Raw genomic sequence first — 224,767 nt, forward strand, 5'->3', positions numbered from 1 at the left:
ATCGAGTCGCAACATTAGAAGTGGTTAGCGAAGAAATATATGGAGCTTTTCATTTATAAAATCTTAGAGAAATGAGCTTTTCATCTCAAGGACCTGGATGGAGTTGTCCATCATAACCCTATCAATGGCAGATACTTGAAGAAATACTTTCCCAATGTCTGGGACTCGGAGGAGTCGTAGACAGTTTCTTCGCATAAGACATGGGGGGCACGCTAAAGTTCTGATCTCCTACAACATGCCCAAGTTTCGCCAGATCCATGGGGGGCAATAAAGTTGGCAAAGGATGCGTCAGTTCATGACAAAGACAATCCAGATTGTGGCATTCAAGTTTTATGGCCTATTTAGAGGCCTATATGGAATCAGTGAAGCCAATACCAGTGGCTTTTGGAGCAACAACATTATAAGAGCAGTGCTGATTCAAGACCTCTTCAGTCAAGACGAAGACCTTTGACTTCGAGGTCTGGGGGGCAATGTTTGGACCCAAAATGAGCATTTTGGTTTGACAAAGCGTGTCTTGGAGAAATTGAGCCAATATCAGTGGCTCACATATATATTTTCGATAAGTTCAAAAATATATTATTAAGAGGCTAAATAAGGCCTACCAAACATGGAAATGAAAAATCAACTTTAGCACATTTTCCTACTTCGGCTAGGAGAAAGCGAGCTAGACAAGAAATGAGGGATGGCGGACTAACCATCCGAACTCCAAATGAGTTGAAACTTTCCAGATTAATTCTAGACATCCCATTGATCATTTCTTATGAAGAGTGCCAAAGCTCGTTCGGAGTGGAAAACCTTCAAACAAACAGTCCAATTTTCTGCAGAAGCAAAACTTGGAAACTGGACCTGTAAGAGGTCCAGCAGCATTTCCGGCCCAATCACATGGAAATAAATTCTGAAATTTTACTACAATAATCTACATTCATGGTGGATCATTTCATATGAAGAAATCGAAGGTTGAATCTGAGTTCTTAGTGGAGATAAAAATTGAGGGATAAGGGAGCAGAAAATGACTTAAACAAATTCCATTAAGTGTTTAAGTATTCAAACCTAACATTCCATTAATGTTTAAGTGCTAAAACCTAACCCATTATGGTTGTTTAAGGCCAAATAGTGTTGCTTGGTAGCCTATAAATAGAGGCTACAACATAGAACTAGACACCAATTCATACAACACAATTCAAAACATCTCTAAGATGATCTAAGTTCTCTCTAGAGTAACCTCTCTAAGAGCAACTCCTCTCCTTCTCTTTCTCTTATCGGTGATCACATTCCTAGTCCTAGTCTTCTCAGAAGCCGACTTTCAGTGCCACCAAACCCTCTGTCAACGTACTTCGGTCCTAGTCTCCTCGGGAGCCGACGGTAGTGCCACGACCAAAAACACCACAAAAGACCAATTCATACATCAAAACATCTCTAAGATGATCTAAGTTCTCTCTAGAGCAAACCTCTCTAAGAGCAACTCCTCTCCTTCTCTTTTTCTTATCGGTGATTACACTCCTAGTCCTAGTCTTCTCGGAAGCCGACTTTCAGTGCCACCAAACCCTCTGTCAACGTACTTCGGTCCTAGTCTCCTCGGGAGCCGACGGTAGTGCCGCTACCACAACGGTTACAGAACCAGCCAAGCAAGGGTAACGCCCTAGCAACCCAGCCAAGCTAAAGTCACGCTTTAGCAAGTTCTCAATACTTCCCGGTGATGTCGCTCTGCTCAATCTACAATATTGAGTATCGATTGTGTTAACAAGAAGAAACTTCAGCAAAGTCCTCACCACGAGGCATAAAGAATCCCACGACGAGGTTGGTGCTCTCCTCGTCTACAATCGCTTGATAGAAGTCAGGTCAAGGGACACCCCCGACGACCGCACCCGAACGGTGCTGGCACGCCCACGCAAGAAAAGAGACTGTTGACCAGCTCAAGAAAAACTGGAGCCAAACAGTTTTTATTATTTTGGGTTCGACCAATTCAAGACAGAATGTGTCTCTTAATTACAATCCCTTGTTACAGAGAAACACCCTTTGATTCCATTTATGAAGAAACCAATTGATGGGATGGGATGTGTGTTTGTTTGTTTGTTTTTGCGGCTGCACCCGGATATTTGAATGGGTTGCCTACGTACCCTTGGAGGGGGATCAAGCCACTCGTAGTTCAAGAGTTCCAATGAGTGAATGACTCATTGGAGGGCTTTGATTTTGGAATGAGAGTAGTGTTTGGGACGAATTTGGTTTAAGTGGACCAGGGATTCGATTTTTGTGTTTAGGACGCGGTTGCATCTAGATAGATTTGGTTCTAGATTGCCTACATACCCTTTGCGGTTTCAAACCACATGTAGTTCCGGCATTTGAGATTTAAATGAGTAGATGACCCATTTATTTTGGATTTGTGTTTGGGAGATTTGAAAGGTTTAGAGCCTTTGAATTTTGTGTGATTTGGGAATGATTTGATTTTCTGGTGCTGGGAGAATTTGACTGGAGTCAATGATTCATTTGGGACTGGCTGAATTTGACTGGTGGAGTCAGGGATTCTGTTTGGAGTTGCGGTTGCATCTTGTAGGTCGCTAGACTGCCTACATACCCTGTGAAGGGATCAAACCATTGTAGTTCATTAGAATTTGTATTTCGGTTTTGTACCGACTTTTTATCTGACGGATGTGTGTATATTTTTTTGAACCCGTCAAATGTATTTCTTTGGGACACCCAATTTGGTAGAGTGTCTGTTGATTTGACCCAGACCTGATGTACTGAGATTTGCAGTGGGCCTTGTGATTTGGAATGGGCTTTGTGTCGCCTTCTTCACTTATCGGCGAATCATATTACGGAACCATAGTGATCTACTTCAAGTGAGTGATTTGCTTCAAGTGATTTGGGCACCCATCTTGAATTCTTGACTAGCTTTGAAATGGGCTTGCTTCCCGATTTTTTCATAGGAGGCCCGGCTAGTTTGACTTAGACAGAATTTGTCTTGAGGCTCTGAGCATATCACCGCTTCACCGTTTTATAGACAAAGTGAGAGAAAGCCAAAGCTTAATTGTTTATGGTTTTGATTCTTCCAAGCACCTGGACGTGGCCATGTTCCTTGTAACTTTGCCATTTAATTCCCATTTCAAAAGAAAGCTGCTTTTGAATCATGCCTTGAAGCACACTATATTTTAATAATCATGCTTTAATTGCATTTTGTCTTCATGTGCTATTGATCAGTTTCCACCGCCAAAAATTTCTTCACAGAGGACATTATTATCATCACTTTGGCCTTGTCTCTTTATGCATCAAAGCTCAAAGTTCTATTGCTTTTTTTAAACACCACCACTTGTCTTCTTCTTTTATTTGTTGCTTCAAAAGCTTGTCTACCATGATTAATATCATCAAGGTAGATTATCAGCCTTGCATTATATTTTAAACATTGCTTTTGTTTTCTTTTGACCAAGAAGAGTCCACGTAGTGGACATTGGTGTTGGACTTGCATGTCGTATGAATTTGAGGAGTGCCTTGTTCCTTGTTCCTTTCTAGCTTTAAATAGAACAAAACTGCAGCATAGCACCCTCTAGCTTCATATTGTCATCTTCTCCTTCTTTTCCTTCCAGACCAAGTTCTTTTTGCCATGCTTCATAATCCGCTGTCTGATGGAGCCTCTTGTGAACGCTGCAGGTACAAGTGCAGGCAGGGACTTCGACAGCAAGTGCAGGCAGGAACTTTGACAGCAAAAGCCATTTCCTTGCTGGGATTTGGTGGAGGAAGTGAGTCCAGATTTCTTGTGGAGAAGTGAACAAGCTTCTGTATCCTCAGCTTAGTCCCAAGTTTCTGATTCCCTTTCCTCCTTGCTTGCAGGCTGCTAGTCTGTTCTTTGTGTGGCTTGTTTTGCAAGTGGTGCAAGGCCATCTGTTTTGTTGCGGTGGACAGGAAGGCAGGAGGTGGATGGCTTCTGGGCGGTGACCTTGCTGACTTTCAGAACTCGTGGATACACATGTATCATATACGAGATTGCGACCGTTCGGGGATCTCCATAGCTCCATGGTGACACAGGTACAAGAGACGCTGCATTTTTTTTGCCAGGAGAGCACCATCATTTGTTGAAGAAGCACCACCATCAGTCCTTCATTAGGAGAGCACCATCATTTGTTGACATAGTGGTCCTTCACCAGGAGAGCACCTCATGGGGATGGTGTTGTGGTTTTGATGCGTGCCAGAGAGACTATTGTGGGCAGCAGCTTGACTTCTCCGTGATTGCCGATGTGGTAATCGCCTTGGTCACCAGCAGGAGATTATGAGGATGTAAGCAACATAGATACTCCAGAGAGATTTTTGGCCCTGCTTCATGGATCTTAACACTTGACAATGTCTGCACCATGAAAGGAAAAGTTCAGTAATTTCAGGTGATAATCATTATATACCTGTGACTTATGGAGCTTCTTCTACTGAAACGCGGTCCTCCGTCTGTGGCTTCTCTTGGAAAGCTTTAAGGATGGAATGGTGTAGGACTCTGGTCTTGTGTGAACTCTCTTTTTTTTGTTCTCCTTTCTCTTGTGTGCCTCCGTGCTGCTGGCTTCTGCTCTTTAATGTTGCAGAGCTTTCACTTCTTTTTTGTTCTGCTCTCTAGCCTCCTCCCCCCCCCCCCCCCCCCCTTCCCATCGGTGTGGTAGCTCTTTTTATAGGAAAGTAATGGATGAGGTGGAGCTGAGGATGACTCCAGTTTGAATTTGAAATGATTTGATATTCAAAATCGGTTTGACCGAGTTTGTAGGTGTTCGGCCAGCCCCACAAAGCTGCTGGGATTTGAATTGATGATAACTATCTTGGCTTTGATCTCATCATAATTTGAAAAGTCCAACTAACTATTTGGACGTTAATTTGCATGCATGAGCCAAACAACTTTGAAATTTGAAAAAACTGCATTATCTCTTCCAACTCTAACTGTGGTTGATCTCATCAGCTTCCTCTTTTTTTGGTTTGAATGTACCTGGCCTCTTCTTTTGTCAACACTTGCTTTTCGTTTGCTTTTGTTACTCTGTCTTGCAACTAATCTTGAAGTCATCATTTCATGCATAATTGATGCAACCTACTGCATTTGAATTCCCCAAGATAACATAATATTATCATAAGAAATAATGCAGCAAAGCCACCTCTCCAAAACTTGAACGTCACTCTCTTTTTTTTCTTCAAGGACGTCTCTTTTTTTTTTTTTTGGTTTCAACAGTGACATTAGTCTTTAAAGTGATAATATGAGTCTTCATAGATGAAGAAATGTTATTTAATAAAATGGATCATTCATTAATGATAATTTGAACTTTGACGGTCAAACATGAAATTTATAAATTCATTGGAAAATCACCCCAACTTTTTTTTTTTTAAATCAAATACAACAACTAGTCTATTGTAAGTCGAATTCACAACTTACTACTTACAAATAAGAGACTTATGTCACTAGATCAAATGGTGCAGGGCAAATCACCCCAACTTTTAACACAAGAGATCAACCATACCCATATTTAGTTAAACCTAAAAATAAAAAGTGAGAAGTCAAATTTTGAAAATCAGGTTCACATCACCCATCAAAGATTCTCGTTCTCGTTGGGCTTGAATCGCTTGATGGCTTCTTTCAAAATCTCCAACCCAACCCAAAATCCTCCAATCCATTTTCCCTCAAAACCTTCTCGTTTCTTAAACCCTCCCGGCCAACACCCACCACCCCAACAATGGCGACCCCTCGCTCACTCTACCGTACCCTCCTCCGCCCCTTCTCCACAACCACTAAACCCTCTCGCCATTTCTCCGATCCCAAGAAGGAGGAGGCGAAGCTAGCGGAGCTGCGCAGGTACTACAATCTACTGGTGCTGCGCAGAGACTACGTGAAGCATGTGAAGGAGGTCCGCGTCAAGTCCATCATGGAGGTGGAGCTCATGAGGCTCGAGATGCTCCGCGTCGACGAGGCCCGTAAGGAAGCCCAGAATGAGCAGACCAGGAGGCTCAAGGCCGAGGCCGTCAGGGTTCGCGCTCAAAAGCGGGAGGCTGCCAAGCACGAGACGGAACAAGCACTAGTATGTCATTTGTTTCCTCTCTGTTTTCTCTACTTTTGATATTTGTGGCTCTGGCTTTGCTTCAGATTTAAGCTTTCTATTTGGTTTTGATTCTCTGTTTTTGGTTAGTTTCCTAAGGACAATCTGGGATTCTTGAACCCTTTTTGTTTCTAAGCTTCTTGTTCGCTTTATTGATTTTAGAGGTAATGTTGATGATTCACATTCACAACATCTGAATGTTGAGGACAATAAGGAAGTAGAACCCACAACAACCTGATATGTTGTGTTATTGTTCTATCCAATCCAACTGTTTCTATAGAATGCTTATTCAATTGCTCAATAATGTATAATGGTATACTCCGACCTTAAGCTGAAATCAATATCCACTATGTGAAATTACTTGAAGGACCAATCTTTTATTGGTTTTTCCTGGCGAGGTTATTATACGCTGAGACACTGAGTAGCCTGCTTCTATTTCAGAACTTGTCATTGTCTCTGGAATGCTTTACCATGTAGATATAGGTAAACACATTACTGATGTGAATTCGAAATTTAGATTGTTTCTCAATTTAGTGCTCACACTTTCAGTGCAAGTAGCTTGGGTTTTATATGGTGAGTGTAACTTCTCAAGTTACTGACAATAGTTACCCTAGACCTTTACGTATCTTATTAGCATTCAGAAAGAATGCTGTAGGTCAGCTTTCATTTCAGGTTGTTCTTTATTATGTTCTGTCTTTCCTATCTTGCTCATAGTTGCGTTATATGTTTCTGTAACCAATTGTTGTAATATTTTGGAAAATTGAGAATTTTGTACTACTAAACCACTGCTCTTTAGATCAACTTCAATGTCCTTGTTAGCTATGATACTTATGATTTTGTGACATAGAAAATATTGTCTACAGTCTGCATAAGAATGAGGATTAAATCTCTAGTGAACTTTTACATATCAACTGCTATATTATCTATACAAATCTAAGGATGGCGAGATTCCTTTATAGTAAACATGTGGTTCTAGCTTTTTTAACTGACTCTGTCCTGTTGTTGTCTGGTTTTCACATATATCTAAGAAATGAAATTGTATCAATTGTCGATGCGACTTCCTTTGACCTAGTATTTTCTGTGACATTTGGAATTTGTTATTTTGTTCATATCTAATGAATGCAGAGTTTTTGTTGAATTTCTTAGAATATAATCTAAAATGAGCGAGTCAATTGCTTATTCTGAAATTTATGCGAGTGTGCTTCGGGTTTCTTGTCTCGAGGAAGGTGCAACTGGAACCCTGGTTAATTTGGGAACCTCCATATTCCCTCATGATTATTCTATCTCAAGATGTTTGCCGTGCACCTAGTTGTATAGTAGTTGTGGTGTATAGTAGTCAGTGCAGCTTGTATGCCCATTGTTTGCGCTCAGATGTATATGTCTTGGTGTCCTCTGTTGGTCTTTGTTTTATTTTGTTTTCCATATTTCTTCCATTGTCTTTTGTCACTTTCATGTCTAATGTTTTTTTATTTTGTATAAATGCACAGTTAAAACAGAAAGCAGAAAAGCTTGAGAATTTGAAGAAGAAAGAAATGCTTAGGGAAAAATAAGTAACTATTGGTGCGATTTAATGCAGAAAGTGTTAGAGTAAGAGAACGATATGAAACCGAGAAGGATTATTGGAACTGAATTGCATTATCATTGACTGAAAGAAGCTCTGTATAAATAGAGCGTACAAAACAAACTAAGCAAAAAATCTGGAACAACTACCCATGACTAACAACTCCTAAGTTCATGGGATTTCCCTAAAGACTTGGTAAACAAAACAAACTCCTAGTAGACTAGGACGTTTACTTATTCAAAGCTAATTCAAAACATAAAACACTTAACAATTGCCCCCTTAAACTGATAGTCATCAAGACATCAGTTTAATTAAGAAACTCCAGCAAGTCAATCCACGTGCATCAGTAATATCATCAGCAACTTCTTTCAAAGAACACATACCAAGTAGTTCTCGCAGCCTCATAAATGTAGCAACCTTGAGAGGCTTTGTTAGGATATCAGCAATCTGATCTTCACTTTTACAATGAACCAACTCAATGATGCCATCCTTTGTCAAATCACGAAGGAAATGGTACCTTACATCAATGTGTTTGCTCCTGCCATGTAACACCGGATTCTTTGACAACTTGATGGTAGAACTATTGTCACAATAAACTGCAGTAGCTTCCACCTGAGGAAATTTTAATTCTCCAAGCATTCTCCTTAACCATACTGCTTGACAGGCACATGATGCTCCGGCAATGAACTCAGCTTCAGTTGTTGACAAAGAGACAACTTGCTGCTTCTTTGATGACCAAGAAACAGCCCCACTACCCATCATAAACACATAACCGGAAGTACTCCTTCTATCATTTACATCCCCAGCATAATCACTATCAGTAAACCCAACAAGTTCTGACATTTCTCCCTTCTTATAAAAGATACCAAAATCAATTGTACCTTTCAAGTAGCGTAACACCTTTTTTGCAGCGAGGATGTGTTGCTCAGTTGGATGCTCCATAAACCTGCTAATAAGGCTTACTGCAAACATTATATCAGGCCTTGTGGCTGTGAGGTACATCAGGCTACCAACAATCTGTTTGAAGAACGTGCTGTCAACCTTCTTGCTTTTAGGATCGTTAGCCAACTTCGATCCTAGTTTAGGATTTTTAATCAACTTCAATCCTGGTTCTGCTGGGATTGCAACAGAATTGCAGTTCTTCATCTCAAACTTCTCCAACACCTCCAGTGCGTACTTCTTTTGTGTAATGAAGATTCCAGTTGCTGATTGTACTACCTTGATACCAAGGAAGTAATGCATCATTCCCAGGTCCGTCATATCAAACTCCTCCATCATAGACTTCTTAAAATCATGAAACATCAGCTCATCATTTCCTGTGTAGATTAGATCATCTACATACAAGCAAACAATCAAATACTTCCCTGCAGCTCCACATTTGATGTACAAAGTATGCTCATAAGGACACTTTTTGAACCCAGCTCCAGCAAAGTAGGCATCTATACGGCTATACCAAGCTCTAGGTGCTTGTTTAAGCCCGTAAAGAGCCTTTTTCAGCTTGTAGACTTTCTTCTCACTACCTTTTTGCACATAACCAGTGGGTTGATCAACATACACCTGCTCTTGCAACTCTCCATGCAAAAACGCAGATTTAACATCCAACTGAAAGATAGGCCATGCATTTTGTGCTGCAACTGAGATCACCAACCTGATTGTGTCAAGCCTCACAACTGGAGCAAAAACTTCCCTATAATCAACACCATACTCTTGCTTGTATCCCTTTGCTACCAACCGAGCTTTGTGCTTCTCCACTTCCCCCTTTTCATTCAACTTGGTCTTGAAGACCCATTTCACTCCTATAGTCTTCTGCCCCTTTGGAAGATCAGTAAGCTCCCAAGTGTCATTCTTCTCTATTGCTCTTATCTCTGCATCCATAGCATTCTGCCATTTCTTTTCTTTGACCGCATCCTCAAAAGTTAAAGGATCACAGTCTGCAAATAAAATCAAATGAGCAACTTGATCATCATCAGAAAGTTCATCTCCACTTACATAGTCAATCATCCATGCAGGTCTCTTCCTGTTTGTTCTTTGAGATTCTGAGCTTGGAGCTGCTGCTTGAGCTTCATGTATTGGCTGCTCATTTGTCATGTCTTCGATAGGAGAGATTTGCAGCTGCACTCCTACTGTAGGAGGGATTTGTTGCTGCACTCCTAATTGTTCTTCATCAAAGCTCACAGGTATTTGCTTCTGTTGGGTGCTCTTGTCTGCCCAATTCCATGTGCTCTCCTCATCAAAAACAACATCTCGGCTGATCACAATCTTCTTCGTGATGGGATTATACAATTTGTAGGCTTTGGACTGCTCACTCACTCCAAGAAATATGCATTTTTCACCCTTGTCATCAAGCTTCTTTCTTTTTTGATCTGGAATGTGAGCATAAGCAATGCAACCAAATATTTTGAAGTGATCAACAGCAGGTTTACCTCCATTCCACGCCTCTTGTGGAGTCATATTTTGAACAGCAAATGTAGGGCTTCTGTTCAATATATGAATGCTCCAATTTACTGCCTCCGGCCAAAAAGACTTCCCAATTCCTCCTCTTGCAAGCATGCTTCGTACCATATTTACAATAGTACGATTCTTCCTTTCACAAACACCATTTTGCTGTGGTGTATAGGCTGTAGTAAGCTGCTTCCGAATTCCATGCAAAGCACAAAAACTCACAAACTCCTGTGAGTTGTACTCACCACCACGATCAGTCCTCAGGATCTTAATAGGTCTGCCAACCTCCTTCTCAACTAGAACTTTAAAGCTTCTAAATGTAGCAAGAGCTTCTGATTTTTCTAACAAAAAATAAACCCATGTTTTCCGGCTATAATCATCAACAAAAGAAATAAAGTACTTCTTTTTACCATTAGATTCCGGAGAGATGGGTCCACATATGTCAGAATGAACTAGCTCAAGTGGTGCACGAGCTCTCCAGGCTTTTCCTTTTGGGAATGACTCACGATGCTGCTTGCCAACACAACAATCTTCACATACTTTGTTGGAGGGAGGACAGATTTGAGGAAGACCAGTAACCATCTTCTTCTGATATAGTGTCTGCAATCCATTAAAATTCAAATGACCATAGCGAAAATGCCATAGCCATGTTGAATCTTTTATCTCTGTCAAATGGCATGAATGAGCACTCTTGATTCGCAGCGGAAACAATCTGTTTGGGGTCATCTTTACATGAGCAATTAGACCTCTTTGAGGATCATAAACTTCACAAGCACCTTCCCTGATTGTAGACACATATCCCTTCTCTTGAAGCTGACCAATACTCAACAGGTTACTCTTCAAATCAGGAACATAGAACACATTGGAGATTGTTTCAATATGATCAGCTTTAGTTCTAATTCGAATATCACCCTTGCCCATAACATTCACAGTAGAATTATCACCAAACCTTACAACAGTGCGAAATGCTTCATCCAAAACAGAGAAAGATGACTTACTACCGCACATGTGATTGCTACACCCGGAGTCTAAGTACCATGTGTTTACTTCAGGCTCCTCCTTCACATGCAATGCCATCAGAAGTGTCTCTTCTTCCTCTTCCTTTTTCTCTGCAAAATTGGATTGCTCCCCATTCTTTTGCTTGTCTTTGTGAAGCTTCACATGACACTCCGAACGAAAGTGACCGAGCCCATGACATCTGAAGCATTCAACTTTGGACTTATCAAAATGCCCCCTGCCTCTACCTTGGGAATTTGAGGACTGATGATCGTAGGAGTGAAGATCATGTTTGGTCCTATCGTAGGATTGAAGATCATGTCGGGTCCTACTGCCACTGCCATCTCGAAAGCCTCTGCCTCTACCTCTCCAAGTCCCACGACCTCTTCCTCTTGTTGGAAAACCACCATTTGTTGCTACTTTCAAGGCTGCTTGCTCCTCTCCATTATTTCGATTGAGTTTTTGCTCATGTACGAGCAACGAACTCTGCAGCTCATCCACTGATAACTGATCAATGTCTTTGGATTCTTCAATGGAGCAGACTATGTAGTTGAACTTGTCAGTCAAGGAGCGAAGTATCTTCTCCACCACAGTAACATCTTGCATCTGTTCGCCATGGGTTCGCATCCTATTTGCCACCAACATAACTCTTGAGAAATAATCTGAAACAGACTCACCAATCTTCATCTCAAGGGTCTCAAATTCTCGGCGTAGTGCTTGGAGCTGAGAGCGTTTCACTCTTGCATTGCCTTCATACTTCTTTTTCAACGAGTCCCATATCTGCTTCGCTGTGTCCTTTTGGAGAATGGTCTCCAAAATTGCGCGGTCAATTGCCTGAAAGAGGTAATTCTTTACCTTGAGATCTTTCAGCTTCAACTCATCCAATGTCCTTCTCTGTGCAGCCGTCATCCCCTCTCCAGTGGCAGGCTCAGTAAAGCCTGTCTCAATGAGGCTCCAATACTCCTTCGACCTCAGGAAGTTCTCCATTAGCATGCTCCAATGGTCATAGTGACCATCAAAGCGTGGTATTGAAGGTTGCACGTAGTTGTTCTCTGTTGCCATAACCCTTGCTGCTGCAAGACGCACAAAGCTGCTGCTTTTCACCTCAGGCCCAGTGGGGGCTCTGATACCAGATTGTTAGAGTAAGAGAACGATATGAAACCGAGAAGGATTATTGGAACTGAATTGCATTATCATTGACTGAAAGAAGCTCTGTATAAATAGAGCGTACAAAACAAACTAAGCAAAAAATCTGGAACAACTACCCATGACTAACAACTCCTAAGTTCATGGGATTTCCCTAAAGACTTGGTAAACAAAACAAACTCCTAGTAGACTAGGACGTTTACTTATTCAAAGCTAATTCAAAACATAAAACACTTAACAGAAAGACACAAAATTCAACATGTATCTGATTCTTCACTTAACAACAGGTATCTAAATTCCAACAGAATGTAAGCACTTACCAAAATGATTAAAAGGGAAAACGAAAATGTGGAAAATAGATGTGACATTACCTTGCCTTGAGTGAGCATGAGGCGGTGCAGAGACGGCACCTGCTGCATTTGAAACCCTAGAGAGCTCCAGCAATCAACCTCGAGTATCCGAATCGTAGACTGCGAGACCTTCCACGCCGAGACGCTTTCCCCGGCGGCAATAAGGTCGGAGCGAGCCTTCTCCACGGCGCGGTCGATTCTCTCCAGCTGCTCTTTCGAGTTCTGGGACGAGGCCTGAGCCTGAGGATGAAATGCTGAATTGGAGAAGTTCTTGGGGGCGAAGCTAGGGTTTTGGATTGGGAAATTATTGGGAGGGAAAGGTGGATAGTTGTGGGGTGTGAAGGAGGCGAGGTTTGAAAGGTACATGTATAGATTGAGGGGGTTTTGAAGGGATAAATTGGGATTTAGGGGAAGTGGCGGCAGCGGTGGCTGACTCCATGGGCCGCCGGAGGAGAGAAAAGGAGGTGCGTTCATAGCGGGAAAGATGAAACAGAGTGACTACTGAGAGTTGCGCCAACTCCCTGAACTCTGTTACAGGTTGCCTAGTCGGGTCGGGTGGCTCAGTTTTTATTTTTTAGTACAATTTATTTCAATAAATTACCAAACAAATTGACTGACGTCATACCTTTTTTTTTCTTTTAACAAATCAACAACTCATATAAAGCAACTAGTACAATGTGAGTCAACTAGTACAAGGTGAGTCGAATTCACGACCTCCTACTTATAGAGGAGAGACTTATACTGCTAGATCAAACGGTACTAGACGAAATCATACCTCCTATTAAGTACCAGTAAACACTTGTTTGGGTATATAGTTCTTTATCAAAAATCAACTACTCTATTGCAGTATCCTTAGTCGAGTGGCTCGGTTTTATTTTGGTTTGACAGGTGACTAGGTTTATATTTTTTTTTAGTAATGTTTATTAAATAAATTATCAAACAAATCGACTGCAATCATAGCTCCTATTAAGGGATCACAACCACGATAACCAACATGCAGTAATCTAAAACTTTAGGAGGTGGAGTAATAATTTAGTTTGAAGGCGAAGTGGAGCCTATTCTGCTGCAGTACACATGACCTCTTTCAAATGAGAATATTTAGTTTTAGATTACTGTCGATAAAACTTTCATAAAAACTGCAGCAGCAAAACACGTATAGAGATTATGCTTATGAGGTGGAACAGGCAAACCATCATGTTTCAAAACCTACAACAAAGAAGATGATCGAGGGTGATTTATCCAATCCCCTAAATCCATCTTCTTTTTAGCTTGCTTAGCAAGCAAATCCGCAACAGCGTTTGCTGATCTCTTAACTAACCTTCATATCGATGTGCAATTATTCAAATCAAATTTAGCTCTTCTACTGTTTTTAACAAGAGGGTAGATGCTCCAATCACAGCTAGAAATACCCTTGGACACAGCAATATATATTGTACAACTGCTCTTGAGTCCATTTCCATAATAACAATGCATGGCAATGATGGCATGGGGGCATCAATGTCGATCCTTTGCTAGAGAGTAGAGACAAACCATCGATCATTTCCATAAACATCACTTTTTACTCTAGCAAATACCCCTATAGGATTTGGATCAATCCATCTGCTTAATTTCTTTCACTAACTTGGATCTCATGTTAATATTTGTTAGGAATCTACTATCATATGAAACGATTTAGGTATAATTAATGCTAACTGTTTTCTTTCCTAAATTGTCAACTATTGTAATTTATCTTCCGCTATAACTTAAGATCGAACTACATATATTAATTGGTAATTGCTGTAACTTAGGATCGATCTGTATTGGTAATTATTGTAACTTAGGATCTAGATTACTTCCCATCATAGAAGGTAGACTAGTTCCCCGGCCAGTTGTAATTATCATCAAATCGATATATCGAATATCAATTTACAATATTTAATTTGCCGGGTGGCCGGCCGAAATTTCACACTTTGCATTCTTTACGTTGCTTGTTTATTTAATTTCTGCACATCAATTAATAACATAGGAAAACAGTTGCTCAAACTAAAATATTGATCGATGCACAACTGACTTGGTCAAGTTCTTCTTTCCCTAGTCACCATCGAGCATGGTTATATAATTCTGCCTTTTTGTTTCTTATTGTAGTCTTCTTTTGCAATAAATTACTTGGTATAAGAAATGGTTTCTTCCACAAAAACTAAAAACAAACGGTTGACTTATATAATCTTGATGTTTAATTTGTTTGTATCACTATGTTTGCTCCATTTGTTGAATCTCCTGGTGGGTTGGTCACTCGGCTCCATTTGTCCTCTGTTTAGGTTTACATATATTGTTATGTATTCCACTTATAATAGCTCTGGAACCCTTTTGTTTACAGAGCTCTAGTCAGTCAACAATTACATAAAAATGGCCTGCAAAGCAAAACAATAATCATTATCTGGAGACCTTTTCCAATTCCATCATTATAAAAACCATACCATGATCAATAGTTCAATACCAGCTCTTTACTTTCCCTCATCAGCTGTCTGAGAGATTAACCAAAATGAAAAATATGCTCAGCTTTCTGCTATTGGTATTTGCTATCTCCGTTACATGCTCCCCTGCAATTGGCAGTAAATGTATCGGAGACCAGCAGGTATCATTGCTCAATATCAAGAAAAGTCTTGTATTCAATGCTTCACGTTCATCGAAGCTTGTTTCGTGGGATTCAAGTACAGATTGTTGTTCTTGGCTCGGCATTACATGCAGCAATGATGGACGTGTTTTCGGTGTTGACATCAGCGGAGAATCTATCTCAGGTGGAATTGACAATTCCAGCAGTCTCTTTCATCTTCAACACCTTCAAAGCCTCAACTATTGGCTGACAACGCACTTGGTAATGGCCGCTCTCCAGTAATTCCATCGGCCATTGGACAGCTTAAGAATTTGAGGTATCTAAATTTATCTCACAATTTTTATCTGGGCCAAATTCCCATTCAGATTTCATACTTGACCAGGTTGGCAATTCTCGATATTTCTTACAATACTGAGTTAAAACTTAAGAGCCCAAATTTAAACATGCTGGTCCGAAACCTCACAGAGCTCACAGAGTTGCATCTTAATGAAGTCCAAATATCAGCACAAGGGCGTGATTGGGATCAGGCCATATCATCTTCTCTTCCAAATTTGAGGGTGCTAGAATTGTCCAATTGTGGTCTTTCAGGTCCTATCCACGAGTCCCTTGCTAAGCTTCAATCTCTATCAGTGGTTCAATTGAAATGGAATAATATCGCTGCACCAATTCCAGGCTTCTTTGCCAACTTTTCAAATTTGACTTTGTTGGATCTCAACCAATGCAATTTGCAGGGAATATTTCCCAAAGAGATCTTTCAATTACCTACACTGCAAAGCATCGACCTTTCAGGGAATCCAGAACTCCATGGTTCCTTGCCAGAATTTCCAAAAAATGGATCTCTCCAGTCCTTGTTTCTTTCTGGATCAAACTTTTCAGGGTCGTTACCAAACTCGATTGGCAACCTTGCAATGTTGTCCAAACTAGAAATTGCATGGTGCAATATCACTGGACCATTACCCAAGTCGATGGCAAACCTTACAGAATTGGTTAATCTGGACATGATTGGAAACAACTTTCAGGATTCAATTCCATCTTTTGATAGGGCCAAGAATCTGGAGAGCATAGACCTTTCTTTAAATGGTCTAACTGGTAATATCAATTGCACCACTTGGGGAAACTTTTCAAACTTATTCTCTCTCAGGTTCAGTGACAATATGCTCGAAGGTAATATCCCATCCTCTTTATTTTCTCTTACCTCGCTGAATATTTTGATTCTTTCTGACAATTAATTCTCAGGTCAATTCCCTGAACTTTCTAATGACTCTTTCTATTCCATGCGAATTCTTTATTTGGGAAGCAACAATCTGGAAGGTCCAATACCCATGTCCATCTTTAATTTTCGAGGGCTTCAGGGTCTTGATCTTTCTTCAAACAATTTTAGCGACTCATTTCCTCTTGATGGTTTTCAACATCAAAAAAACCTCGAAAATCTTGTTCTTTCGTACAACAACATTTTTCTTAGCTAGGATGCTAGAAATTTCTCATATCCATCCTTCCCTCAATTCTTGGTTTTGAGTTTAGCTTCAGGAAATTTGAGAACATTCCCTAGTTTCTTGAGAAATCAATCCCAACTGGACACCTTGGACCTTTCAGATAACCAGATACATGGCGAGGTACCTAATTGGATATGGAAGCTCAAACATCTTTATTCACTAAATCTTTCATGCAACTTCCTAGATACTTTAAAAGCTTCTTCAATATCCAATATCACTTCTCTGGGATTGCTCGACCTTCACTCCAACAAATTTCAAGGACAAATCCCAACTGTCTCATCACCAGCAGCTTTTTATTTGGATTACTCGAGGAATGGTTTCAACTCCAACATACCAACTACCATTGGAGATAAGCTTGTTGAAACTGCATTTATTTCTCTTTCGAGCAACAACCTCCATGGGTTCATTCCACGATCAATATGCACATTACTTCTTCTTGAGGTTCTTGATCTGTCTAATAATTCTCTAAGTGGTACGGTTCCTCAGTGTTTGGCTACAATGACCACTCTTGCAGTACTTAATTTGAGGAGGAACAATGAAAATATCAAATGGAACACAATCTATCTAGTTTGAGTCTTAACAATTAATCAAACGTGCAATAAGAACAATAAGCACGTACACAGAAATTGCTGACGCAGTGTAAACCTCACCACTGAGGAAACTTCACTGCGTGGCTTTTGACGTAGCCAACACGAATAATCAATCCAATATGAAACAATCAAGTTTACAGTATACAAGTAGTGTTGTTCATAACACACACTTTCACTTAGCAACAAATGCTAACTTGTTTTACTACTGTTCTAACTTCTAACTAGATCCACATAGAATTCTAGTCAACCAATCTACCACTTCCTAGTACTCAATCGTCTTACTGATCTTGAGAATGAACGTGATTAATTATGCAAAGGAATTCATGAAACAAACAATGAGAGTTTTCGAAAACAATTTGAGCAAGAACCTAAGTGGTTCAAGAAAAATAATTTTTGCACCGAAAAACCTCTCTAGGGTAACTAGTTTCAAAACCTTTTTATAGGGAAGCAAGACTCCCCCTCAAACAAAACATTTATCTTAATCACAGAATAAGATAAATATGGAAAGGTTATTTAAACTTTTTGAACAAGTAATCGGATATGCATACACAAAGAGATTTTGAGATCAATTAAAATCAATGCATATCTATTTAGAATCATGCAACATATGATATGTATTAAAGACACCTCAATCTCAAGATCAGTGAAATAACTTCCTTGAATCTCTCTTCATGATTTGATTCTTCGATCCTCTCTTACTTGCCTTATGTCACCGAACAATTAGGAGAGACATTCTCCTAATACTTTACATATCTGTTGTCCTTGAAGCCTTTGGAAAAGTCATGTGTTGAAGAGAGTAGTCCAAATACTTACAAACAATCTTACAAAGGTTGGCATGTTCTCCAAGAATTGCAATCTAGAAACTCTTGACATCAGTGAAAATCATATACAAGGTCAGTTTTTAAAATCTCTTGTCAACTGCACAAAGTTGGAGGTTTTAAACCTTGGAAACAATCGGATAACATATCCTTTTCCTTGCTTTTTGAAGAACACATCCACTTTGCGTGTCCTTATCTTGCGTTCGAATAAGTTTTATGGACACATTGGATGTCCAGAGACTAGTGGAACTTGGCCAGTGCTTCAAATCATTGACCTAGCCAACAACAATTTTAGTGGTGAAATACCTGCTAATGCTTTGATGACGTGGCAGGCAATGATGGCTAAACAAGATGATCCCCCATCAAAGCTCAATCACCTTCAATTTCAGGATGTTGGAGATTATAGAATTTATTACCAGGATACGATTACAGTTATCAACAAAGGCATAGAGATAGAGCTGGTAAAGATTCTAACTGTCTTCACCTCGATTGACTTCTCATGCAACAAGTTCGACGGATCAATACCAAAGGAAATTGGAGAACTCAAATCTCTGTATGCCCTCAACTTGTCAAATAATGCTTTCATAGGAGCAATTCCAGCATCCTTAAGTAGCTTGAGTCAACTAGAGTCGCTAGACCTCTCAAAGAACAACTTGAGCGGGCAAATTCCACCACAGCTTACACAGCTCACTTTCCTTTCATTTTTGAATCTTTCATATAATCAACGTTTGGGAAGGATTCCAAGCAGTAACCAATTTTCAACATTTCCAGAAGATTCATTTGAAGGTAATAAAGATTTATTCGGGCCTCCTTTAAACAAAGATGACACATCAAGGTTTTCACCGCCAACATCATATAAATTTCATCCAAATCAGAGAGATCAGGTTGATTGGGATCTTATCAGTGTTGAAATTGGATTTATATTTGGGTTTGGAATTGTCATTGGGTCACTGTTTGGCTCCAATTTTGCTGCAGCTGGTCAACAGTCTCTTTTCTTGCGCGGGCGTGCCAGCACCGTTCGGGTGCGGTCGTCGGGGGTGTCCCTTGACCTGACTTCTGTTGAGCGATTGTAGACGAGGAGAGCACCAACCTCGTCGTGGGGATTCTTTCTGCCTCGTGGTGAGGACTTTGCTGAATTTTCTTCTTGTTAACACAATCGATACTCGATGTTGTAGATCGAGCAGAGCGAGAACCACCGGGAAGTGAGGAGAACTTGCTAAAGCGTAACTTTAGCTTGGCTGGGTTGCTAGGGCGTTACCCTTGCTTGGCTGGTTCTGTAACCGTTGTGGTCGCGGCACTACCGTCGGCTCCCGAGGAGACTAGGACCGAAGCACGTTGACAGAGGGTTTGGTGGCACTGAAAGTCGGCTTCTGAGAAGACTAGGACTAGTAGTGTGATCACCGCTAAGAGAAAGAGAATGAGAGGGAGAGGAGTTGCTCTTAGAGAGGTTTGCTCTAGAGAGAACTTAGATCATCTTAGAGATGTTGTTGTTGAATGTGAATGTGTGTTTTAGAATGAGAAGAGAAGGTGTTTATATAGGGAAGAAAAAGAAGAGTGAAATGATGAGTGGAAGAAAAATAATGAAAGTGGAATATGAAAGTGATTTGTAAAATATGGAAAAGATAGAGAAATGATGAAATGAAAGCAAGGCATGAAGGTGCAACAACATGGAAGTGATGATGATCTATTAAAGAGATTGTCTTGAAAAATATATCCAAGGAAAAGAAGAAAAGCATCTAGCTTTCTTCATGTGGGTAGGAAACATGAACATGTGAATATTGAGCTGGTTTTAGGTCAGTTTCTGCCCCTTTATTCCTTCAATTATTTCTCCAACAAGCATTCCTAATTTCACTATGACCTCTTCATAAAAAATGTTCCATTATGAGTGTAGATCACCCTGGCAAAATTTCAGAATTTTTGGTATAGTGGTTGGGCCGAAAACGCTGCTGGACCTCTTACAGGTCCAGTTTTCCAGTTTTGCTTCTGCAAAAGATTGGACTGATTGTTTGAAGGCCTTCCACTCAAAAAAATCTCTTGCACTCTTCATAAGAAATGATCCTTGGGCTGTCTAGAATGGATCTGGAAAGTTTCAGCACATTTCGATTTCATTTGGTTAGTCTGCCACCCGTCCTTCCTTGTCTAGCTCGGTTTTTTTCCTAGCCGAAGTAGGAAAATATGCTAAAGTTGACTTGTCATACTTCCATAGTAGGCTTTATTTAGCCTCTAAATATATATTTCGAGCTTGTCGACAATATATAGCTTGAGCCACTGACATTGGCTCAATTTCTCCAAGACACGCCTCAATTTCTCCAAGACAACGCCTTGTCAGGCCAAAATGTTTATTTTGGATCCAAACATTGCCCCCCAGACCTCGAAGTCAAAGGTCTTCGTCTTGACTGAAGAGGTCTTGAATCAACACTCCTCTTATAATGTCGTTGCTCCAAAGCCACTTGTATTGGCTTGACTAGAATTACTTGAACAGTAGCCTCTCTCCCTCTTAATTATACATAGTGAGCATACATATATTAATCGCCAGTCTTCCTTCGCGAACCATCCTTTGCGAGGCCATGTAATTAAAACCACTTCGCTGCCAACAATTCGCAACCCAGCTTTCGCCACAATTACTGACAAAAATATTGATTTGACCTCCTCCACTGCTAATACCATACTAGGCATATTAAATGCCTCTTGTATATGTGCCCAGACCAATACCAATGGCCTCTTAAGTATATTAGCAAGTTCCAGCCACTATTAGGCAAGAACACAATTTTTTGTATCCTCCGCGACGCACAAATTTGAAACTCTTTTTGTATTTTTTTTTTTTTTTTTTTTTTTTAATAAGACATTGTGAATCAAGGTTTAGACATGCGGCCCAAGTATAGTCGTCTAGACACAAATTTTCTTTCAAATCCTTTGGGCAACCTTACTGAAATGGCCAGGTGGGGGAGGGCGAACAAGAGAGGCAGAATCCATTTTGGCATGAGCTACTCCCACATAGTGGTTTAGGCCCATTTGCACGCACTTCTGGATTCAAGAACCTGTCATGAACGTTGTCCCCTTTCTAGACACCATTTCACATAGGCTATACTTACTAAGATGAGAAAGGTCATAAGTATGAAGACAGTTCAACAAGTGTTAATAAAAGCCGCCCTTAACCTTAAGGGACCTGAACTAGGCACCAATAAGGAGTTTAGGCCAATATTAACAAAAGAGACTTCACCTATTCCGTTATGATTCACAAATGACGAAAATAAAAATGAAAAGTGAAAATTGACAGGAAATTTAAAAACAAAGAAAGAAGTTAGCAGCACTATATTTGGCTAACCTCCAGAAGGCCACGGGGGAGGCCATCTATGCTTCACTCCAAGCTCCGATGTATCAAAATTTGTAGGGTAAAAATCCCTCCTGTGAGAGCTTGTAGGAAAAGAACAAAGATACTTCTCCTTGAAGAATTTGGAGGAATTTGGCTCGAGAGAGGGGTAATCTTGCCCCCCAAGTATCTTTGTTGGTTGACGAGGCATGATCTTCAATTGCAATTTGGGAGATGACGGTGTCCCAAGATCGGCTTTGTCGCCAACTGTCGCCAACTTCTCTTGATGAAAGGGATGATCATGGGTCATATCTTGCCCCCCATGCATCTGATCAGTAGCCACATATTTGGCTTGATCAGTGGAGACATCAGATATTTGTTCAGAGACAATTTTCTTGTCTGAAGAACAATCTTGTTGATGACGTTCTCCATAAGTAGCCTCTATGTAAGGCTGTGATTCAACAATGGGCAAGCTACTTTCTTCTTCTGCGACGGGCTGGTCGAGTGGAAGGTTTTTGCTTTTAAATTGATCGCCTCTTATAGGCAATTCAATTTTGGTAACACCATCTTCGCGCGCCGCTTCTTGACTTTTCAAGGAGCTCTCTTGCTTTGTGTTGATGGCGTCAACCTCCCCATGTTGCGAATCCACAAGAGTTGCAGTCAGATTGGCGTCATTCTTGTGCATGGTCGCGGACTCCGATGAGGTCTGTTTGTGCTGGGTCGCGACGACATTCATCGACTGCTGGTGGTTTTCTTGGGCTGGTTGGGTCACGTCGGCCAGCTGCTCCCAAGTCTGCCACGAATCTTGTTGGGCTGATTGGAAAAGTTCATCCATCCTCTTCTGCTGCGCCGCCAGGACATTTTTCAAATTCGCATAATACGAAGCAGTGTTCTGTTGAAAGATAGCAAGTCGCTCCTCTATGCTCGCATTCTCCGGAATGGGAATGGGCACATAGCCTTCTATCGTCGCCATGACTTCAGGAATTTCTTTTGGTAAAGATTTTCCTCTGGCATCCCAATGATGGTGAACACAAAAAGACTCTGATATAGTCCCACTGGGCGTGCCAAAATGTTTGTTTTGAAGCCCGGTGGTTGAATGTCTTCAAGAAAAAAAAAATTCTAACCTTGTCCCACCGGGTGTGCCAAAATGTTTGGCTCCAATTTTGCTGCAGCTGGTCAACAGTCTCTTTTCTTGCGCGGGCGTGCCAGCACCGTTCGGGTGCGGTCGTTGGGGGTGTCCCTTGACCTGACTTCTATCAAGCAATTGTGGACGAGGAGAGCACCAACCTCGTCGTGGGATTCTTTGTGCCTCGTGGCGAGGACTTTTGCTGAGCTTCTTGTTAACACAATCGATACTCAATATTGTAGATCGAGCAGAGCGACATCACCGGGAAATGTTGAGATCTTGCTAAAGCGTGACTTTAGCTTGGCTGGGTTGCTAGGGCGTTACCCTTGCTTGGCTGGTTCTGTAACCGTTGTGGTCGCGGCACTACCGTCGGCTCCCGAGGAGACTAGGACCGAAGCACGTTGACAGAGGGTTTGGTGGCACTGAAAGTCGGCTTCTGAGAAGACTAGGACTAAGAGTGTGATCACCGCTAAGAGAAAGAGAAAGAGAGGGAGAGGAGTTGCTCTTAGAGAGGTTTGCTCTAGAGAGAACTTAGATCATCTTAGAGATGTTGTTGTTGTGTTGTGAATGTGTGTTTTAGAATGAGAAGAGAAGGTGTTTATATAGGGAAGAAAAAGAAGAGTGAAATGATGAGTGGAAGAAAAATAATGAAAGTGGAATATGAAAGTGATTTATAAAATATGGAAAAGATAGAGAAATGATGAAATGAAAGCAAGGCATGAAGGTGCAACAACATGGAAGTGATGATGATCTATTAAAGAGATTGTCTTGAAAAATATATCCAAGGAAAAGAAGAAAAGCATCTAGCTTTCTTCATGTGGGTAGGAAACATGAACATGTGAATATTGAGCTGGTTTTAGGTCAGTTTCTGCCCCTTTATTCCTTCAATTATTTCTCCAACAAGACTTCATTATATTCCTTCGACTTCTTCATATGAAATGTTCCACTATGAGTGTAGATCATCCTGACAAATTTTCAGATTTTTATTCCATGTGGTTGGGCCGAAAATGCTGCTGGACCTCTTACAGGTCCAGTTTTCCAGTTTTGCTTCTGTAGAAAATTGGGCTGATTGTTTGAAGGCCTTCCACTCAAAAAAAACTCTTGCACTCTTCATAAGAAATGATCCTTGGGCTGTCTAGAATGGATCTGGAAAGTTTCAGCACATTTCGATTTCATTTGGTTAGTCTGCCACCCCTCCTTCCTTGTCTAGCTCGGTTTTTTTCCTAGCCGAAGTAGGAAAATATGCTAAAGTTGACTTGTCATACTTCCATAGTAGGCTTTATTTAGCCTCTAAATATATATTTCGAGCTTGTCGACAATATATAGCTTGAGCCACTGACATTGGCTCAATTTCTCCAAGACACGCCTCAATTTCTCCAAGACAACGCCTTGTCAGGCCAAAATGTTTATTTTGGATCCAAACAGTCACCTTTGTTTTGCAAGAGATGGAGGAAATGGTACTGTAGAGCTATTTGTAATATCCTTATAAAGATATTCCCTCAACTAGAAGAAAGAATCTCTACATAAATCAAAAGTTGAGGCAATGATTTGTACTAGTTTATCATCTAATAAATTCAAATAAGGACAATGAATTAGTCCTCGACTCGCTTCTTAAATGGGTTATTTTGTTATTTTGTGTTTTTTTTTAAATCATTTTTTTTAATGTGGTTTTCTTGTGTGATGGAATGAAGTAAATATGTTACGATAGTTCCTCAACTTTCTCATTTAAATAAATTTTTAGTAACTGTTGAGGAAAAATATGCACACAGTGAGCGTAAATGTCACCCAACATAATTTCACTCGTATTCCTTTAGTGAATAGAGTTTTTATTAATTTGGGTTCGACCCATTCAAGACAGAATGTGTCTCTTAATTACAATCTCTTGTTACAGAGAAACACCCTTTGATTTCATTTATGAAGAAACCAATTGATGGGATGGGATGTGTGTTTGTTTGTTTGTTTTTGCGGCTGCACCCGGATATTTGAATGGGTTGCCTACGTACCCTTGGAGGGGGATCAAGCCACTCGTAGTTCAAGAGTTCCAATGAGTGAATGACTCATTGGAGGGCTTTGATTTTGGAATGAGAGTAGTGTTTGGGACGAATTTGGTTTAAGTGGACCAGGGATTCGATTTTTGTGTTTAGGACGCGGTTGCATCTAGATAGATTTGGTTCTAGATTGCCTACATACCCTTTGCGGGATCAAACCACATGTAGTTCCGGCATTTGAGATTTAAATGAGTAGATGACCCATTTATTTTGGATTTGTGTTTGGGAGATTTGAAAGGTTTAGAGCCTTTGAATTTTGTGTGATTTGGGAATGATTTGATTTTCTGGTGCTGGGAGAATTTGACTGGAGTCAGTGATTCATTTGGGACTGGCTGAATTTGACTGGTGGAGTCAGGGATTCTGTTTGGAGTTGCGGTTGCATCTAGTAGGTCGCTAGACTGCCTACATACCCTGTCAAGGGATCAAACCATTGTAGTTCATTAGAATTTGTATTTCGGTTTTGTACCGACTTTTTATCTGACGGATGTGTGTATATTTTTTTGAACCCGTCAAATGTATTTCTTTGGGACACCCAATTTGGTAGAGTGTCTGTTGATTTGACCCAGACCCGATGTACTGAGATTTGCAGTGGGCCTTGTGATTTGGAATGGGCTTTGCGTCGCCTTCTTCACTTATCGGCGAATCATATTACGGAACCATAGTGATCTACTTCAAGTGAGTGATTTGCTTCAAGTGATTTGGGCACCCATCTTGAATTCTTGACTAGCTTTGAAATGGGCTTGCTTCCCGATTTTTTCATAGGAGGCCCGGCTAGTTTGACTTAGAGAGAATTTGTCTTGAGGCTCTGAGCATATCACCGCTTCACCGTTTTATAGATAAAGTGAGAGAAAGCCAAAGCTTAATTGTTTATGGTTTTGATTCTTCCAAGCACCTGGACGTGGCCATGTTCCTTGTAACTTTGCCATTTAATTCCCATTTCAAAAGAAAGCTGCTTTTGAATCATGTCTTGAAGCACACTATATTTTAATAATCATGCTTTAATTGCATTTTGTCTTCATGTGCTATTGATCAGTTTCCACCGCCAAAAATTTCTTCACAGAGGACATTATTATCATCACTTTGGCCTTGTCTCTTTATGCATCAAAGCTCAAAGTTCTATTGCTTTTTTTAAACACCACCACTTGTCTTCTTCTTTTATTTGTTGCTTCAAAAGCTTGTCTACCATGATTAATATCATCAAGGTAGATTATCAGCCTTGCATTATATTTTAAACATTGCTTTTGTTTTCTTTTGACCAAGAAGAGTCCACGTAGTGGACATTGGTGTTGGACTTGCATGTCGTATGAATTTGAGGAGTGCCTTGTTCCTTGTTCCTTTCTAGCTTTAAATAGAACAAAACTGCAGCATAGCACCCTCTAGCTTCATATTGTCATCTTCTCCTTCTTTTCCTTCCAGACCAAGTTCTTTTTGCCATGCTTCATAATCCGCTGTCTGATGGAGCCTCTTGTGAACGCTGCAGGTACAAGTGCAGGCAGGGACTTCGACAGCAAGTGCAGGCAGGAACTTTGACAGCAAAAGCCATTTCCTTGCTGGGATTTGGTGGAGGAAGTGAGTCCAGATTTCTTGTGGAGAAGTGAACAAGCTTCTGTATCCTCAGCTTAGTCCCAAGTTTCTGATTCCCTTTCCTCCTTGCTTGCAGGCTGCTAGTCTGTTCTTTGTGTGGCTTGTTTTGCAAGTGGTGCAAGGCCATCTGTTTTGTTGCGGTGGACAGGAAGGCAGGAGGTGGATGGCTTCTGGGCGGTGACCTTGCTGACTTTCAGAACTCGTGGATACACATGTATCATATACGAGATTGCGACCGTTCGGGGATCTCCATAGCTCCATGGTGACACAGGTACAAGAGACGCTGCATTTTTTTTGCCAGGAGAGCACCATCATTTGTTGAAGAAGCACCACCATCAGTCCTTCATTAGGAGAGCACCATCATTTGTTGACATAGTGGTCCTTCACCAGGAGAGCACCTCATGGGGATGGTGTTGTGGTTTTGATGCGTGCCAGAGAGACTATTGTGGGCAGCAGCTTGACTTCTCCGTGATTGCCGATGTGGTAATCGCCTTGGTCACCAGCAGGAGATTATGAGGATGTAAGCAACATAGATACTCCAGAGAGATTTTTGGCCCTGCTTCATGGATCTTAACACTTGACAATGTCTGCACCATGAAAGGAAAAGTTCAGTAATTTCAGGTGATAATCATTATATACCTGTGACTTATGGAGCTTCTTCTACTGAAACGCGGTCCTCCGTCTGTGGCTTCTCTTGGAAAGCTTTAAGGATGGAATGGTGTAGGACTCTGGTCTTGTGTGAACTCTCTTTTTTTTGTTCTCCTTTCTCTTGTGTGCCTCCGTGCTGCTGGCTTCTGCTCTTTAATGTTGCAGAGCTTTCACTTCTTTTTTGTTCTGCTCTCTAGCCTCTTTCCCCCCCCCCCCCCCCCCCCCTTCCCATCGGTGTGGTAGCTCTTTTTATAGGAAGATGAGGTGGAGCTGAGGATGACTCCAGTTTGAATTTGAAATGATTTGATATTCAAAATCGGTTTGACCGAGTTTGTAGGTGTTCGGCCAGCCCCACAAAGCTGCTGGGATTTGAATTGATGATAACTATCTTGGCTTTGATCTCATCATAATTTGAAAAGTCCAACTAACTATTTGGACGTTAATTTGCATGCATGAGCCAAACAACTTTGAAATTTGAAAAAACTGCATTATCTCTTCCAACTCTAACTGTGGTTGATCTCATCAGCTTCCTCTTTTTTTGGTTTGAATGTACCTGGCCTCTTCTTTTGTCAACACTTGCTTTTCGTTTGCTTTTGTTACTCTGTCTTGCAACTAATCTTGAAGTCATCATTTCATGCATAATTGATGCAACCTACTGCATTTGAATTCCCCAAGATAACATAATATTATCATAAGAAATAATGCAGCAAAGCCACCTCTCCAAAACTTGAACGTCACTCTCTTTTTTTTCTTCAAGGACGTCTCTTTTTTTTTTTTTTGGTTTCAACAGTGACATTAGTCTTTAAAGTGATAATATGAGTCTTCATAGATGAAGAAATGTTATTTAATAAAATGGATCATTCATTAATGATAATTTGAACTTTGACGGTCCAAACATGAAATTTATAAATTCATTGGAAAATCACCCCAACTTTTTTTTTTTTAAATCAAATACAACAACTAGTCTATTGTAAGTCGAATTCACAACTTACTACTTACAAATAAGAGACTTATGTCACTAGATCAAATGGTGCAGGGCAAATCACCCCAACTTTTAACACAAGAGATCAACCATACCCATATTTAGTTAAACCTAAAAATAAAAAGTGAGAAGTCAAATTTTGAAAATCAGGTTCACATCACCCATCAAAGATTCTCGTTCTCGTTGGGCTTGAATCGCTTGATGGCTTCTTTCAAAATCTCCAACCCAACCCAAAATCCTCCAATCCATTTTCCCTCAAAACCTTCTCGTTTCTTAAACCCTCCCGGCCAACACCCACCACCCCAACAATGGCGACCCCTCGCTCACTCTACCGTACCCTCCTCCGCCCCTTCTCCACAACCACTAAACCCTCTCGCCATTTCTCCGATCCCAAGAAGGAGGAGGCGAAGCTAGCGGAGCTGCGCAGGTACTACAATCTACTGGTGCTGCGCAGAGACTACGTGAAGCATGTGAAGGAGGTCCGCGTCAAGTCCATCATGGAGGTGGAGCTCATGAGGCTCGAGATGCTCCGCGTCGACGAGGCCCGTAAGGAAGCCCAGAATGAGCAGACCAGGAGGCTCAAGGCCGAGGCCGTCAGGGTTCGCGCTCAAAAGCGGGAGGCTGCCAAGCACGAGACGGAACAAGCACTAGTATGTCATTTGTTTCCTCTCTGTTTTCTCTACTTTTGATATTTGTGGCTCTGGCTTTGCTTCAGATTTAAGCTTTCTATTTGGTTTTGATTCTCTGTTTTTGGTTAGTTTCCTAAGGACAATCTGGGATTCTTGAACCCTTTTTGTTTCTAAGCTTCTTGTTCGCTTTATTGATTTTAGAGGTAATGTTGATGATTCACATTCACAACATCTGAATGTTGAGGACAATAAGGAAGTAGAACCCACAACAACCTGATATGTTGTGTTATTGTTCTATCCAATCCAACTGTTTCTATAGAATGCTTATTCAATTGCTCAATAATGTATAATGGTATACTCCGACCTTAAGCTGAAATCAATATCCACTATGTGAAATTACTTGAAGGACCAATCTTTTATTGGTTTTTCCTGGCGAGGTTATTATACGCTGAGACACTGAGTAGCCTGCTTCTATTTCAGAACTTGTCATTGTCTCTGGAATGCTTTACCATGTAGATATAGGTAAACACATTACTGATGTGAATTCGAAATTTAGATTGTTTCTCAATTTAGTGCTCACACTTTCAGTGCAAGTAGCTTGGGTTTTATATGGTGAGTGTAACTTCTCAAGTTACTGACAATAGTTACCCTAGACCTTTACGTATCTTATTAGCATTCAGAAAGAATGCTGTAGGTCAGCTTTCATTTCAGGTTGTTCTTTATTATGTTCTGTCTTTCCTATCTTGCTCATAGTTGCGTTATATGTTTCTGTAACCAATTGTTGTAATATTTTGGAAAATTGAGAATTTTGTACTACTAAACCACTGCTCTTTAGATCAACTTCAATGTCCTTGTTAGCTATGATACTTATGATTTTGTGACATAGAAAATATTGTCTACAGTCTGCATAAGAATGAGGATTAAATCTCTAGTGAACTTTTACATATCAACTGCTATATTATCTATACAAATCTAAGGATGGCGAGATTCCTTTATAGTAAACATGTGGTTCTAGCTTTTTTAACTGACTCTGTCCTGTTGTTGTCTGGTTTTCACATATATCTAAGAAATGAAATTGTATCAATTGTCGATGCGACTTCCTTTGACCTAGTATTTTCTGTGACATTTGGAATTTGTTATTTTGTTCATATCTAATGAATGCAGAGTTTTTGTTGAATTTCTTAGAATATAATCTAAAATGAGCGAGTCAATTGCTTATTCTGAAATTTATGCGAGTGTGCTTCGGGTTTCTTGTCTCGAGGAAGGTGCAACTGGAACCCTGGTTAATTTGGGAACCTCCATATTCCCTCATGATTATTCTATCTCAAGATGTTTGCCGTGCACCTAGTTGTATAGTAGTTGTGGTGTATAGTAGTCAGTGCAGCTTGTATGCCCATTGTTTGCGCTCAGATGTATATGTCTTGGTGTCCTCTGTTGGTCTTTGTTTTATTTTGTTTTCCATATTTCTTCCATTGTCTTTTGTCACTTTCATGTCTAATGTTTTTTTATTTTGTATAAATGCACAGTTAAAACAGAAAGCAGAAAAGCTTGAGAATTTGAAGAAGAAAGAAATGCTTAGGGAAGAAAAGAAAAGAGAGAAGAATGGACTGCTGCGGCAGAGTTCCTCTGGGATCAAGGAACCATAACTGGAAAAGAAGATCTAGAAGGCATTGTTGATACCACACCCGTTTGAGTCTATTTTATTTCCGATATGTCCAAATTATGCTATAGTGTCACCATATGAACAAAATAATCAGGACGTGTTTTCTACCTTGTCCAAATATTATTTATTCCTTCCATCCTCCCAATAACATCCGAACCACAATCGTTTTCGTTGTTCAATTTATAGATGTGTTGAATGATGGTTCAAAGGAGGATTCTCATCATGATCCCCACAGCAATGTCATTGAGAAAATTTAGTCTGCTTGCAAGCAAATATGGAAGGACTCTAACACTAAATTGAGTAATTTTAGTGGTGAAAGACTCTTAACACTGAGTTGAGAAATTTTAGTAGCGTAGCTTTGTGTCATGGGAGTTTGCTTATAGAGAGCTACAGATATTCGTCCTTGTAATCTTACTAACATTTTATTGAAGAGAAATGTTTCTCTACTAGATCAACTCCTAGTTGGCATCCAAATTTTTTTTTAAGAAAAGGAGTTACTAGAAATTGAGCATTTGAAACTTCTATTAACATTTTATTGGAGAAAAATGTCAATTCATAATTGACGTCGGAAAAGAGAAAAAGAAAAAGAAAAAGAAAAAAAAAAAGTGTTGTAAAAGGGGTTATTAGAAAATGCTCTGCCCATTGGGCCTTGACGCTTTTGCATCCAACTCCAACCCGACCCACATTTCCCCTTTCTCGTCTCTTAAACCCTCTCAGAGTCTCAGACCAGTCCCAACTGAAAAAACGACACACAAAACAATGGCGTCCTCCCGGTCTTCACTGTACCGCACCCTCCGCTCCTTCTCCACCACCACCAGACCCTCCCACCACAACAGCCACCACCACACTCACCGCTACACCGAGCCGAGCTCCTTCATCGGAAACTGGGACGCGCCGAGCAACCCCAAGGAGGCGCAGGCCAAGCTCGCGCATCTCCGGCGAGACTACGCGAAGCAGGTCAAGGAGATCCGCAAGGAGTACATCAAGGAGGTCGAGCTGATGAGGCTCGAGAAGCTCCGAAAGGACGAGGCCCGTAAAGAAGCCCTCAGGCTCCAGAACGAGGAGCGCAAGAGGCTCAAGGCCGAGGCCGCTAAGGTCCGGGCCCAACAGCGCCAGGTCGCCGAGGAGGAGTTTCGCCAAACCCTAGTATGTGAAATTGCGCCATTTTATTTCTATCTTTTCTATTTCTGTGGTTTTGCTTAGTAATGGAAATGGAGGTTTTGACATAATATGCAAACAATGATTAGGGCAGTTGTCCCCAAATGCACTATTCTAATGTGCTCATATCCATGTGCTTTTGTTTTTCGAGAAAGATGAGTGGGGAGATGGAAGGGATATGGTGGATTAGTTTGGTAATAAGAGATTGAGTCTATGTGTTTGTGTAGTGCATATTTAGTTTGTGTCCTTTGCTAATAACAAATTTTTGAAGATGGGGATCCTTGTTGTGATGTTGCAATCACAATACTATGTTATTATTATTTTTTTCTTATACTGAATTTTTCTTCGAATACTTGTCGTCATAAGCATTGTTGTAATCTTCGAATTTTGTAGTCTTTAGGAGGAATATGAAAGGTTATTGGTAGATAACGCCAGCATTAGGTATGACGGCTTTCCAATTGGTTCTTCTTTGTGGAAATTGTGTTGGCATCGGTGTGGAACCAAAAATGTGAATTTTTTTGTTTCAAGGGCTTTTTCATTTTTTTTTTCTGGTTCTTTTGCTAGAAACGGGAGGGCACAGAAGAATCTGTGTAGGCAAAGCTTTAATTTTTGTTTGTCACTGAAAAAATTTGGTAGAGGAAATCTTTTGTTGAATATGGACATGGTGTTGATGTAGAACTTAGTTTTGGTTTTGGCTTCGCTTCAAAGTTAAGCCTTCTATTTGGGTTTGATTCTTTGTTTTGTGGTTGTGGAATGTGAAGGAAAGGATAAGTCTGAATTCTCAAATATTTTTTTTCTGTTCTTTTTGGTGGTTGCTGATACGAAATTGGGAAGATCAAGGAGAAGAATTAAGAAGATAAAATTTTTGTCTTATTTTGATTTTGTAGAAAATAGGGTGATGCAGATTTAGAACAGGTGAACCTCAAGGATTATATTTTTTCACATAATAATCCAGAAATTAGGACTTGCCCCAGCCTATATCTGTTTGCTATTGACGTGGATATGTGAGCAAATAAAAGGTTAAGAGAATTTGATACTAAATAAACCCACTTTTGTTATTGTTTTATCCAGTTCTTTTAATGGTATTCCATGTAAATGATCGATGAAGTGAATGCAATAGTGCAACCTGAGCACAAAATCAATTAGGTAAAACCAACTTTAGGGGCCAAACTTTATTGTTTTAGTCTGGTAAAACCTTGAGATCATTTATAAGTCATTAAAAAATAGCTAAGCCGAGTCCTGCATATTGTTAACGCTATAAGCCTGCTTTGGTTTTGGTCTTTCGTTCTTTGCCCCTCCCCTCTCTCTCTCTCTCTCTTAATATTGCTCAGAAATGTAATATAGTGTATACAATCTGTATTGTCTTTGGATTTTCTTTTAAGAACATAGGAGGTGGAACCGGGGAGGAACACTTGAAAAGGAATTTCAAATTGTTTTTTAGAACGACACTATAACTTGCTCTGAATTCACTTAACTTAAAGAGGTTATCAGTTGGTAAATGACTTAATTTGGAGGACAGGGTTATGCTTTGTACAACTTATCATCGTTGCAATTAGTATAGACAATTGATGCTTACAGAATTAGACCATTTGAGCTTAGGAACGTCTTTTGAAATTTGAGTGCAACCCAGATATGCCAACCTATGTTCCTTAACCGAAAGGTTTGTTAGGACCTTCAGAATAATGTCCCTGCTGTGGAAATATGTTCATAGTGATATTAGTTCTGTACAAATAATTTTTTTTAATCCTATCCAAAATATATATTTACATGCATGAATATGAAGACCAAAAAACAATATGATATGGAATGTTAAAGTACCACCCAAGTTACAAGTTCTTTGTTGAATTATTGCTTATGCTTGGTCAATACCCATTGATTTGTAGGAGAAGACCTAATGTTTGTTTTTTGCAATGGTGTATTATGATTTGTGTAAAGGAATGTTAAAAAATTTTAAAAGTTCAGGTTTATTTTCGTGCAACTCATTTTTAAAGCACCTCTTGGATAATCTTTCATTTTTTTCACTCCTTCGATCTATGTAATCTTAAGCTGAATGCTAATGTCATGGTTCAAAGAGGTGATCTTCCTTTTTTTTCCCTCCACACTGGTATGTTATGTGCAAGAGACACGGTACAGTGCCTCATTCTTATAGTCTTGTATGTTCAGGGAGGTGAGTTTATCTTGGGATTATCCTCCCTCTTGTAATGTATTACTTGTGAGAGGTATAACTTTTTTGCTGGAAGGAAGCAAAGTGTATTGGGATTATGTGCTCTGTTAGGTTTTGTGGATGAAGGGAATAGAAAGGTCTTTGATGATGCATGTGTGAGGAGGTGGAGCACTTATCATTCCTCTTTTGGCTTCTTTATGGGAATCTACTTTTCTGGAATTTAGGGAATATTTTTTATCTACAATTGTGTTGACTGGTTAGATTTTAGTTTTGTGTGTAGGGATTTGGTAACGTTCTATTTGTGTTTGCTGTTTTTAGCTGAAGCAAAGTAGCTATTCCAAGGTTTTTGTGTACAGTGGAGTCCTTGTTCAATATTTGCAATTTGTCCTTTTTTATTTTTTATTTTTCCTATTGAAAAAAAAAAAAAAAAGAAGGTCTTCATTGCTTTGTTGCCTTAAGTTAGGGAAGACGAATTCAGTTGGTAGTCCCCATATTTTGCATTTCACTATCAAGTGAGAAGCACAAATGCTATTGGTGCCTGTTGGACAAAAGAAGGCATAATTTTATGAAATTGTAGTCTGCTGGCTTGTTTCGGGGTATAGGTGGAAACAAAAAAAAGGACTTTTGAGTCTAAAATCTGACATTATCACACAATTACCTCAATGGCTCCTAGGGAGGAGCCATTGAGGTAATTGTGTGATAATGTCAGATTTTAGACTTGAATGGTCCTCAATTTCATCTGAATTTCTGGAGGTACTGTCTTTCTCTATTTCAGCGGATCGGAAGGCTGTTATTTAAAGTTGCAGTTCTGGGTGACTGTTTTTGCTGTTTCTTGTTAGAGAACAACTTGTCCACGCTGATTGTATCTTCTATTGTGTTTCAAATAGATTTCCCTCTTTCAAATAAATCAAGAGTTTTTACTTCGTTTTTTTTTTTGTATTATTTGCATTGTTTTTCCACTTGTATGTCTAATGCGTTTTGATATTTGATCAATGCACAGTTAAAAGAAAGAGCAGAAAAGCTTGAGAATTGGAAGATGAAGGAAATGCTTAGGGAAGAGAAGAAAAAACAGAAGAATGAACTGCTACGACGTCAAAGTTCCCTATGGATTGATGAACCAGAACTGGAAAAGAAGATGCTTGAAGCCATTGTTGATACCAGACCCCTTTGAGCATCCCATTTCCAATTTGGCTGGTTCTTACCAAGTCCAAATGTTTTCAATTTTTTTTTCATCATCCACTAATATCCAACCATATACATTTTCCTTATATAATTGTATACTGCCTAATGTCTGTTCAAGTTTTGGAATAATTCAATAATGGTTCGAAAGGATTATGGTCATGCCGTCATGATTACCATGTCTATGGATTTTTTTTTTTTTTTTGGACATAAGAAAAGTCTCTTAAGGCAATCCGACCCAAAAGTGTCGAAAGTAAACTAGGGGAAGAAAATTATCCCAAACTTGTTCATCTCTTATCGAGTGCCCAAAACTAATCAAGCATTCGACAAAGTTCGCTTCTCTTGGGACTTGCCGGAAGATGACTGAGGAGAACTAGGTGAAAATTTGCATATCATGAATAATAGTCTTGAATAACCAACACCACTGGAGCCATTAATATAACTGATGATCAGTTGAAAGTAACCTTCAACTAAAATACTCTAGATTACTTTCATTTTGGCTTTGAGCATCGCGAAGACCAATTGCTTGTAGAGCTGCTGCCGTGTTTAATTGCTGCACCTAGTTTTCTTTTTTCCCTGTTCTGAGAGTAGCTTCCTGTGGCTCTGATCGTTGTTGAGAGATATCTTTCTTTACTGTAAGTTTGGGCTATGTTATTCCATCTTCTTGGCTTGCTCTTTGTCAAGTCCAGGTTCCAACCCAAAAAAAAAAACAAAGGCTGCTGCTTCTGCTTCTGGCACACCAGCAAATTGGCTTGTCCGTTGTAACTGTTATTGCGCAAAACCTATCAGGGTTCTGCAGTACGGTGGCGCCGACACCCTCAACGCCTAGCACTGCTCTCTTGTTTGATTTGTGGATAGTGTGATCTCAGTTGTGGCCTGTTGTGAGCCTTGGTCATATGGAAAGGATACTTAGGTTGTCCGTGCAGTCATCTGTCATAACTATTAAAATATCAGTTTTTACATATCTATCGACACTTTAAAAAAAAAAGTTCAGAAATATTGGGAACATTTTAAAAAATATATCTTTTTCAAGAGAGTCAATTTATTGAATTTACATGTAAATAGTTATGAATGTCAACTTCATCTACATCCAAAAAGATACTCTAAGTGGTTGAAAAGTCGCTCGCTGGTCTACGAAAGTATAATAATCAGACCAAGACATTTGACTCGTATAGTACGAATTGTAGTGATAAGCATAACAGTTATAGATCTCTTTGGAGCTGCCGACTGTTTCCTCCATAAGGGGATACTAAGAATGAATCCAACTGGATGACTGATCATGTACTTCTCCATACTGCTTTTATCCATGAGCGTCATAGTCATATTGCTTTTTGCTTTCATGAGATTAATTTGAGGTCTCACTGCACTCTGTGCCTAAACTGATAGAGTTAAAACCTTAGGCAACTGAATAAACATCAGCGGTACTTTGATCATCAGTTGCACCTCTAATTCTCCTCTCATAAACAATCATCTCTTGAGCACCATGACTAGCTGTTTTAGCTCTGTGGTCTTCATCTTGGGTGGCATGATCAAAATTACCTTCACAGGTAAATTAGTTCATTCCTCCACCCATAGAAGATTGTCTATATTCATATCTTTCACCTCCACCCACCTATTCCGCTTCCACCATCTTCATCATCATCAGAACTATTTGGAGTTGTTGTCCACCCACACATCATCATTATCTGAATGATCTCATGGGTGTTTAACCTAATCCCATATAATTGAGAAAGATGAAGCGAGTGAGTTATTTTTTGAAACATGGCTCCATCAAGTTTGTTTTCTTTTGCTGAAATTGCTCAATCATGAATTCTCCTCACCCAGATTCGTCTCGGGGGATTCCTCATCTGGATTTCACTCCTTACTCGGATTTCCCTCGAATGAAATACTCTTCAACCATATTTGGTTTGAGGAGATTTCTCCTCACCCAAATTCGCCTTGGGAGATCTCTCCTCACACAGATTTTCATTTAGGGAATTACTTCTCACCTACATTCACTTTGAGAGGATTTTTTCTCAACTAGATTCGCTTTAAGAGGATTTCACTTCACCCTGATTTCTGATAATACTCTGGTAGCTTCGAAGTTAGCTCATTATATGCATAAGTTGAGGCAGGGACAAGAGGGCTTTCTGGCCCTTAAACTGGACATTAACAAAGCCTATGATCAGCTTGAGTGGGTTTTTTTTTACAGAAAATCATGTTGAAGATGGGTTTTGCTAAGCAATGGGTGCAACTGATAATGTCTTGCTTATCTACAGTGCGTTATTCTTTTCTTATTAATGGCACTCCTCGGGGTTTTGTCACTCCACAACGTAGGTTGAGGCAAGGTGACCCATTGTCACCCTATCTTTTCCTGTTATGTGCCGAAGGTTTATCGGCGCTAATTATGCACTCGGTCTCGTCTGGCCATTGGTAGGGGTTGCGCATTTGTGAGGGGGCGCCAACTATTAGTCATCTTCTTTTTGCTGATGATAGCATGCTCTACTCTAGTGCTACGTCTCAGGATTGTACTTTGATTCGGAATTTATTAAATGTCTATGAACGCGCTTCTGGACAACAAGTGAACCTGCAAAAGAGTAATGTGTTGTTCAGTGGGAGTGTTCGTCCACACAGGAGGGTCTTTATGGCACAGATTCTGGGAGTGCAAGTGGTGGATAAGCATGAAAAATACCTGGGTATTCCAACTCTTGTTGGCAGATCCAAGTTTGATATGTTTGCTTATATAAAAGATAATTTGTCCAAAAAATTGACTGGCTGGAGGTCTAAGTTGCTTAGTGCAGCAGGAAGGGAGATTTTGATTAAGGTGGTGGTGCAGCCATTGCCGTTGTACACAATGAATTGTTACATGCTTCCCCAAAACCTTATTCAGGAACTTCATCAGTTATGTGCCCAATTCTGGTGGGGGAGTACGGATGAGAAGAAGGGGATGCATTGGCGGGCATGGGATGATTTGTGTAAACCTAAAAGTGAGGGAGGCATGGGTTTTCGCCATCTATTTGCTTTCAACCTGGCTATGCTTGCCAAGCAAGGATGGAGATTAATCCAAAGCCCTGATTCTTTGATTGGCCAGTTGTTCAAAGCCCTTTATTTTCCACATAGCAATTGTTGGGAAGCTACATTGGGTACACAACCTTCATATGCTTGGAGAAGCATTTTGCATGGGAGAGATATACTTCGAGCGGGTATCCAACGTCATATTGGGAATGGATTGTCTACTAACATATGGACAAACCCATGGTTGTGTGGGGAGGAACTGGGTGTTCATTTTTCTGACCGTGTTACATATGTAGCTGACCTTTTCTTGTCCCCAGGTGTGTGGAATTCTACTTTTCTTTCAGAATTGTTTCCTGCTCATATTGTTCAAAAGATCCTTGATATTCCGCTTAGCCCCCGAAATCATGCGAATAGATGGATTTGGAGTGGAGACAAAAAAAGGCCGGTTCACTGTCAAATCCGCCTACCATGTGGCTCGGAACAGAGTTCTTGCTAATCATTCTTCTGCACTAAATCCAAGTGCTGCTATATGGCACCAATTGTGGAAAGCATATGTGCCCAATAGTGTGAAATTTGTGCATGGAAAGCAGCGACTAATATTCTTCCTACTCGGAGTCGGCTAAGTGAACGTGGTATTGATCTTGATACCCAATGCCCATTCTGTGACGAAGAAGTTGAGACACCTATCCATGCGGTTCGTGATTGTCCTCATGCCGCTAGTTTGATTCAAGGTGCCAATTTACCCCTGGTTTCGGCCCCTATAAAAGTTGCTGACTAGTTAGTTGTTGTCCATACTTTGAATTCTCAAAGCTTTGCCCCTCCTTGATGATCTTGTGGGCTACCTGGAGAAATAGGAATGCCAAAGTTTGGGATGGAGATTTCAAGCAAGCCTCTGAGGTTGTACCCATGACGTTGGGATGGTGGGAGGATTAGCAGCTGATGTTGTTACTCAGTCCGTTTCGGGGACTCGAGCGACGTCAAAATGGACTAAGCCTCCAGTTGGTTATGTGAAGCTGAATGTTGATGCAACCTTTGATCAGACCTCTAGGGGTACGGGGTTGGGAGGAGTGTTTCGTGATCATACTGGGCGGTTTTTGCATGGGTTTCGGCATTCGGTCATGTCAGCAAACTCGGCCAAACATGCTGAGCTGGTGGCTCTGCTTCTTGGGGTGCAGCTAGCCATTGAGCATCATCTAACCCCCCTGATAGTGGAAACCGATTGCCTGGAGTTGGTGACAGCTCTGTCGTCTTCTTCTTTAGACCATTCAGATTTGGGTTTTTTGTTAGTAGACCTACGAGATTTGCTGCATGAAGCTTTGGATGCTCGAGTTTTTAAGGTAGGAAGACTAGCCAATGGAGTAGCTCATATCTTGGCGCAGGATGCTAAGACTGTCGAATCTCAGTTGGAATTTTTTTCAAATATGCCTTCGTCTGTGGAGGCAACTTTAATCTATGATTGTAATGATGTTTCATCAATGAATTAGTCTTTCATTCCCCTAAAAAAAAAATGCCTTCAGAGGTTTCACTTCGAGGTATTTTTTCCAAATAGATTAATTTGCCTCTTTATTAGGCCATATCCTAAATAGAAACCATTGTTAAAATTTTACCCATCCACATAACCTCCATATTTTATAATGTATGTTTCTCTATGAATAACTGAGTTTTTTCTCTATTTTTTATTTTTTTCAATAGATTTACATATATTTCTTTATTTTATCAAGATATATATCCTAAATATTTTATATATCATGGATATTTAAAGATATTGGATAAATTTTGAAAAAAAGGTGGACGATAAAATATTCCCCCTTATGATATATATTGATCCCTCTAAAAAAAGAGATATTGAAAGATATATCAAAAATATCTGCAATATTTCAATCCTTAATCTCTGTCACCAATCTTCAAGCTCGCTCGAGGTTCTTCATGCCAAGAATGTTACATATTTCACCTCTTACATTTGTCTCATGATTTTGCTTTCAATAGATTTAAAGTAACAAATAAAAAAAATTTGTAAAGCATACCCAAAACCAATTCCTGGTTACTGTATCAATCAGGGTTACGCATCCTTTTTAGCTCTGAAAAATTCCCCGGAAGAATTTTCACCAAAGAGCTGACAATCGATGCAGTCTAAAATAAATCAATTTCTTCAAGCTTGATTAAAAATAAAAAATAAATATAGACCTCAAATTTCTCTAAGAACGTAAAAAATAACCAAAACTTCCAAAACTTTCCTAGATTTATAATTTCCCCCATGGATCAGATATTAAGAACAGTACTTTCTGACTCAAAATTCATAGCTTGTTTTCAAATTAGCATTTTACACCAAAAAGAGTTCTCTGTCTGAATAATAGAGTTCTCTTGATCTACACAAAAAATCATAAAAAAGAAGTCTTCTTTTCCTTGCAACAGAACTAGTGCCACTTCTACCTAATTGACCCACCACGAATAGATTTAACAGTGCAAACACCAGCTGATGTAGTGAGGGGAATATCTTTGTAGCATGCGACTAGCTCAGTGTTACTGTGCAAATCAACCTGTAGGGTTTCCCAAACCTTCTTCTTGGGGTTCAACACATCATCAGGCTCACCTTCGAACCCCGGAAATGTAACTCTCTCCCCAACTTGAGCAGATTTTGGTGGATCAACCAACTCAACCTGAAGGATGCCCCAGTCAGGAATAAAACAGTGTATAAATTCATTCATGCATGGATGTCGAAGATTGTCTGAAAACACCGCAAACAGATAAACTATGTACTGACTGCTTAAGGAAGGATTTGGGAACAGAGAAATGTTTGCAATAGTCGCTGTAAAGAATCGATTCTGGCAGGCACATGATTTTCAGTGCTAGTATTCTACAGAAGCCATAAGCCCATGGCCATACTATTGTGGCATAGTTATATTACTGTGCGTAATAGGTTTTCTATAGTACATCGTATTAGATGGACAGACAGAAAGTCATTTGTCTTTTTCAAAAAAGTGGAGGCCCAAGAACAAAAGAAAGAGAAACTATCACATATGGCTTTGCACTAGAACTCAAAGACCCAGCACTTCACAATCTTCATCCAAGACAGCACTTGGGGAGGACAGCAATAAAAAAATATAAAAAAATAAAAAATATAAAAAAACCCATTCTTATGATAAAAAAAACTATGGTCAAAGTAATTTAGCATGTCAAAGTTTGGAATATTATGCTTTTATAACTCTTGTTATTAGAAGTACTAGCTTTCTAGACCCAACAATTTCTACATTAAGTTGTAGCAAAAACAGTGAGAATTTTCATCACTATCAGAGCCAAAATTTAGCAGGTTTGATTGGTTATGTGAAGCCAAGGAAACAAATAATGCAGACACTAATTATAAGGTTTATGGGGCTGCTTACCGCGGTGTGGTCACTATTTGAAGCAGCAAGAACCATTGCTTGTGATTTAATACCCCGCATGGTCGCTGGCTTCAGGTTGCAAAGGACGCATACCTTCCGATTCTGTCCCAGACCAACGAACACATAAATTGGGTACATAATCCGAGAAAACTCATGGAAATTAAATAAAATTTTAAATTTCAACATCTGTAAGATACAAACACAAACCTGCATTTCTTCAAGAGGTATAAACTTGACTAGTCCACTGACAACTGTTCTAGGCTGTCCTTCGCCAACATCAATCTCTTCCACATAAAGTGCATCAGCATCAGGATGCTTCTGAGCTTTTGTAATGAGGCCGACACGAATATCTAGTCTAGATATGGAAATCTCTGCTTCAGTTGCAGATTTTGTGGCTTGTTGTTTCTTCTTTCCACTCTTGTCTGTTACACTAATCGCTTATTAGAAAGTGATCTTCAGTTTCACTGTTATATCATCATACCAAGTAAGGAAATTCAACCTGAAACTTTTGATTTCTTGAGCTGCTCAGCCAACTTCACTGCTTCAGCTTCTTCCCTTTCCTTTCTATCGGCCTGACTTCCAGCAAACCTCTTCCTTAGAGAATCTACTTCATCATCATTCTGTGTGCAAGTGAAAACTTTCAATTGAAAATCCACCGGAGACATCTGAATCTATTTCATCATCATTCTTTCCTAAATCTATTCCCCAATCAATAAGTAAAAGACAAAGCACAACAGAGACAATACCAATTCCTTAAACAACGGCTCTGGTTTCCCAATCTTGTGACCTCTAGGTACAATCTCCCATGGCCGTCTTGCCCTATCAATATCACCTTTATCATCACAAAGTGATATGTGCGTCTCAGGAGACAAATTAAGCTGCTTAAATACCTTGAATGCAATTTTAAAAAGAAAAATACAAAAGATATTAGCATGGATGATTATAGTGTTACCACGTGATCACAAAAGATACTTCAGAATAACACAAAAATTGCAAACAAAAATATTACCTCAACAGAAAAAGATGGCATGAAGGGTTCTAATAAGCAAGCAAGAAGATGCACTAGCCCCACTGCAGTTCTCATAACAATGGAGCAGCGAGTTTGATCCTCCTGGTAAAGCTTCCAGAACTGACTTTCCTGCATTCAATTCAAGTGTAGAGACAGTGCGACTTAGCAGCTGACAATTGGAAATAGATGAGCAGGCAGAGAAACAAGTGAAATAGAGATTAAAACATGCTTACTTGCAGATATGCATTCCCTTCACTTGAAATGCTCATTGCTAGTTTGAGTCCTTGCTTTAGTTTTACCTACAATGCAATAGAAATGTGAACACAGGCAGGAAGGAGAAGCATCCAGTCATGCACAACAACACTATCATTCAAAATTCAATCACCTTCTCCATGGCCTCTACATATTGCTCCACACATTTACCCACTTTTTCAGCTATTTTCTCTGTCAAAGGATCAGAGATGGCATCTTGAGCATCTGGAATAATGGAGTCATATCCTTGACCTGTAGTTGGAACTTGTTAGTTTGAATGCAGCAGGTATACAATGCTCAACTGGAACCTACCAAACATATATAAAAAAGGTAAAGATACAATGAATAGAGAGCCCAAGTCATTAATTATTGTGCATGTATCTCTCTTGTTTATACTCCATAAAGGGACTTGTACACAATCTTGGTAAATGAATGCTGCGTTGTCAAGATATTTAGTTATTTGCACCTCAAGAATAGAATATCCCCACTGGGATGTAAGAAATATTCTCATCGTCATCATGAGGTCAAAGCTCTTGACTGGTGGGGGCAGCAAAAGCCTCTGCCCATTTATTCCTTGCTTAGATATAAGGAAGAGCTTTGGTTTTTAAAGTTGTCAAAGAGAATCGGGCCTATTTTTTCTTCTGGTTTTAAGACCTGTTGTTCTAGCAGTTGACTGGCTTACAGTCATTTGCTTATGATCCAGGGAAGGGGAGGGTGAGACGTTAAACTCTGGCAATAAGCTTATGAACAAGGGATCTATCATTGGAGCTATTAGTGCCCGCTAAAGCATAAAAGTTCAAAGAACAAGAAAACATAATAGAAAGCTGCGTAATCAAGATAATAACCTTCAATCTTGTTCAAAGGACATCAGCTGAATGGTCAATACTAACCTAAAGGTTTGGCAACAAAACTCAAAACTCGGTTAATGAAGTTGCCCAAATTATTCAGCAATTCACTGTTGAGCTTCGCTTGCAAATCCGCCCATGTAAATAATGTATCCGACACCTGTTTTACCAAATATATAAAAATAAATAAACAAACAAATAAATGAATACACACACACACACATATAAAGGAGTGACAAAGATACAGAGAAAGAAGTCTACTCATAAAAAACATTAAAATATTACCTCGGGCCTATTGGTTAGCAAGTAATATCGCCATACTTCAACAGGAATGTTTGTATCTTTGGCATCGTTTCCAAATACTCCAACCCCTTTACTCTTCGAAAACTTTCCTGTAAAAACGATCCACATTTATAACGCCTACTACAAACTGTACTAAGGAAACTTTGAGCTTCCATAAACAAGGTCCTCTGGGAATAGCAATACAATATAGTCAACATACCTGCTTCATAGTTCAAGTATTCAGTAACACTAATTGTCTTCATTAAGGTCCAATTTTCACCAGTTCCAAGAAGCGTGGAAGGAAACATCACCTAAAAGACAAATGCTAACACAGTTGAAATTAAAAGAGAAGAACTTGTATACAGTCGAATTATTTAACATAAATGAGAGAGCCAGGAGAAAAAGGGGGGGCATGCTGCCCCTCAAATCCTTGGAAGTGGAGTGTAATGGAGGAAGCATACAGGCATACAGCTAATGGTCCGAGAAGCATATGAATTTGGAGAGATCTAATATCAAAATTTGTCCTTGCGTCGTTTCCAACGGAGAGTAGAATAGGACTCGATTATTATTAGAGATTTGAAGAGGAAGAGAGACATTTTTTAATATCATTTCCTCCATAAAAATTTTGAGTGTCAGACTATATAATATGGAGTTATTACTAGTGATTTCCACTAGTGTATAAACGACTCATGAATGATGGTAATCCCGGAAAGAATTGCCAAATGCAATACTTCCCACAGATCCAATTAAGCTAAGTATATTTATATTTAAATTATAGGAAGCTTACCGTGTGGAATGGCACATTATCTTTACCCATAAACTGATACAACTCCACATCCTCTGGATTCTTCCACCATTTCTCCCAATCTGGAGTGTAGCATTTAGTAATTGAAACATATCCAATAGGCGCATCAAACCACACATAGAAAACCTACCAATAACAATGTTTGAACTAGGATGAGAAATTTGGAAATTCATAAAAAAGAATCAGTGGAAGTTGGCAAAACTTAAATTAACATGTATTAACCTTGTCCCTGAAGTTATCATGTGGAACTGGAACCCCCCACTTCAGATCCCTGGTGATACACCGTTGTTTAAGCCCCTCTCTAAGCCACGCATTTGTTGAATGAATGGCATTCTGGCTCCAAGACCCCTCCACTGACATTTTATTAATATACTCTTCCAACCTATCCTTCAGCAAAGGCAGTTCCAGAAACAAATGGTTTGTATCACGAATCCGTGGAGTCGACTTACAGACCTGCTTACAATTGCCAAAAATGAGAAGCATAATGGTGTAACATTCTGTAAATTCAATGCTACAGCTACCATGTGGAAAGAAGTTGCTCTCACAAATCCTTAATTATTTTAGAACAAGGACAAAAGGACATTTATATACAATCAGGCAGTTAACAAAGTCTTTCCTTCAAGCGAGCTTACATAAATACATATATGATGCATGGTATGTAGCTATTAGATAGTAATATACACATACGGCATGTAATATAAGTTTGGAAAAGTAACAAATACACAAAAACTCTGTACCTTGCACTTCGGATCCTTTAATTCTGTGGGGTTTAAAAGCTTCCCACAGTTCTCACACTGATCTCCTCTTGCAGAAGTATAATCACAACCTTGCGTTGGGCACGTTCCCTCCACGAGCCTGTCGGCCAAAAACCGTGTGCAAGTATCACAAAATAGCTGAACAACAGTAACTCAAGTTAACACATATTATAACATCTCAAATCACAATGCTCAGCATGCACAAAACCAACAACAAAATCGATACAATAACAATCCAGTGAATGTTACCTGCTGCATTGTGTTCTCAGAAAGCCAATTATTCTCCAGCAGCCTATTGAAAATCGCTTGGCACACCTCCGTCTGCTCCGGCGTCGAAGTTCGCCCGAATTTGTCAAAACTAATATTGAACCACTCATACACCTGCCGATGAATCGCATAGTACCTACAAAATCCACCAACCATTTCCATCAAGCTCCAGATAAATTAACCGCAGTAAATTATCAAAAATTCACACATAAAAATTCACTGCGAGAAATAAAACTCACTTATCGCAGATCTCCTTGGGGCTACACTTCTCCTCCATGGCTTTGGTCTCCGTGGCGGTGCCGTACTCATCGGTGCCGCAGATATAGACGGTGTTGTATCCCCGGAGACGGCAGTAGCGAGCGAAGACGTCGGCGCTGAGAACGCAGCCGATGATGTTGCCGAGATGAGGGACGTTGTTGACGTAGGGCAGCGCGCTGGTGATGAGGACGTTGCGTTGGCCGGGGATGGGGAGCTTAGGGCCCTCCTTGGAAGTAACGGCGAGGTCTCCCATGGCGTGCTCTCTGAGCTTGACAGAGGAAAAGTGCGTAGAATTCAGAAGGGGTTGCAGAGACGGCGAGAGGTTTTGGGGTAGGAGTTTGGGTGGTTTTTGAGGAGAAAGAAGAGAATGTCTTTAATACCCTTGCTTGTGTGTAAGAATAAGAATCCAAAGGTGTGAAGTACGAGCACTAAGCCACTAGCTCCTGCACCAGAGATCCGTGTGTAAGAATAGAATCCAAAGGCTTATTCCTTGGAGAGTAAATTCTAGGCTTCTAGCACAAAGATCCGTTTTTATATTATGATCATTTTGTTGTAGAGAAACTGAAATTGAGAGGAATTTGCTGTGTATCTCATTGATAATAGAGACCTCTTTATATAGAGGATTACAATACATAGAATCTCAATCGTACAAGGAAAGTAATCGTACATTGAATAGGAATCTAGATCCTTCTAATTTAACCCTATTACCACTAGGTCAAGTAACCTAGAGTTTGGGCCAAACATAAATAGAGATATCCTTAAACACTCCCCCTTGTGTTGTCCAAACGCGGTGCTTCTCTCGTTGCCTCGTTAAAAACCTTGCCGAGTAACAAAAACCCAGTGGGACAAAAATAACCTCGGTCGAAGGGGAAAAAGAGCACAACACACCCTTCACGTTTCGAGGTGAACATGTAGACATCTCCTCCTGATGTCTGCGCCTCCCCCTGATGACTACGATCATGGGAGTTCAGATAATTTCCGCAAGCCAATTCTTGCCACATGTTTCTCAAACGTGGATTTGGGCAATGACTTAGTAAACAAGTCTGCCTCATTGTCCTCAGATCGAACCTGGTTCACTTTGATCTTGAGGAGCTTCTGTTGTTGCTGATTGTAGAAGAATTTGGGCGATATATGCTTGATGTTGTCGCCTTTGATGTAGTCTTGCTTCATTTGTTCAATGCAAGCAGCATTATCCTCATAAATGCTCGTTGGCTCATCTGTGGTAGACTTCAAACCACAATTGCTTCGAATATGCGTAACTATGGATCGAAGCCATATACATTCACGAACTGCTTCGTGAAGAGCAATAATCTCTGCATGATTCGAAGAGGTAGCGACTAAGGTCTGCTTTGTAGACCTCCAAGATATCGCGGTCTTTCCCATGGTGAAAACATAACCAGTTTGGGAGCGACCTTTGTGTGGGTCAGAGAGGTACCCAGCATCAGCAAAACCTTCCAAAACACTTATATCATTTTGGGATGGGGAGAGGGAACGCAGTCCACCATGTGTGGCGTCCATGGCACTTGATGGGTCCGAATCCATCTTCTCTCTGTAGGGATAGAACAAGCCCATATCGATCGTACCACTTAGGTATCGAAAGATATCTTTAACACCAGTCCAATGGCGTCGTGTAGGCGCAGAGCTATATCTAGCTAGCAAGTTCACAGCGAATGAGATATCCGGTCTTGTGCATTGTGCTAAGTACAATAATGCGCCTATTGCACTTAGGTAGGGCACTTCTGCCTCTAGCACATCTTCATCGTCATCTTTTGGACGAAATTGATCCTTCTTTGGATCAAGACTACGGACGACCATTGGGGTGCTTGAAGGCTTAATCTTATCAGTGTTGAAACGCCTAAGCATCTTTTGGGTATAAGCTGATTGATGAATCAGGATACCATCTCTACGGTGCTCAAGTTCTAAACCGAGGCAAAACCGTGTTTTCCCAAGATCTTTCATCTCAAACTCAGATTTCAAGTGTTCAGCGGTTTCTCTTAACTCTTTAAGGGTGCCAATTATGTTCATGTCATCGACATAAACCGCTACTATTGCAAATCCGGAACTTGTCCTCTTTATGAACACACATGGGCATAGTTCATTGTTGACATATCCTTTTCCAATCAAGTAGTCACTTAGACGGTTATACCACATCCGTCCGGATTGTTTCAATCCATATAGTGAGCGTTTCAATCTAATTGCAAACGCGCTCCGTGGTTTAGAGCCACTTGATTTGGGTAACTGAATTCCGTCTGGAATCTTCATGTATATCTCTGTATCTAGATCCCCATATAGATACGCAGTAACCACATCCATAAGCTGCATGTTCAGTTTTTCAGAAACTACCAAACTGACAAGGTAGCGGAACGTTATGACGTCCATTACGGGAGAATAGGTCTCCTCGTAGTCGATTCCAGGGCGTTGTGAGAAACCTTGCGCCACAAGGCGAGCTTTGTACCTTACAATCTCGTTTTTCTCATTATGCTTTCTAACGAATACCCATTTGTGACCAACTGGTTTGGTGTTGGGCGGTATTGGCACAACTGGTCCGAATACCTTTCTTTTCGCTAGAGAATCAAGTTCTGCCTGGATCGCATCTTTCCACTTTGGCCAATCAGCTCTACGTTGGCATTCATCAACGGAGCGTGGTTCGATGTCATCGGTCTCAATAATCTCACGCGCCACTGAATACGCGAATACATCATCAATGATGATGGAGTTTCTTTCCCACGTCCCATGTACACTAGTGTAATTAACAGAGATCTCTACGTTCTCAGGGATAGGTTCTGACATTGAGGCGTCCCCCAATGATGTTTCTTGGACATAACCATAATCCGGAACATTCTCATGGGACGGATTTTGAGTATCGATGGTCAAAGGATTTGTTTGTGCCTCGTTCGCTCTCTTTCTAGGGCGAGTATCCTTCGAACCAATCGGTCTACCGCGCTTTCTTGCGGGACCTGCGGCCATAGATGCCACATCATTGCCATGTTGGGCAATGGCGCCTTCTCCTGGTGTCACAGGGGAGGCGTGATGTCCAGTATTTGGGACATCGATCCTTGCAGGCACGTTTGCAGCAGGTATGTGTGATCTCGTCACTTTGGCAACATCAGAAAACGCATCAGGCAGAGTGTCTGCTACGTTCTGGAGCTCGATTATTCTTCGCACTTCAAGTTCGGACTGTGCGGTACGGGGATCGAGATGAGACATAGTGGGGACAGACCACGACAATTCCTGTCGTTCCTGTTGAACATATGTGTTCTTATCTCCCCCTAACGATGGGAAGACTGTCTCATCAAAGTGACAATCCGCAAATCTAGCGGTAAAGAGATCGCCTGTCAAGGGTTCAAGGTAGCGGACGATCGTTGGAGATTCATATCCAACATAAATGCCCATTCGTCGTTGTGGACCCATCTTAGTACGCTGTGGCGGCGTAATAGGCACATAAATGGCACACCTAAAAATGCGTAAGTGCGAGATATCAGGCTCGTACCCAGTCACTAGCTGTAACGCAGAGTAAGATTGGGTGGCAGTGGGTCGTAGACGAATTAGCGTCGCTGCATGCAATATTGCATATCCCCAAGCAGAAACAGGGAGATTGGTGCGCATAACCAATGTCCGTGCTATCATCTGTAGTCGTTTGATAGCGGCTTCTGCGAGACCATTTTGGGTATGAACATGGGGAACTGGATGCTCTACATCAATCCCCAGTGACATGCAATAGTCATCGAATGTTTTCGATGTAAACTCCCCAGCATTATCAAGTCGAATTGACTTAATAGGATGGTTAGGGTAGTGAGCCCGTAGACGGATAATCTGGGCGAGGAGTTTAGCATAAGCAGCATTTCGAGTGGACAGTAGCGCGACATGTGACCAGCGTGTCGACGCATCAACCAATACCATAAAGTATTTAAAAGGTTCGCATGGTGGTTGAATTGGTCCACAGATATCCCCTTGGATTCTCTGTAAGAACGGAATGAGGATTTTGGGATCCTTTGCGTAGGACGGTCTCAGTCCTAATTTCCCGAAGGAACAGGCTTTGCAGAAAGAGCGAGGGGCCTTAGAAGCAACCAATGAGGATTTTGGTTGGGCCTGAGCGTCTGTAGCGCTATTAGAAGCAAAGTGGGTGACTACATCTCCCATTATGGCGTTAGAGCCATGGAAATTGGTGTGTGTGGCATCATGGCCACTAGGAGGAACAACCATGGCGTCATGCTCATGGTTGGCGCCATTAATGGCGTCACCACATGGGACTTGGGCGGTCCTATGGCGCCCCAAGACGGCTGCAGCTCCAGATGCTGCAATTGTTGCGGTCTTGCTAAGTCCTGGAATCAATTTTCGATTCTTACTTCTTCTCACTCTGAAGAATGGATGTCCGTGTGAAGTCTTTAGTATACGGAGCATCATATCACGACCAGGATGTCCTAGTCGGTCATGCCAAAGCCAATATGTGTCCGAATCCAAGAGATCTTCTCTTATGACATTATTGGATTCAATAGGTCGAATTGTAGTGACATAAAGTCCACTAGATTGACACATAAGCTTCTCTAAGATGCGCTTTCTTCCGCAATCATTAGAGGTAATGCAAAGGAATTCTATTCCGTTCTCACTATGCGTTTCCGCATGGAATCCGTTGGCTCTAATATCTTTAAAGCTCAATAAGGTCTGATTTGCCTTAGGAGCATAGAGAGCTTCAGTGACTTTAATCAAGGTGCCATTAGGCAAAAGGAATTGGGCCATTCCATGTCCTTGAACTAAACTTGATGGCCCAGCCATCGTAGTCACAGATGAATATGTAGGCAACATCTCCAAGAATAATTGCCTATGTCGTAGAATGGTGTGCGTAGTCGCACTATCCGCAAGACATTGAAGTTTATCCATTCCTAAAAGAAAAGCTCGTAATTAAAAAGGAGTCATAAAGAAAAGAACTCAACTTTTATTAATAAGCCAAACGGAATTACATCATCGTTTCTTTAACCAAAGGAAATCTAATCCAATAAACTAGTTAATGCAAAACAATGGTAGTCGTCTAACTCCTTTCGGTAATTCCAATGTAAATGTGACCAGGTGAGTAGAGAGATGTCGGTGGAGCGAGGCTCTCTTAAGTACCACTTATCTCAAAACCTTCCTAGACATCACACTCACATTGAGTACGCCTACTTTGAAGAAAGACTAATAGCATTGGCATCTACTACAAAAATAATATGGCAATTGCCTACATCTCTTGGAAATAAAAAGACTTAATCAAAATCGCCAGTTTCTGGGTCTTGATCCTTGTCGTCTTCCACCCTTAGATCGAGATCTCCATCTTGATCTTCTTGTTCCATGTAATTTGCCTCCCTTGCTTCACGATACATCTTGTATGCGTTTGCAACGTTCTGGGATGCAGTACACTTCTTTGCCCAATGTCCACTTGATCCACATCTGAGACAAGCATCATTATGGTCAGGTTCCCTTGATCGAGGCGCTCTAGGAGCGTTTTGTAGACGGTTATTGCCTTTGGTGGCGTTACCACCATAACCGGAGGCTTGGCCTCTCTCTCTCTTCACACGTTTACCTCCACGGTTCCGTGCACGCCTATCTTGGCGATTTCCTTCCTCTTTAGGGCGAGAATATGGACCAGAACGTCCAGAATTATCCCTACTCTTAGGGTTTCGCTCCTTGCGTCCTCCCTTGGAGGCGCGACTATAATTAGACTCCGGAATTGACTTGGTTCCTACGGGTCTGGAGTTATAGTTCTTCACAAGTATGTTGTCGTGCTTTTCAGCTACGTTCAAGGCACCAATTAGCTCATGAAATCTTGTGATGCGTCTAGCATTGACATCAATCCGATAGTTTTTGGCTATCATCAATGCAGAGACGGGGAAGGTGGAGAGAGTCTTCTCGATCAACATCGTATCAGTGATGTTCTGTCCACAGAATTCCATCATAGACTTGATACGAAGTGCTTCTGAATTGTAGTCAAGTACAGACTTGAAATCACAGAAGCGGAGGCTATGCCATCTCACTTCTAAGTCTGGAAGCAGGGAATCACGGACGTTGCCAAAACGCTGCTCGAGTTCTACCCATAGTCTTCTTGGGTCTTCCTCATTGAGGTACTCATTCTGGAGCGCGTCATTCATGTGCCTTGTCATGAGAATGATGGCTTTGGCTTCATTCGCCTCTCTCGTAGCTCTATTTGCTTCAAAAGCAGCAGCTTGTTGAGGAGTACGCACGTCCTGACTTGGCTCTTGGATCGTACTCAAGATCCCATCAGCCTTAAGATGCTGGCGCACATCACGGACCCACTTGTGGTATCCTGCGCCTGTTGTCTCTAGTGTAGTGAAACTCAACTTGTTCAGGTTATTCATCCTGAAAAACAACAAGAAAATAGGGTTAGTTTCGGAGCGAAAAAGGCTACCACGAAAAACTATAAAATTTCTGAGCGTAGTCGCTTCTAAGAAATTAGGGATTTTCTGAGCGTAGTCGCTTCCAAGAAAATCCGATTCCAAGAGGGGTTTTGGATTAGATCGAAACGACGATGTATGTGGTCGATCGTTTTCTTCTCAACAAACTCTAAGTTTGGAGGACTCTACAAGCTCTAAGCTCGGAGTGAGCACGAACCCCCACAGTTCGGCTTTTGGTCTCCCCTATGAAGAAGAAAGGGGGGTAGAAGAAGGGATGTTGGAAGTCCTCGAGAAAAGAAGAAGAAATTGAAAAACTTCAAAAACGGGAACTTTTAGAAAAGTTTACCTTGAAAAATAGCCGGAAATCTTGACCGGAAAAGTCGTTGAAGATGGCCGGAAAAAGGTCGCCGGGGGTCGCCGGAAAAGTGGCCGGAAACTGGTGGCCGGAGGTGGTGGCCGGAGCTAGGCAGGGTTGCTGCAGGGGCTGTGCATGAGGTGTGCGGAGGCTGTGCAGGGGCTGTGCAGGGCTGGCAGGCAGATGCTCGGCAGGTGCAAGGCAGCTGTCGGCAGATGCAGGCACAGGGGTGCGCAGGTCTCGGCAGGTGCTCGGCAGGTGTCGGCGGGGGCTATGCGGAGCTTTCGGCAGATGTCGACAGGGGCAGGCACAGGGGTGCGCAGGGTTCGACAAGTGTCTCGGCAGGTCTCGGCAGGAGGCTTGCAGGGGCTGTCGGCAGGTCTCGGCAGATGCAGGCACAAGGCTCGGCAGATCTCGGCAGCTGCTCGGCAGGGCTCGCAGGGGCAGGCACAAGGCAGGCACAGGGCAGGCACAAGGCAGGGGCCGGTCCGATTTTTCCGACGGCCGGTTCAGGGGTTTTCCGGCCGGTTCCGGTGATTCCGCCGCCGGTTCTGGGCTCCTTGGGAATAGGGCTACGATATGTGGGGCGGTGGTTGCAGGATTTTGAAGGTTACGAAATTAGGGTTTTCAGGGTTAGGGCTTCGTGCTGATAACGTGTTGTAGAGAAACTGAAATTGAGAGGAATTTGTTGTGTATTCTCATTGATAATAGGGGCCTCTTTATATAGAGGATTACAATACATAGAATCTCAATCGTACAAGGAAAGTAATCGTACATTGAATAGGAATCTAGATCCTTCTAATTTAACCCTATTACCACTAGGTCAAGTAACCTAGAGTTTGGGCCAAACACAAATAGAGATATCCTTAAACACATTTTTATTTTTTAGATTATGAGGATTTTATGATCAAATTTTATTCGTAATCTCCGAGACCAGAGACCCTTTACCCGATTTGAGTCCGCCGTCTTTCGACAAAAATTGGTAGCTTGAGCTTTGAAAGTTGGGGTTCGAGAAGAGCAGAGTATGCATCTGTAAAAAGTTTTATTAAGAAAACTTCAAAGAAGAGAAAGAAAAAAGAAAAAAACGAGAGCAGAAATTCTAAAAGTACAAGATGAGAAGTGAAAAACGAATTCCACAATATGTAGCTGATTCCACAACACAAGCATATGGAAAAGTTAGAATGAAAGATGCAAGTTATCCAAGTGAGAATTCTATAAGAATAAAGGAATAAAGTTTTTTTCTTTTCTTTTTAAACATTGAATAGAGTTTTTTTCTTTAAAGAAAAAAGTTGGAGTCTACTAATTAGCAATGGAGGATATAGTGATAATTCGAGTATTCAATCTTAATCTTGTTTAGTGAGTGCTAACTAAGCCTTCCACCATTGTCTTAATAAACTAACAATTTGTTAATCCACCTCAAATTAGTTGTTAACCAAAATTTTGATTTTTGACCTGATGAACCAGCTGCCCTCTTAGGATGCATGCAAATTTAACTATGTTGTTTTTTTCTTTCTCGATCTTTTCTAATTCTCCCAATTGCAATTATATTACTTAACTGACTTCCTTATATTGGTTCTACAAGAGATAGTGCAGACCTGCTGCTGCAGAAGTGAACTCCTTTTTCTCTTGGGAAAACTACTTCACATACTCCAAGAAAATTTGATGAGCCTAGTATTTTCACCTTGTTTTTGAAGAAACTACCAAATTTAATGAAGAAATATGATGGTTAAGCAAATTTAGAGTGTAGTATGTTATTTTCTTTTCCTGGGTTTCGGTTTGGGTTAGGGTGATCGAGGTGATGAGGGATTCGATCAAAATTAGGATCTTTATCAACATTTTAATGGAGAGAAATGTATTGCCCAATGAATAAAATGCTAATTGGCATTGTGCACTAGTGTTCCATATATGTTTACGTTTACGTGTCTTCCATTCATAAAGTGTAAGGGTTAAATTCATTTTACCTCCTTGAATTTTACACCTAAGATCGTTTGTGCACCTGATGTAAGACTGAAATGGACTCTATCATTAGTTTACATCGAGTCATCAACAACTTACCAATTTACGCAGAATAAGTAATTGGAGAATCTTGAGACTTTAATCCTAGATACTTTATTTACGGTGTATCCAAGTAAATAAAGTAGGAATTTAATATGACTTGGTTATTAAGTTAACCTAATAATATATGCAATTACAATAGGGATTTGGACTTAACTTGTTTCCTTTATGGGAGGTTACAGAATATCCAATTCTCTATAAAAAGCTTAGGTCCATGCACTCTCTCATATGCTCTCGGTAATATAGTTTCTTGCCCCATGGAAAGGATACCAAAAAAATTGAGACTTAGGATTGGATTGAGTGGCCATTCAGTTTAAAAGATTTATTTATTTATTTATTTTTTTCTTTCAAAAGATGATCAAAGGATTTCACTCCTACCCCCATGGTGACTCGAACCCATGACCTCGATCTTAGGTAGTGGGTGCTCTAACCACTGAGCTAACACCACTTCGTCTTAAAGGTTCACGATCCATTCTTTATCTGTTTGTTGTTCTTACTTTTATACAATTGTATCTGTATTCATTGTGAAGCGATCTAATAGTTTTTCAGTTTAAAATTGCACCTGAACTTCTAATTTGATCACATATATCCGTACTCTCCAATACGCTCCACCATAGTCATTAGTAAACTAATTTGACAATTTTTTTCTAAATTGATGACGATGAGAGTCCACTTAAGGTCAGTTTTTAGCATTGGCATGTAAATGATGTGTTTCTTGCATGATTGAAGACCAAAATGTAGTTTGAATGGGCAACGTTATATTAAGAAATTGATGGGCTAGTTAAGGATTGACTATGATAGATCAAATTGGAAAGTATAAGGACACAAGTGATCAAATTAGAAGTTTGGAGGCACTACCGATTTTAGATGTAAAGTTCAGGGAGGTAAAATGATTTTAGCTCAAAGTTAAAGAACACAATCATTTAGTACCACCCATTAATGTTATATAGGAGCTTCTTTTCTGAGTTCAACTGTTGTCTTCCCCCTGCATGGTTCTCTATTTGTTTCATTGAAGTCTATAGTGATTCATGAATTTTACCCTTGAATAATTGAGTAGAGAATACAGTAACTCAAAAAGATAAATGGTGCAATATGTGTGCGCTTCACTTGTATATATGTCACAGCCTTTGTTTATATCCTAAATAAAGATTTGAGTTTTTTCTTTTCCCTGGCAATGTGGTGCTTAATTTTACTCAAAGTTATGAAATATTGTTTCCGTAAGAGAAGATTTACAATGAAACAAGAAAACAACATTAACCAGTCAAAAAGTTAAAAGGAAATCACCATGCATGTGATTGCTGGACAGCCTTCATCATACGGAAACAGAAAAATTTATTCCTTATTTCCCTACTTCTGGAGATATCTAGCTAGTACTTTGATGTCTCTTCAATAACTATCATTGTAATAGAAGTAGCCCAAACTCAAGTCTATGCCTTCAGAAGCGATCTTTCCATTTTCTCCTTGATCAATAATTAAGGGGATATTAAGACTGCGCATGCATCAAGTCCATAAACTTAATGAAGAAGTGAAAAACTGATTTACTCTGCAGATTTCTCTACCTCTATTTCATTACTATGTTCACAGCTCTGTTCCATTCACTAGTTTTCTGTACCTAAAGCTTATTTTAGCTTCTTGGATGAGAAAAAAAATAAAACATTGCATGGACACAAAACTGAGAGATCGAGTGCTTGTGAGCTTTGGCTGTAATTGGGGCGGGCATGCTGTTTACTTTCATGGAATACGGTGCTTAAAGTGAGTTGGAATCAAGTAGATGCCATAGAAAAAGAAAAAGCAAAGTACATTCTCTTTCTTTCCAATATTAGATTATAAGATAGGTAGCTGATTGCTACAAAGCCATTCAGAAGCAGGAAGAAATCATTGAAGCTTCCTATGGAGTCATGATTGCTCGGGTTGATCTTGGAGTTGAAATCCCACTCGAACAGATTCCAATAGTCCAAGAGGAAATAACTCAAGTGTAGGCAGCTAAACAATGTTTTGTAGCTTCTCAACTACTTGAATCAATGATTGAATACCCAACCCCAACACACTTTGAGGTACCACTCTAAATTGTACTAATGATACTGATAACAGAGGAAGATCAAGAAATTAAATTTCCTCTATAATGACTTCAAACGCAGTGCCATGATGAATATCTCCTCTGCCTTCACTGATCAGAAAAGAAGATTTTTTCCTCGCCTTGGTTTTGGATTGGACAATCAGTGTGATGAACCAGTTTCAAAGAAACCGTGTGCTTCCCCATCCATGGACTACACACAATTAAGAAGAGCTACTAGATTGCAAAATACTATCAGAGGTTTTAAAGAGCTTAGAAAAGATGGTGCCTAACTTGAAAATTTTCACCTATGAACGATTGGATCGGTTAAAAAGAACTGCCATCTTCACTGAATGTGAAGTGAGAATGTGACAAGAGTCAGTAATCTACAAGTGAAGGAGAATATTTAACATATGTGAATGTTCCTTTCTGATTTTGGTTTGGTTTCTTTTCTATTTTGTTTTGAATTGGTTTGCCTATTTGAATTCTTTTCGTTTGATTTGTTAGTTGTTAGTTCAGTTAGAGAAAAAGTAATTTAAAATTGTTATACGACTTGAATGCATTTATAGTTTATACTACCTGCAGCAAAGCGCGAGATCTTTAACTAGTGGATTCTAGATTTTGTTTTTTGTTGTTGTTCATCTTTTTTTTCACAAAAGAATGTCCGATCTACTTTTTTTACTGTTTCAACTTGAGTAGAAAAAATCGCAAAGAAAATAGACTGTTGTATTGCAAAGAAAATAGACTGTTGTTCATTTATTCTTCTTCGGGATTACTTTTCTTTGTTATGAGCATAATGCTAAAAGGTGGGTGTGTGTTAGGTAGTTTTTTTTTTTTTTTTTGAGAAATAGATAACTTCATTAATTTATCATGCATCACATGTTGTTTCATACCAACCGTACTAGATGACACAAACCGCCAAACAAATGACAAGTGACCTTCATTGTAGAATACGCACACTTATTATTAATGTGCCTAGCCAAATGAAACAAAATCCAAACTATCTAAGTTCTTGCTATAGCAACCCTAATCGCCTAGAGACCTCAATTGGTGTACGACTAGAGAAGTTAACTTACATAGCACCAGACTCTAACTCAAATGCTAGTCACAAAAGCAGGAAACTAGAGTTTCCTTTTGCCCTTTTCCTTAGGGCAAGCCTCTTGAAAATTGAGCAGAAATTCAACCACAATATCTCCTGGATCCTAGATCCTCCTCATAGGAGAAGTTAAACCCAACATATGGGCTGAGTTAGGCCCAGCAACAGCCCAGAGTCTCATTGCAGCCGTCGGCTGTCGCCGAATGCAGTCGTCATCCGTACCCAGTACAGCCACCATACCAACTACCTCCAAACAGCCAAACCAGCGATTCCGAGCAGCCAAGAAAGCGACTCCGAACAGCCAAGCCAACGCTACCAGCAAATCAACCCAGGATCCAAGCAACTCCGGCGCCACATGCATCCAGACCACCATTGTTGACGACACCAGCGGCTTCGGCATCAAACGCCTCAGAGCTATCCACCGAAGCAGGACTCTGCCACCGCTCTGCAGCGCCGCCACCAGCAGCCTTGTCCCACCATCAAAGACCTGCCAAACCCTAAAGGAATGATGCCCCGATCCATACCAGATCCCAGATCTCCTCCTCAGACTATGATCACAAAGTCGTTTACGTCTCGGCCAGAGAATGAAAAGGATCGCTGCTACACAAACCACAACCCACCATTCCTTGCACCGAGAATGGAACCGATCAGCCGCAAGGCAAAAACGTTGAGAGGAACCTTGAATTGGAGGTGTCGAAAACCTCCCTAGAAGCAGCCTACGGGAGGCAGCGCTAGGGTTTTGAGAGGGCACGCTCTCGCTCTCGACTCTCATCTTTTTCTATAATGAAACTCAAGAGTTTTGTGTTAGGTAGTTTGTTCTTTGTTAGGATGAGATTTATAGTGTTATTCTAAATAACGATATTTATTATTAACTTTTAAGGATGTATTATTATTATACTGCTAGCTGAACTTGCATAGTAAATAATAGTCTCAATTAAAAAAAATGTTGGTAGAAATTTAAAAAGCTGGTGGGAGAAATGAAAATCATACAAAAAGTTGGAAACAATACTGTTAATATGGTAAACAAAAAAAAAACTAAAACATAAAAGTCACATGGTGGAGTTTAACCTCAGTTGCTCTAGACTTGGTTATAAAAAAAATGAGAAGTGACGAGTCACATGAAAGTGAGTATGGAAAGTTGACCAAAAACCACCTGTGGTTAAGATTGATGCTACCTTTCAACTCCGTTATATATGAATCACAATGATAGGCCAAATCCACACAATCACACGGAGGGCACACGGTATTCTCTGTCTCTTTGTTTTCTTAACTCGAATTTCATGGCAGTTTCCGAACAGTTATATAAATAATGCAAACGTTTGGATTGAAATGACTTCCTACCAAACCAAGCCAATTTCATATTTGGTGAGCTGAAGATTGGAGAAAGATACTATGCATTCAAATGTTACTCCACTTTTTCTTTTTGCTTCTGGAAGTGAAAATAAATGGATAGCACTACAATCCAAACATTGGTTTGGAATAATTATGTAAAAATGGCTATACCCCATTCGTTTATAAGACTAGTATAAGACTTTCTGAAAGTTTTTTTTCTTTTTCTTTTCTATTTGTTTTTTGGTTTGCCGACAATACAGAAGAAATATCTCAAAACGTTTATTAAGTGGGACATTCTGAAACCACCATCAATTGGGTATGTGTGCTGTAAGCCATTGCCCCATGTGTGGGAGAAGATAATCGAAAGATAATGTAATATATCCTCTGTTATTATCAAAATCTCAAAAGTTATATTCTCTCTATACAAAAGAGAACCATAATTTCTATGAGAGGAAAACTTTGCAAGCCTACTTTATTCCATCTCTCTCTTTACTAATTGATTGAAGCACTACACTGCTGTTTGTTCCGAGTTTGTGAGGAGGAAGATGGCAGCTGAATTTCTGCTCACTTTCGCTGCTGAGGGAATTCTGACCAAGGTGTCTTCACTTGCCTCTCAAGAACTCACTCTTGCATGGGGGTTCAAGGCCGAACTGAAGAAGCTCGGGAATTCCTTATCCATCATTCAAGATTTCTTACACGGGGCTGCCGATCAGAAACCACAAGATCATCAGGGCAAGGCAGTAGAGGAGTGGGTCAAGAAACTGAAAGACATAGCTCACGAGGCAGATGATGTTTTGGATGATTTCAACTATGAAGTTCTCCGGCGCAAAGTGGAACTGCAAAACCACATGAAGAGAAAGGTACTCAACTTCCTTTCTGCCTCTAATCCCCTTTTGTTTCGTCTCAAAATGGCGCATAAGATTAAGAAGATCAATGACTCTTTGGTGGAGCTTAAGAATGAGGCAGCTTTCATCAACTTGGTTGCAAAAAGAAGAGATTCAAGCCCTGGAGGGGAACAGCTGGATCGAGATCAAACGGACCCATTTTTTGAGAAGGATGAAAAGGTTGTTGGTAGGGAGGATGTTGTGTCAAAAATAGTTGAGAGCTTGACCAACTCCAACAATCCGCAGGATCTTTCGGTTATGGCCATTGTTGGAATGGCTGGACTGGGAAAGACGACTTTGGCTAAATCAGTGTACAATGAACCTGCCATAGATACACACTTCCATAAGAAAATATGGGTGTGCGTATCTAATACTTTTGATGTCGATGTGATTTTAAGCCAGATGTTAGAATCTCTAACGAGGCATATTGCAGGAATGAAAAATCGAAGTCCATTGATTGATTCTCTTAAAGATGAGTTGACAGGGAAGAAATATGTTCTTATACTAGATGATGTATGGAGCGAGCATAGATCAAAATGGGAGAGTTTGATGAGTTGTTTGTCAAAATTGAATTCTACTCCGGGAAGCAGCATTATCATCACCACCCGCAGTGCCAATGTGGCATCAATTGCTGAAACACTTCCCAGACCTAAACTAAGAAATCTATCAAATGACGAATGTTGGTCCATTTTGAAGCAAAGAGCATTGAATTTGAAGGTGAATGATGTCATTGATGCAGATCGAGAAAGAATTGGGAGGGCGATTGCTGAAAAGTGTGGAGGCATACCCTTAGTGGCAAAGGTACTCAGTTTTATTTATTTTATATTAACAAATATTCCCCTTATTTCTTTTCATTGAGAACAAAAGATATATTTGTTTTGTAATTTAAATTGAATGCATCCCAATACAAAATATAATATAAGGGAGCTCTGAGAGGTTACTACAACCCAAGGTTGGCCATCCACCAACAACATCCACATACCATATTGAAGCCTCATCCATCGCTTCTCTAAGAGCTAGTACGATATCTTTCAAAATACCCATCCACCAACAGTTGAAATTAACTTTCTTATTGATTCTCTTCATAGAGTTTTTGATATAAGAACTTTATTTTTAGCGAAATTATGTTAGTAGATAAAAAAACGATTAAATTCTGTTTTATGCTGGAGTCGTGAGAAAAGTGAGAGCATCCTAATTGTGTAGTCTAGATTGAAAGCAGTTCCAACATATTATCAAGAGGCCTTAGCTTCACTATTTGGTCTTTTACGAAACCACATATAAGGCAAGGGATATATTGTGGACACAAAAAAAAAATATATATATATATAATAGTATTATATTTTAATCTCATAAGTACGTTTAAGAGTAGACTTTGAATTCCAATCTTACATGAGGAGTAATCTAAATTCTAAACTCTAATCTCATATTAATGCAGGTTTTGGGAAGCATAATGCGCTCTAAAACTAGTAGAGATGAATGGTTGGCAATTCAAAATAGTGAAATATGGGACCTACCTGAAGAAGATGATAGAATCATGTCGGTATTGAAGTTGAGTTTTAATAACTTGAAGACATCACCTTTGAAGCAATGTTTTGCATATTGCTCAATGTTGAAGAAAGATTTTGAAATTGAAAGAGATAATTTGATCCAACTTTGGATGGCTCAGGGATTGCTCCAGCCTTCAACTGAGAAAAATCATCATGAAATGGAGGATACAGGCAAAAAATATTTTTATACTCTATTGAAAAACTCCTTATTTCAAGAGGTAACTGAAGGTGGCACTATTACCAAGTACACGATGCACGATCTTGTGCATGATCTTGCAGAAGAAGTATCCAAAAGTGAAAGCTTGACACAAGATTTGAATGATACATGCGAGGTTCGACATGTTGCACGTATTCGGCCTTCAACACTAGAAAACATGTCAGAAGTAACTGTTAGGAGATTGCAATCTCTATTTTCGAATGATCAAGTCTCAGATATCATTTTCTCCAAGTTCAGAGCATTGCGCATCTTAAATTTACACAGGGCAAATATTCAAGAGTTGCCAATTTCATTTGGCAAGTTGAAGCACTTGAGATATCTAGACGTCTCATATTCAAGAATCAAAGCACTTCCCAAGTCAATTGGCAAGCTCTATAACCTTCAAACATTGAGAATGCAGGAAACTGATTATCTCAATGAGGTTCCAAGGGAAATGCAAAACTTGATCAACTTGAGGCATCTTTATTTTGACAAGACAATGGAATTTCCAGCCGGATTATTGCGGGGATTAACTAATCTCCGAACATTGTCTTACTTTAATGTGGGTAAGGAGATGGGTGTTGGAATTGAAGAATTGGTTGACTTGAACCACTTGAAAGGTGAATTAATCATTCGTAATCTGGAAAATATAAGGGATGAAGAAGAAGCGAAGAAGGCAAAATTAGAGGACAAGAAAAATGTACTGGAGCTAAGTTATGTATGGGCAAGAAGCAGAAGCAATCCAGAAGGTTTGGAGAGTAGGCCGAGCAGCAACATTAATGACGAGAATGTGCTAGAAGGACTCAAACCACATACCAAGTTGGAGAGCTTGAGCATTGAAAACTTCATGGGTGATAAATTTCCTTCATGGATGATGAGAAACCCTTTGCCTCTCAACAATTTGAAGAAGGTCCTCCTTTTTGGCTGTAGCAAATGCGAAGAACTCCCGATACTAGGCCATCTACCGGATCTTGGACATGTCGAGATTTATGAAATGCATAACCTAAAACGCTTGGGAAGTGAATTTTATGGTTATAATCCTCGTGTGGCTACCCGAGAGAAGGAGACAACGGTCTTATTTCCAGCACTGAAAACATTAAGCATTGTAGGGTGCGATGAGCTAACTGAATGGATGGAAGCACCCACAAGTATGACATCGTCAACAACAAGAAAAGTAGTGGTGTTCCCTTGCCTAGAGAAGTTGACTCTCGGGGGTTGTCCCTTATTGAGAAATGCTCCAAGTCATTTCCCATCTCTCAAGGAGTTGTCGATATGGGGCATGGACAGCGAGAAGCCGATGGCAAGTATATGCAATGAAGTGAGCACTCTGACTTCTCTCGATATAGGAAACATCAAGGGGCTTACTTCGCTGTCCTCGGAGATGCTGAAGAAGAACAAGAATCTCACATCTTTGAAGATCAGGAGTTGTGATGAGATGATTCGTATTGCTCCAAATGTATTTGGCTGCTGCGCAAATCTTAGGGAGCTGACCATTCAGTATTGTAAGAAACTGGAGCATCTAGCCGAGGGTCTAGACACGCTCCCTCTTCTCGAGAAGTTGACCATAAGACAATGTCCTACTCTAGAGTTCATTCCGATTGACCGCGACATGGCATCCCTCCGCGAATTGGAGATTAAGGATTGTGATGGATTATCTAGTATTGGCCTACTCGATCACTGCACCTCTCTACAGAAATTGGAGATATACAGATGTAGAAATCTAACATCCATTCCAATCTCACAGGGCCTTGCCTCTCTCCGCAGATTGGATATTTGGAAGTGTGATGGACTATCTAGTATCGGCATACTCGATCACTGCACCTCTCTACAGGAATTGGAGATATGGGGATGTGAAAATCTAACATCGATTCCAATCTCACAAGGCCTTGCATCTCTCCGCAAATTGGATATTCGGGAGTGTGGTGGGTTAACGGGCCTACCGTGCAGGATTGAAAACTGTCCCTCGCTTCAGACGTTTTGTGTACTGGAATGCCCCAAGCTAGTATCCATTTCATTTTCTACGGATTTGAATCCACGACTCCAGGAGTTGTCTTTGGATTGCAATGGTCTACCAAATCTTCCAGATTTCCGCAGTTTCACTTCCCTCCGTGTATTGAATATTTACAACTGTGGTGGAATACCGAGCGGGATTGAAAACTGCACCTCTCTTCAGGAATTAATGATATCCGGTTGCTCAAGTCTAGAGACCATTTCGTTTACACGCGTCGTCCCATCTCTCCGCAAATTGAGTGTAAGCGAATGCCCCAAGCTTGCATCCATTTCATTTTCTACGGATTTGAATCCATGTCTGAAGGAGTTGCGTATAGATGATTGCAATGGTCTTCAATCCCTTCCAGATCTCCGCAGTTTCACATCCCTACTTGTATTGGAGATTGGAAAATGTGCGGGGATAGAAAGTCTGGTATGTGGGTTTCATATCCCGGTGTCTCTGGAGGAGTTGCGGATTTCTCAATGCCATAACCTAGAGAGTATTCCAAGTTTAGATGAATGCACATCCCTCCGTCAGTTAGGGGTTCGTGATTGTGAGAAATTGAAGTCTCTGTCAACAGGGCTGCGCTGCCTCGCTCGTCTGGAGGAATTGGATTTAGGTCCTTTTTGGGAGGAGCTCGACTCCTTCCCTGATTTTCAAGCTCCATCACAACAACTTGGCAGATTAGCGTTGGGCGGGTGGCCTAAACTCAAGTCTCTTCCTCAACAAGTTCAACACTTCACTTCGCTGACATGGTTGACTATAAGATCTTTCAATGGAGTGGAGGCTTTACCAGAGTGGTTGGGCAACCTTGCATCTCTCAAGCACCTGACTATTTCGGATTGTGAGAATATCAAGTATCTACCTTCACTCAAAGCAATGCAACGCCTCACCAAATTATATAGTCTACAGATTTATAGGTGTCCACTTCTAAAGGAAAGATGCACCGAAGACAGCGGCGAAGAATGGCCCAAGATTTGTCACATTCCAAATGTCTATCTCCGTAAGCATCTTGCTGGTTCTTTTTGTTTGTTTGAACAGTTTTCAAGATTTCTCAGTTTATTTACAAACTACTTTTTATGTGCGCATGGCTCCATTACTATTTCGCTCACTATACAGAAATTCAAACTAGCCACTAAATGATTGTCTTGTTTGTTCTGGAACAAGCTTTCTGAAGCATGTCTACAAATTAATAGAAATGGTTTGGTTACCTTTTTTTTTCTTATACCCAGCATTGATTGATCATGAGCATTGTTTTCTATGATAAAAAAAAAAAATTCAGCTGATGATTGAAGCCAAGCAATGCCTCAGCAATGGCTTTCATGTTTCAAGAGAAAGATGTAGCATTGGGAGTGCGCCTATGTGGGAGCCTCTTGTTGTGCAAGTTAAATCACTTCTCCTCTCTTAAAGCAGAGTAAGCTTTCAAACCATGTCATGTCATAAAGTATCCTACAGTATCTAGAGTTTATCTTTCTGAATTGATTAGTGGTTGGTTTTGAAGATAAATTAATCATCCTCTTATGATTTGATAGGTTTCCAATTGTTCACTTTTGGTTTTTGTTTTAGTGGTGAAATATATGTAACCCCAAGGTTAACACAGTAGTAATTCCAATTACATAAAGAACATGGAGGACAATTAAGCTCTTGCTTATAAATTGTCTAGATGTAGCTAGTGTGCGATTGTTTGTTGTGGAAAAGCTGTTTGAAGCATTTATAAATTGAATCAAACTTGTTTATCCTGCTCTCTTCCTTTTCGACAACCAACCATCTTCAAGAAATGCAGGTCTGGATTGAAGCTATGCAACGTCTCACTCGACTAGCTTGCACTATTGGATATCTGGTTCCAAGTTTCAGGGGATACATGTGCCTTCAGAAGTGTTTGATGTTCAGTTGCGCATGATTATTTCCATTCAAGTTCTAAGTGCAAGTACAACCAAGGAGTCAAATCATTGTAAGTTTTTCAAACGACTGCTTTCTCTTCCCTTCCAGTGTTCCTTTTTGATTAGATTTAACCAGTTTTCAAATGCATTGAACTTTTCTGTAGTCTCTGCTCTATAGGTTAGTTACTTACTGCAATTTTTCTTGATGGATGGCTTTATTGTTTTGGCATAATTTGTAATTTTTCACCAGGCTTTATCCTCTGCTCAAATGGAAGAACAAGTTGCACAACTGATGTACACTAGGTGCAAACTGAGTTCAGGTATCTGTTGGCTGTATGAACAAACTTCTGTCACACTTCTCATTTGTGCGCTCTCTTGGTGCTTCTCATTGGAAAGCTCGAATTATAACAAATGGCTGAAGATTTCTCTCTAACCAGTAAGTTTATTTCTTTATTTCTTCGATGCTTGCTTCTCAGAAAACCAGAAACACCCACATTTTCAGAGTTCCATTAATTCTCTGCCCTGCTCTGTTTTCTCTCTCTCTCTCTCTCTTAAGCCCATTTGGGTTTTCTTCATTCTTGTAATTTATAATGAGCAAATGAGTTACAGAGCGATCCTTGCATTTTTCTTTTTTCAATGTGTTTACTGTAATTTTTTTTGTTTGATATTTGCTTTTTGATTTTATGAAGGAATAGTTTTTATTTCTGGGTGTTCTTAATTTTTAGCTGAGTGGTGATTATTGCTTGTGAAATATGATGGTAGTTTCATTTTATCTGGGTGTATATTGTGCTGCGATTTTTTATTTTTTATTATTGGTTGACTTTTATAAAGTGTGATATGTTAATTAATCTTTTACACCATTGAGATGGGTGAGTCATTTTGTTTTCTTTTTCGTTTTTCTCATTGCAATATGTAATGGGTGCATTGGAGTAATTTGATTATTAGCATTTCTGCAAAATGGATAAGCTTACAGCCGTTACACAAGCACATACGAAAAGACAAGGCAGAAAGAAGTTGTATAGGTATTTCTTTGATTCTGTTTGGTACCCTTAAGTTTAAGAACTACAGCAGGGTACAAACTACAAAGTTGGTTAGATTATTTTACTTGTATAGTTGTATTATGTGCTCTTAAGAACCTGTGCCTTTGTTTCCAGTGACAAATTTGTCCAATTTTGTTTCCAATGCCACTTGTCTACTTCTTTCTTTTTATTTAGATGATTATGGTAGTAATCTCATGATTATGATTCACGAAAGACCTATTGAAATTCGAAGTCATGGAAGTTAGTGAGCTGACTGTCCTTGTGTAATTTTGAATTATATGTTTTCCACTACTGAATGCTGTTGCCACTACCACAATGCCCAGAAGTGTTCATTTGGAAGTTGGAACAGGTAGTAAACTCCTCAGGGTTTTCTAATTGAGAGTTATTGAGGGTTCTTGGGGGGGGGAGGGGGAATATGATTTTGTCAATGTGCAAGTACTAACATGGTAAACTTCATATATAGATGAACATGAATGTGACTTAGAGACAGAAATAAAAGAAAATAAATGTTTTCTTTGGGTTGCTCAAGTTAGTATGAGAAAGCTCATGTAAAACTTAACTATGATTTACGATACATATGTTTTATACAGTCATACTACTTCCTTGTCTCACATGAAACAAATTGTTAGACTGAATTTAGCTGAAGTTGGGTGATGTCACTTCCTAATACTCCCCACATTTTAATTTTCAAATAGCATGGTTGGTAGCATGTATCGGAGAGGCATGGCCAATAATATTAATTAAGCAAATAAAGTACAGGTTATGCACAGTTTGAAGTTTCAACAGATGTAACATTTTTGTAGTATCTGAAAACAAAACAAAAAATTGAAATTAAATGGCTCTTGTGCATATTGTGGAAAGTCCATGTCAAATTGGCAGAATATCAATGTGCATACTGTCCTTTGCAGAAAAAACCCTGTGATATCCATTATCTCTTCTGGATTTTCTTTTTTAATGTGTATCTCTTCAACTTTTCAGGACAAACCTGGTGATATATGTGCTGGATTTACTAATCAAGACATTGCTTCTGAAGAAGTCATTATAACATGCTCTAAATGCCGAATAGCTCATGAACATATGTCATTTGTAAGCTTCTTTCTAACTGTTTTTCTTTGTTTGAATGGTTTTCAAATTTCTCAGTTTATTTACAAACTAATTTTTATGAGCGCATGGCTCCATTACTATTTCGCTCACTATACAGAAATTCAAACTAGCCGCTAAATGATTGTCTTGTTCGTTCTGGAAAAATCTTTCTGAAGCATGTCTACAAAAATAATAGAAATGTTTTTTTTTTTGTTATACTCAGCATTGATTTATCATTGTTTTCTAGGATAAAAAAATATTCAGTTACTCGATTGAAGCCATGCAATGCCTCAGCAATTGCTTTCATGTTTCAAGAGAAAGATTTACCATTGGGAGTGCGCCTGTGTGGGAGTCTCATGTTGTGCAAGTTAAATCACTTCTCCTCTCTTAAAGCAGAGTAAGCTTTCAAACCCCCATGAGTTATTAATTTAGCACGTACTTTCACAGTTTCATGTCATGTCATAAGTATCCAACAGTATCAAGAGTTTATCTTTCTGAATTGATTAGTGGTTGTTTCTGAAGATAAATTAATCATCCTCTTATGATTCAACAGAGTTCCAATTGTTAACTTTTGGTTTTTGTTTTAGTGGTGATATATATGTAACCCCAATGTTAACAACTTCAGGAAAAGTAGGTTGCAGTAGTAATTCTTACATAAAGAAGAGGGATGACAATTAAGCTACCTCTTGCTTATAAAGATGTAGCTAGCGTGCAATTGTGTGTTGTGGAAAAGCTGGTTGAAGCATTGATAAAATGAATCAATCTTGTTTATCCTTCTCTCTTCCTTTCCCTCAACCAACCATCTTCTTGAAATGCAGGTCTGGATTGAAGCTATGCAACGTCTCACTCAACTAGCTAGCACAAGTGGATAACTATAGTTCCAAGTTTTAGGGGTTACATGTGCCTTGAGACGTGTTTGAAGTTGAAGTTGCAGTTGCACATGATTATTCCCATCCAAGTTCTAAGTACAAGTACAGCCAATTATTGAAATCATTGTAAGTTCTTCAAACCACTGCTTCCTCTTCCCTTTTAGTGTTCCTCTTTGACTAGATTCAACCAGTTTTCAAATGCAGTGTACTCTTCTGTAGTCTCTGCTCTATAGGTTATTTACTTTGGCATTTTTTCCTGATAGCTGGCTTTATTATTATTATTATTATTTTGGATAAATGGGAGCCAAGAGGCCCAAAAAGAAAAAGAAAAAAAAAACTAGACTTAAGAATTCCTGATGTGGCTGACTTTATTGTTTTGGCATAATTTGCAATTTTTCACCAGGCTCTATCCTAGGCCAAATGGAAGAACAAGTTGCGCAACTGAAGTGCACTATGTGAAAACTGAGTTCAGTTATCTGCTGGCTGTATGAACCGACTTCTGTCGCACCGCATTTATGTGCTTGCTTGGTGTTTCTTATGGGAAAGCTCTAATTATAACGAATGGAGGCCATAAGCTTGACAGTTATGTATTGTGCGCTTGTTTAGGAGGAACTCAAGTATGATTTTGTAATGCAAGCGTCTTGGTGCTTCCATGTTCATGAGATTCAGTATGGTGGTATGATCTTGTTGTGCATTATGGTAGAGCTCTAGAGGATCTTATGTTTTCAGAGCGTTGCTCTTAGTTGAAAGGAAAAAAAAGAAAGAAAAAAAATGAATGGAGAGATAACTGAAAGATTGAGTGCTTGTGAGCTTTGGGTGTAATTGGGGTTCTCTGTTGAGAAGGGTTGAGAGAGAATGTGAGATTACCTATGAGCGATTCAAAGAACTTTTTTTGTTTTTAGTTTTTACGAACTCTGTTAAATCTTCTTTTGACTGTAGTGAATTATCGTCATGGGCTGTGGACGTAACCCAATTTGGGGTGAACCGCATTAAAACCTTTCATCTTATTGACGGTGTTGTCTTTGGTTCTATTTTACATTTTCTTGGCAAGGAATGAACATCTAATGGATGGGAAAAGCTAATCAACATCCTTGTACGTTTCACCATTTGCCTTTTCATTTAGCAGTTTGCTGTTTACTTTAAATAAGGGCTAGCCTGACATCAATCAAAACTCGGATAATTATGGCTGGCGGACAGTAACAGCACATTATGTGTACATTCATATATAGAGACTATTGCTCTTCTATCATCTCACCTACCATGTTGCTACTTTAAGCAATATATCATGAAAGGAATGCAGTGGCGCCGCCCCAGTTGGTCAGCTGAGCTCTTAGTAATTGGCCTTGTTTAGATGTGTTTCATTGTCCGCCTTTATTCTTGATGGAGGCCTCGTTTCTTCTCAAAAAGGTACATAAATCCACATTCAAGTCACATCACATAATCACATTCCAGCAGCAGATTTGGTGACTTGCTTCAGAGCAGTGGCAATCTCATCAGCTGTTGGAGCTTGCCCATTTACAATGGCGACCAGTGGGCTCTGAGGAGGAACAATGTCGTCTCTCAGATAGCTTCCTGATGTTCTTAGCAGCTCTTCAGAACCCTTTCCCACCACCCCTTTCATGATTATGGTCTTGTGAGTCCCTGCTATCATTTCTTCATAATCAGTGTCTCCACTTTCTCCAAGGAACACATACATGTTTGCGACATTCAATCTCCAGCGTACGAAAAGGTACCTATTAACAATCAGGCAGAAAATATGGTACACTATTAAATGGCAGAGCAGTATGTAAAGAAAAATGGAACACCATCCCCAAGCTGCACATAGCAACAATACCTGAGAGCCTGTGCTCGAGAAGCAAGGAGAGGAACAATTTGCATTCGCGTTGAGCTCCTGCAGTACATTGGATGGCAGCGTAGTCCCCGCATCCTGAGTTTCTGTCTTAAATCATCAACTTTCCTTGCCTGCAAAAGCAAACCATTCAGAAACTTGGTCCAAAAGTAAAACCAAGCCCTTTCTAAATTTCCCACTCAGACTAACAAGTTTTATTTACCTTACTAGGATCCTTGATCAAGTATGAAATGCAATGGGCACTGCTTGATTTTATATCTTCTTCAATGTGGCTCGAAGATGTGGAATTCCGTTCACCATCAGGGCCATTTAAGAGCTTCCAAATGGTTTTCTTTAATCCTTCACAACCCCATCGGTAGTCAATGTGTGACGAATAATCTGGATCTGGGAAAAGTCTTCCATCTTCTTCTGTATAAGTACCAGGGTAGTAAACCTCACTTCCACTGCTACAAACCAACGCATCAAACTCATTTGCCTGTACCCTCCCTGATGCCAGAAACTCTACTGTTTCTGATGCTGGCATAGCTGTTAGCAGAGCAAACCCTGTAAATCTTGCACTTTGAGAATCTAGTCTTACAGCCTTAAATATTTCTTGCACAATTTGAATCATTTTCTTTTCAGGAGCTCCAGATTTGTCATAGCAATCGAGTGCTATGACAATCAATTTTCTTCTACGTCTTAACAAGGGATATTTGCTTGCTACATTATCCGGCAGCTTATTTCCTTCTTCATGGTCTTTTGGACCAGAATCTGGTTTCTTGATCTTGCTTAGGACACGCTTCACTTGATCTTGCACCTCATGGTCACCAGAAGCTGCAGTCACATCAAGAGATTCATTCAGTGAGGATTTGTCCCCATCAACTGAGAGCCTAAGAGACATATCTTGCACGTCCTTAAGAGAATCATTGAGGGACTCTTCAGCAGCCATTTCATCCTCTGGGGTGTCAGTCTGCCACTGTGGATGTCTCATGCGGCAGGCTGCTACTCTAGTCAAGTAGGTTCGGCAGTGTTCAGGCCATGAGAAAAGGTGTATGTTTTTCCAACCATTCTTTCTGCACTCAACCCATAAATTCTTTTCCGATAACAACTTCAGCAGTGCATTAGCAATTGATTGCTGATCATGAGGGTCCACAAGCAAACCATTACTAAGCGCCTGAAATTCACAACATGACATAAGACAAGTAATCTGTTGATCATAAATGAAACTATTATTTACTTTCTCCTAGCTTTCATGAATTAAATAGTAGAGTGCAGAAAGTAGAAAAGTAGGAACTATACAACAAATTTTGAAACTTCTCATTATGTTGCCATCTTCCTACTAGGTTAATGAGCTGTAGGACAGATTCACTTTATAACAACTAACAAATAGGAGGTATATGTTGCATGAATTTGAAAGTTGGGTACTCTATACCCGATGTATGTCAACCGGTCCACCATTTTTTGTAGCCACCATCGGAAGCCCATGTGCTGCTGCCTAAATCATACAAAAAATATATATTGAATGTGAGAATTGTCACTTTATGGAGAAGACAAAGGTCACAGCAAAAGATGGTATGCAGTAAAAACTAACCTCAATCAAGGTTAGCCCAAAGGGCTCCACTAATGCTGGATTTATGAAAACTCCCTGCCAAGGTTTAAACCCTTTAGAACAGAATCTTTGTTAAACTCTGTATATATCTAAAAACATCAACTAAACCTTTGTTTTTGCTGCAAGCCGGTAAATATCTGGAACATCTGATTGCTTGTGATGCTTTGGATAGGCCACTTGCCCATAAAGATCATACTTATCAATCATTTTCAACACTGTAGTAAGCACACTTGCATTTCCGGTAGACATTTCGTCTATATAGTCCCTATTCCCCATTATCAGTGTCTGTGTATGAGAATATTAGTAAGCTATTCAAATGTATAACAACACTGCTCAATAGTATAATCAACTTATTGCACACATCTACTTACAAGGTTAGCAAGTTCTCTTAGAGGACGGCATTCTCCAAAGGCTTTCAAAAGAGTGGTTATGTTCTTCTTTGGATCTGGCCGTGACAGAGCCAAGATCATTGGCTTGTGAGGATTTGTAAGGAATCTCATCACCTGCCAAAGGATGTGAATTAACAGCATGGTCACAGTTTAATTCACTAATATTTGATAACACAAAAACACTCACTTCTGACCAGATTGTTGGTATTGCTTTTGGGGAAGAAGACCCATCACTGGTACCACCAATAAGCTGGCTAAGTTCCCCATCAGCATCATCTTCTTGGACCATAACATTACTGAAGTCCATGCCAGGAGGTATAACCTGCACAGAAAATGTGCTTAATTGGAAAAAGAAACAATCCCATATTGTAAATCTTATGGTATCTAGTTGCATCTTGAAGCTCGGCCCATATTTATAGAACAGGAGTGCAACTCTAAAAGGGATTGGAAGTGAACTAATTGTGGTGTCATGAGCAAGATTGATATAGAATCCATATCATATTTAATTGCTTCCTTTCTATTTCTCCAACACTTGAAAAAAATCCTTCATAAGGCAGTGCTAGGTGAAGAAAATAATTATATGTGTGTGTGTGTATCATGAGAGAAAGCAGCTACTAGCTTACCACCATCCTTGGCATGTAACGACCATGGCAATTTACTCCTCTTCTAGCCCGGGCACGCAAAACTTTCTCAAGCTTGACATCAAACCCATCATAAAGTCCCCATTGCTCTTCGATTTCCTGTTTTGTACTTGTAATAACAAGTTCTGCAGCATCAAGGGAAAGCTCTTCCGCCTCTATCCTTCTCATAATCTTATATGTTGAATTAATGTCTTCCTTTGATTGTCGTCCCTGCTTAATAAGCTGTTCAAGCTTGTTTCTTCCAAGTGAGTGTCCTGTTAGAACCATTGGGACATTCAAAGCACCAGAAAGAAGAGCAGCACTATCCCCTGCATCTGCATAGTGGCCATGAATTACATATGGCCAGACAGGCTGGCCTCTCCCAATTTGTTCACCCAAAACTTTGGACATATTAAGAATGTGAGCTAGAGCCCCATCCACAAATTCTTGAATATGGGGCCAGAGTACTTCTTTACTGAGGTATTGGTCGCGAGGACCAAAAGGAATTCTGATTATATATGCTCCGCTGCTTTCTCCTAGATCACCATCACCATCTTCAGGACCTGCAGTTATCATCTCTGTTGGTTCACCATAGCTCCAATCAACCTCAGGAGATGACACTTGGCGAGTAAAGAGATCTACCCTATAAACCCCAGGCATCCTTGCAAGTGCTCTGGCAAGCTCTACCACATATTTGACCTGATATTGTTTCATAAAGCTATGAAGCATAAATTCAAATGCCAAGAATAGGAAAACAAATTAGCTTCATTTTCAAATAGAACAATTAATGCCATGGCCACGGTTACCTGTCCACCTGTATCTGAGTCTCGACCAAGCTCCATGTTTTCTCCCCGGACTAAACCATGCAAACTGTCCATGAAGTAAGTTTGAATTACTGATTAGGAGGACAAATTTAAATGTCTTTGACAAAACTGTTATAGTTGCATAAAATAAGCACTAAGGAGAAACTTTCAAGGACGAAAATAGAGAAATCTATACTTTGAAATTCCAAATGAAAACAGTGGGAGATAAACTATAAACTGCAATCTGTAGGACAAAAGCAATCTGTAACAGGACAGTTATAGTTCAGAAACATCATTGCATGCTGAGTATCCAGCTCTCATAGCATTATGTACCTCATTTCACTTTATTTTTTTTTTTTATCCCTGATGGACATCCCCACAACCCACCACAAAACTGCAAAAGGGAAAAGCCTATTGATCCTAGCTTATACTGTAAAATTTTCTTCAAAATTTCAAAATTATCTTATTTATCTGTTCATCCATGTTCGAGGCTTAGAGAGAGCACTGAAGAAACAAAGACCAAGCTAGACATCATTCTAGCAAATGTAGAAGTCATGATTACTAAAACTCACCTGGATGCAGAAAAGTCGGAAACTATTTCAGTGAAAGCAGAAAGTTAAAAGAGAAAATTCTATATTAACCGAAAACTAGTGGTGAAGCCATGTCAATAAAAAAATAACTACACCATGATACATGGCATAGAAGAACTATACCTGATCAGAACGACATATAGTTTCTTTTCCTTTTTATCATCTGACCATACTTCCAAATTAGAAACCATTCGCTGGAACTTTCTTCTTGGAGTCTCACATAGCAGCATCTCTGCCAAAGCATCACCCTTCTCTCCTTCGGACAAGTCTTCTGACATGTCTTCGGTTGCATCCCTCCGTCCTTGTTCCCGCTCCCATCTGCGGTTTGCCGACCGTTGAAGTTCCTCCCACTCCAACTGCATGAACCATCAATTTTATGCATAATACTAGTCCAGCTATCCCCTCCACCGCTAAAAGTAATGGCAGCTGGGGCAGAGGATAAAAACTAGAGGGGAATGAACCATATGCCCCAGCTGAATCTTTGAGCAGATAACCAGCAAAATATGAATTGGCCTTTTCTTTTGAAATATTTATTTTAGGGGAACTTCAGCCAGAAACTAGTTCAAAAACATAGTTGGTTCAAAATAAAAGAGTATAAGAATGTGTACTTCAAATAGTCTATGAACAGGTCAGGCAAATCCTCCAAGATTATGCAAACTATAATTTTTTTTTTTTTGGGACGATTATGCAAAAGTATTCAAAGACAAACATCACAGATTCTTATGCACAAGTAATGAATTTTAGCCTCAATATCCAAGATTCATCAGTCAATCCCTTTCAATATACAGCTCCAAAAGGATTTTTTTTTTTTTTTTTTTTTCTCAAATGTTAGCAAATCAGTGGAGATTAACAGTAGCAAAATCATCACTTCCATAACAAATATAACATTCCAAATACCAACAGCTCCGTTTTTCAAGTAAATTTTTTAGAACAAATTTCAAATCAAACCCAGATGTTCTTTATTTCTGATCAAAACCAACAAAGTCACCATGAAGAAAAAGAAATCAGAGGAGGGAAAAACAAGAACCTGTTTCTTCTTACGGGTAAGATGCCAAATGCGCCAGCACATGTTCTCGAGCCTGGAGCTACGCTCTCGTGTGTTGCGTGTAGCAACCACTTTGATCCACGTCCGGTACAAATCCGACTCATCCACACCAGTAACCACCTCCTCCACAAAATACTTAGTCGGATTAAAATGTCCTCCCTCTCTCAGATTCACCGGCATCGGCTTCTGCTCCTCGATCGCCGTCGCCCCGGTGTCAAGTATCGCCTCCAAGTAGCCATTGATCCACTCATTTCCCGCCATCGTCAGTCACTTCCTTGCGCTCCAAGAAATCTCCCACTCCAGGTTTGAATCAAAATTAGGGCAAAAAGAAAGTGAAGGAGTTTTGGTGGTGGTGGGTGGTGGGGAGTGAGAGCTAAGATGGGAGCGGAGAGAGAGGAGCACTACGTGGCGGAGAAGGGTGGGGTCGGAGAGGGTGACATGTGGAGAGAAGGATAGGGGAAGATCACGAGAGAGGCGGGGGTATGGTGATACGTGGCCCGTGATGGGTGGGTGCGTCACACTCGTTTCGAGGTCGGACTGATTCCCAATGCGGGGTTTTTGTTGGTTTTTCTGTTTTGCTCCTACCGAGAGATTTGCTGTTACTAACTGCCTCGCCGGATTTCCTTCATGCATGGGAATGTTTTTTTTTTTTTTATGAGTGCTCAAAACAAAAGAAATTTGGATGTTTAGATCGGAGGCAAAAAAAAGTCTTTAATCTTTTTATACCAAATTTTTTTTATTATTAAATATTAAATAATTACAACCATATATGAGTTCATTAGAAATAATAGACAGTAAAGAAGAACCATCTAACTCAAATTTGAAATGCAGGAAATAAACACGCAGTTTTTATATGCTACCTAAATATTTTTTTGCGGGACCAATGTACATGTAAATGAGGTGAAGAAGCGAAAATATATCAGCACGGACCGGACACTTGAAATTTGTCTTTGTGAGTCAAAATATGTAACACTCAAGTAATTTTTGAGATTGGCTTAAACATCTATTTTTATGGCATTTTAAGTAGGATGATTGGGAAAAAGAATATATCCAACTTAAAATTATTTAAAATTAACCATTTTCATGACTCCTTTTTCCACTATGGATATTGCAGTGTTAAAGTGGAGAATAATGACTTAGAGGTGGTGTTGGCCTGGATAATTTGAATGAAGTAAAAAGTCTTGGCGTGATTGGTAATTTTTCTTTTCTTTTATCTTTTTCTAGGATGATTCCAAAACTTATAGTAGTATGAACAAGATTCAGTTATTTCGTTTTGAGTTTTAGGAGCATACATGTTTGGATGAGAATAGAACCAAGACGACTTTCTACCACCCCGACTATGTAAACCATATTGATGAAGGAATTGCCTTCTTTGGATTTGATAGAATATCATTGCTCAAAGAAAAGAAAGATTCGAACTCTGAAAAGAGTCTATACATCCACTCCTGCAATTTTAAACATGAGGCATATGTGGCAACAGAGCAACTTCCCAGTTCCCACCTAGTACGTACCTTTCCAATGTCCAGAATTGGCTGCAGTTGCGCCAATTATTTTGTCACTCCACCAACACATACTGCCTCCCACGTATAGCATCCAAACAAATTTATATGTCAGGAATCTCATACGTACGCATGCATATGATCCAGACACGTACATGCAGTCATGCACTAGCAGTCTAGCTCTAATAACTTGTGACATTGAAGGCTTGCATCGATCAAGTCGTGTCATCACTTCCACTAGTCAGTTATATGCAGAGGTAGAGAATTCACCTTTCCCCGACTAATCTATCGAAATATAGAAGAGGAAAATGATTTTGGGCCATAACTTGATGTTGCAATCCATGTCAAATACATGTTCTCTCTCTTTGCCACCTCACTCTTTTTTTAATGGACTATCTTAATTTCACCGACAATAACTTTATAAAAAAAAAAAAAAAAAATTCACTTACTCGATTTCTAGGAATTTTTTTTCACTTACCCCATTAAGTTTTTTTAATTTCCTCTTATCCAAAACACTCTAATAAAGTCTTCCCAAATATACCGTTAAGTTTTTTTTTTGACTATTTTACCCTCACTCCTTTATTACTTAGAGAGAGAGAGAGAAAATGGAACAGAGATAAACCATAAGATATTTTGCCGGAGCTCGGTCACCGGCCGCCGGATTCCCGTCACTGGTCGCCTAATTCCAATCACCGGAATTCGGTCATCGGCAGCGGCCCATCGGACTTCTCTGAAAACCTCGCCGGAGGTCCCCAAATAGGTCGTCGGAGATCTCCTAGGTCACCAAAAAGGTTTATTGCCCCTAAATAGACATCTATTAATGTCCCCCAATAGAGGGGCAATAAACCTCTATTGCATCTATTGGGGGCAATAAACCTCTGAAAACCTCGCCGGAAGTCCCCAAATAGGTCGTTGGAGATCTCATATGGGGCCAGAGAGGTTTATTGCTCCCTGAATAAACCTGTATTACCCCCCCCCCCCCCAATAGAGGTTTCGGTCGCCGGAATGGGAACTAATCTTTGTAAAATTAGACAAATAAAACTTTAATTAAGGAAAAAAAGAAGAGATTACATCAATTCAAAACATTTATTGTCCCCCAATAGACGTCTATTGCTCCCCAAGAAAACTTTTTTTTCTTTCTTTCTTTCTTTTTGGGCCTTCTGCCCCATTTTACCAAAACAAAAAAACTGCACTCGTTTTACCAAAAAATAAAATAAAATGATTTGGGCACCCAGAAAAATGATTTGGGCACTCACTTCCTCTTCTCCTTCCGGTTGCAGACCCAAGACCGGAGCCGTCTTCAACAGCGTCTTCAAGTTGACTTACCAGAGCTGCACAAAGTCCCCGCCGGCTGCACGATCCATGGCGCTGCCTGACGACAATCGCCGTCTTCTGGTCTGCAAACGATCGCCGGCTGCATCTTCACTGTTGCACGAACTCGGTCAATTTGCCACCGATTGCTGGCGCCGACGATATGTAGGCCATGGCAGATCGAGGTCTGGTCCTGGACATGCCGGCATTGTTGGAGAGAGAGTTCACATCAAAGGAGAGAAAGAGAGAGGGAGGAGAGAGAGATCGTACACCGGTTGGATGAGAGAGAGAGAGAGAGAGAGAGAGAGAGAGAGAGAGAGAGAGAGAGAGAGAGAGAGAGAGAGAGAGAGTGGCAGTGGCTGTAGTTTAGTAATTAAGTTGAGGGTAGAATAGTCATTTTGCTTCAAATTGGGTTAGTGAAAATAAAAATCTGTTGCTGGGGTGAGTGAGATAATTTTTCCTTATTTTGGTGTTTTGGGTTAAGGACCCAAAAAAAAAAAAATTCACACAGCAGTCCATCAATGCTCTCAAGGATCTAATTGCAGCAGGGCACTTCGGCGTTGCATTTTCAAGCGTGAGAGGATGAGACTTCATTCTCAGGCAAAGCGGTGGTGATTTGGCCAGATACGAGTTCGAAGGTTTGGATTTTTTGAGGTGGTGATCGAGGTCGGCGTGTCTGCTGTGTGGTGGCTGAAGGAGTTGTGTCCTAAAACAATCATTTTGATGAAATTATTATTAAGGGCAAGTTTATTGTTCATTGCTTATATTTAATATTTGATTGAACAATGTCCAAGGAATATGAGTTAAAGAGAAAGTAATCTAAATAGTTAGATGTGTGAGACCTTTACTCTTTCACACTCTTATCCTAAAGGGTTCCTAGTCATAGGATTATCACTTGGACATTGATAATCCGGAAAGACTAGCACATACTATGTATGCTCAATATAGAGGATGATATGTCTCTTGTCATTTGTGTAGAGACACTAATACAAGTATGTGGGTGCTCTTACTTAAAGAGTATACTGAACGCGATCATTAGAGTTCTTGTATGGAGTTTTACTTACATGTCAAACTTGAACTCTAAATTGCAATAATACAAATTAGTCCTTTGACCTGAGACACCATAGTTGTCTTATGAGTGAATGGATTATCTCTTGATGATGCAATAATATTGTGTCCCTTAATGAATATAATAGATGCATTCATTGGTATAATCAATTCGGTCATGAAGACATGTGAGTGTACAATAAGGAATCTCTATCCTTAAGTAAATAAGGTGTATGTTCAAAGATGTGATTCAATGAGTCTTTGGCCAAAGCATTGAATGAGATTAAAAATGAGTTTCTAATCACATTCTAAGAATCACATAAGAATGAAAAATCACATTAGGGGATTGACATATCAATTGATGATGATACCTTTCCAGATTTAGGCCAAAATATATCGTTTTAGTGAGCCCTTACAAATTTAGGAGCCCTTACAGATTTAGGCCAAAATATATCGTTTTAATTATATGATTCGGGATTTAATATTTTTAGGCTAGTTTTACATTTGTTTTAGAATTTTTTTATTTTAGGTTTTTAGTTTCCTTTTAAATTTGGATTCTTTAGGATTTCTTGTTAGATTATGATTTTAGGTCTTGGATGCCTATATAAGCATCATCATGTTTTGTATTAGGATCAGTTTATCAAATCAAATTTAATAAAATGAGAGATTTTTCTCAAATTCTCTGGTGGACTCCAGATTTATCTTTTTAGGGTTTATTGCTTGTAAACCCAGGTTACTTCTGACTGCGTCAGGTGGTATCAGAGCAGGTCTTTCCTGTCTCTCTTATTTACCTCGATTATCCATGGGTGACGAACGTACTACCCCAATTACAAGAGCGGATTTGGATGCCATTACCGCTCAGATGACTGCTGCCGTGAACGCTCAAATGGCAGAATTTTGTAGGTTGTTGGAAGGAACAAACAACAACAGAGGCGGGGAAGGACAATGTGCTAGAGCTCCACGTGGTGGTGGAGGTGATATTAATTATGATTTCGAGGATCTCATAACCAAGGTTGGTATTCCTTACTTTTCTGGTCACATGAGCGTGGAGGATTTTCTGGAGTGGCAGGTTGAAGTGGATAGATTCTTTGAGATCATGGAGGTTCCAGAACACAAGCAGGCTAAGATGGTTTCTCGGAAGCTGAAAAAAGATGCTGCTTATTGGTGGGATCAGTTGTAGAGCTCTCGTCACAGGCAAGGAAAAGAGTGTGTTCGGACATGGCGCAAGATGAAAGGCTTTCTTAATGAAAAATTTTTGCCTAGAGATTTTTCGATCAAGAATTACTCTCTTAAGGTTTTTGAGAAGAAGTTAAAGTCCAAAGAGTTTTCTTTGCCTGTTGAGATTAATAGTTTATCTGAAGAAAAGTCAGAAGAATTTCTAATGGAAGATGCTCCACAAGAAATCATCCGTCATGACCAAGAAGAGGTTAAAGATGAAATTGTTCATGTAAACATGGTTATTAATAATGAAGAAGTCTTGGAGCCTGAAATAAATCACTTAGAACCATATATTATTCAAGAATGCAACCTTGAGAGCCGAGACGAATCTACTAAGGTTGCGTATGAGAGCCAAACTGCATATGACAGACTCATCTTTGGCGTTGGGTTCATGATTGTGCCATCAAAATTTGTAGAGGATCATGCCAATAATCTACAGGTTCAATTATCTAATTTTTTCTCAGGTCTTTTATCTACCTATTCTTGTTCTTTATTTAAGAGGAACTCGAGGGCAAGTTCTTTCATAGTGGAGGAGAATGATGTAGAACGAGAATGAGTCTGGTTTAGCCGGAAAACTAGAAAAATAAAGAAGCGGCGTGGAATCAAGAAGAGTGATTGGAAAATAGGTAATTCACGCATAATGAAGTCTAGATCCAAGAAAATTTGGTTCTGGACTTTTCTGGTTTCTCGTGTGAAAAGTCAGGTTCTGGATTGTGAATCAGATTGAAGTAAAATTTGGCCAGAATGTCCGTTTGAGACGCATGATACATTTCCAGATTTAGGCCAAAATATATCGTTTTAGTGAGCCCTTACAGATTTAGGCCAAAATATATCGTTTTAATTATCTGATTCGGGATTTAATATTTTTAGGCTAGTTTTACATTTGTTTTAGAATTTTTTTTATTTTAGGTTTTTAGTTTCCCTTTAAATTTGGATTCTTTAGGATTTCTTGTTACATTATGATTTTAGGTCTTGGATGCCTATATAAGCATCATCATGTTTTTTATTAGGATCAGTTTATCAAATTTGAATAAAATGAGAGATTTTTCTCAAATTCTCTGGTGAACTCCAGATTTATCTTTTTAGGGTTTATTGCTTGTAAATCCAGGTTATTTCCGACTGCGTCATCATATCACCTGCAAAACCAATATTCTGTGAATTTAAAATAACCAAATTAGTAGAAAGTAGAAATGTAAGGGAGATAGGACTGGGTTTTGTTCCAGTTCTTAGTTTCTTTTGTTGTTTTGTTTGGGTCTTTTAGGCCCCGCTTGTAACCAAAAAAAAAAAAAAAAAAAAAAAAAAGAAATGTAAGGGAGATAGGGGTACGTGGGATAATTGGGACCTTGATTCACTTCCGTTAATTTCATCATCTTGAAGGATAAATTAGTAGACTGCGAATATGAACAATCTTTTGGGGATTTGCTCTGGTACTAAACTACATTATCAAATCCAACTGAAACAATTCTACTTGAGAGACTTGAGAGTTTTCGAATAAAGTCCAATTGACTGTGACTTTTGAACACTTTTTTTGACACACTACGCGAAACAGATGTCATAATTGAGGGCAGATGTAATGCTATTAATGAAGTAGTTACGATATGGGAGGATGTTTTCCTTCTTTGCATATTTTGTTTCTTTCGCTTCCAACATTTGCTTATGGTTATTTTATTTAATTATTTGGTACGGTAGATAAACCATCAAAATATACTATTTTTGATTTTTGTTTTATGAATGTAGTATTTCAATTCATTCGTGTGTTAGTTTGTGAACTTTTTCATATAAAATGTTTTTAAATTATTTTATAAATATTATATGTTATTTTGATTATTGTGTCAACAATGTGACGTGTCTTAATATTCTAAGTTTAATCGTGTCGTGTCATTGTGTCTGTACTTTTTAGACGATGAGAGAAATTCCACTTTCATGGTGACAAGAAATGCATCAATGACAGTGATAACGATGATCGAGTCGGAGGCGAAATTGATTTTTCAGTTTTGTTCAAAGCCGTTGTTGGCTATTAATTGCTAGTCTTCCACTGTTAGCTTTTGCATTGATTTTGAATAATGTAACAACTTAAGAATTCATTTTTAAGTAGATTGTCGCACTGCTTATTAAAAATATATAATAGAGGCTCCAAGTCCAGAAAGTTAAGGAAAAATTATTTGAAGAGAGAAAAATTAAAGATAGGGTCCTTGACCCATAAGAGTAATATTGAAATGTTTTGACAAATTTTTTTTGGATCAAATCATCATCCATACTTCATTCCAGCAGAAGGAAAGTTACAAGCAGGGATGCAATGTAGTACAACAGCCAAAAGACCTACTTCTAACTCAAGTTCGATCAACTGATCTGAACATACCTTCCAAATTCTAAAAACAAAAAATGGAGCTAAAAACTCTCCAGAACACCAATAAGGCTAGCAAATGACCACAATCCAGCAAACCGGGCCACAGCATGGTTCGAGCCAACGCCGCCATACCAACTGAGTCATGGCTCAGACCCAAGAAGGAAGAATGCGCACCAGTCATCTCCGCCTCGTCGGCTAGTGAATACACGTGATAGGATCTGTTTTAAGGATCAACATCACAATAGACGTTGGTGTATGGAAACATTGAAGCACAACAAGACCCAAAAAGGGTCACCACGAACAACAACAGAGAACTAAACTAAACTAAAAACTGAAAAAATGAAATGCACACACCAGGTCCAGACCGAAGTTAGATCAGAGCCAAGCTAAATTCTAGAAACCGAACCCAAAAAAGAGTCCAGATCCAAAATCAGCCAAACCTAACCTAAACAACGGCCTAAACCCGCTTCAAACCCCTGCCGCAATCCGGATCTGCCATCACCTTCCTCCAACCTTTGCCGCTAGCCTTCAGATCCCCGAACAAGAGCCGACACCGTCGACGATGGACCGCAGCAGACCCCTGGCCTCTCCTCCTGACGCAAACACCAATGGGACAAGTCGTCGACATAGATCGAGATCCAAAACAACAGGACATCAGATCTAATCGATGGCTTCCCAGACTACCCGATCCGAACAAACAGCTACCGGATCAGGAATAACAACCCCCAAAACAGCCCCCATTCCCCCTGCCGTCACCGGATCTGAAACCACGACCCCATCGCTTGATCAGCAGATCCTGTCCGTCTAGCACCACCATCTTCCTGCACTAACCACCACCCAAGGAGAGCAGCACCGGTTGAAGCCCAAAAACGGCGGTCGCACCCAAGGACCCTCCTCTCTCGGATAGGAGCGCTGCGGCGAGAGCACCGACAACGTCCCACCGGGAGAGAGCACAGTTTCACTTCGTTCTTCTTTTTTCTCTAGGCGCGTTGAAAAGCGCGTGGGTGGAAAAAGACTCTTTTTTATTTTCCCCTTCTTTCTGGTGAAAATGGGAATATGTTTTGACAAATTGAGAACACAAAACCTCTTTAATATAGGGCAGAGGTTTTAAGGACCAAAGTGCAACAAGTCTCAAAACTCAGTGGCATTAGTGCGATTATTGAAAAAAACAAACCAAAAACCCTCCTGAAAAGCCCCCAAAGAAACCCAGCAGTGACAAACATCACAGAAGCCAAAAATGGCCAAGGAGGAGCAGCTATCGGAGCTTCTGGAAACCCTAGGCGACTTCACAAGCAAAGAGAACTGGGACAAGTTCTTCACCATCCGAGGCACCGAAGACGCCTTCGAGTGGTACGCCGAGTGGTCCGAGCTCCGAGACCCTTTGCTCTCCCACCTCCCGCCAAAACCCCAAATCCTCGTCCCCGGCTGCGGCAGCTCCCGCCTCTCCGAGCACCTCTACGACGCCGGCTTCACCTCCATCACCAACATCGACTTCTCCAAGGTCGCCATTTCCGATTGCCTCCGCCGCAATGTGCGCCTCAGGCCCCTTATGCGGTGGCGCGTCATGGACATGACCGCCATGCAGGTATCTTTTTTCAGCTTCTTCAACTGAATGTGAATGCTTAGGGTTTAGGGTTTAGGAAATCAATTGAATTGAATGCTTTGGCTTGTTGTTGCGAATTTACAGCTTGAGGATGAGGCATTTGATGCTGTGGTTGACAAAGGTGGATTGGATGCTTTGATGGAGCCGGAGCTTGGCCCTAAGTTAGGGGATCAATATTTAGCAGAGGTGCGATGGAATTTAGCTTTATGCTGTCAATAGCTTACTTCCTTTTTTTTTTTTTGTAGAGAAGTGTTTGTTTGAGTGGAACTGTATTTGCATTTTTCAGGTTAGAAGAGTTTTGAAGTCTGGAGGGAAATTTATTTGCCTTACATTGGCGGAGTCTCATGTTCTGGGTACTATCTTGATCTTCCACTTTAGTTTAATTGAACGAAATTAATAACTGCTAATTGTCTCAGTTACTGATTCCAGCTCTGCTTTTCCCGAAGTTCCGGTTTGGGTGGAAAATTAGTGTCCATGCAATACCTCACAAACCGTCTGGTAAGCCAAGTCTTCAAGCATTTATGGTGGTTGCTGTAAAAGAGATGTCCACTGAGTTGCAGGAGATCACATCCTCATTCAATAAGTCTTCCCTTGCTTGTAGAGGAAGTCAGGTAAAATATCTTGTGTATATGTATTTCCTGAAGATAAACATATTCTATTAGTAATAATACATCCTAATTGCCTGTATCTTAACACAGTAGACAGTCCCAATTGAATAACTAGTTGCTAAGGAAGAGTGTGTACTTTTTAGGCTATCAAACAGATTGCATCCTTTGTTAATTTCTTTCTTTTTTATGATGTAACACTAGGTTAGTTAGAACTTGGGGGCCTAGTCTCTCAAAAGATTGACATGAAGTGCTGGTTGTGGGTTTAGGGTCGTGGACTTCTTGAAGCTGTTGAAAATGAGAATCAAATTCGTAGAGAATACTCCTCTGCTTCAGATATACAGCACTCTCTTGAAGACTTAAAACTTGGAGCTAGAGGAGATTTAACTAAGCTTCGCCCCGGTCGTCGTTTTCAGCTTACTTTGTGTGGGGGCTCCCACTTCAGTTGCAGAGCTGTAGTTCTTGATGCTAAGGAAAACTCTGGCCCCTTTGTATATCACTGTGGGGTTTTTATTGTGCCTAAGGTATGTCTACTGAACTTCTCTGGTTGATGCATTCTATAGTTCCTTAGTTGCCCATACACACACCAGAAAGGAAATGGAAATTTTTCTGAACTAGAGGGAGCATTTCTACATATCAAAGAAAAGGAAAAGAAGTTTTATGAAAATGAAAACTCACTGAGTTTTATAGAATTCATTTCTTACATGTAGTGGACATAGTTATTTACTTATTTATCTGTTTTTTTTTTTTTTTTTTGTCTATTATATGAGAATCAGTTATTTATCTGGTATGATTCATTTGGTTTTGTATTGATATGCATGGGGGGCTCAAACATATTCAGAACACTTTCTGATCTGCCTGATACATGTGTCACTTATTAGTTTCTCCATATTCTCCACTTGTGCATAAGGGTTTGTCATATATTTAAAAATCAGTTCTGCAATCTTTGATTGCAGACTCGGGCTCATGAATGGCTGTTCTCTTCTGAAGAAGGACAATGGATGGTAGTAGAAAGCTCAAAGGCAGCTCGTCTAGTAATGGTACCTCTTCGTCACATTTCCTTTATGATACTTATTTTCCAGGGTTCTTTCTCTCTCTTTTTCATTTTGCTCCTCTAATGTGTGTTATCTGCTGAATTAAGGTTTTATTAGATGCCAGCCATGTTAGTGTGAGCATGGATGATATTCAGGTAATGTTTCTTTTTCTTATTGTATATATTAAGCATGATTAATTTTGGCGGTTTAGCTATTAATTTTGTGTTTTTAATTAATTATTTTTTGTTATCTTTTGTCTCTGTCTCTTTCAGAAGGAATTATCTCCTTTGGTTAAACAATTGGCGCCTGGAAAAGATGACAATGGAGCTCAAATTCCGTGTGTTACTTGCAGCCCTTTTCTTTTCTTTTAATTTTCCAGAATGTCAGCTTGATTTTATACAACATAGTTATCATCGTAAGATCTTATATTTCTCTCAATAAAATTCCTCACAACTTAGGGTTGAAGCCCTCAGCTTAAGGCTGTTGATTGATGTTAATACTGTACTAAAGCATGTTTTTAAAGATTTCATGACAGAAAAATTAATAGCTGGAGATGAATTTTTACATTACTAGTCCATATATTTGCTAAAGACTCACAAGTCACAACTGCAAAAACATTTAAACTGCATGGTGGAAAATTTTCAAATGGTATGAAGCCCATTAGATACAGCTTTTTCCCTGCCAATTATTTTTGAATTTTTTTGGTGGTCTGTGGCTTGCTTATACAAGATCATTACTTCCCTCTTCTTCTAAACAAAAACAGAAAATTATTATTACCCCTATTCCATAAGGATTGTTACTTCTTCTCAAGCATAGGCTTTGGGTTTTGATTATGCAGAACTCAATGTCATCCAACACTGTTGACATTGGGGATTTTCTAGTACTACTTATTAAGTTGTTATTTCTGATTGATTTTATATGTTAAGCGCAATATAAAAGTTTAAGAAGATATATTTTTGTTCATGACACATTTGATTACTCTATGGTTCAAATCATTTCTCTTGTATGTTTATATTGGCCGGTTACTTCTGCAGATTCATGATGGCAAGTGATGGGATCAAACAACGAGATATTGTGCACCAGGTTCTTTTTCTTTTTAAATGCTGTCATTTTCGTAGTTCAAACTTCAAAGTACGAAAATTTCATAACTTTCATTTTCTTTCTTGGTCTATAAAAAAAAAAAAAAATGAAAAGATGCTCAGCATTTTCATTATCCTTGCCTGCTTGCATCCATTTGCAGGTCACATCCTCAATAACTGGACCAATAATAGTTGAGGATGTGATTTATGAAACTGATAATGGTGATATCAGTCGCATTCTACCATCCAGAGATTTGACATTTCGTCGCCTTGTCTTCCAAAGAAGTGAGGGTCTGGTTCAGTCTGAAGCTCTTCTGTCAGAGGAAGGATCGAAATATAAAATTATTGGTCAGAGTGAGAAGAAAAAAACAAATTCATCTTCCAAATCTAAAAAAAGAGGAATCCAGAGACGAAGTGATGGTAATTTATGTCTTTACTGTTGTAAATTTAATTTAAGTTCCTTTCATTTTGCTTATATCATGAAGTTTGTGCATGCTATTTGCTACACTATTAGCTTCTTAGTTGGGAAGAAAACATCCTGCACTTCTGTAGAAAATGGGTAACTGGTATTTGTTCCTGTTATAGCTTTGCAGTTCTCAAACATTTGAACCCATGTGCAGTGCTTAAAATTATGACCTCATAAACTTGATATTCTCAGCAGTACAATATTCAGTTATGTTCAAAATTGCACACAAAATGCAAATTCATAAAAGTCAACATTTCACTGCTCAACACTTTCCTATACACTTCTTACATCTAATTTTATTTTTCCAACTCATTGTAGTTTTATAACTATATACTGTATTGCACCATTATAATAAAGGAACATCCTTGTTGCTGCTTGTGTTGTGCTTATGCTTGCCTAATTATTGTCATTCAGAATTATTCAGTTATTTTAACTTTTTCAGAGACGAGCCACCAGCTGAAGGTGTATCATGGGTATTTGGCTAGTTCTTATCATACAGGGATTATTTCTGGATTAATGTTGATTTCATCATATTTGGAAAGCATGGTGTCAACACAAAAATCAGTAAGCACTGTATTTCTTACTACCTTTATGCCCTAGGCGTTGCTTGCTGTTAAAATCAAGGGTTAATTTTTTTTGAGGTCATTCAATGGGATCTTTATCCCATTTAGACCATGATTTTTTTTTTTCCCGCAAATTATGGTGTATGCAATCTATTTTCTTACAGTAAATACTGCACAGAAATTACTGTGGTGGGTAGGGAAATGAAAAGTTTGCCTGGTCTAAGATGAGAATGTGTGTGTGTGTGTGTGTGGTTTTTGGTGATTTTCTAATGGGTCAATATCTGGTAGCTTTAAGCACTAAATTTTTGACACAAATAAAATGAGAGTTAAATTCTTTAGGTGCTATTATAGTTAACCCCTTGGTTCTCTTCAACTGTAGGAATTTAATCTTTATGAGGAATCTTAATGATATGGAATTTAAAGAATTTTGCTAATTTGTTCTAGAATTTGTAATGTTTGTTAAGTTTAACCTCTTCAAACAAAGGATGTCAGTGTATTAATGGCCCTTGGCTCTTTTTGTTCATTTTCTTTTTTCTTTCTATGCCAGATGTTTCATTTTGTTCCTTGTAGAATATTTTGAAAGTATACCTACTAAGGTTCAAATTCTTGTCTCAGTCAGTGGCTCATGGACTACAGTAACTACAATACTTCTGAATTGTATTATGCTACCAAAAGGATGTCGTATACTTTTTCTCCCGAGTGCTGCATGTTTTGTAAAGCTGAGTATTAGTCGGCTGAACATATCCGTCACATTTCCCATTTACTTTGCAAGGTTTGAGTAGGCTGTAGTTGATTGTGGTGTGGATAAGAGACTTTTATTTCTTGTCGAGTGATCTCAATTTGTGGTTGAGGTCAACAAGAGGATTGCTACTCTTTGGTATTGTGTAGTTTTTGCTTCTCTCTAGAATTCTGGTTGAAAATTGAAAAAAAAAAAAAAGCGTTTGAATTTTTTCCACGATAGGCAAAAGGAGATGTGAATTTGTGACAGTTTTAGATTCCTGCAAAATAGGGACACTCTTCTGTTCTGGTGTTATTGATCTCAATCAGGTGGGAGTTTTTGCATGGTTATTTGTAGTAAGCTTGTCCTAGGTGGTTTTGTTGTTCATCTCCTTTCATTTGTCACATGTTTTTTCAATAGAGTTTTGATCTCCTTTGCATGTTCTAATGGTTACAAGTTTTTATGTATGCTTGGCATAAAGCTTTAGTTAAATGAATGAATTTTAATACCGTGTCTGAAAACTTAACCTGATGTTAAGCACAATGTCCAGTTCTGTTTGTCTATCAATAGCTGCATATCATTTGTGTTTAATACTTTGTTGCATTTGAATGTTTGAATGATTATTCCAACTGTCTCCTTCTTTCTTTATTATATGGTGGTTTCTTTGTTTAACACTATGAATGCTTTCTCAGGTCAAAACAGTTGTTATTGGTCTTGGAGCAGGTTTACTTCCTATGTTCCTTCATAAATGTATGCCCTTTATGCACATTGAGGTAATTTTAGACTTGATCCAAATCTCCCAGAAAAAAGAGAAGAAAGAGTTTCCAATCATCTCCCATAATTTTTTTTTAAATTCTTTTTACAAGGCTTCAATCATGAATTTACTTTAGCACAAATGCAGTAACTAAAAGTTATATTTACAGGCGGTGGAGTTGGATCCCATAGTCATCAAACTTGCAAAAGAATACTTTGGTTTCATCGAAGATGATCACTTGCAGGTAATTTTTTTGTACATCGTGCTTCCTTCTTTTCATACTATCTAATAAGCATTTCGAGTAGACTAGTGTGCTATCTATACTGTTAGCGTAGTCTAGAGAACTGTTAACTATAGGTCTTAGTTGAATTGAGTATGGTTCTTTGGCCACCAAGAATAATTCTGGAGAAGCTAAACGGATGTAACTGTGTGCTAGACCTTGCCTGGGCAATATAAGGAAGAATGTTCCTGTGCAATGGTGTTTTGAAATGATAGCTGAATGGAGTATACCTATTCATTTTCTTTCAGTATAAAAACTTTCCTTGTTTGGGTGGAAATAGATTGCTCATTCAGGTTTTGATAATAAATTAGTGTCACGATGTTGACTTGTATGCCTCAAATTAATCTCTTTTTACTGCATTTTCAATAGAATATGACAATAAAACACCTAAAGGAGAGTGCAAACAACTGATGGAGAAGCATATCGAAGCAATTGAATAAAAGAGAACTCTCGAATTTTATGCGTGTCTTTTCGAATGTTGAGAAAAACTTGGATGTAAGTTTAGGCAGCGTTACTTGACATTCAACAACATAACAAACTTGCTTAACTAAGGTTGCCCTTTTAGATTGTTCTTTTGCTGATATGGTATTGAATTCAACATACACCACTTTTTATATTTCATTCGGTGTATCAGGTGCACATTGCTGATGGGATTCAGTATCTCAGAAAAGCTGTACATTTTGCTGCGGAGGATGAAAAGTCTGCTGGTCGAGGAAATGAGGATGGTCACTGCAATTCTGACCCCCCATCTTCTAATGGAAGCCATTTGGCATTTCATGTAGAAGGCCAGGGAATTTCGAAGGTAGACATAGTCATTATTGATGTGGATTCTGCCGACTCAAGGTGAATGATGACTACACTTAATTTCAAGTAAGAAGCAATACTGGTTTTAAAGATGGACTTATTTTAAATTACTTTAACATTTTGCGTACAGTTCTGGAATGACCTGCCCTGCAGCTGATTTTGTGGACGAGTCGTTTCTTCGGACTGTGAAGGATGCCCTTACTGAGAAGGGTCTATTTATTATAAATTTGGTTTCACGGTCCCAAGACATTAAAGACACTGTTATTTCAAGGATGAAAATGGTAAGAAAAGGAAACTAATGTGTTATTTTTCATTATACCTACTATATATCTCTTACATCCGGAAAATTTGTGTACATCTCTGTGCTTTGGGACTCCTTTAATTCACTTGAACAAAAACTTGCACAAGTTCGATTTTTTGTAGGTTTGTAGGTTTTCTCTGGGTCATTAGTATTGTGTTGTTACAGTTTGTGCACCTTTAATTGACTGGAGTTTATTTATGTTAATAGATTTTTCTTCTTAAATGACTGGAATTCTCAAACCATATTGGATGTCCATGCAACATTGGCAGCAACGTAAATCCACATTTGAGAACATCTACAATTGTTGTTACAATCGGAACTTTGTTTTCATAGTAACCAGTGTGCATTGTTCTCATGAAATATCACATGCCAGTAGCTGACTTGCAATTTGATCTTTATCTTCAGGTGTTTAGCCATCTCTTCTGCCTTCAGCTTGAAGAAGATGTCAATGAAGTTATTTTTGCCCTTCCTTCAGCTTCCTGTATCAAGGAGGATGGCTTCGCCAAACCCACTCTTCAACTTGAGAAATTGTTAAAATTGGAGCACCCGGAGATAAGCCAAAGCATTATAGATGCTACAAAGAAGATAAGACATCTGAAGTGACTCCATTTCTCGAAGACCTCCAGTATTCTTAGGAGCGATGCCATTTACGAATATATCTGAGGCTCAGAGCAGGTTTTCTCAGATAGGTAGTTGTGACTGAAAGGCGGAGAGAACATGTGCACTGGATCTCTCTCTTGTTCAGGTGTTTCAGTGGTTGCTTGGGTCACTCAACCTATCATGATCTTCATGAGAATGTTATCTGTAGCTTGTATCAGAGGTGCATTGGATCTTCTGACCAAAAAAAAGAGTTGCATTGGATCTACATAGAAAATTTGGATATAGAGACATACGAGGTGCATGAAATCTGCCCATATTTTACAAACCTCTCGAATTGTAACATGTAGAATTACTTATGAGTGATAATGTATAAGCTAAACTATCCTGTCTAAATTTTTTGTGCTATGAAAGACTGGGTGAAGTATTTTCAAATTTCTACATTCTCACTACAAACATTTTTTAATTTTATTTTTATTTTTATTTTTATAGGTGTTGGAAAATTCTCTAACATCCTTGATTTCATTTTTAATGAATCCTGCTCTTACACTGAACTGCACCGCACTGCACAGTCAAATACACCTGCACAAGTCGAAATTCAAAAGCTGATGCAACCATTGGCCGACAAAAAGTTCAGGCTCACGAATCTCATATTTTGTCATTTGGTTCAAGTATCAATTCCCATAGTTAAATATTCATACTGTAGACTAATTCTTCAAGGGACAAGGAATCCTCAAGTTGGCATGTAGTCTTTAATCTCTATAACAGCTAGGTTAGAGATTCAGATTCATCTTCCTCACTACATAACATATATAATAGCTCACTCTAGGCATGTCCTAAAGGGTGACAAGAATTTTGAAAAGAAAAAGGAGTGTTAACAAAGAGTGTGTTCGAGTAAAGTACGAGGACTTGAAAGTAACCAAAAGATAACTTGAGGAGGAAGAAATTAGTTTAAGTTGATTAACAAGGATAGAGCTGGAGCAGTATACTCCACTTTACCTGTATATCCTTGAGCTTCACGTGTTCCATTCTTTCTCCACGAGTTTTTTCCTGCACAAAAGAAAAGTGGTGCCAAATAAGAATCAAGCAGATCTAGATTTTGTTATTTAATATTCTTTTCTCTAACAGTGAAGGCATTGCAAATATTTGATTAATAGTGAAACACTGTGCAATAACACTAGAAAAATGGTTGGCATACTTGCTCAACACTCCATTCAGATTCACCTTCCTCACTACATAACATATATAATTGCTCACTCAGTTCACTAGATTAGAGAGCAGCTACTATGGCTTCAGATGAGGAAATAGATAGCTTGTTCGAATACGCAATGAAAGGACAATGGGAAAAGGTCATGGAGGCCTACCAAAAAAGTATTACTGCTCAAGAAGCCAAGATAACCAGATCCAAGGAGACTGCTCTGCACATTGCTATAGCAGATGGCCGAACCGAAATCGCACTAGACTTGGTGAACATTATTCTCAGTAACGGAGATGACAATGCAACAACCGCAGTACTCAGCATAGCAAATGATAGAGGCAACACGCCTCTACATCTAGCTGCTTGGCTCGGGAATGTACAAGTGTGCCACAGCATTGCAGCCAAGGCAGGGAGCCTGGTCTCTGTTCGAAATGGGGAGGGTGAGACACCTCTCTTCTTGGCAGCTCTTAACGGTAACACAAAGGCTTTTCTTTGCCTTAATTTCCATTGCCGAGAAAAACCCCATTCCTCGATCAGAGACAACAATGGTGATACCATTCTTCATGCTGCAATCTCCGGTGAATACTTCAGTAAGTGCAACTCCTTCATCTGTTTCTGTTTCCTGCTTTGGTTATTTGGTCTCAGAAAATAGGTGGAACCGAAACCTGCACCCGAAATGGGTTCTCGGTTCGGTTCGGGTTAAATGCTTTGAACCCGAATGGGTTCTCCATTCACATTGGTCATTTGGTCTCAATTTTTTGAGAACAACTGTATTCAACTTCGATCTCCACAAATCGGAGAAGGCCTGGGATGGGTGAGAAGTCCGGTTGGGTCAGAAATAGGTGGAACCGAAACAAAACCCGAACCGGTCTTCGGTTCGGTTCGGGTTTCACGTCGTGAAAAATGTGAAACCGATGTAAGCAGAACCGAAATGAGTCGGGTCGGTTTTTTCGGGCTTTTGATTTTCACCTCTTAATCTTTGATCCAAAGCTCAATATCCTAACTACTCAGTTCTGAAATCACTGTCTCATTCCCATGAATGAATTCCCATCTCGTTTATGTTACTGCAGATTAACAACAAACGAAATTAAACATACTTGAATTTTCATCAGAACCGAGAAATATAGAAACCGACCCGAAACCGAACCGCCATTTGAGAACAAAACCCGAAACTGAATTCAATCGGTCCTGTTCGGTTTGTGTTCTGTTCTGACGGAGGGTTTTTTTTTTTTTTTTTTTGGTGTGTCATTGAAACAAAATGAAACCACAAGATAAAAGTGGTTCAATGTTGAAACTAGAGGGAGCAGGGCTGATTAATTGTTTGATTTGGTTTTGATAGGTTTGGCATTTCAGATAATTCGGTTGTACCCAGAACTTGTGAACTCTATCAATCAAAATGGTTCGTCTCCGCTGCATATTCTAGCTAGTAAGCCCAATGCATTCAAAAGCAGCTGTCGACTTGGACTCTGTGATCTTCTTATATACAAATGTAAGAAGTCTCTATCTACTCTCATCAATTTTATACTCACCTGGATTATGGATATGCATATGCATGTGTTGTTAGAATAATCTTAAATTCCTATTCTGGTTAGGAATAGTATTTCATGTTCTTCAAGTTGTTCGTGCTTTGTTTTTGAAAAGGATTTTACATTTTAACGGTCAGGTTTGATGGTTGAAGAACTCGAAGTGGAAGAATATAACCATGAAGCGTGTCATTCTAAGGCAGGAGACGGAGACAGTTCTTCATACCCAGAAAACTACGAAACATGCATGAACTTCTTCCAAGTTCTCAGAAGTTTGTTTCAAGTGTTAAGTGGGTTAATGTTAAAAATTTCAAATTTTTATTTATAGTTCAGTTTTCACCAACAATATGTGCCCATCAAATTTAATTTAGTTTCTCCACTCTAGGTAAAAAGAGGGGAGATAGCAACTGTATGCAAGTGTGGCACGAATACTGGCATAAGACGCACAGCTCCCTCTTTCAAGCTAATGGAGGAAATGGAAAGGGTACTAATGGTCCTGCTGATGACGAAGAGAATCCGCAAAAAGGTATAACCTCTTCTGGAAACCTTTCGATGTTGATGTGAAGTTATATAGTCATATGATTAGCCTAATTATCGCAGAGGCTACTCCAGGAGCATCAACTTCTGCAGTGAGGTCACAACCAAGAGATGCTACAAAAGAAATATCAAATGCAAAGAGTTCAAGATCAACCAATGGTAATTTCCTTACTGAGAAATTGTCTATTGTAAATTACAGTTTGAAATTTACGACTGATGGAACTGTCACTCGTTGAGAAGAATCATTCCCACATGTCTTACAGAAAGAAAGTATATAAGACAATGGTGAGATAATCTTTGGATTTATATCATTTGGTAAAAAACTGGAACTTCAATAATTTCTTCCGCAGTAATCTTTTGGAGGTATTAAATATGCATGTTTTAAGAACTCAATACCAGTTATTTATTATTATGTTCTAGAAATATGAAGTTATGAACACAGGGGGACATCTACTATTCAACTTTTTTTAGTTATATCTGTTTATGAGTGTTAGCATCTTAACTATGCTGAGATATCATGACTTTTAGCGTCCGTTTTTCTTTTTCTTATCAGAGGCAAACCATCCAGAGGGAAAGGGGAGAGAAAATCACCTGTTTCCTCCCAATTATGTCTCATTTGTTCTGTTCTTCAAGTTTATGATGAAGGCCTTGCTAATCATTCTGGGAATTGGTCAGTATCAAACTTAATTATGTATTGAATCCAATCGCACACTGTTAAATTATGTTCCATTCCCCAATCAACGTACATCCTAGTTAGATGTGGAAACTTCTTTACAATCATCACTTTCCCATCCAAGCATCATTTTCTAACCAAAAGAAAATCAATGTAACATTGTCTCAGTATCCCTAACTGTGTGTTTAATTAATGTCATTTAGGAATTTGGGGGATAAGAAAAATCCAAGAAAAGAAAGAGAGACATATATGGGCAAATCAGGTCATGAATGAATTGGTTGACCGTACTTCTTTATACAAATATCGAAATACTGGGAAAAATCCCCAAGAAACTCAACCCAGCAAAGATAAAGAAGAATGTGAAGTGCCTGATCCTACAATGCTACAGCAAGCTTCACCCTTATCATCTGATCATGCGGCACTTAACAGTAGAGATACAAGTATTGAGACGACTATCTTGTCCTCAAACCAGAACAATTATACGATAGGGAGTGATCAGAATGAACAAGGTGAGTTGACTTCTTCGCCCCTTTCTTGTTGACGCTGCATTCTTCATTGACATCACAAGACTTAGAGATTTCCACACTCATCATGCTACTAATTGCACAGAGAGAAAGAACAATAATGCCTTGGGAGGTAAGAAGAATGGAGTTCTTGTAGCAGGGAAAAATCAGTCACCTGTTTTAATTGCAGCAAAGATGGGAGTAACTGAAATGGTGGAGAAAATCCTAGACAAATTTCCAGTGGCCATCCAGGATGTTGACTCTGATAACAAGAATGTTATACTCTTAGCAGTTGAGAACAGGCAACCCCATGTTTACAATCTTCTTCAGAAGAGAAAGATACTAAAAGAAAGCCTGTTGCGTCAGTTGGACAACGAAGGTAACAGTGCATTACATCTTGCTGCTACATGTGGACGGTACCGACCTTGGCTTATTCCAGGCGCGGCATTGCAAATGCAATGGGAAATCAAGTGGTATAAGGTATGTCATATTGTTGATTTAATGGTGTAATCAGCTAATTGTAACATAATCTGTTAATATGTTTTAAAAACTTGGAACATAAAAATCTTCTACTAGTAACTTTGATGTGTTCCTCAGTTTGTCAAAAACTCCATGCCGCATCGTTACTTTGTTCGCTACAACAAAAGAGGCCAGACACCAAAGGAGATATTCATAGATACACACAAACATCTTATAAAAGAAGGAAGCAAATGGCTAACCAAAACCTCGGAATCATGCTCTGTGGTTGCTGCCCTCATTGCAACGGTTGCATTTGCTACTTCAGCAACTGTACCAGGAGGACTAAATCAGCATACAGGCGAGCCAATTCTCAAAGACAAGACAGCATTCAGTGCCTTCACCATTTCATCACTAGTTGCTCTCTGCTTCTCAATAACTTCCCTGGTCTTCTTTCTTTCAATCCTCACTTCTCGATACGAAGAAAGTGATTTTTCCATGGACTTGCCCCGAAAACTCTTAATGGGTTTGACATCACTGTTTGCATCCATAGCTTCCATGTTAGTCTCGTTCTGCACAGGGCATATCTTTCTCCTAAATCATCAACTGAGATATGTGGCATATCCATTGTATGCAGCAACTTGCTTGCCAGTTACGTTTTTCGCTCTTGCACAGCTGCCACTCTACTTTGATCTCATGAGGGCCATCATCAAAAAGGTACCTCAACGGAGCTACGAGGTCTATCCACACTAGGTATTCATGAATTATGGTAACAAGAACTACAAGGTTTAATGGATTATGCAATTGAAATGATGAGTGAATGCAAAATGTTTGCCAAACAGTTTATGAAATTTTAGTCAGTTTATTGATACATCAGTAGCTTTGTAGGGCGTAGGCTTTCACTAGTTTATGTATGCTACAGAGTTATTGATTTGAATGTCATTGGTGTTCAGCCTATTCTGCCAAGGGATCCCTGCCAAGACAATTAAGGCATATATCTCTATTTTTTTGTTTTTGTTTTTTTTTTGAAGAGTATTACCTGAACCATGGATAGCATCTATCTTACTTCATGTGACAGCAGTGTAGCTACACTAAGAGATGACAGCAACCTCTTAGGCCTCTTCCTAGTTTGGCCCTGTCACATACCGTGATGAAAACGTACCACCAAAACCCGACCCTTAAGGGAGCAAGCCCCATATCCGACAACCATGCAAACATCCCCGGAGCCAATGGCCTGAATCGAAGATATGCTTCAAATTTAGAGCCTGGTTCGGACCTTAAATAGGGGTGGGCAAAAAAGACCAGAAACCCAAAATTTGGCCTGAACCGTTCGGTTTGGTTTGATTTGGTGCAGATTTTCATTAAAACTTTGCCATTTTAGTCTGGTCCGGTTTAAATCGGATTTTTTCCAGTTCGGTCTCAATCCTCTTTTTTTTTTTTGGGTTATTTTTTTTTTTTTTTTTGAAAGATGAGAAATTTTATTAATTCATACGAATAACATCGTACACTAGGGCATCCAGGATGAAATCCGGAGCATGTGTGAACCAATCCTGATGAAGGTTCGAATCAAAACTAATGCTAGCAAGTCTATGAGCTACACGATTTCCATCTCTTCTAACATGGTGCAAAGAAATAGTAGGACATTGAACTAGAAGCCCCTTGATATCAGCAACTAGAGGACTCAAAGGAGATAGGTCACCAACTGAGGAGGAAATCGCATGGACCGCAAGCAAACAATCACTTTCCAGTTCAGCTTGTAAGTAAGCATGCTGCTGCATGAATCGAAGACCTTGTTGTATAGCTAGTAATTCAACATGTAGGGGAGAACTGACAAAGTCCTGTCTATAACAAAAGGCTGCAACAAAGGTGCCCATAGAATTACGTAAGACCCCCCAACTCCTCCATGCTGAACATTAGATAAAAATGAGCCATCCACATTCATTTTCAGTAACTCACCACGAGGGGGAATCCATTTCTTAGTCACTGCATGTTTTGGACTACTAGAATGGTCTCTAGATTGCGTAGCCCTTAGGTATTCCTCATACCAAGCCATGGCAGAAGCAATTAGCATGGAGTTGTATTTCTCCTTATCATTCCACAGTTTGTCATTACGGTTCTTCCAAATGCTCCAGAGAATAATCAACAGTTTATCAAATACATGAGAAGGAAGAGATAGTACCCGTTCCAGCAGCCATTCTTTCAAATTAAAGGCCGGAGTGACATAGATTGGAATTGAGAAAGGAGGTGACTGTAGGATAGATTTGGCAATAGCACAGTCACATAAAACATGACCAATAGACTCATAAGGAGCTGAACAAAGAACACAATGCAGATCACCAGTGTAACCTTTAGTACTTAAAGCTGCTCGAGTTGGAAGTATGTTGTGGCAAGCCCTCCAACCAAAGATAGCTACTTTACTGGGCACTTTAGCATTCCAAAGAGCCTTCCATAGCGGCGCATAGGGATCTCCAGAAGAGGTAGAAGCAGAATAGGTCCCCATAGACAACTCCCGAGCCACTCTGTAAGCTGACTTAACTGAAAAGAAACCTTTTGGTTCTAATTTCCATGCAAAATGATCAGTGTTAAAGCGTCTGCTTAGAGGAAGACACATAACTTTAGCAGCTACATCTGTAGGGAAACATAGATGAACAGCAGCCACATTCCAAGAGCATGAATTCTGATCGATCAAATCAGCAACTAACTCAAAGATAGTATCCTCAGGTTTATTCAATAAATGGGGAGGAGTATTTGGAATCCAATTATCCTCCCAAATACTAACCTTGGTGCTAGTTCCAATTTTCCAATACAAACCAGCTTGTAAAACTGAACGAGCTTCCAAAATACTTCTCCAAGAAAATGAGGGTCTGTCACCCATATCAGCAGTGAGAAAGGTACCATGGGGGTAGTAAACAGCTTTGAGGACTTGAGCAACTAATGAGTCTGGGTTGGATATCAACCTCCAACCCTGCTTGGCTAGCATGGAAAGATTATGGGCATGTAAATGCTTAAAGCTCATACCTCCCTCTTCTTTAGGTAGACACATTCTCTCCCAAGACCGCCAATGGATTTTTTTCTTCTGATCAGTACTCCCCCAGGAGAAATCAGCGCACAATTGTTGTAAATCATCACATAAGGATTTCGGCAACATATAGCAACTCATAGCATAGGTTGGAATTGTCTGAGCAACAGCTTTGATCAAAACTTCTTTTTTTTTTTTTGGGTTATTATCACAAATAGTACATGAACTATACCTCAATCTTATCGATGATACCTGAACTTCAATTTTGATCACAACCAGTACCCGAACTTTTCGATTTCATTTTAAATGGTACCTAGAGCCACCTCCGGTCACTATTCCGACTAAAAACGGCATGGGAGGCAATCATAGTGATGATTTTTGATGATTTCAAGGGTTGCAATCATATATAGTGATGATTTTTTGGTAATAGACTTGCCTTGAACTTGTTTCTTTTTTTATTTATTTTTAGATTTGGCTTTTTTGGCCGGAATAGTTACCGAAGGTGGCCTTAGGTTTTAAAATGAAATCGAAAAGTTCGGGTACTGGTTGTGATCAAAATTGAAATTCAGGTACCATCGATAAAATAGAAGATAAGTTTAGGTACCATTTGTGATAATAACCTTTTTTTTTTTTGTTATATAACCCGAAAAGACCGATGTCCAATTGTTATTAACTTTTTTTCTTTAGGTGGATTTTAATTATTGGGCATTGACAAGTTTACAAAGTTATTGTAGATTTGCCCACATCTAATTTCATACTCCATCTCTATTATCTTCCCTAGGGCTGGCAAATCAAAGACAAAATGGTCAATTCACCAATAAAAGAAAAACAAAAGAAATTTAACAAAAAAAAAATAATCAAAAATCAAAAACAAAATATGTGCAGTAATTTTCTCCACATTATGTGGAATAACTTCCCACGTAATTATATGGGTGTGTTTGGAGTCTAGTATATGTTAGTAAATGCAGAAAATCTCATATACCAGAATCATTTCATTCATTTCCATTCCCATTCTAGATAAGTAAACGTGTCATTAGTGTAATTGCTGAATTATTAACGTGATCAGGGAGAATGGTCTGTTGGCATAGGAAAAGAGGGTGTAAAATAAAATAAAATTCAGGTGTTAAAATAAAAGCAATGGAACCGCCACTTCTCCGATGGTCATTAGGGCAACTCCAACCCTAGTGATGGAGCACACAGTGAAAAGAAAAGGAAATTGAAATGCAGAAGAAAATTGACTAGAACATCTCTCATTCATATCATGCCAGAAATGGCTGAGATAACAAAATATATAGCTAGGTGGCTGCACCAGCAACAATCCAAACATAACAGCTGTCCAGCATAAGTCTAGGACCACAACTGAAGCTACAAAATGAAAATGGGCTTGCAGTAATTTGCAGTAATAAGGTAAGTTATTGTTGAGGACACCCTCAACACCTAGTGTCAAAAAGTCATTTCGGCTTTTCCAGTTCAAATGCAGCATCTCCAATCCACTAGAAACTGTAGTCAAATTAACCCCTGAGGCATTTGCTTTGTTAAAATGGCTAAGCTTTGTAGAATGGCTTTAGCTTTTGACTGAAGGTTGGAGATTTCTTAGTCGAACGCTGCATATGAATTGCTTTCCAGAGAGTGAGGGTGATCTCTGCCACTTTAGCTGAGAGCTTGAGAGAGTCCCACGATGCCTTTGAAGGCGAGGATGTTCTCTACAATTGTCTCTGTAAGAGCCCCAGCGCTTCTCTACAAATGTAAGCCTCCTTTCCATTCTCTTTTTGGGTCTGTCAGAACCCAGTATCGCTCTTCTTTTGCTGTCTATCATTCTCACATTGACGCCACTAATTTTGAGGAATTGGTAGACATTCGTTATAAATCTGGTTGTCTTAGGTTAGATGAAGCATTGGGTTACTTCAATTCCATGATTCAAATGAAACCCATCCCCTCCATCAGGGCTTTTAATGGTTTGTTTGGGGCACTCTCCAAGATGAAGCATTACTCCACTGTTGTTTCTATGTGTAAGCAGCTGATGAGTACTGCTCACTTCCAACCTGATGTTTGTACAATAAGTATTATCATTAATTGCTTGTGTCGTCTGAATCGGGTGGACTTGGGTTTCTCTGCTTTAGGAATTGCTCTTAAACATGGTTTTCAACTTGGTGCTTATTCTCTAAATCCTTTGCTTCATGGGCTTTGCAAGAATAGCTGTCTTGCCGAAGCAGTGGAGCTGGTCCAGAAAATGGAAGATAAGGGATACACATGTGATGTGGTCACTTATGGTATCGTAATTAATGGGTTATGCAAAGCTGGGAAGACTACTAATGCAATCAAGATACTTGAGCAGATGTATGGTAATGGTAGGTTTAAGCCGAATTCGGATTGCTACAATCCAATCATTGACAGCCTTTGTAAAGAAAGAAATATCAAGCAGGCCTTGACCCTATTTGAAGATATGATCAGCAGAAGTGTAGTACCAGATGCCTACACTTATAATTCATTAATTCGTGGATTATGCAATATGGGTGATTGGGATAAAGTTCTCGCTCTGTTTGAAACAATGAAGGATCAAGGAATTGCCCCCGATGTTGTCACCTTCACCACCCTAATATACGGACTTTGCCAATCAGGGAAGTGGGAAAAGGCCCAAAGATTCCTGTCTTGCATGGTTGAGAGTGGAATTTCACCAGATGTGTATACCTACAATGCCCTAATCAGCAGTCATTGCAAGTCTGGTCAATGGGAAAAGGCTGTACAGTTATTTAAAAGTATGATTGAATGTGGAATCTTGCCCAATATTGTTACATTCAATGCTGTGTTGGATGCTTTATGCAAGGGAGGAAAAACAACAGAGGCACTTAATCTTGTGGAACAAATGATCCATAGAGGTGTAAAACCTAATCTTGTCACCTACAATTCATTACTTCATGGATTGTGCCTTTCTGGCCAATGGAGAGGGGCAACAAGCTTGCTTAATAGAATGAAGGATGAAGAAGTCCCACCAGATGTTGTAACCTTTAACTCTGTAATAGATGCTCTTTGCAAGAAGAGAAGGACCAAGGACGCCCTCACTGTTTTACAGGAAATGACTCAAAGAGATCTAAATCCTGACCGTATCACTTACAGCTGTCTAATTTATGGCATGTGCAATACATCACAATGGGGTGAAGCGACAAGGTTGTTTGATGAAATGGTAGGTCTGGGCATCTTGCCCAATATAGTAACTTTGACAGAACTGTTTGATGCTCTCTCCAAAGAAGGGATGACAGAAGAGGCTCGCAAAGCATTTAAAGAAAGATTTCAATATGGTATGGAGGTTAGCAAGATCTCATTCAACATGCTACTTCATGATTATTGTTTGCGTGGAAAAATTGACAAGGCAGAGAAGGTCTTTAGTTTTATGGTGTTGAAGGGTCATATTCCTGATATGGCTTCCTATACAACCTTGGTCAATAGCTATATAAAAGCTAACAGAATATATGAAGCTTTGAGGCTTGTTAAGGAAATGATCCAAAAGGGATTGATGCCTGATCTGCAAACGCTGAAAACTTTGAGAAGTTCCAGTCCTAAAAGACATGCTGCATATGCAGAGTGAATCTCAATGAGATAATTAAAAAGGTCAGGAAATAAGTTTATTGTTCATTGTATTAGTCGAGAGTTGCTAAAGTTTTTCCTTCTGTATTTGTAAGGAATGATTTTGTAATGATCACGCAAATAAAAGAATTGACTAGAAGTTTTTGCTCATTTTGCTAAACACAAGATTTAGGTTATGGCTTGGAATTTGATCTCACAGTAATGTAATTGTCCAGCCATGGATAGTCACCTTCCCTTTTGAGATGGTAATTAAAACTCTGCGTATTTGTTGTTCTCAGCGTTTATATGTTAATTTGTTATGTATATGGAAAGCAACTACACTTGCCTTTTACGTTCGTTCTCAAAGTTTTTTTTGTGTGGAGATGTTGGGACCTGTACATGTGTTGATGTGGAAGGATTTTTTATTTTGTTTTAGAAGTATAGCGCATCAGATAGTGATATTATCTTTAATTCACCGAGTGTAATGTACCTCCTGTGTTTTTCTTTAGCTAGGCACTCAAATCAAGTACATGCTCGAGCATCATAGACTAACTTCTTATCAAATTTGAGGAGAGAATCAATAGATTCCTTTAAGGAGCGATTCATCCTTTTTGCATCGGTTGTGTGTTTGTGTTTCTTTGTTAATTTGTTAATTTGGTGGGCAACTCTAACAGAAGAGCACATCTATGGATCTACCCCACAAATAAGTTGAAATTTTGGATTGGATTTGTGATATGTATTTGCCAGGTTAGTGAACTGGGTTCCCTATATAGGATTTGTGGACCGCGTCTTTGTATTTGTATGATTGGTGTATTTGTATTTGTATTTCCAGAAGAGGTTAATTGGTGTACTTAAAATAGAAACACAAAAACCCAAAATTACTTCAATATAGTAATGACTTCTTTTCTTTGGTTTTTTGAAGAACATAATGCTTTCTTTGCTTGATATTGGTTAGTTCTTTCTTGGTATTGATTTTGTATTATTTGTTCGGACTGTATTGGTTTCATGGTTTTTGCTGTTCATTGGTTTTGAAAAGGCTTTTTCTCATAATTCTTTGTCGTCTTAAGATTTCAGGCTTTTGGTTTTTCGACATTTAGAATGTATAATGGTTAACGATCGATTCATTTAAAGATGTGTGGGTTCTGATATGTATTTCGTTGCAGAAATAGTGGAACAAAGGGGAAGGGTCATTATGCTACAGATCTCTTGGTTCCATCTTAATGCATGTCAATTGAAATTTAATGCAATAAGAGCTTTCAAAGCTTAAAATGTATGGAATTGTCACCTATCAATTGCCATCCATTGTCATATCTCACCTCCATTGCTTCTACACATTGGACGACTCCTACGCCGGTCTCAATCAAGATTAATACTACGCAGCATGCATGGGATTCTACTTCTTTGTGATGTGGTATTGCCGTCCTTGCTTGGCACTCGACTGGTAGCCGCTGTGCTAGTGCATCTTTTGAGTCTCCACGACTCTGTTATGGTGGCAACTTCTCTCTCTCTCTCTTCTTTTGTGCTGGAATCTGATTGTCTTGCCCTTGTTTCAGCTTTTCTAAAACCCTTTACATACGGTTGACTGGAAGACAACTTCCTTGGTTTCTAGATTTCGTGTATCTGCTCGCAATTTAAATCGTGTTAGCTGGCAGTGGACTAGCAGAAAAGTAAATGCAGCGGCTGATTTTGTAGCTGCTTTGGCTTCCCGTAGGGTGTGTCCTGGGGATTGGTATACCAATCCTTCCCCTTCCCACATGTGAATTTTAATATCTGATGTTGCTGCTCCCACTCTCTGATGTGGCTATGTTGTGAAGTTGGGGTAGTGCTAGTTTGTTGCTTACTTTTGTTTTTTTTTTCGATGGTTTATTGTTTTTTTTTATTTTTTTATTTGCCTGCTTTAGCTTTTTTCCTGTTTCTGCTTCATGTTTCGTGTACAGAAATACTTTTGCTAAAGGAGGAAAAAAAAGAAGATCAATTATAAGAATGGGACTAAGGATTATATCTGCAGAATCTTTGATATATCTCCTCAGGTATATCCTTTTTTAGAGAGACCAATATATAATAGTGAAAAAAATATCTTATTCTTCTCTGTTTCTGCGAAATATCTCTGATATTGTTAAATATTTCCGAAATATTAGATATTTACGATATATCTCGATAAAAATGAATAAAAAATAAAATTTAAGAAGAGAGAAAAAAAGTTACTCGAGCATTCATAGAGAAACATACATTATGGAATATGGAGCTTATGTAGAGCGTAAAATTTAAGAACGATTTTTTAGTCAGGAAATTGCTTAATAGAGAGGCAACACAACCTATTTAGGAAAAATGCCTCGAGGTGAAATCTCTCAAGGCGGATTTGAGTGAGGCAAACTTTCCTCAAAGTGAATCTGGATGAGGTGAAAAGCCTCTTAAGGCGGATTTGGGGTGAGGCGAAATTCTCTCAAAGTGAATCTGGATGAGGTGAAACATCTCAAGTCGAATTTGGGTGAGCCGAAATCCTCTCAAGGGGAATCTATGTGAGGAGAAATCCCCTCAAGGCAAGATATTTTTTTAAGGCGAATCACTGTGAGGAGAAATTCCCTCAAGACGAATATGGGTGAGGAGTAATTCCCTCAAGGGGAATCTGGATAAGAGAAATCTGGGTAAAGACTAAAGAGAAATCTCCTCAAGGCGAATCTGAGTGAGAATTAATTCCTTTAAGAGAAATCCGGGTAAGAAGAAATCCCCTCAATTACATGAGGTTTCAGACAATCAAAGTACTCCATCTAATGTTGCTTCAGTCGCCTTAAGTTTTGATTCTATCAGTTTAGCTGCAGAGTGAATTGTGACCTTAAATGAATCTCATGAAGGCAAAAATCAATTTGGCTATAACGCTTATAGATATAATGAATGTGGAGAAATACATGACCAGTTATCTAGTAAAATTTATCCTTGCTATTCTTTTATAAAAGAAACAGTCGGCAACTCTAAAGAGATCTATGACAATTATGTTCATCGATCACTACAATTTGTCTTGGTCCGATTATTGTACTTTGGTAAACCAACGAGCGTATTTTCAACCACCTAAAGTCTCTTTTTAGATGTAGATGAAGTTGACATTTATTATATACTAGCCTTCCTGCACGCGCCATGCGCGTGCGGAAGGGCCGCGCTCGCGCGTGCGAATTTTGTTTTTAAAAAATACATTTAACATAAGCACACTGTCGCTCTCTTACTATGCGTGTGCCAAATTTAGCTCAAGAGTGCAATTTAATTTCCGTGTTGCACATTAATTACCTAACTCTTTCTTATGCAAATATTATACTATAGTGTATATGCATTTAGCAATTCATTAGTAAAAAACATAAAACCGTATACAAAAATATGCATTGATATATACAAATATGTATAATTTTAATAGCCAAAACGTAATGGGAGGCCAGGGCGTCGCACATTTAAGTGTACTTATTATTGGAATTGGTTAACTACCACAAAATAAAAACATACTTATTTAAAAAGAAACTTCTATACATGGCTATATACATATTTGTTCAATAAAGTCCACATGCTCCAATCAACTCCATCTCAGCCATCCATTTGTCAACCGTCGTTGCTCAAACTACAAATTTAGAGTAGGAAAAATAACAAAACATAAGATAGTGTCTATGATTCAATTGAAGGTATCTATTAAGTTAAGTACGTACCATGAAATTAGATAATTTCCTTATTGCAACACCCATGCTCCAATTATTGGAAGAGTTCTGTAGTGAAAAAAAAAAAATTAAGTTCTTAATTCTATGATTTGTCCAAGTATAGCATATGAATCAACTTATTGTATAATCACCTTTATATTATGCTTGAACTCCTCAAAACGCTTGATGTAGAACTGTTAGAATGAACACATAATTATTGTGAGGAGGCCTCATAATGGTCCAATATCATGCAACTTGCTCTTAAGCATCAGAATTGAAATTTAAATACCTTAGCTAAAAAGTTGTTCTGTTCACGATGTTTTCGCCTCCTGCTCATCCATATTCAATTTTTTTTTTTTTTGAAAAAAACACAAATAATTTGTTAGGACTATTGAATGCAATAAAATGATCAAACTATAGATCATAATGAATACCTAATGCGCAAAACTTTTCTCCAAGTTCGTTTAATTTGATAAATATCTTGTGTCATCAAATCTCTACGTGCGTTTTTGTATCGCCAACGGTAAGAATTTCAAATGGTGACAATTAAGTAAATTATTATACCTAAAAGGAAAAAAAATACAACTTTTAAGATTACATACTGTGCATGCTTCTTTTTCTTCCACTCTTTCAAAATTAGCTCACTAAGATAAGCGGTGTTCATTTTTACTGATTGTCCCATCCGCCAACCAGATGAAAACACAGAAACACGTCTCCTAAAGCCCTCGTCTCTTTGGAATTTTTTCTTTTGTTGAGGGCACCTATTTCGTACCTTTCCTACAAATAAAAAGAATTACACAAAATCAAAGATTGTAATAAACTTAAAAAAAAATGCAATCAAAATATATGTAAGTTTTTCTTCTTATTTATGCGATGATAAAGTACCTGCAGCTTGTTTTGTTATGTTGCTTGAGCTAGTTTCCACCATTGGACGCTTTCCTTGAGCTATTGCACGTCGTCGTGCCAAATATGTTTGTCGTTGTGAAGAACTCATTGGTTGTCGCTGTTGTCGATCTCGGGCACGTGGCTGCTCCATTTTGTCCATTAGTCGTTGGGGGTGTATTTCTATAAAAAATAAAAAATAAAAAAAAACATCTTGTGAGCGTTTTTCTTCAATGAGGTCCATATAAGTTCAACCAAACCAAAACAAACTTGAATCCAGAGATACATGATTACAACATGTATATAGAATTTTAACAGAGCGGAGCAGTATCAACACCAACCCATTTATTTACTGTATGCTATGTAAGAATTTTAACAAAGGTTTTCTTTTACCTGACAACGCGAAGAGCTTTAGTTTCATCAAATATCAATCATCATAATCATCATGATTACTATAGAAGCAATGCAAAGTGTAATGGTATGTGTCTGTAAATATATTTATAAAACAACAAAAGGAAAGAAAGAAAGAAAGAAAGAAAGCAAGGAAATCCCACACGTTGCAGTACCCAATGAAAAAATATCAAACAAATATAAAACAAAATAAAATGCAACACAAAAGTGAGAGTCTGAAATGCACAAATTTCATTGAGGCCATAATGATATTCGAAAACAGTAAGCAGCCTGGAACAAAAGAAATTAAAAAGAAGCAGCATACTACAATAACATTTCATAATGAAAGAGACCAACCCCTTCTAAGCATCAAATTATGCAATGATGGTGGTACATCATACACATGAAATGAACAATCACTAAGAGGTAACCAAATATAAAAAACATGCATGCATAGATATTGGGATTAGAAAATGCAACTGTTAAACACTATATCCCAATCTCTTCTTGGTCAGATTGAAATAACAAATATGACCCCTGTGTTCTTAAGCAAGGCACTAAAAGTGAGAATACGTACATCACACTGGCACGTAAGAAAGAGTAAATTAGCAAAGAGAATTGAGGCACACTGATTGACAGATTGAAGAGTACCCCTAATCGCAAGGTCGTTCTTGAGCTCCACGGTCACTTCTCGGCCCACTATCCCTTTTAAGTAGAAGAAGAACAACTGCACACACCCAAACAAAGCCAATTGAGATGAAGTACGGAGTACTGAGGAAAAATTAAAGAAATTAAAAAAATAAAATGCGATGACAATGGATAATCATGTAATATGCAAAAACCATCGAAAGAAAGGAGGAGAGCCAAACATACCTGAGCAAACCGAAAGAAAAAGTGATCTGGAACCAATGATCAGGAATATGCAACACAAAAGGGAGAGTCTGAAATGCACAAATTTCATTGAGGGTTCATAATGATATCCGAAAACAGTAAGATCGAACAGATTGTATATATTAACAGAAGTGAAACAGAGATATTACCAATGGCTGATTACTCCTCAAATCAAATTTTCATTCAAACTGAACATGATTCCACTCACTCTTGGCTGTTTGAAACAAAAGAAGGAAACATTAAAAAAATAATAATAATAAAGAGCATCAAATACGTCTGAATAAAAACAAATGAACAGAATATTTAAGAAAAGAATATTTGAAACCTAGAAATGACAATGGGTACAAATATGGAAAACTAAATATGTAAGCAAGGTTGCTAGCTAGGTGCAGTGCTATACATGCTATTTGAATCACAATCTTATAAAATACATGAACCGCCTAATAGATGGAGAATAAAAAAAAAAATAGCAAAAAATAAGAATAAGAATAAGAAAACCAGAAGTTGTATTGCCAGTACAATATGATCATTGCTGAACTGTTATCTACTTGTCTGTTTTCATTGAAATCAGATTCCGCATTTGGATGAACATTAAGAGTCATTCCCTTAAAATATGTTGGCTGAAAATGGCTTGGATAACCTTGTTTACAACTACCACGCTTCATACGTGGGACATTTCGCTTATGTACTCCACATGGACCATGTATCATGTGCCTCAATACTGCATTGTACAACTCCGGCTCTTTATCTTGACTTGGTATTTCAGCTCGAACAATTTTGTCATAATCATCCGGGTTATTCAACTTATCATCGTCATTTAACATGAGAAGCATATGAACATGTGGGAAACCACGTTTTTGAAATTCGATGACATAAACATGTGCAACAACAGTACCCAAAACCCCTTTTTTGATAACATCTTCCTTCAGCTCTTCTAATTTGGCGCGAAAAATCCGAGTACATAAATCTGGGCGATCTTGTGCCACTTGACCCGGTAATAACTCTGCCTTTATTTCTTCCCAATTCGGGTTGCATGTCATTGTGAGAAAAATATCTGGCTTCCCGTATTTTTGAACCAAAGCCATTGCATCTTGGTATCTTTGGTGCATATCACGTGGACTACCAATAAATGAGGAGGGCAAAATAGTTCTGCGACCAATATTACCTGTTTTGGTATTGTAAAGTGGGGTTAAATACTTGTTTTTTAAGTATAATAAAATTAACATTTATGTTTACAGTTATATAATAATAATAATAATAATAATAATAATAAAGTTCATACCCGCATTGTTTTCACCGACATTAAGTGAGTCTTGGAGTCCATTATAAAGTTCACGTCGCAGGGTATCTTGATTACCACAAATCCATCGTAGCTTTTGTGTTTCAATTTTCACATAATTATCGACGACATATTGTTGTAACAGGCGGCCTCCTCGGAGTAAAATTGATTCCTCATGTGGACGAATCTGAAATGATAAATTTACCAATTAGCACGATGTTAAAAAATAATGTATTATATATATTTATTCACAATAGTTTATTAACCTGCAAAATATACGCGTAATAGTCACGACACGTCAATTTTTTACCATTATTATTCCGACTATTCACATCCCATCCATATGTGCCATAAGGTAAAAGCAATGGATACTGTAAAGGATCATAGTAGCCCGCACAATCTTGGACATTTAAAAGTTGACCCTGCCTTGTCTGTACCACAATATCACGACCTCTAAGATTTTCTACATCATCTGCACCCACTATTACTGCAGCAACTTGAGACTCTGAAGGCAAACTATACTGACGTTGGTTTGCAGGTTGCTCTCTAATGATGAGTCTGCAAGTTTCCAAATCTTGGCATTGTGCTAGGTGATGAAGTGTCCGCACAAATGGATTGTGTCGATTCAAGATTTCTTGTATAGTTTCAACCACATCTCTATGCAATGTTTCATTCTCTAACATACGATTTTGTACTTCATGGTCTGTGTCATATATATACAATTGTAGAAATCTTGGTCTATTATCCCCATTTGGTAAAAGAGTTCCTATCTTATGATATATGGATCATTGAGCACGAAAAGTGAATGTGCCACCACCGGTCGCTAGATTTTGATCGACATGAACACCCATTAACGTGAATGAAAATACATGGTTATAGGCACGGATATTCTGCCTAAAATGGGCTCCTTGTGGAGTTTCAGCAGAAAATAACTCTGCCATTTCTGGAGGAGATTGAACTGGAGGAATTACAGTTTTCCCATTCAGACAACACATATCTTTGCTCTCGTGATAGAACAGGCGCGCATGACAATGTGGACATATTGTTGGTGCCGGTAAATGATATTTTGTGACTCCAATATTCTCATGAAAATTCCGAGCAGAATTATGAGGTCTGCGACCTCTAGTTCTGAGACGTACTGGCACAACACCGCTGTTATAGGGCATGTTATTTTGAGGAATGACATATTCTGAGATTTCTGTTAAAAATAATAAAAAATCAATGTTAGTAATTGTGCTAGTTACTAAAACAATATATATACGAACATATTGATGTTCTGAATTTGTTACCTTCACTAAGTACAACATGATCCTCATTGTTCGTAGCATTTTGGTTAACTCCATTAACAGGCACCTGCGACCTATTTGACCATGCTAGTTGCCTTATATGGCTCAAGAGCATTCTGCGATTTTCAGAGGTTCCTGTTATGAAAAAAAAAAAAAAAAATCAGGTACTGTGCTTATTATTGAAACAATAGTGAAGAATACATTGATGTTTGCCATTTGTACCTTCATTGACTGCTATATGATCACCATTGTTCATATCGTCTTGATTCGCTCCATTATCAGGCACTTGTGACCTATTCGACCGTGCTATTTGTCTTATATGGCTTAAGCGGATTCTAGTTGGAACTTGGATATTATGCTCATGATTTGATGTTAGCCCGCGATGATAATGATAATTAGCTCGTCGTCGTGCTAAATACTCATCACGTTGTTCTGAACTCATTGAAGCCCGCCAAGTGCTTTGATTTGTTCGCCATCGTGCTCTTTGACTCTCTCTTTCAGAATGTGTTGTACTTTGGTGATAAGCCCAATCTTGTTGTTCAACACCTATGATTTTCATGTATTAAATTATTTAAACATTGAAGAAACAGGCTCCATAAAAATTCTATGAGAAATATTTAGTACTTAAAGTAATGGATGCGGAATTCTCAAATTTCCCTTCCGTTTCAATATGGCATTGATGCAGCCCCCTTTAACTCAATTGGAGTCCATTTTTTGCTCATCTAATTTTCTTTTAAGTCGTTACGGAAGAATTCTTTGGGGAAGTTTGGTGACAAATTCTCAATGTTCTGAAATTCTTCCTTAAAAAATAAAACTATATTACTATCAAAACTCTTAATTCTACATATGCAAAAGAATATTTTTGTTGATCAAATTAGAAAGAAAAATTGCTGAACTGTTATCTACTTGTCATATCATAATTGCTACGAACCATACAAGACAGATTGTTCACTCATAATTGCTGAACTGTTATCTACTTGTCAGGTAAACTAGCGAGTGTGGTAATCAAGATGATAATATTGTTCACGCACATCGTCGCAATGATCATATTACCTGCGAGCGATCCGTTTTTTCTTTTTTCTTTTTATTTTCTCTGCGGCACAATTCTGTAGTTCCGTATTTATATCTTCTTTCATCTTTCTGGTCTTTTACAGTAATAACCCTCTTCATATCTTTTATTTTTCTGAACTTTATATCTGTAGTGGGCAATTTAGGAATTTTAAAAAATTGGTGAAGCCTTTGACACCAAAAAAACGCCTCCAATTATAGTAGTAGAGATAACTAATAAATTGAAATTTTTTTTTTTTAAAAAAAAAAGATTTTTCCAAAATATCTTCAATATATCCTCAATATTTTTGATATCTTCCTTTTTTTAAAGTTTGAATTCTGATAAATTTGTATAAATTGATATTTTAATCCTTACCGGATAATGTCAACATTAATTCAAGTAACATTGTTACAACTTGAAACCATATTATTTTAGTCTCAGGTTCAAATTGACAGAAAGCTTGCTTGAGTGATTAAAACTCATATGGAGACATTCTCTATACCAGAGACATCTCGCATGCAAGGGGCATGTGCATCAATTCAAGTACCGTAGACGAAGCTAGACTACACAGCCTTTTTTTTTTTTATCAAAATATTACACAGCTTTTGTTAACTTTTTAAAACAGATTTATATATTTTTTTTATGACAACAGATTTATATTTTTGATTTAAAGATTTTCAAAAAAAATTAAAAGAAACTTCATTCTTTGAATTAAAAAATAATAAATAAATAAAAGTAACTTCACTCGAATAACCACCAGTAATTCCAATCCCATCCCAATTTCTCAGTCGTGAATTGCTTGCTGCCTTTGAAGGCGAGGCTGTTCTCTACAACTCTCGCTGAAAGAGCCCAAGCACTTGTCTGAAAATGTAAGCTTTCCTCTCCATTCTCTTTTTGGGTCTGTCAGAACCCACTTTTGCTCTTCTTTTGCCACTGATTTCGAGGATTTGGTAGAAATTCCTTGTAAATCTGTTTGTCTTAGGTTAGATGAAGGCACTGGGTTACTTCAGTTCCATGGTTCAAATGAAACCCATTTGCGCCTTCAATTGTTTGTTTGGGGCACCATCCAAGATGAAGCAATATTCCACTGTTTTTTCCATGTGCAAGCAGATGATGAGTAATGCTTTGGAAGACACGGTAGAAAAACGTTGTGAATCTGGTGGTGTTGGATTAGATGAAGCCGTAGATTACTTCAATTCCATGGTTAAAATGAAACCCATTCCCTCCGCTAAGGCTTTTAATGGTTTGTTAGGGGGCAGTGTACAAGTTGAAGCAGTATTCCACTGTGGTTTCTATGTATAAACAGTTGATGGGTATTGCTCACTTCCAACCTGATGATAGTACGATGAATGTTGTCATTAATTGCTTGTGTCGTCTGAATCGAGCGGATTTGGCTCTCTCTGCTTTAGTAATTGCTCTTAAACATGGTTTTCAGCCTGAGGCTTATTCTCTAAATCTTTTGGTTCGTGGGCTTTGCAAGAACAGCTCTCTGGCTGCAGCAGTGGACCTGTTCTGGAAAATGGAACACCACGAATGGGATAAATTCACTTATGGTATTATAATTAATGAGTTATGCAAAGCTGGGAAGGGTACTGATGGGATGGAGATACTTGAGCACATGTATGGAAATGGAAGGTTTAAGCCCGGCCTAGATTGTTACAATCCAATCATTGACAGCCTTTGTAAAGAAAGACGGCTAGATGAGGCTTTGACCCTGTTACATGATATGATCAACAGAAGTGTTGTACCAAATGCCATCACTTACAAATCATTGTTTCATGGGTTATGCAATGTGGGTTATTGGGATAAAGTACTCGCTCTGTTCGAAACAATGAAGGATCAAGGAACCGCCCCTAATGTTGCCACCTTCAACACCCTAATACATGCACTTTGCCAGTCAGGTAAGAGGGAAAAGGCCCAAAGATTCTTGTCTTTCATGGCTGAGAGTGGAATTCCACCAAATGTATATACATATAATATCCTAATCAACAGTCACTGCAGGGAAAAAAGAATACAAGAAGCAGTTTCTGTGTTAGAAAAGATGACTAGCAAAGGCATAAAGCCTACTGTTGTCACTTTTACCTCCTTAATTTCTGCTTCATGCAAGTCTGGTCAATGGGAAAAAGCTGTACAGTTATTTAAAAGTATGATTGAATTTGGAACCTTGCCTGATGTTTTTACATTCAATGCTGTGTTGGATGCTTTATGCAAGAGAGGGAAGACATCAGAGGCACTTAATCTTTTCGAAGAAATGATCCGTAGAGGTGTAAAGCCTAATCTTTTCACCTACAACTCCTTAATTCATGGATTATGCCTTTCTAGCAAGTGGAGAGAGGCAACAAGCTTGCTTGATAGAATGATGGATGAAGGAGTCTCACCAGATGTTGTAACCTTAACCTCTGTAATAGATGCTCTTTGCAAGGAGAGAAGGACCAAGGACGCCCTCACTGTTTTACAGCTAATGACTCAAAGAGGTCTAAGTCCTAACGTTATCACTTACAGCTGTCTAATTTATGGATTGTGCCTTACTTGCCAATGGAGAGAGGCAACACGCTTGCTTAATAGAATGATGGATGAAGGAATCCCGCCGGATGTTGTAACCTTCAACTCTTTAATAGATGCTCTTTGCAAGGATAGACGGACCAAGGATGCACTCACTGTTTTACAGCTAATGACTCAAAGAGGTCCAAGTCCTGACGTGATCACTTACAACTGTCTAGTTCGTGGATTGTGCCGTTCTGGCCAATGGAGAGAAGCAACAGGCTTGCTTAATAGAATGATGGATGAAGGAGTCCCACCAAATGTTGTAACCTTCAACTCTTTAATAGATGCTCTTTGCAAGGAGAGAAGGACCAAGGACGCCCTCACTGTTTTACAGCTAATGGCTGAAAGAGGTCTAAGTCCTGACGTTATCACTTACAACTGTCTTATTTATGGCATGTGCAAGACATCACAATGGGGTGAAGCCACAAGGTTGTATGATGAAATGGTTGGTCTGGGCATCTTACCTAATATGATAACTTTGACAGCACTTTTCGATACTCTCTGCAAAGAAGGGATGACAGAAGACGCTCGCAAAGCAGTTGAGGCAACATTTCAATATGGTATGGAGGTTAGCAAGATCACATTCAACATGCTGCTTCATGATTATTGTTTGCGTGGAAAAAGTGACAAGGCAAAGAAGGTCATTAGTTTTATGGTGTTGAAGGGTCATGTTCCTGATATTGCTTCCTGTACAACCTTGGACAATAACTTTGTAAAAGTTAACAGTATAGATGAAGCTTTGAGGGTTGTTAAGGAAATGATCCAAAAGGGTTGATGCATGATCAGCAAACGCTGAAAACTTTGAGACATTTCAGTCCTAAAAGACATGCTGCAAATGCAGAATGGTTCCTGATGTGACAACTAGACAAGATGGAGTATCTGACTTTTTACTGTAGTAATCTACTGTTGTAACGACTGAAGAAAGGTTGAGAGTGCAAATAAATAAAACTTGAGTTCGTAGTTCTGGTGAGCTCTGGGATTGAGTTTGTTTCTGGTCTGCTCTCAGGGAGTTGGTCACTTTATAATCTAGAAATTACTCCCTTTCTAGTTTGGAAAGCTGCAGTTATATGATTAGTGTAGTTATTATAGTTCTGAGTTTCTGGTGTTTCTACTTGTTTTGAAATTTTAGGCTCTGAGGACTTCTTGTTCGCTATTACTCTGATCTGTTTTTCATTGAAATTCCTGTTTCTTCTGAAAAAATTAGTTGTTGGTCAATGTTCTGGATTTAAGAGAACAATGATCAACCAATTATTAATTTTAAGTACAGCAGCTGTTACTGATGCATTGCTCCATATATGCGTTACTATGTTTTCAGTGATATACATTATGATATGCTTGATACTGAAGAGATGAGCGCATATACCTCGATTGATGAGCCAAATTTTTCCATAGGGCACCACAGGAGCATCAACTTCTGAATGAGGTCACGATCAATAGATGCTATATAAGGAATATAGGGAGATTTGCTAGCTCTGAAGTTCTTAAATTAGTTATATTGAATTATGAATAAGGGCTATTTGCTGTATAACTTTCTTTTGTTATGAATGTTAACATCCTTTTTTTATGTCTCTTTGCAGGTGCAAACCAACCCGAGGGAAAGGGAGATGTAAAATTATTCGTTCCCCTCCTCTATTTCTCATTCGTTATAACTTTCAAGCTTATGATGAAGGCTTGTTAAACAGTCTGCAATGTGGTCAGTGTCAAACTTTGTATTGTACCCATTTTCAGTTTGTTCAATTATGTTTCATTCCCAACTAAAAATGATCCATCTTGCCTCATCTAGTTAGATGTGGAAACTTTTATCAAGCTACATCACTTTTCAAACCCACGCTGCCTTTTCTAACATAAAGAAATTTAATAGAAAGTTAGAAACTCATGGCCGCAGTGAGTCTCCCTAACCATGTGTTCAATACTTCAATTGAATTGCATCTAGGAATTTGGAGGATTAAGAAAATCTAAGAAAAGAAAGAGACGTATATGGGCAAATCAGGTCATGAATGTATTGGTTCACCATACTCCAAACAAATGTCAATACCAGGCAAAATCCCAAAGAAACTCAACCAAGCAAAGATAAAAGAAGAATGGTTCCAGAAGCTCTTGTTGGGTTTAACATGTACACATCTATAGCTTCGATGTTAGTCTCGTTCTGCACAGGGCATGACTTTGGCCAATTTTCCTAGATTGTTGCTTTTGTTATACTTTAGTATGTACGTCATTATACAATATCCCACTTTCAGTTTTGGTAATTCAAATAAATTCTTTAGTGTATTCAGATTTTCCTTCATATTATGCAGTATTTAATAGCTGTGATGTTCTTAAACCTTATGTTGCCCATATAGACGACATATTTAAGAACTTCACTTCTTACAAAGGTTAACGTTCCTGTAGCTGGAGCGATCATTTTGGATGAAACCTATGAAAGGGTGAGGTTTTTTTGTCAGTGATTCTTGACCTCCAATTTTTTGCAAGAACTTTTTTCTCAAAACTATATTTCAATTGTTGCAAATCATTTGATAATACTAAATTTGATGAGTAGTTGATAATTTGATATGCTAAGATCTTGTTATGTGTTGTGGTGAACAGTGAGCGATATGAGTTTACATGGAAAGTATGATTTTCATTTCATCCTGTGCTTATATGTTCATTTTGTTTGTCCAATTGAAAGTGCATGCTTGTGATGGTATGGAAAGGATCAAGCTGGAGTTTTCTCGTGGCAAAATGAACAAAGATGAAGAAGACCATGCATGTGCCATCAGAGAAGTAAGATTGTTTCCTATGCAGTTCTCTTTCCTTATCTGTTTTTTTTTTTTTTTCTTCTTGAGATTTTAAGTGAGATTTCACAGCCAGGGACTAATGAAATTGAATACATCGTAAATGATATTTTTAGCACTTTAAATCTGCATAATGTGCACAAATTTATGTGAGATGATAGGTAATTTGTCTCTATGTTTCTGTATAGGGCATAGGGTAAGTATTTGGTTCTTAAGGGGGTTGGATAGTGTTACAACTTACTGTTTTCCTTGTTGTGTAGTGTGCTACTATGAGGTGGTTTACCTGATTCATGAGAAGCATGCGAAACAGGTGGGGTGTGTAAAGGAGAAAATTGAAGGTTAGGCTTGCTCTTCTACTCTGTTAGTATTGTTTACATCATTATTGTGTAGTATGAAATTATTGTTAGTATTGTTTACATCGTTAGTGCTCTGTTAGGAGAAAATGATACCGGTAGGACTGTATAGTTTGCTCTTCTACTTTGGTTTGTTCTTGCTTGTGTTGTGTTTTGTTTTGACTGGTTTATTTACACAACAGAGGTTCATGATAGTGGATTCTCAACCATTGTTTTGTTTTTGATTTTGTTGAGAGAACTTTGGTTCAGCTAATTAATTGATAGTCTTTGTTTGTGATGCTTAGGAGTGTAGGAATGAAAGGAGCAATCTAAATTAGCATGCGAAGGAGCAATCTAAAAGCTGCAGTGAAGGAGAAATGTAGGACAAACCGGATATGAAGTATTGGCAAAGGCTCACCTTCTTTATGTTTCTAGTGAATTAGTTCTAGATATTTATGAACTGTTATAGATTTAGAACTTTTGTCTCATTTCGACATTTTATGAATAGAAATACTTGGGATGTTGTTATGCACTTTAAGCATCAATATTAATGAAAATTGTTTTGCTTACAATATGTTTTTTTTTTTTTTTGGGTCTGGATTGCTTACAATATGTATGCTCATTTTGATGTTTTTCATGAAGAACTAATGTATGAAAAGGAAAGCAAATCATTTTTGACTTTGAAATTAAAGAAAAAGAAACAAAAACAAAGCAATGCAGTCGCGGCAAGACTGGTCGTGTTCAGCTCGGTGGTGTCGGAGGGGTTGTGGTCGGCGGGGTTGCGGTCATGTTAGTGGATTCGAGCTGAGAGGCTTCTATCGGATTGCTCTGATCTGGGCTTCTGGGTCGTAGTCCGGAGTGTAGCGGCTTGAATTCCGGCCGGCGTAGAGTCGATCCGTTGTAGGTTGTTGGTCGATCAATTCTGGTTTCTGGATTGTGCTTGGCGTGTAGACCCCGTGAAATTCCGAACATCACTTTTTGACGGAATAATTTTTCGTGACCTTTGTTTGACCAAAGAATTTTGGAAATAGTTTGGGCTTGGGCCTTGGGCCCAAGAATAGTGTAAGGTTAGAGTCCAAAATTTACTTTGGACACCCAACATACGGGTATGCTAGTGAACCTAGCCCAATAAGTTAGTTAACCTTTGACCCGAACATCTCCCTTGATCCAATATGGTCCTTGTAGCTCATAATGACATCTTTGCATAATTTTGAAATATACTTGTGCGTGCGTTTACGATTTTCTTATTTTACCTTTCTTAATAATTGGCGAAATTTCTGCTCGCCTTACCCGAAGCTTACTCGTCAAGCATCTCACCGACTTTCAAAAGCACAATTTATTTACTCCTTATGTTTTTCAAACTCGAGCAAAACTCCGACAAAAACTTGCTTGCCATTTCTCTATCTAAAAATAAGTTTTGTAAGACCCGATCCTTATTTGGCATTGTCAACACTTTAATTTGAGTTTTCTTGTATTTACTTATTTTACTTTTATTTTCCCCATCATTTTGGGTTTTTACCACCTTATTCTTTTACCCCAAATTTATCTGCCCAAAGCTGAGCCTTCTCCTTCACACGCAAAACTCAGCTTTTCCTCTTTCCTTGTTCACGTCAGAGTTGGACAGAGAGAAAGGGAGCCTCGTTCAGCTCTTCCCCTCCACGTTTCCATCATGCAAAGGGCAACTCCTCCAAGAACATCATCTCAGACCTTCAAAAGAGAGAACCCAGGCCATAAATCGTCATTCACCCTTCTCTTCTCACCTTTCCTCTCGTCCCTGGACACATCAGTCCGTTTACGAGCCTCGAAACACCTAGTTCGAGATCTCCGATCAGAAAACGTTCTTCATCAAAGTTGTTCGCCTATGTCTCCTCTATCTAGCCTCCAAATTTCAGCTCCATCGGAATTTATTTGAGACCTGTACAGCCCTCGAAGCGGAAGCTGTTCCGGAGCAAGCCTGTTCCGGATTTCTGCTTAAACTTCCTCTCTTGCTCTACCCGAATCCCCAACACCTTGCTTGAGACTGATACCAACAGTTGGTAAGATTCTTAAACCATCAAGTTCCCCTTTGTTTCCTCGATTTTAGACTCAATACGTTCAAAACACCTCATTTACATATTGAGCAGTCTCTGTTTCACTTTGCATGTTCGAGACTGAGCAAACTTCTTGGCCTGTGGCTGGACTCGATCCAATCAGCTCCTTCAGCTCTCTTTCCTGTTGAAATCCTCAAGAGAAGCTCATCTTTATTTGTTAGTTTTTGGTGAGTATCATCCTTTCCTTAACACTATGTATTTTTGGTTGTTGTTACAAACTCTTGCAGATTACAACTTGTCACTATTGTGGTGGGAACCTTGTTGTTTTAGCTTAGAACCTTTCATTCTTTCTGATGTGTTGGGGGTATGCTAAACCATGGTTATTTTGAACATTGAAATCATGCTTGATCAAAGAGTTTATTTGTGTTACGGTTGTCCAAACACCATGTCTTCAAAACATCATGTTAGTGAGCTACAAGACCTTCCCCTTATAGTATTGAAGGGTGACTGAGACTTTAAGCTTTTAGAAGCTTTAGATACTTTCTATAGGTGTCTTAGAGTCTACTTAACCAGCCATTTTGGGTACCAAAAGAGCTTTACACAAAAGAACCAGTTTCTGCAGATTTTCAGTTTTCAGTAAAATCTGACCCAGTTGCATTCATTTCAAAACTGGAGCTAAACCGTTGAGAATTTGGGGTCAGTTTCTTCTAGAGAAATATATTAGACAAATATATGAACGTTCCAGAATTTGAATCACCCCAAAAGCATTTTTCTAGAATTAGTTATGCAATTTTGAAATAGGGGGACAGAAGCTTGTATTTCTGGAAAGAATCTGCACATTGTTTTACTTCATCCTTTGAAACCTTTACTCTTTGTTTGGTTTCACTTGAAATTCAATAGCCATTTCAATCGTACTGAGTTGGTTGACAAGCCATCCTTCTTTCAAAATTTCTCAAGAATTTACCTCAAGTATTTTGAACAATTCCGTGACCCTTGACAGCTCCTTTAAAACTCTGTTTTCGGTTTTCAGCAACCTGTCTTTTAAAAAGTGTTCTTACCCCCTCTTCCTAACAGCAAACTCCTTATTGGAACCCAAATGGTCAGGTTATTAGTTAGCAATTAAGTTAAAGGAAATGTTTTCTTCGGAGAGTATTGAGAGTGAATAGCTAGCCTAGTTTATCGTTATTAATGCCGCTTATTAATCTAGGCTTGACATCGTGGTGGAATCTTGTGAAGTTGGTGGTTGCTACAAGGTTGCATTGAGGCCAAGTGCTGCAAGAGAAAGCTCGAGTTCCAGGTAGGGGATGCCTTTAACTCTATCTATGCTTTTCTTGCATATACTATGTTTTATATGAGGCCTCTTGCATGGTTTTTGGAAATTATCTGTTTTACAATTGAAATGGTTTGCGTGGATTGGATTGATGTGTTGGCAATTGATGGGGATGTAAGGAGAGGTCAGTTCCTCCTTGAGCCACCGGTGGTGGGCAGTGTGCACCATGCCCTTGTTATCTCCCCTTTGTCTCTAGCCTTGTGATTAATGAATTCCGGAAAGTGATTGGCTAGATGGACGGTTGTGATGGAAGTGTGAAAGATGATCAATTGCCGTGGGATTGTAGTTACGTGGTGACGATCACGTGGAAGCGCAAACCGGTTTTATCTACTTCTTTTATTCAAACAATAACTCATGTTTTTAAACTTAGATATGGGGGCGGGCATGGGCAATGACTGGATGTAGGAGCCTAACCCCTACTTTAGTTTGTTTTGCAGGCTGTTGTTGTTGAAGCTTGGGCACGGAGGATAATCCTTGGAGGACACAATTTGTTTTACTCTATTTAAAGTTTATTTCCTTTCGGCTTGCTTGATTTCACTAAAATTTTGTAACATTATGTATGGTTGATGATGTGTGTGCTTGCTTACCACCAAAGTGGAACCCTAGGGTTAGAACCTCCATTTGAATTTAGGTCCTAGTGGGCTAGACCTAGAAGACTCACATAAATTACCATTTAATGAACTTAATGCAAACTTGGGGCTAAGAATTAAAAATTGACATAGGTTCTAAAACTCAACTCAACACCACCTTCCTTTCCTCTTATTCGCCTAGTTCGTAATCTTGTGATTACGAGCCAAGCCCACTATACAAGCCCCAAAAATTTCGGGCTTATAGATTTCTTGTTTTCCCACCTAAAGGCCTTGTCTCTTTGAGGAATTCTAGGCCCAAAACACTTACTCCAAGTGTTGCGGGTGTAGGGTTCCTTGGGGAGGCGGCGCTGTGGTAATCCGGTCTCCGGGTCGCCACATGGCGGATCGACCGCTGGTCGCTGGTGGTCGAGGAAGCGGCGTGGTTCAAGTCAGGGAGGCAAGGCAGCGAGTCCAGCGAATTGCTGCTCTCAATCCGAGGCTGTGGTCCAAAGGGTTGTCACTGGAGGACATGACGGCGGCGAAGGCAAAGGAGCAGTGTGGTGAGGCTCCTCCTCTGTTTTCTTGGGCTTGGGCTTGGGCCTGGGTCTTTGGGGCTGGGCTCAATCTTGGGCTGGTGGGGTAGGGGAGCTTTCTTGCTAGGCAAGATTTGATTTGGGTTCGGGCCTACGAGCTTGGGCTCAGGTCAAGGCAATCTAGGCCCTAATGTATTAGGGCATTGAGCAGTTGGATTAACTTCTATAAGTCTTCTATGACGTTTCTAGTGTCTTACTTGTACCACAATTGCATGATTGGCAAGTAAGGACTAGTTGAATGATTTCTTTTCCATAGGAGGCGGAGTTTTTCCATTCTTGTATAGGCTCGCTTAAATGTGAGTATCCCAGTGATCTTTAAAGGTTTGCTTTAGCTTAGGTAGGTTACTCCAAATTTTCTTGCCGGATTTCTTATGTAAGTTTTGGTAAACTTCAATAATTTTGCTGTTGATCTAATGAATTCAACTTCTATTTAAAAAAAAAAAAAAATCTTACGAAATAATAACCTTCAAAAAAAAAAAAAAATGAAATAATAACTGATGTCACAAAAGAATAAGTACATCGGTTATATAAGAATTGTCTATATCATATACAAGGAAGTAAAGCGATTCCTTATGCTAAGACAATGTCATAATTAAATAATAAATCAATTCCATATTAAGAAACCGATGTTAAGACTCAAATTATACATTGTTTTCATATAGAAGCTACACTTAGCGTCATTCTTAACATCGGCTAATAACAGATGTCTAAATTTTTTATCTTTCTTTACACCCATAAAAACGATGTTCGGCAGCTTTATTCTAATAGTGCAAGAAAATAAAACATAACACCTAGCCCAACCCGAAAGCAAGTCAATATCCAAGAATCCAACAAACCATTCAAACCCCCATGAAGCCGAAGCAATGCTCTAAAGCTGGAGCCCAGTTTAAATAAATTTTTTCTCAAAATCATTATAATTTTTTTATATATAAAAGTATCTCTTTTTATTTTATTTTATACAAAAATTTGAATAATATGTGAGCATAAATTAATAAATCAATAACGTCCAAGGAAATATAAAATCAGTTTTTGTCATAGTATTATTTGGTCTAGTGACATAATCTCTCGTTCGTAAATGGTAGATTGTGAATTTGATTTATAAAAAACTAATTATAGTATTTAAGTTGTTTATCTGATTAAAAAAAAAAATCACCTTTTGGAACCTTATTATTCTCCGTAACTTCACCACCCCACTTCCACACCGCCGGGTGAATATGAATTGCTGGCTCAGAGGGTGAGGATGTTCTCTACAACTTTAGCTGAGGGAGTCCCAGGACTCACCTTTCTCCATAAAGGTAAGCTTCCTCGACATTCTCTATTTAGGTTTGTCACTCATTCTCATACTCAAACCACTCCTTTGGAGGACATGGTAAATAAACGTTGTAAATCTGCTTGTCTTGGGCTAGATGAGGCCTTAGATTACTTCAATTCCCTGATTCAAATAAAAACCCAGTCCCTCCACTAGGGCATTTAATGGTTTATTAGGGGCAGTGTCCAAGTTGAAGCAATATTCCACTGTGTTTTCTATGTATAAACACTTGATGGGCAATGCTCACTCACTTCCAGCCTAATGTCAGTACAGTGAGTATTGTTATCAATTGGCTGTGCGGTTTGAATCGGGTCGACTTGGGTTGCTCTGCTTTAGGAATTGCTTTTAAACATGGTTTTCAACCTGATGCTTATTCTCTAAATCATTTGCTTCATGGGCTTTGCAAGAATAGCTCTCTTGCTGAAGCAATGGAGCTGTTCCGGAAAATAAAACAGAGGAGTTACACAATGTAATGAGTTCACCTATGCTATCATTATTAATGGGTTGTGCAAAGCTGGGAAGACTAATGATGGCATCAAGATACTTAAGCAGATGCATAAGGATGGAAGGTTTAAGCCGGATCCGGGTTGCTACAATCCAATCATTGACAGCCTTTTTAAAGAAAGACGAATAGATGAGGTCTTGACCCTATTTCAAGATATGAGCAATGCTGGGGAAACTACTAATGGATTATACAACATGGGTTAATGGGATAGAGTACTCACTCTGTTTGAAACAATGAAGGATCGAGGAACCACCCCAAATGCTGTCACCTTCAACACCCTAATATATAGACTTTGCCGATCAGGCAAGTGGGAAAATGCCCAGAAATTCTTGTCTTGCATGGTTGATAGTGGAATTTCCCCAAATGCATATACCTACAATGCCCTAATCAGCAGTAATTGCAAGGAAGGAAAAGTCAAAGAAGCACTCTCTCTGTTTGAATACATGACAATGAAAGGCATAAAGCCTAGTGTTGCCACTTTCGATTACTTAAGCCTCGTGCAATAGTCTGGTCAATGGGAAAAAGCTGTAGAGTTATTTAAAAAGATGATTGAATGAGGAACATTGCCTGACATTGTCACATTCAATGCTGTGTTGGATGCTTATGCAAGGGAGGGAAGACATCAGAAGCACTTAATCTTTTGGAAGAGATGATCCGTAGAGGTGTAAACCCTAATGTTGTCACCTACAACTCCTTAATCCATGGATTTTGCCTTTCTGGCAAATGGACAGAGGCCACAAGCTTGCTTAATAGAATGATGGATGAAGGAGTATCACCAAATGTTGTAACCTCAACCTCTGCAATTGATGCTCTTTGCAAGGAGAGAAGGACCAAGGACGCCCTCACTGTTTTACAGGTAATGACTCAAAGAGGTCTAAGTCCTGATGTAATCACTTACAACTGTTTAATTCATGGCATATGCAATACATCACAATGGGGTGAAGCGACTCACTGTTTTACAGGTAATGACTCAAAGAGGTCTAAGTCCTGATGTAATCACTTACAACTGTTTAATTCATGGCATATCCAATACATCACAATGGGGTGAAGCGACAAGTTTGTTTGATGAACTGGTAGGTTTGGGCATCTCACCCAATATAATTACTTTGACAGCACTTTTTGATGCTCTCCGTAAAGAAGGGATGACAGAAAAGGCTCGCAAAGCAGTTGGGGCAATATTTCTGTATGGTATGGAGGTTAGCAAGATCACATTCAACATGCTGCTACTTTTTTTTTTGGTCTGAAATATTCAACATGCTACTTCATGATTATTGTTTGCATGGAAAACTGGACAGGGCAGAGATGGTCTTTGGTTTTATGGTGCTGAAGGGTCATGTTCCTGATATATAGCTTCATATACAACCTTGTTTAATGGCTATATAAAAGCTAATAGAATAGATCAAGGTTGTTTGAGAAGGGATTGCTGCCCGATCCCTTTATCCAAAAGGGATTGCTGCCCGATTTGCAAACGCTGAAAACTTTGAGAAGTTTCCATCCTAAAAGAGATGCTGTAAGGGATTGATACAATATTCTGACTTCTGACTGCTCATGTGATATATATTTCTGAACTTCTAATGACTAAACAATCGTAGTTCTGGTAGCTTGAGAATGCTAGCTACATTGTATAAGTAGTTGTAGTGCAGTGTTTTGGAACTAAGAAATTCATGATCAACCAATTATTTACTTTGGTATGGTTGCTGTTACTGATGCATGCTCCATTTATGTAATTCATCTGTGTTAATATTTCATAAGCTTTATGATACGCTCGATGTTATATGAGATGAGTTCAAATAGGAATGATTCATTCCAAATAGAAAACAAATTGAACTTATAATTTCTTTTTCTTTTAACTAGCCTTCTTGCACGCGCGATGCGCGTGCGTATTGTCCTTCCTCTTTTGCTACGCATATTTGAAATATTACTTATGAGTGCAATATTATTTATGTGTTAGGACTCTTACCCCATACAGATATTATAAAATATTGTATATGTCTTTAGCAATCCATCAACAAAAAACATAAATGGTTGGAACAAATATGCCTTTAGCAATCCATTGTACAAAAATATGCGCTGGTATATACAAATATATATAATTTTAATGGTTGGAACCCAATATACGTTTGATTATATCACTTTGGTCACTCAACTATTACATTGTCAATCACTTAAGTCACCCAAAGAGTATTTTTTATAATGAAAAAAATTAACAAAGTGACTTAAGTGATTGACAATGTAATAGTTGTGTGACCAAAGTGATATATTTGAAACTTTAGTGACCAAAGTGTCGAATGAGTCATAGTTGAGTGACCATTTGTGGAATTCTCCCGGTCAGACAATTGAGGTGAGCGGGCTTCTTTATTTTGGGTAGCGGTGGAGTTAAAATAAAATGTTTACTCAAAATGGTAAAGACTTCTAATGTGATTATTCACTTGCCTTGCCTTCTTTATGAGTAAATTTTTCTTTTTTGGTCTCATTGTTCCTGTCATTTCAGCACTTATTTTTTTTTCTCTTAAAATGTGATCAAATCAAGATAGTCTTCTTATGTAAGTTTTGGTAGACTTCAGCCATACTGCTGTTGATCTAATGAATTCAACTTCTATTTCAAAAAAAAAAAAAAAATCAAGATAGTCTTGTTTATGCCTTTTCATGTTGTTAGTGATTTCTTACCTTTTACTATGTTTTTGTTCCGATAATTTCTTACTTTCTACTTTTGTCTGTTATTAACTCTCCTTTTTTTTTTTTTTTTCCTGTACTGCATGCTGATCTTCGTTTTTGTTTCTGTCGAACAAAAAATCACAGTATCATTAATTCTAACGGACATTGAGAGAACAAAACAGTACTCTTGACCGGTGATTTAGCTCTCCACCATTGTGTTCAAACCTCTTGCATGGTAACTCTCTAAAAGAAGTAAAAAGAATACATCCTCATAGATAACCTTTCTTAGAAGGACTACACTTGCTAGTAAATTAAACCTAGTAGGCTTCATGCCTAACACATCGAACAACATTGGAAGTCGATTACTATTGGATTGTCAGTCTCTAAGCTTCTCAAAGTGTCAGCACACTACTTGACTCTCAGAGAAAAGCTTTGTTGGATTCCTGAACCTCCAATTTATTCCATTTAATCTGTCTTCCAGCACTCGATTGGCTGCAACAAACAACTGAAAGCAAAGAAGGAACAAAGACAATATAAATTAATCAATTGTCATCAAATCATAGTTTGAAACTTACAACACCTAAACAATAGATCAAAACTTACAAAACCTTATTATTCAATTCCAGACCATCATTTGATTATATGTTTGCCCTATTCTTAAATTGGCTGAATAACATGTAAACAATAGAACTGATCTTATGCATGCAACTACAAAATAAGTTAGAGAAAAAAGAGTTATGGCTAGAGTAAAATGGTTGCGTCACTAATAGCTAAGGGCAATCGTTTGATCTACACTCAGGCTTGAGCAGGTTGAATTTCTTTATGCTGAATTGTTGTGACAAAAAGGTAAAAAAGAAAATGAAAAATTCATGAGGAATTGCCTACTTGAACAACTATTACAGAGCAGCTAAACAAATAGGAATTGGTATTCAGTGAATGTCAAATCCTTACAGTGAACCAAATTGCAGTCCCATGTTCATGTAGTCAGCCTCCTTAAATTTAAGTCTTACCTACAGATTAATTAAAATATTTAGAACAGAATTGCAAAAACGAATTGAAGAAAAACTCAATTCGACCAACCGCATGATGACAGGAAAAGGAAAATAAAATTGATGCAATTGGGAAACCAAATTAAGTTAGACGGAGAAGAAAAATGGAGTATAAAAGTTACCTGGAACCATAGAATCTTGATCTTCATGTAACCTGAAAAGGTGCAAAGAAAACATCTGGAAACAAATTTCTATGAACAATTATGCAATAAACAATCAGGTTTTTTTTTTTCTTTCCTTGAAGGACACTGACAATAGTCATCAATCAAGTAATATCACCAATTTACATAGGATACATAAATGGATAATTCAGAAGGGACCAACAAATAAACCTCACCGCTCGCATCTAAGGAAGAATGTTTTGTAAACACCCGATTCAAAATTTCACTGCATTTGCCATGAACAAACACACACGCACACACAAAGTAGAAAGAAATTAGACGGGGAAGAATATTAACTGAAATCAGATAAACAATACTTTCTATATTGATCAAGTATAGTGCGTCTCTTGGAGATTTTCTGTAGAAAAGGATTAGGAGAAGAAACAATTTACTACCTATAGCTTTTGGTTTCTAATAGCAACAAATGAAAATGGCTACAGTTTGCGGTAGACAAGAAAACGAAGAGGAGAACGTCTTCTGCACAATTTAGAAAAGGTGGGGGAATAATAACTGCAAATCAGTTTTTGAAGGAAACTGAAACTGTCTTATCCTCCCTGATTTCTCTTTTGCCCTTTGTTTATTTATATCAAGTTTTGCACACTTATGTAGAGAGAGGGGCAATTGCAGGGATTATGATAAATTTAATCATAAGCCTTATTGGCTTAATTAATACTGATTTAATTGACCTCACCAGACATGTTGCCTCTAAGAAAAGAAAGAGTGATGAACTTGCCCTTAACGAAACACAGGATTTAGAAATTTGGGACTAGGATGGGATAGGGGGGCAAATATCAAGGAGCGTGAGCTACCGGAAAACTAAAATATACAGAGAACTGTTGTGGGAATGAACTGTTATTTTTCCTTTATTACTATAGACATAAATGGAACTACAGCAAAAAATTCCTTTATAGATATATACAAATCAATATTTCCAGCTACAGGTTGTTATAGGAAGCCAGAACTTTCTGGTTCATGGAGTTGCTCAACACCACCTGGTATGACTGTTCAGCCAAATCGCTTTTTATTCTTATTTACACCTTCAAATCGACTAATTAGCCTAGTGCCAACATCTATGCATGCACTTAATCCCCGAGAATCAGATCAAACCAGGCTACTTGTTAGCCATATTGTTAGTTGCAAATGCTGACCACTCCATTCTTTACAGCAGCTGCTCGACTTATTCAGAGCTGAGAAAAACCAACAGTTGGTAGTGACCTGCATCTTGCCTCAACAGCCAATGTCTTAACAATGCCCCGGCATGGGTCACCTCCAAATACAAGATTTGATACTCCAACAGAACAGCTATTCTTTCCCAGGCAAGCCTGCAGAAGGGAAATATTAGAAAAGTAGGATTATCAGTGAACACAAGACGTGAAACTTTTTAAGTACTACTAGAGACTACGGCAACGCCCACTGCGAAGCAGATGCCATGTTCTATGTATTATGGTCAATCGATTTTCTAGCAGAATACTAGCAATGATCTATGACCACATTACCTCAGAAACTATGGAGAAAGAATTCGAAGCATGGCAGTTCCCTTGAGAAAACTTCTGGCAATGACCTTGAGGGCTTCCATAGCTGGCAAATTCTATGGAAGATATTATAAACCCGTCTTGACATTGCAAGTGAATTTCTGGTGTCCGATCATTTACTCTGCCCTTTTCATCAATAAAATCTGGATTTAACCACTTCTGGACAGGTGGGTAGTGAGACTCTGACACTTGAGCACAGATGGTTCCAACTGCAAGCGAGTTGATTGAAATCTCAAATGGATTCCCTCCAATTTCCTCAAAGATAACAAGCAAATTACTTGAAGCCTGCAACCATGACCGTGGAATATGGTACCTGGAGAATGCCAATACTGGCAATGTTAGGCAACTGCACTCAATTCCTATTTGATTTCAAGTATAAATTACGAAGGTAGATTCTTAAAGTAGAGTGAAATATTTGACCGCATGACTTGCAACCAGTGGTTAACAGGGATGCACATTTCTTCAGGCTAAAACTATAATTGTTTCCGCAGCATATGTAATTTAGACAGAAACATACCAGGTTTGAGTAGGCTTCCCACAATTTGTTGAGCACTTATCGGAGTTGTATGCCCCTCGATAATCACAGATTTCTTGGCATCCATCTTTTGGAGCAACAAGTGTCCAATATCTTCCTATATGGTGGCCATTGACCCAAGCCTGGCCCTTTCCCATGCTTCCTAAATTTAGAGCAACTGGATCTGTGCCAGCAGGGCTATCAAAGTATGTCTGCTTAGACATAAGGAACATTTGTAAATAAATAGCATTATATGAAACAGACGAGTGATGATATAGGAGAGCAGTACTAGACAAGAAAAACACAAATCTAAGAGACAAAATATGCCAGTAATTCCAGTTTCCAACACTCATCTAACATACATTGAGAATTGACAAATCACTGTGAACCTACATTTTTCCGTTTCTTCCTTGCTCATACATAAAACATCTTCAGCTTCTATGCAACTCTCTGTGTTCAACTGGTTCTCATACAAATAATACTTTATACTGCACTTTAATACATTAATTATACTTTTCCGGCGTACTACAGGCTTAATTAGTATTAAATCAAACTATAATATTGTTATCATGTGCTTCACCAGGAACAAGAAACTCATCACACATAAATGAACACAAGTCATATTACAGCAAAACAACGATCAGGAAAATGATGCACCCAAAGATAAGACAAGATCAGCCAATCATTTCTCATTATAAATGAAAAGGAAATTACCCCAACAAACAACAAAAAGATTGGCAAAGGACGGTTATAGATGCTTCGCATAATAATTATCAAAATTTAACTTTTCTGAAGAAAATTTTACCTTGTACCAGGTGAAAGTGGATGGATCGGCATCTAGCGACAACTCAGCCCAACCTGCCTTGTCATTTTCTTCTATGGTGTATATTTTGAAAAACTCTCCTTTAAGCCCAACCTAGGATAATCAATGAAATTAGTATCATCTGACAAAATTTTACTCTTGATAGATAACATACTGAAAATGTATAGATCAAGGTAATAAGTTTCATAGCCATGCTATTTAAAGAATGTTATAATTCTAAATTGCCATCCAATTTCATTTTGGAAGCAGTGACTAAAGTGTTCAGCAAAATATAACACTTTTCATAATTTGATTGAAGCAAAATATATCAATTACATAATAATTTTGGTCCTCACAAAAAAAAAAAAAAAAAAAAAAAAAAAAGGGAGATACTAATTTTGGTGAAGACATACAAACACACTATTTCCATTGAAAAGTGCTCATATATAATAAAAAAAAATAGATTAGGAAAGATGATAAGAGACAATAGAATACAAATCCACTCCGAGACCTCCAAACTTGGCATATACACCTCCCAAAATTCTTGGAATATATTAAATCCCATTTTATCCTTGTGCAAATAGAACCTCCCTTTATGGGTAAATTAAGTCAAAAGTGAGCAGGAGCTATACTTTGTAATTCTTATGCGTACCTGGTAAGTCCATAACAATGTTGAGAGGTCAATATCCCCATTTTTAAACCCAGTCAGTTTGACATGTCCTCTAAATCCTGCCCCATCTTTCTCAAGGAAAGCACCATAGTTCTGTATAATCATTTGCAAACAATATGACATTGAGGAGAATCAGTAAAACCATTCGTTGAGGTATAGTAATCTAACAATAAAACCAAATCAGCTTGAAGGCAAGGAAAATATGATCAAAGTTGGCTGAATGCAATGCTGTCATTGAATATAAGCAAGCAAGAAAAGTGATGGACTTGCACTTAATTTTCACATTTTCTCAACAAAAAAGAAGAAACATAAAAATTCAAATCCAATATATGTAAAACATACAGCATATGTGTGCAGATCAAAGGCAACTTTGTTTTGACAGAAAACAGAAGAAGATAAATCATATCAATAAGAGAAGGAAAGAAGACGTGCTGTCTATTGTAGATTGAAGGCGCCCACAACCTACAATAGACAGAAGCGCGTATCTGAAAATCATAAAACAGCAAGGGGATGGAAAATATAAGGCCTACTTAAAGACCTCTCTAAAAAGATGAACAGACACGCAGAAACTCTCCAACTTTTACAGATTTGAACATAACAATATTGTTTTACCTGCAAGCCAACTGTCTGAGTTAACAGCAACAAGTCATTATATCCCTTGACAAACCTAACAGGCTGCACTACCTTGACCCAATGACCGATCACACTGCCTTCAATGTAGAAAAGGATGCAATCATATGTATAGAAAATAATAGTATTTAATAATTGCAGAGCATATAAATGAAAATTCATATATTTAATACACACACACACACACACACACACACACACACACACATATATATATATATATATATGCACAAGATAATTAGCAGCCGCTCTGGCTACATAACATTGCAAAAGTCATATACCATGATGTTGCTTATAATTATGAAACTCCCAGCAGAAAATATGAGAACCATATTGATCTTCTTCACCAATGGCTAAAAGCCTAAAACTACTCGAGATGCATCATAACTATATTCAAAACATCCATCACCTGTAAGCTGGCCATTAACAAATACACGCAACACATCTCGCATGCTATCGATTGTAATTGCTGGACTAATATTGCTTTCCTCCCAAAAAGAGATGTCCTCATCTGAAACAAATATTCTACATAGCACAAGGGCATTATTTAGGTATTGACAAACATAAATATAAAAATTGACAAGAGTTGAATAAAGAACAGTGAGGTCATTAAACCTTCACGATGACCATCACATACAAGAAATTCAAAATACTGAATTTAGACTAGTGCACTATGTTACATAGGATTCAACTCAGACAATTGGAAGTATAATATTAGTTACAAGTAGATTAAAAAGGTAAAATCCCTAATGAATATGTGGCTATAGAGTTTCTGTGCATCCCAGTATCTCTGCATTCCGTGATAGCTTGGTATTGTTTTCTACTAAGCTTACAGTGTTAATAAAACAATTGAACTGAACACAAGTAGTGACTCAAGAGATAAGAGGTCACAAAAATTAATGCAGAAGTGTCATGTTTTCACCCCAAATTATGACTCCACATCCATTGGTCTCAAGTCTCAACTGAACAAGGACTTGAACTTTTTGAACACTAGACAACCAACTACAGATAAGATGTTTATGCCGTACTAAACTTGGTCTATTCTTTTTTTATAGGAAATAAATAGATCTTTCTCATCTAACAATCTCATACAGTTGGAACTTCTTCAATTATAAAGATGTACCTGGTTATATGCCACAGGTAATCAGAATGGTCCTTTGTCACATTTAAATGCTCCAATATTCCTCGGACTGTGAAATTGTTCTCACTCCAAATACTAATTGGCTCTTCTAAAGTCATCCAGGGTTCCATGGTATACAAATTTTTGTTCTCGGAAATAACTGGAAGAGGCAAATCAGAGTTTACTCTTTTTATGGAAGTTTGCGCCCCAACCTGCTCATTCATGGAAAAGAAAAACAAAAATTAGAAGACTCAGAAAAACACTAGGATGGTAAAAAAAACTAAAATTCTTCACATTTGCACAAATAAAAAAGCAGATAATCCCGCTCAAGAGTTAATTTTATATGTGAATAAAACTAAACCTCCCAGTTAGCTAATCAGAAAATTAAAAACTGCCTCAATAAAAATTTCTTCCATATACAGCTGAAACACCAAGATTCTAAGGAGTTTCAGGACTCATCCAAGTATGAGATGTTTCGCCAAAAAAAAAATCACATTGACATTAATGAATGCTTGCAATCATTATTAAGTTCTGCTGGGTTTCCCCATTGAAAGAAAAATCAAGAAGTCCTCCTCATCACTAAACTGTCTGCAATTTCAGAAGTATCAACCTACTACAGATTCAGCACTGAAATGATTGAAGCAAAATAGCTTCCCTTGAGAAAAAAAAACAGAGGGAACCCAATGATATTTTAATAAAGACTACACAATCGCCATTAATTACAAATACATGAAGTTTTTTTTTTCTTTTTTCTTTTTATACACGTTAATAGCTTAAATCCACTGCACAACCCAAGCCCGAAATTGTGGGGTGGAGAACCTCCTGCTGAACCCTAGAATCTTTAGGAGGCAGGGAACTCTAGCAAATAGGTAAATAGGTACCTTGAGGGATTCAAAACCCAAAGGCCAAGAGCACATGGGAGCAAACCATGGTAGTAACATTTTAATATACATCACTGGTAAATATATAAGACTTGTGGAAGAACATGAAAATCCCAGTTTGAGACAAAAATGCAGAGCCAATTATGAAAATTTTAGAAGAATTTTACACAATGGCAATGGAAATGTAGAGTAGTTAGTTACATAAGCATGAAGTGCATTTTATTATTTATGTTTTTGTTTGGAGTTTTTATATCTAAGAACCATAAGGCTAAAAGCCTAAAACTAAGAATAAAAACCAAAGACTGTGTAGCCTCAAAATAATATATACAGGGGGTCATAAACTATCACATAATAAAAGCAGATGATACAAGTCATGTTGCACTGATATTATGCTATGAAGTGCTTAACATTCTGCTTATCAATGAGCAAATCATCAAATAATATAACCATACCTTGGCAGTGTTGAACACAACGTTCCTACAGTCTGGCAATATACTGACTGACCATGGTGGCAGATTATATTTTTGACCTAGGAATGTTACAGAGGCTGATTTATGTTCATCAATGTTTGCGAGGAATGCAGAACACTGGCTTTGACTTCTACCAAACCAAGTAAAGTTTAAGCCTTTAGTGTGAACTGTTGTACCGTATACATGTGCCTGAAAATAGTTGTGCAAAATAGAAATTATTTAAGATGTAGAAACAAAACTCGAAGTGACCAGTAGAGAATTGATTCAAACTAATATTAGTCCCAACCATGGTCACCTGTAGTGGTTGAGAGATATTTATAAAAAGTTGTCAGAAACAAAGAACATTACTACAGGTGGCAAGTCACAGTGACTCCCACTTAAATGAAGAAACAAATATTTACTACCTCACATTTTCAAAGAGAAAATAATGTTGAGTAGCAAATATAAAAGTGTAGCAAAATTAATACATAACTAAAGGTTTTGGCTCAAACCTCCTGTTTTGGTCCCAATTTAATGTAATGCGGTGAATCCGCAGCAACAAGAGCAGGCTCACAAAGCTTTATAGCAGCATGCAGATCCTTCAGATGTCCCCATTTAGGTTCACTCAGCAGTCCTAGTTAAAAAACCATTGAATCCACTGATTAAACATCAGTAATGGCCTGTACTGTGTTAACTTTTCATCATAATATATCTTTACGGAACTGTTATGACTCAATAAGAGGAGACATGGACGTGAATAGACAGAAACTGAAGCAGCCAGATTAATACATGTTATCTTCGAGACTCAGCTTAAACTTACCATATTCATCAATTGGAGCATCATAATCATAACTGGTAATATAAAATGGCCCCCCAGAAGTCCGGCCAAAGTTCGTACCACCAAAATACTACATCCAAGTAGCAGGCTTGTCAATATACTAAAATGGCATGTCATTTGACATTGAACTGATATCAGTCTCAATTTCATCAGTTACTTTTACTTTTAATATATTCTAAACCCTATCTGGCTTGTACTAGACGCTTGATTATTGTCCCTGATGACTATTTATTCATAATCTATCAACTACAGATTCCTAAACATGAACTGTGTTGGCAAACATATACACCATTTAACAAAAGTATGGAATCAACTATGGCCCCCAAGAAACCAGTACATTTCAGTCATAGAAAAGTAACTAAATCTCAAGTTTTACCCACAAAACCACTAAAGTAGATGTGAGAGAGAGTTTCGTTTCAAAATTCATTATCTTGCACTTGATAGAAATACATTCTGCCACACAAGTTTTATGAAGCAGAATCAGCAGTGTATGGATTGTCTTTATACCATATAATAATTCTGAAAGCTCCCTCCACGTTGGAAAAATCGTGCTACTGCAAATGCAAGATCTTCAACAGGCCTGTGAGGCAATCTTCCACCCCATGATGCATACCTTTAAAAAGTCAAGATAAAAGGTTAGTACCATTTCAACACACATTATGAAAAACCCGGATTTGATCCTGGACTCATAAAGTGTCCTGGCCAACAAAAAGGTAATGACCCTTTGAATATTGTTGTTTTGGCTCCTTTATGGATTGTTTGCTTGGAAGAGTAAGAGATTCTTTGAGGGCACGGGGATGATAGCAGAGTTTCTCTGGGATAGATATAGAATAAAGTTTTAGGCTTTTAGCTTTTCTTTGGGATGAGTTTAGCATTTTAAAGACATTCCATGACATGTGCTTGTTCTATATCTGTGGAAACTAGTTATCAAATACAATATGATTTTTTTTTTTTTCGGTTTTAAGTCACTGACCTAAAATTGAAAGAAAACTTTGCAGAATTGTGTGATGGAAAATGAGTATAAGTAGCATGAATGGAGTGAAACAAAAGGATTTTTGAAAATTTAGTTAGAGAACGTGGAGGGGTTGTTGGATACAAGATCACTCTATCCGTTAGGATCATGCAGGCTCAATTTCCTAAAAATAGGAGATATACCATTTTTCCTTATTCATGCAGTCTGGAAGGTACTGAACTCTTGTGTATTCTCTTGTTTTTAGTCAGCTGTTTTGGAAAACTACTTTACTGTTGGAAAATGTATGATTTTAATAGTAATTCAATGGTCAGGGATCTTGCTTGCATTCACTTGGACAGTGTGGCACTATGTTTATACCCTTAGTTATAGCAGTTTAATAAAAAATTTCTGTTAATTAGAAGAAAAAATGCTAAATACAAAGATATATATATATATATATATATATATATATATATATATATCTTTGTTATAGCAGTTATATCCATATATAGAGAGATACAGAAGTCGGGCCAGCTACATAGAGCATACCATCCATCCCAATCTTCTGTCCAAAGAATTGGCTTATTATATGAATTTGACTTGTATCCATCACAGTAGTATCCATTGCATGCATCTATCTGTGACAACCAAAACATACATATATAAGAAAGACAGCGCATACTGCAATGTTACCATCTTAGGGTCTTCCACAAAATGGAAATGCATTTAATAAGTTATCCTAGCCACTATTGCTAGTTGATTTTCAGTTTTTCACTAATTGCCTTTTTGCATTTTATATTTATAAACATTCATTACAGAAACTTATGTATGCAATTATTCATGCATGCTCGCATGACAAACACGGACACAGATACAAGCTAAAGGCCTTACAATACTTCCTGGAGCATCAACTTGCTTGCACATGACCCATGGGACCCCAGCACCGAGACCTAGAGCCATCTCAGCAGCCCACTTAACATATTCCTTCCCTCTCTGTCCATATGAGCTTTCCATATTTCCATATTCATTTTCAATCTGATAAGATTCATTGCAGGAGTGATAAAATAAGACATCGAAAATTTATAGCAATCCCATTCCTTCTATGTTTCTACTTTGACTTACAACTACCACAGTCCAAACTAGGCCCTAAGATCTCATAAGCTAAATTAGTTGAAACTGTCAAACTATTTATGTGATGTTTCAATTGAAATTCAAAGTACGCTTACAACCTGTAGCATAATTACTGGACCCCCTTGCCAACAAAACAGCTCTTCCTCTCGCATCAGATCCACCATCTTTTTAACAAACCGCTGCATCTCTTCCTGGAGAATAACAAAGATACATCCAGATGGCACAAACACAAATATAAACTACAACAGTCTACAGACTGGTCAACTCAAATTTGAGAAGTTAAATAGTCAACAAAAGTCAATCATGATGCTACATAAACCCCAACAATACTAGAGAAAATTCAGTCACTTTGGTTTGACCACTATGACACCATAAAATACCTTCGCTTTGTCCCAAGCCAAAACAGACAAGAGAGAAACTACATATCACTATGTTATCAGCTTTAAAAATACGACACCATCAACCAGCCAAAGACAACCAGCCTCCACCCCCAGTCAAACATGGGTACTTGATGTAACTTAGCAAAAAAAATCCAGAAGGATCACACTTGATAGGAGCGTAAAATGCGACGTTTATAATGTTTAAACTCTATATTTTGCTAAGTTATTTCATTTATCTTGATCAATTTAACTTAGTTAATGTTTTACAGGTAAAATGGAGTCTCAAGGTCCAAAAATGGCTAAGGAGAGCATAAAGGGCGTGAAAATGGAAAGAAATGAAGAAATGGAGTTCTACTCATACTAGGAGACCTGTGGAAGCTTGGAGAAGTCTATGGAACGTCCATGAAGCATCTAGAAGTCTCAAGAAGATCATATGTCGTGCACATGGAAGAGGAGTACACTTTGAATTCGGATTTCAAAGCATTATGGAGTTTAGATTTCTTTGAGTAAGGATTAGAATTGCCGTGAGATTCTTGAAGATTCTTGACGTTTCTACTTCAAACAAGGCGTGGAAGACATGTGAGAGGCATGTGATCGCAAGGGAAACCGAATTGGACACAAGTTGTTCTTTAAAAGTCAAATTCATTATAGATTCGGAAAACTGCCAGTGCAGATCAGTCAACTTCAACAGAGTGTCAAAAATCGCTCAGAGCTCAGAAAATTATGATCTTTACATGGTTGGAAAAGCTACGGATGTCTAGTTTCCAGAACTTTTTACAACTCGTCGATATCTATTTTCTAGAAGAAGTTATGACCGTTTAAGCTCACTGAGGTCAAGTCTGCCGGAAATCTGTTTTGTGTCAAAGAAGTTCTAACTCAATTTGGTTTCTACAACCTCAAAAAGATATTTTGAGAGTTCTAAATCAAATTAATTTCTACTTGCTTGTGGAAGATTCCTATTGGTCGAATTATGAAGAAATATCATGACACCAAGGCTATAAATAAAGAGAGGAGGGTGACCAACAACACACATCGGCCATCATCCAATTTTCCATCTTCTTCCTCTCCATTTTCTTACCATAGCAGTTTTCATATCTTCAAGGAGCTTAGCTGTGTCATCCACCCTCCTAGCTGTGATCACCACCTCGTGCCGCCACCTTGGAGCTGCTTTGGATCTTTGAGACGTAATCAAGGGTTGTTCATTCCACCATTATCATCATATTTTCACGGTTACGTGTAATTGTAGATAGAGAATTCTGTTTTTTTTATTTTCTTTGTGTAAACTGAAATTATGAGTTCATAATCTTATTTTTAACAATTTTGACGCTCTTTTCAATGTAATATTAGTTTATGTGTTCTTGATCTTTGTGTGCTTCATTTTCTTTAAAACGAAATCAGATTATCTTTTCATAAAAATGAAGCACACAAAGATCAAGAACACATAAACTAATATTACATTGAAAAGAGCATCAAAATTGTTCAAAAATAAGATTATGAACTCATAATTTTAGTTTACACAAAGAAAATAAAAAAAAAAACAGAATTCTCTATCTACAACTACACATAACCGTGAAGATATGATGATAATGGTGGAATGAACAACCCTTGATTATGTCTCAAAGATCCAAAGCAGCTCCAAGGTGGCGGCACGAGGTGGTGATCACAGCTAGGAGTGTGGATGGCACAGCTAAGCTCCTTGAAGATATAAAAACTGCTATGGTAAGAAAATAGAGAGAGGAAGAAGATGGAAAATTGGATGATGTCCGATGTGTGTTGTTGGTCAACCTCCTCTCTTTATTTATAGCCTTGGTGTCATGATATTTCTTCATAATTCGACCAATAGGAATCTTCCACAAGCAAGTAGAAATCAATTTGATTTAGAACTCCCAAAATATCTCTTTTAGGTTGTAGAAACCAAATTGAGTTAGAATTTCTTTGACACAAAACAGATTTCCGGCAGACTTGACCTCAATGAACTAAAACGGTCATAATTTCTTCTAGAAAATAGATATCGACGAGCTGTAAAAAGATCTGGAAACTAGACATCCGTAGCTTTCCAACCATGTAAAGATCATAATTTTCTGAGCTCTGAGCGATTTTTGACACTCTGTTGAAGTTGACTGATCTGCACTGGCAGTTTTCCGAATCTATAATGGATTTGACTTTTAAAGAACAACTTGTGTCCAATTCAGTTTCCCTTGCCATCACATGCCTCTCATATGTCTTCCACGCCTTGTTTGAAGTAGAAACGTCAAGAACCTTCAAGAATCTTCAAGAATCTCACGGCAATTCTAATCCTTACTCAAAGAAATCCAAACTCCATAATGCTTTGAAATCCGAATTCAAAACTCCTCTTCCATGTGCACGACATATGATCTTCTTGAGACTTCTAGATGCTTTATGGACGTTCCATAGAATTCTCCTAGCTTCCACAGGTCTCCTAGTATGAGTAGAACTCCATTTCTTCATTTCTTTCCATTTTCACGCCCTTTATGCTCTCCTTAGCCATTTTTGGACCTTGAGACTCCATTTTACCTGTAAAACACTAAGTTAAATTGATCAAGATAAAGAAAATAACTTAGCAAAATATAGGGTTTAAACATTATAAACGTCGTATTTTACGCTCCTATCAAATTCCCCCACACTTAGCTTTTTCTAGTCCCTTAGCAGAATCAACATAACAAACCAAAAAGACTACAAAACAAAACAAAGAAACCAACAAAAAATACTAAGTATGGAAAACGAAAAACACAAGGACTACAAGAAATCACAAACGTAAAAGACACTTAAAACAAAAATCAAGACACAAACGTCTCACACAAGGACGCCAACGTTGACACATACCATGACATCTAATGCCCTTTACCATATTGTCTCAGAAATCTCACACTTTCAAGTCACCAAGAATCACATCATCAAAATATTCAAGAGCTAATTACAAAATATAATCCACATATAAGCATGTAAGACTTGGGGGTAAACAATGGTGATGGGTGGAGCTCAACATATTTCAAACAAGTCTTGATTCAAACCTCACATTGATATATCACTCTTTCTTCTCTCAGATTCAAGGCTCATGCTTAAAAGCTTATCACTCAAGTATATGTGAAAGAATAGAAAATGTATCACATATATATAAGAAACGAAAGCACATAAACATCATAATTTTTTTTTTTCAAAGATCTCATGAAGGATATCAACACATGCACGAATGAACCGAAACCATAAGTTCAACAGTTATAACTCATGGTTGTTCATTCCATCATTATCATCATATCTTCACGGTTATGTGTAATTGTAGATAGAGAATTCTGTTTTTTTTTATTTTCTTTGTGTAAAGGATCACACTCCGGGGCATCCTTAGGACTGGACAAAGATGCCCATAGGAAGCAAAATATGATCCTGTCCCAAATGACTCCAACTCTTCTTATCATACCTTCTTTGTTCCTTTCTCACCAGACCACCCGTACAGCTGCCAAAACAATAGAGCTCCGGTGTGGCAGCTCTCTTCTTCAATACCCTCCCATAAAGAATTCATTGAAAATGATGTAACAGTTCCTGGGGACCAATTTGTCTTGCCCAGGCTAGAATGTGGATTAAATTAGAGCAAAAATTAACATATGTACAGACATATGGGAAAAACTGTGATCCACTTTAACCACCAAAAACAAACAAACAAACAAAGGACAGAAAAGAACAGATGATTATTAAGGGATGGAAATAGAAATCTAGAAATAGCTCCAACAGTTAGTTCTTTTTCACATTATGTGGTTGGTTATAGGTTTGGATACACAAGATACGGCAAAATATTCAACTAAAATAAACAAGACAAGATATTGCAGAAGCACAGGAAATATACATATGTTGAAGTACAGAAGCATTTTCTTGGGTGGATTGTACCTTAAAAGGTGCATTGTTTGTTCGGAATTCTATTCCAGGTATGTCCCGCAACCACACCGGGAAGCCACTGCAACATAGTCAGTCCACATAAGATGAAATTTTTCAAAGAACTATTATACAGCTAATCAAATTAATACTTTAGACAAAGTTCTTATCTGCACTCAAAGTTTAGTAAAATTTTCATGCAAGTCCCACTTATGATTTTTCCACTGGATACTTCAGACATTTACCTAATACCCTCCAACTACAAGTATAGTACTCTATTTAGGTGTAAACGCAACGACAAGAAAAGAAATGTGTCCCAATAATCCTGGGATAAATAACTAAAAAACCAACCACTACCATATGTTCAAAGAACCTAGACGACACTAATAGTTCAAAAAAAAAACTGTTGTATATCATGCAATACACAAATAGAAACATAGAGAAATTGCATCGTATTCCTCAAACAGACAGGAAAAGAGTTATTGTAAATAGGAAAAGAACTTGTATCAAACATAACAAGGAAGAAGTTGAGACCCAAAGTTCCACTCGGCGCAGACGTAAGGCCCTATGCGAAGATGGAGATAGAGTCCACTAGCTCCCACTAACTTCACAAACTTGACGATATCATATCTCCCTTCAAAATAGTACTGAACAAGTTGTTCAGAACGAAACATCAATACTTCACCAAGAAAAAAAACAAAACAAATAAATTCAATTCAAGACATATCCACAGGGCAATCGCCACCGGACTAGCTGTGGACAAAAACTCATGGCACACCTGTCCTCTCTGCGGCTCGTGACCGCTCCAAAATGCATAGGTCTGGATCACATCCGCCCCGCCTTCCTTGCTCTTTGCAATCAAATCAGGCCACATCTGACATAAAATGTTAAAATCATCAACAGCAGAAAATTAGAAACAATCCTGATTATTACAGAGACCTAGATTTTCAGAGAAATAAGACTGATTGATTGATTGATGTTATTCGATTTTTTGAAGCAGTGATCAAATTGAGTTCAGGCTTAGCAAAGAACGGTTTGTAGTGTTGGTGCTTGAAATTGAGGTTGAAAAACGAGGGAGAGATGAGAAGAGAGAGAGAGTGTAGGGGGGAATTGAGGTACCTGAGGAGTGGCGCGAGGGTAGTGGATGCCGGCGGAGATGAGCATGCGGCGGTTGCCATCGATGATGAGAGCGCGGTGGTCGTAGCTGACGTTGAACGGCTTGAAGAACGCGGCGGCAACCGCGGCGAAGTGGATAGTGAGGCAGAGAAGGAGGCATCGGAGCCGGAGCATAGTCAGAGAGAGAGAGAGAGATAGAGAGAGAGAGGGAAGTATCGGAGTGAGCAAAGAAAGAGGGGCGTGGAAATTGGTGATTTTTGGAGGGGGGATAGAGACGTTGTAGCTATCCGGTTGTTGGCTGCGTCTGTTGCGCTTTTTAAATTTGACATTTCGCCTCCCACGTAATCTCCAACAGAGTCTTCAACCTTCAGTAAAATTTGACTAGTTTTTCAAGTAAAAAAAAAATTACTGTATATTAATGTACCAATGGAGAATTGGAGAGTAGACTAGATTTGATACAGACATAGACTGCTCCATGCATAAGTAGAGTAGTAGACTGACTTGACTTGATCTCAAATTAGTCTACTTCTATATCGTGTAGACTATATAACTAGTTTACCTCTGTATTGAACTAATATACATGATGTATTTGTATATTAATGTACGACGAACCAAAAATAAAAAATAGTTGTTTGCTTGTTGTTGAATAGCATTTCCGCATGTGTGTTTTTGAAAGAAACACCTCAAGTTTTACGTTAGTAAGTAATCTCAAATGGAGGCTATGTACTTGTTACAATTTATATGGAGGTGTTCTCATGGTTTTATTTTGTGTACGGAAGTATTATTTTTGAATAAGATTTACTCGATCAGTAATTTGTTGTTGGTGTTTAAAAACTTTAGAATCTCCCCTTCACTCAACTTCCAACTGTGACATCATTATTTAGAAAGAAATGGTATTCTTTATGTAGTTCAACCAACAAATATTATGAGATTATATGTAAAATTAAGCTTGAATAGTTAGTGTTTGATATGATGTGTTATTTGACAGGCAACAAACTGTCGCTTTTGGTCACTATTAGTAGTTTGTTGCTTCTGCGGGCATGCCGACGCCTTTTGGTGGTATAACTTCGCTGGAGCTTCGCTGATGCGTTTGCGTGTCTTGACCTCTTCTCCAATTCAAACTACTACTGATCTGGAGTAGAGGATGAACTCCAGGCAAGGTTTTTATGCTTTCCTTGACTGCTTGACAAAAGACTTCTACTCCTTCAACAGGCCTGTAACGTACTCATCAAAGGCCACAGAATTGGCCTAACCAATACTATTGGCACCACGTAGTCAATGGCAAATCGATACTAAATCACAGTGATTTAGCAGAGCTATTAATAGGATGATAGCTAGGTTTTTGAACTTGTCCCGAGTTCAGCGAAGAACTATGCCCAAGCTCAAGGGAAGCTTTGCCCACGCTTAAGGAGAACTAAAAGTTATAAGTTTAGACTCCGAGGGAGACTTGAGACTGTTGAGCTATTGCCTTAATGTATATTGATTGTGTTTTTTCATTCTTTGCCCTAGCCTCTTTATATACAAGCCACTTACTTGGTAATCAAGTAAACCTCAACATGAATTTTTCCAGGACTCTCCTATTAGAAGTTCGCTAGAATTATTTCTTAATAGGGTCTGAACACAAATATTCATGAAATTTTTTATCATTAAACACATGTAGCTAACCTTAAATTCCTTAAAGAGTACGAAATTACTTAGAGTCATAACAGGCTAGAATAAAAACAGACTAATTTTTGGAACACATGTGTTGGCCCACTAATCCCAAGGCACTTATAGTTATGGATTTGTAAAATTAGGCTCACACAATTAGGTATCATCTCTTATAAGAGAGGTATGTTATTTATAACATAAATGAAATGCTCGCAGTTACTAGAGTGGCACTTTATTTATAGGCCACAAACAATTTTTTTTTGAGAATTATAGGCCACAAACAATGAATGTTGTAAATGAGTATCAATACGGCGCGTTATAAAGGCACACTATAAATTTCGTGTGTGCCTAATGTGCTATACCCTATACCCAAAGAAGCTGAAGGTTATGGTACATAATTTAGTTGACACTGCAAAGGGTCTCTCTGCTCCAACCAAGAAGGTCAAGATCGAAGCCTAAATTCTTATTACGTTTTACAGCTAAATCTCTTGGTCTTGTGGAAACCCTAGGTGGTATAATGGTGCCCAAAGAATCTTTGGAATAGTCTGAGCCACAGAAGAAACATGGAACACCATTGGGATCAAAAAATAAAAATCCCAAAGCAAACTTGCAAACCTCCTAGCCTTAGCTCTAAGAGCAAGGAGAAAATTTAGTTTTTTTTTTTGTTTTAAACTTTGCGTACTACTATGCTTTAATAAGTGAGCATTGGATGCCAAATGAATTGACATATTCGTATGTATCACATATTCTTTGTTCTGTCTGTAGATGACAACAAAATTATATGTAATGATAATTCTGACTTGAGAATTAATGAAATATCTGTGATGATTTACTCAAAAGAAAAAAAATTCAAAAACAAAATCTTGATAATAAGAAAAAACTTCAAAAGAAAAAAAAAATCTGTCTTTAATATGTGACCATATTTTTTTGTATCATTCATAGTTATAATTGAAATTTATGAAAAAAAAAAAAAAAAACTAAAAAAAAGATATATATGTCTTCGCTCTCAAAATATTATACCTGATTCCACCCCTGCATGAAATGACTGTTGTTAATTTGTTATATTGTAATGTCATCCACCAAGTTTCCTGAATTCAACGATATCTTTGAAAGCAATTTGATTGAAATAGATGTTAATCTACCAAAATGTATATGTCTATAATTGAAAATTATCTTTCTGTTTAAACATTAGGCTCACCTTTGGAGACATCGATTCTTTAACATAATTTGGGAACAATATTCAAATTTTATAAATTTGGAAACAATCGAGATGGGGTAAAATCGTGTTTTAGGCCAAACTTCGAAAGAACAATAGAACCTTTTTCTGGGACACCAATTTTTCACAATAAAACCTTTCCTTTCCCATTGTATAAATTCTTCCATTCTAGGTGTAAAAGGAAAGAAAAACACAGCTCTCGAGTTAGTGGTCCGGTTCACACTCTCACCCACCATGGCAAAGCAAAGCAAAGCACTTTGGTTTGTGTTGACCCATTGTTTTGACCATTTCCAAAATTGCAAGTCCACGTAATGGCAATGCTGGAAAAAAGAGACCCCCTAAAGACAGAAAGTACTTTTGCATATATCAAATTTTGGCCAACAATCAATTGGGAATACAAGAATTTCCAGGAAATCGCTCATAAAAGTCCCATTTTGGATTGGAGAGACAAGACCCTCGTTTCTCATTTTCACTGTGAGAGATTTCCAGAACAAGAAAAAAACAAGTCATAAAGAATACAGGAAGAGAAGGATACATAGAATTTTCTATCATCATTTCCCTTTCTTTCTTTATCTTCTTTCGGCTTCTCTCCTCTCCTCTCCTCTGTCTATAAATTGATTCAAACCCATCATCTTCTTTGCACCGAAAGACTCGTTTTTTTTCTGGGGTTTTCCTTCAGGTTTAGGTACGGATTTTCTTGTTTTCGGTTCTGGGTTTTTTTTTGTCATTTCTTGCGTTGAATATTGTTGTTTCTGATTTCTGGGTTCTGGGTTCTGGATTATCATGTGAGAATATATGGGTTTTTGATTGAAAAGTTGGAATCTTTGAATATGTATGTGGGTGTTTGTGTATTAGATCAAATAATGATGGTTTTGAAGGAACATGTTTCTGTTAAAACCCAATCGATTTAATCAATGAAACAAGAAGGGTTTAATGGGATTTCATTTGGGTAGCACTCGGTTTATGGATTGGGTTTTTGTAAAAAGAGAGCGTATTGCAAAGTTTTATCTGGTAATGATGATATTGTATGGGTTCTTTTAGGCGTGTTTGAAGATTTGGTTTTTCGTTTTTCAAGAAAAGATTTGATCTTTGATTTGGATTCAATCACACTCGATTGCGCAGCTGAAAATTGCATTTGAAACCATAGATGTATAATCACTGATGGGTTGATGTCTCCATGTATGAAGGAAATTGGTTTACTTCATGAATGGTCAGGCAGTTTACTCAGACGCATCCTATGTATGTGTATAATATGTAGAGCAATGCTTCTTAGAAAGCTCTATTAATAAGTATATATTATTGAAGCATTACTGATGTTGTCATGTGTTGTATATTTCTCTTACTTGAGTTTCTAATTTTCGAGCAAAACTACAAGAGTTCTCCTTTGGCTTTATCTCTTGATATCGTAAACTTGAATAATCCGGCAGGTTTTTGTATATTGTTTTGATATTGGAGATCCTAAAGCTTATGTGCTTATGTTATATTTCATCCCTGCCTTTGGTTCATTTGATCAACCTTTTGGTTTTACAGATTTTAAGCTCTGGCATAGAGAATATAGATGTCCTTTGGTAATGTTTAATATTCTTCATCTTTCTGGACTTGTAGGATTTTACCAACAGCTGCATGGCCTCACACACTTCAGAGGAATGTTCTCAAAGGGGGAAGAGGCCACTAACTATAGACCTCAACTATCCAGCTCCGTGTGAGGAGGTGGTTCTAAATACCAGATTTGCCTGGGCCAATAGCCAACAAGGTCAAGATGAAGGACATGGTCGGTTAGCACCACAAACTTCAAATGATTGTGAGGTCATTGATGAGGACATTGCTTTCATATCCCCGGTGATATATGCCCAAGTATGAAGATTTTCTTCTATGATTTGATTTTTTTAAATTTCCTATTTGTAATGATTCTCTTATTAGCTTACTTACCTTTTCTTTTCTCCTTCCTGTCAGTCCAAGAATAGTTCCAGAAGAAACCTTGAGGTGAGGGACGTCGTAGCTACCAATACAGAAATGCATGGTGGCCATTCAGGTTTGTTTGGACATGATTTATATGGCCCATTCTTATGTAGTTGACTGTCATAATGTTCGATATAAATAATAATTGTGAAGCTTGTGCCTGAAAGGATTTCATTATTTTTCTTTTCTAGAAAGAAAAAGGATGCCTACTAATTTATAGCAGACCAATTATCTTCGAACATTGCTTCCTCTAACCTCCAGTGCAGTCTTTTAAGACCTTAGGATCCCATTGAATTCAGGAGAAACGATTTATAGAAAGATAGTTCTTCAGTTATGCCTGGCACTTCTGATGCTTGGAAGTAGGTTGTTGACACTCATTACACTGTCATGATTCTTTGTCTAAGCCATTTACAATATAGAGTAATGATTATCCCTGTCTATGATTGTATGCATTATATTAGAGGGTGGTAATATCTAGCCGATATGTTTAGTAAGAGAACCTTTCCATATAAAAAATGTAAATATGATGACATTCAAATTTGAAATACGTAATTGCAAAATCGATGCTTTATGGTTTATCTAGCATGTTGGTGCTTTTCGTTCTAATTTTTCAGGATCCTTTAATCTGATATCATTCCTACATTTTCATCTAGGATAAATAACTAGACATTGAAAATTGAAATCCCTCCTCTGGAAATAACTAGGTGATGGTTAATTTTGCAATGGAATAGAGGAAACGCAGTTGGAGTTTTGTATGGCATGATAGAGAGCATTCTGACTGTTTTGCAGTTTTACTGATTCTCTCTCCTTTTTACATTTTCTATTTACTAAAGGTCTTAGTCAAGTCAATTTTGCAATTCAACTAATTATTTCAAATTGAATTTGGATATACATGTTTTGCGTGTGCTTTGTTTGATACTTGTGATACTTTTTTGTTAACTCCTATTTCAAAGGACAATGCTTTTAAAGAAACACTTTTAAAAAGGAGTTCTTAGACCTTCTTCTGATTGTACACTTCTGAATTTACACTTGGCTTTTATTTGATTGCCTTCAATTTTTCATGTATCTTCAGATTGGGGTGCTCAGATTCCTCAAATTCCCCTTCATTGCCACAAGCGCAAAAGAACTTTACGAAATCAAGCAGTTTTGAATTGGGAGCTTCACTTTAGCTCAGAAGATGGTGACAAGAACAAGGTGATTGGAAAATTACATTCATTATATTTTCTTTTGCACAATTTTATCTTATTTTTGATTGCTATTGGTTGGCATCAATAGTTATCCTTCTTTTGTTTATATTAGTAATAAAACCTTTTCAGTTAGATGGGGGCAGAAGGTCCATTGGTAGCTTGTATTTTAGATAGTCATAACATCACAGATATTTGTTTCACGAAGTAAATTAATAATTTTACATTTGCTTTCCATTGAAGTACTGTTAGGGAAAGAAAATTGGTACAGGTTTGCCCTTTTTAACCTCTGGGCGACAAGCTTTGTCTACTTGAATGCTGGAACTGCAATGCTAGACTCAATTGTTATCTTTAATTTGTTAAATTAGAAAGAAGTTGCTAGAAGTTCAAATGAATACATGATAGGCTTAAGGTTTGTAAGCATAACATATAATATTTGCTTTCCTCAATGCATACCATATAGGTTTGGTGAAAAGGTGTAATAACGTTGAATATTTCTACCTACATGTTTTTGCTATGGGCATAGGTGGTGAAGAAGTTGAAATTAGATAGAAGAGAAGTTCTGTAGAAGAGTAGAAACTGTGTCTGATATATGGTTTACTATGAATACCTCATCTTGATATTGACAGTGCCTTACTGTGCCCTACAATTATTTCAGTTATAAACTCGGGGTTTCCTAAGCTTCTCACTCTTAATTATTATTTTAAGAGACTCTTGAAGTTTGAAACTAAAGACTGGAAGTTTGTTTTAATGCAGATAGAGGAAGTACCTTCTCCTGAGCTTCCTGAGAGCACACCACCTCAAGAGATACCTTCCTTCAGCTGCCCAATATGTTTGGGCTCTTTAAGTGAAGAAACATCGACGAAATGTGGTCACATCTTCTGCAAGATGTGTATTGAAGCATCAATAAAAGTTCAGCACAAATGCCCAACTTGTCGTAAAAAGCTTAGAATGAAAGACACCATCAGGGTGTACCTTCCTACCAAATGATTGCAGAGTAAATTTCTCTCTTTAATTTTCATTCTCCCATATGCAATGCTATAGATAGATAGAACAGTAGGGTGGGGTGGGTTTATTAAACATTCATAGCTGTATTATTAGTGCTGACAGATCAAGATGTTACCTTAAGAGTTTAGACCTTTTTATTCAAAGATATGACTTGTTATGGAATAGTAGGCGAACCTTATGTCAAAAAGACATACTCAAAACTAACTTGGTATTTTGAGTAAGTTTTGGTATCTGTATGAAAATGTCTGTAGGAAGATACTTGATGTTTACAACTTTAATCATTATTCTTTGAATTGGGGCTAACGAATGACTCCTTTTGCATGCAGGTGGTTAGGTATCATATTGGGGAAAAGATACAACTTTTGTTGAAGCTTGCACAAGATGTATGGGGCTTATTGTTTTGTTGGGCAGCTAGTTCTAGATCTTATAGGTTAGCTAGCTCAGGCATTTGTAAAGTTCAGAATTTAAAAAGTTCTAACAATGGGCTTTGCCAAACTGGTTCCTAGACCCTCAGGCATGGCACTTTGATGTTCCCATCAACGTGTGGTGCTAGTATCATTCTTTTCTTGATTTGTAGGTCATGTAACATTTGATTCTAATTGGACAATACGCTTTCTCAACTGTTTTGGGGTAGTTCACAAGCAGGCAGCACTGTACTCGACCAAAATAGTGAGAAAATGTTTGTATCAACCTGTACTCTTTTTTTGTTACATTTCTAATAGAAAAGTAAACACCCCTACTCTTTGGCACTCATTTGTTTTGAATATATTTAGAAAATGAGATTCTGCGATTGTTAAGAGAATTATTTATAAGCTGCAGCAAGTCTTGTGACATTGTTCCCAATCCCACCCATGCGTGCCGGAACTCAACTAGTTTGACACCGTGACGGAAAATTTTCCGATGAACTAATAACGCAGTGTAACTGTGGAGGATAAACTTCAAATGGTGAGATGTTTGAAATGAGCTCCAAACAAAGAGTTTATAACTTCTTCTGCTTATGAGTATCAACATATTAACAAAAAAATAAATAAAAAGAATCAAGATTTGGCACAAACTAGCTAGTAGGCAGAAACTGAGGAGATTTTTTGTCTCAAATAAATCGAGGCCTGCCCTTCTCTCAGAACTCTCAAAGGACCAAACTTTACCCTTCTGGTTTTGGGTAACCACTAGGACACTTCCCAAGCCAAATTGGGAAACTGATTCAAGACTATGAGGTAGCATGATGGGTAGCACCATCTTGTCTCTGCGCCACAAAGACACAACCTTTAACCATTTGAAGCAAATTCACTCCCTCCTCATTACCCTTGGCCCATCACAAAACGATTGCTTGCTGCCCAAGCTTCTCACTTCCATTGCACCCACCTCTAAGCCTACCCATCTTGCCTACGCTTCCTTCCTCATTGACCATGTACAAGAACCCACCTCCACTCACCTATGGAACTCCATCATCAGAGCATTTTCTACTACTTCAGAGCCTCACAGGTCCCTTGTTTCATATTCAACAATGCGCCGAAGCGGGGTCGTTCCGGACCAGCACACCTTCCCATTGCTGCTCAAGGCCTTTCCCAAGTTGAAAAACAAAGACCCATTTCAGTTTTATGCTCATACAGTGAAATTTGGATTGAATTTGGATCAGTTTGTGGGGAATTCGTTTATATCTGTGTTGTCTGGTTGTGGGTACTTGGAGGCTGCACACCAGGTGTTTGTTGAAAGTACTGAGAAGGATGTGATTGCTTGGACGGCGTTGGTTGATGGGTATGTTAAGAATGGTCATGCTTTGGAAGCAATGAAGTGTTTTGTGGAAATGAGATTGGTTGGGATTAGGGTTGATGAGGTGACTGTTGTTAGTGCTCTTTGTGCTGCTGGAATGGCCGGTGATGTTTGGTTCGGGCGGTGTGTTCATGGCTTCTATGTAGAAGCAGGCAGAGTAAAATGGGATGTCTTTGTTGGTAGTGCTCTTGTTGATATGTACATGAAGTGTGGCTGCCATGACGATGCTCGAAAAGTGTTTAGTGCCATGCCGAGTAAAAATGTGGTATCTTGGACTGCGTTGATAGCGGGTTATGTGCAATGTGAGAAATATAAAGATGCACTGCTTGTCTTGAAATGTATGGTTTCGGAGGATGTCAAGCCTAACCAATCTACATTGTCGAGTGTACTTACCTCTTGTGCGCACGTAGGGGCATTGGATCAAGGAAAGTTGATCCATGGCTATATATATAGGCATAGAGTACAAGTGAACATGTTGCTTGGAACAGGGTTAGTAGATATGTATGCAAAATGTGGGTGCATTGTTAAGGCTCTATCGGTTTTCAGCAAGCTGCCCAGCAAGGATGTCTTTACATGGACTGCTATGATTAATGGGTTGGCATCACATGGGGATGCTTTAGGCGCTTTGAACTTATTCTCGCAGATGTTACAGAATGGAGTTCTACCCAATGAAGTAACCTTCATGGGTGTTCTTAGTGCGTGTGCTCATAGTGGCCTTGTAGATGAGGGACGCAAGGCTTTTGGATCAATGAAGCAAGTTTTCCATTTGGAGCCAAATGTAGATCACTACGGCTGTATGGTTGATTTACTTGGTAGGGCTGGGTACTTGGAGGAAGCCAGACAAATGATCGAGGACATGCCAATGTTGCCTACAGCTGGTATATGGGGAACTTTCCTTGGTGCTTGCGTGATTCACAAGAATTTTGAGCTAGGTCAACTTGCAGGAAGTCATTTGATCAAGCTAGATTCCAAGCACAGTGGAAGATTCGTGCTTCTGGCAAACTTGTATTCAACTTGGAAAAAATGGAAAGTAGCTGCTGGCATCAGGAAGCTCATGAAAGGGAAAGGCGTTGAAAAAATACCAGGGTATAGCTGGATAGAAGTCAATGGTGCAATGTTCGAGTTCGCTGCGTTTGACAAATCACATTCTGAATCAGATCATATATATGTGATGTTGGAAAACATGCTTGTGCAGTTGAGACTCTCTGGTTATGTTCCCGAGACTAACCTACTAGCATTTTGACTTTGCTGGAAGCTGATAATTAAGTATCATAGACTAATCCCAAAGTCTCAAGCAATATATTGACGAGGATATTCAGCTTTGAACTTTGTTGCATATATAGTCAGAAAATGACAAGTTGCTGCATCATTTGTCCGGCTTCTTATCTGATTAATTGAAGTTAGACAGATGCTTATAGACTACTTTAAATCTCTTGGAGACTTCTGAAATTGTTTAACCCCTTAGGGATGGTCCCAATTTTTTATTGATCTGATAATCAAAATGCATTGAGAAACACAAATGATCAGTCCATGAATGCGGCTTGGGATTTTGACGTTTTTCTGTTCAATTTTTTTTTTTTTGGGGTCAAGTGATTCTAAGTTCACCATATTTGTTACGATATTTATTCAAAATACTCGAATATTGATGTTCCTGATGACAAATTCTATTAAACCCGTTGTTAACCCAATAATACGACTTCAACTCACCAACTTTATTCAATAAACTTGAGGCTTTATGACTTTGTCGGTAAAATTGAGACATTTTAGAAATTGTAAATAAGATTACAAAGTGAGTTTAGTAATTGTTTCAGGGTTTGAATAAAATACTAGATCGTTTATAAGTACTAGATTGCTTAGGGCTGGCTGTGGCTAGGTAACTGACTTTTTGGGCTTGGGTCGACACGACAGTTAGTCCAAATATGAAGCCGTTATTTAATCAAAATTGTCGAACTGATAACTTCAGTTATAGACTGTTAGTGTGTTACAATCAGTTTCGGTTTGATTCAGACCCAACTGATTTATATTTTGGGCCTGGACAAAAATATATCAAGAACTAAAATCACTAAGAAATTCACAAAGCTGTGGCCAGTGGCCACTGGCTTAAATAATTTGAATTGTATGGAGGAGAAAATCTCAAGTTTTCAATGTACATTTAGATTCATTTCATGTTCCCTGTATCCTTTAATTCGTGTTCGAAATTTGTCACCCTTGACATACCAAACTCCTTAAATACCTACAAACCTACTAAATTCTTTAAACAAGGATACCAGTGCAGATTAAGCAAAGCTCACGTAAGGGAACTATTTGACATGGAAAGAATGTGAAGCAAATTTCTGGCATAAGGAAGCTCCTAAAAGAGAAAGGGTCCGTATCTCAAAAGGTATCGCTGCAATATTTGTTAGTAATTTCGTAAAAATTATTGAGACAAAAAATGTTTAAATGTACGGTGACCAAATTCGTTCAATTCATAACACATTGAAATTCAGCCAAAACAAAACCGATTTCCAAAAATTTGAACCCTCAAAAACCGAAAAAAGAGTTCACCTGCAGGCCCGGTAGGCCCATTTGGAAATAACCCGACCCGAGCCCAAGACAATTGCCTTTTTCAAAAACTGGTGCAGCTTTACGTTACAAATGGTGGCGAAGAGCGGGAAGAAGGAAGGAAGAGAGGAGTGAGATAAGGAAAGTGACGATGGGAAGCCGAGAAGGCAGTGAAACGGAAAACCCAAAACAAAATTCCAAGAACTGTTTTCAGAGCATGCAATTAATTTTAAACAAAGACACCTTAATAATGGTAAGTTGGTGCCAATTGATTTTGTTTCCCAATTTGCTTTTCGTTTTTTCGAATTCCAAGAAACACCAAACGCTTCGCTTAATAAACCCAGACACAATCACTGTTTCATTCACATTGGCTTTTTTGAGTTTTGTTCTCTCTGTCTACAGCCCTGAAACCAAAAGGTATGGCTTCTTCTTGTTCTTGGTTTCTTTCTTTCTGTTGATTGGGTTTTATTCATATTATTCTGGGTTGGTTCTTGTTTTGTCTTCAGTTTTGTCTTTGTGGGTTTTGATTTGGATTATGGGGTTTGATTTATTCCTTCTTATTGTATGTTTTCTTGGACTGGATGCCCTGTTTTGGTGATCAATTTGGCATTTGTGCAAGAAGCAGAATATATAGAACCTTGAAGCCTGTTTTGATTTGGGTTTGAGAAACTGGGTTTTGTCATGAATCGGATATTTTCTTTAATGAATAGTGTTTGTTCATTTTTCTTTGAAAGGGTGGAGATTTTGATTTAGAGGAAGGAGCAAGGAGCCAGCCAAATCATCTAGGAATAAGCTGCTTTTACAATTTAAATGCCTCTCTTCTTTTGGGCTTCTTCTCATGTTAAAAATCAGAAAGGGGTTTTGAGATTTTTGAAAGTGATAGTTTTTGCAGTTGTGTTTAAGACCCTTTTGGTTCTTTTTTTAATTGTGCAATCTTGAAATCAGATTTGAGCATCAAATGGAACCAAAAGATAGTGCATTAGTCAGGGAGGATCTGGTGGTCAACTGTTTATATGAAGTTTTAGATTGAGAGCTATCTAATAAGATTGCTTTGGACCTCATACCTGATGTTCAGGATTGTATTTTGAAGATAATGAATCAGCTTCTTAGCTTGAGCATAGGAGGATCGAGTTACTTTCAACAAGTGAATGAGAGTGAGGCTGAAAGAGCGAGAAAATTAGCAAGGTTAGTAGATTTGGACCTTAACCATCCACCTCCTAGTGAGAACGTGGCTCTAGCTGCTCCTTCGAGTGTCCAATCTCAACAACAATCTTCGGATGCTCCTGATGATGAATGTCTAATCATATCACCACGGAAGTTTGAAGAGGTATGACATTTATCATTAGTCCTAAAATCTTATATGAGTGCTTAAAGTTGATAGTTTTGCGAATGTTGCATAGTCATAAAAGGTCTTTTGAAGGTTCAGAATTGCATTCTAGGATTTGAGATTTACTGCTTATTTTTCTTCTATTCATCATAACATTAAATCTTATACAATTTCCTTTTAGGCCATGAATAATTCTCAGAGAAATCCGTCTCGCAGAGTAAGAAGCAATACAGAAGATTTTACTGAAGGTAACCAATATCAATGGTGTGTGCATTTGTTATATTATATTACATCAATTACAGGCATTTTCCATTCACTATTTTCCACATTCTTATATTTAGATTGGATCTTTGCATTTGTCAAGTTACTCCCTCATTTAGAATCTTACTCTTAATATATATATATATATTTTTTGTATTTCCAGTTGGTGTTGCACAATCGTTTGATATCTTATCAACAGACTTGATAACATGGGGGATCTCCTTTGGCCGACTTGGAACTGTCAACGGAGTGATTTCCTTGAACGATGAAGTTCTTAACAAAACCGAAGATACTGTAAGAAGCTTCCCGTTGTTATTATATTACTCCTTGATATAGTATATCACTTCTTTTATTCGCTTTATATAGAGCAGCTAATTGGCAGTTCTGTTGCATTTGAGTTATAGAGTTTGAAACAGTTTTACTTAAACATACATTAGGCATAAAATATGAAGGATGAAGCTTCAAAACTGTGGTGTAAACAGCAGCATATGGCCTTGAAGAAGTGTGATTCAGTTTTGGACAAAAGATTGAAAACATTTTCATTCCAACTATTTGTATAAAATCTACAATTGCTTGAATTCCTATTTTCTTTGTTGAAAGTTGTAGGACGTAGGTAAAAAAGAAGGTTTCTCACTCGAGTACAGCACTTGCCTTGAAATATTTGTCTGCTTGCTTTTCATTATAGAATATCAATCCAGTTTCTGCATCCTTGTTCTGATGTCAATTGTATTTAGACTTGGTCTACCTGTTAATTTGGTAACTTTTGTCTCCCTTTTTCAGTTTGTAATGTTGATAGCTCTTCCTTTGGCTTATACTCATATTCTTTAAGCAGATATATTAAATTCACCGTTCATGTCATCTCAAATTTGAATGTCTTCCTATCGCTTACCATCCTCTGTTGTACGAACTAATGATCAGACCTGATTCAATTAGGAGTTGTTATTGAAGTTTATATTATTGGATGCTCATTTCTTCTCATTTTTACCTTTTCATACTGCTAGTGTCTCATACTCATAATCTCTGGTCTGTAATTGGGTTTTCATATCCTTAGACCCCATTACTTGTACGTCATTTCTTATTTATTCAGGATTTGATTCTTTATGCATCTATCTTTAAATGATTGAACATCACCATATAAGAGGGAAGTATTGATTTGAGTTTCAAATTATCTTCAATAACTCATGCTGCACTTTTGAATAGCTTGTTTATGTATGAAAGTACTAATTATGCAAAGATATGCCAAAATTTTGAGACCTAAGCTTGGAATTTCTTATTGCAGGAAACCAGTATCCCCATGGCTCCAATAGAGCCCCAGGGTGAGCCTGAGGCACCTGCGTTTTCTTGTGTAATCTGCATGGGCCAATTGGTTGAAGAAACATCAACGAAGTGCGGCCACATCTTCTGCAAGATGTGTATTGAAAAAGCAATAGCTACTCAACACAAATGTCCTAACTGCAGGCGTAAACTTAGAAAGCGAGACATCTTCAGGGTCCACCTTCCATACACCAGTTAAATCGAACTTTTACCTTCTAATTACAAAGATTTGTAGCTGCTGTATCTGTGTTGTGTTGTTGTTTATGGTGCATCTCAAAATTTCAGAAGCAGTTCGTTACATGCCTAGCTAGAAAAGGTCTGGGATATTTTTCGAACATTGCTGTTGTATCTGAGTCTCTGGTTCCGCTGGCCTTTGCTAGGATAGGCTTCCAGTTGAAAACATCTTCATCATTTGGTTTTTATAAAGTCTATACAGTCAAAGTTATTGAGCCTTTGTTTAAAAAGCTGTATGGATCAATTTCGTTATTCTTCATGGCTTGGATGTTTTTGTTTTATGAATTACATTTCAATATAGATAAGCTAGAACCATCTTTTCCTTTGCACTTCTTGACAACCAAAGCATGTATTTTAATTTTTAAGCCTCTGTCTAGGGAAATTGCATCCATCTTCAGCCATATGGAAACTTAATGTTCAAAGCAATGTACTTGATTACAGTGGATTGCAAGCTGCACTGAAAAATGAGTGACGAAATTCCAAGAATGCAGTCACTCGATATAAGAGTGAAAGTAGTCATATTATAACTCCTCAACAACCATTTATAGACTCTTATAAAAAAAAACAACCATTTATATACTCTAAGTTACTTGATGTTTAAGCTATCTGTCATTTTCAAACGATATTGCATGAAACTTTCTTGTCATAGTATCCTTACACACGCTTAAAATTCGAAGTCAGGTCTTCTCTGCCACTCCCTGTGGGGAGGGTGGAGGTGAAAATCTGCGAATACTTCTTCATTTTCACCATTATTTTCTGCAATTTTTGAATTTCTTTGCTGCTTTACTTTCGACTCAAGGCCAAGACCCAATTTCTTCTTCAGGACCACACTACCTCAGCACCATTCAGAGGTCTCTCTCTCTGTCTCCGGCTCTCTATTTTCGCTTCACATTCTTGTTTAATATTCTCAATTAATTAATGCTTTCTCTCTTTCTAAATTTGAAGACAAGTGCTAGAGCTGGAAGAGATTCTGGAGCGACCGAGACGATGATTCAGAATCGCCCCCTCAGATTCTCAGTATTTATTCAGAGTCTCCAGTTGCTTTTGAATTTACCCCCACTTTTTTGGTTCAGATTCTAAAATTCGTTACATTTTTCTCGCTGTACATATAAATGTGCAGAGCAGAGTCGAAAAGGTATCTGACTGCTCTGATGTAGGCCATCTCAAATAGTTGGAACTTAGAACCAATATCTCTTTACTTAGTTCAACAAGCGGTCGATAGGATTTCCATATTAAGCATTCTTGACCTTATTGATGGGGTGGTTTTATCTCCATATTGTTAAGGAGTATAAATAAAATATGAGCCACGTTTTGTTTTCTTTTTCATAAAAGTGGTTTCATGAAGCCAAAATAATCACCACATTACTAGATTCCATTTCTGAATCCACATTGCAGTAATCCTTCATTGCAGTTTCAGTGGTTTAACAAAAGTGCAGGACAGAATCGTTAAGCACACACCAAACAACCAGCAGAACAACAAACCCAGACCATCTTCTAGTTCTAGAGAAAGAACAAACAAGCAATAATTAGCCGATGGAGAGAGTAGTTGACCATCACATGACAGCACAACTAGTGCCTGATCTGCCTCATACATCAAGGGCATCCTTCAAGACTTCGATCGGCAGATGAAGGGCCTCTTTGAGAATGCAAAAAAGAACAAACAACATTCATTAACAAAGTTTTCGATTATTGAGTAAGAGCAAGAAATGGTGAATTCGTACCTGAAAATCAACTTATCCATCAGTCGGCGCTTTCACTGGTATTAGGTTCAACTCCATGGGTGATCTGTTTCAATCTTTTTGTTTGACCAGGTTCCCCATCATGATCAAAGTGTACAACACCTCGCTTGGTACTAATGCCTCCTCATAATACTGATGATGATGTAGATACAGTGGCAGCTTCTGCTTTGTCAAAATCGCAACTCAAGCCCAACTCAGAAATACTAACAGTGCTCTTCCTATATCTCTTTTCTGCCGAGTCTTCACTGCTTACATCATGTTCATCAGTCATCACCATCGTCCTCGTCCTCGTCCTCGTCACAATCATGGTCGTCGTCAGCGCTATCATCATAGGCACTTGCACTAGCCAGGTGGACCCCACAGCTTCTGAAGAGAAACCTTTGACCGCCTAGATGGGAAAAGAAAAGTTGACACGAATAAGGTGTCCATTGATCACTATTTGCATCTACCTCTCTCTTGATGCCAACATTCAATGGAATATATTTCAGCCACACATGAGTTGATGGCTCTGTTTCTGTTGCTTCAAAGTAGCGCTCTAGTATAGTGTTGTCATCCATGTCTACTTCATTGATTATAATGTCGAGACCAATACAGCAGTCACCAGAATAATCTTGCATAGCTTCGAAAACAGCACAAATAACAAGCCCTGTTTTCTCCCATTTCAAAGTCCTAGGGATTTCAATCGGAAGTAAATATGTATAGCCCTCACTAAGCATAATCACACACGCTTCGTCGACCTTCCAATGAAACCACATTGGAACTTCACTTCCTGGAAGTATGACCTCAAACTTAGCCTATACAAAGATATAGACATCTAAGTTAATTTCTTTAGTTACATTGTATTAAAGATTGCTTAATTAGAGAGGGGGGTGGTGGTTAAGAGAGAATACCTGATCCAGTTCTAATGCCTTTGCCATCTTTGACACGACCTCATTCAGTTCCACTGAATCAACCAGTAACTTATGGCAATTAGACAAGTCCATCGAATTAAGGAATTGAATGCCATTGAATTCCAATATCCTGGACAATGTTGGAAATTTTTCCAGTGACACACAACCGCTAACGTTTATAACTTCTATACGTGGTGGAAGTTCTAAGATTTCTTGAAGACTCCTGCAACCATCCAGAAGAAGATGACACAACCCGAGAAATTTGCTAATACATACAGGAAGACTAACAAGATTGCTTCCTGATAGACTGAGTGTATGCAAGGAGTCCAAGCAATCAAGACTAGCCAGGAAATCATAGACCGATAGTAAATTGCATCCTTTAAATTGTAGGTTTTTTAGCCGGGGAAACAGTTGTAAAAAAAAACCATGGTTGTCATGTGAGATGTTTGAATTAGCTGGACGCGCCAGAGGAAGTGATTCTTCAATTGATGGAACTTCAAAGATCGCATTTGTTGGAAACACAAGAAGATTCGGGCACCCAGAGAGATTAAGATACGAGAGATATTGCAACCTGTAAATACTCTTCGGCAGATTTCTGAGGTTTACACATTCATATAATTTTAATTCTTCAAGCTCAGTGAGATTTCCAATGGATGAAGGCAATTCTTCAATGGGAGTTCCAGACATGTCCAATTTTCTCAAGGAAGTGAGGTATCCAATCCATGAAGGCAGTTGTTTTATGCCAGTCCCACATAGACTCAATCTCCAAAGACAATCCATCTTTTCCACAATTTCTACAAAATCCTCAAGGTTTCTGCAGTAGTCAAGCCGAACCTCAATCATGGATTTCCATCTAACTCTTGTTGGAAAAGTTATAAGGCTAGAGCATCCACGAAGATCTAATGTCGAAAGTTTATCAAGAAATCCTACTGAACGATGTACTTCAACTAAACTGCTACTACAATATAGATCCAACATCTGTAAGTTTGGGATTTCGGATAAGTCGGAGACTTTTGTTAGATGTTCGCAAAATGATAAATCTATGGATGTCAGATTTATCAGATTCTGCGTGACAAAACAAAAATTGATTAAAAGAAGAGAGAGAGAGAGAGAGAGAGAGAGAGAGAAATTCCTTTAGCATAATAACGATGAAAAATAGTCTGTCATACCTTGAATCCCTTCCCCAGTCCTGTTATGCGACTCCTAGGCATCTTGAGTACAGCAAGATTCCTTGGATTAAACTCAGATGGCAAAGATTGGAAGGGACAGTTAGGCCAATCTACAACCCTCAAGCTGTTGGGCAGATAATCAAGAACTCCAGAAAAGCATCCAGCTCGGTGTATAAACAGTCTAAGATTTTTCATCTTCGAGAAAGTGGTACCACTTAAGCATATCACATCTGAATCTTTTGGCAGCTCCACCTTGATGCCTGTAATCTTAGCTGTTCCCTGGCATGAAAAGGCAATAGTATTAACTACTCAAACTCTCCATCATATGAAATGCAAGCATATTCTGTTTTTGTTATGATCTCAAACATAAAAATAATTAGTTTCGCATGAGATAAATTAGAATATGAACTTACTGTATTTTCTGTCAGAACATCATAAACATCATCATGAAACCACAGCCTGCTACGTTTTCCAGGATCATTGGGCGACTCTTGGTGAACTATGTCTTTACCCATTTCTTCTAGCAAGTCATGCATACGGATACAATCGTGTTCATCAAAACTGATGAGGGCCATTTCAGTGAGCACATTAATACCATTGTCAGGGTTGAGGCCACAACCTTCTAGCATTTCTTTCACGTATTGCCTATGTCCACCTTTAAAGAAACATGCAATGTCTAGGAATACTTCCTTTGCAGAATCAACCAATGCATCATAACTAATTTTGAGAATTTCTTGAATTTCAGGGCTTTTGAAACCATCTAATGTAGCTTTCCACCATATAAATAAGAACCTAGAACTCTCAAAGCTAGTGGAAGGCCTTGAGCATAGCCTATAGCACGTTCTGTGAGTTCCACATAATCCTCTGAAGGTTCTTTTCTTTTAAAGGCATTCCAACTGAAGAGCTCAACAGCTTCATGAAAATCTAATTCTTTGACATTGTACATTAAGTCAATTTCATGAGCAACCAGCAATCTTTTATCCCTTGTGGTTATGATAATTATACTACCCTTACCAAACCAATCAATTCCCCCAGCCAAGTTGTTTAACTGATTCAGGTTATTCACATCATCAAGAACTAGAAGAACACTTTTATAGCGCAACCTTTCCTTTATGGTAGTGATTCCTATAGCAGCATTGGTCACCTTCAATTTTTTTCTCCCTAGAATCTCAAAAAGAAGGGTCTCTTGTTGTCTGACTAAGCCTGATCCATTGCTCATTGAATTTTCTCTCACACTTTCCAGGAAACATCTACCTTCAAACTTGTGGGCAATTGTATTGTAGACAGCTTTGGCAATTGTTGTCTTACCTATTCCACCAGTCCCCCATATCCCTATCATTTGAACATCTCTACCTTGAACACCTAACAACTTATTTATATCTTGCACACGAGTCTCTATCCCAACCGGATACTTTGCCACATCCATATATGTATGCTTTATGACTTGCTCTGAGATCTCTTCCACGATGTCATGAATAAGTTTAGATTCAGACTGCCTGACAAAGTACATAAAACACATATTGATCAAATGGCATTTTCTTAGGTGTCAAATAATTTAGAAACACCTAAAAAATATAAATAGAAATACACTTGCTGATCAAAAAACAAATATATATTTTCTAGAAAGTGTATTAGGATTAATTACAATATTCATTTTACTTTCAGTTTCATACTCTTTCGTTTTTGCCTTTTCAAGGTTGAAACCCAAATGAAGGTTAGGCCATCACTACTACGCAAGGTTCTAAAAAACGTTAGGCGCTAGTCGGGCGGTGGCCCGAGGACTAGCGCCTAGGGGCCTAGGCGGGAGTCTAGGCGGGGACTAGGCGGTTTACTTTTTATAATTTTTAATTATTTTTATGATATAAAATAGATAAATAATAATGTTTATGAATTTAATAATCATATTTATTATTACTTTGTTAGCAAAAACAAAAAGAAAATGTAATATATGTCACCTCTTTATTGGGTCTCTATGCAAGTCTATAAGTGTTATTGTAGGCTGGATCACATACTATCCTATAATCTAATAAAACCCAACAAATAAGTCGAAGACTACTTCATCTATAGCTCTATCTCATCGGGGGCCAAACTCAGAAAATCCCCAATTTTCCATTTAGAACCCTAAAGTCCTTAACTTTCAATTTGGCAGGTTGCAAAACTCAATCATCAACGTCAGTGAAATGACTGACTCTCCATTTCTCCTTGACTCAATCCCTTCATCAACCTAATCTCCAACTTCAATTCCCTAAATCTGTCATTGCCACAATCAAAAGTCAAAATCCTACTTCTCGAATGAGATGATCAGTTTTCCCCCATTCCTGTGAGAAAATTCGTCGAACAATTTCCATGCATCATCGCACCTGTCGTACATGTCTATGAGAGCAGAGGAGACGAATAGATCTGACTCAAAGCTAAAGACCAAGGCCTGTTCATGAGCTTGCATGAGAGTGAAGATCCAACAGAGTTGACCAGGATTTGATAGCGCAAGAAAAGGAGGATCAGTTGGGTCTCAGAGAGAGCTTTCACATTGACGGAAAGGCTCGGAGAGGTTTGACAGAGCTACCGCTTCGGTTTGCAATAACTTAGTTCCAGGAATTTCTGTGCAAGTCGTCCACCGCCCAGCCTAACGCCCAGACTGCCCAATGCCCGCCTATCCCGCCTAGGCGCCCGCCGAAACCCAACCCGATTTCCCTTGTCGCCTAGCCCAAAATCGGGGCGGTCACTCCACGCCCAGCGCCTAGGCGGACGCCCAGACCGTTTTTTAGAACATTGCTACTATCACTACAACAGAAAGGCTTTTTAGCGACTAAGTTTTTTGCGAGGAATTTATTTTCCTCAGTAAATGTCACTTTTTACGAGGAATATTTCGATTCCTCACTAAATGTCATTAGGTTTTCTGCGAGAAACATATTTTCCTCACTACACACCACTTTCTACGATGAATATTTTAGTTCATCACTAAAGGTGACCATAATTTGGTCGTCTAAATGATCATGTTATTAGTGAGGAAATATGAAACTTAGGTGAGGAATGTTTTCATCGCGAAAACAATATTCAACGAGGAAATAACGATTTCGTCGTTATTACTTTGGCGGAAAATTATGTAAAACCCGCCAAATTCGATGGTGACAAAACTATGGTTTCCTCGCTAAAAGTTCGTGTTTTACGAGGAATTATTTCCTCATCAAAAGAAGCAATTATGGAGGAAATAACGATTTCGTCGTTATTACTTTGGCGGAAAATTATGTAAAACCCGCCAAATTCAATGGTGACAAGACTATGGTTTCCTCGCTAAAAGTACGTGTTTTACGAGGAACTATTTCCTCGTCAAAAGAAGCAATTAGGGAGGAAATAACGATTTCATCGTTATTTGTTTGGCGAAAAATTATATAAAACCCGCCAAATTCAAGGGCGACAAAAGTATGGTTTCCTTGCTAAAAGTCCGTCTTTTACGAGGAACTATTTTCTGGTAAAAAGAAGCAATTAGGGAGGAAATAATGATTTCGTCGTTATTTGTTTGGCGGAAAATTATGTAAAACCCGCCAAATTCAAGGGCGACAAAAGTATGGTTTCCTCGCTAAAAGTCCATCTTTTACGAGGAACTATTTCCTCGTCAAAAGAAGCAATTTGGGAGGAAATAACGATTTTGTCGTTATTTGTTTGGCGGAAAATTATGTAAAACCCTCCAAATTCAAGGGCGACAAAAGTATGGTTTCCTCGCTAAAAATCCGTCTTTTACGAGGAACTATTTCCTCGTCAAAAGAATCAATTAGAGAGGAAATAAGGATTTCGTCGTTATTTGTTTGGCGGAAAATTATGTAAAACCATCCAAATTCAATGGCGACAAAAGTATGGTTTCCTAGCTAAAAGTCTGTCTTTTACGAGGAACTATTTCCTCGTCAAAAGAAGCAATTAGGGAGGAAATAACAATTTGGTCGTTATGATTTTGGCGGAAAATTGTGTACAACCCGCCAAATTCAATGGCCACAAAAAGTATGGTTTCCTCGCTAAAGTCTGTCTTTTATGAGGAACTATTTCCTCGTCAAAAGAAACCATTAGGGAGGAAATAATGATTTCGTCGTTATTTGTTTGGCGGAAAATTATGTAAAACCTTCCAATTTCAAATATATATAGCTCAGTGGTTAGAGCACCCACTACTTAAGATCCAGGTCATGGGTTCGAGTCACCATGGGGGTAGGAGTGAAATCTTTTGTTCCTCTTTTCAAAGTAATGAAGAAAAAATATATATATATAATTTAGGCCTCATCAAAAAGCCCGCGGATCAAGTGGGCCGATGGAGGCCCGCCGGCCCAGAGGGCCAAAAGCCAGGCCCAGCCTGTCAAAAAGCCCGCCATAGGCCCGGCCCGTAAAAACCCGCAAACAAAAAATATTATATAAATAACACAGAAACTGTTGTGCAGAACACCTAATTTCGATGAATTACTGGGAACTGTTCGGATGGAACTAGGAGTTGTACCCTATATACACAGAAAGCCTCATGTGTCTAGTTTCTAAGGAATTTTACGGTTTGCGATTCTGACTTTTCTAGAAGGATTTATGGCAATTTAAGTGAAGGCAGTTCAGCTTGAACGAGAATCTGCAACACAGAAACTGTTGTGCAGAACACCTAACTTCGCTGAATTACTGGGAACTTCTCGGATGGAATTAAGAGCTGTACCCTATATGCACGGAAAGTCCCATGTGTTAGTTTTTGAAGAATTTTACGGTTTGTGATTCTGACTTTTCTAGAAGGAGTTATGGCAATTTAAGTGAAGGCAGTTCTGCTTGGATGGGAATCTTCAACATCTTTTACAAGTTCATATCTAGAACCGAACTTCACTGAATTACTGGGAACTGCTCGGATAGAATTAGGAGCTGTACACTATATGCACGGAAAGCTCCATGTGTCTAGTTTCTGAAGAATTTTACGGTTAGCGATTCCGACTTTTCTAGAAGGAGTTATGGCAATTTAAGTGAAGACAGTTCAGTTTGGACGGGAATCTGCAACATCTTTTACAAGTTTATGTCTAGAAGGCCCGGCACATATATTTGGAAATCTTCAGTGTGCCACATCATCATTATATGTGTGTGTGTGTCTCTCTTTGTGTGAGTGTGAATTTGTTGTAATTATTTCTATATAGAATATGTGCATATATATTCTATATGTCATGACTACGGTTGACCGATTCGATCGGATTCAAAAATATGATGAAATTAGCTAAATTTTTTACCACACTGATAATTTATTATAATAATCTCATCCAATGGTCGGTTTTTCCATTTTATTTTAATTGATAGAGGTTGCCCTTTGGAGTGTATGATATATAAATATAGGTTTATAAGAGTAACTAAGTTTGACCTAGCTGATCGAAGTTTTTATCACTGGTATAGGCCAACGTCTTTGTAATTAAAATTGAAGTTTTTATCTTATGTTCACGCACATCCATCGATGGAATATTTACAGACGTGATGTGAAAAAATAAGCACGTTTCGCGGTCGTCATGCCACCGGTCAACTAAGAAGACATACAAGTGACGATGGTTGACCAATTCGATCGAATTCGAAAATAAGGTGAAATTGGCTAAATTTTTTACCACACTCATAATTTATTGTAATAATCATATCTAACGGTTGGTTTTTCCATTTTCTTTGAATTGATAGAGGTTGCTCTTTAGAGTGTATATGATATAAATATAGGTTTATAAGAGTAACTAAGTTTGACCTAGTTGATCGAATTCGAAACGAGAACCAAATTGGCTGAAATTTTTACAACCACCATAAAACATTACAATCTCTCCATCGAGCGGTTGGTTTCTCCAAATTCATTTTCCACTTCATATTTGCTTTAGAATGAAGCTCAACAATTTAAATGCAATGTATAAGTTATACAACTTTAGGAGGCAAATTAGTACAGACCAACGTATTTGTAATTAAAATTGAAATTTTATCTTATGTCCAAGCACATCCATCGATCAAATATTTACAAATGTGATGTAAAAAAATAAGCACGTTTCGCAGTCGTCACGCCATCGGTCAACCAAGAAAACATACAAATGACTACGGTTGACCAATCCGATCGGGTTCGAAACTATGGTGAAATTGACTAAATTTTTAACCACACGCATAATTTATTGTAATAATCACATCCAACGGTCGGTTTTCTCATTTTCTTTGAATTGATAGAGGTTGCTCTTTGAAATGTATGATATATAAATATAGATTTATAAAAAAATTAGTGTCTATAAATATTTATTATAAATAAAGCCCACAAGGCCCGTCCTGAAAAAGCCATCAAGGCCCGGCCCGAAAAAACCCGCAAGGCCCGCTTTATATGGACGGGCTTTGATCTTTCGATTTACAATAAAGCCCGGCCCGCCATTATTTAAAAATATAGTAAGGCCCGGCCGGGCCCGACCCAAGCCCGCTATGGCTGAAAATTTGGCTGAAAATTTGTAGAGGTGATTTACACATTAGGACCTAAAAACTGAACGGTTGAGATGCCAAAATATGATCGAAAAGTTGGTCTAATATCTTATCCCTAAAAAAGACCAAAAAAAGGGATCCCTCACTAGAAGGGCCTTGTGTGTGTGTGTGTGTATATATATGTATGTATGTATGTATACACACACATATATATGTATATATATATGTATATGTATGTGTCTATATATATATAAGGGTTTCGAATCAAGATAGCTAATAATCCGCTGACTGATTCTGCCTCATTCCAATCCTCTCGAGAGAATTATTGTTTGAAGGGATTATGCCTCGAATAGATTGTATCTCATTCGGATTTTTCCTTGAGCAAATCTCTCGTCACTCAAATCCTCCTTAAAGTGTTTCATCCTATCGAGATCCTCCTCTACAAGTTATTTCCTCCTCGATTAGATATTCACGCCTTGACCGAATATTTCCACCTTGATCAGATATTCCCACCTCAACTAGATATTTCCACCTCGACCAGATTTTTCAACTTCGAGCGAATACTTCCACCTCGATTAAATATTTCTGCCTTAACTAGATATCTCCATCTTAACATGATATCTCATTATCTTCTCTAAACCCATTTTTATTTTTATAAACACATTTTTATTTTTATAAATGACATATTGAAAAAAAAAAAAAAAAAAGAAGAAAGAAGCGGGATGTTTTGGTTTCATTTACCGAAGGCGGGGAAAGTTAAAAAAAAAGAAGAAAACAAAGCGCTAATCTAAAAAGGAAAAACAATTAAGAGATAAAACCTAGAGATGGAAAGCTCTTTACTTCTCTATCTCTCACGGTGCAGCCTCCTTCTCTGCATCTACCATCTTTGAATTGAAGCTCTCATCTCTATAGAGACTAGATTCATCTTTCTTCCTCCTTGTACACAATTATTGTATAGTTTGATTAACGAAGGTCCTATTTTCAAAAACAAAACAAAAGTTCGATCGAATTGGGATCGAATGGAATTGGGAAGTTAATTAGGTCTGTGCTGCCAAATTTGTTAGCCATTCTTCTTCTTCTTCTATCCGTTTCTGTTTTGAATTCCCCAAATTCACTTCAACTTGCATATACTGCATGGAATCTGTGGCTCACTTGCTTCTGTGCAATAACAAATCAATTACATAACGGGTCGATTGCTAGTTATTTGTAAGTGTTTCGAGTGAATTGTTTATACTTGGTTCCTTGGATTGAGGTGTCTTCGAGTTAGTTTTATAATTAGTTGATTTGATTCTTTTCGTGGTGGATTCTGTAATCCCAAGTTCAACACAAAGGGTATAATAATTGGGTTGAAATTGACTCTTAACACATGACTGATATATCTAACTTTTTAACAGAGAAGTTTGTTATTTGTTGATTTTGCATTTTTTTATAATAGTAGTCACAAGATGCGCCGTTCCAATGTGTCTAACATCCAAAAGCCTACTACTGGTACGTATTGTATTTTGTTTTTTTTATAAGTTTATAATTCATTTAGCTGATTGATTAATTAATAATTTAATTTATCATGTATGTATAACAACAGGTAATGCACCGAGTAAACGCTCTCGTGTGCAAACTACTGATCAGCCATGCCCAAATGGATCCCGTTCTACTTTAGGTAATTCTTCAATTTTTGTTCTGCTACAACAATATTTATAGAAAGTTAGATTTAACTTATTTATTTGACTCATATTGATTAATTTAACGTGTGTGTAATAACAGGTAGTGCAATGAGTAAACCCTCTCGTGTGCAAACTACTGATCAGCCATGCGAAAATTCTATAGAAGATGGACTCAATTCTGCTATTGGTACCACTACAGAACGAACTACTACTGGTAAGTAGTATTGTAGTCTTCTTGAATTCAATTTTTATCACTTTAATTATTTATGTACTAAGAAGTATAGGGAAAAGAGAGCGAAATGCAATTTTGTTTTCATGAATTGCAAATACAAAATTGCAAATTAGAAGGGTATACCTAAATTATATGTATAATGACAGGGGTCAGAATTAGTTCACGTCTTCAGCATCAAACTGCTAATGATCAGCTATTGATAAATGTTACAACTGAAGAGCAAAATGATAATGTGATGTCAGCCAGTAATCAAGACCCTCCTACAGGTATATACAATATTATATCTATATATATATATATTGTTATATTTTGAGAACTAAAATATTTGTGTACATTAATTAAGAATTATGTTAAAGGTCCAACAAAAAAGGTGCGGGGAAAGACAAGAGGAGTGAATGCAGATAAGGTGCTTTCTCAATTGAATGCTAAAATACCTGTCACTCTGACCGAACAAAATGGCAGGCCTACAGGCCCATATGCTGAAATGTTGGCCAATGAAATTGGTTTCACAGTTCGAAACCATGCCCCACTAAATGTGGAAAAATGGAAGAAGATTCCAAAAATTGAAGTGGATAAGTTGGTTAAAAGAATAACGGTGAGTGATGGTTTGTTTTTTTGAAATGTAAGTTTACATTGATTGCTTTAATTAAATATTTTGTTTGACATGAAATTATTTATATGCAGAACAAGTTTGACATTGAAATGTCTCTCTCTTGGGTTGAGAGATATGTAATTACAACATGTCAGACTGTATTTTGTAATTTTCGTTATAAGTTGAAGAAACATTTTGAGAAATTTTCAACAATCGAGGAAGCAATTGAAAACAAACACGATGATGTCAAGACTCAGGAAGAATGGGAGTTTCTCTGTGCTCGTTTTTCTAGTGAAAAGTTTCAGGTACAATATTGTTTATTTTTTTAACTATTTTTCAACACAGTTCATTTTTTTGTTATATTAGTTTTTTTTTTTCATTCAGATTCCAACTAATTGTTTGATATTTCATAATAATTTTTAGATTCGTTCAGAGAAGAATGCTATAAATAGGTCAAAGTTGACACATCACCACAAACCTGGGTCAAAGTCATTTATGTCTCACCAAGAGCAAATTGTAAGATATTTATAATTTTGTTAATAAATTTATAGCTTCAATATATATTTGTAGATGTTAAAAGAATATGTTTGAATGCAATAGGCAACACAGACTGGAGAGATGCAAGGTGCAATTGATCGCTTTGAAACAGAGTACAAAAGCACTAAAAAAGGTTGGGACTTGGGAGCAAAAGCAAAGTGGGTAAGTAACTTGTTAACGATGCATACGTATGAACAAAAGTTCTATAATGTATATGTTTTGACCATGACCATAGGTGAAATTAATATAAATTCCCTAAATATGATTAAATTGATCAGGTTGTAATTGAGAAATTGCATATCATATCCAACTGTATATATTTTTTATTGTAGGATGAAATGATTAAGATGCGAACTGAGACAACTCAACCTGATGGAACTCGGACAATGACAGATGATGAAATTTGTGCAAAAGTCCTCGGAGTCAAATCAGGCTACATCAAGGGTTGTTGTTTTGGCCCTAGACCTCCACCATCAAGAGTCTCTCATTCGTCGATAAATGAAATGTCTGAAAAGAACAAAGTGTTGCAAGAACAGCTTCAAGAGACCCAACACCTTGTAGGGACTCAACAACAAAAGATTGATGCACAAAATGAGGTGATCCAAAGATTGGAGGAGCAAGCCAAAAAGTTTGAGGAGTTCATGGCTAACTTTTCCAGGCAACATCCATCAAGTTAGTATCTTTATTAGAGAACTTAAACATGGAGAAATAATTTTTTAGATCATCTTGATTTTGTTATTGGTTTTAGACTATTTTTGTTACTCCTTATGTTAGGAAACACTTTGATTGTTACTTTGGTTTTATTATTATGAGATTTATTATTGGTTTGACTATTTCAATTAGTTTTAAATATTTTCATGTAATATGGTAGAGAACAATCGGTGACAAAACCATATGTATTGTCAACATTTTCCTCGTAATAAGCAATCAATTGTAACGAAAAAGAATTTCCTCGCTATAGGCTATAGAATGTATAACGACGAAAATAAATATCATCGCTATACAATACACAACTTATGACGACAAAAATAAATTTCCTCGTTAAAGATTATAATATATACGACGATGAAAGTAAATTTCATCGCTGTAGGTTATACAACCTACAACGACAAAAGTAAAATTCCTCGCTATAGACTATACAACCTACAACGTCAAAAGTAAATTTCCTCGCTATAGACTATACAACTTACAACGACAAAAGTAAATTTCCTTGCTTATAGCAAATACAACCTACAACGACAAAAGTAAATTTCCTCGCTATAAACCTTATAACCTATATCGACAAATGTAAAGTTCCTCGTCATTGAGTACCTTTGGCGAGGAATACACCATATAACCTACATCGACAAATGTAAATTTCCTCGTAATTGAGTACCTTTAGCGAGGAATAGTTTTCCCTCGTACAAGATACATATAAGGAAGAAAATAAATTTCCTCGTTAAAGATTGCTTATAGTGAGTAGGGGTGGGCTCACGAAACCGAAAACCGAAAAAAACCGCACCGAAACCCGAACCGAAGCCGAACAAAACCGCACCGAAAACAAACCGAACCGAAGCAAAAAACCGCACCGAAACCGAATCTGTTCGGTTCGGTTTTCGGTTTTGGCCCGGTGAAAACCGAACCGAACCGCAAACCGAAACACTGTTCATAATATTCAAAACGGCGTCGTTTTGTTTTAGGGTTTGGAGATTAACCAAGCAGCCTCGCCTCGGTTCCATCGAATCTTCATTCCTCATTTTCTCAGTTCCTCACATTCTCACTGCGACTGAAGCCACCCCTCACACCGCCTCAGGCCCTCAACCCTGACGACACTTCCCGTTCCCGAGTCCCTTCTCTTCTATCTTCCCCATGTTCGTTATCCTCTTCGTGGGACTCAGCAGCCTTCCATCTTTCAATCTTTGAAAGGTGAGGGAGAGAGTTGGGTGAGGAAAGAGAGAAGCTTTACTGCAACATTTGGTGGAAATTGACTAGGGAAGACGAAGACCGACGCCGGAAGCAGCGAACGAGGTGGTCGACGAGGCCATCGCCGGAGCTTATAGCGTTAACGGCGAAGTGGGTTTTCCGGCGAGAAGAGAAAGATGGGTTTTCCATTTGATTTTCACCGATCTGTCGATCCAGCTTTGTGCTTTTGTTTAAGAGATTTCATTGTTTTACTTTTAATCTTGCTAATTTTTTGTTCTTCTGTCTAATCTGCATATCAATACCAGCATAAGGCAACACAAATCAGCTGCTACAAGTTCTGGTGGTGATCCGAAATCGACCTCATCATCTCAGGTAGCAATTTTGTTTCTTTTTAGTGCTATGGGTTTTGGATGTTCTGGATATTGGATATTTGGATGTGTTGAGCATGTATGAACGTGACTTTGCTGGTTTGCGAATTGCTGCATTTTTCTGTTTGCTGGTTTGCCTATTGCATGCATTTGTTAGCTTAAGGTTGACTGGTTGAGTACTGTATTTTTCTATTAATTCTTTAGTACCTGGAGGTGTATCTATTTCTCTTCTATCTTTGTTTTTTTTCTTTTTGGTGTGAAAACTTGACGTGTGATTAAGTTAGGATGGACTGTTTGTTTACTTCCAGAAGGCTATAAGCTTGAGTAATGTTTCTTTCTCTTTCAATATGTAATCAGTTTCTACTAGTATTGAGTGTACCTGTGTTTTGTTTCAGAAATTGTCCACTTGAGTAATTTGGAGCGTGCTTTAGCAAGGGAGGAACTGAGGAAGAAGTTAAGAAGAGGCTTTGTGTTGACTGTGTTCCGATTGAAAGGTAAGTAATGAGATGTGCTTTTGTGCTTTTGTTTAACAGATTTCATTGATTTACTTTTATTATTGCTAATTTTTTGTTATTATTGTTGTAGATTAGCTTGGAATAGACTTGCAGATTTGGGTTAGTTCTAGATTTGATATTGCTGAAAATGAAGAGGCAATTGGAGAAATCTAAGTCATGTGGTACAAGTTCAATCTCAGCCCCGAAACATAAATCGTCTTCATCATCTCAGGTTGTCTCTTACAAATGAATTCTTCATTTTCTTTTTTATGTTTTCATCATCGCAGTTTTATGTTTTCTGTTTTGTAATTTGTATTGCAGTTTATATATTTTGTTTCTGTTTGCAGTTTTATTTTTTGGTTTCTTATTGCAGTTTCTGTTTGGTCTATATACACAGCAGTTTCTGTTTTCTGTTTTGTAATTGTATTGCAGTTTATGTATTTTGTTTCTGTTTGCAGTTTCTGTTTGGTCTATATACATTGCAGTTTCTGTTTTTGGTTTCTTATTGCAGTTTCTGCTTTATACTAGTGCTCATTAACTTTTGTATTCTGTTTTCACTTTCTTACTGCAGTTTCTGTTCTGTTTTGCAGATCAATACTAGTGTTGGTGAATCTACAACACCAATACCTCCCCACGAAGGAACTTCTACTGCAACTCCGGAAGTTCAAGGAACTCAAGGAAGTCAAGCAACCGAGCTTGAAGATGATGGAAGTGTGGAAAGCATCATTGAGGCGTTGAAACGGAAAGAAAGGTCAGATATTTGGACTCATTTTGAGAGGGATGTGGTGGATGGTAGAATTAAGGGTAAATGTAATTATTGTGGAAAAATTTACTTTGCCGATCCTAGGAAGAATGGTACAACCTCCCTTAATAATCATATGGACAAGTGTCTAAAGTATCCCCCTAATATTGAGATGATGAAAGCTAAAAAGCAAAAGATTTTCTCTTTTAAAAAATCAACTACTGAGATGTGTACTGTAGAATGCACTCAAGAAGAGCTATCTATGTTATGTGTGGAGTACATTATATTAGATGAGCTACCATTTTCTCATGTGGAGGGAGAGGGGTTTAGGCGTTTTATGGGTAGAGCTCTTCCTTATTGGAGAATTCCTTCCCGTAAGACAATAGCAAATGATATCCTTAAGCTTTATTTGGGGGAAAAGGAAAAATTGATGGATCAATTGAGTAGATATCGGTTATCTCTTACAACCGATACTTGGACTTCTATTCAAAACATTAATTATATGGTCCTCACTGCACATTTTATTGATGATAATTGGGTGTTGCATAAGAGAATTTTAAATTTCTGTGTGATTCCTAGTCATAAGGGAGAGGCTATAGCTAAGCTAATGGAGGATTGTTTGTTGGAATGGGGTATAGAGAAGATTCTCACAGTCACCGTTGATAATGCTTCGTCAAATGATGTTGCATTGAAGGAGTTGAGTAGGAGGATAGGTGATTGGGATGTCCCTAATGCAGTTTTGCATAACGGGAAGAATTTGCAAATGACGTGTGTCGCCCATATTCTAAACTTGATTGTCAATGATGGGTTGAGTGTGATGAAGATATTCATTGGTGCCATTCGGAATGCGGTGAGGTATGTTAGATCCTCCCCACAAAGACTTGATTTTTTTAAGGAATGTGTTGAAAGGGTGAAACTAGAGTGCAAAGGGCTTGTGATTTTAGATGTCCCTACTAGGTGGAATTCCACATTCTTGATGTTGGAACGGGCTTTGAAATTCCAAAAAGCTTTTGATAGAATGGTGGAAGAAGATGCGGGTAATTTTTGTGCATGGCTTGAAGGTGCCAAGGGTGAAAAGCCAAAAGAAGGGCCACCGGCAAGTGTTGATTGGCAATATGGGGAGCAATTTATGGATTTCTTGAGACCATTTTATGAAATCACTTTGAAGGTATGTTGTTCTAATTCTCCTACCGTTCATAGTACTTTTGGTGATATACTCTCTATTTATGGTCTCTTGCAAGAACAACAGAATCCATGTTTGTCTGAGATTGCATCACCCATGCAAGACAAGTTTCTCAAGTATTGGGGTAGCTTTGATAAGTTGAATCACTATCTATTCATTGCTATTGTTCTTGATCCACGTCATAAACTTGAGAAAGTTGTTGACTATTTTGAGATTCTTGATGATGGAGATATGGATGAAAATGTGGAAGTTAACACAAATAGTGTGAAAGATCTCTTGTATGACCTTTACAAGGTGTATGAGGAAGAGAGAAGGGAAAGTGGTATTGGTGAGGTTGGTGGTTCTCAAGTATCCAGTGAGGGGATATCTAGTTCAAGTAAGGGTCTAACGGAGTTAGAAAAGAGATTGAAAGAGAAGGAGCAAAAGAGAAGAGCAAAGAAAGCCGGGATCGTAAACAACGATGTGGATAGATATCTTGGAGATCCTATTGAAGGAGATGGTGAAGACTTTGACTTGTTGAATTGGTGGAGGGTGAATGGAGTTTGTAAATATCCTATATTGGCCCGCATTGCAAAGGATGTTCTAGCTATTCCGGTGTCAACTATAGCTTCAGAATCTTCCTTTAGCACGAGTGGGAGGATTATTGATCCATACCGTAGCTCCCTAAGTCCTCAAATGGTGGAGGCCTTGATATGTACACAAAATTGGCTTAGGAGTGAAAATGTGTATCTACATCATATGCCTACTATTGAGGAGATGGAGTTGTGTGAAGAAGCGGAAAGAGGTAATTGTTTCTATTTTCTTAGTTAAAGTTTTTTGGGTTAATGAAGTTGTAATATTTATGTTATATATGATTGTATGTATTTCTTTTCTAATGTTGTTCTTTTTATTATTCTCTTATACTAATGTAGAGATGCTTAAGATGCCATGTGGAGCTGCAGTGGGGAGTAGTCGGAGCGAAATGTTACCTCCAAAGTCGAAGACTTCATCTTTCCGAGCTTGAGATCATGCCATTGCCCTCATGTGATGTTGATTCATTCTTTATGTGATGTTTAATCTTTTAGTGAACTTATACATTTTTAATTTGTGAGGTTAGCGTTGATGTAATGGACTTTTATAAATTATGGACTCTATATTTTTTGACCATTTCATATGTTGATGCTAGAATTTGATGGACTATTGGACTATATCAATTGAATTATATGGACTATGGAGTATCGAATTATAGATTATTGTCTATTGAAGTACAAAGCATGTATTACTAAACTTGTCAACTTCTTGTTATAGATTGTTATTATAGGTTCGAAGAAACAAAAACTTCTTGAGTTACAATATCAAAGAAGTATGAGTTATAACACCAAATAAATATTTCTGATAAAAATCTGTTTTTCAAAAAAAAAAAAAAAAAAAACAGAAACCGGGCCGAACCGTTCGGTTCGGTTCGGTTCGGTTTTCGGTCCCAAATTCGCAAAATGCAAAAACCGCACCGAACCGCACCGATTCTAATTTCGGTTCGGTTTTCGGTTTAGGCTCGGAACCGAACCCACCCCTAATAGTGAGGAAAGACTTCCTTGCCAAAAGATACCTACAACGACGAAAATGTTTTTTCAATTTTTTATTATTTATAATTTCTAAATTATTTACATATCATTAGAGAGGAAATAATACTTTAGCGATGAAATTTATTTTATCGGGAAATATATTTAACGACTATTTTTTGGTCTTCAGAAATTTTTAGTGAGAAAAAAGTATGAGTATAGGCGAGGAAAAAAATTGTAGCTAAAGAATAACGGCGAGAAAAAAATATATTCATCGAGAAAAGGGATTGGCGAGGAAATAGTATTTTTCTCGCGGAAACTTTTCTTGACCACCCTACCGCGAGGAACTGGTGACCAAAATATTTTCCTCGCGAAAACACTACGGCGAGGAAATCTCAGTTTTCAGCGACAAATTTGTTCCTCGCAAATTAGCATTTCTGTTGTAGTGTATGTGATATTATAGTGGGGAGTGAAATTTGCACTCCCCTTTTTGTAAACTACACTCCCATTTTCATTTTAATATTTTTCTTTCCACAATTACCCTTCTGACTACTCTCCATCTCTTATTTCCATCTGGTTCTTTTCTTCTTTTCAACAACCTCGAGAAAAATGTGTTTTCTATAGTGGATCCAATTCCAGTTTTGATACCAACTAATCAGTCAGCCGCAGCTGCTAACAAATTTCACATCCATCATCTTTAGCATCACCATTGATTGGCAGCCATCTTTGAGTGCTCTTGTCTCTGTGATTACGGGTAATTAAACCACGAATTTGCTATGATCATGTCAGATTCTTAGTCAAAGCCTCCACCAGCCCATTGCATCTGGTTCTCTCCTCCTCTTTCTCTTTAGTTATCGCATGTATGTCCACTTGTAGGAAACATGCAGCCACAATAACAAATCTTTTATATTATGCAGCCAATCTCATATAGAATTACTAGAAGTATTGTACTGACAAAACCAAATGCAATCGAGATGAGGATTTACCCAGTATTTTTTTTTAGTCCCAACTCTCAAATTTAACCTCATATACTCTGTGAGCTTTCTCTTCTTATACTTCTTTGTTCAGACACCTAACCCTTGTTATAGGTTCCTCCTCTCCAAACCCTCCCAACCCAACCTATTGACTTGGCCATTGGCTATGTACAGAGAAGTTGGATGCAGAGAGTTTGAATTAGAAAGCTTTCTATTGGGAATTGATATTTGATTTCAAGTGGGTTTAGTTCTGGAAACTGGCTTTAATTGCCTAGCATGCATGGAGTGAGCACTGGTTAGTAAGAATTGAATTCTTGAAAGGTTAGTCTTAGAAGATGGAGAGACAAATTTTGTACTCACATAAGACGAATACCTTTTCAATGAAGATTGAAGGGGAAAGGATTCAGCAGAAATGAGAAAGCCGAGAGCATACACATGAGGAAGATGATAGAGAAAGTGAGGGGTAAATTGGGAATTTTCGTCGATGAAGAGTGTGGTTTACAAAAAGGGTTCTTGACCCAAAGCACCAAAATCAACAAAAAATGTCTCACTTACCCCAACAACAAATTTTTATTCTCACTAACTCAAAATGAAGCAAAATGACAATTTTAGCCTTAATCTAATTAATAAATTACACTTTATGCCACTCTCCTCTCTCCCCAGCACAACTCTCTCTCCCCGATCTCTATCAGTCTCTCTCTCTCTCCCCTCTTCAAAATCCGATTCCGGTCTCTCCCCTCCAAAATCCGATTCCTATTCCACCTCCTCGAACAGCGCCTCCTCTCTAATTTGAATCAAATCTGGTGAGTCGAGGAGTGCCGCTGGAATTTTGATCCTCCGATCTCCGGTGAGTCGAGGAGCTGCATTAGACAGCTTCAAAGCCTTCCCCGCCGGCGGCGACCGCGACGTTGACGCAGTTGACTCCGCAGCCGGCCGGCTCTTCTGTTCGTCGCCGATCTGGGATCCGAGCCTTGCGTCCGGGTTCTGGCGGAGGCCGGAGCCAACCTCGATCACAGGAGCCAACCTCGATCACAGGGACGAGCCTCTTTCGCCTCAATTCCATGGCAACCCACCGCAGAACAATAATCTCCGGCGAGATTTGGGTCCGATTTCAGGAAATTTCGAAGCGGGGATCCCCGGTCTCTTCATGTTCGGCCAGCTCGACCGTGGGCTAGTGGTTGGCTCCGAGAAGTTGTGCTCGGCTCCAAGAATCTGTTCGGAAGGAGAAGAAGGAGAAAGAGAAGCTGCAGCCGCCCAAATCATTTTTTTTTTTACAGATGAGAGACGTCGGCGGCAAGCTCCGTAGGTGCTTCGATCCGGTGGTTTTTGTCCGGCTCTTAACTTGGGTGCCCAGAGTATTTTTTGGGTGCACAAATCAGTTTTTTTTTTTTTTTTGAAGTAATGGGACAGAAGGAATGAAAAAATTGAATGTCTATTGGGGAGCAATAGACGTCTATTGGAGGGCAATAGACGTTTTTAAATTAATATAATCTCTTCGTTTTTTTCTTTGAATAAAGTTTTATTTGTCTAAATTTAGGGAGATTAGTTCATATTCTGGCAACTGAAAGTTTTATTGGGGATAATAGACATCTATTGGAGGGCATAGACGTCTACTGGGGGGCAATACACGGCTGATAGACGTCTATTGGGGGGCAATACACGTCTATCGGGGAGCAATAGAGGTTTATTGCCCCTCTATTGGGGGCAATAAACGTTTCCGGTGAGGTTTTCAGAAAAGTCTGGTGGGCGGCGGCCGGTGACCGGATTTTGGCGGCCAATGACCGGAATCCGGCGACCGGTGACCGGAATCCGGCGAAAGTTGGCCTGAATCCGGCGAAAGTTGACCGGATTCCGGCGGCCGGTGACCGGGCTCCGGCGAAGTCGCTTATGGTTTCTCTCTCTCTCTAAGTAACAAAGGGGTAAGGGTCAAACGGTATTAAAAATAAATAAAAAATAAAAAAAAAATTTAATGAGGTATTAAGGAAGACCTCCTTAGAGTGTTTTGGATAAGAGGGAATTAAAAAAACTTAATGGGGTAAGTGGGAAAAAAATATCTAAAAATGGGGTCAATGGACAAAAACCCTTACAAAAAAAGAAGTGAAATTTAGATGATAGAGAAAGTGAGGGGTAAATTGGGAATTTCCGTCGATGAAGAGTGTGGTTTACAAAAAGGGGAGTGAAATCAAGGTACAAATTGAGGGGATGTAACATCAAGTCTCTTACAATTAGACAAAAAAAGCATGAATATCATCATCGCAAAGCGAGCTAAATGAGATACCTCATTACTTTCGACATGTTCAGTCCTTCAGAGTGAACGGCGGAAAAAAGACCATGAACTAGCTACCTCATAGTTTCATACTGAAGAAAAGTTACCTTTTACTGTTAGTTGTTACTATAATATTATTACATAAATTAAAGCATTATTATACTGGGGGTTGAGAAATTACTCTTTTGAAAGAGGCCATCCAGACAAATTTGCTGCTTTTGAAAGAGCCGCCTTCCAGTTCTGAACCTTTTCCACGTTATGTTGGAATCGGTGTGCCAGATTAGCCAATGCCTCACCAAAACTTCCTCTATGGTTTCGTATATCCGACGGATCCACTTTGTAAAAGACTGGTCGAACCAGTTGCTGTTTTGATTCTTTGCACTCGAGGATCTTGACGAGTTCATCCAAGCACCACTTGGAGGATGCATAGTTTTCAGAGAACACAACGATTGAAATCCTCGACTGTTCAATTGCTTGGAGAAGCGCTGTAGATATTTCTTCTCCTCTTGTGAGCTCATCATCCATGAAGGTGTTGATTCCCTTCTGACGCAACGCGCTGCACAAATGGCCTGTGAAGTTATTGCGTGTATCCTCTCCTCTAAAACTCAGAAAGACATGGTATTTCCATGGATGGTTGGAAGAAGAAGAGGAGAAGGAAGCTGATTCAAATTCTGTCATTGAGAGCAGATTGTTCGATCAAAGTAGATTAACTAGAACGAGCTTTCAGAAAGGTTGACTACATATGTGAATCGATAACTTAAAAGACGGGGGGTCGATCGACTTCTTGTTATACTTAAATATTTACAGACAATGCTAGCTGTTTCCTATTATCTTCATGGCTACATGCCAATTAATTAAAGTGAGGCAGCATCTAGGCAAGTTCATCGATTTCTTTGTTTTCTTTTTTATTACCAACGCGTTTTCTGAAGTCAAATGAAACCCTCCTCACCTCGATCACTAAGTAGTGTTCCTCTCTCAAAGTCAGTGACATATATAATATATGGTGCGTCGCCAATGAATCTGGTATTGCCTATACATTTATGTTTAATGGTGTACGTAGCGATTTAGGCAAAACTCGTGCTTTCTTTGTTATCAAATCTACATCAAATCCACGCCAGCAAACCTTTTACATAGCATTCAGGTGTCTAACAATTAGTGTTTTCTTCATATCTTTGATATACCTAATTTCGATCACCTTCTGATTGCTCTCTATATTATCAGCTTTTTAAGAAATGCAACAATTGATCATTTGTCTTTTGTCACTACCTACACCAACTCATAATTCCATAATCATTTTCTCCTTCTTTCCGGGTATCACTGATCAATGAGATATGTATGTTATGAGTTTGCGCTAGTTACCTTTTGAAGCAATGTCATTTTAGATTGATGGTGTCATATGTCTGACACTCTTTAACATCCTGACACACCTTTGTTTATATCCGGACATTATCAATTGACTTTGACTTCTCGACACTTTTCAGGACAAAATACCGATAGCATGTAACAATAACCGACATTTTATCACTTTTTAGGCTGTCTTTCTATAAAAAAAAATATAAACAAATAGAAAACAAAACTAGGTTTATTTTACCCCCTCTATAATTGCAACATTGATTCCCAACTCTAGGCTATAAGACCTAGATTACCCAGTGGGGGAAATGAAACAGAATCTCTTGATCTAGGGCATCACTATTTTTTTTTTTAATTTAAATTAATTAATTAATTAACTATTTATTGAAGAAATGACCTAGATAATTTATTTATCATCTCTATATCTACAACGTATAGTGTTATTGTGTCCGTGATTAAGTCAAGTTTAAAACCGGGTCGGCCCAAATTCAGACGCAGCCCACAATCGACTGTTTTCACCTTCTTCAGTTTTCTCACCATCACACACTGCTATTTCAATTTTCAAACTCCGCTGCCGCTTTCACTTTCGGAGTTTTAGGGCGGGAGCCAGTGACGGAAGAAATGGAAGACCCAGTTCCTTCTTCATCAGCCCCACCCGACCTCACAACCATTCACAGGTCTCAGTCTTTCGCTCTCTCTCTCTATTTCCGCCTCACATTCTTGTTCAATTTTCTCAATCAATTAATGCTTTTCCTCTTTCTAAATTTGAAGACGAGTGCTTGAGCTCGAAGAGATTCTCGAGCGATGTCGCCGAGACGATGATTCCGAATCACCTACTGCAGATTCTCAGGATTTACTTAACGACTGCGCTGTGTTTCTCCGGGTAATTTTGAATTTACCCCCTCTCTCTTTTGGTTCAATTTCGAAATTTTCGCTACGTTTTTCTCTCATTGTGCATGTAAATGTTGCAGAGTAGTGTTGAAAAGATAGTAACTGATTGCTCTGATGTTGGTCTGTTAGGGGATCAAGATTTTGGTAAGTTCACTACAAGCTTCTTAGTTTTTTACTTTACTGGGCGGTTGTGGGGGTGTGAAATTTTGGTGCTTTTTACTTGCTGCTTAATGTGATTTGTGAAATTTTTAGAAGCATATATGGGACGGTTTTGAAAAAAAGAATATTGGTCGAAGATGTATTCATTGATAGATACAGAATGTTTTTATACAAGAGAGGGCTAAACGTGCTAGACTCCTACTACTACAATCTAGGAATTCTAATAAGGTAGGTAATCTACGTAATCTCCTAAAGTAATGCTATGCAATCTCAATTCAATTACAATTATGATACAATATTTTCTACACTCCCCCTCAAGTTGGAGAGTGAATGTCACGAGCTCCCAACTTGCGAATCAAAGGAATGAAAACTTCCTTTCCCAAGGCCTTTGTGAAAACATCAGCTAACTGACATGAAGAGCTCACATACTTTGTAGCTACTGAACCATCTTGAATCTTGTCCCTGATATAGTGACAATCCATCTCTATATGTCTGGTCCTTTCATGAAAGACAGGATTAGCTGCAATATGTAAAGCTGCTCTATTGTCACAATACAACAAAGCAGGTTTTGAATGAAGAATATTTAAATCTCTGAGAAGACTCCTCAACCATGTCAACTCACAACAAGCACCTGTCATTGCTCTATATTCTGCCTCAGCTGAAGAGAGTGAAACCGTCTTTTGTCTCTTTGACCTCCAAGAGATTAGTGAAGAACCAAAAAAAACACAATAGCCTGTAGTGGATCTCCGAGTCATGGGACAACCAGCCCAATCTGAATCACAATAAGCACGAAGTCTAAAATCACTTTGTGAAGAGAAGAACAAACCTTGCCCTGGCGTGTTCTTGAGATAGCGAACAACTCGTAAAGCTGCTTCCATATGAGGTTTGCGTGGCTCATGCATAAACGGATAAACCTGCTCAACACATGCACTGAGTAGGTTATATCAGGCCTTGAGATAGTGAGATAGATCAATCTACCAACCAATCTCCTATAGCGTGAAGCATCCTTAAGAAGATCTCCTTTATCTGATAATTTCAAACCACGCTCCATAGGAGTATCAATGGGAGCTGCTCCTAATAAATCTGCATCACTGATAATTTCCAATGCATACTTTCGCTGAGAAATATAAATTCCATTCTTGGAACGGGAAACTTCTATGCCAAGAAAATACTTTAAATCACCAAGATCCTTAATACGAAAGCGGCTGTTGAGAAAATTCTTCAAGGCAGAAATAGTGATAGGATCATTACCAGTGATTAATATATCATCAACATATATCAATAAAGCAGTGAATGACTGCCCTTGTTTTCGAGTGAATAATGAGTAATCTGCTTTAGACTGAATATACCCTGCTGATCGAATAGCTAGCATCAGAGAATTTTGCAAACCATTGCCGAGAGGCTTGTTTTAAACCATATAAAGACTTGTTAAGGCGACAAACTAAGTTCTCCCCCTGTCGCCGAAGACTAGGAGGAGGGGACATGAAAATTTCCTCATCAAGATCACCATGTAAGAAAGCATTATTGACATCTAATTGATGGATAGACCAATTTTGAGCAGCAGCCAAAGATAACAAGCAGCGAACAGAAACAATCTTTGCAGTAGGGGAAAAAGTGTCATGATAATCGATACCTTCCATTTGGGTGAAGCCCTTGGCAACCAAACGGGCTTTGTACCTTTCAATAGAACCATCGGATCGATGCTTGATCTTGTAAACCCAACGACAACCGATAGGTGTCTTGCCAGCCGGTAAAGGAGTGAGAGTCCAAGTGTTATTGGCATCCAATGCTTGCAATTCGGAGCGCATGGCTTCTTGCCATTCTGGATGAGAAGCAGCTTCAGCATAACTGCGTGGCTCTCCGGCCTGGGTAATCTGAGCAATAAAGGAACGATGCGGAGGAGTATAGCGATGATATGAAAGGTAATTGCATAGAGGATATCGCGTACCTTTGACAGAACCTGGAGACGAAGGAGACAACGAGTTTGGGAAATTGGAGGTGACCTGTGAACACACATAATCACGTAAGCGAACCGAAGGTGTGGTTGAGCGGGCAGAGCGACGGAGAGGTTGTGGGTCGGGGTGGTGGAGCGACGGTTCAGGCTGGGGGTCTGGGTGGTGTAGCGGCGGTTCTGGGATTGGGGGCTGGAGCACAGAGGCTGTAGGAGGTGGCGCCTGGATAGGGTCAGTAACAGTAGCGCCGGGTTCTAGGATAGGTGGCTGTGGCACAGCGGCAGTAGGAGGTGGCACTTGGAGAGGAGCGACAGGGTCAGGAACAGCAGCGCCGGCGGGATCAAATTGGGGTGGGTTTGGAGAAGGCTGACCAGATTGGAGAGACGGTGGGAGACTGGGATGAGGCGGCGGTAGACTGGGTAGAGCTGGCGACGGTGGATCGACGCGGCGTGGTGACTGGGTTGCGGACGAGGTTGGAGACGAAAGGGAATGCTCAAGCGTGTTGCGGTTTGACTGGGTTAAACAAGATGGACTTGACTGGGCTTGGGTTGGCATGTTAGGTGGGACTGTTATTTGGGCCAAAGGACGAGCGTGAATGGACTGAAGCTCCGGATCAGGCTGAGCAGCAAGGTTAAATGGAAAAGAATTCTCATGGAAAACAACATCACGACTAGTAAAAATTTTATGACTAGAGAGATCATAGAGCTTGTAGGCCTTTTGGCCAATAGGATAACCGATGAAGATGCACTTAATTGCTCTAGGAGAAAACTTATGTGTGACATTGACATTGGTAGCATAAGCTAAACAACCAAAAACACGAAGGTGATGAAAAGAAGGAGGTGTGGAATAAAGACGCTCAAAAGGTGTTTTAAATGAGGGAAGTGGAGTGGGCAAACGATTAATAACATGAACAGCGGTGAGAACACATTCGCCCCAAAATTTGGTAGGAAGATTAGCTTGGAATTTAAAGGCCCGGGCAACTTGGAGGATATGACGATGCTTGCGTTCTACTACCCCATTTTGTTGAGGCGTATAAATACAAGAATGCTGAAAAAGCACGCATTTTCTTTGAAAAATTTTTGAAGAGAAAGGAACTCAGCCCCATTATCACTGCGAAAACTTTTTATTTGAGATGAGAATTGAGTGGATGCAAAAGCAAAAAAATGTTTTACTAAAGATTGAGTTTCATGTTCATGTTGCATTAAAAAAACCCAAGTAAAACGAGAATAATCATCCACAATAGTAAGAAAATAATGGGCTCCAGAAAGAGAAGAATGTTTATAAGGACCCCAAATATCACAATGAATAAGATCAAAAGGTTTAACAGATGAGATAGAACTAGTACCAAAGGAAAGACGACTCTGCTTTGCTAATGGACAAATATCGCAAGCATGATTCGAATTAAGAGAAATATTTAAGAAATTTTTAGCAATATAATCTAGAGGAGGAGAAGAAACATGGCCCAAACGACGATGCCAAAGGTTGCTAGAGGACATGGTGAGGTGACAGGCAGGTTGAATGGGTGATGAGTGATGTGGTTTGGACGTGTTTTTCTCCATCGCTAATGCCACCAAATAGTAGAGACCGTCACGTTGTTTACCCAAACCAATTGTTTTCTTCGAAACCAGATCCTGCAAAATACACCAATATGGGAAAAATGTCACGGAACAATTCAAACCCCTTGTCAAATGACTGACCGATAACAGATCAACTTTGAATGTAGGCACACACAATACATCATGCAGATAATACACAGAATTGAGAGGCAGTGATCCTTTTGCAAAAATATTAGCCTTCTCTCCGCTAGGTAATAACACAGGAGGCAATGAACAATTTTTACGCTGATGCGAAAATAATTTAGGAGATGAAGAGATGTGATCTGTCGTCTCGCTGTCAATGATCCAGCTGCGGGAAGCGATCTTAGATAAACCTGAAGAATAGGACTGATTGGGCATGCTGCTCCTAACTGCCATGGCAGCCGAATGTGATTGAGGACTAGAAGAATCATCAGATCCTTTGTGATTCAAAATAGCCAAAACTTGCTGAAGTTGTTGCTCGGAAAGAGGACTGCAACCGAAGGAACCGTTTTGCCGATCAGATTGATTTGGTCGATTATGTTGATTGAACACTATCACCAAGGCCGGATGATCAGAATGATCAATGAAAAATGATTTGAAATTTTGATTTCCCATGGAGACGAGATCGAGGATTGTTGTACGAAATATAGAGTACAACGGAATGAGAAGAAAAATTTGTTGCACGAGAGACAAGGTGCAGCGGCTATGGAGTCAGGATTCTAGTCCTGCTTTGATACCATGAAAAAAAGAATATTGGTCGAAGATGTATTCATTGATAGATACAGAATGTTTTTATACAAGAGAGGGCTAAACGTGCTGGACTCCTACTACTACAATCTAGGAATTCTAATAAGGTAGGTAATCTACGTAATCTCCTAAAGTAATGCTATGCAATCTCAATTCAATTACAATTATGATACAATATTTTCTACAGGTTTGAGCAGGAGCTTAGCTCCGTGGAGGCTGAGAGCGCTAAGGTTTCCGATGAAATTGAGGGTCTCGTTCGAACCCATGAGGAAGGTGAGGGTACAATCTTGGTCTGGCATGCTACTGTACATTGACATGTAAATGACACATGATGGGATAATGTTTTTGTTTCTTATGAGTTTTGCTTTTGTGTCTGCAGATTTTAATCGGCTCAATGTTGATATTGGGCAGTTGAAATGTTCATTGGATTTTGTTGGATCGCAGGTTGGTTTTCCGTTGATAAAACATTGTTAAAATATGGCATCAGCCTCTTTGGTGGTAATATAAGTAATGCCAGCCCATCATATTGTTAAGAAACTTGGGTTCTAGAAGCCATCAAGCCAAACATTGGTTTAGTTGGTTGCACTTGAGTTTGATAGGATTTCCACGTGAAGCACAATCTTATAGATGGGTGATTTTCTGTGCTCGTGTCACTGAACTTGGTAGAAACACTCAGCATTACTGCTGGATGTGTTTACTTTCATTAATTTTATAGTTCCTCTGATGCGAGATTGACATTTTTGGGCCTTTAGTTGTGCTGGTCCCTCTAATCCTTTTAGAAGCTTGATGGTTGTTTTTCTACTGAAGAATGGTACTGAATTCCTGGTTAAGTTTACCCTAGAACCAATATGCCAATGCATCATCTCATACCATATATATTGCTACTGTATTGGGTTTTTATTGGATGCCTATAACCAGATCTTTTCTCATCAGTTTATGCATTAGACATTGGATTTAGTCATAATTATTGTGTTTGTATACATACTGTGATTTAGCCATTTCTCCAAATACTCTTCAATTGTAACTCTAAATGTCTAATTTTTCAAAGTTCTCATCATTCCATTGTGCAGTAAACTACACTTTCTGTGCAGTGGTTCATAACAAAAGTGCAGGACATAATTGTTAAGCACACCAAACAAACAGCAGAACAACAAACCCAGAACATCTTCTAGTTCTAGGAAAGAACAAACAAGCTAGAATTAGCCGATGGAGAGAGTGATTGACCATCACATGACAGCACAACTAGTGCCTGATCTGCCTCATACATCAAGGGCCTCCTTCAAGACTTCGGCAGATGAAAGGCTTCTTTGAGAATGCAAAAAAGAACAAACGATATACATTAATAACTAGTAGCAAAATTAACCGTTCTTGATTATTGGGTAAGAGCAAGAAATGGTGAATTCGTACCTGAAAATCAACTTATCCATCAGTCTAAATCGCTTCCACTGGCTTTAGGTACAGCTCCATGGGTGATTTGTTTAAATCTTTTTGTTGGACGGAGTTCCCCGTCATGATCGCAGTGTTCAACACCTCGCTTGGTACTAATGCCTCCTGATGATGATGTAGATATAATGGCAGCTTCTGCTTTGTCAAAATCACAACTCAAGCCCAACTCAGACATGCTAACATTGCTCTTCCTATATATCTTTTCTACCGAGTCTTCACTGCTTACATCATCTTCATCACCCAAATCCTCGTCCTCGTCTTCATCCTCGTCCTCACAAGGCACATTAACCAGGTCTTCGTCCTCGTCTTCGTCCTCTTCTTCATCCTCGTCTTCGTCCTCGTCCTCGTCCTCATCCTCATCCTCACAAGGCACATTAACCAGGTGGACTCCACAGCTTTTAAAGAGAAAAGCATCACCGGATAGGTAGGAAAATGTAAGTTGACACAAATAAGGCATCCATGGATCACTGTTTCTATCTACCTCTTTCTTGATGTCGACCTTCAATGGAATATATCTCAGCCACACATGAGCTGATGGCTCTGTTACTGTTGTTAGAAAGTAACACGTCGGTGGGAGTGGCTCATCATCCATGACTTCTTCACGGGCAGTCATGTCAACTTCATTGATTGTAATGTCGAGACCAAAATGAATTTCTTCAGGATAATCTTCAAAAACAGCACAAACAACAAACCCTGTTTCCTTCCATTTCAAACTCCTAGGGATTTCTATACAAAGTTCACATATATCAGTGCAATCACACATACGAACACAGACTTCGTCCTTACGGCAGTCGAACCACTTCGGAACTTCACTTCCTGGAAGTCTAGCATCAAACTCAGATTTCTTAGATACCTGTACATACTTATGGATGTATTAGTTAATTTGTTTAGTCATACATGATATTAACGATTGCTTAGATACAGAGAGAGAGAGAGAGAGAGAGAGAGCGACCTTATTCAGTATTAATGCCTTTGCCATCTTTGACACGACCTCATTCAGTTGTACTGCATCTGCCATCTTTGACACAACGTCAAAGCCCGCATTATGAATCAGTAACCTATGACAATTAGACAAGTCCATCGACTTAATAAGCCATCGAGTGTCACTGAATTCCAATATCCTGGACAATGTTGGAAATTTTTCCAGTGACACGCAACCGCCAACGTCTATCTCTTCTATATATGGTGGAAGTCCTAAGATTTCTCGAAGACTCTTGCAACCATTCAGATGAAGATCATGCAACATGATAAATTTGCTAATACAAGCAGGAAGACTAACAAGATTGCTTCCCGATAGATTGAGTCTGTACAAGGCGTAGAAGCAATCAAGACTAGCCAGGAAATCATGGACTGATAGTAAATTGCATCCTTCAAATTGTAGGTTTGTTAGCCGGGGAAACAGTTGTAGTGAACCATGGTTGTCACGTGAGATGTTTGAATTAGCTGGACGCATCACAGGAAGTGATTCTTCAATTGATGGAACTTCCAAGCTCGCCTTTGTTGGAAATACAACAAGATTTGGGCACTTCGAGAGACTAAGAAACGATAGAGATCGCAACTTGTAAATACTCTGCGGCAGATTTCTAAGGTTTATACATGTACATAAATGCAAGTAGTCAAGCTCAACGAGATTTCCAATGAATGAAGGCAATTCTTCAATGGGAGTTGAAGACATTTTCAATTCTCTCAAGGAAGTGAGATATCCTATCCATGAAGGGAGTTGTTTAATGCCAGTCCAACTTAAATTCAATCTCCAAAGACAATCCATTTTGTCCACAATTTCTACGAAATTCTCAAGGCTTCTGCATTGTTGAAGCTGAAGCTCTCTCATGGATTTCCAGCTAACTCTTGTTGGAAAAATTATGAGGCTATAGCAACAAAGAAGATTGAATTTTGAAAGTTTATCAAGAAACCCTACAGAAGGATGTATTTCAACTAAATTGCTACTGCGAGATAGGTCAAAAATCTGTAAGTTCGGGATTTCGGATAAGTCGGCCACTTTTGTTAGATGTCGACAAGAACTTAAATTTATGGATGTCAGGTTTCTCAGATTCTGCGAGACAAACAGAAAAGGATTGAGAGAATGTAGTGAAAAATTTAGAGAATGGAGTGAAAATTTAAGAGAATGGAGCGAGGAAAAAAAAAAAAATCTGTAGTGCCACAACGAGTGAAAAATTGTACGTCTGGCATACCTTGAATCCCTCCATCACTCCTGTGATGCGACTTTTAGGCATCTTGAGTACAGCAAGTTTCCTTGGATTAAAATTAGATGGCAAAGATTGGAAGGGACAGTTAGGCCAATCTACAACCCTCAAGCTACTGGGCAGATAATCAAGAGCTCCAGAAAAGCATCCAGCTCGGTGTATAAACAGTCTAAGATTTCGCATCTTCAAGAAAGTGGTACCACTTAAGCATATCACATCTGAATCTTCTGGCAGCTCCACCTTGATGCCTGTAATCTTAGCTGTTCCCTGGCATGAAAAGGTAATAGTATTAAGTAGTAACTACTCAAACTCTTTATCATATGAAATACAAGCATATTCTTTTTTTTGTTATGATCTCAAACTTAAAAATAATTAGTTTCGCATGAGATAAATTAGAATTTGAACTTACTGTATTTTCTGTCAGAACATCATAAACATCATCATGAAACCACAATCTGCTACGTTTCCCAGGATCATTGGGCGACTCTTGGTGAATTATGTCTTTACCCATTTCTTCTAGCAAGTCATGCATACGGATAACACCGAATTCACTAATATTAATGAGGGCCATTTCAATGAGCACATTAACACCATGGTCAGGGTTGAGGCCACAACCTTCTAGCATTTTTATCACGTGTTTCTTCTTTCTACCGTTAAAGAAACATGCAATATCTAGGAACACTTCCTTTGCAGAATCAACCAATGCATCATAACTAACTTTGAGAATTTGTTGAATTTCTGGGCTTTTGAAACCATCTAATGTCGCTTTCCATGTATCTAGATTTCCACCATATAAATAAGAACCTAGAACTCTCAAAGCTAGGGGAAGGCCTTGGGCATAGCCTATAGCACGTTCTGTGAGTTCCGCATAAACCTCTGAAGGTCCTTTTCTTTTAAAGGCACTCCAACTGAAGAGCTCAACAGCTTCATGATAATCTAATTTTTTGACGTTGTACATTAAGTCAATGTCATGAGCAACCAGCAATCTTTTATCCCTTGTGGTTATGATAATTCGACTACCCTTACCAAACCAATCGAGTCCCCCAGCTAAGTTGTTTAACTGATTCAGGTTATTCACATCATCAAGAACTAGAAGAACACTTTTATAGCGCAACCTTTCCTTTATGGTAGTGATGCCTATAGCAGCGTTGGTCACCTTCAATTTTTTTCTCCCTAGAATCTCAAAAAGAAGGGTCTCTTGTTGTTTGACCAAGCCTCCAGAGCACATTGAATTTTCTCTAACACTTTCCAGAAAACATCTTCCTTCAAATTTGTGGGCAATTGAATTATAGACGGCTTTGGCAATCGTTGTCTTACCTATTCCACCGGTTCCCCATATCCCTACCATACAAACATCTCTTCCTCGAACGCGCAACAACTTATTTATATCTTGCACACGAGGCTTTATCCCAACCGGGTACTTTGCCACATTCAAATATGTATGCGTTATAACTTGCTCTGAAATCTCTTCCACGATGTCATGTATACATTTAGATTCAGAGTGCCTGACGTTCAAATCAGAGAAGACATTTGATCAAATCGCCAAACTGGCATTCTCATGTGTCAAAGAAAAAAAAAAGAAAAGGAAAAACCTTAGCAAAAAAAAAAAAAAATTAAATATCTTCTGGAAAGTGAATTAGGATGAGAGGATGACACAAAGCAATTTTCCTTTTTAAGGGTGCGGTGGAACCCAAAGAATAGGTTAGGTCATCGCTACTGGATGATGTGAAAAAACTCGAATGATACTATGACTGTAAACATGAATATCATAAGCAATACATGTCAACCACCTTCATCATCATTGCGAACGAGCTAAATAGGTTACCTCATTATAACAGTGATTTCCTAGAATAAGACCATGAAGTCAACAATTGGCTACCTCTTTCTTTGTGGTTTTTTTTTTTTTGGTCTCTTGTCTTTTGGGCGGACAGCCGGACACCTGATAGCTCATAGCTTCATACTTACGTACCAAAAGTAACAATTTACATGCTCTATGTTACCTCCTTCACTAATCAAATGGGCCAAAACTTCGTTGTAGATAGCGAGGCATTAGTGGGTTTTTGAGCCCCTACTTATTTATTTTGTCGTCTGTAAGGTTTGTAATAAATGTTCGTCTATGGTACATCAATGTACTACTACATTAAATAAATTAGTTTAATTTATAGATAGACTAACTCTATGCATGCATTGGTAGAGTAGTTTAAAATTACTCTATGTTTATATCGAACTAGTCTATCTCTATATCAAATTATAATTTATTTGATATAATAACACATTGATGTACCGTAAAACTTTCTGACCTTGTAACAAACTGACAAATGAGAGTATTCATCTCTCTCAAATGAAAATTTTGATTGTAATAACTAATAAGACCAAATGATAATTATTACTATATGATTTTTTTTTGTTTTTGTCTATAAAGAAATAGTATCATTATATAACTTGGGTGATGTTATTGACACACTCCTTTTTTCTATTCACAGATCCCTCCTACTTTTTATTACTTTAATTTAATTTTTCTTCCAAATTACCCTAATTACCCTTCTTTGCAATTCTTTTTTTTTTTAATTTTTTTATCTATTTGGCAAGTCAATCATCTCTAGTCTTATTTGTACACCTTTTGTGAGCTCTATTTTCAAAATTCCTTTTTCCTCTTTTCTTTTCTATCAAAAACTAGGGAAAAAAAAGTCACCATCCAACCAAAAGGGGATCCTTCAAAATGCAGAGACCCATTTAGAGTTAGAAGCAAAAAAAAATACCTAATTTCTTACTAATGAAACACATATAGATATAAATATGATGAAAACTTTCAAGCAGTGATATCAATTCTAAGTTAAAACCCAAAACTAACAGACCCATAAAACTACCAAACCGAAGGAAATCTAAACATTTGTATTAAAATTGTATTTAACAAATACACTAAATAATTTCAGTTAGCAGTAATTTTAGAGAGATGGAATGATTATGCTAGAGAAGTTTCAATGGAAAAGAAGAGAGGGAAAAAGAGTTTTGAAGACAGAGCTCACAGAAGGAGACAAGGAAATAAGGCTGGGATGATTGACTTGCCAGATAGAAAAAAGAAACGTAGTTGTAAGGGAGGGTAGTTAGGATAATTTGTAAAAAAATTAAACTAAAGTAATAGAAAAGTAAAGGGGCTGTGTGAATAGAGAAAATGAGTGTGCCCCTATAACTTGAAGCATTAATATAGTAGGGGTTAGAAATATACTCATTTAAAAGAGGCCACCCTAACAAATTTGCCGCTTCTTTAAGAGCTACCTTCCATATCTGGACCTTCTCCATGTTATCCTTGACATTGCGTTCATGATTAGCAAGTGCCTCCCCAAAGCTACCTCTGTGATTTCGTATATCCGAGGGATTGACTCTGTAGAAAACTGGTCGAACGTCTTGTTGATTTAATTTCTTGCATTCGAGGATCTTGACAAGTTCATCCAAACACCACTTAGAGGATGCATAGTTTTTAGAGAACACAATGATTGAGATCCTCGACTCTTCAATTGTTTGGAGAAGTGATGTGGATATATCTTCTCCTCTTTCGAGCTCATCATCCATGAAGGTGTTGATTCCCTTCTGACGCAAAGCACTGCACAAATGGCCTGTGAAATTATTACGGGTATCCTCCCCTCTAAAACTCAGAAAGACATGGTATTTCCATGGATGGTTGGAAGAAGAGGAGGACATGGAAGCTGCTTCAATATCTGCCATCGAGATCGAGGATATTGTTCAAATTAGATAACTAAAACAGGCACTCTCTGTGAATCGACCTCTTGCTATAATTATGTTTAAGGCTTCATGTCAATGCCAATTAATTGAAGGTGAGGCAACATCTATGCAATAAGTTCGTCGACTTCTTTGTTTTCGTTGGTAATTCCTATGATCTAATATTCTAATTGAAACCGTCCGCACTTCACTAAGTTTATTCCTCTCCCAAAGTCATAGGGTGCATCGCCAATGAGTCTCGTATTGATTTTGATTTTAGAGTAGTTAAATCTATATCCAATTTTTTAATGGTGTAGTATGCAGTATAGACTTGGGTAAATCCGTCCCAGCAAATTAACATTTCACACAGCGTCAAGGATTATTGTTGTTTTCATATTTTAAGAGATAAACAATTGGTCACTTGTCTTTTGTTAAGACCTACACTAGCTCTGAATTCCGTAATCATTTTCTCTTTCTCTCGGAGTACCACTTATAAACGAGATACGTTATAGTTTGTGGCGCTGTATTATATTTGAAGCAATAATATTTCAAATTGGTGGTGTTCGGCACTCTCTGACCCCGACACGTCTTTGTTTTTGTCACGATCGTATCAATTGTATGGCTTTGACTTTCTGACATTTCTAAGGACACTACACTAAAATACATGTAATGATAACCGATACTCTACCATTTTTTGGATTTTTTTTTTTCAATTAAAAATAAAGATTGAAAACAAAACCAATACAAAGTTTATTGTCATTTTGAGGGTATAATTGCAACATTTAATCCTAGCTGTAGGCTATAAGACTTAGATTACATAGACATGTACATTATGAAATGAAATAGTATATCATGACTGTTATAAGTCGCCTATTAGCTCAATTACGAAGACAAAAAAAAAAAAAAAAAATTGAAGAAAGAAAGAGAAGTGTAGAGAGCAAGAAGTTGCTTTGTGTTGAGTTAGGTTGTAAATGATTCAATTGATATGTGAAATGGTGAGCCTCAATCTCTTAGACAGTGAAGGTTGAGGTATATTCATGATATTTCATAAATAGTATAATTCGTATGGAGTAAATAATAAGAGAACACCAAAAGGTCTTTAGGAATTGATGTATAATAACCAACTCTTTTCTTTTTCAGAAAATAAAAAAGAAAAGAGTTGGTTATTGCAGAGAAAAAAAAAATGGGAGAGAGAAAAGTGGATTGTGGGTACTTTTTTTTATTTTCATTTTTAAAATAAAAATACATTTTGTAATGTCTTAATTATCCTTGTGATTTAATTAATTCTCAAAGTTGATTAATCTTCTAGGGTCAATTCTGTCAAAATTTTAGATTTTGGCTAACAAAGCCTCTTCTCTTAATAATAACTAGCATTTCTCCACACATACTCTGCATGTGCAAGTTATTATTATTTTTTTTCAGAAAATAAAAAAGAAAAGAGTTGGTTATTGTAGAGAAAAAAAAAGGGAAATGATGGAAAAGGTCACTTTAGAGAGTGAAATGATAATAAGGTCACCTAGTTTCCCACTTGATAAAAAAGTCCATTGTGAATTGTTATTAATATTAGTTTAGTCCTTATGAATAATGAGGTCATGTTAAAAAAGGTCAGTTTTTAATTTTTATCATTCCGATTTTGCCCCTAAGGTAATAAACCTTTATAACCTTCCATTTCAAAATCTGGGAGCTCAAATTTTCTCTCTCCTTTGATCAGAAAGCTTCCGATTCGATTTGATCGGAGATCTCTTTCCGAGATTCTTTCTTCGCCGCCCTCTCCGTCGGAAGCTTCCGATTTCTCTTTGTGCTTCTGCGACGATCTGAAAGTGGTTTTGGAGCTTCCTCAGCTCTTTTCTCTTTTTCTGGATCTCTGGCTTCGTCGGTGTTCGTCTTCTTCGTCGACTCAGTGCTTAGTTACAGTCTCTCTATTTCTTCCTCTCTCTGGTTTTCTCTGATTTGATCGGTAAGCCTTCTCTCTGTGAATTTGTTCGTTTTGGATTTTGCAGTGTATTTTTGTTGTTTGTGTTAAATTGTTGAATTGTTCGTTTTGGATTACTGTGTTCTTCTCCTTTGTCGACTTAGTGCTATGTTGAATTGTTGATGATGTTTTGTGCTATTGCGGTACTATATTTGTTCTATACTGTGATTTTTTTATCAGTGACATGACCAGTTACATTTTTAATACTGCTGTTTTGTTCAGGAATTATCATTTATTTTGCGAGTATGATGTTGTTCTTCTGTTCAGGCATTAATAGTGACTTTGGCAGTGATAATTCTGTTGATTCCTTAGTAGTGACATGGTCAGTTACATTTATAATATTGTTCTTCTGTTCAGGCTTTAACAAGTCACTGCCAAAGTAACTGTTTGTGACTTGTTTGTGTTGATTCTGTTGATTTCCTTAGTAGTGACATGGATAGTGATTTGTTTTATTCTTGTGCAGTACAGTTGTTATGGATACTAGCTATGTTGTCAAGTTTATTTATTCTGGTGAAGCAGCGACAGTTCCATTGTTGCATAATTGGTCGTTTGTTGACCTATGCAATTCCATACGCTCTCGTTTTCCGGATTTGATTCAAGGCAATTTCATGTTGAGGTACATTATTCCTCCGGATTCTACTTCATGTTTTCTAGAGAGTGAAGTTGATATGAGAATGATTTTTAGGAATTTGGTTCGTTACAATTCTGATTTTGTTGAAGTGTTTGTTACTGATTTGCCTTCTATTAGTGAAAGTGTGGTAAGTAATACAGTGTGTGAGGATTCTAGTACCATGCTTGAGGAGAATGATTATTTGGGGTGTTATAGGGCAGAGCCACCGAAGAGTTATATGATGAAAGGTTGGGAGAGTTATATTCATTCTGAAGGCCAAAAGTTTGAGGGTGGGGTTGTTGAGTTTAGGGATAAGCTGCGTAAGTATGCCATAGAAATTGGCTTTTCATATGAGTTTGTTAGAAATGACAAGGTTCGTGTTATTGCTCAGTGTTCTAAGAAACATTCTCAAGGCTGCAATTGGCTTGTGAAGGCTCATTTATGCAGGGCTAATGGTTTCTTTATGATTAAAAGGTTGGTTAATGTTCACACTTGTCATGGTGTGATTCGTTTGTAGAAGAGTAAGATGATGGGATCCAAGGTTGTCAAGTCTATTGTGCTTGATAAGATTTGTGCCAATCCAAACAAAAAGCCAATTGATATAGCTGATGAGATCAAGAGTGATTATGGTTTGGATGTTGCTTATCGTACAGTTTGGTATGGTACGGAGTTGGCAAAAACAGCCCTACATGGTGATGAAGCTGAGTCTTATGCTCAGCTACTTTGGTTCAGTGAGTCTGTTATGAAGTCAAACCGCGACTCTAGGATAGTGGTTGAGTTTCATCGAGAAACACACAGGTTTCAGCGTATGTTTGTGACCTATGGTGCATGGATGAAGGGTTTTCAATCTTGTAGACCTATTCTTTTCATTGATGCTACATTCATTACCAACAAGTACAAGGGGCAGATTATTGCTGCATCGGCAAAGGATGCCAATCAAGGTTGAATATCCTTCATTATTTGTAGTTTTTTATTTTTCTTGTTTTCTATTTCCTGCCATGTTCTGTTTTTTTTTTGTAATGTAAGTGACATGGTTAGTTACATAGCTACTGACATGGTCAGTTACATGTTCATTGACAGTTACATGTCCAATGACCTAAATGTTCTGTGATTTGAATGACATGTCTCTGGCCATGTCACTGTCAAGTAATTTGCAGTTATGTCAGCAACATGGTCAGTGACATTAACAGTTACATGACAGTGACATTATTTTGTTTTTCTGTTCAGGCTTGTATCCAGTTGCTTATGCTATTGTGGATTCTGAAAATGAGAGTAATTTGAGATTTTTTCTTGAGGTTTTGGCTGAAGAGTTTGCAAAACACCCTATGAGGAGGGTGACATTCATTTCTGATCGTCATGTTGGGCTTGTTAGTGCTTTCCCTAGAGTGTTTCCTAATAATCCACATGGGTTTTGTTTTAGACACCTGATGTCTAACCTTTCTGACAAATTTCCAGCTGGTTCTTACCTCAAGGATTGGATTCCCCACTTGTTTATGTGTTGTGCTTATTCTCGAACACTGGAGATGTATGAGTTCAACATGGAAATCTTGAGGAGTGAAGGCGGCGACATAGTTGCTCAATTTCTGGAGGATCTTCCCAAGGAGAACTGGTGTATGGCTTACTTTAACGGCGAAAGATTTGGTGAAATGACAAATAACTTGGTTGAGTCTTTCAATAATTGGGTGTTGCCTTTGAAGAGTCTTCCTATTCTTGATATTAATGATGGCATTAGAGTGAAGTCCATGGCTTCAATTGCTGCTCGGAAGCAGGATGCTGAGGAATGGTTCTCTGAGTTGTGCCCGGTGATTGAAAAGAAGCTGAAGGAGAATTTGGAAGTCGGAAGGCATTGGAGAGTGAGCAGGTCTGATACCTATGTGTATGAAGTTCACTGCCAGAAGTACAATAGCATGGTAAATTTGGAAACTCGCTTTTGTTCGTGTGGAGAATGGCAGCTGTATGGCTTCCCATGTTCCCATGCCCTTGTAGTGATCCAACAACATGGTTCTTCCCCGTATTTGTATGTCAATGAGCTGTACAAGGTGGAGAAATATCGAGAAACTTATTCTTTCCCAATTAATCCTCTTCCCTCTATTTCGAAGCAAGTGCATGATTTTGGTAGAGATGCGGTGATATTGCAGCCGCCTTTGACTAGAAGACCACCAGGAAGGCCTAGAAAGAAGAGGTTCAGAAAAAGGAGCGAGAAAACCAGGGTGATCAAGTGTGGTAGGTGTGGAAAATGTGATGGTCACAACAGAAAGAGTTGTACAGCTCCAATATAGGTTCAATTCTGCCTACATGCCTTTAACAGTGACATAGCAAGTGACTCCAATACAGTTTGAAATTTTGTTTTGATTTTTCATTTTTTTCAATAAATGATAAGAAGTTCTTGTAAGGTGCTTACTCATTGGAATTTTTTTTTGACTATGAGACAGTGTATCTGCTTTCTTCTTTTATAAATCCTTCAGTATTCTTTGTGTCTACAAGTTTTTAATAGTTACATGTACAGTGACATAACCATTTTGGCATTAGTTTACATTGACTTGTCCATTGACATTAGTTTTTAGTTATCTTGGCAGTGACTTGTTCAATGACTTGTAGTTGGATCACTGCATATAGATTTGGTAATTGGCAGCGGAACGCTGCCTTTGCGGTGCAGCGGCACGCTGCAAACTGAAATAGAAATATCATTTTGGCTGTGACTTCTCTAGTGACTTATAGTTTTAATATTTTTTGTCCAGTTACATATTCAGCTACATGCTTAGTTACATGTTCAGTTACATGGTCAGTTACATACATTGTAAGTTACATGGTCAGGTACATTATCAGTGACTTGGTCAGTTACTTGAGTTTTACAGTAACTTGCCTAGTGACTTGGCCAATGACATTCAGTTTTCTTTTTACTTGGCCAGTGACTTAAGCAGTTACATAATGGGCAGTAGTGAATTTAACAATGACACTTTCAATTATATGCGGCCTTCATATTTACATAGTCAGTGACTTGCCCTATGAATTCAGAAGATGCATTAATCTTGAATAAAAAGATCCATACAAGTCATAGTCTGAACTAAACAACAAATTTCTGAAATTCTGAACTAAACAAACAAATTTCTAAAATTCTTAATTTGCTGAGTTCCAACTCTGCTTATGTTCTGCAAATTTTTTGAATATTTGAGCTTTGAACTTCATCATCTGAGCTTTGGTGACTTTGTTTGGCATCTTCTCCTCTTTTGCCATTCTGTCCATGTAATACATTACAAAAGGTCCGCAATCTAATCTGTTGTCAAAATTTCAAGTTAATGATTTTGACCAACTTAGTAACAGTAAAGTTATCATTTTAAATTTTTGAATATAGACTTACGATCCTTCGTCTTGTTGGGGGCAGATTCTGGCATGGTTCAAAGGAATCCTTCCACCGTCATAATTTTCCTTTATCCACCTTATTGTTCTTATCTCGTCATCACTCAAAATACTTTCAACCATCTTTAATTTTGTGTGAGTGCTTTGACTCTTGTCAAATTTCATTCGGCAGCCTTGCTGCAGCATATCGTCTGCTTGATCTTTCACTGCTCTCATCCACAGCTCGACCATTTCAACCTGTATTTTTTCACAGATTAGTGAGTGATAGTTACATGGTCAGTTACATGGTCAGTAAGAAGTTTCTTACCATTTTTTTTATACTTTTAAAGCACTCCCCTGTTCCTGCTCTTCTTGGTTTCATTGAATCAAAATGCAGCCATTGCGGTATGTCCTTGTCAAAGACCAAGAGCGTGTGGTGAAATTCTTCATTATGGGTAATTGGGAAGAAAAGCATGCTGCATTTTCCCATGTTTTGGAACAGCGGCTCACACAAGTATTGATGGAGGTTTCTCACAGTTAAATGTATTGTCAAATACTATTTAAAAAAAGAAAGAAAGAAATACATAGAACGAGTTATAAATAAACAAAGAATGAGAGATAAGGATTCAATGTTTATAGAAAGTGCTCGTCATACTTACCCAACACATGGTATGCATAAAAGCAGATCTTCCCAAACTTTGTGAACTTTCGTTTTGCAGTTCATCCTTCAACATTTCCCCATAGCAATCAATCCAGTTGTTTGCTATTGATTGATCGCTTATGAACATTTTGACATCTGCCCTTGTGATTTCGCTTCCAGCCTCTTTTCCCTCCCAGAATAATACGCTGCATAACATAGAACGTTGTTAGTCCTGTGACTTAGCCAGTTACTTTTCACTTGCCAATGATCTGGACAGTGACTTGGCCAGCTACATGGCAATTGCCATGATCTGGACAGTGACTTGACCAGTGACTAGGCCAGCTACATGGCATTTGAAAATGATCTGGACAGTGACTAGGCCAGCTACATGGCAATTGCCATGATCTGGACAGTGACTTGGCCAGTGACTAGGACAGCTACATGGCAAGTTAAGTCACTATCTTGTGAGCTGTAACATGAAACATTACCTTTGTTCTGCCTTGTTCCAGTACTTCTCTAATTTGCTTTTAGTTGGGCTGTCAAGTAGCTTGTACAGTTGTCGGTTTTGCCAATCTATCACTTCAATTTCGTTTTTTTCTGTTTGTTCCTCGTCATCCACATTAATCGTCAAATCATGTATCACTTCCTCCTGTGGCTGCTGTTCAGCTGTCTGTCCTTTTTTCTTTTCCAGTGCTGTGATTCTGGTCATTTTCGCCCTCTGCCTTTGCTCTTTCACCTCGTCCCACCAGAAAATATGATGTGTTTTTTGTACTCTCTCCTTTCTCTTCGTCCTAACCACATAACAATAGAGGCCAATAGATTCTGAGTCCTGCCCTGATATCTCCTCTAAAATTTGCTTGATGAACTCAGCTCTTGTCATCTGTTCTGTAGGAGAAATGTAATTGACTGGTTCGACGTCAAAAACAGGCTGAACCTCTGGTGATATAATGATCTGATACTTGTTTGGCTCTGCTTGCATATCTTCCAAACTGACTTTTCTTGGAGGTGGAGTTTGAAACACGCCCGGAGGTGGAAACACAAACAATGCATTAACCCAAGCAGTATTCGGTGTGCAAGCATCTTCCGTCATTCTCAATTTAACCTCAGGAGAGGTTGGTGAATGAACTTGTGCAGCTACTTGGGCAAGGCATTGAAGTGGTGACTGATGTCCTCGATCGGTAGAGTGAGGTTCCGCAGATGTCATCTCAGATGCGCTTGCTGTGGAGTAGGCAGGTTGTGATTGAGTTCCCTGAATTCCACCCTGAGATTTTGTGTTTTTGGAGTGCTTGGTGTCAGTTGGCTTGTCCTGAGGGGCCTTTGATTTTGGTGGAGGGAAACTAGGTGGTGGGGGAGGAGGAGTTGACTTGTTGTCATCCCCTAGACGTGCTATTGGCGACTGATACTTCTCAGTTAGTGCCATCACTATGCCCTCCAATTGCTTCACTCTTTTAATCAGTGAGGCTTTCTCAATTTTCAGCACCTCATTTTCCAATAACACATCCTCATTCTCTTTGTTTATTCTGCCAATTTCCTTTTCTTTCTCCTCAACTTCTTTTTTAAAAGCACTTAGCTCTTCTTCCTTTTCCTCCAGCTTTCTCTGTAATTCGTTCTTCTCTTCATTGGTCTTCCCTATCTCTGTCTCCATCTTCTCATTGTTAATGTTTCCACTGGTTCTATTTTCAACATTATCTTCTTGCCCATCATTCTTTTTTTCTTTACTTTCTGTGTCTGTATTAGACTCAGAATCTTCTTCCTCTGCATCTTCTTTAACTTTATCAAAGATTTTCTGAAACAAAATTACAAAAGTTGTCAGTGACATAAGCAGTGACAGAAATAAAACAACAACACAATCATAGACATGGAAAGATACATGCACTGTGACATGAAAATATAACAATAACATGAGCAGTGACATAGTCAATGACTTGCTCAGTGACCTGACCAGTTGGAACCCTACGACATTAACAAGACCAGTGACCTAGTTTATCTACATCAAATTAACATACCTTCAACTTCCCAATGGTGTTGAAATCCCTTTTTTTTTTCTATCAGGGTCTTTAATTGCCACTTTCTTATTCCGTGTTTTTCGGTTTCTCTTCCAGAGATTGGCGGCACTACTCCCGTCTTGTGGCAAAACCAATACTGTTTGGAAAATAAAAAATAAAAATAGAAAAATAGTTAGTTATTTTTCAAACAGCTGCTTAGCCATATGAATATCACAAACATAACCAATGACATATGCAAATACATAAACAGTGACATTGTCAGTGACATAAACTTGACAGTAACATTAACAGTAACCTGGCCAGTTACCTGTCCAGTGACCTGACCAATGACATGACACTGATCTAGTTTTTGTACTTACAACAGCATATGTAGTTAATTATGGGACAGCAAAATGATGCATAAACAAATTTTTAACAAGGTACGGGAATTTACCATCACCAATATCACGCAACCTGCCATGTTTTGGGATTCTTTTGCCTTTCGTTTAATTGATTTTTTAAGGAAGTTGCCAACTTCCTTTGCCCAGCTATATTTTCCCAGACTTTCCACCTCTTCACAGACTCTTATATAGTCCCAAGATATTGTTCCTCCAGAGTTTGGGAACAGGAGTTTGATGAAAAGGTTCAAGAGTACTAATACGGCAACATTTCTGTCCCGTTTCGTTTTTTCATCCCCTGTTTTTGGAGTTTCTGCCAATGCCTTCTTCAAAGCTTCCTCTGCAGCCGCCTTGTTGATCCTCTGCTTTTTGTCAAAGTATTTAGTCACGAACTCAGATCTGTATGCCCCTTCTTTGGTCTTTGGTACTGATAACCCGGATCCCGGCACTCCTAAAATCATAGATATATCACTTGTTGACATTCTGAATTTCCTGTTCCCAAACACAAAAAGGTCTGTGTCGCTATTGTATGCTTGTAGCAGAAGTGTGATTAAATCATCCGATTTCTTTGCATCCTTTTCTTTAATTGAACCTCCATGGAATGCATCTATCAGCGTTGCAAAGGGTGTTTTCTGCAGCAGCTCTAAAGTCCCTTCAGTCAGGTTATTTTTGTTTTCTGCAATTGTTTTCAGAAAAGCAAGCATTGTGCAGCGATACTGCACATAACCCTCTTTTACATATCTTTTCCTTTTCCCTGGGACTTTTTCCTCTTCATCATCCTTTGTATCTTCTTCCTCGTCAGTTTCTTCCTTCTTCTTTGTACTCTCTTTTTTTTTCTTCCTTTTATCCATTTTCTTCTTCTTCTTGGCACGAACTTCTTCTTCATCTTCATTTTCTTCCCTGTTTCTTCTTTTCTCCTTTTTAGTTTTCTCCTTTTTAATCTTATTCTTCTTCTTACTGCGGTCTTGTTCTTCATTAGATTCTTCTTCATCTTCAGTTCCTTCCAGTTTTCTTCTTTTCTGCTTTCCAGTTTTCTTTATTTTATCCTTCTTCGTCTTCTTACCCCGGACTTGTTCTTCATCAGATTCTTCTTCATCTCCAGTTGTTCCTTCCTCATCTTTACTTGATTCTTCTTCATCTTCAGTTTTCTGCTTTCGCTTTTTTCTCTCTTTCATTTTCTTCCATTTTATCACTTTCAACTTTTCCCCAATTGTTTCTTCTGGACTTTGTTCTTTAGATTGTTCTTCTCCGGATTCCTCAGTTTGTTTTCTTTTTAGTTGGTCCATTCCTCGAACTTTTTTAAAAAAATCCTGTAAACAGTTAAGAAAATTAGAATTCAATAGTTATTTTGATAGTTACATAACCAGTGACATATTTATGCACATGTTTATGATAGTGACATGAACAGTTACATGACCAGTTACATGATCATAGCCAGTGACCAGTGCAGCGACATGGGCAGTGACAAAGACATTGAACAATGACAAAAGGTTGAAATTTTCTCGCATCATCCCACATGTAATTCAAACAAAACTAACATGGAAATTCATTTTCTCATCAAATTCCACATGTAATTCAAACAGAAATCATCATTTTCTCATTAGATTATGCATGTAATTTAAACAAGTCTCACCATTTTCTCATCAGATTCCACATGTAAGTCAAACAAATTCATTTTCTGATGAGACTCCACATGTAATTGAAATATCTTTTCTAATTCAAACAAAACGCAAGCTATTCAAATCGAAATTATATGAAAGAAGGAGGATGAAGTTACCGGCGGCTGTCTGACGAGCACAGATTTTCAAATATTTTCGGTAAATTTGAAGAACCGTAGAATTTGGGGCTTAGTCGGTGAATCACTCTTGCTTACCCACCGTTCACGGTGGAGGAAATCAGTCGTTGTCCGCTGTTTTAGCCGGAGAGAAAATCTTTGAGCAGTTTCTCTGAGTTTAGGGCAAAAATCGTATAAAGTTTCTCTGAGTTTTGAAATTGTGAAAAGATATTGTAAAATGAACCGAGAGAAATAGTCGCCCTCGGGTTAGATAACTGCCACTGGCAGTTTACTTGTAGTTGAATGGTTAGATAGGTAATTTCAAACATAGAAAGTGACATAAGCAGTGACTTCAATTTTTACAGTTACTTGTTCTATTTATTGGCTCATGACATTAGTTTTTAAAGTTACTTGGCCAATGACTTGGCCAGTTACTTTATAGGGTACATAAGGACATAATTTTTTTTACAGTTACTTGCTTTATGTATTGGCTCATGACATTACCTTTTACAGATTTTTAATTGAAACTTAAACTTTGTTTGTTGTCGTGCAGCGGAACGCTGCAGTCGCGGTGCAGCGGCACGCTGCATTTAAAAATAAAAAGATCAGTTTGGTAATGTCTTGTCTTTTGCTAGTGAGTGACTTTGTCAGTTACGTACTTTGCCAGTGACTTGGCCAGTTACTTTATAGGGTACATAAGGACATGAATTTTTTTACAGTTACTTTGCCGATGACTTGGCCAGTTACTTTATAGGGTACATAAGGACATGAATTTTTTTACAGTTACTTGCTTTATGTATTGGCTCATGACATTACCTTTTACAATTATTTTTGCCAAATCATGGCTGGTGACTTGTTCAGTGTCTTGCTATAAGATCTGTAGACTTATTGATTGACTCGTTTAGTGTCTTGGCTAGTTACTTGGGCAGTTACGTTGTCAGTGACTTTGCCAGTTATTTGAGACGTACCGTGACTTGACCAGTAACTTGGTCTATGACATTCAGGTTGCCATATCCAATGACATTCAGTTTCAGAAGATCATATCAAACAAACTTTTACATACTGAAGCAATATCAAACAAACTTTTCAGAAGATCATATCAAACAAACTTTTATATACTGAAGCAATATCTGCAAGAAAATATTAAAAAATGGAAATTCCGATTGAACAAATGAATGAATATATATGATGAATCAATTCGAAAAAACTATATAACCTATCCTATTCCCTAAACAAATTTCTACACTTCATTATGTTTTGAGTTCCAGCTGTGCCTACTTTCTGCAAATGACTTTACAACATGAGCTCTAAAATTCAAAATATCATCCTTTGTGAGCTTCTTTGGAACTGTCCTTTTTTTCGAAATTTTCTCCATTGTGTACATTACAAAAAGTCCGCAATCCAATCTGTTCATCATATAAAAATTGAAGTAAATGAATTTGAACTTTATAATGATTATATTGACATTTTTAAAGAGCTATGTACTTACGAATCTTCTCCTTGCTGAGGGTTGTCTTTGAATTCTGTCACTGCCATATTTCGTTTATAGTTATCCTTGATCCACTTTATGCTTTCTCTCTCGGTTTCAGTCAATGGAACTTCCATCATTTTTAGTTCTTCTTCTGAACTGTTCTTTTCATCAAATTTCATTCTGCATCCCTGTTCCAGCATGTCATTGGCTTGTTCTTTTACTGCTGTCATCCAAAGTTCTACCATGTCAACCTGCATTTCCAACATCGCAACATAATCAATAATATGCTTTCTGCTTAAATTATGAAATTAGTATGACGAAAGTGTTCCATACCATTTTTTGGACATTTTGAAAGGATTTTCCAGTTGATGATTTTTTCGGTCTTTTTGAATCACAGTGGTACCTGTTGTGAAATTTTAATTAAAACTCGCAAGCGCACGAATCGTCGTTAGTATAGTGTGCAAATACGAGGTCGTTCCAACTGAGGATTGATAATCAATTTAAACCCTAACTCAATTAATCCAAACACAAAATCACATAAACAATCAAGCAAAAGAAGATATTGATTTTTGGGTTTTCCAATAAACAAATAATGTGAAAATTAAAGAAAGAAACAAAGAAACAAATAATGATAAAACCTAGGGTTTCGAAATCAACCACTAACAATCCTATTTATGTTTCGATGCAATTAACAGATTCTTTTATTTCTTTTAATGACAATTCCCGTATCTAAGTCCAGGTACGGCACTTAGACCATAGTTTTCCTTAAGTGTATGATTCTCTCCAGGTACGGCAGAGGTCGTATATCCTAACATGCAGTTTATCCAGGTACGGCATAAATTTAACACATAGGACTCATTACGTTATAGAAAACAAGAGAATCATGCAAACCATTACTTCAGGTACGACAATAATGTAATTCACAACTCTTAATCACAAGAAGCTAATTTGAATTATATTGCAGGTACGCCTCAAATTCATCTTCTAATTACTAGATGCAAAGCCCTAAGGTGATCAATCAAAGAACTTAAACATAAAGCATCAATTCAAATGGTGACTAAGAATTCAACATAAAGAAACTATAAATCCATCAACAAATCATCAAAGTACATAAACAATCATGCTAGGGCATCATCCTAACCCAAGAAAAAGGTTTAGCAAAATATAACTAAATGAAACATAGAAAGTGACGGAATGGATGAATTTCAAAAAATTTTAATTAGTGCGGAATTAGTTTAACAATTAAACTACTAACTAAACATAAAATCCATTCCTTTAACCCATGATCTTGGCTTATTGTGATATGTATATAAACATAGCATGCATAGTAAGGAAGAACAAAGAGGGAGTTTATGTTCTACTCACCCTTGGAGCGTGATTTTAATCCGATCCAAGTGAACCACCAAAGTTCCTCTCCTTGATCTCTCCTTGTGTGTGTTTCCTCCACCTTGAAACACCTTGAATTAAGAACTCCTTCTTGTACTCCTTCTTGTGCTTGTAATCTCCTCCTTGATGTAACAAGTAAAGCCACAAAAATATATGGCCTCTAAGGATCTTCACCAAGTGAATCAAGAGATGAAGAAAGATGAAAGAAAAGAAGAAATTATGCAAGTGTTCTTCTTTCCTTTAATTTCTGAAAAATGGACCAAGAGAGAACTCTCTTTCTCTCTCTCTAATCTGAAAATAATGGTGTAGAGATGCTACCATTATTATGTCTATGCTTTCACTTTTATATAATAGGAAATAACTCCAATTACTAAAAGAAAATATTGACTTTCATAAAGCCAATATTTTGGCTGGTCCATACATGTTATTGGGCACTAAAAATGTGTCTTGGGCTTTCATTTAAATCTCATTTAGTGAAGCCCAAGTCCACACCAAAAACCCGACAATCGTTTAGGCCCAATAGGTTCGGTTTGACCCGAAAATTCTAATTATGTTCAAATAATAAATCTAATTAATTATTTGCTCATAACCAACTCTTGTTTAATCTTCTTCATATACAATCTCAAGGATCCACTTATATGGTGTGCGATCTCTTAGGTTCTAATTAACAAGGCAGTGAAGTTTATAGAAACCATTCTATTTTGTTTACGAATCAAAAACTCCATTTTTTGATTCTCCCTTGTTATTAGGATAATAAATGTTTATTAATCCTCGGGGACTTCACAAGTCATGAGTGACGTCTTGCAACATATCATGACTACCCTAGTTAATGTAGAATTACAAAGAACCTATTCAATTGGAATTACAATACAATACGGTCCTTCTCTAACACGATGTTCTAAATCACATCATCGGGGTATGGAATTGATATGTCAATCCCCTAATGTGATTTTCATTCTTATGTGATTCTTAGAATGTGATTAAAAACTCCTTTTTAAATCTCATTCAATGCTTTGGCCAAAGACTCATTGAATCACATCTTTGAACATACACCTTATTTACTTAAGGATAGAGATTCCTTGTTGTACACTCACATGTCTCCATGACCGAATTGATTATACCAATGAATGCATCTATTATATCCATTAAGGGACACAATATTATTGCATCATCAAGAGATAATCCATTCACTCATAAGACAACTATGGTGTCTCAGGTCAAAGGACTAATTTGTATTATTGCAATTTAGAGTTCAAGTTTGACATGTAAGTAAGACTCCATACAAGAACTCTAATGATCGCGTTCAGTGTACTCTTTAAGTTAAGAGCACCCACATACTTGTATTAGTGTCTCTACACAAATGACAAGAGACATATCATCCTCCATATTGAGCATACATAGTATGTGCTAGTCTTTCCGGATTATCAATGTCCAAGTGATAATCCTATGACTAGGAACCTTTTAGGATAAGAGTGTGAAAGAGTAAAGGTCTCACACATCTAACTCTTTAGATTACTTTCTTTTTAACTCATATTCCTTGGACCTTGTTCAATCAAATATTAAATATAAGCAATGAACAATAAACTTGCCCTTTTGATTAATAATAATTACATCAAAATGATTGTAGACGTCTCTGCTCCTTAGGCGTCTACATTGTGCTCCCGAGACTCCTTTCTCATGTAAATTCATGCTCCCTTATATGGGGAAGATTTCTGCTCATCTTTGGCTTCATGTTTCCTTATAAAACTTGGGTTTAGATTCCTTTCTTCATTTGGAATGGGAAAACCTTGAAATATCTCTTGTAGAAGTAGGAATAAGTTCATCATTAAATCCTCATCTGAATTAACTTCCTTGAAACATTAGGATTGACCATCTTGTGTCACGAAACTTGAGTTCTCCACGAATGGTTGTAAATTCCCGAGCAGATTTCCTGTCCGACCTATCTTCACTCAAATAATCATAACTTGCTCTAGAAGAATCGAAATCGAGATCCGTAAAATTCTACAGAAAGTTGACATCCGTAGTTTTCCAATGATATAAGGCTCATTGTCTGATTCTATCTGAATAACTCCCAGTAATTCGAGGAAGTTGGATGTTCTGCACAGACAGATTCTGGGACCTGGGCGTCTTTTAATCATAGTTAGCTTATTTTAGCTTCTTTTCTTCTCTTTATGAGACAAACCTACAAAAACACTATAATAACATAAATGACTCGAAATAAGGAGGACTAAGCATAAATACTATGATTAAGAGGCAAAGAATTATATAGGAAAATATGAGCACATCAGTACCAGTTCTTTAATTCCTTGTCAAAAATGAGCAGTGTATGATGAAATCCTGATTCATGTGAGATTGGGAAGAATATATAGTTGGATCTTGCCAGATTCTGGAACAGTGGTTCGCATAGGTACAGATGTACATAATACACCGTCAAATTTTCTGCAGAATTCTGTTTGTAAGAAAAAAAGAAGACAAGTTATTATCAATTAAGAATTATTTGCTTTGATTGTAGATTGATAATTGTTCCACTACTTACCCAGCATAAGGGATTCATAAAAGCATCATAAAAGTTGGGACATCCAAGCCTTGTGATTCTTTCTCCAACAGCTGATCAGTCAAGAGAATTCCATAACATTCGATGCAATTGCTTGCTATCGGTTCGTCCATGATCATGTCTTTTAAATCCTGTCTTGAAACTTGTGCTCCATACTGTCTTCCATCCCAGAAGTATACTCTGCAAAGAATGAATAGTGTAAGTAACATAGATTGTGATGTCGGTTATTTAACAATCACATGGCCAATGACTTGGCCAGTGACTTCACTTGCCCAACTCGTTGGCCAGTGACTTCCGCAGTTACATGGACAGTGACTTGGCCAGCGACTTTACTTGTCCAGTTACTTTGTCAGTTACATGGACAGTGACTTGACCAGTGACTTCGCCATATACATGAACGAATGGCCTGACCAGTTACTTTGATAGTTACATAAACAGTTACTTGGCCAGTGACAATAAGTTTAAAATAGAATTTTCGTCTTGGCCAGTTACTTTGATAGTTACATAAACAGTTACTTAGCCAGTTACAATAAGTTTAAAATAGAATTTTAACTTAATTAAAGTATTACCCTGATGGTGCATTTTGCCAGTATTTCTGGACTCTCCTCTTGGTGTCCTGGTCCATAAACTTATTGTATACTTGGCTCTCCTCCCAGTCTACGACCTCAGGAGGTAGCTGTTTCTCTTCTTGCTCTTTATTGATTTATGCATTTTCTGCAGCGTCCATCTGTTTTATTGCTTCCAGAACATCCTCTGGTACATCGTCCAACTTCTGTTGTGCTACCATCTGTTCTAGCCTTTTAATTTCAGCCTCTGGCAGTGAGGCCTTCATCTGCTTTTCTTTTTCTTCTTTTTCTTTCTTTTCAGCCTCTTTCAATCTCCTTTGCTTTCTTCTTTCGTTTTGCTTTCACATCCCCCCACCAGTAAATGTTGTCCTTTTTCTGTGTTCTTCTCCTATTCTTTAATCTCACAACGTAAGAGTAGAGACCCATTGACGATACCGTTTCACCAGAATGTTGCTGTGTAAGGTGCATTGTTAACTCGCCCTTTTTGCTCTGCTCTGGTGTCTTCTTCTCTTTCTCTATGCTCAACGTACGAAGTTGAGATGCTTCTTCAACTATAGGACTTTTCACTATCTGAAACATGTCAGCTTGTTGTTCCATTTCCGCCACTGTGAGCATGTGGACTGTGGGGCTCTGGAACTGTGAGTCCTTGTGTGATTGAGGTGTCGATTGAGTTTCTTCTACCACTGTGCAGTGAGGTGGAGATTGAGCTGCTGCTGCTGCTGCAGATTCTTCGACTGTGCAGATCCCATGGGACTGACCTTCCTCAACAGTCAATTGATCTTTCTTTTCCTTGTGTGATGGAGGTGTCGATTGAGTTTCTTCTGCCACTGTGCAATGAGGTGGAGATTGAGCTGCTGCTACTGCAGATTCTTCGACTGTGCAGATCCCATGGGACAGACCTTCCTCAACAGTCGATTGATCTTTCTTTTCTGTGTTTTCTTCTGCTGAGTTAGGTGGTGGGGAGCTATGCTGCTGAGCTGCTGTTGAGGTGTGAGTCTTTGGGCTCAACATTTGCTCCAATTCCTTCAATTTTATCTCTAACTCCTTCACCGATGATGCAAGGCAGAAATTCTCGGTCACAAGTGTAGCATTTCGTTCCTCCAGATTCACCATGTCCTCCGTGATTTTCCTTAGTTCCTGTTCCTTTTCGTTCAGTTTTTTCTTCAAAATATCTTTCTCCAAAGTCATATATCTTATCTCCTCCTCCTTTTTCTGAAGCTCTTTCTCCCACTTGTTTTTTTCTGAAGTTGTTTCCTGTTCAGCCACCTCAACTTGTAGGTTATCTTCTTTGTTTTCACAATTCTGATCATCAGCTCATTTTTCCTCTCCTTCCGGAACTGTCTTTGCTTCATCTGATCTATTCTCCTCTTCCTCAGATTTTGATTCCTCTCTATCCTCCTTCAGGTTTTCAAAGATTTTCTGAAAGAAACATATTCAATATGTCAGTGACATGCTATGTGACATGAGCAATGACATGTTTACAACAGTTATGAAGGCTAGTGACATGAAGTGTGACTTGGCCATTGAACATGCAGTGTGACAGTGACTTAATCAGTGACTTTTAACGAAGATAGTTACTTGGCCAGCGACGTGTCCAGTGACAACTACTTTGACAGAGAAGAAAATACCTCTAGTTTTTTCAAGCTGTTAAAACTTGTCCAATTCTGTATCAGCTTCTGGATGTCCCATTTTCTCATCCCATGATCTTCGTTCTCCCTTCCAGATATTGGCTTGATTTTTCCAGTCTTTTGACAGAACCAATACTGCTTGCACAAAAAACAAAAAAAAATTAGTCATAGTGACTTGACGAATGACATGCAGTTTGTCTTGATCAGTGACTTGACCAGTTACATTTCAATCTGACAGTAACTTACCAGTATTATCAGAACGCAGCCCCCCGTATTACCATATGGGCTGGTTGATTCCTTTTTCTTTTTCAAAGTCTTTATAGACTTTTTTAAGAAGCTTCCAACTTCCCTTGCCCAGTCATAAGATCCGATCTTATCCAAATTTTTGCAGGCTTTGACGTAGTCCCATGAAATTGTTCCTCCTGCGTTTGGGAACAGAAACTTGATGGACAAGTCCAGCAAGATTAATCTTGCCACATTTTTGTCCTTCTTCTCAATCCCTTCCTCTGTTGTTGGATTGTCCTTGAGCGCATCTTGTAGAGCTTTCTCCACGGCTCTCTTGTTAATTCTCGCTGTGTTTGAAAAAAACTGCTGGACAAAGTCGGACTGATATGCACCCTCAGAAGTCTTTGGGACCAACTGACCTTTTTCTGGCATTCCTAGGATCTTTGAAATATCTCTTGTTGAGATCCTGAATTTCTTCTTTCCAAAGAAGAAGAGGTCATTTTCATGGTCGTAGGCCTGCAGGAGGAGTGTAATGAAATCATCAGATTTCTTGGCTGACTTCTCCTCTATGTAGCCACCATGGAATGCATCGACAATATTTCCAAATGGTGACTGCCTGAGCAAATCTAATGTTCTTGCACTGAGATTCTTCTTGTTATCTTTAATTGTGTTCAAGAAACTTATTAATGTGCACCTGTACTGCACATGTCCTGGTTTCACATTTCTCTTCCTCTTTGGTGCTACTTCAGTTTTTTGAAACAACACCAAAGAGGAACCCTTCTTTGGTGATTGTTCTACTTCTTCTTCTTCTTCTTCTATTTCTTCCTGTCTTTTTTTTTTTTGATTTCAAGCTCTTCTTGGGAATCTTCTTCAGTGATGGTTCTTCTTCTTCTTCTGTTTCTTCCTGTTTTTTTTTTTTTTGATTTCAAGCTCTTCTTGGTAATCTTCTTCGGTGATGGTTCTTCTTTTTCTTCTTCTTCTTCTTCTTCTTTTTCTGTTTCTTCCTGTCTCCTTTTTTTTTATTTCTTCAAGCTCTTCTTCGAATTCTTCTTTCTGTGTATCGTTCGATCGTGTTCTTCATCTTCTGATTCCACCTCTTGGTAGTCTTCGTCATCATCTCTTGGTTCCCTTTCTTTTCTTTTTGTTCTTGCCATTTCTGATGTTTAAATTTTGTTGAAAAAATAAGAAGGTTAGCATTGAGTTTGCAGTTACATGATCAGTTACGTAGTCAGTTACTTGGCCAGATACATATATTGTAAGTTACATGATCAGTTACATGCATGGTCAGTTACAGCTCATGTCAATGACAACGTCAGTTACATGATCAGTTACTTGGCCAGTTACATATGTTGTAAGTTACAACGTCAGTTACATGATCAGTTACATGTTCAGTTACATACATTGTAAGTTACATGGCCAGTTACATGGCCAGCTACATGATCAGTTACATGATCAGTTACATGTTCAGTTACATACATTGTAAGTTACATGGCCAGTTACATGATCAGTTACATGATCAGTTACATGATCAGTGACAGGAGTTTAACACACGTTCCCAATGAGTTGGCCTTTTCCAGTGACTTATCTGGCCTTTGACTTGTCTAGCGACTGACACGCTCAAAGTAACACGCTATTTAACCCTGTTGTCAAATGTTAGTATATGGAAAGTAGGGATCGTTCTATCCGGAGAATGAGGGTACACCTGTAATTGTGTAAACAAATAAAGAATTAAAATAATAAAGTATTATTTACAAAAAGAATAGAAAGAAAAGAAAATATATACAAGTGAACACAAATAAGGGGGGGTTTAAGATTATAGAATCGGATTTAAAATAAAATAAAATAAAGAGAATGTAAAAACACATTTACAAGGGTGGAACGTAAGGAACAAAGATCAAAACTACATCCATATGCAAGAAATCCGGTTACAATTCTAATAGTTGGTTATCTATGAGACGAGAATATATCAACCAAGAAACAAAGATCAAAACAACCAATGTCTCTTATTTTACTTCCCTTTACACAATTGATCAAGCAAAGCACCTAACCAATATATTTTGAAAACAGGTTTCACACAATCAAAGCAACCATGCAAACTCAAGTTTCAAATCATTAAGAGCAAGTGAAAGTTTAGTCAATAATTGTATTAATCCTAGTACACAAAGCATGTCTATTCAATAACACAAACCAATTGATTTCGACTTTTGTCCAAAGCCTTTACTACTTATTCGAATTAGGGTCACAAAGCATGAACCTAATTACTAGCTCCAATTATATGCAATCATTCTAAGTTGCGCACCAAAGAACAAAAACATATAAAAGTTTTCCATAAAACAACATCAATTGATCAATCTCACATAAGCAACATAGAAAACAACCATAAAGAAATTACAACTTTATTTCAAAACATATAAACGGGCTTTAAACTTTGCCCTTAACATTATTTGTTAACTAGAATTCATAGTCTTACAAAATCAAACAAAGAAAACAAGAGAAAGGATATAATGAAGGAATTGTGTCCTAAAACAATCATTTTGATGTAATTATTATTGTAATTATTATTATTCAAAAGGGCAAGTTTATTGTTCATTGCTTATATTTAATATTTGATTGAACAAGGTCCAAGGAATATGAGTTAAAGAGAAAGTAATCTAAAGAGTTAGATGTGTGAGACCTTTACTCTTTCACACTCTTATCCTAAAAGGTTCCTAGTCATAGGATTATTATCACTTGGACATTGATAATCCGGAAAGACTAGCACATACTATGTATGCTCAATATGGAGGATGATATGTCTCTTGTCATTTGTGTAGAGACACTAATACAAGTATGTGGGTGCTCTTAACTTAAAGAGTACACTGAACGCGATCATTAGAGTTCTTGTATGGAGTCTTACTTACATGTCAAACTTGAACTCTAAATTGCAATAATACAAATTAGTCCTTTGACCTGAGACACCATAGTTGTCTTATGAGTGAATGGATTATCTCTTGATGATGCAATAACATTGTGTCCCTTAATGGATATAATAGATGCATTCATTGGTATAATCAATTCGGTCATGGAGACATGTGAGTGTACAATAAGGAATCTCTATCCTTAAGTAAATAAGGTGTATGTTCAAAGATGTGATTCAATGAGTCTTTGGCCAAAGCATTGAATGAGATTAAAAAGGAGTTTTTAATCACATTCTAAGAATCACTTAAGAATGAAAATCACATTAGGGGATTGACATATCAATTCCATACCCCGATGATGTGATTTAGAACATAGTGTTAGAGAAGGACCGTATTGTATTGTAATTCCAATTGAATAGGTTCTTTGTCATTCTACATTAACTAGGGTAGTCATGATATGTTGCAAGACGTCACTCATGACTTGTGAAGTCCCCGAGGATTAATAAACATTTATAATCCTAATAACAAGGGAGAATCAAAAATGGAGTTTTTGATTCGTAAACAAAATAGAATGGTTTCTATAAACTTCACTGCCTTGTTAATTAGAACCTAAGAGATCGCACACCATATAAGTGGATCCTTGAGATTGTATATGAAGAAGATTAAACAAGAGTTGGTTATGACCAAATAATTAATTAGATTTATTATTTGAACATAATTAGGTTTTTCGGGTAAAACCGAACCTATTGGGCCTAAACGATTGTCGGGCTTTTCGTGTGGACTTGGGCTTCACTAAATGAGATTTAAATGAAAGCCCAAGACACATTTTTAGTGCCCAATAACAAGTATGGACCAGCCAAAATATTGGCTTTATGAAAGTCAATATTTTCTTTTAGTAATTGGAGTTATTTCCTATTATATAAAAGTGAAAGCATGGACAAAGAGAATAAGTGTGTCTCCACACTATTATTTTCAGTTTTGAGAGAGAGAGAGAGAAAGAGTTCTTTCTTGGTCCATTACAAAATTAAAGGAAAGAAGAACACTTGCATAATTTCTTCTTTTCTTTCATCTTTATTCATCTCTTGATTCACTTGGTGAAGATCCTTAGAGGCCATATCCTTTTGTGGCTTTACTTGTTACATCAAAGAGAAGATTACAAGCACAAGAAGGAGTACAAGAAGGAGTTCTTAATCCAAGGTGCTTCAAGGTGGAGGAAACACACACAAGGAGAGATCAAGGAGAGGAACTTTGGTGGTTCACTTGGATCGGATTAAAATCACGCTCCAAGGGTGAGTAGAACATAAACTCCCTCTTTGTTATTCCTTACTATGCATGCTATGTTTATATACATATCACAATAAGCCAAAGATCATGGGTTAAAGGAATGGATTTTATGTTTAGTTAGTAGTTTAATGGTTAAACTAATTCCGCACTAATTAAAAAGTTTTGAAATTCATCCATTCCTTCAATTGGTATCAGAGCCATTGGCTTAATTTTGATATGTTATAAACATGGCTAAGTATGTTGGTTGATGTGATTTTCTTAAGCTTAGAGTAATATGTAATTTAGATCATAAAATTTGCTTTATCATAAAAGTTATGAAGCATGTGATGTAAGGTAGATTTTATGATAGCTAGAAAAAGTTTTCTGGAAATTACATGTAAGAAGTGGTTTAAGTTTTATGAAACTTTGATGCATATGAGATATGTATTAAGGGATTCTATATGTTTCTTAATTAAGGTGTTAATCTTAGAAACATATTAGATTATATATGCCTTAGGGTATGCATGATTTTTGGCTTCAAAGATGAAGTAAACAAATGTTCAATGGAAGAACACAAAACTGGAATTTTATTTCCAGCTTTGGAACATGTCTAAACTAGTTATGAACTAGCTAATTTTTCATGGTGTTTGCTTTCACTTTTGATCCATAAATTCATGAATTGAAATATACCTAATAGTTAATGATGATATAAAATCATTTCCATGTTTCCCTCACCAAATAGTTGGTAGAGTTAGTCATCTTTACTATTAGTTTCTCTAAATTACTCACCAAAAGTTGGAATGAGATAAAAGACATGTCTCCCTAAATTATGAGATAAAAGACATGTCTCCCTAAATCACTCACCAAAAGTTGGTGAATCATGATGTAAAACATCATCCCCTAAATCACTCACCAAAAGTTGGTGATGCATGATGTAAAACATCATCCCCTAAATCACTCATCAAAAGTGATGTGAGACATCATCCCCTAAATTACTCACCAAAAGTTAGTGATGCATGATGTAAGACATCATCATCCCCTAAATCACTCAACTAATTTACTTGCATTAAATTAAAGTAATTTAGTGGTTAACTTATTTTGATTGAGTTAATTATGCTTGTTTAATTAACCTTGTTAATCTTGGTTAATTAAAGGATGATTATGGACTATGGCCAAATATAATTGAGCATGTGATTGGCCGACTATTCATTTTGAATGAATGTGGTTATGTAATTAAAGTAGTTAATTCATTTGGGTTATGTAATTAAAGTAGTTAATTCATTTGGTTGTGTAACTAAGTAGCTTATTTAATTTATTCAAGTTTGATTAAATTAAATGGGAGCTTGTATGCCCCTCATCCACTCTTGTAATCAAAGATGGAGGCACATGAGGATGATCCAAAGAAGAAGTTTGAAGTCATCAAGCCTTGAAAGGAGTTCAAGTGCAAAGTGTAATAGCTTAGCTTAGTTATTTAATTCTCGTAATCGTTACGCGTAATTAAAATCAACCACCCAAACATGACCTTGATCCAACATATTGGCTCATGTTGGATCAAACAACAAGTCCATAATCATCCTATGTGACCTATTATAATTGCATGTTCATTGCACTTGATCAAGTAATTTTATATTTCCTATGATTCCATTTGAAAAATGTTTTTGATGAAATCAAATTATTTTCTGAAAACAATTAGTGGGAGTATTTTATTATAGATCAAGTATAATGAATGTGTGATTGCATTAGGATCAAAGCAAATGCAATGTGATTGTTATTAATGAGATTATTAAAGATGAGACCTTAAAATTCCCTCAAAGTGATATTAAGTTGAAAAACGAAGAAGTCATTATGAATGCTTCTTTGTGGCCTTCCAACATTGTAATCTCCTAGTAGATGTTCTTGCATGTGAATATCATTCCGAACGGAGGTATTTCTTGCTAGGAGCATTAAAGAGAGGTTATTCAACATTTGATGTTGTAAGGTAGGGACAAATCTTGGTCAATATTCTATTATGATGAGATTTAATTTTTGATCCCTATACTTACATGAGATGAAGGGTATAGCTTAACTAGAGTAATTTATCAATATCCTATTATGGTGAGACTTAATTACTTTAGAGGCCAAAGTTATGGATATTCACATTTGATGTGATTGGATAAGAGTATCCTCTCATGGAAATTAAGTTGACTTATAGTTCTATTATGATGCGGTTGGCTTAATGAAAATGAGTCTTCCATACTCACTAAGAGTTTTAATTTATACTCTCGAATTCCTTTGAGGGATTTGGAATTTGTTAAAATAGTGAGAGGGTGCCATTTGATTCTTAAGACCCGAGTCACTTGGTTTTAAAATCAATCTCACTTCTTTTATTTTATGTTATGTAGACTGCAATATGTCAGGACATCCTATCACCAAAATTCTCAATGAAAATCGTCTTGAGGGCCCAAACTTCAATGACTGGCTCCGCAATTTGAAAATTGTATTGACATTCGATAAGATCGCTTATGTCTTACAAAATGCACCTCCTCACACTCCATTGGCTCAAGATGCAACCGATGAGCAACATGTTGCTTATCAAAAGCATAAGGATGATGACACGCAAGCTAAATGTGTTATGCTTGCATCCATGAACTCACAACTTCAGAAGCAACATGAGAATATGGATAGCGCCAGTTCTATATTACTTCATCTCACTGAATTGTTTGGTGAGAGAAATAGAAATGTGCGCTTCACAGTAGTCAATGAGCTTGTTAAGACAAAGCATGTGAGGGGTGCACCTGTTCATCAACATGGTCTAAAAATGATAGGCCTTATTGAGCAAATTCAAGACCTTGGATTTGCACTTGATGCAGAGCTAGCTCAAGATCTTCTTCTTTCCTCCCTAGATGATTCATTTTCTCAGTTCATAATGAACTATAATATGCAACAAATGGATCATACTCTTTCTGATCTTCTCAATATGCTGGTAACAGCTGAGAAGCAAATTAAGAAAAAGAGTGGGAGTGCGGCTATTATCGCTTCTTCTTCATCCAGTAAGTCCAAATGTAAAGGCAAAGGGAAGAAGAAACAAGTGATAAAGCCTAAGGGAGTAGTCCAAAAGAAGAAGAAGAAGGAACAAAAGGAACCAAAAGGTATTTGTTTCTTTTGCAACAAAGATGGGCACTGGAAGAGGAATTGCAAAGCTTATCTTGCATCCTTGAAGAACAAGTCTTCAACAGAAGGTATGATCAATGTGATTGAATCAATATTTACAGTTAATAATACTTCCACTTGGATAATTGATTCAGGTGCATCCCACCATGTTTGCACTTCGTTGCAGGACCTAGTGGGAGCAAGGAAGCTTAAAGCTGGAGAAATTTCCCTACGTGTAGGAAATGGCACAAGAGTTGATGCCAAAGCCGTGGGGACTTATATTTTGAAGTTACCATCAGGAGATACATTGGAGTTAAATAATTGTCTTTATCTTCCTATATGTATAAAGAACCTTATCTCCATCTCCATGCTTTTGAAGGATGGTTATAGAGTAGTTTTTGATAAACTAAGTGGTTTTGTATCTATTAATGAACGCATGATATGTCATGCTAATATTATTGATGGTCTCTTTCATCTAGCTTTAGATGGTAGTATTAACTGTATGAAGGAAAATGCTTTGGGATCTAAGAGAACTCGAGAAACGGTTAACCCCATTAAGATGTGGCACCTTAAACTTGGTCATATTAGCCAAGATAGAATTCACAAATTATCCAAAAATGGATACTTAGAGTCATTAGGATCTGATCCTATGCCTACTTGTGAGTCTTGTCTAAAAGGAAAAATGACCAAGTCACATTATGGTGGACAAAGAACAAGAGTTAAAGAACTCTTAGGCCTAATACATACCGATGTATGTGGTCCCATGTCCACTATTAGTAGAGGTGGATTCTCATACTTCATAACCTTTACCGATGATTATTCTCGGTTTGGTTATTTATACCTTATGAAGAACAAATCTGAAGCCTTTGAAAAGTTCAAAGAATTTAAGAATGAAGTTGAGAAACAAACCGACAGAAGTATTAAGGCTCTAAGATCTGATCGAGGAGGCGAATACTTAAGCAATGAGTTTATTGATTATCTCAAACAAGAAGGCATTGTTTCTTCATTAGCTCCTCCTGGAACACCACAACTCAATGGTGTCTCTGAAAGGAGAAATCGAACTTTGTTAGACATGGTTCGTTCCATGATGAGCTATACTGATTTACCTATATCCTTTTGGGGATATGCACTTCAAACAGCAATTTATTTGTTGAATAGAGTGCCTTCCAAGTCCGTCCCTCTTACACCATATGAGATGTGGCATGGGAAGAAACCAAGTCTCAATCATATTAAGATTTGGGGTTGTCCAGCTTATGTCAAAAGACTAGAAGCAGGCAAGCTTGAAGCTAGATCAAGCAAGTGTTTATTTGTGGGATATCCTAAAGATAGTTTAGGATATTATTTCTATCAACCTGAAGAACAAAAGGTGTTTGTTAGCAGGAATGCCACTTTCCTTGAAAGGGACTACGTCCTTGATGGAAATGTTGAGCAAATGGTAGAACTCAAGGAAGTGTCCAACAACCCACAAACTAACACTCCATTTCCCATTGAACAACTTCCTGAACCAACTATAACACAAACTCCAAGAATTTCTAGTAGGATCCGGATACCTCCCAAGAGGTATGGTTTGTGTCATGAAAGCCTTGGGGAGTTAAATCTCCTTGGTGACAATGAAAACCTGTATGATCCTTCTAGTTATAATGAAGCAATGTCAAATGTTGACTCAAAGCAATGGCAAGAAGCCATGGAATCCGAGATTGACTCTATGTATACCAATCAAGTCTGGACTCTCGTTGACCCTCCACCTGGTATTAGACCAATTGGAAACAAATGGGTCTTCAAGAAAAAGATAGGTTCAGATGGTAAAATAGAAACCTACAAAGCAAGGTTGGTGGCAAAGGGCTATAAGCAAAGAGAGGGCATTGACTATGAAGATACGTTCTCTCCTGTTGCCATGGTTAAATCTATTCGGATATTATTTGCTATAGCTGCTCACTATGATTATGAGATATGGCAAATGGACGTAAAGACTGCCTTTCTGAATGGCAACCTTGAGGAAGACCTTTATATGGATCAACCTGAAGGCTTTACGTCTAAAGATGACATTCATAAAGTGTGCAAGCTTCATAGGTCCATCTATGGACTCAAGCAAGCTTCAAGGAGTTGGAACATCCGTTTTGATGATGCAGTCAAATCTTTTGGTTTCACACAAAACATGGATGAACCTTGTGTTTACAAGAAGGTCAGTGGGAGTGCTGTTGTGTTCCTTGTACTTTATGTAGATGACATCCTACTATTTGGGAATGATGTAGGAATGTTATCTTCAATTGAAGTTTGGTTGTCCAAGACCTTCCTTATGAAGGATCTTGGAGAAGCTGCCTATGTACTAGGAATAAAAATCTACAGAGATAGATCAAGGAGATTAATTGGATTATCTCAATCCTTGTACATAGACAAAGTGTCACGCCCCGGATTTTGAATGATAAATTCAAATCCGAAACCTGAATAATTACAATTACAAAATCCAAATCTCGAAACTTCGAGTTCATTATTACAATTCACTCTCACAATATATTATAAAGCTCAAATGAGCATAACACACCTCACAACTTACAATTGTTGTAAAACTCTAACAATTGCTCTAACCGCACGATCACCGTCCTGGCTCTCCTGTCCTGTAGGATTACCCGCTACACAATTTGAATAGTGTACCGGGAGTTGCAACAACACAAAACCCGGTAAGCTTTTTACAGCCAGTATGAGTAAACAAGAAAGAATTGTTGATTTATTTCCTTACAATTATTATAACTCAACACGATCACCATAAAAGGAATGATACTCTTGAGGCTCTCTTTTAAGAACTCATTCTTAAAAGCCTCAAGTATCCTCAACACTTCTCACATAAGACCCCTCACAGTCTCAAGTAACCTCAACATTTCCCTCACATCACTACTCAACAATTGGCAGACAGACTCATTATATATATATAGACCCTTATGAGTTACTCTCAATTTCCCTCATAAGGTTACCACATATATATAGACACTTATGAGTTACTCTCAATTTCACTCATAAGGTCACTCCACATTTGGCAGACAGACTAATTATATATATATAGACCCTTATGAGTTACTCTCAATTTCCCTCATAAGGTTACCACATATATATAGACACTTATGAGTTACTCTCAATTTCACTCATAAGGTCACTTCACATTTGGCAGACAGACTAGAGCTCTAACTGAACGTAACCACTCGTCCGGCCACAGACGTGATTACGATTTAATACTATTAATAACCACCAGCCCGGTACGAGAGCGTGATTCACTAATAGATGCCATGGTCACCTCGTGACCTAGTGATCTCCACAGATCACAACAATTTATTGTTCCTCAACAATAAAACTCAACACCTCTCACAATATATTGTTTCTCAACAATAAACACAATACCTCTCACAATATATTGTTGCTCAACAATAACTCAACACAACTCCAACAATACATATTATTTCACGTAATAATATATATACAGACATTCACACAGGAATGTCTAATACACCAACAATAGTTCATATGATTGCAAAATAAAGCAATTAAATATATTGGGTTCGTAATATGAACCACGTGAGGTTTACTCACCTCGATAATCCCGCTGCGTCTTCAATTCAGCTCAAAATACGATCCACAATCGTCCACCAACTCAAACCGTCAATCACCTAGTCCAATAATGATCTTGACTTAGCCAACAACTCAAATATGTAATTAAACGACGATCCAACGCTCATATTCAAATTAAACGATGATCCAACGGTCGGATCTGAATTTAATGATGATCCAACGGTCGGATCCTCACGGATCGCCTTTAGGATCATCCTCCAAAATTATCACGAAGATCCAACGGTCAGATCTTCCTGAATCGCCTTTACTAACATCTCCACAAAATTATATGAAAATCCGACGGTCAGATTCTCACGAATCGCCTTCCGAATCACTATTTCTCAATTATACGAAGATCCAACGGTCGGATCTTCGCCCGTGACCTCACAAGGTCACCGGGACAGTCATACGATCAACATATCCAAAATTGAAGCAAAACCGATGGTCAGATCTTCACAGATCGCAAACCGAAGATAAACGTAAAAACGTTAAATAGTAACGTCAAAACGTAAATCCACTATTTATCAACTTTTTCTAACATGACCATGTTATATATCAAAACGCTCGTATGGATGCATAGATCATCGCCTAGATAATGAAAACTCGAAATATGGTCTGATGCGCCGCCACAAGCGGTGGTCAGTGGGCGGTCAACGCGGCGGTCAACCACCTCAGATGGCAAAGTGACCAACTACAAACTGGTTCAAAATGAAAGGGTGATCGACTTCCATACCTGGAGCTAAGTCTGGTTTGGCCTAGATCGTCCTAGATCAAGCGTTGAAGTTGGATTAATCTCGTGCGTCTGATCAGATTCAGATTAAATCAGGGACGTCGAAAAAGTCAAACCATGATCTAGCGTTCTATACACAAAATCGTGATGAAAGGCTTACATGGGGATGATCATCATGAGGAGGAGATCACGAAAATGGGGACGATCGGCCCATGCAACGCCGGAAAAGTCGTTTTCCGGTCGGGTCGGGTTCACATGGCTGGGGCGTCTTCGATCTCCATCTGGGGGCAGCGGCGGGGCAAGGCGGTGGCAGGGAGCGGCTGGGCGGCTCGAGGCGACCTCGGGGAGGGCCGGGTCGTGGCCGGAGGACGAGCGACGGCGCCGCTGGCGTCGGGTCGGGTCGGCGGGTCGGCAAGGGTGGGGAGGGTTTTGCGCGAGAGAGAGAGAGAGAGGGGGGGGACTATTCCGCAAAAA

At 38.3% G+C, this 224,767-nt stretch overlaps 19 protein-coding genes, 6 long non-coding RNA genes and 3 pseudogenes across 34 annotated transcripts; 19 read left to right on the plus strand and 9 right to left on the minus strand.

Moving 5' to 3' along the window:
• Nucleotides 1-2,571: 2,571 nt before the first annotated feature.
• LOC133708074 (uncharacterized) lies at nt 2,572-26,965 on the plus strand. The gene is made up of 4 exons (XR_009845553.1): nt 2,572-3,731; nt 3,823-4,367; nt 26,001-26,089; nt 26,181-26,965. It is a non-coding gene; the product is annotated as an uncharacterized LOC133708074 (long non-coding RNA).
• On the plus strand, nt 5,613-7,597 carry LOC133713156 (uncharacterized). Its single transcript, XM_062139274.1, has 2 exons — nt 5,613-6,029; nt 7,535-7,597. The coding sequence occupies exons 1-2, from the start codon at nt 5,688-5,690 to the stop codon at nt 7,595-7,597; spliced, it is 405 nt and encodes a 134-aa protein (XP_061995258.1). The 5' UTR covers nt 5,613-5,687.
• Nucleotides 26,966-27,967: 1,002 nt separating the features above from the next.
• LOC133712504 (uncharacterized) lies at nt 27,968-30,191 on the plus strand. Its single transcript, XM_062138614.1, has 2 exons — nt 27,968-28,384; nt 29,890-30,191. Exons 1-2 carry the CDS (start codon nt 28,043-28,045, stop codon nt 30,007-30,009), a joined length of 462 nt encoding a protein of 153 aa, XP_061994598.1. The 5' UTR covers nt 27,968-28,042; the 3' UTR covers nt 30,010-30,191.
• A 555-nt stretch (nt 30,192-30,746) lies between these two features.
• LOC133712974 (stress response protein NST1-like) lies at nt 30,747-34,712 on the plus strand. Its single transcript, XM_062139088.1, has 2 exons — nt 30,747-31,172; nt 34,349-34,712. The coding sequence occupies exons 1-2, from the start codon at nt 30,786-30,788 to the stop codon at nt 34,517-34,519; spliced, it is 558 nt and encodes a 185-aa protein (XP_061995072.1). The 5' UTR covers nt 30,747-30,785; the 3' UTR covers nt 34,520-34,712.
• A 5,030-nt stretch (nt 34,713-39,742) lies between these two features.
• LOC133709601 (probable methionine--tRNA ligase) lies at nt 39,743-45,743 on the minus strand. The gene is made up of 16 exons (XM_062135394.1): nt 45,356-45,743; nt 45,099-45,252; nt 44,832-44,987; nt 44,317-44,547; nt 44,077-44,220; nt 43,510-43,600; nt 43,293-43,399; nt 43,053-43,167; nt 42,296-42,414; nt 42,144-42,209; nt 41,911-42,039; nt 41,648-41,791; nt 41,401-41,521; nt 41,109-41,323; nt 40,902-41,003; nt 39,743-40,178 (listed from the first exon to the last, which is right to left on the minus strand). The coding sequence occupies exons 1-16, from the start codon at nt 45,625-45,627 to the stop codon at nt 39,948-39,950; spliced, it is 2,397 nt and encodes a 798-aa protein (XP_061991378.1). The 5' UTR covers nt 45,628-45,743; the 3' UTR covers nt 39,743-39,947.
• A 10,281-nt stretch (nt 45,744-56,024) lies between these two features.
• Nucleotides 56,025-56,653, plus strand: LOC133708378 (uncharacterized). Its single transcript, XR_009845796.1, has 2 exons — nt 56,025-56,221; nt 56,306-56,653. It is a non-coding gene; the product is annotated as an uncharacterized LOC133708378 (long non-coding RNA).
• A 2,330-nt stretch (nt 56,654-58,983) lies between these two features.
• LOC133708855 (putative disease resistance protein RGA3) lies at nt 58,984-69,155 on the plus strand. 7 transcript variants are annotated; one of them, XM_062134407.1, is made up of 10 exons: nt 58,984-60,333; nt 60,968-64,268; nt 64,548-64,679; nt 65,049-65,216; nt 65,396-65,581; nt 66,509-66,534; nt 67,164-67,271; nt 67,516-67,665; nt 68,087-68,263; nt 68,541-69,155. In XM_062134407.1, exons 1-3 carry the CDS (start codon nt 59,194-59,196, stop codon nt 64,556-64,558), a joined length of 4,452 nt encoding a protein of 1,483 aa, XP_061990391.1. In that variant the 5' UTR covers nt 58,984-59,193; the 3' UTR covers nt 64,559-64,679; nt 65,049-65,216; nt 65,396-65,581; nt 66,509-66,534; nt 67,164-67,271; nt 67,516-67,665; nt 68,087-68,263; nt 68,541-69,155. The 7 variants fall into 7 exon arrangements, with proteins under 7 accessions (XP_061990391.1, XP_061990390.1, XP_061990389.1 ...); XM_062134406.1 differs by lacking the exon at nt 66,509-66,534 and having other exon boundaries at nt 64,548-64,709; nt 65,041-65,216; XM_062134405.1 differs by lacking the exon at nt 66,509-66,534 and having other exon boundaries at nt 65,041-65,216.
• Nucleotides 69,156-69,474: 319 nt separating this feature from the next.
• LOC133708856 (probable sucrose-phosphate synthase 2) lies at nt 69,475-75,426 on the minus strand. The gene is made up of 12 exons (XM_062134412.1): nt 75,004-75,426; nt 74,100-74,332; nt 73,390-73,453; nt 72,587-73,282; nt 72,151-72,285; nt 71,946-72,077; nt 71,683-71,859; nt 71,557-71,610; nt 71,398-71,460; nt 70,189-71,139; nt 69,972-70,099; nt 69,475-69,870 (listed from the first exon to the last, which is right to left on the minus strand). Exons 1-12 carry the CDS (start codon nt 75,280-75,282, stop codon nt 69,579-69,581), a joined length of 3,204 nt encoding a protein of 1,067 aa, XP_061990396.1. The 5' UTR covers nt 75,283-75,426; the 3' UTR covers nt 69,475-69,578.
• An 8,168-nt stretch (nt 75,427-83,594) lies between these two features.
• On the plus strand, nt 83,595-91,693 carry LOC133709913 (uncharacterized). The gene is made up of 16 exons (XM_062135864.1): nt 83,595-84,028; nt 84,131-84,232; nt 84,333-84,399; nt 84,476-84,657; nt 84,921-85,175; nt 85,608-85,691; nt 85,793-85,840; nt 85,958-86,022; nt 86,720-86,768; nt 86,926-87,184; nt 87,673-87,794; nt 89,204-89,284; nt 89,435-89,509; nt 90,180-90,388; nt 90,480-90,630; nt 91,056-91,693. Exons 1-16 carry the CDS (start codon nt 83,681-83,683, stop codon nt 91,251-91,253), a joined length of 2,295 nt encoding a protein of 764 aa, XP_061991848.1. The 5' UTR covers nt 83,595-83,680; the 3' UTR covers nt 91,254-91,693.
• Nucleotides 91,694-92,532: 839 nt separating this feature from the next.
• Nucleotides 92,533-97,097, plus strand: LOC133712038 (uncharacterized). Its single transcript, XM_062138116.1, has 9 exons — nt 92,533-93,035; nt 93,785-93,934; nt 94,109-94,258; nt 94,354-94,494; nt 94,569-94,664; nt 95,059-95,175; nt 95,382-95,687; nt 95,788-96,161; nt 96,279-97,097. Exons 1-9 carry the CDS (start codon nt 92,534-92,536, stop codon nt 96,888-96,890), a joined length of 2,448 nt encoding a protein of 815 aa, XP_061994100.1. The 5' UTR covers nt 92,533; the 3' UTR covers nt 96,891-97,097.
• A 3,460-nt stretch (nt 97,098-100,557) lies between these two features.
• Nucleotides 100,558-104,631, plus strand: LOC133712156 (pentatricopeptide repeat-containing protein At5g16640, mitochondrial-like). Its single transcript, XM_062138240.1, has 2 exons — nt 100,558-102,762; nt 103,881-104,631. The coding sequence occupies exon 1, from the start codon at nt 100,835-100,837 to the stop codon at nt 102,737-102,739; it is 1,905 nt and encodes a 634-aa protein (XP_061994224.1). The 5' UTR covers nt 100,558-100,834; the 3' UTR covers nt 102,740-102,762; nt 103,881-104,631.
• A 1,444-nt stretch (nt 104,632-106,075) lies between these two features.
• Nucleotides 106,076-106,786, minus strand: LOC133708353 (uncharacterized). The gene is made up of 4 exons (XR_009845767.1): nt 106,681-106,786; nt 106,544-106,585; nt 106,404-106,460; nt 106,076-106,318 (listed from the first exon to the last, which is right to left on the minus strand). It is a non-coding gene; the product is annotated as an uncharacterized LOC133708353 (long non-coding RNA).
• A 140-nt stretch (nt 106,787-106,926) lies between these two features.
• On the minus strand, nt 106,927-108,770 carry LOC133707838 (uncharacterized). Its single transcript, XR_009845323.1, has 5 exons — nt 108,704-108,770; nt 108,537-108,604; nt 108,315-108,390; nt 107,277-107,456; nt 106,927-107,168 (listed from the first exon to the last, which is right to left on the minus strand). It is a non-coding gene; the product is annotated as an uncharacterized LOC133707838 (long non-coding RNA).
• Nucleotides 108,771-108,820: 50 nt separating this feature from the next.
• LOC133711415 (uncharacterized) lies at nt 108,821-110,516 on the minus strand. The gene is made up of 4 exons (XM_062137546.1): nt 110,100-110,516; nt 109,837-110,020; nt 109,074-109,719; nt 108,821-108,830 (listed from the first exon to the last, which is right to left on the minus strand). Exons 1-4 carry the CDS (start codon nt 110,514-110,516, stop codon nt 108,821-108,823), a joined length of 1,257 nt encoding a protein of 418 aa, XP_061993530.1.
• Nucleotides 110,517-112,739: 2,223 nt separating this feature from the next.
• Nucleotides 112,740-118,386, plus strand: LOC133709450 (pentatricopeptide repeat-containing protein At1g63080, mitochondrial-like; annotated as a pseudogene).
• Nucleotides 118,387-119,270: 884 nt separating this feature from the next.
• On the plus strand, nt 119,271-121,727 carry LOC133709451 (uncharacterized). Of its 2 annotated transcripts, none has more exons than XR_009846287.1 (3): nt 119,271-119,850; nt 119,964-120,071; nt 121,052-121,727. It is a non-coding gene; the product is annotated as an uncharacterized LOC133709451 (long non-coding RNA). The 2 variants fall into 2 exon arrangements; XR_009846286.1 differs by having other exon boundaries at nt 119,272-119,850; nt 119,938-120,071.
• Nucleotides 121,728-123,702: 1,975 nt separating this feature from the next.
• On the plus strand, nt 123,703-124,803 carry LOC133711416 (pentatricopeptide repeat-containing protein At1g12775, mitochondrial-like; annotated as a pseudogene).
• On the plus strand, nt 124,800-125,493 carry LOC133711417 (pentatricopeptide repeat-containing protein At1g06580-like). Its single transcript, XM_062137547.1, has 3 exons — nt 124,800-125,006; nt 125,113-125,346; nt 125,446-125,493. The coding sequence occupies exons 1-3, from the start codon at nt 124,800-124,802 to the stop codon at nt 125,491-125,493; spliced, it is 489 nt and encodes a 162-aa protein (XP_061993531.1).
• A 1,536-nt stretch (nt 125,494-127,029) lies between these two features.
• Nucleotides 127,030-127,817, minus strand: LOC133708684 (uncharacterized). The gene is made up of 2 exons (XR_009845986.1): nt 127,757-127,817; nt 127,030-127,310 (listed from the first exon to the last, which is right to left on the minus strand). It is a non-coding gene; the product is annotated as an uncharacterized LOC133708684 (long non-coding RNA).
• A 1,082-nt stretch (nt 127,818-128,899) lies between these two features.
• LOC133709779 (beta-galactosidase 9) lies at nt 128,900-143,177 on the minus strand. 3 transcript variants are annotated; one of them, XM_062135648.1, is made up of 19 exons: nt 142,919-143,177; nt 142,578-142,673; nt 142,334-142,446; nt 141,815-141,881; nt 137,633-137,725; nt 137,295-137,438; nt 136,953-137,041; nt 135,959-136,064; nt 135,434-135,521; nt 135,126-135,247; nt 134,617-134,823; nt 133,287-133,495; nt 132,573-132,688; nt 132,146-132,243; nt 131,516-131,626; nt 130,867-130,977; nt 130,065-130,273; nt 129,512-129,860; nt 128,900-129,337 (listed from the first exon to the last, which is right to left on the minus strand). In XM_062135648.1, the coding sequence occupies exons 1-19, from the start codon at nt 143,087-143,089 to the stop codon at nt 129,197-129,199; spliced, it is 2,640 nt and encodes an 879-aa protein (XP_061991632.1). In that variant the 5' UTR covers nt 143,090-143,177; the 3' UTR covers nt 128,900-129,196. The 3 variants fall into 3 exon arrangements, with proteins under 3 accessions (XP_061991632.1, XP_061991634.1, XP_061991633.1); XM_062135650.1 differs by lacking the exon at nt 142,334-142,446 and having other exon boundaries at nt 142,919-143,060; XM_062135649.1 differs by lacking the exons at nt 142,578-142,673; nt 142,919-143,177 and adding an exon at nt 141,351-141,498.
• A 2,948-nt stretch (nt 143,178-146,125) lies between these two features.
• LOC133710477 (E3 ubiquitin-protein ligase BRE1-like) lies at nt 146,126-150,683 on the plus strand. Its single transcript, XM_062136547.1, has 6 exons — nt 146,126-146,466; nt 147,387-147,635; nt 147,735-147,813; nt 148,813-148,934; nt 149,681-149,921; nt 150,259-150,683. The coding sequence occupies exons 2-5, from the start codon at nt 147,405-147,407 to the stop codon at nt 149,912-149,914; spliced, it is 666 nt and encodes a 221-aa protein (XP_061992531.1). The 5' UTR covers nt 146,126-146,466; nt 147,387-147,404; the 3' UTR covers nt 149,915-149,921; nt 150,259-150,683.
• A 344-nt stretch (nt 150,684-151,027) lies between these two features.
• Nucleotides 151,028-153,142, plus strand: LOC133710384 (pentatricopeptide repeat-containing protein At1g50270). Its single transcript, XM_062136442.1, has one exon. It carries the CDS (start codon nt 151,152-151,154, stop codon nt 152,943-152,945), a length of 1,794 nt encoding a protein of 597 aa, XP_061992426.1. The 5' UTR covers nt 151,028-151,151; the 3' UTR covers nt 152,946-153,142.
• Nucleotides 153,143-155,332: 2,190 nt separating this feature from the next.
• Nucleotides 155,333-155,964, plus strand: LOC133711419 (uncharacterized). The gene is made up of 3 exons (XM_062137548.1): nt 155,333-155,570; nt 155,752-155,818; nt 155,912-155,964. Exons 1-3 carry the CDS (start codon nt 155,337-155,339, stop codon nt 155,962-155,964), a joined length of 354 nt encoding a protein of 117 aa, XP_061993532.1. The 5' UTR covers nt 155,333-155,336.
• A 3,417-nt stretch (nt 155,965-159,381) lies between these two features.
• LOC133711420 (TMV resistance protein N-like) lies at nt 159,382-180,857 on the minus strand (annotated as a pseudogene).
• Nucleotides 169,363-170,112, plus strand: LOC133708960 (uncharacterized). The gene is made up of 3 exons (XM_062134549.1): nt 169,363-169,475; nt 169,640-169,759; nt 169,850-170,112. The coding sequence occupies exons 1-3, from the start codon at nt 169,370-169,372 to the stop codon at nt 170,110-170,112; spliced, it is 489 nt and encodes a 162-aa protein (XP_061990533.1). The 5' UTR covers nt 169,363-169,369.
• On the plus strand, nt 170,696-171,568 carry LOC133708641 (uncharacterized). Its single transcript, XM_062134112.1, has 2 exons — nt 170,696-170,784; nt 170,955-171,568. Exons 1-2 carry the CDS (start codon nt 170,704-170,706, stop codon nt 171,297-171,299), a joined length of 426 nt encoding a protein of 141 aa, XP_061990096.1. The 5' UTR covers nt 170,696-170,703; the 3' UTR covers nt 171,300-171,568.
• A 7,334-nt stretch (nt 180,858-188,191) lies between the features above and the next one.
• On the minus strand, nt 188,192-194,138 carry LOC133711421 (TMV resistance protein N-like). The gene is made up of 6 exons (XM_062137550.1): nt 193,642-194,138; nt 190,825-191,920; nt 190,404-190,682; nt 189,164-190,264; nt 188,629-189,064; nt 188,192-188,541 (listed from the first exon to the last, which is right to left on the minus strand). Exons 1-6 carry the CDS (start codon nt 194,136-194,138, stop codon nt 188,192-188,194), a joined length of 3,759 nt encoding a protein of 1,252 aa, XP_061993534.1.
• Nucleotides 194,139-198,141: 4,003 nt separating this feature from the next.
• On the plus strand, nt 198,142-198,993 carry LOC133711422 (uncharacterized). Its single transcript, XM_062137551.1, has one exon. The coding sequence runs from the start codon at nt 198,142-198,144 to the stop codon at nt 198,991-198,993; it is 852 nt and encodes a 283-aa protein (XP_061993535.1).
• Nucleotides 198,994-224,767: the final 25,774 nt, after the last annotated feature.

The sequence above is a fragment of the Rosa rugosa genome, chromosome 5 (genome assembly GCF_958449725.1).
Source record: "Rosa rugosa chromosome 5, drRosRugo1.1, whole genome shotgun sequence".
Classification (NCBI taxonomy): domain Eukaryota; kingdom Viridiplantae; phylum Streptophyta; class Magnoliopsida; order Rosales; family Rosaceae; genus Rosa; species Rosa rugosa.

Bases quoted from the DNA above. Each gene is read 5' to 3' on its own strand.
- LOC133709913 (XM_062135864.1), top strand. From the start codon at position 83,681: ATGGCCAAGGAGGAGCAGCTATCGGAGCTTCTGGAAACCCTAGGCGAC. The intron at 85,841-85,957 runs GTAATGTTTCTT...TGTCTCTTTCAG, and splicing joins TGAGCATGGATGATATTCAG to AAGGAATTATCTCCTTTGGT. The intron at 89,285-89,434 runs GTAATTTTAGAC...TTATATTTACAG, and splicing joins TGCCCTTTATGCACATTGAG to GCGGTGGAGTTGGATCCCAT.
- LOC133712974 (XM_062139088.1), top strand. From the start codon at position 30,786: ATGGCGTCCTCCCGGTCTTCACTGTACCGCACCCTCCGCTCCTTCTCC. The intron at 31,173-34,348 runs GTATGTGAAATT...ATCAATGCACAG, and splicing joins AGGAGTTTCGCCAAACCCTA to TTAAAAGAAAGAGCAGAAAA.
- LOC133712156 (XM_062138240.1), top strand. From the start codon at position 100,835: ATGCCTTTGAAGGCGAGGATGTTCTCTACAATTGTCTCTGTAAGAGCC.
- LOC133709779 (XM_062135648.1), bottom strand. From the start codon at position 143,089: ATGCTCCGGCTCCGATGCCTCCTTCTCTGCCTCACTATCCACTTCGCC. The intron at 137,439-137,632 runs GTTGTAAGCGTA...GAATCTTATCAG, and splicing joins GTCCAGTAATTATGCTACAG to ATTGAAAATGAATATGGAAA. The intron at 132,244-132,572 runs GTGATGGATGTT...TCTACATTGAAG, and splicing joins TGTTAATGGCCAGCTTACAG to GCAGTGTGATCGGTCATTGG.
- LOC133708855 (XM_062134406.1), top strand. From the start codon at position 59,194: ATGGCAGCTGAATTTCTGCTCACTTTCGCTGCTGAGGGAATTCTGACC. The intron at 60,334-60,967 runs GTACTCAGTTTT...ATATTAATGCAG, and splicing joins GCATACCCTTAGTGGCAAAG to GTTTTGGGAAGCATAATGCG.
- LOC133711419 (XM_062137548.1), top strand. From the start codon at position 155,337: ATGAATCAGCTTCTTAGCTTGAGCATAGGAGGATCGAGTTACTTTCAA. The intron at 155,571-155,751 runs GTATGACATTTA...ATTTCCTTTTAG, and splicing joins CACCACGGAAGTTTGAAGAG to GCCATGAATAATTCTCAGAG. The intron at 155,819-155,911 runs GTAACCAATATC...TCTTATATTTAG, and splicing joins TACAGAAGATTTTACTGAAG to ATTGGATCTTTGCATTTGTC.
- LOC133712038 (XM_062138116.1), top strand. From the start codon at position 92,534: ATGGCTTCAGATGAGGAAATAGATAGCTTGTTCGAATACGCAATGAAA. The intron at 94,259-94,353 runs GTGGGTTAATGT...TCTCCACTCTAG, and splicing joins AAGTTTGTTTCAAGTGTTAA to GTAAAAAGAGGGGAGATAGC. The intron at 94,665-95,058 runs GTAATTTCCTTA...TTTTCTTATCAG, and splicing joins GAGTTCAAGATCAACCAATG to AGGCAAACCATCCAGAGGGA.
- LOC133708641 (XM_062134112.1), top strand. From the start codon at position 170,704: ATGCAAGGTGCAATTGATCGCTTTGAAACAGAGTACAAAAGCACTAAA. The intron at 170,785-170,954 runs GTAAGTAACTTG...TTTTTATTGTAG, and splicing joins TGGGAGCAAAAGCAAAGTGG to GATGAAATGATTAAGATGCG.
- LOC133708960 (XM_062134549.1), top strand. From the start codon at position 169,370: ATGAGTAAACCCTCTCGTGTGCAAACTACTGATCAGCCATGCGAAAAT. The intron at 169,476-169,639 runs GTAAGTAGTATT...GTATAATGACAG, and splicing joins TACAGAACGAACTACTACTG to GGGTCAGAATTAGTTCACGT. The intron at 169,760-169,849 runs GTATATACAATA...ATTATGTTAAAG, and splicing joins TAATCAAGACCCTCCTACAG to GTCCAACAAAAAAGGTGCGG.
- LOC133710477 (XM_062136547.1), top strand. From the start codon at position 147,405: ATGGCCTCACACACTTCAGAGGAATGTTCTCAAAGGGGGAAGAGGCCA. The intron at 147,636-147,734 runs GTATGAAGATTT...CCTTCCTGTCAG, and splicing joins CCCCGGTGATATATGCCCAA to TCCAAGAATAGTTCCAGAAG. The intron at 148,935-149,680 runs GTGATTGGAAAA...GTTTTAATGCAG, and splicing joins AAGATGGTGACAAGAACAAG to ATAGAGGAAGTACCTTCTCC.
- LOC133708856 (XM_062134412.1), bottom strand. From the start codon at position 75,282: ATGGCGGGAAATGAGTGGATCAATGGCTACTTGGAGGCGATACTTGAC. The intron at 73,283-73,389 runs GTAACCGTGGCC...AAACAATATCAG, and splicing joins ACTCAGATACAGGTGGACAG to GTCAAATATGTGGTAGAGCT. The intron at 70,100-70,188 runs GTAAATAAAACT...TTGCTTTTGCAG, and splicing joins TGATCAAGGATCCTAGTAAG to GCAAGGAAAGTTGATGATTT.
- LOC133713156 (XM_062139274.1), top strand. From the start codon at position 5,688: ATGGCGACCCCTCGCTCACTCTACCGTACCCTCCTCCGCCCCTTCTCC. The intron at 6,030-7,534 runs GTATGTCATTTG...ATAAATGCACAG, and splicing joins ACGAGACGGAACAAGCACTA to TTAAAACAGAAAGCAGAAAA.
- LOC133711422 (XM_062137551.1), top strand. From the start codon at position 198,142: ATGTCTAACCTTTCTGACAAATTTCCAGCTGGTTCTTACCTCAAGGAT.
- LOC133711421 (XM_062137550.1), bottom strand. From the start codon at position 194,138: ATGGCAGATATTGAAGCAGCTTCCATGTCCTCCTCTTCTTCCAACCAT. The intron at 191,921-193,641 runs GTATATTTCTAA...TTTGAACGTCAG, and splicing joins GGGTGGCCTCTTTTAAATGA to GCACTCTGAATCTAAATGTA. The intron at 190,265-190,403 runs GTATGCCAGACG...TTTGTCTCGCAG, and splicing joins GAGTGATGGAGGGATTCAAG to AATCTGAGAAACCTGACATC.
- LOC133711417 (XM_062137547.1), top strand. From the start codon at position 124,800: ATGATCCGTAGAGGTGTAAACCCTAATGTTGTCACCTACAACTCCTTA. The intron at 125,007-125,112 runs GTAATGACTCAA...ACTGTTTTACAG, and splicing joins ACGCCCTCACTGTTTTACAG to GTAATGACTCAAAGAGGTCT. The intron at 125,347-125,445 runs GTTAGCAAGATC...AAAACTGGACAG, and splicing joins TATTTCTGTATGGTATGGAG to GGCAGAGATGGTCTTTGGTT.
- LOC133710384 (XM_062136442.1), top strand. From the start codon at position 151,152: ATGATGGGTAGCACCATCTTGTCTCTGCGCCACAAAGACACAACCTTT.
- LOC133711415 (XM_062137546.1), bottom strand. From the start codon at position 110,516: ATGTTAGAGAATGAAACATTGCATAGAGATGTGGTTGAAACTATACAA. The intron at 110,021-110,099 runs GTTAATAAACTA...TTATCATTTCAG, and splicing joins ATTACGCGTATATTTTGCAG to ATTCGTCCACATGAGGAATC. The intron at 109,720-109,836 runs GTATGAACTTTA...ATACCAAAACAG, and splicing joins TGTCGGTGAAAACAATGCGG to GTAATATTGGTCGCAGAACT.
- LOC133712504 (XM_062138614.1), top strand. From the start codon at position 28,043: ATGGCGACCCCTCGCTCACTCTACCGTACCCTCCTCCGCCCCTTCTCC. The intron at 28,385-29,889 runs GTATGTCATTTG...ATAAATGCACAG, and splicing joins ACGAGACGGAACAAGCACTA to TTAAAACAGAAAGCAGAAAA.
- LOC133709601 (XM_062135394.1), bottom strand. From the start codon at position 45,627: ATGGGAGACCTCGCCGTTACTTCCAAGGAGGGCCCTAAGCTCCCCATC. The intron at 44,221-44,316 runs GTTAATACATGT...TGTTATTGGTAG, and splicing joins ATGATAACTTCAGGGACAAG to GTTTTCTATGTGTGGTTTGA. The intron at 43,168-43,292 runs GTAATATTTTAA...TTGGTAAAACAG, and splicing joins TGCTAACCAATAGGCCCGAG to GTGTCGGATACATTATTTAC.